This window comes from Pholis gunnellus (genome assembly GCF_910591455.1).
Source record: "Pholis gunnellus genome assembly, chromosome: 12".
NCBI lineage: Eukaryota > Metazoa > Chordata > Actinopteri > Perciformes > Pholidae > Pholis > Pholis gunnellus.
The window spans coordinates 17,927,180-18,215,537 of record NC_136539.1 but is presented as its reverse complement, the minus strand read 5'-3'; the positions used below and the strand labels follow the sequence as shown (position 1 = coordinate 18,215,537).

At 40.6% G+C, this 288,358-nt stretch overlaps 10 protein-coding genes across 13 annotated transcripts; 2 read left to right on the top strand and 8 right to left on the bottom strand.

Annotated features, from left to right (window-relative positions):
• Positions 1-69,335: 69,335 nt before the first annotated feature.
• On the bottom strand, positions 69,336-82,567 carry LOC306703562 (ras-related protein Ral-B). The gene is made up of 5 exons (XM_079169564.1): positions 82,451-82,567; positions 72,782-73,002; positions 71,979-72,187; positions 71,165-71,342; positions 69,336-71,023 (listed from the first exon to the last, which is right to left on the bottom strand). Exons 2-5 carry the CDS (start codon positions 72,893-72,895, stop codon positions 70,901-70,903), a joined length of 624 nt encoding a protein of 207 aa, XP_079025690.1. The 5' UTR covers positions 72,896-73,002; positions 82,451-82,567; the 3' UTR covers positions 69,336-70,900.
• Positions 82,568-86,294: 3,727 nt separating this feature from the next.
• On the bottom strand, positions 86,295-93,736 carry LOC306703671 (nucleolus and neural progenitor protein-like). The gene is made up of 14 exons (XM_079169715.1): positions 93,597-93,736; positions 93,281-93,517; positions 93,106-93,157; positions 92,304-92,518; positions 91,899-91,990; positions 90,581-90,666; positions 90,243-90,397; positions 89,978-90,066; positions 89,205-89,333; positions 88,998-89,075; positions 88,512-88,819; positions 88,127-88,185; positions 87,811-88,025; positions 86,295-87,571 (listed from the first exon to the last, which is right to left on the bottom strand). The coding sequence occupies exons 1-14, from the start codon at positions 93,624-93,626 to the stop codon at positions 87,250-87,252; spliced, it is 2,067 nt and encodes a 688-aa protein (XP_079025841.1). The 5' UTR covers positions 93,627-93,736; the 3' UTR covers positions 86,295-87,249.
• A 458-nt stretch (positions 93,737-94,194) lies between these two features.
• Positions 94,195-99,928, bottom strand: poglut2 (protein O-glucosyltransferase 2). Of its 3 annotated transcripts, none has more exons than XM_079169845.1 (10): positions 99,454-99,928; positions 98,246-98,451; positions 97,940-98,145; positions 97,107-97,184; positions 96,821-96,993; positions 95,867-96,104; positions 95,537-95,746; positions 95,278-95,367; positions 95,001-95,105; positions 94,195-94,308 (listed from the first exon to the last, which is right to left on the bottom strand). In XM_079169845.1, the coding sequence occupies exons 1-10, from the start codon at positions 99,654-99,656 to the stop codon at positions 94,291-94,293; spliced, it is 1,527 nt and encodes a 508-aa protein (XP_079025971.1). In that variant the 5' UTR covers positions 99,657-99,928; the 3' UTR covers positions 94,195-94,290. The 3 variants fall into 3 exon arrangements, with proteins under 3 accessions (XP_079025971.1, XP_079025972.1, XP_079025970.1); XM_079169846.1 differs by having other exon boundaries at positions 99,422-99,520; XM_079169844.1 differs by lacking the exon at positions 94,195-94,308 and having other exon boundaries at positions 94,868-95,105.
• A 3,700-nt stretch (positions 99,929-103,628) lies between these two features.
• Positions 103,629-212,596, bottom strand: stxbp5l (syntaxin binding protein 5L; the record flags this gene model as incomplete). Its single annotated transcript, XM_079169820.1, has 30 exons — positions 103,629-103,670; positions 104,115-104,335; positions 104,542-104,653; positions 105,450-105,615; positions 105,959-106,322; positions 107,775-108,014; positions 109,136-109,237; positions 115,472-115,639; positions 118,104-118,157; positions 122,179-122,283; positions 128,320-128,385; positions 129,632-129,700; positions 132,264-132,415; positions 134,725-134,850; positions 134,968-135,143; positions 135,462-135,676; positions 136,348-136,388; positions 136,847-136,914; positions 137,411-137,558; positions 138,377-138,449; positions 138,862-139,016; positions 139,507-139,582; positions 142,506-142,629; positions 144,116-144,199; positions 146,243-146,306; positions 154,089-154,223; positions 160,361-160,461; positions 167,487-167,568; positions 195,053-195,150; positions 212,429-212,596. 30 exons carry the CDS (start codon positions 212,594-212,596, stop codon positions 103,629-103,631), a joined length of 3,795 nt encoding a protein of 1,264 aa, XP_079025946.1.
• Positions 212,597-228,485: 15,889 nt separating this feature from the next.
• Positions 228,486-234,931, bottom strand: gtf2e1 (general transcription factor IIE, polypeptide 1, alpha). 2 transcript variants are annotated; one of them, XM_079170815.1, is made up of 6 exons: positions 234,775-234,931; positions 233,998-234,293; positions 233,688-233,845; positions 230,609-230,804; positions 230,066-230,301; positions 228,486-229,365 (listed from the first exon to the last, which is right to left on the bottom strand). In XM_079170815.1, exons 2-6 carry the CDS (start codon positions 234,285-234,287, stop codon positions 228,908-228,910), a joined length of 1,338 nt encoding a protein of 445 aa, XP_079026941.1. In that variant the 5' UTR covers positions 234,288-234,293; positions 234,775-234,931; the 3' UTR covers positions 228,486-228,907. The 2 variants fall into 2 exon arrangements, with proteins under 2 accessions (XP_079026941.1, XP_079026942.1); XM_079170816.1 differs by having other exon boundaries at positions 233,998-234,290.
• A 204-nt stretch (positions 234,932-235,135) lies between these two features.
• Positions 235,136-237,723, top strand: rabl3 (RAB, member of RAS oncogene family-like 3). Its single transcript, XM_079169965.1, has 8 exons — positions 235,136-235,198; positions 235,652-235,743; positions 235,945-236,074; positions 236,170-236,284; positions 236,441-236,591; positions 236,991-237,062; positions 237,452-237,490; positions 237,593-237,723. The coding sequence occupies exons 1-8, from the start codon at positions 235,153-235,155 to the stop codon at positions 237,647-237,649; spliced, it is 702 nt and encodes a 233-aa protein (XP_079026091.1). The 5' UTR covers positions 235,136-235,152; the 3' UTR covers positions 237,650-237,723.
• A 419-nt stretch (positions 237,724-238,142) lies between these two features.
• LOC306704068 (chymase-like) lies at positions 238,143-239,984 on the bottom strand (the record flags this gene model as incomplete). The annotated part of the gene is made up of 5 exons (XM_079170279.1): positions 238,143-238,310; positions 238,456-238,716; positions 239,008-239,146; positions 239,504-239,651; positions 239,876-239,984. The coding sequence occupies 5 exons, from the start codon at positions 239,982-239,984 to the stop codon at positions 238,143-238,145; spliced, it is 825 nt and encodes a 274-aa protein (XP_079026405.1).
• A 3,478-nt stretch (positions 239,985-243,462) lies between these two features.
• On the bottom strand, positions 243,463-247,484 carry LOC306704455 (UDP-glucuronosyltransferase-like). The gene is made up of 5 exons (XM_079170814.1): positions 246,544-247,484; positions 245,818-245,949; positions 245,596-245,683; positions 245,255-245,474; positions 243,463-243,984 (listed from the first exon to the last, which is right to left on the bottom strand). Exons 1-5 carry the CDS (start codon positions 247,402-247,404, stop codon positions 243,702-243,704), a joined length of 1,584 nt encoding a protein of 527 aa, XP_079026940.1. The 5' UTR covers positions 247,405-247,484; the 3' UTR covers positions 243,463-243,701.
• Positions 247,485-254,220: 6,736 nt separating this feature from the next.
• On the top strand, positions 254,221-268,429 carry nxph2a (neurexophilin 2a; the record flags this gene model as incomplete). The annotated part of the gene is made up of 2 exons (XM_079169622.1): positions 254,221-254,265; positions 267,633-268,429. The coding sequence occupies 2 exons, from the start codon at positions 254,221-254,223 to the stop codon at positions 268,377-268,379; spliced, it is 792 nt and encodes a 263-aa protein (XP_079025748.1). The 3' UTR covers positions 268,380-268,429.
• A 3,752-nt stretch (positions 268,430-272,181) lies between these two features.
• spopla (speckle type BTB/POZ protein like a) lies at positions 272,182-283,062 on the bottom strand. Its single transcript, XM_079169760.1, has 12 exons — positions 282,915-283,062; positions 281,613-281,695; positions 279,055-279,172; positions 278,468-278,589; positions 278,040-278,191; positions 277,792-277,919; positions 276,764-276,941; positions 276,201-276,256; positions 275,903-276,025; positions 274,354-274,496; positions 274,194-274,247; positions 272,182-273,688 (listed from the first exon to the last, which is right to left on the bottom strand). The coding sequence occupies exons 3-12, from the start codon at positions 279,130-279,132 to the stop codon at positions 273,544-273,546; spliced, it is 1,179 nt and encodes a 392-aa protein (XP_079025886.1). The 5' UTR covers positions 279,133-279,172; positions 281,613-281,695; positions 282,915-283,062; the 3' UTR covers positions 272,182-273,543.
• Positions 283,063-288,358: the final 5,296 nt, after the last annotated feature.

Below are 288,358 nucleotides of genomic sequence, written 5' to 3'. Positions count from 1 at the left end.
AGTAAGGAGATAAGGGCAGATTCATTCATGGGAGATACTGTATTATCAAAACAAAATGTTGACATATGTTTGATTGTTGAATTATGTTTTTAATGTAAAAATTGTTAAAACATCAATAAGGATAACGTTCTCCTGATGAGAACATTATCCTTAGCTATACTCTATTTGAAAACAGAACCATTTACACTGAATAAGAAGCGTTATCTTTCAGACTGATTATTATGTGCATGCCAGTTACTGAATTATTCATTGCCGTTTTAGTTATTCACAGTCCAGCTAGTAGGTACACATTACCTCTCATATTACATAACAAGTAATAAGTAAAAAAAAAAAGTAAAGCAAGATTTGGATATGCAGCGCAGTGTCTACAAGCAATCAGTTCAAAAATAGCCGACCTTCTTCACAGCTTAAAAGTACCCTGTGGAGTTTTAGACCTCTGGCGCTATGGAGCAGTTGCTGATGTGTTTATTTATCTCATGCAGGTAACACTATAAGCATTCTGTCAGTGGTTTCATATTGGTCCACTGGTCTACAGGTGGTGGTAACGTGCCAAAACATGCGGCAATGCACCAATTAAGGATTGAAGAAGACTGCAAGCTAGTAAACATGGATGTTAACAAATTAGGATCAAAAGACAACATGAAAAAATTTTAAATAACGAAAGAAATGCATTCACCAAATGTGTTATAGCTGAATGATACCCGTAATGTGATTTTAATGCGTAACACCTGAAAAAAATACTTTATAATATTTAAAGGATAAACAACAATGTAGAATGTAAATACAAACAATCTATACATCTTTTGAAAATGTCTTAAAAAAATACCAAATCCTTCAGGCTTCAACCCTATAGGATGACATTAACTTAACTATCTCCTATTCCTTTTCTTGTTAGTAAATGACTTAGTGACTTGTTTTTTCTTAATATCAATAATGATCAGTATCATACTTATTTTGTGTATAACTGGTCTGTTTCCAAATGAGTAAAAACCGTTATGCACTGACATTTATCAGCATGTTAGTTAGTTGGTCTCTTAACCCTAATAAGCAAGATGTTAAGTCATTCTTAATCGATTCTAATTAAGCATTACTCCTTGGACTGTTAAGTGTTACAAGTTCAATAAATGTGTTTTGAAAAAAAGTAATTATTACAGAATATGTCAAAGAGGTTAAATTAGCTGGTTGCACTGGATGACATGCAGTTATGTGCAAAACGGTGCTTACGGAATCTGTGTCTTGTCAAATAAGCTGCAATTCAAATCATAGCTTTTCCCTTCAAAGACACTAACAAAGCAACAGACAAGCTAGGAGGAACGAGAGACAAAGTAGACTCATGAAAGGGCTGTCAGATATTAAGTTGGACTTTGGGGCTGCTGATAGGTCCCAGTCTTTCATTCTACCCAAGGCAGTGCCTGAGCCAATGAGATAAAGGCCTCTGTGTTTGTGAGAGCCAATCACTAATACTCTGAAGAAGACCGAGCCAATTAATCTCTTTGGTGACATGAGCTTTGGAGGAATGCCCTGGTTAACTCCTGGTGGCATGCTGAGTCTGGATCGAAACCCTGCTGTTTTCCTTTCATCTCAGAGCAGACAAAACCATGACGTTCCCTGCAGCATAGAGAACTTTCTAGAGGTTTTGTCTCTGTTTGAAACTGTACCTGTTCTCTCAAGCGCTGAGAAGACAAGCTCTATCCTGGAATCACTTCAATAATCTTTTGAAGAATTTGCTGTCAGAATAATTTATGCAAGGGGAGTGTGCAGACACTTACAGCATCTTTCTAGCTCTTTTTTTTATTCCTCTGTAGTGACATACTAGACTAACTGGCAGACCAACGTGTCAACTCTCAAACCTCCTGTAGATCAAAGCTAAGGAGACAGTTGGGTGTTCCACATCCGCTTCCAGGTCTGACTGCCTGACAGCAACCAGGCTAGGTCATTTTTAGTAAGCCTGAGGGGCACACACATTCTTTGCATACACCACAAATTACACATACAGAATCATTGGTGATTTGGTGTTAAATGGAGTGGTTAAAATGAAAATGAATTAATCACATTGCTAATACACTACTAAGCATCATCCTCGTGCTGCCGAATAACAACACTGTTATTGCGTTGTTGTTTTTTTAAATAGTTTGATTTCATTGAAATGCAATTTATATTCCAGAATGGAGCCAATCGACTACTTGAACTTGAAACCACCCATTGAGTGCATCTCTTTCCTGGCACAGCTGTGGTTCCATCCCATAATGCAGCTGAGATTAATGCTGTGAACATACGGTAATGCACACAGTGGTATTCAAGGTGTTTTCTGTCACAATTGCAGGGAGGGAAAGGAATAATATATCATTAAGGCTTGCGGTTCGATACGAGACAACAGTGGTCTATTTGGATGAGGAGTGACTTTCACGTTGAATACTAATACATCAAACAGCCTTCTACAAATAACTCTGTTGCTGAAAGCAACCCTGCACACGCTGTTGATGTTTCTGTTGAATTTCAAATACTGCTGCTATCTATCATAACCAAGTTAAGGCTGGGTTACTTCTAAAAACACAAACTGTGCCAGAATCACAGGGGGTTTCAATTAGTATACGTACAGAAAATGATGTTACGTAATTTTAAAGTAGATAAGTAATCAGGAGTGCCCAAGAGCTTTCAATGTCATTCCTCCAGGGCGAAAGTTAAATAGGTCAAATATGAATGGGTAAATCATTTATTCATCGCTATTCATAACAAGTTAACAACTCCTATGAGGATACTTGATTATTCTGTTCAGCACACATGAACCTGGTTCACGGTTTCTGAGCAAAAAAGCAAGTCTTTTGGGACCGTCGTTCAGAATTTGGAGGACAAGGGCTCTTTAACAAGACAACAAACAATGCAAGCAAAAATACACTCAAATTGGCCGCTGGTTTCCTTCGGCAGAACCCATGTGTTCTTTGTTAATTTAAAGACTAAACAACGTTCCCAGGACCAGAGTGGTAACTAGTCTGGAGGAGTTCATAAGCAGATGAGGCAATGTTTTGACAGGACCCAAGCCCCCTGATAACCAAGCATAACAGATCTGTCTGCTCTATTTGTCCATCTTTGCCAAGTGCATAATTCTACATGTCTCATAGCCAAATGAGCATCACTTTCAGTTTGATATATGAAACAGAATGTGACAGAGGGGGTAATGGAGCAGGCGTGTTGTCTTCATGCATTCAGGCCGCATACCCGAACACTTTGACGCCACTTGCTACCCATCATCCCCTCTCCGCCTACACGCCGTCCTGGACAAGACCTGAATCAAAGAGAGGTCAGGAGGATTGAAGATAATCTTGTGCCTTATCATGTTGACTTTGATATGATGTGACACTTGTCAAGGAAGGTGTGTGTGTGGGTGTGGGTGTGCGGGGGGGTAGAAGAAAGATAGAGAAAGAGACGTAAATGGTGTTTAAACAGGAGAAGCGTGTAGCTCACTGTGGGAGTTCCATCCACAGGGGACAGATCTGCTCGTGAGCGATGCACGTAGTTGGAGAGGTGTGTGTGTGTCGGATTTGTTTCGGGGGAGGGTTGGAGGGGGCTGCATATCACATAACCATGCTTCACCACAGTAGATCCAATTTCCAAGCTTTCCCTCCTCAGAGCAGATAAGTTGCATGCTTGCTCTTCATATTCAACCAGTTTCTGTAGAACTCAGCATCCATTTAGTCGTAGCTCTTGTAAAGTTCTACATTATACTGCTGGTAGACTATTGTGTCAGCATGTATAAATATGGAAAGGGATCATGTTAATCTAAATTAACATTTGCACATTCCAAATTACTGTAGAGAGCATTATTAAAATCAACACACTGAGTTATTTATTTCTTCTAGTCATAAATGTGGTATCAAAGATGCTCATGGCAATAAAAGGAGACATTCATATTTAGTCCAGGCAACCACTGTGTGTAGAAAAGCGTGTGCATTTCCAACATGCCAGACTTCTAGTGGGGCAGCAGCAATAATAGAACAATACTCAACCACAAACCCACTTAGAGACGAACAGTATATTACAATATCTCTTCACCTCCCAGGTATTGTACATGCGATATGTTCAATAACGTTCAAGCCCCCGCTCTGTCATCTGTGCACCCAGAAGGCTAATCGTTGGGTAAACAAACAACTCCAAATTTGTTGTAATAGGAGCTCAGCTCTCTGTTGAGGTGAGATTATGAAGACAGTGAATCAATGGGCTTCAATAACAAGGCTCTGATTTAAATCCTCTGTATGGGCAGAAATCCCTGCTGTCTAAATGTGGGCAAGCCTTTTTGTTTCTTGACATTGAGTGATGCAAACGGATTAATAGCTACCCGGATGCTCTTTATGCTCACCGCCCTGTCAAGTTAAAGTATTCAAACTGCTGTGATGGAGACATGTAAGGTCAAATGCATGGAGAGGTTGAAGCCCAGACATGGAAATTGGTTGGCATGATTTCATGAAATTACCAAAATATACTGTATTTATGGCAGGTTGTCAATCCAATCAATCCTAATAATGACTTGGCCAGGTGTTGAGGTGTATCGTTCTTCAACAGTGTGAGTTGATATTCAGTTTTAAATCTCTCCCCAGATTGTATATCAGCCCAATTTAAAATGAATGTTGCAATTGCAAAGTTGGGAGAGAGAATCAAATGCTCCTGTCGTCCAACGAAAGATGGCTGCTACACTTCATTCTGCCGTTTGAATGTTTAATAAGACAACGTTAGGATGACAATGGCATTTAACAAAAAAGTGTTCAAAAGATGTTTATTGATATATACATTTAGCAACATATACACTGAAAACGAGATAAAGACAAAAAAAGCTTTACAGTTTTGACTCGAGTATTTACTTATTAAGTTATTGAATCCAACTACACTACAGTACAATAATCCACACATATAAATATACGTAATTTAAAAGTATAATATGTAGTTAGAAAATCATAGCTTACTGTATTACTGCATCCTATTACCTTTCTCTAGACAAGTGGTTCCTACCCTTTTTTCCTTGAAGCACCTACCTACCATGTATCTAAGAAATGCTGAGGCCCCCAATTGAAAAAGGATAACAATATTAAATCATAATCTCTGATTTCACTCATTTCTCTAAGGTGGCAACCAGGCCGCAACTTCTGGGTCTGAAAGGTGAAGACATTGCGGAAGTGCCTTAAAATTGCATTCTTTCAAATAGCCAGCAGGGGGTTTTGGTTGTAAAAAGAAGTCGGATTGTAAAGAGATCTATGACCCTACTTTTCACTTGATTTATTACCTCAGTAGCGTGGCTATCTTATGATTGACAGGTTGCTACCACCGCGTGACCTGGGAGTTGACTGTGTTTCCATCTTGTAACTTTAACCCTTTCACAGTGGGTTTTCAGTTCATGAAAGTGAACTGTAACATTTTGATCGCCTAAAAATACCTTATTCAGTGTTTGGTTGTACTTAGCTTCACCCTCTTGTGTCACTTCTGGATGCAAAATGCCAAAAAACCAAGATCAACTAACATGGTGACGCTAAGGCTACAAAACGGCATTCCATAAACCATTGGATGATGTCACAGTGACTGCGTATACGCTTCTTTTATACAGTCTATGACAGTAATCAAAACAACCAAGGTTTAAGTTTAAGAAATCTTTCCTCTCTCTGTCCTCTTCATGCTTCTCTAATGGCCACTGGAGCTGCTGCTGCATGGTTGGACTCTCCAGTTCCACCATCTCATCCTGTAAACTCAACTTTATCAGGCTTGTATCCTATATGGTGTAAGGGTCAAGGAGGAAAACTGTGCATCAACGTGCACTTAGCATTACTATTGTATACAGCCTCCAGCTTGTTTTGTTTATTTATTTCCTTGGTGGACTGAACGTCCTTGTCTGACACATCTTCTCTGCATGGCTCAAGCACAGGGAGGATAAAACTTTCTCCTGACAAAATATCAGGGAATTCACTCAGTAGTGTAAGTGCTTTGTGAACAGCCTGCAGTACAGCAATATCCTGCTCTTTATGGAAAATGTTGCTCCCTCTGTCATCACACAAAATGTTTGTGTTTTGCTCAACTATGCTTGGTCTAGTTAGGTCCCACCGAGCGACGCAGTTTTGTCCATTTAGAGGACAAACAATTGATTTATAATTTAACAATTTAGTATAAAATATAGCACAAAAAAACAATGGGTCAAACTCGGAGTCACCAATTCCAACTGATTAATGGTTAGGTATCTCATTTGCTAACTAATACTAGCTTCTTACATATTAACTACTAGCAAGACAGTATCCAATTGAACCTTTAGCTACACACCTAAATGTTGTACGCTTGTTGACATTTTTTGGGATTATTTTTAGAATTAAATAAATACTACATGGCTTTGTAAGTAGTTATTTAAAAATATATGATTAAACTATTAAGATAAAATATATTGGATTAGTAAGGCTATTCCTTACATTATCATGAACTGGAATGCCATCTTCTCTTTTTTTTGGTCTTAATCGTTTCCACAGCGTATAATAGCTGTTATTGCATGAGATGACATTGACATGGCCTGCCACACAACTAAAGAAAAAACGTTCATTGACTTGAAATAAAATATTCACTGCAATGACTCCAACTGCCCCACATGAACCACCGATCCGTCAGTGGCAAGTTGGTACATGTAGCATTATACATGATGTAGCAGTTTTTTTAAGAAATATGTACTGCAGATATGTGGGAAGACACTGTAGAAAACAAGTTATAATTATATATTTTTTAGTAATACACCACATTTGAACTAGCAATAGCAGCAATAAAGAAAGAACCACACCTGCACGAGGAAATGTAATAAGATACCAGGAGTAACAAATGACATTCAAGTGCCTCTGGCAGAGATATAGGGAGCTACAGCTCATGGGGATAGGTGGGTGGGCAATAATGTTGTCCCAAAGGCCCCACCGAGCCCAGCGCCCCGACTCCCCCCCAGGAGAAAAGATAGGTTCAGTACACTCACACAAACAGAATAGAGTTATTCACCCAAGAGACTCTTGAGCCGTGCAGGTGAGACCACACATGTATCACTTCAATTTATCATTCTCACAGGACACGCTTTGCAAACAAACCGTAGCTGTGCTAGATCAACTGATATGAAACATGGCCAGACGCTGGTGTCCTGGCAGCTTGCTGTCCTGTGATGGCAAGGGCACAAAACAGGGATTAAGTCATTGCAGTTTTCTGCAAGTATAAACAAATGTCATATCGTATCCTGGTCCAGTTGTCCATCCTTGTTCACAGTTGAGCGGACAACGGTCCATTTCATTCTATCGTTAAAAGCAAATGACTCGGTTAGTGACAATCGTGATTCAGCATATTCAGCCTCTCATTGTAAAATGATTAATCGTTCATTGGACAATATGTTCTCTGCTAAAGTAAAACCAGGAAAATGGGATGGGAAAATGTGATTTTCTTACAGCTCTTGTCATCAAAAAACTGTAGGAGAAATGTTTGGTCACTACACTTTCATATATATATATATATATTTATATATATATATATATTTATTGGTGGCAATCATCATCATTCAACATGGACCAATCACTGAATTGAGAAAAATCATATGGAAGAACCAAAAGCATGGATTTAGATTAAATCAGTGGACCAAGGAAAGCAAGGAAAGCAATTTAAAGGGGCCTTAAGAGTTCAGCTTGTGTTCAACAACGGGGAAAGCACAGAAAGCTATGTATTGCCATGCCAAAGCCATGGCAATAAATACTCGACTATATGTCATGAATTTGCCTTGAATTTGCTCCCATACTTTTACTGGCATAGGGCAACCTAAATGTCCCTTATCCGTATTAAAATCACACATACTGCATGCACCAAATGAAATAGAGCAAACTCACCTTGGCATCAAGCATTGTACTACCTCCCAGTGAGGGACAACATTTATTTTTCAAAATGCTGTTGTTTTGGCCTTCAGAACCTGCTGCTTTTCCAAATTTGATACTGTAGCTGTGCATAAACGAAGGTGCTGTTGTGTGCAAATGCAAACACAGCACAATTCTGCGATAAGGATGGACAGTCAGAGAAGAAGCCTATTTAATCCATGCAGGACGAATCAGGAGAGGGAGAGATATGGTGGCCTTTGAACCTGAACACCAACTTGCCTGAGGAATTGTCCCCATCAGCAAAAAAGTCAACTCCCAAAATAGGTTGTGTTCCATATGCTTCAGGTTACACCACTGTACATAATCACCACAGGGGCCTCCTGCACCTTCTGCACCAGCTATAAAATAAACACTTGTATAGATGGATGTGGTGTTATTTGACTACGGAGTTGGTATTTTACTACCTTCTGGTGCTGTTTTTAGCATAGAGTATCTATCGGGTGGTAAAAATGTATACTCCTGCTGAGCTCAAGCTGCATACAGCCGGTTGGAAGTCTTTGTATGGCTGTGCCAATGATCCTTACAAACACCGCTCAGCTGAAAAGAGTGTTTTAACCAAACAGTATATCTTACAAAATGTCCAGGTTTTCTAATATGGGGAAATGTGAAGCAGTTAAAGCAAATGGAGGGTGATCAGGGTATGTTTCATCTACCTCATACTGCACAGTGCCACAATTTCTCCTGTTTTCACTTCATTGCTCTCAACTGACAAACCCTCTGCTCTCCCAGCCTTCCAGTGTCGCGCCAATTAGAGACAGAGGAGCCTTGGAGAGTCATCCTGCTATGTGTCTCGGCTTTTCAGTCTGGATAACAGCTTGCCGGTGGTTAGGTAAGTCATATAAGGTTCAGTCTGTCAAGAGAATATGTGCACTGATGGAAAAGTAATGATCAATAATTTGTACAGTAGCATCTTTGAAGATTACAGTCAGAATAGTGTATGTGTAGCGACATGATCACAAGATAGTTCCGATGATGGGCTAGTTTTACTGTCAATCACCGATACTTAAAATGATCAACGTTAACATCACACAGACACTGGCACCAAATGTTGCTATCTGCAGCAACTTTAACTAGAAGCTGCAAGCATGTGCCATACAAGAAACTGTTGAGCTGAAGCCACTAAGACTAGAGAGCCTCATAAGAGGTTGCAATAAACTAAACTAAACTAAACCCATAGAGTCCAGTAGAATAGAGCCTGTGTGAGTTAGAATGAGGGTTAAGATATTATAATCCAGGTTTATAACCACAGCCTGTTGCTCCAACGCCGCTTGCTGATGAGGGTGTAGAACACGGGCAGCGATTATAAACTAAGTCCAGTTCAGGGCTTTGCCTGTGCTCATAGAACTAGGGTTACAATATAACTTTGGTTCACATATATTTTTTGCAATATTGCATTTATGATGTACCTATGTACTCCTGCGTTTTTGTTTTAGATGTCAGTGCTGGAAGGTCTAGTTAAGGCTACAAAGCAATTTGTAACGTGCAACTTGTTAGTCTTATCATGAAGACCAACTTGAAGTGAAAGAATTGCGTACCACCTCCACCACCTCTGTCTTGTTACAGCAGGGATGTTAAGGCTTATGAGTGTAAGAACTATTGCTTGTTAGCAAGCATTGTTTAAATACGCAACCTACCACTTTCTCCAAGAACTTAAAGTGACTTTGTGCCAAACAGCCCTTTTCTTTGAATCTGTTATATTGGAAGGAAAGGTCGTACAAATGAGGACTCCCAGAAAGTGAAGTAATAATCTTCTCCTCCACTGACATTTTTCCGCAGTTGGTAAAGACAAAACTTGCCCCACCACTTCATTACTTTTTTATGTTGTCAGACTTTTGACAAATCAGCATTGGAGCTTCCAGGCAAATTTCACCCCATATTTGCATTGAGTAAAAAAATTCTCAACCTTTGACTCCTTCCTTTTTTCACACCGTGAGTCAATCCCACACTGCCTGCTTCCTCCTAATACCTTTAGACGGGATTTATTCATGTCCCAGTGAAAATTAATATGAGCTGAAATTTCCCTTCACTGCACCTTGGCCAGCGGGTCTTCACCCATAAGAGTTGTAAAGCTTTAAAGCTGCATAGCCAAAATATCACCACATAACTAAAGGTCTCGGTCCTTTTTTTTATTAACACCTTTGAGTTCTGAGCAAGAGGTGGTTTGGATGTCTCTTTCTTCCCTGATTGTCCACTCGTTTTTAAATTACATCTCTACCTCTCCTCCCAACTCGAGCAATCAAAACAGTGACTTTCCACCATAATCATAACTCTGCTGAAGTCTTTTCCCATGATTGGTTTGTTGTGGGTCAATTTCTGCAAGGATTTTTGCAATATGGCAAGACAGATATGGAGTTTTAATGTCATCATCCATGGACAGTAATGACTTGTAGTGACTTTAATTTGCACAGCTCAACGTGATCTGAGTGTGTATTATCAGCTTTCAATCACTAGTTAGTTTTTGTCTTTGCTGGTAACCATACACACTCTAAACTGTGTACAACATCTTGTACACCCTCATTGGAAAGTTAACTTCAGGTGAACTGCGGTAACGAAACACAGAGATTATGTAACTAAGGGAATGGACAATAACAAGCTATAAAATGAGTAAGCTGCTTGACTGCACTGGTTACATATACTGTACAGCATATATTTATATATTGTTTGCATTTGGCCTTAGACCTCACGCCCACACCATGCTGACATTCTTTACAGACATAACCGCAGTGAGATCAAAATGTAAGAGTTCTGTTCTTGAAAAAGCACAGCTGACAAGGATCATTTCAGTCTCCTAATGTAGAAAATAAAATGAACAAGGTGAAGTATAATATAGTCTAAATTATAGTCTCTTTATATCCCTACAGCAATCAGTCAATAAAATTCTCGGCCAAAAAAGAATAAAATATCCAATATGTGTGGACTGTAATAAGCCTGTCTACCGTTCTGCCTGTCTGCACCCCTGTGCACTCATTGTGCATCGTCTTCTACAAGCTTGACAGCTGAGAGAATCAACAAAGGCCATGTTGGTGTTTACATTTATTACCATACGTTTATGTTCATAATGATCATTTCAGGGGAGTGGATTTGGAGGGAGGCCCATAAGAGACAGACGACGCCAGTGATGGCGACTTGGCGACTTTCTCACTAGATTTAGCGACTTTTGGAGCTAGAAGTGCTTGCTACATTCCTTGGATAATTCTAAAAATCGAGTTTACTCGTGCGGGTTTTACCAATCCAGCCTACCTCAGCTTTAACCTTAGGCGAACCTGATTGAGCAACCTTGTGTTGCTGTAGCCTCTAATTAGTTGCAGTTGCATTTTTGTGTTTTCGTTTAGAGCGGGAAGTGTGGATTTATTTTGTCTTGTACACTGCAATCGAGCCCATGACTCTTTCAATGTAGTAGTGTACCAAAAGTGTATGTACTGTATGTTTAAAACAGATCAATGTTGGCTGTTGGTGCAAGACCCATGTCAAACGAAGTTACACACTTTTCAGACTTTGTATCCCGTCCACTCCAACCTTCCCCTCGGATGCTTTGTCAAACTACAAAAATGTTGCTACATGTTGAGAACAGTTCTTCTCACAACAAGAGATAGTCGGGAAAGCAAAAACATTTTGCATTTATCAATAATGCGGTTACTTCCTTGTGGTGGCACCTTCCAGCATATTGCATTAACATTACATGTGTGTGAACACGGCTTATGAAATATCATATTTCAAGTGTTAAAATCCATTTAGTTGATGTTCAAAGTGCCTCTGTTACAACACAGCATCTTATTCTCCTCATAATATGAATTTAGCGTCCCCCTTAGTAAGCTGCAGTTAAAGGCAGCATCGTGTTAAATCAACTTGATTGGATCTTTTTGTCTTGGATGCTGGTGACGATCTGTGCCTTTTTCGAGCTTTGGTGTTGAGACAGTGGCTCTTCCAGAAGAGAAAGAAGAAGCTTTGTAGTTAAAAAGCATGCTCCGATTCCAGGCCCACTGCCTCTCCTTCGTTCCTCATGAATATAATGACTCTGCCTGTCCTTTAGTGCTCCCAAGTCATGCTCCCTTGGAATATGAGGGAGGAGAGGGCTTTTAGCTACTGATAATCAGACCAGCCTGCTCTCCTTAAAGTGCTCTTTTGGGACATTACTCATTTTTAAGCACACCCTTTATGTGGAGGTAATCTAGCAAATAATACAAATTTGAATCACCAGCACGATCGCCAACATAGGTGCATAGGTGAATAAAAGAGAGGCGTGAAAAACCACTAGGGACTTGCTGGAAGCAGTGGGAGGTGGTAACAAAGCCTAAATCATAGGAACATTTGTATGCAGAGGCAGATGCTCTGCATTTTTAATAAGGTGTTAAGGTTAAAAATTCACGACAAAACACTTAGATTTTGAATTTCACACTAGTTCTCATATGCAAAACCCAACTGCAAACTTACACTAAGGCTTATGTGTCTACCCAATATAATTCATCTGACAAAATACAATGGACGCAAATTCTGGAAAGAAACAGGAGTCATTACAGCACAAGTGCAAGCCAATGGATAAGTAGATGTGTTCATTATGGTTTGATTGTGTATTTTGTAGCGTTGAATACATGGTGTCCTTCAAAGAGTCCTTCTGGAAGAACATGAAGTCTGTGTGGGTGTGATGCTCTAAGGGCCTGTCTTTGACATCTAGCCCATGGAAACTGTACTGCTTATCCATCTGCCCAACTGCAAACCAAGGCAATTATTCAGGGGGCTTTTAAATGTGAGGTGATTAGGATTGTGCATGTCACTGAACTCAATCACTCCTAATTCTATTACTATACAATCTCTCTCCCTGTGTCTATCGCTCCTTCTCCGTCACTCTCCCTCATACTTACATGCATACACTTTGATTAGGTTCATAAACCCTGAGTAATGCCTGGGAGGACTGTGACAGAAATTGTTGTCAGGGACCATATTTGCATTCCTCTATTACCACGCAGTATGCCAAGAATCTAAGAAAGATGGTATTAAACCCCCAGGACTGTCCTCAGACGTGGGGCCAAGGTTGGGAGATAACCACAACCGACTGCTCCAAAGATGAAATGACTCCACCTGAAATCTAAGCTGAGAATTAAATTTGTCAAGGATATAAGGCCCGCTAACTTCAAAAAGAAAGATCAATTAAAGAGACACTTCAAAGCCAAAATAACTGCATGACTAAGCAAATATTATACAGTGTTTTTTAGTGACAGGTGCATGGATGTATTTCAGATCTGTGGAGGTCAAATGAAGACTGTAAGCTATGATAAATTCTGAAAGTTTTATGTCTAATGTGGTTTATTCCTTGAAATAAATGGTATAATCCGGCTGGAAATATTAATGTGTATTAACTGGCCCAATCCCGATGTTACCCCTGAACCCTAAACCCTCTGGGACTTAATTGGCGACACCTGATGGAGTGTGAAAAGATGCAGGGGCTCAAAATGGTATGAATAGCAATGGGACAACACTTTGGGGAATTTTTTTGCATACTGGAGATTTTACTTTTGTTTGCGTGCTGCATACTACATGCTACCTTTTGGCCAGATCAGCACTGCTATTATATGCGGTTTGAAATACAGCCAGTGTCTAGAAGTCTATTTTTAACAATTAATAAGGAATTATCTGTCAGCTTTTCCTGAATTAACAATAATTAGCAGTTCATTCTTTGATTTATTGCTCTCTGTTGTTACCAGATGCTGTGAACAGTATAGGGAGCTGTGAAAGACCCACAGGTGGCTGGTGAATCCCCTCCTGGATCTGCAAGTCTTTTCTTGAATAGTGAGGGGACTTTATATGTCCGTCTGGGCTTACATTATCCATGCTTTTGCTCAGCCGAAGGATTGAAGATTAAATACTGCAAGTGGCCCAAGGCTAGATGAATCGACCTCTGGGGCCAAACAAACTGTTATATTTAAGTCTAGAGGCTCAGTCAGATCAGGGGAGATTTATTCCTCTATCCTTCCATGGTTTAACTCAGGGGGCCACCTTCAAAACCAGCAATAAATCAACACTGCGCCTCATCTGGAAACCTTTGTTCCTATGGGCTCCTTCATCTAATTCTTTATCTCTTGTTTTGTATTGAGTCTTCAGGGTAGTAGGAATATCAAGAATCAGACAAATGCTACCTGAATCATTCAATTCACCTTGGTGCTGGGAGAGCAAAAAGTCACTCTCTTGAGAGATATGGCAGATGCAAAATAATGAGTCGACAAGCTGTGTCGTCTAGCTAGGGCAGAATTATAATTATTAGGATAAATCAGCTTTGCCCATCCATATGTGTAATTTAAATCACTCCTCTGGACGGTAAAGTAATTTAATGGGAAACTGTGATAATCTGTAAAAAGTCCTCCTTTTGTCTTTCTCTAACCCCAAGTAATGTGATCATGCAGTATGCCAATATTCAATTTGGCTATAGAGCCCAGCAAGGTCAGGAAACACACTGAGTTTTGGTATACACACTTTTAAATCCATTACAGTGTCATGGGAAGATTTGATCTAAATTGATAATCTGCCATGTAAACAGGACATATGTTTTTCTTTCAATTATATAATGTTATGATGTTGGATGTCCATGTTAAACATATATGTTCCAAAACTTGAGTTGAATGTATGTAAAAGTGCTTCCTGCAAGACAAAAGTCCAGGTTTCCGCCTGCTGCATTGCTGCAGCAATGGACAGTATTAGGAAAAGTATGCATTTAATAGATATTAAAGCATTTTACATTTAATATACTCGTGTCTCCATCTGAATTATGCAACATGCACATTTGTCAATGTTCAGATTTTTGAAGAAAAAGTTATTTCCTGTTTAGTTTCCCGCCAGTTTTGTTCCTCACGTGTCTTCCATTATGTCATCAGACCTCCCAGTACTTACACCCCTATAGCTGTATTTGCCAGATTGTCTCAGTTCTTTGTACAAAACAAGCTTTCCAGCATTTGTTTCTTCCTAGCGATTTACCTCGGCCTGTGTCTTGAGTTTGATTGTAGCCTGCTTCTTTTTTTTGCCTTATTCTTAGTAAGTTCTTTAGTTTTTTCTTTTACATGCCTTTTCTTGTATGCAGCATGACTAGTCCACTGATTGCCTGTTTTGTCTTTTGTGACTCAAAATTCAAAAGATTTGAATTTTCACTTTATTCTCGTGTGAATTGTCACGGAGTGTGGAGGTGGACCCAAACGCAGGCACAGACCAGGGAGTATGGGTGTAGAGGTTTATTAACCAGGAAATAAAAGTGGGGAAAAACAACCAGGGCGCAGCAGGGAAATCCAGGGAGGGCGAGGGTGGAATCCAGGCAGGAGGAGGTAGGGCAGGGCAGGCAGACTGGGGAACCAGGAGGATGGACAAAACACGTGAGTAGAATCAACGATCTGGCGACGAGTAGATGAAGAAACAGGGTAGATAAACTGTTGAGTGATGAGTTGCAGCTGGTTTGACTGGGCAGGTGAAGTGAATTGAAATCAGGAAGGTGGGAGGAGACCAGGTAGAAGCCCTGCCCATACCACACACACACACACACACACACACACACACACACACACACTCACACACACGGACAAGCAGGCCTGGCCGTGACATGAATCTTGCAATTGAGTCTTTTGTCTGATCATCACATTATGGTAGCCAACCACAATAATGTGTAAAGTCATTGCTGTAGAATTACCTTGAGGATTGTCCTCTTTTGCAAAAATGTTATGTTCATAGTTCATGAAAATGTCTTTACAGGGGCCGGCTAGATTGTGTAGAATGAGGAAAAAAAACTGGAAGGGGAGATAAACACCTTGGAAACTAATTTCACATAAATAAGTCAGGGTTTGTTGAGGGCTCAACTCAGGCTCAGACGGTATTTAACAGGGGTTTGTGGTGGGTGAGGTAACGGCTTGATAAAACCCATACCTTAATCAAGTGTTGGAAGTTTGAGGTTACCTGCTGTTAAAAAAATAACTCATAAGTCAATGAAAATCTTAATAATCTGCGTAAAATATAGCTTTTACCTCTACATTGCCATCTCAATGATAGTAATTTCTTACACAAGGTTACCAGGAAGTCAGACTTTATAGATAATAAGAAAACCGCTGGGATGAAACCCACGAGATTTAAGACGCAATGAGATGAATAAGCATATTGGTATTTTGAGATGGGGTGATATTGCTTTACACTGCTTTAGTTCAAATGCAAGGTGAGACACTGCAAGAGGAGGTGTTCCCCTTCTTCTGCAGAGTTATTTCATCATCTTGTCAGAACTAAAATACTGCACTGTCCACTGGGAGAACTGGAGGAACTCCCAGTGGCTTGGCCAGCTGATTGGCACAGATTGTCAAAGGAGAAAACAACACAGTGCAGCTACAGGTACTGAGAACTGTACGCCGTCAGCCTTTCTGCCTGCTTTTAACCTGATGGTATGATCCCTGCCTGTTGTCACATATAATTGGTCGCATGCACTTTGGGATAAAGACCAGGAGTACATGTGGCCTAGCAGTGTGGAGAAAAGACAGTGCAGGCAAAAGACAAAAGGTGCATGGTGGAGAGTAAGAGGGCATTAAAAGGAGAAATGGACTGCAAAGAAGTGCAGCTAAATGCTGCAAAATTAGAGATATGCTCATCAGCAAGGGACGTAGGTATTTGGTTATTAAAAAAAAATACTACCCAGTTGAGACTCAGAAATTAAATACAATAGTTTTATTCTTGAAGCCTTGATTATATAAGTCTTTGGTTAGTGTCAGTTCCTGGCCCAGATGTACAACCGTAACCAGCGGATGATGCGTTGGGCCCTGCTGGTGCAACGGTTTAATATCGAAATAAAGCACAAGGGGGCAGAAAATGTGGTGTCTGATGCTCTGTACCGGTTTTTTTCATGTAAATTCGAGTATGCTGCAATAATGGGGGTTGGTTGTGGCCAAACTGTGGTTCGGTCTTATGGGAGGGGGTGTTACGTGCCGTGTTGTCTCTCTGCTCTCTCTCTCTCTCTATCCAACCCCCAGTGTCCATTCAGATGCCACCCTTTTTCCCTGCCTAGCAGCTGCAGCGTGTGAGTGAACGCGGCTGGGCTCAATCGCAGATTAGTGCCACGGAGGTTAAAAGGCCGGGAGATCCACACAGACAGCCCTGTGGGCCAAGTATCAGAGTTCAAGCTGTGTGTGTGTTGCTGTGTTGATTGCCTCCATTCAAGGGTGTATGCTAGTGTTAATAGTCTGACCCACTAGTGTGTTGTTTTGAGTTCCATTATTACTGCTGTTGGTTAGTGTCGCTTTCCTTTTAAGAAAGTAGTTTTCCATTGTTGCCTTTGTGAGCATCTTTTCGTTAATACATCCTTTTGTTTATTGATCCGTTGCCCATGATTCTTTTCCCCTGGGTTATTTACTTTGTTACTCCCCTCATCACCTAGACCTTAATCGGGGAATGTAACAGAAGTGCAATGACCTAACTGATTACAATTATAAATAATAAACCAAAAACATATGTTAATGTTATTGACAGCAAACAGAACAAATATATATTTTTAAATGGTTTCTGGTCTATTGTGAATGTTTGGAGATTGGGCTGAATTGATGTTAAGAGTCTTGTTATTATTACCCATGAATATTATCCCAGTTCAGCACTGTTGCAGGTGCCAAAAACTGAGCTGAGAGTTAACCAAAACAGTAAAGTTGTGGACCGGACAGCTAAACAATGAGCTGAAATCGACTATGAAGCTCTGTAAAACAAACGGGAGCTGCAGATTCAGTTGATAATTATCTAATGGCTATAGTCACTACTAGTGACCCCTTTCACACTCTCTTCATTTTGTTATTTCATATATTGGTAGTTTAAAAATATCAATTATAGCAGCTTTAAAGATTCAGATTAAATGGCAGGCAACTTATCTATCATCTTTCCTGGAATAACAAAATAAAACTAATACATAATATATTCCTGCATAGCCACCACTTGATGTCAGAGTGAAAATTAGATTATGTTAGAATTGTTGACAGTTTGTCATTTGCTCAGTTTGTGGGACTTGGCCTGGGAACCGGATGGTCACTGTTCAAGTTGCTAGAGAGGTGCTAGTTCACCTTCGGGGCACTAAAGTGGTTCACTTGAGCCCCCCAAAAATTGCTCCAGGGGCGCCATAGTATGAATTACCCTGCGCTAAGACCCCTCTGAAAATGAATATGTGTGATGTGGCATATCTATAGGAGGGATATGCAAAGAGACATTTCAACATTTCTTGTCTGAATTTGCCCTGTTTTGATTGAAGAAAAAAGCATCTTCCGTGATGACCATAATGGTAACATCAGAGTGATGGGGGAATTATAGGTTGTCTTTGCCATCATGCTGATTCAAGGCAGCACACTTTTTTTAACAGAAAAAACTCTGTTAAAAACCTTTTTCTTACAATATGAATGTCATTCTAAGTGCAATAAAGCTGCAAGGTTCTGCAGGCTCGGGCAGTCAAAGATGACTCAAGGAACAAATCCCGAATGTAATTAGCTTTTAAGCCATCCAACATGCCCTTTTCAATGACTGCAGCCTTCGGATCCTGACAGGTGTGATTAGTAATAAATTGAACGAACTGTAGATATGCCCCCACAGTTTTCGCTAAATAGAAGCAAATTTAGCATTTGACATTACAAAAGCTTTGTTCACATGGCTTCGTCTTAAAGCTCCTTTTAGAGTAATATTGGATGGATTTGTAACATCAAAGTTCCAGTTAATTTTAAAATGCCATTACTGTACAAAAAAGCATCTTGCATTATATCTGCTGGCAGGATCTTGTGCTGCTTGTCAGTAAAACCATTACAGTGCAGTAATGTAATGACACAAACGGTGATTTGCCTCGATATGAAGTACAAATAGGTCCTGGCTCTCCTCCACAATTTCACTTCACCACAAAATGTTACCTTGAGATAAAGGCCTGAAACTATGGCATTAAAATGAGGAATCAATCAACAACTCTGACAAATAATATTGCCTCTTCTTGGCAGAAGACCCGTCGCTGCTTCGACGACCCTAAACCAAACCACAATGATCAATCATCTATATGTGCTGCTGGACAAGTCACTATAGCCAGAAGTGTCAACCTGAATTCCCAACAAAGAGCAATAAGGGAGATGCTTTGATATTTTCATTGATAATTAGATGGTTATTAAATGCATACTCTTCCATCTCCTTTAATCAGTATTAGAAAAAAGCAGCTACAACTATGAATGTCCATGACATATCAAGTGGGAAACCAACGTTCTTTTGAAACACAGTGGATCTTATCATCACCATACTTTTGGCAGGCATGTCATGTCACACACACAAATACAAAATAATAATTTTTAATTTGGCTCACAACGAATGTGTATTGATTTAGATCCAGCACACAGGGATTGGACAGATGGTCTCTTAACAGTACAAATATTAGGATTAAAATGGTCCATATGTATTCTGCCAGTACCCACCACAACACCCACATAGAAAGCATGTTTACTTTGTAACTGAACATGCTTTTGAACACAAGACAGAAACTGAAGGTTATGACATATGTAACCAAAACAACCATGAATGATCTTCAGGAGAATTTTCCATTTGTAAAATGTGACAAAGTGGCAGGAGGAAGCTTTCTCTGAATTTCTCTGACCTCAGAGGGTGGAAAATTGTCCAGCTGACACACAAGCGCTGAGGTTCCATTTCATGGTCTCATGATTACCACCAAGCTGTCTCCCATTATCATTTTCCTTTGCTCTTCCTTGTAAACTCTGTATTTCTGCTTTGCAGCTGCACACAGCTATCTGTCTCACATATTGCAGAATTACAACTCATGCAGAGGACAATTCTTTCATAAGTAGTCTCGGAAACCGGGTTTCCAAAATGCAGTGAAAATAAGGGAAAATGCAAACTGTTTATACAGATTGTTGATAAGGTACAGTTTAACTGAGAGTTGCCCACAAGAGTAAAGTGACTCAGAACTTGACCATCCCATATTTCTTGGTGTGCATAAATCAGTTTCAGCAAGTGGTTGGAGATATAATGTGGGAGTCCTGTGAGGTTATATGCAAAGTTGCCAATGCCAGCCTAATGAGTTAAAAGGGCATTTCATAGAGATGATATTCGAGGTGCACAAAAGAATATTTAAATGGGACAAAGAACTCAATAAACCATGAAAATAAAGCACGTTTATACAGTTTTGAGAGTCTTTAAAATGGGGGCAAGTCATTGACATTGTAGGCAATATAAAGCCATTTTAAAGCTTTGTGATATAGTGCATTACACAACATTGATTGGCATTGATATCTTTTGTCATATGCCTGTGATTACCAAAAAGATTGACGTGTATTTGTTGTACGGTATTGGATTAAAGAATCTCACCTGTTAATTTATAGTTAATGTAAAATGCCCATTATTTGTATAAAAGTTGTTTTACCTTCTAATATCCTATTACCTTAATTTGCTCTACAAATAAAGCAAAAAGGCCTGATCACTCTTTGAATAACAGCCACGAGAGCCACTTGCTCTTATGGTCGCATAGACTTGCATGTAGGCGAAGAAGTACACCGTAGAAGTACACAGTACAAAGATGCAAACACCCTTGTATGCTGTCATGGCCATGGTATCAAACATTGTTGTTTGAATGAGTTTCATTGGGGACACTTTTGACCTTAAGGAGCTGAGAGTGTGTGTTTTGGCTACCCAGTACATTATAGACTTATTTGAGGAACTGATGTTTAACATCCAAAATAAAAAAATACCTCACAACCTTGCCAAACTTCATGCCTTATGCCCAAACACAGACAAAATGATAAAAAATGAGAGCCAAAAATGTCCCTTGTGAGGCACAAGAGTTGATGCTGCTTATTAATAAATAGCTGCTATAGTAGTTCAAGTGGCCCTCGTGTTGCCATGTTTCTTGGTGCATGCCTTAAATGTGTTTCAGTAGGTACCAGGTACAAACTATACAAACCTCTTACAAGACTTTCATTATTCTGCTAGCAGCTATTCAATTAACATTTGTGTGCAAAAACAACATTACACCACAAATAGATTGAGAATAAGATTTGCGATGAAATTGATAGTCACTGCTGACAAACCAACCCCAAAAAGTCTCTGAGCGACTGACTTTATTGACTTTGATTATATTGTTTTTGTCTGTATTGCTTCATCTGAATAAGCTGTAGTTCAGCTCTATGACGACAATGACCTGTATTCCCACCGGCCAATTGTCAGTGTGCTGGTGCACATTTACTGACTACTTAGCATCTCCAGAGACTTTAGCTTAATGGTAAAAAAGACTCCATTCTCATGTATGTTGTTGTAGCACTGACATATTCTCACTAAATTGTTCAAGATCACAGGACTAATAGGGATCCTGTAGACCATTTACAGAATCAGCCAGAAACTCTCTCATTATTTCTTCATCTTATTGAACTCACATTCACTTTGCAGTCAAATTTGATTTGTTGCAGTAACATTGAGAATATATAGGTCTAACTATCACACGTTGAATTTAATTGTATTCAAACTAATTGTATTGTGAGGAAAGAATGAAAACCGTCATGTTCTGCAGGGAGCAATATCAATTCTACGGCCTGTCAATGTAGGTAATTGGTGATGATGAGCTACCTCCCTGTGACTTACAATACACACAGTCCTCATTTAAATGCACCTAGAGCAAAATGCAGCCAACCACATCAGTCTTCAAAATTAAGTGCTGTTTTTCTATCCCAAACGTGCACCACTACACATAATCTCCTTAAATACTGCAAGTGAAAACATTGAGAACATGGAAACAGGTTGTCTGTGTGTGTGTGTGTGTGTGTTGTCTTTTGCCGCCAGCCAAAAAGGCTACGCTTTACTCCAGAGATTCACAGGTGCTGTTTGTTTCTAAAAACACCGGACCCATTCCCTTGCCGGCCCAAGACTCCCACTTCTATACCCCAGACTCTCTAATATCCTTAGGATGGCTCGGAGCAGTTAAAGCAGTCATGTGTTACCGATCCTGGTCCGTGAACACACAACTGCTGTCGGAAAAAAGATGCACAAAAGAGATGAGTGGGAGATCAGGCTCTAACGAAACTGTGGAGATCTGGATAATTCATGTGTTATGCACCCATGATCTCCAGTAAGACACACTAATTAAAGTAAAGTCATTTGCTGCTATTTTTTTCAGTTCACCACTGAGGGCCCTAGTTTTGCGACTCAAGGCCGAAACACAAAACTCATTTAAATGTGCAGTGCAGAGTTGTTGTAGCATGGTATTTTCATACCTACATTGTTATCTATTTAAAACATCTCATAGCCTTTATTTGCCCTGTGTAAATGAAGCTTAGCGGAAGTTCATTCAGTAAGACTCTCTATTTACATTACCATTCAAGTCGTGAAGAAGGGAGGTGACTAATAAATCAGAATTACATCTCTGAGCCAATTCCAATAAAGATCTGCCCAATGAAACCAACACCCTGTGGCGTGACGTGTTTCAGTGATGCCTGGCTTCTACAGGATGTTACCACTACTACCAATTAAAGGTCTCGCATCAGCATGAGGCATATAATACACACCATGTGGTATGACTTTTCCAAAGTCCAGCTGCAGTGAAAGATGAATACAGAAAGACTTAAGGTTTTGATATGACTCAATCCCAACTGATGCAAGTCTGTGTAAGTGTATTGTTGTTCAGTGGATGTTGCAATTACAATGACAGTCAATTATTTATTTTCAAGTGTCAATTTTACTGCTCCACAGATAAAAATATATCCAGGAAGCCTTGTCATTATTACCAATGACTCATTTCAACTCAATTTCAAGTGTCTTACATATATACTGTACAGGCTGTACAGCAGATGGACACAATAACATACATATATACACTTTACCAACATAGAATGGTCAAGGACCAAATACCCTTGAAGAGTGTTTGTGACTGTGGCAGAGTGCTGATAACCATGAAGTTGAGGCCATACAGATTGTTGTGATATTGATCTGCATGCGGCATTCTCAATAGTCTTTGTGCAGCTCTAAAGGGCATTGGAGGAAAAAATATTGTGTTATTAGTTGTTGCTAATGTTGTGTTCAGTCTCTGTAGGTTGTAAGCGGAGTTTTATAAATACAATGTATTACTTATTTTATTTTATTTCATTTTGCCTCATACAAACAGGGCACAGACTTTTCATCAGCTTAGATATTTAACCTTTTAAATACAGATGCCAATCTACATTGTTTACCCTTACAACAGTAGACTTACTTTAAATTACTCGCAGAATAAACATTATGCTTTATCCCTGTTGTGCAATCTTGTTTAGACGATGTTGGATTGTCTGTCCTTTTTCCTCTTTGCAATTTCCAGACTAGTGAGTGGGATGGGTTCCAAGTAAACACCTGTGTCTGTTTTATTTTTCTGTTAGGCTGATTTCTCCTTGAACACTTAGAGAGAGAGAGAAAGAGAGGGGGGGGGGGGGGGGGGGGGGTACAACATGTGAAAATTGTCCCAAGGCTGGAATTGGACATGGGCATTGCAGTTATGTGGCATGCGGATGGAGCAACCCTTACAAAGAGAAAACTACGTGATAAAACTACAAAAGACAAATGCAACATATTCACCAACAAAAGTACACTCTGATAGAGCTTGATCTTGTTTTAAATGAGCATGCTCACGGTAGTAGTAATAAGGGAGAAGATGATCCTTGCCACTTTACGTGAAGCTATTCATGTTTTACAATGGGCTTTTTTCTCTGTTTCTATTTTATTAGAAGCCTGTTAGATAATACTGTCTATAATTTTAGGAATAGTTATGTCACATGAATTTAGGTCTCCCATTTTAGCTTGTCGCCCTCCTGCATTGCCAGAACCCGTAGAATATCCAATCCATCACTAAAAAACCGTGTAGTTGCCAGTATTCTCAGGATAATTAGATTGAGGGGCTTGTAGACATTAACGAATGAGCATGATTTATTTTAAATGGATCTGTAGTGACTTCCCCTTGGTCATTTAGCACTAATGGCGGTTTTTGAGGTAAGCCTCTTGCTGCAATACACAATGCTAGAACTTTTGTTTGTTTGAGCCTAATTAAATGTGTAAAATGTAAAGCTCCTCATATTCAGCTATGAATGCAAACAGTAAATTACTTGTATTTGATTAGCTTGGAATGCTTCCCTTTCCAATTGTCTGAAATTTGGTTTCCACCCCTTTCATCCTCTGCTTAAATGTTGGGTCAAGAACTTGTGAAGCTTATTATTTTACCTCTAGAGATAGGGCACACGCAGTGAATTTTACCTGATGGCTGCTAATGACATCAATTATTCATCCCACAAATTTGAATATGTCAGATTTCAGGAAATTAACGTGGAAGTCAAAACCAATTGAAACTAGTCCGTGTAATATTAGCATTAAAAAGTTGAGTCAAATGTGTAGTCTGACTGCCTTTCTTTGCTCGAAAATCATTTTCTAATACAAAATAATAATAATTATAAATCATATACCTTCAACTTAAAGCCATTATCACTATCATATCATATAAGCTTAAACACACTTGTTTCTTACAATAAATGTACCAATAAACAACATAGAATCTTAGTTCAATCCAATCTTAAGATTAATAGTGAGGAACGCAAAACATGGATAGAAAATAATAGCATTGAAAGAAATAATGATAATAATTCAGGAAACTGTTCCCAGGACTCTCAATCATAATAAACCAGGTTGCTGAATCCATCACCTCTCCTCTCTAACCTCTGTGCAGACCAGTGCATTAATTGATCCAATGCTTCTACGAGTGGGTGAACTCAACCAAGCTTCAGTTCAACACTCACAGATGACATTAATTGGAGTGACTTCCACCAAGAACTAATGCCTCTCTGAAGGAAACAAGTCCGAATCAACGTAGCAGCATAGATGTTCAGATAGCTGTAAACAATGCTTTTAGACTATGTCACAGATTCATCCGTTTGCCCAACGGGTAATGTTCACCCTCTCTATAGGATGGTACAGCTTTGTGTCTTGATTTGTTCCCATGAGGCACTTTTGAGCTTCAGTTGAGGAATACTCCCAAGACTGTGCATCAAACTCTGTTTCGCCAGGTAGAATACTTCCTATGTGCAGCTCCACCAATTCATCAAGAGAGAACATGACAGCTTCCTTGTACAGAGCCTTGCCTTTTGGTTTGGCTGCGTGCATTAGCCTTCTTAACCTTTCTCCTTACATTTTAAAATCATTATATCAACTCTTAGGGAAGTCAAACTGGGTTATGTGCTGCTACTGAGTGTGCTTCCTTGATTGTGGTGGGTGTTGTCAGGAAGCGGCTTCTTTAAAAGTAATGAAATCTGAATCAGCCTAAACCTGGCTGAATGTTTTCAAATGGTCTTATGTTCACCTCTGTTTGTGTTAGAGACACTTTACTGCCATTGTCACATATCGTCTGCATTATCACATGTTTAGCATAGCGGTCAGCATTCCTGAATATTGCTCTTTGGCTGACAATTAATTTGCAGTCGTCTTATTCTCCCAAGGAGAACGACAACATCAATCGCGTGAACAAGTGCCCAAAAATGACTTGTTACTGATCAAGAAACAGGAGGTCTTTTAACCACAATAAATCTCATTTGAACTCAAACCATGGTGGTTCCATAACCCTGACAAAACTATTTTTAAAGCAGGATTTTTGCCTGTCTTACCATAGTGTTCACATCATAAAACAAATACATTTTGTGATTTGTAACTTTCTATCAGGTTTTTAAGGTACTGACAAATGATGTTGTCCTGTCAACAAATACAGATTTTGTATTTTAATTTGGACGACTTCTTGTATACCTATTCTTCATTTTTGCTCTAAAGTGAAGGTAAATATGTACACTGAAAAAACATACTGTAACGTCGTCTGGCAACTACAGGAGGACTTGTGTGAATGTACCCAAAATGGCCAAGAGCTGCACATACTCTGTTGTGCCTAGTTCAGCACAACTGTGCCTGCTCCACCCTTTATTAATAGGTATTCTAACAGTTTCCTCGTTGCTGCAATATAACATATTCTCAACTGACCACAGTCTAAATGAATCTTTCCGTCTGCCCCATGAAGCATTGGCCCTCTGTGTGTCTTCACCTGACGTTGTTTATGTGTAACAATAATCTTGAAGCTCATCATTGCTCTAATTAAAACAAGCAATCTAATTAAAATTGATTTGGCTCATCTGAGATTTCAGTTTTGAGATTATTCAGCTCGCACAGCACAGCTGGAAGTCGAGCTCTGTAGGGTCTGATGAGATTTGTTTCATTTAAAAACTGTGTGTCACAATAACGTGCATCAAAGTGCTCACAGTGTCATTAACCCTGCAGGCATTAGTGTTGTGATGATGTTGCATCCTATTTTCTATGTATGAAAACACGGCACATTCTGCTGCGGTCATCCAATGAGCAAACAAACTCAAGGAACGCTGTGTTTTTCTGGACTCTGGCTTTTACACTGGCGTCAACACAACAGGGTACCTTGAAAAACGGATTGAAATTGCCAAACAACATGCGACCGAACAAAAAATGAGAATGAAGCATGTGTTTAAAATATGTTCTGAGATTGTACAGTAAGTACGCGTAGTTTGCGTATTCCCTACAGTACAGTAACTGTTGGCCGTATTTTAAAGTTGGCTGTTTCTACCACTAAAGCCTAACCTTAAAGACGTTATCTATAGACCTTTCATATGTCAGGGATGAGCACAATGTGTTCCTGATTAAAGCTTATTGCTTCGTCTGTCTGACACAACTCTCAACAAAGAGAAAAAAAAAGCTATTGATTTGGTTGGCAGGAGGTTTGAGCTCCAACTGAAATTGGGCATTAAAATGACACAGTCCATTGCTCCCACTCGCAGTATTCCTCCTCAAGTCAAAGGAGACTGTTGGACTGATGCTTACCGGCAGATACTTCACTCATTCAGTCCCCCACTGCTCCCATATCCCACACAGAAACCAGAGAAAGATCTTACATTTATTTGGGGAAATCACACCATTTAATTAAACTCTTGTTGACTTGTGGCTGTGTTGTGTTATCACTTCAATGACAATTAGGTGAAAGTTATGAAACACGAGTTATCACACACATGAAATGACAGTAAAAGATAAATAGATAGGGCAGGTTTTAATTCGTTTTGGTGAAATGAGCCTGCCTGTCTTCTGCCGTTCGCTGCATCTGTCTGTTCCCCTCTTGGCTATGACTACAGTTTAGCCATCAGTCGAACCTTCCTGAGTGAGACCGCTCATGCAAAGAGAGACACTTTTTTTTAGACATAGCTGCTTTAAGGAAAGCAAGTATTAGGCTGGAAGCTATTTTAACCTGAAAGGAGTTAGATGTCTTTTTGGGCACTAAACCCCCGCCGCCCAACCCCCCTCCCATTATTTCCTCCCAGGATGAGGTCAGCGACCTATCGATATGTTTTGTATTCATGTTATACCAGTGCTTTTGTTTATCTCACACCGCACAGAAACCTAATTTATTTTGCTTTCCTGGTGATGAATTATGTTTATAGGAATGTGTGGAGATAATCTATTATCTGGCTGTTTTCAATTCAATACAGAAAGAGAGAAAAATTGACCTCTGGTCCTTTCGGGCACAATAATAAGCATTTAGCGGCTCATAATAGAATACAAACTCACACAGGCACTCACAGACAATATACAAACAGCCCTATTTTATTTGACTATTTTTTCACAAGTGTTCTCTGAAGGTTTTAGCGAAGTTGAGCAACGAAATACAAAGTGAGCCTTTTAAAGCCATTTGCAAGGCCCTTACCTCATGGAGTTTTTCACATTTGTGGTCTGCAGCATGCTTTAGAATTGGCCTTAACAGCAGTGCTGAACCTGTCAACATGCACTCAGAAGTCTCTTTCTTGTCGAGTCTAACTCTCCCAAGATGCAAACAAAGAAAGATGTTGAGGCTGGAGCGAAAAAGAGAGAGCATGCAAATTCATTCTGCACAGTCAAATTGATGTCAAACCCCTCGACTGCCTGCCATGGAACAGATGGTATTGCAATATCAGGACAGCACTATTAACAGATCCATTCATTTTGCGCCTGTGTTGGGAGAGTAGCACATCACTGCAGACGGGTTTACTGAGCCAAAATTGTCAGATGGCCACTCCACCTTTCATGTGAAAAGGGAGTTGTTTTTTGCAGAAAAGACAGCATACACAATGATACAGTCTGTGTTCTGCCATTGCCAAGTGGCATATTGTCACTTTTTGTCTCATGTCGTCTTTTGATAATCATTGCGAGCATGATGTAGAAACCAGACGCACTATCTATTAAAATAATGTAAGAGAAGACCACATGCCCCCATCCAGGTTTTGTAAGACTCTCTTGCAGAAAGTTTGTCTCCTATGCATTCAGACACTGTCCAGACTCAAGAACCACTTTGCAGCTCCCACTTAAGGACTTGTGAATTATATCCTGTTGGAGAAGAAAGGCGAAGTTAAGCGCTGCATGAATACTTCACATCCCCATTGTCTAATTGCACTTAATTAGTGTGATTAAGAATTTAAAGGTTGCTTCTACAGTGAATCTGAAGACGAGACGGTAGCTGTCATCTGTGTTGAAAATATAACAGAAAGATTCTTTGTCATCAAAAGGCATCTATGCATTTCCATTTAAAGGTCACCCATTGGAAAATGAAGTTCGTAGGATGGCCGGTATCGAGGGTGAGAACAATCTTCAAGATGGACGTTAATTACAGTAATTCAAATTGCTCTTTTGTGCTCTTGCCCAAACATTTCTCCAAATGTAGTTAAATGTCAAACTTATATAAATCAAATGCTCACACCCTAGAGACATCTTGGACTTACTCTTCTTGTAAATAGCGACTGCCAACAAAAACTTAAGTGCTACCTCTTTTGAAGGGCATCTGCTAAGTGAGTGTTACCATATGTAGTGTGATAATTAATTTTTCTTCATGAGTTTTTGGGATGATTCTGCTTTAATTTAGAATCTAGAAAATACTGAAAAAAATGATAAGTCTCTTTTGATTGAATCAAAGAAACACAGTGAAAAGAATTTAGTTAAAAGGGAATTTATATGTTATACTACCAGGCGCTAAATGAGATGAGGATTAATATCTGTACGGTAAATAAAATTTAGGAATGCTTGCAGGGATGTACAGTCGGGTACACAAGTAACCAATGAATTTATATTTCTGTAAAGGTTTTTGTTTTATCAAAAACGGTTGAAATGGTAAACACGATTTAGTTTTTTTATTCAAGGGATCGCAGAGAATGGAATGAACATAGACAGCTATTCAGTTTGCTCGTGAATGATGATCAGAACAATTATTTGATTGACGCTTCCAGGGAAACAGAATTTTAGGGAATATATTAAGAACAGCAAAGACACCCTCGCCGCACAGTCCAGAATGATGAATACTGACTTCAAAACCTCAGGGGACGCAGGTGCTACATTTCATTTCACACAAAGACCAGTGTGAAGTTGACATAATTTCTTTTGGACAGCTTAACGCTGGCTGACTCATTTTTTTAACTTGCAATGTCACAGTCACTATCCCTTCATCTTAACTTGTTAGGTAGTTGCAAGTTTGAGGACATTTAGGATAATTATTAGAATTAAAGCTGCGAGCAGCGATGAACGGGCCCTCGCATCCTCCAGCGCGTCGGGGTGCCGGCGGTACTCCGGCCTGCGCGGCCGAGAACGTCCGCGACCGTGGAGCAACGCGTCTGCGAGTGAGACATCATTAATCCCGCGTGGATGATGCTTTGCAAATAGTCCAATGCTATGGAAAAATGACACCAAAATCAAAATGGCCGACTTCCGTTAGGGTTTAGAGTATGGTGCCAAGAGACCTATTTTTAAGTCTCCATAGGATACATGTGCCTACTAATGTAGCTCAACCGTAGCACTGGGGCTGGTCTTTTGAAATATTGTAGGGGGCGCTACAGAGGCACATAGACTGTACATCAGGCTACAAAAAACTACTTTTTAAATCTTATTTAGTTAGATAAATGATACACCTTAATTTAAACATAGAAACATCTGGCAATAGAGATGTAACCTAAGCTATGTGCCAGCCTTGGCCACTGCCCCTTTAAACCAAGCCTATAACTGATTTGGACATCCTTTTGTACAATCTTACATGGTTTTTCTTTCTGTTGCTGCTGATGTTGCTGCAACCTGAAATGTTGTGTTTCTGCAGAACTGAACTGACGAGATGGAGCAGAGTAACATGTGAGCCCCTGAATTCTTCCGTCCAGTCAATTAGCCCACCCCACACTGAATCCACTGCAGCAGAGACGTTGAGTCTCCCTCTCCATCTAACATGTTCCAGTTGCCCTAGCAACATTTTCAGTTTTGGTATGTGTATTAATGTGTATGTGTTTGCACTATTTCTGACCTAAGCAAAGCTTTTTTTCTACCGGAGCAACAGTTTCCTACTGGGTGGTAAGTAATGTGAGATCTGCTTCACAGTTGTCAAGTGCAAAATCACCATCCAGTCTATTTCTGCAGTAAAATGTGTTTTTTTCTTTATTGACTGTAAGTCCCTTATTTTACAAGCATTTATAAACAGCCCAGGCAGTTTATAAGTGTCGACAAAGAGCACGGGTAGAAGCCTCAATAACCTTCAGCTATCTCTGATAAAAGCAAATATAGGTTAATGCTCACAAATAAAAATAATGCTTTTTACTTGTTTTTCACCACACAGTAGGAGAAGTACAAGATAAGCCCATCTGCTCTCCAAGGCTGACACAGACAAAAGTAGCTGTCCATGGTGCATTTCAGCACCATAGACAGCTACTCCCATTGGACAAACAGCAGAGAAATATATAACATGTACAAACAGACACAATGCCGTCACAGAGAAGCATGCCGTTTTCACACAGGCTGATAATTGTAGGAAGGTGTTCCATAACATGTTGGTTAATGTAAGCCATACTGCTCAACACTGCATTACAATTCTCAATTTAAAAGGAGCGTACAGTGTAATTTGTGCTTAATTATTGAAGAAACAACCAATGTATCTGTCATATACCTTTATAGGCTTTACAAATAAAGTATATTTCAATGTTGTAAGAATAATAAACCACTGATTATTTGAACGATTTACAAGAAACACAAAGTTATAATAGAAATACAAATTGGCACCTTGGTGATAGAATTCTTTTCTTTTACTAACTTTAAGAAATTGTGACTTGAGTATTTTTGTTGATAGTGTAGATAGTGGACGTCTTTATGGGTTACCGTGGCTTCCCTTCTCTTAGACATAATTCTCTTAGACCTGGATGCAAGACAATTTTCTCAAACTCAACAGCAACAAATCTGAATTCTCATCATCGGCCCCAAATTACTGAACAAATCTCACCATAACTTCTCCCTCTGCATCGATGGCACCACTGTTCCTGCTTCCACACATGTCCGTAGCCTTGTTATGATTTTTGAGTCAACCCTCTCCTTCTAACACCACGTCAATCACATCACTAAAACCGCCTTCTTTCATTTTAAAAACGTCACCCGTCTCCGCCCCTTCCTCTCCTCCACAGCCGCTGAAACACTCATCCACGCCTTCATCACCGCGCGACTGGACAACTGGAACAGCATCCTTTACGACACATCCACCAAAATCATCCACAAACTACAATACATCCAGAACTCAGCTGCCCATCGGCTCTCCCACTCCCGCACCAGAGATCACATCACCCCAATCCTTCAAAACCTCCACTGGCTCCCCATACAGCAAATAATCCAGTTTAAGATTCTCCTCATCATTCTCCTTTTGGACCTCCTGCACCGACACAATCCCGACCGCAACCTCAGATCCGCGGACGCCAACCTCCTAACCCTTCCTTCTCTGTCAAAGCACCGTTGTGTAAGTAAGTAAGTAAAATTCTCTCTCTCTACTCGAGCAAGAAGTCAACTACACCAAAGACTGAGTCTTCAGGTGCACTCAACATCAAGAAAAGGTTTCAATTTGTCAAGGATTAATTAAGGTAATCAGCTATTCCAGTAACAAAGTGTGTGTTGCTAGGTTCATCGTGTGCGCACTTGGGGCTGGCTCCGAAAGAGAGTCAATCCCCCTGGAAAAGGCCCAAGTTTACAGCAGAAACAAACATGTTTCTAGACTGGTGCAAAAAAACACTTTTGGTCTCTTAAGCTAATATCCCTGTCCATGGGTCCTTGGGTCAAGAGATGGGTTCAGTGAGGCATGTGGCAAGGCAGGACTGAGTGTTTTGAAGCCAAACATATAATGAGAGGATTTTGATTCCAATCAAAAGAACCCCTCCAGTGAATTATTTAATGCACAGTCATGACCATGTTAACGCAGTCCACAGTGCCAAAAATGTGTTTCTTAACTTGTTTGGCAGGAACGTATACTCGGGGGCTTTGCAGAAACAAGTTCTGTAGTTATTCAGGAGTCCTTATTAAATGTATTATACAAATTGGCCCATGAACAAGGACATTGTACAATTTGTTTTTATTCCAACTTTGATAAAACATTGTTAACTGCGACCCGTGCATGAATCCAAAGTGAATTAAAAGCTGATTGTACTGTTAGGTTTTGTATTGCTTGACTGTAACTGGAAGTCTGCATGGTTGTTTCCGCTTGACTTCACTTTGCTGTTCGGGAAGAAAAAGCATCTCAATTGACGACGAGCTTTGTTCTAGCACTAAAGATGGGTTGACCTCATTAACCCAGTCCGTTATGAAAAGCCTTCACACCGCACACTTGCAATCGTAATGGGCGCTTCAGCACTGTTGGTAATTACTGGAAATCTGTAACGCAAGTAGGAACCTGGAAAAAATCCACAGACCACAAGTGTGAATATTGGGACAGAGCCAGACATTCCATTTAGTACCATCAATGATGTCTCTAGATGTTCTGTATCTTATTACTATCTGTCTTTTGTTTAACAGCACAGAGGACAGAGCTGAAACTGATACAGAGGTCACCTTTGATTTTTGCTGATATGGTTAGAGAGTGCCGGGACACTAATGCACTATGCCATCTATTAACTGTTTGCCATTGCCTTCAATGCATTTTTGAAGATTTCTTTGTGATGGAAACCTCCTTATCAAATATTGTAGTCTCTGAGGCTCAAAAGCACCCAATAGCATAGATGATTTTCAATGTGCTTTGGTCAAAGCCTACACCAAGGGTAATAACTTAATTTATTTGCCTGTGGTACCTGCATATTGTCCGCCATTCTATTAACCCTGCCGCATCTCCCTCTAGTGCTTAATTAACCACCACCCATCAAACGTCATCAAAATAAAGCAGTTTCCCTCTCAAATACCACCTATGATCCATTGTAGCATATCCCTTTGGTTGACTCTGGTTTAGTATTTAGTCTGAAAGGTGAGATGGAATTATTCAGCTTTTTTTTCAATGTTGATAGGGGGATGATAATACTTCCTTGCTCAAATAATCAAGGGTATCGTACTTCAGGTAAATCATGTTCTGAATACAAAATGCCATCTCCACCAGAACAATACCTCTGAGATTTCATGCAGGAAAATTTGAAATGAAAACACAGAACCACCAAATAAACTGTGTGTGATCCGGGAGTATAATTTATAACTGTTGGCAGAGTTTTGTCCTTTCCTAGAGACACTAGTGTGTGTACTACCGTGATAAATCGGACATAGCTTTCCATTTTCCTTAGATGTTTCCAGTTTACTCATTAATCTACAAGAGACTTTCACAAGATGTTAATGTGCGTCTCACCTCTAATGTAGCTCTCAGGAGAGCACTTTGCTGCACATGAAAAATAAAAATAGTTATGTTTAAGAGAATTAGTTCCTGACAAGGCACTCTCAACTCTATGCAACGTCAATAAATTCCATTAAGAAAATAACATCAACAATGAAATAATCACCTATATCTACTGTTGCTCCTCAGCTCTTTGGAGCATGTCAGCAACTTTCAGCTCATTGTTTTTGGTTTCCTTTTGCTCTCACTGGTCTCTTCAGCGTTATATCCGGCCACAGCTCGAAAATGGTACATTTGTTAGTGCCTGGTGAAATGTCTGTTTTCCAGAGAATACGCGTGGTAACAATAAGTGTAGTTTAATACTCCAGGTCCAAGAATTCTCGGGGCAGCAAACACTCCTTTGTCTGAAATACAACAGAAGAGCAACAGGTGTATCTGTTTACAGTGCAGCCAAACAAACTGACGCTGTTTTGATTTTAAAAAGTCAGTCAATAATTAGCGATCAGATTTTATGCTGCACACAGCGAGAGTAGTTTTCAAACAAGCACAGTGAAAGCGGTTGGTTACCTTGCATAAGGGATGAAGGTGTGCAGCGTGCCGCCAGCAGCACTTCATTGATCAGCTCACTGTGGCTGCTCCTTCTTGTTTTATTACTCCCTGCAATATTTCAAATTGATCTGCTGTCAAAAATGTAAAAGAAAATATCAATTTCCAGATGTATTTTTGATGAACAATTGCTGTTAGTGCATCGCTCTGTACATAGACAGGTAATTAATGAAAGTAAACACATGGGATCACTGCTGGTGAAGAAATGTGGATACAAAATATCATCAGAGACACTATGTACACCAGCAGAAGACTAGCTGGTGTACATAGTGACGCATCCAGTACCTAAACATCTAGAAATTCACGAAGAAGTTTTTCTTTTTTACCAAACTGATCCAATAGAGTTAGCATTGGCAAACACAATTTCACATTTTCTTCTGGCTGACGCAGTTCAAGTTGTGCTCATAATACAGCAAACGGTTGAAGGAACAGTAATTCACAACGGCTGCTCTGTTGTATTCAGTATGGTCTGAGATGATGGCGATGTAGGCTGCCTCTCACTATCACTTCATTTAGAAGGGAATCGAGATCAGAAGGAGGGGGTGGCTCATTCTCATCCCACCCAAGTGAGATTAAAAAATGTTGAATCTCAACTGAGCCACGTTCTCTAGGGATACATCCGAGCGGAAGAAGCTCATTCCCTAGAGTGGCTGGATGGTAACCTTGCCCTTTGAAAAGCTATCATGAGCTGTCTCTGCTCTCAATCAGTACATATCCACGCTGCTGGCTGACTCCTGCTCTCTGGATTCTCTGCCTCCGCGATGGGAGTCAGCATCAATACAGTATCCAGCATGCTTTGAGAGGATGCCCACGTTATCTGAAATCAATTGAGAATCCTTCCGAATTTAAAAATGTAAACTTTAAGGAAATTTAAATAAGTAAAAGGCCACAAAGGTTTTCATTATTTCTGCTTTGTCCTGAACACCACTATATTTGCTAATTTCCTGATAGAAAAGTTTTATATAGCTAAACAATTTTGCTAATACTGATATGTTTGCTTTGTTTGGTAAACATGTCTCTTTAAAGGGCAGCTCTGGATATTGTGGGAGTATCATATTCTAATGACATAGAAATTACTAATGGTATACATTTTTTTCAATACACATGCTCCCTTTACGTAATATCATCAGGGAATATAAAATTAATTTTTATAGTATGATAATGATACACAGCTGCATATTTGGCTCGAGCCTGAGGATGACAACGCCCTGTGTTCCCCGACTACTGGGATGGCAGCACTTAGAAATAAGATGAGCAATTACGTCTTGAAACTAACCAAAGTGAAATACTCTTCGCTGTCCCGGAAACTAAAAGAGATCTATTGTATCGTAAACCTGTGCATTTAGCTCCCGGCATAAAATCCAAAGTAACATACCTGGGAACTGTTCCAGATTTAGAGTTGAATGCACTTAAACTACGTGAAAAAAATGTAATAGTATAGTAGTAGGATGTCATGAAAAATGTCATAGCGTATGTCATAAATAATAGTATTGTAAAGAATAGCATTACAAAAAAAGATTAGAATAATGTCATAGTATTTTTGTCTGTCAAAGAATGTCAGAAAAGTTAATGTACAGCATATCATAAAAATGTAATAAAACTGTCGAAATATTTCAAAGTATAGTATGTCATACAAAAATGTAAATAAAAAGTTACAGTAAAGTTTGCAATAAAAAGTGGAGGCGGACCACGTAAGGCTGTTCCTAGGATAACTGGATCCTCAAATCTATTGACTCTGTTTATTAGCATCTGCAGCATCAGTTCAAAAGAACCGGTGAGAAAACCGTACAGCTGGAACAGTAATTCAGGGTCTTTTATTTCTGGCCTGTCTGTCAATATCCACACCTGTCACTGGGGGCTGCAACATCTGTTAAATACCATTTTCTGTTGCCTGAGTATTAACCAATTTCATTTCAATTCAGTAACTTTATTCATCCCCAGCGGGGCTATTAAAAAGCCACAGAACACATTGGCCATAGATGATCTTTCCAATTGAATAAATGTAAATCTGTTATTTTCTTTTACTGCAAAGAACCTAATGATCATATTCAATCAGCCAAAGATTAATTTTTATCTCAGATTATTTTTAAACGCAATACTTTCGTTCCCTGTATAAAGTTCAGCCTGATATAGTGACTGGTTTCCCTGAGCCGCTAGTATGATTTAGATTCTTATTTTCCATAGCTGTACTAAATAACTAAATAACTTAAATATGTATTAGGAGTAACTTTCCTTGTTAAAAAGAAATAAAACTGTATTCTGTATTCACAGCAAGAGTTCATGCAAGGTGCACTGCACAGTATGCAAAAGAATAGAGAGATAACATCCGGACTTCAAAGTCATGCATAAAGCCTAATTTAAGCAGACACTGCAAAAGATCTGTGAGCCGAGGTGTTTTACAGTTAGTATGTAGTTTGAATTAATCTACTCTGCAATAAAAAGAAGTGATATGTCATTATAATCTAGACAGAGAAATTTAGCCTCTTGTCGGAAAAGTGAAATTCAATTTTCTCAGCAAGTAAATTGTCAGTGTTGGGCTGAGGCATACAGGAGAGAATTCCAGAGTAATAGACTGAGAATATAATGGCAAAGCTGGGTGATGGACCTTGAAAGTTCCTCCTCTTATGACATTTCTGAATGAAATGAATTGACATTTACTTATGAATGCTTATATTCTTAATTAGTTTGCTGCTATGTATAGCCACGCCACATACAGATCGAGGAGTAAACAGATGTCATGCCAAGGACACTAGAGGAGAATTGTATGTGTCGCACATGTACCATTACCTGAAACGATACTCTATTTGAGCATTTGTTTTGTCATTGACTTTGAGGCATCGTGTGATAAACTAATATAAAGAGGAATGGAATAGAACCATTAGCCCATTAAAATGTAAGCAGATGTAGAATCGGGCAGATGTTGCTTGTTAGTTTCATTCAGTTTGAATGAGCCAACAAATTGTATGGCACAGCTGTGTTACTGCAAGGATTTTAATTGTTGCAGATGTTTTTGTATTTTATTGTTGTTTGTAGGTGCAGTCATGGAACATGGTAATGAAAAGTAATCGAATTGAATTATTTATCACTAACAAGGAAATACACTTTAGGAACACTTGTTCCTAGAATATCTTGATTATGAGTAAAAATAATAACTTTGTATTACATCAAGATCTTATGGAAGCCCATTCCCGCAGCAAAATAAAATAAAAAATCCACCCGAAAAAAATTAAATAAAATAAAATCCACCCAAAAAAAATTATATATATATCCACCCAGAAAAAAATTTCGTATTTGTCCCGGAAAAAAGTAAAAAAAAAAAGAAAAGATTATGTTTTTTTTGTTTGCCTGAAAAAATACGACATGCAATTCTACACGAGGTAACTATTACTGGTGACTTTTGTAAATGTTAGATGTTATATATAATTATATTAAATTATTAGTATTAATGTAGAGTTGCATGTCGTTTCCATGGAAAGACTGGCGAGGGGATGAAGGGACCTGTGAGGAGATCGTCAGTGAAGCGCATGCGCACTTCTAATCTCTTTTGCTAGCAAAAAAAGAAAACATCATAATCTTTTTTTTTTTTTTTTTTTTACTTTTTTAAGGCTACAAAAAAAAATATTTTTTTTTCTTTTTCTGCGTAGATATATATATTATTTATTTTTTGGGTGGATTTTTTATTTTCTTTTGCTGACGGGAATGGGCTTCCATAAGACATATAGAGTCAATGGACAGCAGTAAAACAAGTAAGCATTTCTACATGCAGCCCAGAACGTGATCTTTTCAAGGTACGCTAATATTTTTCAATTAATTAACCAGCAATATATCTAAGTTGGTGGTAGATCATTGCAAGAGAGACTCACCTCATATTCTGCATATAATGAAAATCATCTTGTCATAGCTTGAAGCATGAAGTCCAATTAGAAACAGACGCGGTGCACTGGAAATCATGTGTCACGCCATGCACATCAACAATGGCCAAACAGCAACATTAAGTATAAGACATGTTTGATACTGACTTCTCTTGCTGTAGATATTTTATAAAGACTTAGTAATTACCTGAAACAGCTGGGCACTGTCGTTTTTAGCTAAAGCTTTCCAAACGGGACTAAAAAGTGAATTTGCTGAGGACTATTTTCAGTAGCGTATTTATATATTTTGGTGCTCGAGTATTCACGGCAGCAGGACAGTGTGTGTGGGATAGACTCAAAATAAACTACTTTACCTATGTTCACCGCAATGAAACATACTGATAATGAAAGATAAATAACATGGAATAAGCTACACCAGGCTTTGTCTACACAGTTTGGTCTTTTGGTTGTAAAGTAAATAATTCAGCGATAATTATCTTTCAACCTCACAAATGTGCCATGTCTCCCTATTGTTACACAACTGCCACTGCATTATATCCATCATTGCAACAAATAACTACCCCTCAATCATGAGTACTATACTATTAGCACTATGTTCTGGTTGTATATTGACTCCAATCCCTCACAATTGGAAACTAGGCTAGCTCAACGCTAAGCTAAGTTCACCATAAAGCATATTTGTTATGCTTTGATGACAGAAAACTGTGAAACAAGAAGAGAGAAAAACATGTAGTAGTTGAAGGAGGGGTGCGTACACTGGTCACTATACAGCATTTGCGTAAGTAAGGTGTTATGCTGTCAAGTATTTCTCTTCAATTGCTTAACCTGTCAAACTGTCAAAGCATCAAGCACTTCATTTTCCATCGGAAAAGTCTGATCGTGATGTTTATTTCCAATACCAGCTGTTAAATATGTAATTATATCAGTGTGTGATCAATTTGTGGTATTGTAATTAGTTTTATGGAAAGCGTGACATTCACTGAGAGATTTATGAGACATAATCATTAAGTTATCTAATTTATTATTGCAAATCTTTAGATAAGCAAAAGAAAACAGACACTGATACATGCATACAAATACATAGATTTAAGTACAAGGTCACTCATATAGTTTGTTATTTGAAACTGGCGAACAGGCTGAAGATGGCTGAGAGGAACCTGCTTTTGACTGAACATTTTGCAGAAAAGCTGAAAAAATGCTGTCGCTCTTTGTTTGCTTTTCTGTATAAAGAAGAGACAACATCAACTTGATGGAATGAGTAAACACAGTGATAGAAAATTAAAGTGTCCATTTCACACAATAAACAACATGCCACAGCAGTAATGGGTGCAGGAGTTTTGTGAGTGGATTCAGTGCAGGTAATTTCTTCCTTTGTTGGTTTTATGTTTGGATACAGCAGTGCAAAGAGAATTACTTGCTCATTGTTTGTTTTTTACCCAGATAATGCCCGACTCCTTTTATCCAGGGATAAATGTTGTTTGCATACACTTTTTGAGGGAACAGTGACCAATCCTGCTAAACTGTATGCAGATATACACTGAAAATATACTGTGTTCATGTCTTCAACAAAGGTGTTTCCAAGTGCCACAATGAGGTTTTTTGTATGTGCCTTGTAATGAAGTTTTCAAAAATGTAGACGTTAAATCAGTTTATTACACCAAACCACAACCTAACCGATCTTTAAGGGGTTGGTGCTTAGAACAAAGTCCATGACCAATCCAGATTCAGAGACGGAACTTTGAAAGGGGAGCAGAGCCGAGTATGAACATTTCAAGCAACAACTGTCTTTCAAATGCTATTTTTAACTGAATAAGATCAAAGAAATTAACAACAAATTGAAGGGGCAGATGCCTGATTTTCATTATATGGAGGCTGTAGAAGTGTGTTTGAGTGGAAATGTACAGTATGTCTAAAATTTAGCAAACCGTCTTGCCACCAAATAAATTGTTCATGGAGCTCTACGGTTGTTTAATGTTTTTGAATCACATGCCTGTAAGCTATTGTTATCACTTCAGATAAAACAGATCCATAGTGGTCTCGCTCCCATGATGGATGATAATAAAACGGGAGCGCTATCACGTTGAACTAACTTGGCATTGATGACTTTAGATTTCATTTGTTCAATGCTACAGTATTACTGAGCCACAATCTTGCAAGTTGCAATATGCAACTTCATATCTACTTAAACCAGATCATCTTCTGGTTGCTCCTGTCGTTGTACATTATGATTGACAATTAACCACTCAAGCTGAAACATTTACATTTTTATATTTCTTGCAGCCTGTAAATTTAGTTGTGTAATGCAATGCTACTTTGATTACTGCTACCTATCCCACTTGCCACTCTGGGTCTAAAGGTTACATAAAATTGACATGTCGTGATACAACTACTGGCAACCAATTAGCCTTGTTTACCTATATAGCATCTATTTAGCAGGGGACGACAGTTATAAAGGTGTTTTTAGCCTGACGGCCGGATATTAGCTTCTGAACACGCTTCAATGAAACTTGATGTGTAAAATGTTCAATTCATGCATTAAAAAAAACCAATATGAATCAATTACACACTATTAAAAACAACTGTCAGAGTATCCTAAGCACTAGGTGTAGTTAACTCTCCAGCTCAGATGCCCATAGGATGTTGAGCTTTTGTTATATAACCTTTAATGCAACAGTTCTATGTCAAAAACTTAAACTTCAAACGTATGGAGCACGCAAGGCTTTGAACGGTTGTCAATAGTGTTTGGAATTGTTTTATTTGCTTATTTATAAGATAGTGTTGATAGGTATGTTGGTGGTGTTTCCATGATATTCATTCACTCTGAATATCAAATGACATCTGTCACACGACAGCCAGCTTAAATTATTTGACGACAGCGATTTAATTTACAGTTGCATATGAATTTGATTTAAATTGTGTCAGGAGTGATTTGTGCTTGCTTTTATTTTTTTTCACAGTTTCACATGTTGCTACTGTACAGTTAATGTTGTCTGCATGAGACCATGTAAGGAAAACAATCTGGACGATCAGAATATTCAAGACCAATGTTTATTGAATGCCTCATAAAAAAGCATACATTTTTCAGGCTTTTTGGACTGTATTTTTAATAAAGAATATTTTCTTTTGTTGAGGCATCGCTACGTTCCTTTGTAGCACGTATTTTTAGCCTCGTTCCATGGTCATCATCAAAAGATATGTTTCCTTGGGAGAATGAGAAGTATAAAACAGACAAAACAGTTCCATATTTTCGTGTGCTCCAACATTTTTCTAAAGTATGTAACATCTTGTAACTCTGATCTGAGCTGTAGAAACTTCTCCCTGTGAATGTGTGAATGCCACATTACCATGGCCCCAAACAGTAACATGATTATTCAAATTTGACAAAGATAGCAGGTATGAATATGGATTATTTTTCGATGCGTCTTTTAACATAAAAGTCATGAAACTGACTCTACCAGCCCAACTGCCCCTTTTCGTGAAAATAACAAAAAATAAGCAGAAAAAGGTTTTTATTTAACGAGCACACTGTAGAACAGAAACACATTTTAAACAACAAAAATGAACCATCCTCAGTTAAATAACTTTTCAAGAATATTTTACACCGCCTCAGTTGTATTTTACTGAGGAGCTTAAAGTTTTCTGTCATTAACAACACACACAATGAAGGCCCCCATCGATTCAGGAGTCCCCCGGAGATGTAATCCCTTCTTGCCCTAAGCTCTAATCAATGTGACAAGCAAACTTGCATTCGGTCCAACTGTCTGTCCAAAAGTCTGCATTTACATAACATTGTCTACATTTTCTGGTCAAAAACAGCAATACTTCTTAGAACCTTAAGTTTGTTTATCTTCCACCTATAAGACGATACAATACCAATGGAGCCCTTTAAATGACAAGCTCTGAGCAGGGGGTTAAAGAGCTGACATTTAAGCTTTCGCTAATTGAGAATTAAGTGATTGCCTACCTGTGGAAGAAATAATGTTTTTTTAGTATCAAACTGACTTGCAAAATAGTGAAGAGGGAATGAAAAGGCGACACCAGATTTAAGACCTTGGTGTAACAAACTCTAAACTAATGAAACAATACTCAATGAAAGGAGACATATTGAAGCAGTGGATTAAAATGGCCCTTTTCCAAAAAAGAGACCGCTGGACCACACCAGCAAACCACAGGAGAACAGAGCACAAGCAGACTGTACCTCAAAAGGAGAGAGAAAGCGCTTTTATTTTTTACTTCTCATGTATTGGTGAGTGGCAGCTTAGATGGCATAAACAGTCATTACGTGCGATTCCTGGTGGCCATATTATTTTCTTGATGTGGTTGGCCTTGACTTGGTTTAGCATAATTATGAACTGACTTGTAAAGAAAAAGGTGGGGCAACACTCTTTGCCACGCATATCACCAAAAGCCCTCAGCACATGCACTGATGCTGGTCTGGGATTGTAGTGTAATGTCCACTATATAATATACTACATAATGATTTTACCATGTACAGCATATTGCAAATCTATTATTCAATGTGGCACAAGAAACTGCTAATGTACAGTATGTATGTTTCAATGTATGTCAATGTATCAGCCCTCTTCAAAACATATTTCGGCATTATAAGAGTAAAGCCTCAGGAGTGTGCATGGTCTGTTACAGCTGCCAGACTCGAGTGCTGAAGGCGCAGAAAATTTCTCTGGCAAAGTTCAGTGATTGGCACTGGATGGATCAGTCCAGCCTGAGGCAGTCCAGTGTTGCTGGATATCAATCACAATTGATAAATAGTCCTCTTCACTGAACAAATGTCCCCTCTTTTACCGCTGATTTTGATGAATCAGCCATTGACATCCAATTGTTCTGGCTCGCTCTCCACTCATGAAAGTACAACTGTTAGCCATCGTTTAGAGGCAAAACAAATGTCCTCAAAAATACTGGCAAGTTTAAAATGTAATTTCCCCACTCCGTAGTCACCTAAATATAAAAAAACATCTCTGTGAACACAGATTGTCATTTCTTACACGTGTTGAACAATGGCATATTAATTTCTCCTTCTCACTGCCCTTTCTCTCTCTCTCTCTCCCCCCTCTCTCTCTCTCTCTCTCTCTCTCTCTCTCTCTATCATTAGCACACTGAGACTCTTCTTCTCTCACAGCAGAAAAGCTGTCAGGGTGAAATCTAAATAGGTAATTATCTGACTTGTGTGAAGCAGAGAGGTCCTCGTGACCAGCCTAAAATCAAGCTCACTTCTCAGCCCAGGAATATTAATTGCAGTTCCCCCTTGTGTCAGAAGCCTTAATTAAAGCCCCTTGTTTTCCCCAACAAGCCAAAATGAGGGCAGCTTTTTCCCTTCCCATATTCACCCATTGATTGTTTACTTAACAGGTTAGCATTTAAAACAGGCTTCATCTCAGGCATCTCATTTTCCTGTAAGTGTGCATATGGTGAGTGTGTGAGTGAGAGAGAGAGAGAGAGAGAGAGGTTGCCCTATACTTATCCTTGCTTCTCACTAACTGAATAACTTCTGTTTCTGGTGACTTACTGCCCCCAATAGGCCATTACAGTGTAAATTTAAATTGGACTGCCGATTGCTCGGCTCATTCTATATTTGAAGATAATGGCATTAAGCAAATGTTAATTTGGAGTTGAAATAGATTAAAACCTCAAAATAGACTATTGACTATATAGCATGTGGTTGTAAAAACATATCATGAGTCACAGACAGTACCTGAAAAGAAATCTGTATGAATACTGGTGATATAGTGGCCTTATACAATGTAAGGTGCACTCATTTACTGCTTTTCTATAATTAAAACATTGTGACTTTAATTCAGACAAATACGTCGGCATCGAGCCTTTTACATTGATATACATGAAATATTCTAGATGTGTGTCACAGTAGGAAAAGCCCAGGTGTAAATAATAAAATGAACAATGGCTGAATTCCATTTAGCTGCTTTAGACGCCGGTATTCTGCATGGCAATAAACAATAAAATAGGACAGAGACACTTTTAATGTTATCAGCGACACCTGTGCTTTTTCTACTAAAACAGGTCATAATGTCTGCTGTGGAAACCTATTGAAATGTTATAGCATTTGCTGTGTCACTCCAGGTGGCACATCAAATATTAACTTAATACAAAAAACTAATACCAATTCGAGTACCACACCCAATATGGCACATAGGAATTGCACTGAACCACAAAATAAATACAAGCTCAACAAGTTTGGTGAGAGCATGTGGCAACAGGAAATCATGTAGTGCAGCTTAATGGGATTAAAGATACAAAACCCTGACAGATTCACCATGTCAGTATGTTATGGCGCACATGGACTGCTCAAACACATGCCCCTTATTGATCACATCACAACTAATTTCTCTCACAGTTGGTGTCTGTCAGATTTGCCTGAGGTCATACCACCTCACCTCCTGTCTCAGTGTGGTCCGGAGCCTCTTGACTCTCTGGTAACAAATGATTATCCTCACGGCTGCTCTCTGCAGCCCGGCTGAAAAAGCCCACGTGGCTCTCTGCTGCTCCCATGCAGACCTGATGGAGGGGGGAGATGAATGGAGATGGATTCCCTCTGTCATTTTCCACTCAAGCATGCCAGACTCTGTTTGAAGAGATGAGCCATGTTTGAGTCCACGTCTCTAATTAGCCACATACGCCTTTGCTTTGTTCGGGAAGCTATTATACTGCCTAATAACAGCCACTACAGAGCCCTGAAAGGAAATTACTCCGACTCTAATAACACTCTGTTTAGAGATGGTTTTGTCTTGAAGTCCAAAATAAATGGGAGCACAGAACTGCATTTTGTAAGGATTTGCAAGTATGCAAATAGCATTAGAAGAAGATGCGGTATGTGTGCATAAGCTAGTGTCCCGTAGCAAAGAGAGAAATGCCAGAGAAGTGGGTCTCAGATGATTAAGAGCTGCCTCTTTCCCCAGGCGTCTTCGTCTCTAGAGACACATCATCTTCCTGATAGTTTCTAGGCTGAGCTTCGGCCCTGCGACAGATGACAAAGAGAGACGCCCAGCTACTCTTCCTTTGTCTAGTTCAGGAGGGCAGACCGGTGCATCTAGCTTTATTTATCTTACAAATGACTCTATCTCTAGGCGCTGGTGTTTGACTTCACAGCTGGATGACTGAGAGGGTGTAGAACTGATCTGATCTCCACACACTTCCTCTCTGTCTGTTGTCGTTGTTTTCCTCGCAGACACTTGAAATTCACGAAGCCTCCTCCCATTAGTTCCAATGCAGGTATTTTTCTTCACTTGCCAACTCTCGCAGAACACGCCGCTAATCACATTTGATCTGGTCTGTTTCCGTTCCTATTCTATTAAAAGACACCTCTGTGTAATCAAGAAATCTCCCCGTGTTTCTGTCTTTCAATTCTGTTTTCTTCAACAGACGAAAACATGATCCTTCTTCTCCTAATTAACCAACACAGGGGCATGTAGGGAGAGAAAATAAAATGAAGCATAGATTGTCCTCTGAGTAGAGGCAATTAGCACCTTTTCCTTGGCAGCACGCAACATCACAGGTTGCCTAAATTGTTGTGTCTCGTTGTTTCTTGCCTTCTCCTTCTTTTCCTCCTATGGAGGCTGACCTATATGGAGAAGAAATGTCAAGCGTAAGGCAGGTTGCGGATCAAAGAAACAGCAGAGCGAGGAGACAAAAGCAGACCAAAGCCTGCACTCAGATTCACTCATGCAGGGAATGGAAAGAAAAAATAAGATCCACTTTTCCCTCTCTGTGCTCCCCTGGTTCCCTTGGAGAGGTCACCTCTTGCAGTTACACGGTGAAAGTGGTCAGATGTGTGTAAGAGGACACATCTCTTTTCTGATTGTTAACTAAATCAAAGCCTAAATACAACCAGGGAGAATATTCATAGCTTTGCAGTTGTGGTTTACAAATTCCAGGATCGTATTTCCCCTCTTTTGTATGATGACTTGGTCAGAGGCCCAACTGTACAACCCCAGGCTATAGACGTAGGTGGCAAGAAGTGAGCTATGCTTTCATGCTGTTTTCTTTGTTCTTATTCTGTTAGAGGATCACATGATGACTGCAAGGAGTACCGGTCTTAAAAACGCATGAAGTAGTTACCAGCAGCGACAAACTGTGACACCTTATTAACTTTTCCGGGAATATTTTAAGACTCATTATACCCAAAACACTGTTCATTATATGCTAACTATTAGAGAGGCTTTAAAGCAGGATTTGTCTGCAATAAATCCATCCGAATACTAAAAATACTGAATACAAAAAAAAGTGAATAATGAAAAATACACAGCATAATGTGCAATCCTTCTGACAGAAAATTCCCATTATTTGCTTCAATGATTAAGAGCCAGTACATAATGCTACTCCATCTCTGAAGGTTTATGTCACAATCATCACCATCTGTGGAGGGGCCTTTGCGTTGCTTCGCTTGATGCCTACAGTAAGTAGTGCATTAGACCTACCATTAACAAAAAAAACACAAAGCTTGTGCTGTTCATTTTATGGTGTCAATCATGCAGCATAGGCAGCTTCTCAGGAGATACGCCGAGGTAACAATTTACGAAGATGGAAATGATGTGAAAAGATGTGCGAAATGAATGGCGGCCACTTAAGAATAAAAAGGCGCACTTGCGCCTAAAAATATACATGATTGCCACTAGAGATACAGTACTGCACAAGAAAATGCTTGCTATTTGTGTCATAACCTTCCCAAATCACATCTCTGGTGGTCGCAGTCTTAAGCAGCATTTAAATCTGTGCAGTATTATTTCATCATATTAAAAGTGGAATGTCTTTTTCTTTCTTTTTTCTACCAACAAGATGTGACTATGGGTTGACGGGGACTGAAGAACTGACACGGAGCCTCTGGGATATGGTGTTCTCTCTTTATAGCTTGAAGGTTTGTCTTTGATAATAGACACACAAGATGAAATTAATCCATAAGAAGTACAGGCTATTTAACACTATAATGTACACTATCCCCAAGCAGATATTGGTGGCATAATTGTTTTTGAGGAAGAAATAATTATCTATCGAATTATCTTCGACCAAAAATGCCATAAAAACACTTTACATTTAAAAAAAAGAAAAATACAATATCCTTTAACTTTCTCAAAAAGGCCATCAGTAATTACTCGCCATAACAATGACAACATTTGTACACGTTCTACTTGCCAGTGTATGCACCTAGCTAATCCAACATCAATACATCTTACCCTCAAGGTTGCTTCAGAGGCTGTAGTTTTCATTTCCTGTGGTGCTGTTGTGTTTTGTGCTTTTGGGTGTTTCAAATATTTAGTTCGCACCTCTCAATATCGATGGGGTGGACAAAAAATGGTGTTATGTTGTACCTTACATTATTGGGCTCAATTCTATTTGGCCAGAAATTTATAAAGGTTTGACTTATGTCTTCTGGGGCTTAAGTGAATAAGAGTAACATAATGTTAGACTCCAGGGATGTCAAAGTGGGTGTTATGAAGCCATAGACATCACACAAAAAATATACACACACGAAAAATATAAAAAATATATTCTTTAAAAAAATGTGTGAATTAATAAAACTCCAATATATATTTACATCTGACACAAAACCACGTGGCAGACACAATTTTGTGTTAAAACTCATGTTCCACTTGACTTTCGATCTGTCATATTTCTGAGCCATCATCTGAGCTAATGTGTGAACTTTGAAACCGCCATCAAGCAGAAACCACAAGGTCATGGCCAGTATTGACCTGCTGCTGCTGCTGCTGTATGTATTGAGCTATGTTTGTAGGGACCAACACCTCTCTAAAAGGTCATTTGTCACATTCATAAGTAACTAGTTTAGATTCCACTGGGCCCCAATGTTTCATCAGGGTCTATTGAAAAAATGACTCAAACTAACTACTTGTTGTCATGCTGGCCGCTTAAGGTCATACTGTTGTTGCTCAGTTGATGTTGGTGAGTGTAACCCCACAATTCTTTTTAAATAAAGATTTTGGATGGATTCAGGCTATAGCTGTTTCCTCCCGTTTCCAGTCTAAGCTAAGTTATCACTTCCTGGTTTCAGCTCCGTTGTTACTGCACATATATGAGAGTGGTATGAATCTATTCTTAGCTCTCAGCAAGAAAGCGCATATGTGTTTTTTTCTCAAAATGTCAAACGGTCAAACACAAAACAGCCACCTTTGAATGTAGATTTACCTGATCAGATTTTCTCCCAATCTGAAACCTCATCCGTCTTGATTCCTCCAAATAGCAGGATATTTGCAGACTTACGTCGAGTCTCTCTCTCTCTTGTTCCTTTTAACAATCATTTTCCAGGTGACAGAAGATGTTGTTGTTACCTGTAGAGAATGTCCCAACAAAGGCAGAAATATCTGAGTGTATGAAGAGGAAATTCTAGAGAAAAACATGGTTTTGATAAAATGAAAAGTTTTGAAAGAACACAAACATTAAGCTGAGCTGTAGGCACCAAAGCAAAGTACAAACCCCCATAACAACCAGAAGTATGAAGGGTGCTACAAACAAACACACATTTTTACGACAAACAAGCATGACTTGTGTTGCCCTGCAGTGGGAGCATTGAATTACCTTCCCCATTGAAGTGCACAGAAATGTACTATAGAAATGTTCTTAATAGTTCCATTACATTGGTGAGAAGGCAGATATCTCTAAGGCAGCTACCTCCAACACTTCAAAACTCACAACAAAACAATCTAGATTGATAAATAGCCGTACAGGTAAGAGGGACAATATAACTTTGTGCTTTGGGGGTGAACCTTCACTTTTAAACACTGATACAAGTCAATCTCTGAGTTAAAGCAGTAAAATCCCCATAATAACTCTGTCATGTTTGAGAACAGTGCTTTAAATTAAAGAACTTAAAAATAGTTTATAAAGATTGCATGTGGAGTTATCAAAGGTTTGAGATTGGCTCACACCATAACCAGAGAAAACACCAGTTTTGACCTATTCCATAAATGATCCAGTTTCACTTAACACTAGACAATAAGGATGGAGTCTTTTCACTAGTAGAGGGTTATCAGATGAGATCAGGCCCATTAAAATGGCTCCCAAAATACCTAAAAAAAAAGAAAGGGCATTCTATATACAGGTTTCAGTCTGCATGGTAACCCCTTGTGTTTGCTGTTTAAGTAAAAGTAAAGAAACAAACACTTTTTCAGAAACCCTGGGCAGCAGAAACTAAATGAATCAAAAGTTTGTATGAACAGACTTAGAAAATATATATATACTCTGTACTCTCATTTTAAAGAATTGTGTCTGACTGTCCCCAACAGAGGGAGCAACTTTCTCCCATCGATCTGGTCTCACTAACCAGGCGCAACTCAGTTAAGTTGATGGGTTTGGAATTCCACAATAAACTCAATACAAAACTCAAAAAAACAATGCTGAAATCAGATAACCTGTTTCACCAAATGATAGCAACCCTGTACCACTGTTAAAACATTTAGATCAGTATCAAATTGCAGTATGGGACAAATGTCTAAAAATGTTATTAATGTCTAAAAATGTTATTACTTTTGGAATCAGATATTTCAGCTTTTCGATCCTTTAAACAGTTTATCTTATCTCAGTAATGTGGATATCTGAATTCAAACTGACATACAAGTCCTTGCCACACAAGGCTTGTTCATCAACCTGCTGCTGCTGCAGTAGAAGGCAGACAGGTGTGCACTGTTTTGCTCAATCAGCCCGGCGATTATCCCTCCGTAAAGGGCCATCGGCAGCAGCAGCCCCAACAAGCGACAGGATTAGCGAGAGACGCAATTAATGCCTCAACGGGGAATCGGTCTGACACACACAGATAGGATTGTGGCTGCATCTCCACACTTACATGCATAATGCTCAAACTGTGAAGTGGGAAGCTCACCTTGAGTCACATCAGATGACTCCGCCATCAATTTATGTATTTGTGTGGGTCTCGAAGTTGGTGGGGAGCCCTAATGCTCGGTTACTGGTAATTACCTACTGCATTCACTGCTGCAAACCAATTATCACATGCAAATTAATAAAACTGTTATAGGATTATCTTTGCAAGAGTTGATAACAAAATGACAACAATTAAGCAGTACTGACACTCAGATCCTTCAATACGCATAGGAAGTGGTCTGCAGTTCAAAGCATATTTCACATTCGATATTCAATATGCAAACAACAGTAATGAAACCAATATCAGTTGAGTTTGAGAATAGGGTCATAGTGTCTCAAATCTGATTTATTTTGAGATTACCAAGCAGGTCCTTGCAGTGTCCAGGCGCACTCAGAGCAGAATTTGTAAGGTCAATTTTAATCACTATGGAGAAAAACAAGCAGTACTGGAAATAATGTGGAAAAGGTTGCAAACATTAGGGCGTGTTCAGACCAACTTTATCCCTGAAAAAATCCCTGTGAAAAGAAAAAGCAGCCTTGATTGATTTGGGTTCCAACGCAGTGGGCGTTCAGGCAAAAAGAAAAACAAGGCTCAACTTTTGCTGCAAAGCAACACAATGCCGGCTAGCAAGGCCAATCAAATACATGCAATGTTAACCATCTAATTGTCAGGACAAAGGATAAAATGACTGCCGATTCTGATTGATTCTGAAGCAACACACTCCCACCAGCACGGCCTTTGTGTGTTGGGGACGATTTTCGCTTAGTCTGCTGTAGCTAACTCAGTTAGCATGCCACTAGTATTGTACCAACCTGGTCCCCCAAAAATATGTGAAACGACTAGTTAACTATCTGTTAAAATTACTTGTCAGCTCCATAGCTGCATTCTTGTAGTGGACACACAAATTAATTGCATCCATGTGAATATGCAACGGTCAGAGCTAGTGACATAGTATAAACAGTGAAACAGTTTCTATCCCGCTCTTTGAGACCGGTGATTCGTAGGATTCATGATGTTTTTCCTGAACCAAAATAGTGGTTTTGTTGCCTAAACTTTCAATTGTTTCTGTGCTACCGCCACGTAATACGCTGTTCAGAGGCCGTGGTCATTTCACGTATTTCTGTGAGATCACTTTGGACTTGACGGGTGGAAAAGGTTTTTGTTCTTCTTCCGTCTCCCTACACATGTTGTTTGTCTTCTTTCACCATTCAGTGTTATTAGCAATGACAATCAGTACGTCTTGAATAAGAGGCAAAACTCACCCTCTCTTTTTAAATGCCTAGGACATTGATATTCCTGCCAAATTCACCAGACTTAGCCAAAGCTTTCACCAGATATATAATCCTTGAAGTTGTTTGGGAGGGGAGGACGCAGAGTGAATATTCACAGGGACTGGTGGAGCAGAGTCTGATCAATAGGTCTATCAATAATTTAAGACAAACAGACAATAACGTGAGAGTGAAATTTTGTCTTGAGGTTTAAGTATTCAGCTGACCCATATTCAAGCAACCCTAACTCACTGCATACCGCAGCACATTAGCCCAACTGTACACGAGTAAACAATCTATTATGGTCATTGTGGTCAACAAGAGCTACTTTATGGTTTGGTGAGGAGCTTCAGCGCTATGCAAATTACCAGATCATGTGAGCAGATGAGTATTCACTGCTCTGCATACACACTGGAGAGCAAAGTGAGGTTGCATTCTAGGAAAGTATTTTTGATTGCGCCATCAGCCAACCTTGTACGTCTTTTCATGTCCCCAATGCTCTCAAACGCTGCTCTGTGTGTCTCCAATTATAGCTATCTCCCTCCCTGGCTCGCTGTCTTCACACACTCGTGGCCTCGCTCTCTACACACATGTGTCCGTCCCCACTTTCTTTTGCTCCTCTGTCAACAGACGGATGCTCTTTACACTGTGAGGAGATGCCACTCACCCCCACTGTAATGACCTCCACTGAGACCGGTGAAGCTGTTTGAGAATCCCCAGTCGTTTGTTGGAGGACTTTGCTATTAAATGAAGACTCAGTGTAGTGTGCAAATCAGTCCCTTGTTATCAGTTTGCATGCCGTTGCAGAGATGCCCGCATCTAGATGAGGGGGTCGTATGCAAAGGGCTTGACACTGCTATCTTGGGTCCCAAAACCTTTTCAAAGACCCTTTCAATCACTGTTGAAGCGTATGTTTGACCCCCTTGCAGAGACTCATGCTACACTCACATCACATCCAATGAGTGCACAAGCTGTCGGTGGAGAAAAACATTTTACCACAGCCTCTTAGTGGTAATTAAACATATGATGTAGGCATTTTTGGAAGCTCTATATCTCCCACCTGGTGTCCCATATTGCAAAAGTGTGTCAACACAAGCAGTAAACACAACCATTAATCAACGCATGGCAGCTGTCCAAGGTAATGAAAATCTAAAATGATTAGTGATAATACACAACATTAATACAGTCGGCTCTATTCACCAAAATAGAATTGACAGTAAAGTCTTGCACCAAGTGAGATTTTCATGTGGAGGTTCAACATGTTAGCCCACGTTACAAAGTGGAGCTGCAAAGGAGGACAACATCCCATCTCCACTTGCAGAACTGGGAGATATGAATTGATAGATTTAAAAAAAAAATAGATTTTAATCATGTTTTATAGTATAGTATTTATCATCCTCTCTCTGGTAAACCACATTAATTGTTAAATATTATGTATCATGTGGCATTTCTGGCATCAGATGGAAAAAATAGTCTAATAATATTCGAGCTCCACTTGAATATATCTGACTTTGTGACAGTAAACAATGCAGAACGCTAAAAATCCGGTGCACACCAGCCTTGATATAGTGCAAAAATATGGAAGCAGCACCGTAACAAATCAGCAGAAGACTATCATTTTCCAACTTAATGATTATGTGACATTGGGATGAGAAATTATTAAACCTGCATTGGTGTTTTGTCCATTTGGGAAAAGTGAAAAAAAAGGCCTATTAAACATCCAGTACATGCAGCGACATTAGCATTCATTTGGAGTTGTGTGTCTGGCGAGCTGACGGACGTAAGGCGAATATTTACTCTCCCAGCTCTATTTTGGTTTTCATAAACTCCAGAGAAACATATATCTGGGTCATAAGCTGCTAAATGCTCCACTATGTTCACCAGATAGTTGCTACGGTTGTTATTTGCCACAACAGGCCAAAGCGAGAAGCCGGAATATACTGAAATGCTCCGTAAAGCGGAGGAGACCTGCTGTGTGTTTCACCTTTCACATTACTTACTTAAGTTTTCCTCATCAGAGGATGTCATGTACAACATAAGCCCTCTGAGGCCAATTTGTTATTTGTGATATTGCCAAATAAAATGTAATTGAATGTAACTTGTTATTATTGACATTACACATTATTTGATACACCGTGTATATTGAAATATGGATTAGAACGGGGCTGCATGGTGGGCAAGAGGGCAGAGGGTTCGATTCCCGGGCAGGACGGCCCTTCTGTGTGGAGTTTGTATGTTTTCCCCGTGTCAGCATCCGGCTTTCTCCCACAGTCTAAAGACAAGCAGCTTAGGTTCATTCTTTACTGTAATTTGCCCGTCGGTGTAAATGTGAGCGTGAATGGTTGTCTGTCTCTATGTGGCGTTTGCCCAATGTCAGCTGGGATCGGCCCTTCACAACCTTCAACGGGATAAGCGCTTAAAGATAATGAATGGATGGGTGGGTAGATAGATGGATTAGAACAGCTTTAATTAAAGAAGCAAAGAAAACATTTTAACTAAAGAAAAAAAGAAAGAGCATTATTCCCAGTTATACCTTTTACATTCAGTGACTGTCACTCTCCGTGTGGGGTGTGTGAAAAGCCTGTATCCAGAGTGCACTTGAAAGTTTCCTAAAGTGGGGAGGATTGGCCTTCTAATAACATCCTGTCAATAATAACTGTCAGTGGCCAGATGCTCGCAAGCAGCCTGAAAATAAAATTGGCACTTTTCAGCAGCATTCCTGCCAGGTCCAAGGACTCGCTGCCTCCTATTTAATCTGTCACACACAGCTATTATACGCAACAGTGACGATTATGAAAAAAGATCTGCATCCTTCCGAGGGACCCGGTGTACTCTGTTGTTGATTAAAAAACAAATCCCAGAAAGTCATTGGCATCCATTAGAATCATTTCTGGGCTGTCATCTGCCTGACAGGGGTAACCCTCACTCACAACTACAGATTCACTGGCATCTCTAATAGCAGAATCATCACTGTTAGGCCGCGTTATTGCTGGTATAAGAAACTACCTGGAGACGCTTTCCATTCACCCTGGTTTAAATTGGCCAGTACCCAGTAGGACAGCAGAGATGACAACTGCAAAATGACGTTTTTGTCTATCTACCTAATCCTATCCTATGATATGAAATGTGGCCGATTTCCTCCTGTGATTTAGAAAATTCTTTGAGGAGAATATACCATTAACTATTGATTATCATTACGATAACATGGCACTGATTTTGGTTTAAAATAAGCAAATGTAGTATTTCTTTTTGTTGGATTGTATCAGCTGCTTCATTCATGTTTCTCCATTAGTGGCACAGTCATCATGACCAATTACTTCCATTCATACAGGTGCACAAGGCAGCTTGTGTCAATGCTGATTCCAGAACATTGTCCTATTGTGTTAAAGGTGTATTTAATTGTTTAGTTTATGAAGATCAAATGTTCATGTCTATTTATTATGAGGGAATATGACCCTTATTGCTGCACTGATGCTTTGAGAGCTCTTTCAGCTGTGTAATTCCTGAACATAGGTGTCTCCAGATGAACTGCAAACCTGTAAATTGAATGCCAAAACAGTTTTTACTAACAAATCGTCACTCCAACTCCTCAAACACCGCTGCTGAGCTTTCAACGTGTCGAGACGACGTCTCAATATACGCCTTTTACACTTACAGTGTCCTTTTCCATATTCGACGACCTGGCAGGGAGCATGGGTAGTTTTACAAGTATGATATAGTAAATCTTGAGTAGTATAGGCATTATAACCCAATTAGTGATTTTCTGACATGTTGCAATTAACCTTTTCACTTAAGATAAAATGTTGCCATTGAGATTTTACCGTTGGGAATTTAAGAATCTCTAAATTGTTCTTTTTTGTGCATGTTTTTCTCCTTCAACAGAAGTGTTGGATTCTTAAGTATGCAGAAGGAAGAGGAACAGAGCAGCCGCTCCAGGCCTCATGAAAAGCAACATTATACTTCTCTAATTTAAACTGAACTCTCCACACAGCAAGCAAGGTTTTGGGTCCTCTCTCAGCTGGATATATGCCTCCTGCAAAAAGCTACTCTCCTGGAATACTGCAGGCTGCAACAATCAATAAAGAGCAACTTCATAAATTGGAAATATCTCCTCCATAAAAGCACTTACTCGTTACTGTTTTAAAACAGGCTGGCCATGGTAGGAATACTAGATGTAAATGCTGAATGACGCCAAATCTTATAGCTGGTAAAGGTAATGGTCTGTAATCCTCTGTAATGGTCCCAGGAGGCTAATTGAGTCACACCAATTACCTGATAAATCACACAAATACCCAACTAATGGACAGAGTGTTTGACTGGAGAGAGAGGAGATTATATGCTTTGAGCAAAGAATGGATAATGGAGAGACACGTGTAAAAACAACTATATTATACATTGTTTTGCCACAAACATCTAAATTCAAAGGGGAACCTCCTCACAGCGGTTCAAGAATGAGTGGACAATGTCTAGATTCTGAGATCCTTAAGGAACTCCTGAATCCATGCTTTTCTCACTGACATGGCTGTTGCGCAATGACCTTTGTGACGCCGAGCCGGGTCGTGGTAAATGAAATAACCGCACGTATAAGAAGGCATCTTGACCTGTAATGTCAAACATTGTGCAGCTAGATGCTCTTTAGATAAAGAACAGGCTTAACGGGGTCAAAACACAGTCATTCAAAAATCCCCTGGCAATCATGCAACTGAAATGCCAACAGTAGTTATCTAGCACAGCTTTCAGTGGCCTATACATGACCCAAGGAAAGAGAAGATTTGTAGATACTTGAGCAGGAACTCAACACAAGTGAGGGGGGAAAAGGGCACCTATAAGTCACAGTGGCAAATGTTTGAATAGTAATGCTGCTTTGAAAATGGTTGTGCGAGTTCTGCAGGAATAAATTACGAGCAAGAAGGTGAGCGAGTGAGTCGAAAATCCAGAAATTCAACACTGGGCAACCTAATTGAGTCACCGGTATTGATCAGTAACCCCATTAACCCGTTTTGCAGTTAAATTAATCTGAAATGTTGTCCTTTAATGATCATTATGGTTTTATTCAGCATGGGAGGAAGAGAATAGGTGCCACATCTATGATGTACAAGGTAAGGTTGTGCAATGCGGTGTATCCCTGGAGACAAACTCGTTTCTATCTGGCTGCTCTCTTTTTCACACTCATGTCTCCATGATATCTCCATCTCTGCTGCTATCAGTTAATGAAGCCCAGTCTGGAGGATGGAGCAGCACTAAACCAATCTGCAGGACACACATGGGGAACAGGGGGGGGGGGATTTGTGGACAGCGAGACACTCACAGGCACTTAGCTTGGGGGCATCGAGCTTTGGTTCAACATCTGCTACAATCTATCTTTTGACTCTACATACCAAATGTACAAAAACCTAAACATGATAATAGAATACATTGCCTCCAGATGTACTGTATATAAGCGTGGGCACCAAGGAGGCATGTTGCTGAAGTGTAAAAGCCATCTGTAATCGAGTTGGCAGCAAGACCTCTAAAACGAAGTTTTAAAAACGTCGAAGATAACTGGGGAGGAATATTCCCTTAAGGTGTCTGCATTGCACCAGTAAGGAAGGAGCCGAGCCTTGTGGGTGTAAGGTGCAGTCAGGTTCACTGACTTCCACACAAGCCTATCAGTCTGACTATGACTTCTCCGGAGGGAGTGGATCCCCCACACTCGGCTGTCTGCAGTGAGCTGTTTTTCTCTCAGGGGGTAATTTGTGGCACCGCATAGTGAGACATCAATTCTTTCTGACATGTTGTGCAGAAAATAGGAACATTTAAAGGCCTTTATTTGTCATCGTTTTTTCCTCAGACAAATTTATTACCATGGAGGTCGCTGGCCTTGAGACACTTTGCCTGGGTTATTGTATATCTTTTTCATGCTCATGTCAGTGGCACTCTCTGGTCGGGTCCGTACTTTGTAAATACAGTTGTATTGTTATGGAGTTGAGTGAAAGAAACCTGAAGCATTCGAACCAATTTTCTGGCTATTAAACTCGTTGACGTTCAGTTGTACTTGCACTTTTGTGATTTGGTGATAACACCGATAATTGCAGCATTTAGCTTCTCTGACAATCCTGCTAAAACACTTAGGAGTTTGAAACCAAATGGAGCAAGGCATACTGGACAAACTATTAATATGCTAAGTGGGCTGCATGACAAATATCACAGTGTGAATATCGCTGAGTGCAAATTAGCAACACTGCAGACTATATTAAACACATGATACCTAATTTATTCATGTCTTTGATTTCCCAGAATTTCAAGCTTGCAGCAGTTTCTTAACAGTTGGCAGTGAAGTTAAGAATGAATACTCAGTGCAGTAAGCCTCCATGTCAATTTGACTTGGTTCCTCAAACTTCTCGCTTGAATAAATACTCCATCTGTCTGAGCTGATCTCACCACCAACATTGCATCTAATCCTCCTCCTTAGATATCAGACGATACTCGCTGATGATTCCCCCTCCAAGTCAGATGACATTCTGGGTCTCACCGAGGGAATCAAACCTCACCAAGCCTAGAACGGCTTCCAAGGTGACATTTGCATCTGAGCCCTCTCCTCACAATGGACGTCTCTGTCCACATCAGTAATTCTGCATCGTGACCAGCAGTGGAACACAAATCCAGCCTCACATGATGCCATCCATCTTTTCCTGACATATGCGCATATGTACATACAGACACGTACACAAAGCTGTGTACATGTGCACGCACTTCTTGGTAAACATAACAGACTTAATGCTATCACACACAGTCGCATACGGATGCAGTAATACAGAGACATACGGACAGACACACACACACACACGCACACACACAACTAAACTTAGACAGACACAGAAACGTGCACACACACACTTTTCCAGCCTCTCCAATAACTAATAGAGGTAGAGGAAGCTCACAAAGGGAGTAATATAGCACTAGGGAAAATGCCAAGTGTCTTATTAGTGGTTTCGTAGAGATGGCTGGGAATCGATGAGCGACCCCACTGGTCACAACACAGCACTCCCAGAGACACACACCACGGCACTCAGTCTGCACTAGCCTATCCATCATGACACAACCAAAAAAGAAAACTCTTCCACAGCTAAAGACATTCTACCTCTTATCCCCCTTATGTTCAGTGCTTTGGGAGAGATGTGTGCTGCCAAGCAAAGGCACTAACAACATAAGGAGTCCCTTATTTTCTGCTTTGGTCCTTGGAGATGACTCCTCTATTCCACCTGCATACTGCAGACTTTCTTCATAGAAGTCCTATTTTAATTGATTCTATTTGATTCTATTTTTAAAGCTCAGCAACAACTAATGAAGGGAATCATGTTTATGTTTGAAGCTCTCTACATGTACACTTAGCTGGTATAGCAACTGTGGCAGTAATGCTAGCAGTATAAAGTAACTTTTAGTAGTACTCGTTGGTACAAAAAATAATCTTTGCTGCAGTAATAAATAGGCTATAGCTGAATAATATATATATATAGTATTGGAGAAAATAAAAATAAAATGCCAAACTTTTCCAATTGGGGGATCGCCCAAACAAACAAACAACCATTCCAATTTACTGACGTGTCCTCTCCTACAGTACTGCAGAGGTTACTTATGAAGGTTCATACAGTGGGGAAATAGTTAGCCTAACTATGTCCAAAGTAAAAAAAAATACCAATAGCATCCCTCAAGCTTACTTATCAACTCCATGTTAACATAACTTGTGTTTTAGTTTTTTTTCTTGTTTGTGTGCAGATTGTTACTTTTCACCCTGCCTCCAGTCTTTACGCTAAACTTGACAATCGCTTCTGTCTGTATTGTAGCTCTGAACATAACATACAAATAGAGTGGTATCAATCTCCTCATCGAACTCAAGACAGCAAATAAGCCCATTTCTCAAAATGGTAACATATTCATGCACACGGTCTGATCATTTTCTTAACCTCCAGTTTAAAAGTAAAAGCACTTCAAAAGCATGTCAATTAAAGCAGACATCAGAACATCAAATATGTGTTGGTGTATCTCTCGGACTTGAAATTAACTTGATTATAAAGACATTTGTGGTTAGCCACAAAGCTGCTGCAAAAAAAACTCTGACTGATTAATGAAAGACCAGAGTGGGGATGTGGCCACAAGGTAGTCAAGATGACACATTTTTCCTCTCATTCCACTGTCTTTTTTTTAATTAGGCAAGCTTTTGTGAACAAAGAGATAGGATAAACACGGTTATTCCACGTGCAAAGGGTACAGATTACGTGGCAGCGGTGTAACAGCTGGTGGCTAATGGTGTTTCTGACAAAGAGCCGCTCTGATTCTGACCATCTTCCATGCACTGCCCTCTTTTCCACGAAGACTTTGACAAGGTCTGGCCTCATCACGACTTGCTGATTTACCTTTGTCCATACCTGCACTCAACCAGAAAATGAGCTCTAAAATGCCGCAGCCGCTCGGGGGACCCATTGTTAAGTGTTATTCAGGAAAACCCAGACGCTGCAATAGGTGCCTGTCAAAAACAACCCAGCAGACACTCCACCGGCTGCTCCGAAGCCCCGCTCACCTGCTGGGACTATGGAATCTGGGAATGTGAAGTGATTTGTGATCATTTCAGGGTCTGTTTCCGTCCAGTATAAATGTGCCGTGACACTGCAAAGGTATGCACATTATATTGGTGAGCGGTAATAATAACAATATCAACAATACATTTTACGTGTTTGTCATATATCAGAAAAGGTGTTTAACGGAATAGCATAAAACATGTGATAATATACTGCATGAGGCGGTTGGAAATAACGTTAACTTGGGAACAGTAAAAAGGATTAAGTCGAGGTCAAGACGAGGAGGAAACTCATTGAGACTACCACCTACATACAGTATGTTTGTATCTTTAACACCAGTTCATTTCTATACAGCACATTTTGTGTGTGAAGTCACTTTGAGGTCACGTCTTGTCTTCAGCACTTAGCAGTTCATTAAATCAGGTACTCTAACTTACTTTACTTTGAATTTAGTTTTTCCCTTTTCTGGTACTTTATACCTCTATTCCACTACAATTCAAAGGGGAATATTGTAGTTATTACTCCACTACATTCATTTCATAGTCATAGAGTAGCTATTAGTTACTTTTAAGATTCATATTTTACGTCAGTAACCACATGATGAACTTCATTACATTGTTTAAAATAAACCTGTGTTCACCAAAATAATTGGCTTGTGACCTTATACAAGAACGTCATGTCTGGTTGAGGCTGGAACAGTTTTACCAAATCGACTTTTCTCCTCCAAACTTCTATAATTGTATATATTTTATCTTTTACCTGTTTTTGGAACAAAGAGATACAATTATTTAGAAAAGGCCCAAAAAGTAGGGAACCACTTGATACAACAATAAAATAGTTATGTTTTATGTCACTAGTTATGTAATATATTTGATAACATTCCAGTCAATGGCTTTTTTTTTGTATTGGTGCTTTTAGGAAAATGATCTGAATACTTCTTCCACCACTGGAGTCCAACAAGTCAAAAAGTTAAAACGTACCCGGTAAGTGGTAGTATTTATTTTGAGTGTGTTTTTCTTCCTCCCCCTCCGGCCACATTTCTTTCTTCATCCTGTGGGAAATAAATTGGATTGTGGTGAAGGCAACACTTGGTTAAGATCAAGGAAAAGTCATCGTTAACGGTTAATAAAAACTCAGATTCAGGTCTGTGATGGGGCGCAAACTCTGGTCCCCGGCATGACAGCCGGCCGTGCAACACGCCTTTCCACTATCTTGACCTCCACACCCTTACTTTCTGCAGTGTACACTACTTTCTGCCCTGGTACTGAACGTTGATATTGGATCTGTCCAATTCGATAAGAAAACAAAATGGTGAAAACACACACCTCTGGTGAGTGTGAAGTGTATAAATTCAGATCATGGCTATTCATTCTAAGTATTCAAATATTCTCACCATTGTGCCAGGATCTGGATCTACACTCTTGATATCTTTACCATTATTCTACCTTTAGAAATATTGCACGGCAGATATGTGGAGCTTAGCCTCAATCCCTCCTTCTGCATCCAATAACGATCCTGGTTAAGAAAACACCAGAGAAAATGATGAATAAAGAACCGCCTTTGTGCTGTGTATTTTGTCATTTCCTTTATTTTCTGTAATGAAAACATTGTGTCACTTCTCTTGCCCTGCCTTAAAGTGACAATGAGTCTGTTTCTTCACACTTTCCTTATCAGACATCCATCTGTCGCAGTTATTAGATTGTCAGACACCAACCAAAGAGCGTTTGTTTGTGATAGAATATGTGTGATTTCTAGATCCAGCTTCCCCCGACCATTTCTGTCAGCAGCAAAAAGATGTTTAGTCATTTGAAGGTTTTGAGTATTAGCCTGCATATCGAATATTTAGCCAAATACTAGAGAGGTGGCACACACACATTTAAGGTAAGGTAAGGTCATCTTTTTTTAATCCGTGTGAGACAATTTCTTGCACAGTCAGCAGTAATACAATTACCAATCAGCACTCAAATAATTCACACAAATTACCTAATGTTATTGACAGACCAATGGACTCTTAAATCTATTGCTTCTGCATCTTGGCAGATTAGTTCTGCACCCAGATGGGAGCAACCTTAACTCGCTGAACAAAAAGGTGACTAAGATCAACAAGGATTGTCTGGGCCTTCTTTGTGACCGACGTTAAAAACTTGGAAAGAGGTCATTTAGATTTGTGCCTGCAATTTGACTACAAACTCTAACGATATATGGGGCCCCTGTTGTTGTTTTTCAAATTCATCCACCACTGGACCATCGTCAATTGCTTCACTACTGAGCAGGGACACACAATATCTGAATCATCCACAAACTTAATGACATGTCTACCTTTGTAACTGTAGCCAAAGCAGTTTACAACAGAAAAGATAAATCACTTCGGACATTACAATACAGACTGGAGCAGAAGGTTGCCTATTCTTTGATCAAAGTCCTATGAGACCTGAATGGATAGTAGGCCTACTTTACCTGTGAAGGTGCAATATCTTATCTGAATAACTGTTTGATATCTTACTTATACATAGCCCATAGTTACATAATCGCCACCTAATTTTCCAGCCTCGGTGGACATGGTATGTAAATGTTATGCTTCGTTCAGTTCCCCCCTAATACCTGAGGGAGATGGCTATGTAGGTGTGCAAAAGGCCATCCAGCAGCAGAGCAATTGGGAAAACAGAAAGCCTTCTGATTAGCATGGTGATCGAATGTGCTGCTGTGAAACCAAACTTCAGCTAATCCCAGAGCGGCTGGTCGGGTCAGCACCTCCCAAACAAACACAGCGAATGGAATGAGAACACCGTCGTCCGTTCACACATTTGATGAAGCACATGAAAAATGGATGATATGAATAACCGTGTTTCCTCAAGATAATTAAATAGCTGCAAACTATATATATGAAGCCTGCAGCGTAGTGTTGTTCCTGTGAGGCACGTCAGATGAACACAGCGGACCGTTTGCAATATGTCAAAGGGCAAAATGTCAGAATTGATGAGATGCAAAGCAAACTCAAAGGACCAACAAAAACAAAATTTAAAATGCATGTATACCAAACAGCAGCGCAAACTGCTTTGAACACCTGGTGTTTAAGACGTAACAAAAACACATTTAAATAATCATAAAGCAGCTCTACTACTACCAACTTTGACTTGCACGTTTTTTTTCATATTGGCACGGGACTTTGAACAACATCTATTTTGCCACATTGCTCATATCTCATCATATCTGTCAGAGAAATGCAACATGATTACGCCCACGGCACGAGGAGGCCTGCTGTGTTGAGGTTTTTAACAACACACCCCTACAGCCACATCTGCTCCAACTGAATTCATTCTTCTTTCATGGCGCACACACACACACACACACACACACAACGTGATGCAATAATTGCCCGCAGACCTCATGCAGATAAATGTAAGCAGTACTTCTGTATCCTGCTGTTCCCCTTTATAAATAGCCTCTAATGAATCGCTATACTTTCAAACCTACCCATCTACCTTTGACATGAGTTATGCGTTATCGTTGTAAAGAGAGCTGCCACACTGCCAGGAATCATCAGTCTAATCTGATTTAGCCCTACGCGTTGCACTAAGATTGCGTGAAGTTGTTGGAGGTGTTCAAGCTGGGCCTTTTCTCCTTCTACCTCTCACTTTGTCTGTGTTTTTACGCACCGTGGAGATAATCAGGTTGACCACAGATTTCTTCCCTTGCTTAAAAAAATGTTTACACTGTTAAGACACAGTGTGCTCTTTTTATATGATTGTTTTTTTGTTCATTTTACTTTATTCAATCAAGTGTGTATGCTGATGTTTTGATTCTAAATAATAAGGTTTTGAAATCGAGCATTTGCAGCACAACATGTCTGCTCATAATCAGCAGCTCATTTGTCAACTTTTACTCCTCACTTTCTGGTATCGGAAGCAGATGTCTTCATCCAACGTTTTCAACTGACCGAAAACAAAACATAGAAAACCTAGTTATACCCAACAGGCAGAAAAGCATCGCTAAAAGTAGGAAGTGAGAATCCCGACAACAGCAAGACTTGTTCCAAATAGTTCTGACGATAATGAGACCTGGTGAGCTGAACAGACTGGCACCAGCCCTGCCAGCAGCATGATACACCATCAATTAACGAGCATCCGGAGACAAAAAGAGTAATACGTGTCTTTTTTTCATGCAGTTCAAAGTTCACGCTCTCTCTTTGTTTCCTTAAAAACACACTTATCTCTCCTGCCGATAGTGGGTCCACTCAGATCCATTTGAGTAGGTAGACCTACTGTAAGACCCCCAACAGGACCCTACCAAACCTGATTAGACTGAATATAACTTGAACCTACTAGTGAACCTGTACAGAACTCTAATCGGAAGCATTTTCTTAAGTGGGCTCATCACAAGAGGACCTTGTTTTCTGCAAAGGCAGCGTCCTCCTTGAGCATAAAATCAACATTTAAAATGAGTTGCTTCTTTTGAAAAGGCCAGGTATTTTAGAGTGAAAATTTCTTTGAAAAATAAAAAAGAAAGATCAAAATCAACAGACTGTAATGCTCCAACTGAACCAAAGCGGTTTGAGAAGCAACCGTCCTTTGACACCTTAGCATTTGATAGTGGGCAATATTACAAAATTGAGAATGAAACAATAGCTTTTTTTTTAGCCTTTACATGGCTGCATAAACTGTCAATTTCCTTCATCACACATAATGAAAAACAGCTGTTCTGGCACAACACTGAAACATCCAGTCTCACAGAATGTATTCTGGATCCACCATAATTACATGTGCGACAAGGCTCTCCTCCATCCTGTTTCCCCATTGGATAATTTGTAGACATACTGATAAGAACGATGAACAGCGTCTTGTGTAAATACTGATAAATACTGAAACACTGTCATTTTGGCAACGTCGAGATAAAAACAATTAGTTGAAAATCGTACATTTTTGCCATGAATATCGCATGGGTTGTAAATGAGAGACAAACAAGGTTCATGGCACATACAGGCTCTGATGAAGACCGTCAGCAAATGGACAGTTTCCTCCTTTCCTATCCTGCAATGTAAAGAGATATTCCTGCTTTGGCGTCCGACGCTAAAGAACGTTTTTTGAAGCTGCCATCTCATCAGCCATTCGGTAGGAATACTGTATGAGGGTTGGCTCAAAAGGCCTCCACAATCTTTTGAAGCCCTTTACTGTACGTGGCCGGGAGGACAGCTTTGTTTTGAGTGAAGACTGCCCAACCTTTTAAAATGTGCATGCTCGTTAGAGATAAAAACCTATCAGTCTGCAAGGAGAGAATCAACTGAAAGAGATGCTTTACGCAAGTATATACCTTTCTGGCTTCACCACATAATCAGAATAATTGGTAACAGAATATTAAAACAGGGTTCAATGAAACAATATGTTGTTTATTCTGCAACCTGTTTGAAGCTGCGTGGCTGCAGATGGTGAGAAAACCGAAGCTCAAGATGAAAAACACAAGCTGTAAAACTACTCATTTAAATGCAAGGGATTTGTGGTTTGTTAAAAAATAGGTAGCACTCCCACTGGTATACTGCTTTCAATGGCAAGTCGGCCTTGAAATCCTCATAGCAAATAGCAAAAATAGATTTCAAGGTATGCGGCATTCGTTTACTAAGTACATTTCAGATATTGTAAAATATTGATGTATGCAAATATACTTGGACAATATATAACTGGGAGTCCGGAAGGTTTGCATTATGTGATTCATGGTGAAAGTCAGCAGATTGTTTTTTTTTCCCGTTCATCCAAAGTGAAAATTCAACATGTAATACATCCTGTGTACATCCAGGAAATTGTTCAAAAGGAAGCCGACACACAACACAGCTTTTAGAGTAGCAAATGGAAGACTTCCTAAAAATTGCATATAGCTTTAATCACGAAGTATAAAGGAACATAAAAATAGACACATTCAGTTTGTGAGGCAGGTTTGGAGAGCTCTTTCTCAATCACCGAGCAGGTTGAGTGAGCCACAGTTTGTTTTTGTAAATCACAAGCAGCAGTAACCGTAGCACCGCTAACAATGTTGCCTTTTATTATTGTTGCCGTTATCCAAGTGAAGGTCTGCTGGAGATGGGATTTCACCTCCAACTGTAGGCGCTCATGTATGATATATTCTAATTAACAGTTTGCTCTAACATACAATTTCAAGCAAATATCAAATGAAATAGCCTGGTTCATTTTGGCATACAGTTCCACGGCTACGCTAGTCTGTCCAGCTGTCTCCTACCATTCAGTGGACTCGGTTATTTGGGACATTTCATCCACTGTATCCTAATATATCCGAACACTATTTGCATTTGAATTCATGAGTCAGTAATTGATTAAACATGACCTTTTCCTGGTGTTCATGAGGCTTGACCAGATTTGAAAAATCACTCAGCACCACTAACAGGAAGTGTCTACATTGCTTTTTACAGAATGCATTAAAGCACAACTTTTATGCTGCAAAATGTCTGTTTTCTCTTCTGTATTAATCACCTTTCAACCCCCATATATTAATTTTGTGACCCTTTAGGGGGGGGGGGGGGGGGGGGGCTGACTCCTATGTTTGGGACCACCTCTTTAAGTGTTTCACAAGCTTTTATACAGACCGGAATTACTAGCATCCATCAGGGAATATGGTCACACAATCAAGGAAAGCATGTAAAGCATAAATTCAAAAACCCAACTGTTAAAGACAATAACAAAAATCTCTGGGTTTTAATAATATCTAAAATGTCTAATTTTAACATCCATGAAGAATGAAGGCGCACAATACAGGATTGGGTGCGTTTCTTTTGCCTCTCAACGGCTCTCAACATGGTGGCTCGCAGCTAATGGATGCTCGCAGCTAACGGTGCTAACAGCGCTTAGCAGTACAAACTACGGCAAACGTGCTGACATAGCTAAAAGAGTTTTTCCTGAGGGAGAACGGAGGGTAGTACGCGCCATATGAGAGCGGTGCAGAGCGGCGGCCGTGAGCTAGCCAGTGGGGCACACTCGCATGTAACACGAACATGTACACAAAGCAGATCTATCTAATTGTTCATTAAAGAATTAACACAAGCTCAACGTGTATAAAGGGGCTTCATTTGATTATACGGAGTGGTGAGTCGACAGACTCTTCCATTAGCCTGTTAAGCACAATGGATCTTTTGTACAGCAGATCCCTACACTGGTGCTGACACACACACACACACACACAAGAAAACAAGAACATCCCCGTCTGCAGGGAGGATTTGCCGAAGGAGCACCTCACTCTTCTTAAAAGGCAAAATGGCAGGGAAAAATAAGTGATCTTTGAAATAGGCTCTTTCTTTCTTCCTCCCACTGACACCGACAGTCATTTGTGCTGCAGTGTGAAGCTGCTGATAGTTTTGCCATTACAGCCACACAGTGGAGGTAGAAGAAGTATGGGCTGTTGTTTCATGGCAGTCCAAATAGGTTTGCTTTCTCCTTCGGACAGCGATAACGGCATCAATACAGTGCTCAGTTCTACAGTGACTGACATAATGCCAACAATGGCCATGTGGTAATCTTTGACGTTTCTTTGAACCGGTGTCTCTCCGGTGAATTTTTGTTTCTCGTCACTCTCATGTCAGTTAATGATTTGCTTAACACACACGGATGTATAATAAATGTTATTTGTTTCATATAAAATATTCATAATTCTGTAGGAACTCAGTGTGTAAATATACTTCTAAACATTTGCTCGGTATCTTCAAGAGTTATTGACTGAAGTCTAGCGGTGGAAAGTAAAGTGAGAGCACTAATGACAGAGAACAGCAGACTGGCTCAACAGAATACCAAGACTGCCATCCAATGGTCAAATAGTGAACCGGTCTCCCCTCCCCATGCAGAAAACAGGATATGGCACAGTCACTAAAATAGGAGTTATTCTCTGTCCATTGCATTCATCTTATAGGTCGAGCACAATTCCACCGAGTCTGTTTCTCTTTCTGTATAATGAAGGACTGTGATGGTGCTTTATCACATGAACATCCTCATCCCCAACATTAGCTCAGATATAACGAGGGTTACTCAGAGGACGGGGGCCCTCTCTACAGAATGATGAAAGAGCAGCGAGTGCGCCGGTGACACTGCATCGGTCATTAGCTTGGGCTCACTTTGCCCTTTCATATATTTCTAAATAAGTGCCTTCCTGCGGGTTTAACGGACCACCTAATCTGCCTACTTAGAGGTGCAGGGGGAGAATGGAAATCCAGAGAGGTGAATGTCAGGCAGGTAAATGTGCTTATCAGAGCTGTGACATGTTTAGCTCCTCTGGTGGAAATGCTGCTACAGGCTTCAAAACCTGCTAGATTTCACATAAATTGGGGAGGGATTAGTTTGTTTGTATTTATTTATATATATATATATATATATATATATGAATGAGGCATGCAGTAAAAGTGGAAGCCATTAATTTTGCAGGTTTAAATCCCCACAGCAATTCTCTCAGCACTCTAAATTTAAGAATTCACCTGGTGTTTTCCTGTCTAATCAATACTTGTAAATATACCATTCTCTCCAAAAGAGCAGCGAAGTAACAGCCTTATCTGTGATGCTGTTAAGATGCACACACACACATACACACACACAGGAGCTGCTGCACGGCTAACAAATGGGCGATTGATGTGGGGACATGAGGGATATGGGAGTGTTGACACCAAAGGGGACTTAATGTTAAAAAGAAAAAAGTGCTGGAAGACATGAACTTTTTCATTCCCAGTAGATTATTCTGCCAAACACAAACAGCACAGCAAATCATCAATCCCTGAAGGAATACAAGAAGATATTTCAAAATAAAGCTCACTGTAAACTCATTTTCTGAGTAAGAAAGACACAAACAAGTCCCTATAGAAATACTACGGGATATAAAAGCACTTTTTAAAGTTTGGAAAGAAACTGTGCATCAGCATATCAGAGACATGGCACACTTTCTCATGTTTAGCTATGGAGGACATAGACTAAAAGTCAGTGGAATTTCCTTTAGCGTAAGAGAAAGAAGACACTTCCTGCCAAGAACCATATTTTCAAAGTGATATATACGGTTTGTCTTTGTCTGGTGATGTAGTCGACGCTGTTTTCAACTTGTGAAATGAGTTTGTGAGCCAGCCAGCCCCAGGTGTTCAGCACTGAGAGTCCACGACTGGTTCATCTTGAGGGTAACATTACACTCATCCCGCCATGTAAGATAAGCCTATAAGGGTATTAAAATCGGTGGTAGTAGATCACGTCAAACTCAAGAAAAACAGACCGTTGGCACTCTTTTCCAGATGGCAGAGGAACAATCAATGCAAAGTGAGTAAATGTTGTTGTTTTTTGTACCAAACTGGGGCAGAGAAAGCCCCAAAGGGAACAACAAATGACAACCATAACATTTCACTTCAGTGACTAAATGCCAAAGTAACTGTACAGTGTCCATAAGTAGTGGGAGTAGTTCCATAACCCCCACCAGCCAGCGGAGGGCAATATGCACCAGTGAGTCTACTGGGGACAATGTCATTAATCGGTCTCAAAATTCAATTAGATCAAAATCTGAGTAAATCATCTCTTGCTGTGGTTAGAATATAAAATCAAAGTTAGGATTGCTCAGTGTGACATGTGTATACATTCAAAATAATGTCCAGTACTTACAAAGAAAAGAAAAAAGCATTTATTTCATTCGGCAACACTCTCGCTGCAGAGAGATAAAAGCATACTCACAGCAGTAGGAAGTGAAAGGAAACGGGAGGGTTACAAAGAATGGTTTAGGCAGTGGTAGAAACATCTTGTTCACTGTAGCACTTGATTTAACAACAGTTAAGAAGTTGGCGCCCTCTTCAAAGCTTCACTTAGAGACACAGAAAAGTAGTAGGATCTTCTGGTGAATGCACGCACACACACACACACACACACACACACACACACACACGCACTCAGTTAATAAGCATACATACTGTACATCCACAAACATTGTTTGACGTTTTGTGATTTTGTTGGCACAAATTGTTTAAAAAGATCTCCAGCGCGACGCACGAAGTCTACTTCTTAGGTATTGGCAATGTAGTGCATGATATTAAAAAGACCACGGTATAAAAAGAAAGACATATAAGAAGAAGTTATTGATTATAATGTCATCGCGGACCAGAATCATGATGGCCTCCTGGATTGTCAACACCTGTCTCACAGTACAGACTGAAAATGTCAACAGTCGTGTGAAACAGGAAGTAATCTGCAATGTGAGGAGGGTGGGAGGAGCCAGATTCCATGATTCCATACCAACATGAAAAAACACTAGTAACCACATGACAACCTTCTTTTCACAGCCTCAGAATATCTAACAATAGTATATATATATATGTTATATGAGCTCAGAGATAAATTACCTCATCATAAATTTGTTTCACAATCACCAAAGATATCGACTTGCAGCAGTCCTCCTGAAAAACTGCAAAGCATCTTCTGGGTTGATCTGCGGTTATCATATAAGGGCTGACAACAGTGGCGTAAAATAACCCCGTTTAACAATAAGACCTCTTACTGCACCGATTCTTCTGTGGTCAGAAAAACTAAAAAACAGCGGCCTCAGAGACTCAACAATGAAAAACATTCTCTCAAGTCGTAATGATGAGAGTCTGGACAGATGAATGAATGAGGCCAACATCTTCAATAGACATTAAGTGTCATCATAAATGATTACAAAAAAGGACAGACAGCAGCATTTGAGTTCCTTGTAAAATCGATGAACAGACACTCGAGGGATCTATACGAACAGATTACAATGACGCAGGTTAAGATTTAGAGCAGGTAAAGAAATGAATTAGCACTGTTAACTTGACAAAGACTCAACAAGTCTGGTGTAAAACACACTGAACCAAAGTCAAGGGCAGTATAGTCGCTGAGTTTAACAGTGGACAATGTCTTGAGCAGCAAAAGTTAGTGTCAGTGGCAGTTTGGTCATTGGCTTACTGTGAGCCATCAAGCACTGCAGGCCGAGTCACAGTCACAACAGTGGTTATCTTCCAATGAAACAGCAACTCAGATTTCATTCATGAAAAACAAAAAAATAAAAATAGGGTTGAGATTGTTCTAAACACTAAACTAAACCCAACTATTTAAAAAAAACAAGTTTAAATTGAATTTGAATGACAAGGACGCTCTGCTTTGTTCCCCAACTTCACAGTTGTATTGTGGATTGTTAAGGTCCATGAAGAGTTCAAAGTAAACAGCATCTTTCTTTGAAGCTCTTCTTGTTCTTTTTGTTTTTTCCTTTTCCGTTTTTGTCTTTGTTTTCTGACATTTTCTTGCCTCGTACTTCACGCATCAGGTCAAAGAACACCTGAGGAGTAAAAAAAAAAAGAGAAGAATGAAATCAACTAAGCACACTTAACAGTTGCAACATGAATTGAATGAAAAAACAAAATGGATATGAAAAGACATCAATTTACAGTAATGTAGAGTGCCGTGTGTGTTGCCGCACCTTGTCGACGTTGGCCCTGGTTTTGGCTGACGTCTCGACATACTGGACGCCCCACTCCTCGGCCTTCCCTCGAGCCTCATCCACAGACACCTGCCGACGCTCCTCCAGGTCAGACTTGTTCCCGACCACGAGGAGAGGGATCTTGTCCTCTTCCGCCTTCACCCGCAGGATCTGCTCCCTGCAAGCACAGCACAGATTATCTACTGTTGGTACTTTCACCAGTTCTTCTTGTGTAAATAAATCATTGTGTTTAAATCTAATATAATCTTACAAGGGACGTTCCAAACAACTCATTTCTCTGACGCTTAAACCATTTGAAATCATTAGCATTGAAGATTAGCATTTAGCAATGAATGTGTCAAATAATAATTCCCAGACAGATATAACTTTACTTGTAGTTCAGCAACATGTTGCAGTGCTACTGACTGAGATCTGCATTTGATGTTTCAGTATGTTTTTGTTAATGCTAAGGATGAATAAAGGCTGCTATCAAAACCTTCCTGCCACAACAAATCCACACTGACACTTCTCTCACTACAAATATTATGCAAAACCATCAAAGCAAATCTGTGGTGCTTTTCTAAATGCAGAGCTCCTAAACAATCTTCTTACCTGTAATGTAGGACATGTGATTGGGATTGGGCAGCAAAATAAACTGTCCATTTCTCTTCATAAGAGCGTGACCCTACCTACTACAAGTTCTATAGTTCTAGAATTGAAGGCCGATACCGATAGCAGTCCCGAGCTCCAACAGGTGCACCATTAACATTTTTTCCGGTCCCACCCAAAGACAGACGTAGGCGGGAGACGGTACCTGAACTCCACAGTGGCAGAGAAGGACTCCTGCTCTGTGATGGAGAACACCAGCAGGAAGCCCTCCCCGCTGCGGAAATAGTTGTCCCTGATGGCAGCGTAGTCCTCCTGGCCGGCTGTGTCCAGAATGTCGATCTGGACCTCCTCCCCATCCAGAACCACCTTCTTCCTGTAGCTGTCGGCCTTGGTGGGCTCGTAGTCCTCCACAAACTGGAGATGAAAAGAGACATTTCTTTGGAGATTTTCGGAGTGTGAAACATGCTGCAACTTGTGTTTAACATGCGTAAAGCATCGGTTTAGCATGAGGAGTTGTGTGTAGGCAGCCCCGCAGGTTATAGAAGCGTATCTGAGCCGTCTAATGGACAGCAGACACATGAAAAATGCAGCTGATATGCTGCTTTGGTAGCGGAGCCGATCGGTGACCGTCTCTGCCCTGCATTGAGCGATGTTGTTACAGTAAACAACATCTCCGGTCAAGCGAGCAGTGGACTCGAGAAAAGTGTCCTTTTTACGAGAATAGCTGTTAACCTTGTAGTAGTGTAGCAGCACCTCTGTGGTGGAGGAGCCACTGTTGTTTCCTATCATCACGCTCTTACTTCCATGTCACAGACAGCAGCTTCCCTGTTTTCTCAACCATTTTGCATGCAACACTTCTTGCAATTGTTTCACATTAAAAGCTTTCGATTGGAGAACACCTGCAACTTTACAATGATTAAAAAGAGAACTGGTTAGAAGTGACCAGTGCTTACTGTTTCAACCCATGCACAGCAGTTTTAGGCTGTTTCTAGGAGTGTGTTGACTCACCTCATCATACATGAACTGCAGGGTGAGGGCCGACTTCCCCACGCCTCCACTCCCCACCATTATCACCTTGTGCAGTGCCAGAGAGCTCTGGTTTTTACTTTTACCGGTAGCCATCACTGGATTCTTCTCTGTGTATCTTTCACACACTCACACACATACGCGCGCACACACACACACACTCACGCATACACTTCCTCTGCAACCAGACACTCCGACAAAACCTGTGAATGACAGAAGTGGAAACATATCAACATCTACCGAGAATAAACGGGACAGACGACAGTTGTTAAAGAGCTTTCACTATGACAGTAACCTGCCGTGCCAAGACGCTCGGCTTAGCTCCAGCACATCTTGAATCCTAACCCCCCCCTCCACCCCTCCCCATTAAAGTGCCAAATTGCCTAATCATGAATCCTAGAACTTTACAAAGTTCGCCATCAAAAGGTCGTTTTAGCTGATCGGAAGTAATGAAGCTATCATTCTCCACCGCGAGACGGCATTTAGGAATGCATTAAAAATAGGGCATCGTGTGCTAACCTCGTTAAAAAGAAGGGAGATGTCGTTGGCCATCTATCTGCACTATAATGGCCCTGCCCTTAGAAGGTGAAAGCTCAGAGTCAATTGCTTTCACCTGACTTCCATATCTTCTATCTCTGTCAGACACAACTTCCAGCCTAGAGCTACGTTGTAAACGCCTGGCTGCCATATCTTAACCGGCACAGCCTTTGGACGGACAGGAAATGGTTATATCAAGAGAGTCACATGTGCACAGAAGACAAGTCAGAACAAGTCACCAGCCTGTCATTAGTAACCATCTATAGAGAGGTCCAGGGTTGAAGTTGTGACAAAGCAGTGATGGCGGACTAGTCAGCATTATTTCATTTTGTAGACTCACTTAGTCACTTTTAAGAAACCAACGTTTTTAAGAGACTCAAAAGCTTCAAATTCTTGAGGGGAATCTACTATTTTATTTAGCAGACCAAAACGTGAAAATCTCTTAAGCTTGTCTTAACCCCAGACCTTATTTCAGGCATGTAACCAAAAAGCCATTCAAAAAAAGAAAACATTGACTTTGATGCGAGGGAACCAGAAGTGCAAAAAATGTTAACTACTTTCCAGGTTTTAGAACTCATACAACCAACATTATTGACTACTGTTCTCCACCAACACTACAAGGGCTGTTTTGGCTCTTATTAAATCTTTAACCACAACATCACATTTCTCTACGATAGCTTCACTCCAGTTGTAGGAATTAGATCTGTAGTCTTATTGCAAAGATATTGAGAATAGTTATCGCTGTATCAGCAGACACTACCATAAATAATGATCGGATGTTGTCAAAAACATCAATACTGAGTGTCCCTAGTTTGACTGAAATAGTACACTGCAAGAAAACATTCATTTACACAGCCATTGATAGAATGTTTAATGATCATTTAATCCTTCAAAAACAGGGGCTGGCATTTTACCTTTCATGGTAATAATCAATGGTTATGCGTAAATGACAGAAAATGAGACAAAAGTGACATCGTAGGCCACTGAGACTCCCAAAATGTTTCTGGGAGATCAACCAAACAGCCAATATCGTGGGGTTTTTGTTTTATGATGCAGCAGAAGTCTAGATCAATCACTTCCTGTGAACTCGCCTACTGAACTACTTCTACTGCCTTCTGTCTGTTCAGTTAACCCTCTGCTGTCTACAATGTCATAAGCCGATAGAAACGGACCTTTCACAACATCCTTCAGCAGAGATAAATAAATGCCAAATAAATCCATTAATTTGCCAAATGCATACAGTGTGAAATGTGTCATGTGGTGGGTGAGCTAACTGGCTAGCTAGCAAGTTAACAAACGGGGAAAGTTACTTTGACAATATGGGTTGTGTGCAATCTTAGGTTAGACATGTTTTACAATGAAGAATGAATGGAGGTAGATTAAAAGGACACATACACCAAATAGTGGTGCAGTATACAAATGTTTTGGTGCAGCTAAACAATTCTCTGCATGTATGAATGCAGTGAATGGTTACAATTCAATTCAATGGTCCTAGTTGTAACCAAAAATGTACCATATAAACGCATAGATCTGCTTGTTTTGTGTGTATTCCCCCCAAACAAGTTCAATATTTTGTGGAAATCATGCAACATTCCAAAATCCCCAAGCTTAACTTCCCTTGGAGAGTTGACGTGATGTCCCAACCCTTTGCAGTTCACCCTGTTGTTATATGGGCTCCACCCTTGTCAATCCTGCTGGATAGGTCAACAGTAAGCAACCAGTAATTAAACACCCAACGCACAACCAGCTACCAACAGTCAAATACACATCTGAGCAGCTGGCGATAATGTCAACAGATGTCACATCATATAGACACAAACTAACACCAGCGCAAAGGGAACACTTTGACTTGGTAGAACACAAACTTTTTCTTTACATTCTTTTCGCCGTATAATTGCATCTCTATCTGGAAAGAAAACCCTTCCCTTCTCTGTGGATGTCACACTAATGCCAGCACAGAGCTGATTCATAGCATTATTCACAGTCTGCTCCTGCTTAACCGTAAACATCTCACTTCAGCTCCAACAGCGAGACGAGTGTGCGCTGAGAGTTAACCAGACAAGGCAGAGGAGAGGAAACGTATCTGCTGATGGCAGGGAAAAAAAAAATCTCATACCTCCGACTCTGGTGGGGATTTTTAGTGTTTTCACATTAAAAAGGTTTTTCTTGTAAATGTAGCGATGATGTCGAAACATCACGGAAGCCCATGACAGCAGCTTAAAATCCTGTAAGATTTCCATATGGTTGTTGTTTTACACAAGCATTGCAAACTCCTGGTCTAGATGAACAATTTCTATGTAAGTGTGCAACTGCGCAGATGAGCTTTCGCTGCAACATTTCTTTGTGTTGTCCAGAGGCAGAGGGGAACATGTGCTTTGCATCTAATTAACCTACACTTGTATGCCAGCTACAGTGCTGTGATGGATACTGAGGATGTGGCACCGTGGACCCACTGTCCCTGACAAAGGGGATGTCTGACCTGTGCTCTTCTTCCTGTCTTTGTTATCAGTAACCAGACCAGTGAAAGAGCTCCGAGGAAGGATATCCACACACACAATAACACACCTTCTGAAAGAACACATGCTAAAGTCAGCACTTATGCATAGGGGCCACCATGTAAATTATTCACTTGTAACCCACTTCTCCGTGCTCATGCACACACACAAATCCCAATGCTAAACAAAAAGCAATCACAGACTTAAGTGGGGGGAAAGTATATGTTTGAAGACGACCTTAGAGCAGGGGATCCACCATATTTACACCAGCTCCAGTTCACCACAAGTAGCTTGAAGCCTTACAATGGAAGGCATTGGCAAACGAATAATGAATATTTAGGCCTGACCCACATATGGAACCGGAGTCTGCTTGGTGCTGGTCCTCTTTAACGGGGTGTAGAGTTGTGGAGAAGGAGGGGTGCTGTCTAAAAGACCACTCTGGCTGCTACGCTCCTGAAATATAGATGGCACCAGTGCAGTGTGGGCTATAGGAATTCATTAGGAGTCCCTCTGGAGAATGGGCCCGTGTTCCCTTCCTGCTCAACTCATCACTTCGGCATGAATCTTCCAAAGGTTCTCCGGGACTCACACAGATACTAATAAAAGATTACAGCAAGCAGATAAAGCCAAATAACTCATGTTGATGCCACGAAGCCTTGCAAATAGAAAACCTCCAATCACCCATGCTCTTATATGCGTAGACTGACATCCAGTACAAACCAATTGTCATATTCTAAAGCAAATAACATGGTGAGTGGTATTTTAATGTATTCCCAAAGTGGAGCTCTCTTTCTTCAGGTATGATCTGTCAATGAACTCTCTGTCACATGTGCAGAAGTTAAGAGTTTCACTGGTGCAAAACACAACAAGTGATGGTCAAATTCAACATCTTGTACTGTGATAACTAGATTCCACTCTGTGCTAAGTAGAATAAGTGAAATGATGTGTGTGTGTGTAAATTCAAGACATCTGAGCCAACGTTGCAGAGGCCCTGATGACCCCCTCTCTGCATTCCTGAGGACACAGGGGTGAGGGGATTTCCTCTCCTCTCTGAGGGGGAGAAAACGGGGGCTTTACTGGCCCATTAACAACCCACCAGATTCCAAGGATTCGAGAAGGAGATGAGCTCAGCGTTTCTCTCATCATCAGCGGGTCAACTGAGTCAACCAGAACAATCTGAGGTGGCCTACGGTGGGTGCTGGTTGAATTAAAACACCGTAATGTTGCACAGATGCAATGGGAGTATCCAACAGAACGTACAGGATGTGATGTCACTTGAGGAGAGACAATTGTGGTAAAATGATTGTGACCTGCAACCATTTTCGAACAGTATTAACTTGTAGCGGACCAGTGTTGAGCCGTGATCCGTACGGATTCCAACTCGTGGTTCAGGGATCTCTAAAAGTGATATTTGTTCCCTTTTTTTCTTTTGTAAAGATCCGGATCCATGATCCGTTTCTGAAGCGTGAGTTTTATGATCCGTTGCACCACTGCTAACAGACTCCCCCGTAATAGTTCAGCTGCCAGTAATACACAACTCCCTCCTTAACGCACCAGCTGCACAACTCTTGCTGTGTCTCATCAAATGTCTACCGCTCCTCGGCTGAAAAAGGTCTTTAATTTGGGGCGCTTTGCTTCTGGACAGCTACCAACCTTAACCGGTCCTAATCACGGCTCACTGTGGAGAAAACGATAGAACCTAGATGAGTCAGAACGGTTCTTCTGTGACACACAGCAACAGGGCATTAAGATCACAGAGCAACCACTGATGCACAACTAAACAGCAAATCTCAGATATGGGTTATGCAGATGCAGCAGTTATAATGGCCACTGCCAGTGGAGATGAGGAAATGACTTGGCTCACTTAATAATCCGGTACACAGCAGCAAAGAGGGAACTCTCAGAAAGACACCTACAATGCATACTAACAAGCCTCGGCCACAGAGGAGCCTTTGATGAGAGCAGGAACTAAATCCTCTCGGTGGTAGAATACTTCCTACTTCAGCGACACTGACTGAGCTGCTTTGTCACATTCGTCTCCAGTCTGAGAAATGTCTTTTTTTTTTATTCACATGGGAATCATCATCGGGGTGTAAATGAAGTGTGGTCGTCACTTATCCCATTCAGATCTATGACTCGGGCTTAAGGAGCAAAAGCATCCGCGATGACATTGTGATGCGAAAAGCTTTCCGTGGGTCTCAACTTCAACACACAGCAGATATTACATTACATTACAGATATCCTCACTAACCTCTCCACAGCCGGCCCCCGGTGATCTTATCCAAACACTCGTGTCTTTTCCATTAAGCATTCCACTGCAATGCTCCAGGGTAGATAGAAAGAAAACGTCATAACTCCCCACTACTTATTTCCCACCTTGCCATATATTTTTTTTCATTTACCCGAAAAGAAAAACACAATAGTCTCAGTTACATATCACCTACACCATGCTAGGGACCTGCGGTGCCATCATGGTTTACCACACAGGGAGTTGTAAGCCGTGACAGCACAACATCAACATCTACCCACAACCCCCCAGTGGGCCTCTCCCCCACAGCTCAGTTGTGATCATGGTGCCTGAAACCCTTTTGCAGAGTTTAAAGAACCTTATTATAACTTGTTAATCTTCCTTGCAGTAAAGCTGGGTGATAATTCAATATGAGCATTTATTGTCTTTCTAGATCAAGATATCGTGATATAAAATTACATCATCTAAATTGGTAATAACAAGCACACGCCGGATCAAATTCCTATAAAAAAAACTAATTTTCTGCACTCAATCTCTTAAGCAAATGAGAAAATACCCAGTACTTTTTATTTGTCGAATATTTATGGAACATAAAAGTATACAAAACCATGTAGTTATTTCATTTGGACTATGTATTTATTGAAATAACAGAAATACAGCCTATATTGTTGATATGAAATGAAACATATGTCGATATGTATGCGAGTAGGCCGACGTCCTATTGGCTGCTTTGTGGGGAGAAACATCCATCCAGCCTTAAATGAATAATTCCCCTGCAAGTGGAAAAATACATAATTGTCTGACTCACATATCCTGAAAGGAGTTGGGAATTTCCAGCAAAAGCAAAACTTGTGTCAAACAGTCATAGACCAAAGAAAACAGGATTTAATGCTTGCTATTTTCGGAGTCTTCTTTTACTGAAGTAAACAAGAGGGGAAATAGTATTCTATGTGCATGTGTAGGAAAATGTGCTTTAGCATATATTTTTCAGATGACTGGGATTGTTGTTGGTACCCCCAGTTACAGTTATTGACAGCTCCCTGCACCGTGCAATGGCCACAAATTCCTCAGGCATGATTCATAGTAATAAATGACATTCACACAAAAATATATAAAACTCCCTGCTGACAGAAAGCAGACAACTGAGGGCCGCTATGCATCTACATCCCTATCTCCTGCACATAACCACTCACTTTCTAAGTCCAGTAAAAAAAAAGCCATACATCATTATTTCAACCCTTTCCCTCCACTTCCAATGCCAACACCAGTAGCAGATGGTTCTCTGAGTCCTGTGCTATGACGCACAAGAGCCCGGGTCAGTCGGGAACCTCATCAGGAAATGAAAACTTGATCAGAAAAGCAGATGGACCTCTTTGGTATGAGCCAAATAGCACAAAATGCTCATCAATTCTGACACGTTGCAGTAACAGGAAGGAACCAGAGGGATTACCATGAAGAGAAACATTCAAGTGAAAAAAGAGCCTGTGTGGAGCATCAAGAATGCCTGTGTGGAGCACACTGTCGGGATAAACATCCCGACAGTGTTGACAGGGAAAAGGGATGAACGCAGGGCCAGCTCTGCAGCATTCACCAGACCTTTCTTCACCTCTGATGTCATTCGCTTGCAATGGGTCTACAACTATGTAAAAATCTATCTTTCCCAGAATTAGAAGTTGTTGTTTGCATTATTAAGCAGCTAGAATGTTGGTCAAAGCTGATCAATGCACTGACTCTCTTTCATTAGTTTCAGTCCCTGTATTTTCTAAAACAATTAATCATGCTATGTTGGGAAAAACACTTAAAACTTGCATGATGTAGTTATAAATTATATCAGCCATCAATAGTACCAAAACAAAAACCATCCACCACTGGTGGAGCCCTACAACACTGCAAAACCAATTCCTGAATTGGGTTCCCTGGCCAAGCTCCGGTTGGGCTGTAGAATCAGCGTTGTGCTCATGGGTTGATTATAAGAGGGAGGTGACCGCATGTCATTCCAGATGAGTTAAATATTCAATATCGCATAGCCTTTTGGCACAACACTCTTCAGAGTAATGATCTGTCACTTAAGAATCAGTGATCTCACTCAAGCTGTCAGTATCCTCCGAGGCTTTTGACCGTTTCCCCCCTACGGGCTTGAGCGTTGGTTTGTATGTTTCGGAGAGCAAACTCACAGAGAGCACCGCTGTGGTCTCACACACAACATCAGCTAATGGTTGTTTGCTATGCGGGACCAGCAGGCCATGTTTAGGGCTGTGACCTTTGTGCATGTCGTGTGGTGAGGGAATCAAACAACTCTAGGGTGCAGTTGTACCACTCAGCTCTCTTTGGCTATTGAGGGTGGAGTCTGAGTTTCAATATTTACCCCGAACTCCACCACAAGACATGCTATGATTAATTCAGATTGATCTAATCAGCAGATATTCAAAGCCCCAAGAGGATCAGCGGTTTCAACATTGAATCCTATAATACAATATGAGAATAATCAAGGAGTAATCCAGACATATAAGATACCTTTACTATGAATTTTACTGGCCCTGCTGCAGCTTTACTACACATGTGATTTTCATTGACACACATTTCCAATTTAACTTTAGATACACTCTCTGATGGACAAAGAAGATTACAATTTTAATAGGTTGTTGTTTGTTATCAAGAATGTGCCTCTGAGTGTTGGAAGAACCCAGATTGTATGTATTCTCCTCTAGTCTTATTCTTTTAAACTTTATTTGGAATATTCATCACGAAGCAAGCGATTGCCTTGTGCCACATTCATCAAAGCTAATGTCTCAGAAATGTTCTGTGAAATATGTCAACGACAAACTGACTGGATAATATTGCCTAAGGGGTGTAACATATAGTCCTCTGATAAAACCAAACCAGCATTGACCGAGTGATCAATAACTCTTTCACTGCAAGTATCGAATAAATGACCGGACAAATCCGGAGTGGAGCACATCCCTCGTGCATCTGTGAACCACAAAATCACTGGATTTATCCAGCAAAGAGGATTAAGTAGGAAAGATGATCAAGTAACTGGTTAAAGATTTTTAGGTTTTAAAACTAGGCCTTAATGACCCTTGAGACACATTACTCAGGATGATGAATTGCATTTGTCACTTTCCCCTGATACCAAAACGAAGTATTATTAATGAGATGGAGCAACCGTGTATTGCTTTGTCAACACTATCCTGTCCTGAATGCCCTCGACCTGTCTGCAAACATAAAAAGGTTTGATAAGAGTTGAAAACATCCATCTGCAAAATGTAGCATCAGTAAACACAACAGTACACATGAACATCCCATTCTTGCACTAAACTAGTTTGCCTCTACCTTAAAACTGTACTAGTTTGACCGGTTTGTATTTAGCCACAAGTGACCACGTTGTTAGCAGCTTTTATTAAATGAGCAACAGATGTCCTCCTTCACTGTGTGCCAATGGGTCCACTAGAAAATAAGATTATTAACTAATTGCATTAAGCAGACTGGTCATAGAGGAAATCATATGTGACAATAACTGCATTATTATCGCATAAATACCAAGAATTAATGTGCCACACTGCATTTGCTGACAGTTGGGAATAACGTTAACTGAAGAAACCATGAGCCAGCCTTGGGTGTGTCATGTTCTCTCAGGGGGAGGTGACTTTTCAGGAAATACCGTTGGCGTAACGTTAATTATCAACGGGAATATAATTAAAACAGCTTGTCCATTTTACCTAGAGCTAATAAAGCATACTGTTAGCTTCACTAAAACCCCCCCAACAACACCAAACAGATACGTATATATATATCAAACACGTATGCTAATGTGACGCTAGCGTAGTTTACAATAGCTTTATAAGCTAACGCTAGTAACAGCAGCTGACATCAACACACAAACTCATAAACACGGACTTTGGTAATAAGACTACCGTTTTTACTACCGCAGCCCTAAATCGGGTGGAATGAATGCAAACATATGAAAACATGCATACTCTTTTCATTCATCCAGAAATAAAGAGAATTGAAGGAGTGCCAGCAAATTAAAGCAAACGTTGTCCACATCAGTAACGCTAAACAACATTGACGCTAGCTAACCTAAAGATAATTTACCAGCGATGATTAATGTTAGCATTATATTGTACCCATTAACTAAGACATGCATGACACGCAAACTACAACACTAAAGCTGACACTGAAACTTGTTAACAGTTAGTTAAAACCGATACGAATTAGGAGTTCATTTGAACGCATCATCGTTATATTAAGCGGTCACCCCACTAACGTTAGGTCCATTGCTTAAAACAGGTGTGGTACTTTGTTACTCTATAATGGCCGTGTAGAAACGTCCATGTATTCCACTCCATTAAGACATTTATGAACACTTACCAACGCAGGAGGTTTGTATTTCTGCCCTCGGTTAATGTTATCTTGATGACTGCATTAATAGAGCATGTCGGGACATTGGTTCTCCAAAAGCTAACCGCTCCTGCAACAAAAGCCCCACCTTCCGGAAGTACAAACTACAGATGACAGGATGTAACGTCATCGTCACCTCTCATCAAGTCTGTCGTTGTTGTTTGTTTAGATTTTTGCTAAAAGCAATTTATGTGTAATTGAGCTTGTTACATTTGACCCGTTCAATGCAACTAATTACTTTTTAAAAAAAGAAGAAGAAATTGTAATGTCCAGAAATCCACACACAGTGTGGCACCATATGTGTTTGTTATAGCTCTTAAATACTCTTAATTACAAATTAAATATACTCAATCATGTTGCTGACCATTTTTATATAGTTTCACATTTTTAAAATGGGTTTACCTACTGTTTCAATGCAACTTTTGAATAATGATAGCTGTTTATTGTGATGGATTACAAAGATGAGGGCTACCTTTTTTCTTTTACCATCAATTAATCAACTTATTACTTTCCTGATTGATTAACTAATCAGTCTTTTAAATTGGGAGAACTTACCCATCACGGGTTCCCAGTGCCACGGTGACATTTTCAAATGTCTTATTTTGTCCCTTCAAAACTCGAAAGATATTCATTGAATGATATAAATCTAAGAAATGTTCATATTTGAGAAGGTACATCAACAATTACTTATCAAAATTGCTGCAGATTGCAGATTTTGGTATAGAAATGAATGGAAATCAATAAATGTATAGACAAGCATGGTACAATATACAGCCACATTTTCAAAACACAGTATCACAGTTTGCAAAATGGTTAGTTGTGACGTTATGTACAAGAAATATGAAGTGGCTGAATACAAAACCAATGGTTTGACTTTTTGACAATACTATTATATCCTTATTTTTTGCAAATGGTTAGGTTATCAGTTCAGAAAACTAAGAAGCCAAAGACACTTATATGTTGTCCTATTAAAATGTAAAATGGAGCTTAGTGACGCTCTTGTAGTCTACAATGAGTAACAGTACAGCAGGCAATGCAATCTTTTTTTATTGCTATGCACTAATGGTGTCCTCTATGACCATGGAGAAGAATAAGTGAGTATAGAAAGGAAATGGAAGGATGGTTTTGGTACAACTGGGGGCGTTTTTAGTTGATTAAAAGCTCGTCACTTTGCTCTCCCGAAAGACTTTATGAGCCCAGGTTCGGAGACATTGGCCTCAAACATGAAAAAGAATAAAAACGGAGTGCACGTTTTATTTTATTTCCATCTTGATTGCAGTGGGGGAATAGAGCACACACATACAGTATGTTGCAGGTCTCAGCCCTCTAAGTATACGGCACTGATGAAGGAGCAGTTAAATGCTCTGAAGGTTTTTCTCACATATATATTCTTGGACACAGACAAAAAAAAAAAAACAGAAGCCATACTCTTGATTTAACATGTTATTACAGAACGTATGTTCTATTTCCTGCCATTGTGAATAACAAAACAATAAATGTATCATCTATACATGGAGGGACACAACCTTAGACTTCACTTCATAAGAGATTTTTGAGAATTAGTGAGATAAAAATCTATTTAAGGTTCATTACCTATTCCTAGACATAACAACAATATTGCACTGGGATTGAAAGCCCCGTTAGTAAAGGGTACACTTATTGTATGGCTGCACCATTTATATTCAGTGTACCCCTCTGGCCTTAATGAGAATTTCGAGCTTACATGTTTCCTGTACTAGTTTTCACTTTATTCATGGAGTTGGTCCAAATGTATCCTTTATCATTGATATATTGGAGACCAGGTTGAGTAATGAAAAGCACTATAGAGCTTGATGCACTAGGTCGGTCTCTGTGGAGATAATGTGATTGACTTTGTACACCTCTGAGCATAAATGTTGAGAATTCCTTAATGCCAAGCCATTCATAAGCTGAGACCTGAAACATTTGGGTGCTCTATTCCCCTTCTGCTATTATTAAGGGGAGAGGAAAATAAATCGCAGAGCAGCATAATGGAGGGTGCAGCCCTGTATATTCCTTCTCCTGTTTTAGGTCATAATATGCCCACAGGCCATGTCTGATGCTTTGCACAGAATCCCTGGAGAACCATCCATTTCAACAGAAATATGCACAATTTCAGCACTGAACCTGGCCATGTGGAACCATCTATTTACAACGATAAGCTATTAAATACCTCTTGGCTGACAGACGTAGACAGACAGTCTATGGTCTCCCTTAAGCTGTGGCAGCAGACGGTGCTGAAGACTTGCTGCCCCAGCCAGATAATGATGCAGGCTGTAGGGCGTACAGCTGAAAAAAAGACATTAACCACAGTGAAGCTATTGCTGAAATTGGTCTACCAATTCTGTAACTGGATAGTTTTTATTACCTGTACAGCTGAATATTTTTAGTGGAGATGTTCATTGTAATTACTGACAGTTACATGTCAGCATTTTACGTTTCATTACTGCCTACTGGCAACAAATTGTGGCCTCTCCCTGCGCATCCTATCAGTTCACCAGTGGCTGAGGTAAGGTCAGTAAATGTAGACACTTCTTAATCAGCTCAACAGCCTGTTAAACAAACCGAAACTCTGCAGGCATGTTGGTGACGTTATGTGCAGTCGATGAAGAATGCACCACTGACACGTCTCTTAATTGCTGTCACTGCATGTCATTGAATTTGCTTTATTTTGTATTTCTTAATTAAAAGTAACACGGTCAAAGTCAGTCTTTTTGCATTGCATGAAAAATAATATCCTCAGTATATATTTGAGTAAATCCTCCAACAAGGCACTCACCTCTGCTGCATCGTTTTTTGTAGATTAATTCATGCAGGGGTGCTTTCACTTCTACTAAGGAAAAGATTTGCAAGAAAAATTGATTATTTTCACATTTTGTTGGAGATAATAGCTGCTAAATTAAAAGTGTTCAAAAGGTTTTGCTGGCATGTATATCCTCCTTTATGCCTATACAAGTGTAAAATTCTGGATACTGATAGCATTTAGCACATTGTCACTCCTTCCAACTTTATGCAGAGAAAGAAATCATCCGACTACCTATGTGCCTGTGAATACAAAAAGCAGACAATCAAGGCCTTTCCTCCGCAGGAGATTACACAAGTCCACCTTGACTAACTGGTTTAGATGAAACCCAGAAAGCACAGGAATCAGGAATCTGCAGACTCGTATGAACAAATGAAGCTGGCGGGCTAATGTGAGACCATAACTCAACCCAGTCAGTGCTCGGTAGAGGGCGAAGAAAACTGCACCGTTGTATTTGTGCAGATGGGAAAACTGTGTCTTGTTTGGCAGAGGATGACAAGATGGTGGGCAGGAAAAAAGCACAGGCTGCAGCAAAACTAACCCTTTAGCTTCTAATTTGGTGCAGAGCCTCCACTCCTGAACAATCCCGGCCGCTGTGGACTGCCAGACACCTGCACGTTTTGGATGTGGTGGCACCTGCACAGTTCTTATACTTGACTTCAAAAGGCCTAGAGCTCGGCCACCCGGCCTACTAATACACACCACTGCCAGTGTGTTCTCCGTTCCCATCAGCACTCTGTCTCCAGCACACATTCAACTCAAAAGGAGAAGAGCGACACATCTGCTTCACAATTACCACGGATGAGGGATTGATCTCATATTCTCTGAGAACAATCAACAGCCTGGAACTAATCATTGAATGCATTCATTTATCAACTCCACCAGGTGGAGCCAGAAATACGAGTGTTTCAAAAAAAGCCTTTTTGATATGGGATCTGTAACACGTACGGCTTCTACTGCCTACAATAAGCATTTGCAGTATTGCATGGTTCATTAAACTTGTTTTATTGCATTGGGTATAAGACATGTATGTTATTATACTGCAGTGCTGTCTTCAGAGGGTGGAACAAGATGTGCACTTAACAGCTCTATACTGTTCACCGTATGCATGTCTGAAAGGGACTAAGCCTCATTTGGTGTTTAGTACCAATAAACTGTGGCTTCAGTGCTCAGGAACAACCCAAGTCCATTACATTGTATCATAAAAAAGTTCCACTGTCAACAGATACATCTATAAATGTTTAAATAACGATTCAAGTCAGACTCTGGTATTTCTAAAAACAATCTCTTTGAACCAATTCCATTTGCACTGCATGCCTCACAAATGTGGATTAGTTGTGTTGTAGTTAACAGTGTCTAGATGAGCAGCATTTTTATTGACATTGTATAAATGTGACAAGAAGAATAAAACAACTTCTTTGCACCGCGTATGCAGTGTAGAAAAAAAAAGAAGGAAAATCAACCTTCTTGCATATGGGGTTTTACAGTCGAAGGATTTCAAGCGCAACCTTTGAATATTTGTGTTCACATTTGTTGCAGCAGACACGCTTCAAAATACTTCAGTTGAAATGACTGCTATGAAGGTTTTATCTGTGACAAAAGCATTCAACTCTCTCGTCCTTCAGAGACAAAAGACATCGCCAGGAGCAGGAGATGTTTTTTGATGATTTGCCTGCTCTGAAGTTTCTCCCTTTAAAATATTTAAATACCTTATTATTCATTCCCTATTAAACCAAACAAGAGTTGAATCTACCTTTTTACATATTCTTAAAAAAAATCCACACTTCTCTTTCTGCGATAAAGTGACTGCTGCTGTTTAGCACTTCATACAATGTCCAATCATCAGTTTTCTCTACACATCAAATTCCCTCTTTCCTTTCATACTAGAGGCACGTGTCATATACTGAGCGATGTCAATCGTTTCCTTGGATGTGTCTATTCCAAAGTGTCACAAACCTACAGAGGCAAATATATCATCTATGTCATCAAGGCCGTCGCAGCTGGTGGTCTGCGATGTCGCCTCGCATGCACTCCTGTTTATTTGGTCGTCCCCTGACAGTCCAGACACCGGTGACTCAGTCCTCTTCCTTTCTCTCTTCCGCTGTTTCTTTTTCACACCAGTTCTCAGCGTTAAACACTTAAATCGACTCCTGAGGGACTGAGAGCGAGTTCTCAGGCGAGCAGAGGACCGACAGGCTCTCGGCACGGACCCCTGAGGAGATGAAGCCCAGCAGGCTTCCTGTCTGAAGGACCGCAACCTCCTCTGGACGCTGGGGATGAGGACGAATTACAGAAATAGGAGCAATCAGTATTTGCAGAACCCAATGTCACAGAATACTTGAGTATGTACGTTTCCTGAACACATAGTAGCTACCTTATAAGGTACAGCTGTACAGTCTAATGTAATCTGCCAAAAAGTCTTTATTGACAAATGATTGAATTGCATTAGATTGCACAGCCGTACCTAATAAAGTGGCCACTGACCAACATTGTGCCGCGTTGCTCTTACTTGTAACCTGCTGCCTCTAGGGATCTCATCCGTTGGCACTTTAACAGCAGGAAGGTTAAAAGACGTTTCTCCTTCTCCATCTTCTGGGATTTACACCATGTGATCATTTCCTCGAGGTGCGTCGCCATGTCTGTGAAGCTTGTAGCCTCTCTCACTCGTCTCTTGAACTTTTGTTTCTTGTCAGCCTGGTTTGTCTTCTGTGGGAAGGACTTGCCCTTAGGCAACAGAATGATGTAATCATTAGATAGGACAGTTACATATATACGATAGGCAATTACATATTCTTTAAATATATATATTCAGTTCTCTCGCATACCTCAGTAAAGTCCCTGAAAACCTTGAGAAAAGGCTTCATGTCAGTGTCAAGACCTATACCTGAAAAAACAACAACAATAATGTCAATACTGTTGTAACATTGTTCCCTCTGCATAGTAAACGAGATGATGAGAAAATGAAGCACTGGGTAAAAATACAGCTTCGCTAAAAGCATCTGGTGTAAATCACACACGGCTACATTGAGGATTATTTTGTCAACTGTCAGTAGCGATGAAAGCAAACCACCTAGACTAGAACACAGGCTGACTGATTTTTCACTCTTGTCACCCTCCTGTGAAAGACTTGTGTCCTTTGTAGCGGCGTCATCTTACTGCCCTGCATCTACTGAGTCATACAGAATACAGAACAATGAAAGAGCCCCACACCTCTTTCAATGGAAACACCCAGATCTTCTTTGACTTTCCTCTTCTCTCCCTGGCCCTTGACTTTAACAGAAGATTTCTTCCCCCTCTGCTGCTGCTGCTTCTCCTTGTGGCATGTAGCATGGTGACCATGTGCTGGCTTTTTGGTGAGTAGAAATGCATCAGAAGGACCCAGCAACTGAGCCATATCTGCTGGCAGGGAGAAGTCTTTGAGGAAGGGCATGGGCTGGGCGTTGGCCACTTCTCTGAGGAGCTCCAGGAGCTGCTGATACAGAGTGGACAGGCTGACCAGGACACCGCGAAAAATCACCCTGAGGAAGCACAAGGGAGGCGGGTTTAGGATTGAGGAAGGCAGTGGTCTCAAAACAAACATTTTAAATGCAGATGTATTTTTACTCAACATGCAAAGCTGCCTTGTGCGGTATGATTCTGCATCGTTTTGCATTTCTCAGCCTTTTCGGATGTGACCATGAGGAAGAGCGCACTCACCAGAGACGACTGAGCATGCTGGTTATCACCATATTCAAGATAACAAACTCCTCCCATTTCATCTGCTGCTTTGAGAGTCTGAAGCATAAATCTATTAAGGACAAACCCACGAGGTGGCATCAAGAAAGCAAAGAGACTCACAGAGATTTCTGTCCGAATACTCTTCATGTTTCTGAACAGTACCACCTTTTAAAAAAAAAAGGATACGTGAAAGCTCTGCTGCAGCGACTCAATGTGCAGCTCATCAGCTGGCCGGCTCCCAGCACTTTGAGACAGAGCCACTCCAGCATGGGCTGACTGGGGACGTCACACTCCCCGGCTTTGATGCTCAGTTCTCTAAACACACACACACATTTAATGAAACGAGTCACTGCTGTGATGTGTGCATTACAGAATGTTAAGCTGCAAGCTAACATGGTTTAACTGATCTGCCATAGTGGAGTAAGGAGCCACCCTATGGCTTCAGCTCAATAACCTCCTGTACTTCTTCTCAGTGCTTAAAACCTGTTAAAAGCTTTTACTATGAGATTCACTGATCGATATGCCACTAAGTCATTTTTACTCTTAATTACATAAGAGACTTTGGGAAAATAAAAAAAATAAAAGAAACGCACGTTGTTTTTTATTATCTGTTTTAAAATCTGAAATGTAAAGTTTCAATTCCTTTTAAATTATTAACTTATTTTACATGTATTTTGAACACTATTGAATTTGAGTATACCAGACAAAACCCACAGCATAGAAATGTCCTCCTGACCTGATGTGAAAGATCGGTGCTGGAGATGTTATTGGTCTGCATAGGTCGATCAAGCTCCAGTGAATTATTTATTTATAGTTCATTGCAGTTAATCCATGTGCAAGCTTACACACACATTGTGTGACAATAAACAGCAAAGAGTGTGTTTGACGCTGGCCTTTAAGTTAACAAACATCTGTCAGAAACAGCACATCATACTGAGCCAGTAAAGCTTTGTATGTACCTTTGAATTCTGTTGGGACACAACTCTGTCAGGTCCTGCAGAGCAACATCAAGCTTCATGCTCTTCAGCCTGTTTATGCATTGTTCAACCTGTGAGAGGGAAGTCACCATATGTGAAATTAAAAAGGCACATCAGTTAGTTATTTAGCTTTGCCAGGTCTACCTCATCTATGCGTACGTTTCCCCATCACCAGACCTAACATAGTTCAACAATCACATATATCACGTAGTGGCCAGATGTGGAGGATGTATCCAGAGTCCCTCACCTGCTTTAAGCCTTTGAACGTCTTGTTGCCTCTGGAGCTGTTGTTTAGGATGTACAGCAGCTCGTAGAGAACTCGTACCTCCGTTTGCAGCAACTCACTCCGAAGAAGTTTAAGCACCATCTCATTCTCCACCAGCAGGTATTTAACACTCGCATCTGCGTGACAGCAACAACACTCAAACATCACAGTGCATTCAACGATAAAGTACAACTCCTCATCACTGCTGAGGGTGGATTCACGCCCCTGACACGTGGGTTGCAAGCGGCATATATACAGAGTGTCTTTGGTCTATCATCGGCATATTACGCTAATTAGCATCCGAACAAAAAAAATCGTACCTGTAGTTGAACTGAAGTGTACACGGACACGAGAAACGGCACTGGGGAAAGCAATGTTTACCCTGTTCCACGGTTCTCCTGCCATGCTTCCCCAGAAAGAAACACACGGAAGTGAGCCAGCCAATCGTATTCGACTAAATATGAACGTCAGAGTTTGTCTTAAAGGCACAGGCAACACATTGCGGTTCATTTGCAGGTCGGACAATAGTACTAATAGTTTATGCTGTTTGAATTTCATCGATACTTAATCACCAATAAAGTTATGGGTTATTTGGGGGTTATTGATTGGAGTTGTAGTTATGTCCAGGAACTGGTGTGCATTTATTTTGGCATTGCCCAATTGTTTCCCCAATTTTCTTGTAAAACCTATGTGCTTTTATTAATGACAATATTAATGCTTTAAATGAATGCGTTGTTTGGTGTCCTAAACAACAGGACTGAGGAAAACTCTTATTTGTACGATAATTGTAATTTATTATTATGATGGCCAATTTCAGTTTCCGTTCAAGAAACCATGCTTTATCATTTTTAAGCAATATGTTCAAATAATAGATTAATTCAATTCAACACTCTTTAAAATAAAAAGCAATTCAAACCGTATACAGTTGTACTGTCTTACGTTTATTTAAATATAGAGCTTTATCTCCTCCTAGCGTTACAAACATGTATTTTTCTTCTTGTTACCTTGAGTTGAGGTTATGTACTTGTAGAATGTCTTTAGAGAGAGAAATCAAGGGGCCAACCTCTGGAAGTGGATTTTTTGGTGAACACCCTTTTATTAAAAAAAAAAAAAAAAAAAAAAAAGAACAAAAAGAAACTAATTTGAGATTAATCTTAATGCCATGATCAACCCTGGGTTCCTGGTCTCACAAACTATCTTGAGTTCTCACTGAGGTCAGTTGCCATGATAACTAAGGCACCCGTAAACTGTAAGGAAATATCTCTACATGCAATCTCTTGTACTGGAAATATGATAAATGTGTACAGTACAATCAGTGTCCCAGTCTGGTTATACAATTTAGAAATCGTAGATCGTTTGAAATTGTGCTGCAGAGTCAATGTAAAGTACCACAGTATTATTTTTGTCAGATTTTGAGAAGTTTCTGGCTGGATGACAAAACAAACTAACAGAACCATTTAGTTTTCAAGAATGTCTTACTAAAAAAAGAAAACAATTTGTCCACACTGTGTAAAAATATATATCCTTTATTTGACTATTAAAAAAGACTGTCACAAAAAAAAAAAAATCTATGTTCCCTGTTTACTCATCCAGGTGATGACTTGTAGATTCACTTCATCCAGCACAGAATCCTCCAACCTCCCCTTCACTGTCAGTCCATGGCTGCCTCCTTTCAGCCAGAAAACCTCAACTTTAGCTTTCATTTCTTTTACCGTCCCTTCAAAAAGGACCTGAGCAAGCAAAAAGCAAAATAAGAATTAAAAAATGCAAAACAATGGAATGATCAATAAATATAAATGATGTAGAAAAAAAAAGATAACTTAATGCATAAACACTTGCTGTATAAGAAATTACCTGAACCCCCCCCCCCCCCCCCCCACACACACACACACACACACACACACACACACACACACACACACACACACACACACACACACACACACACACACACACACACACACACACACACACACACACACACACACACACACACACACACACACACACACACACACACACACACACACCAACCGTCCTCACCCTGTCACACATGATGTCCTCAGTGCCTGACACACACAGCACAGGCAGGTGCTCCGGCAGGCCCCTGAGATCCTCACTCCGTTGCAGATGGGCATGCGTCTGTGCCGGAGGATGCAGGGGGAACGACAGGCAGATGACGCCCTGCACTGCATCCTGGGATTCATCGCTCAGCTGCCTGGCTAAAGCTGCAGCAGCACGACATCCCATCGACCTTCCTGTGGATTTTCGAGACAAGATTTCATACCCAGCGAGTGCTGTATTTCATATTGTATTCTCTTTTTTTTTTTTTTTTAACAATGCACAATTTTAGCAAAACCTAGAAATGTTTAAGGGCAGATTAACCAATACTGGAACTTATAATTACAAAAATAAAATGTGCATGCAGTTTTCAGAATATGAACCATTATAAGTAACTTTATTGACCCGTCTATTATTGTATTGTTCATGTACAGTGGCGGCTGTTCAATAGAGGGCGCTAGGGCACCGCTCCCACCTTGAGCTCCAAATAATAATAATACAAAATAATAATAATAAACTATACAAATGGTCAATATTTGTGTTTTTAAAATATGGAATCATCCAGTAATATGTGTAAATATAAATATATAAATATATGCTTTTCCTGCACGTTAAATCATTCTGGGATGTTTGCTGAAATTGATTGGATGTGGCAAAGCCCTACCTAGAACATTTTCCACCAGCCGCCACTGTTCATTTAACTTCCCACAGTTTAGAATTTAAACTCAACGTGTGCTTAAATACATGGGAAATTGCCACATGTAAGCCCACTAGTGTTGCTTACCTCCAACAAATACGTGCTTTATGGTAAACTTCTGTAGAGATTTCAAGAAGTCCTAGGGGGAACAACACAGGTGTGTAAAAACAGCCTACTGATTCTGAATCTGCTAAATGTTGCACAGGATTGTTGTATGGATACAATAGTGACCGCTATGTCTGGAATGAATGGAAATTCTCACCCACACAGCACGGTAAGCCTTTACTTTGTAAGCCAAGTTTAAACCTTTACATGTGAAACGGAAACAAAGGAAGCCATTTGAAGCCAAGGCATGTGCCAGAGAAACGAGGTGTTTAAAGTTCATGTCTCCACCCGCCCCATGAGTGAGAATGACGGCCGTGTGAACATCTGTTGCCGAGGCAGGGAAACACATGGCAGCATCCAGATGCTTTGTCCCAAATGGCACTTTCACTTTGTCCTGAAAGCCAGTGAGAAGTCAGTGAGCACTGTGTCCAGTCTCCCAACGAAATTCGTTGTGGCTAATGTTTGATATTTACCTCGTCAAACTCTTCCATTACCAAGGCCATTGAAAGGAGGATGAGACGGTCTTGTTGGAATGGCACATGCGCAGTGTAACTGGAGCTGCGACGTTAGAAATGAAAAAGGGACAGGTTCCACTCCGCTCTTTTAACCCTCCTCGTCCATTACAAGATTGTTCTGAGGTTTCTTCTCCGGAATCCGTAGAGTGGAACCTGACTCATTGTGACATCTACTGCTCAGGAGGAGTCATTACAGCTTTACTAAATGACATTAATGACATCAATTACTAAATACATCATTGGAGGCAGGGTTTATTTGTTCTTTTTCAAAGCCACCTCAGCATGTCAGATGTTTGACGATAATGCAGCGTACAGAGTTCACACATAATACAGAGTTAAATTAGAGATCCCAGGCTTTAATATGTGCAATGTCTCAGGATGTAAAGGCCACAACACTGTTCAACAGCACTTTAAAAGGCACATTTAGGTGTTTGCTCATGTGTGTGTGTATATATATATATATATATATATATATATATATGTTTTTGCAGTCGGTTTGTTAAAGTAAAAAAAAGACCACTTTCAACATACAAAAAATATTTATTTAAAAATGAAATGCGATAGTCATAGTCATACAATTATTTAACACTCAAACATGATTTGGCAGTATATCAGATATGAAGGACGGCTCTGTAACTGGATGACGGGTCAATCAAAGTTCATCTTTCGCCTGAAAAACAAACAAAAAGATTAAGATTGGAATCTGAGACGTGGCGTCACTAGATGAGACGATATCTGTGCCAGCATTTAAACTAGCTGGATTTATTTAGCATGTGGGAAGGAGCGGGTGCCATCAGACACTGACAAAATAGAATTTTTAAAATCCAATAAGAGGCAGCGTACTCATGCACAGTTTGGTTTGAATGGAAATGGTCACTTATGGTTTCCCTTCATCATATTTAAAAACACCCACATATCCATTGGCCACCCACACAGGTCTGTTCACTCATGTTGCCTGACTAGACCTGTTGCTGTTGTAATCCTGTGAGGTGAGGTGAACCTCAAACAAAGTGATTCCGATGCAAGAGAAACTTAGCAGTGACCCTCGCCCTCATCCTGTGGCAGGAACATGGGAACAGGTCATCACTGGGCTGCTCTACATTTTTATGTTCCACTGGCATTCATTTAGCAAGTTGCAGTGACACCTTACATACACCAGAGGGAGCCACACACACACCAGCGGAAGCCACACTTAGGAACCAAAGTTTACACCTGTGTTTATCCTGCAATGACAATAGCCTGCTGACATCAGTGAGTCTAGACTCCACTGGTGATATCCTGGTGACTCGTGTAATCCTGTGAGCTGAGGTGAACTGAAACCAAGTCCCTCTGATGCGAGATGAGCCTAACGGTGTCCCTTACCCTCGTCCTGTGGCACGAGCATGGAAACAGGTCATCACTGGGCTGCTCTACAAGCTCCATGCCGTCTCGAATCTTGGGCTCTGTGACCTGGAGTTTGGCGTATTCCTGTAAGAAGAACACTGAACTTACACATAGAGGACTATGACAGGCAGGGAAGACAATCCTGTTGTTTCAAGTGAAACCATCTCATCCAGAGGCACGTAAATAAGGGAATACAGCGCCAAAGGAACACACCTCGTCATCAGTGTGACTGACTCTGAAACTGACGAAATGTTACCTGGAAGAGTTTGTAGTAGTAACAAAAAATGCTGTTCCCCATAAGATGATTGCGAGCAAACTGCTGACCCGCCAGTGCAATTTTCTTTGCCTGAAAAACAGCAAGAATCAGAGGAACTTTATTACTTATTTTTTCTTCAAATCACCCCAACGAAGACAAAAGGAAATAAACTCTCTCTAAAGAGGCCAATACATCTCCACTGAATAGCATTCACCCCCAAATTTTAATTTGCAATGGCCATATTCACGATCGTCATCACCTCTTCATCGTGGTCACGAGCCCACTGGATCTTTTCCAGCAGGTCTCCAAGGTCCGCCCTGACTGGGATGTAGTGCTCCCACGGCCGAAGCTCGTTGTAGAAATGCTCGTAGTAGCCGGAATCCTGCTTTAGGACCAAACTGTCTCCCGCCAGGAGGTACGGCAGTCGATACGCCGCCACAGTGCCGTCAATGTTTATTTGGTACTTGTACTGGGGGCGGAAATGGGACAGAAATACAAAATAAAAAGGGACTATCTTCAAAAATCAGCTTCTTAAAAAAACAACAACAACTGCTTAGTCGTGCCAGTGGCACTGTAAATGCACTCGCACCTTGAAAAAGTCAAAGAAAGACACGTGTTTGACCAGCGGCCCGTAGAGGCTCTCATCGTGCTTGAAGAAGAAGAAGTTGGTGAAGGCGGCATCTATCATGGCGGGGTGAGCCCTGGAGAGCTTGACCAGCTCCAGGCGTTCCTGCCGACTGTCCCGGCCCCTCCAGAAGGCCGTGGCGTTCTTCCCCGGCCAGGGTGGCCCGGTGTTGGCCTGCACCGACATCATGTCCAGGCTCACTCTGTTCATCGGACGGACAGTATGTTTTCCCAGTTATTCATCTCAGCATCTGTCAAAGTTATGGACTCATATAGATAATTAAAAAAGCAGATATTAAGACAGTAAAGAGACCTCACTGTCATGCATATACAACTAACGTCATCTCCTTACTTTACCTATGTAATGGTGTCTCTTCACACTGTCAGCTTTGCCTCAGAGTCTATAAACTATTTGAACCCTGGTGCACGTACTTTGCTTTATCCTTTCTGCAGGGCAAAAACATCCTATGCATGCCTGATATGGAGAGCTGTTCTGTTTGCTCAATCTAGATGCGGAATATAAAATATTTGTGAGCAAATTGTCTTCCGCTGTCACACACACACCAATTAGCTGTCTTGCGCTGCATAGAAATGCACGAAGCAACGCTGAGGAAATAATGAGCATCCTGGCACAGGTTTATTTTGGTTCCACATTATTCAGTCTGCACTGTGATGGCGTCACGGTCTGTGTACACAAGCCTACTTCTCCCCCGCTGTCATCTGCTAAGGGAAGAAGAGCATACTGTAAATCATCTTCATGACTACTGGACGGCAATGTGTCCAAGCCCGGCTATGACTCCCGTCTCCCACTTTTCAGAGCCATCAGGAAGTGAGTAGTTTACACTCAGACGATAACATTTTCAGTGTTCCTTTAAGGGTTCCCAGGTACGGTGTTTGTGCTATGGATGCGCAGCCTTACCTCCCCATGGTCTCAAGGACTGACTCAGTCAGGTCATAGGTGGGCATGACAATATCCCTGGTGTTGTTGGAGCCACACCAGGAAAAGATGGGATGGATCCTCTCGGTGGGTTTCCTCTTCTCCAACGGCCAGTCACCCAGGTTAACAAAGAACTCGATATCAGGGAGCCGCACCTGAACGTACAACACAACGGAAACAAAAAGGGACAAATAAAACATGAAAAGATTAAAATTGTTCACACGTTTCAGTGTTCGACAGGTTCAAAGACAGTTTAGGAAGAGCTTACCTTTCTGGTGAGTGACAAGAGGATGGCATCCATAAAGATTCTGAAACCCACATGCTCTCCAAAGGTTTTAACGTAGACCTAAGAGAAGACCAAAAAAAAGCCAAATCAGCATAAAAACATCACAGGAGTTTGCAGCAATTCATCTTTATGCTTAGCTGCAAACTCCATCCGCTGATGAACACCATGGATTATGGTCAAAAGCTCTGGAAAGCCAATAATAAGTGGACCTGAATTGGGATTGTATTGTCAGACGAGTGTTTCCAGCGTCAAGAGTGAACTTTTATGCATAATAAATGTGTTATATCAGTTGAATATATATATATATATATATATATATATAAAAAAAAAAAACGGTTGCAGAAATTCCTCTCTTGTGAATTTTCATTTTATAACAACTGAAATTTGTTTGTAAGCTCAACTTCCGGATTGTAGCAACTGATAAATTACCAGAAGTTCCCAGGTAACGCTAGCACTGTGGGAACGAGGCTTTAGACGTATCACCATTACAGGAACCTGGGCTGACCTCCACATTGGAATGAAGATTGCACCCTTGAACAACTGTTAGACAGACTTACAGGTGTGTCACATAGCTGCAGGCTCTCCTGGGCCATTATCACATGGCCCTACTTACTTTCCAGCCTAAAGAAATTATACCCTTTATTACTAAACTGCCCTTTGGGTCTGATGGTGTTTGTAAGAGGAACTGGGGATTCTTTTGTAAAACGACTTGCATGTTAAAGTTACAGTTGGACTAATACATCAGTTAGCCGTTACACCGGGCTGATATTCGTTGTTTATCTTATTTTCTTCTGTGTTTCTGAAGTGTGAGGTACCCGGTTGTCTTTAACAGTGTAGTGGCAGAGGCTCTGTCTCTGTCCAAAGCGCCGTGGGATCTCCTGCGCATTAACATCTGGGTCAACACCAGAGTAGATGGCCAGGTCCCTGTCTATCTGAGGGAAGGACTGAGGACAGTGCATGTGGGCCTCCCATTCAGAACCACTGGGCTGGGGACAGTCACAGCCCTCATGGTAGACTGGGCCTGCAGAGAAAAAAAAACACAGAAGCATCATTAAGAAAAAAAAAACCCCACAGATCTCATCCGAACAAACGTGTTGTAGGAAACATGGATTGTGTTCCACCTTTGAGAACGAACGGTGACCCGGCCACATGCTTGCTCTTGAGCAGAACGTGGATGTGGAGGTCCGTGTAGGTGGCGTACATTCTGTAGCGAACCAGGAAGGAGCCATCGTGACGATCCAGGATCTGGATCCAGATTCGGGTGAACTCCTCCACTGGAGCCACGATCTTGACTTCAAAGGTCTTCTCACCGGGTGATGTTGTTAAACTGTGAGGGAGAGAAAAAAACGTGGAGAATGTAATTAAATATTACAAGTTGTGCATAAAAAAAAAAAGCAGGAAGTCAGTTGCTGCTGATATATTATAATGGCTTCTTGATATTGGCATGCTGCTATTGTCTCTCTTGTGTCCCAGCAGACAACAATAATGTAGTTTTCTGTTGTTGTAGGCAGGGATCCATCTCGACACCCAAAGCATGCGCGAAAGCCGACACCCACAGAGTAACTCCAAAATAGAGAGCATACCTTCATTGGGCCCGTGGGAGCTGTTTGATGAAAGGGGTTTGTTGGAGGTTGTCTGACTCTTTCACCCTTGGGTGCAGACTTTCATGTCTGCTCTCTCTCTCTCTCTCTCTCTCACTATTGACTAGTTTAAAAGTTCAACACGATTGAAAAGATTTACTACGTTGTCCTTTCTTTGTAGTCATGCAGTCCTCAGGTGCTGATAAATAAATAAATACAGTAACATTGTCCTGCGTCAATACAATTGGAGGGAGGTTATAATTCAAATATGAGACAATATATGTTTTTTTCTAGGAATTATAATGCAATAGTGAGGTTTTTTACATTTGACTACATTTATTTCTCTATGGAAACAATGAACATCTGGGCTTTCAAACTAAACATAATCTTACCCCATAAAGTATTTACTTATAAAAACAAAATAAACCTTATTGGGGGCTGATTATTTGCTGATTTTAGTTGTTTAACAATGAGACAACTCATACATTTTTGTCACATATTGTTGTAATCACATAATAGACACAGACCTCTTCTGGCTCCATCATAACCACGTATTTACATATATATATAAAACAAGTTACATATTATTTTCCTTGACACTACAATACATTTGCTCAGACAAAGAAGGATGCTACGTGGAGCATTTTTATAGCAGCACTGCTTGCCAATAAGTTTGTCACAGTTTGCTGAGACTGGAAAATAAAAAAAAACACGTACTGTCTGCGATTAGCAGGCCGAGCGTGACTCACTTTCTCCCCGAGCTGTCTGCCGCCTGCACGTAGAAGAATCGAGCTGGAAGTACGACGTTTGCTTCGAGTCCGGGTCCCCAAACTAAAGTTTTTGCAGCACTGGGTGTCGTTACCGAGTCTGCCCGAGCCCCCGGGAGTCCGTGTCTGAACAGACCCAGAGAGAGGAGCAGCAGCAGCAGCCACGAAAGTAGTGGAAGAGACATACCTGTCCAGAGTCCACTGTTCCTGTTAACCGTTAGCCGTTACTTTTCTCCACACAGCGGTTCACTTCCCAAACTTGCCATTGTTGTTTTTATAAAAACACCCATACATCAGGAGACTGAATATAAATCTGTGATGCTAGCTTACGTTTTAACGTTAGCTCGTTCCGTTGACAACACATCTCAGAAGTGGCATTGCTAATAGCATATATCTTGCTAACATACGCGCATTGTGTTGTGTTAATACGCTCTCTGTGATACACAGATTGCCGTTAGCTAACTATATCCCAAATCCTTGTACAGTGAAGTTAACTATCCGCTGAATGAACACGGGGCGGGACGGGCACGCGCGTTCCAGCCATTTGATTGGCCGCCACTACGCTGACTCTGGGTTTCATTGGCTGAATGAGCAGTTGACTCCTGATCTGAATCTGATTGCACGGAAACCCGGAAGTAAGCCGTGTCTACATGCTGGGCATGGGCCGGTCGTGGGTGTGATGCTCACATCTGTGATGATGCTGAGTGAAAGGGATGGAATTCTGAATGAGGCTTACTGTTTAAAGGTTTATTCAGTGGGTAATTCATTGAGACACATTATTGGAAGCATGGAATTTTAGGGAGAGATTTGCTATAAAATATTGCACCGAATGAGAACTTTCCCACTCAGTGTTCTTAATCACATATCCTATTAGCAATGTTGGACTGTACAAATACTACATTATGGGTAGAAGTCATGTTTTAAAAATGCCAAGTGAATATTATGTCATGTCAGCTAAAGCTCAATGTAGAAAAATGGCCCCTTTTACAATTATCAAATCTTATATTATATATTGTTTTATTGCTGATGCAGTATTATTAATATAGCAGAATGTACCATTGTGGTTGGTCCAGGTGGAGCTGATTTTAATTATTTTATATACTGTTTTATAATTGTATTATAGTGACAAGATATAATGATAATAACAATTTGTTAGCTTACATGATTTTCATAAAACTAGCTAGTTAAGCTAGTCCAAATCTAGCTGAGAATCACTGATGTGGAGATGCCAATATGATCCAGGAAACACCACCTTACACTTCATACAAGCAAGACAACAACAACCGATTGGGGGACACGTGAAACAGAGCTCTCAACTGTGTACATCAATCAATGTTTATTTTTGCTTTTGCATCAACATATTTTCAGTTCTTTTTTGTCAGGTAATTTCTATTACACTAGTATAATATCAATAAGAACAAAAAGTGGTAGAATCCATTTAAATAAGACAAACTTTGCTGCCATCATTGAGAAAACCAGAGAAATGCCTTTTCAGGATACTACAGCGTGAAGAACTACAGAGTTCCAGTGATTTAGACGGAGCCAGAATACCAGATACAGTACCAGCAGTAACAGGTACAACATATACAGAGAAAAGTATCCCAAGAATGTCTTTATCTTTTGTAGTTTTTTTTTTGTTTAGTTTCACCTTTCTGCCATGATTGAGCTGTACAGTTAATATAAAAACCAAAAACATACAAACCAAAAACATACTAACAAAACACCCTGTCAATAGAAGTCAGATTTTTTAAATTTTCTTTTTAGTTTTTTTTTTTTAATGTGTTTTCTCTGCCATTGAAAGAACTGCACTGAACACAAATCTCATTGACGGTACAGAGATAGTAGAGAATTTCTTCTTCTTTTTTTTTTTTCTTTACATGTTTAAGACACCTCATTGAATCAAATCATGTGTAATACTGAAATCTGTGTGGCACTGCTTTAGGATTCCAGGTGACTTGGGTTTGGTGAAAACAAATGGGTTTGGAGGCCAAGCCGAAGGAATACCTTGGCAGCCTGACAGGAAGCAGGCAGAAATGACTAGCAATGCAGATGGATTCACTTGTGTTATTTTTTTAGGTTTTGAGCGTAGGTGTCGCTGTGCATATTTTATGTGGGAGTGATGTCAACGTGATCAAGGCGCAACACCTTAATGCTTGTGTGCATAAAGGCCGGATGTGTCAGAAATGGATATCAATAATCCTGTTTGGTTTTTCAGATCGATTCAAAATACAGACAAATACACAAGTACGAAATATCCTCCTCAGTTAATGCTGTTTGCCTGTGTCATGTGGCTACCCATTGACATGTACAACACAATCACAATATGATACACAACCATGTATCATGAAACATTTGTTGTTTTTAACATACAATAGCCTTCAGTTGAGAGGCCATCACCATCAAATATAGGACTGCGACAAGCAGATAGCATAGTCATCAAGAACAATATTGAACAAAAAATAACATATTTGCCTTCAGTTGAAATTGTTGCAAATGTTTTACACATGTACATAGTTTCTTCTACTGACTCACATCTGAACATCACTGAAAAAAATACTGTTACTTCTCCTGGAACGTTTACTGATAAACGATTCACACGGGGAATAAGTCGCTGTGACTCCACTTCCTCTTCGTACGCCCGTCACAAAGACTTTGACAATCATTAAAATCGTTGTTTGTGATCATGAAAAGAGGACCGCTCAAGTTTAACCCTGAAAACGCATCAACTTCTAAAAGACTGAGGTGGAGAGAAATGGGAGGGGTGTCATTCATTTTTGATTGCTTTGGCAGAGAAAGAGTTCAGTTGCTTAACAGTTGTGGCCCTCTTTGTCTCTCGCTCTCTGTCTGACACACACACTTTATGGCTCACTAAACTCATACATCTAACAAAGGCAGCTAATGACTGAAATGGTGAACCAGCAACACCCAAACAAAAATGTAAAATAAATAAAAACACCCCCATATTTCTTTTTTTCATAAAGAAATCTGACTTATTTGACTTTTGATAAATGCCCTCTAGCCAACTCCAAGTCCTGTGTCTCATCTGTTTTGATCAAACATATGATGACTACCACATACTAGCTCTTTCTTAGTTAGTTTACAGTGAGTGGATTCACTCAGCTTGGTTTTTATGGCACGTGAATAGTATATAGGTTCATACTATAGCTATAAACACACTGTGTCTCACACCAATCTGTTCTCTGTTTTCATACAACTGTAGTTGGGAAGTGAGCTATTCCTCATCATTAAATGCTTTTGTAAGCAGCAGCAGCCGGAAAAGTGAAATTAGTGTGATTAGACTGTGCAGAGGTAAGTTTAAATACTACTGATTTGTGTTTGCACTGTGCAGCCCAGAGTAATTCGTAAGAACAACGTTTCAGCATTATTATAAGTGTGTGAAGAGAAAGCTAACTATGTGCATCTATATTGTGGCATTTCATATTTGCTGAAACTAAGAAAAAAAATTGAAATGAACCAAAAATTAAAATTTTAAAAAAGGGAAAGGAATACTAGTTTTGGCTTAATAGCGATGCAGGTATACAGTTCCCTTTTTATATATATTTTTTTGTCAATATTTCAAAAAATATAACGTTTTTCATAGTTTCTGTTGTTGGCTTACATCATTAAATAAAACTTTTTATTTGTGTATCTTCTGTTAAAGTAGCATGCTGCTTTTTAATATGGCAGTTGGATATTTTTAATAGTCATCCATTTTTGTTTCATGCATTTCTTGTTGGTTTCCTAACTTTTGAGTATCTACACAGTGAGGTCTAGAAAACCCAACCACGCTCACCGACTCTCACACACACACACACACACACACACACACACACACACACACACACACACACACACACACACACACCGACCCACACACACAAACAAACACAGACAGACTTGTTGGATATTTCCAGTTCCATCTTCAGTCCTTCTAATGCCGCCATTTGCCTTTCTGTCCTCATCCATACATGTCTAGACAAGGAACTAACACGTCCTCTTCCTTCAACAACGTGCCAGTGCCGTAGCCTGTCCAGAAGCCGTAAAGACAAAGTCACTCTTGAGTCTCTCTTTTAATTGCTCTCATTTATAGAGTGAAAGTCCCTGTTCCGGCGAAAAATCTCCCTGCAGTCCAAGGGCAGCCTCAGCCCTCTTTGCTATTAGAACTGGTACCACTTCTTGTCCTTGCACTTTAGCATCAGCTGTAAAAAGAAAAAGCCACAGACAGTCGATAATGAGGAATAACAAGTTGTCAATGCTTCCTTTTCCTTCAGAATAACACCACATTTTTTTAAAGGTTTGCATTGAAGCTGTTGTATGTAGCATTTTTAAACATTTGTATTTGCATTTAACATTCTAAATAAATTACATCGCCCTTCGCCAAATCCCGCCCCAAAACGCAGACCGACCAATCGCGGTGTAGCATCAGCCAGCTCCGACAGATGTTAGCAGCGGCTTTGTGAAGGGTCAATTGGTGCAACCACGAGGTTATCTTTTTCTGTTTCAGTTTACCATATCTTGACTTTAATTCGGTTTCACTTTCCAACGGTATTTGTAAAGAAATCTATTTACAATACTTTTTATATTGTTTTGTCATAAATTTGGTTGTGTGTAACATTTTACAAGGTTCATGGATTTTCTTTTACCTCGTGAGCGTGTTTGGAGAAGGTTTCTGCACCGGTCATCATTAGTGCAGTTCGATCCTCCAGCTCCCCAAGCCTTTGGCCTCTCTCATCCAGAGCAATGCGGGCCCGTGCCAGGTCTCCCACGACTCCGCTAGCTGCCACCTTCATGCCCTCCATCCCCGCCTGCCCAGGGATGTGCTGGGCCAGATTGCGAGAAGCCTTCCCAGCTGATGCCTCACCAACTGTCAACAACATCAGGTGAAAAAGGAATATGAAGGCAGGCACAGAAATAAAGCCCATTCTGGGTCACATGGCTATGATGGATTTTTAGCCCTTTGCTACTCAGTCCCTATTACTGTATTTACATGTGACATTTTCAGGTGGATTAGTACGCCCTAAAATAAAACCCTTCATACAGAAAAAAAGAGAGAAAAAGAGAAAAACGCACAGAGCTCCTCTCTGTCGAAGTTATGAGAATTTCCTCCAAAGAAGCCCTTTAGGAAGCCTCTGTTCTGGGCTTCCGGTGTTTCTATTGGTGTAAACAGCTCCCCCAGCATCTCCTGAAATGAAGGAAAATGGAGAAAAATAACTGCTTAACAATTCATACATTTTCAAAACAATTATTTCCGATTCTGAACCAGCGCTGTATTACTGATATTTGTTGATCATATAATGGTCATTCTTAGAAGGATGGAGTCACAATTTTTTACAATCTTCCCTTTATCACCTTTGTGACAGATTTTACAAGGTGACCATCATCTGAGCAACTGCTGTTGCTGTCCAGTAGGTGGCACTATGGCAGCATTATGTTACAAGCTCCACCGACATCATTTGTGCATGTGCACACACACACACACACACACACACCTACACACACACACCTACACACACACACACACACACACGCACACACACACACAGTGTAAAACTAGATCCACCCAGTTGAGTTCAAACCACACGAGACAGGTGTGACATTTTACTTTAATGACCTCTGTCAGTTCTGGGCTTCACCAAGGGTGGGAATAATGGCACGTGTTTATTAACTGCACCAATACTTTTCTGAACTCAGATCCCAAAATGTGAGATGATGCAAATTAAAAGTCAAGCAAATATAGAATGGTCTCACAGTAATGCGCACATCATACATGTATGCATACTTTTCATTAAGACAAAAAGCTAAATTCTGAGATGTTGCATGTCACAGAGAGAGCAGGATGAACACACATACAGATACATTTACGTATATATAATGTTAAACAGAGATATCATGTAACGCAAACACAGATATATTGTAATGTAAATATAGATATAATGTAATCTAAATTTTTAATGTGAATATAGAAGACAGATTGATACCTGCAGGTTGTCAAACATCTCCTGGCTGAAGGTAATTCTCTGGATCTCTGTCGGGGAGCTGAGATATAGTGCCTGCCCCCCGTTGGTGAAGCAAAAGGTTCTTGCGATACGCATGTCTGTCAGAGGCAGGTAATTCACATCCATCAGCGGCCTTAGACTGGGCAAACTGCGAGAAGAGAAAGAATAATAAAAGACAGAGTTAGACACCGGAACACCTGTATCGTAAGAACTAGCAAAGTCAACCACGCCACAAATCAAAGCGCAACTTTGGCAATGAAAAAGTAGAAATATCCATAACATAGGACAAAGGTAACACCAATTAACAGCAAACCAAGCAGAAAGGATTAGTTATTCTTAAATTGTGACCTCAGTTATTATATGATTCATTGTGTAGCCCTTGTCTGAGCCACAGCAGAAACAATACACCAAAATGGAGAACACAGTATATCATGGTCATTTCAGGTAAATAGGTAAGTTTCAGGTAAGTAGATGAGTACTTGAGGTACTACCTGAGTGTCATAATGTGTCCGTTAGCACAGAAGCAGGCCAGGCACACACTGTTGCACACAGATACCACGTCGGCTCGCAGTACAAAGGACGACTCGGTGATGTTGTGGACAAAGAGGCAAGACTGTGAGGGCATCAAGATGACTTTGGCCTGCCTCTCGGAGCACACCACAGCCAGATGTCCCTCTCCGTAGTTGTCCTGGGAGGACGATGGTGAAAAGTGGACCAGCTTGCGCCTCCGCGGTCGGTCAGGGTCTTCGGGGGCGTTGAGGTCCCGCCAAACCTCGTGGGGGCTCTGAATGAGCGCTCCCATGCAGTCCAAGAAGCTAAAGTGCAACACGGAGCCCTTCAGCATCAGGACCATGCCTGGGAGTGTTTGGGTTGAGTCAACAGAGGGAAGAGGAAAGGCATGAAGTCTAAAACAACAATGTTACAAGATGAGCCTAAAAAGGTGGTCTAACATAACATTCACTGCATAAGAAACAATCCACAAGAGCACTTTAAAAACACACAAGGAGAATTCAACAATACCCTTTTCTTTCTCTCCCTTATTTTTTCCTTGAAACTGAATCTGAGACTTTCCAGTAATAAACTTAAGTCTCAAGAGGACAACAACTACTTCAAAGGGCCTGGATTTATGGGTATAGTGGTGTTTTATCTGTGAATAAGGGACCATGTCCTCACACATTAAGGTTCCTGGACAGGTAATACATATTTGAAAGGCTCAGTACACATAAAGGCAGACAGACACAGTTAGCAACTATAGCTGGTGAACATAGTGAAGCATTAAGCAGCTGAAGATCCAGCTATTTCCTTCAGGAGTTGGATGAGACCTAAATCAGAAAAATAGAAGACTTCAGACTAAATATTGTCTTGTCTGTATTTGTTGGGTAGTCAGAAACATAAATGCAAATGAACTGTTTGCTAACAGACCATATCAGCTTAAAGAAATCAACAAATGGACGTTTAAGGTCCACAACATCAGACACATTGATCTGGTCCTTTTTAGACAACTTCTAGCTTTTTGTCTTTGGTTGAACCGTTTGATCAAATCCAGCCAAAAGCTGATTGAACGTTTGTTTTATGTAAAATACTTCAATGCGAGTCTCACAAATTTATTCTGGACATTTTGTGCTGAATTGATTATCATTTTGAGCTGGGCCAGCAGTTTAGAGAATCTCCATTATTATCCGAATCCCACTGTGTTCCACTGTGCAAGCTTCATGACAAATGGTTATTAAACAACGTTTAACTATTTTCATCAGGCACAGTCACACATTGAAACTCCACATTGTCTGGCTGTCATGTGGAGCATAAAACCTATCATCACAGCTTCAAACCCACAGATGAGAAGTTACATTTCAATAAATAGGCTGGACTAATACCATTGAATATGGCTTTATTGTAGTGGTGAGGGAATAGTTTGAATTTACATTATATTTAGATTTTATTTTGTAGTTTCTTTTCATCTTTTGATTCATTCTGTCTTTGTCTTGATTTTGCTGCTGACAAAAGCAGTTTTAGGTCCTCCAATGGATTAATGAATGGGATTCTGGGGTGTATGGTGGATTTTTCGATCTGATCTATTACAACCTATCTTTTTAATTTCCCCAAGTTGGGCATTATTTATATCTTGTTGTGATAATATTGTACTCACCAAAGTATTGCTGAGATGTGGGAACTAAGTAAACTAAGTAACAAGCCAAAAGTTTAGCCAGATTACAGAAAATTGTACACACATTATTGGTTAAGGTGACCAACAACCTCTGTAAGGTTCATAACACTTTTGTGACGAAACCCTGTCTCACTGGGACTTACCGCTGGGGCCGATTGTCACGGTTTCCTCCATCCTCTCCTCGTCGTCGGTGGGAATGGACATTGGAATGAGAAGGACCACCCCTAAGCTGGTGCCCACCCATAGACATGGGGTGGGCAGGGCGTCACTCTTGCGCCCGAAGGACTCTCCAAACTGCAGTGTGGTGATAGCCTCCTTGGTGTCCCGGTCGATGCTGGAAACACTGGAACTGCGTGAGCGGCTGAAGGAGTTTTCACGGCTCTCTGTAGCGGCAGCCGGTGAACACAGAAGCACAGCACAGGTGGACACGATGCAAGAGGAGGGATCGAGTGATGACAGGAGAGAGGGAGCGAGAGAGAAAACAGCAAACAGAAAGGACGAGTTGCAGGAGTTGTGGAAGGGAACAAATAAAAACATAGGAAGGAGAAAGAGAGCGATAAGGAAGACAAATATTCTAAAGGTCACATGTGTTTGTCCACAGATTTTATACAACGTGAAACACTTGAACACGGGAAAAGATGTGATACATTGAGTAGCAAAGTGATATTTTCATTATAAAGAGACAACTTGACAAACACGTTTTGTTACAACCAAACACACACACACACACACACACACACTTTTCATTGAAAATGTACAGATTATTAGGTACTGAGGAGATTCTATTCAGCGGCCTGGTAACACACTCAGATACACTACACTTCTTTTCACAGCCACACACACACATACACACCCACACACACATATACAGAGAGACAGATACACACACGCACACGCACACATTTACAGACAGACACACACTAGAATGCAAACACACACACACACACACTGGCTGTTGCACCAGATTCAAAAATTCCTTTAACTCTGTTAGAGTGCTACCCATTCGCGTCCTCCATTGTGTACTTAAAGCCTCCATCATAAAAGTATTTCTGTATTGCTGCATTTCATTCTGAATAATTCAAAGCCAGGCAATGTGCAGTACTGCATGCCCAGTCTAATGTTACACAGAGTGCAGACTTTATGTAACAACAACTACAGATGGGTGCAAAGCCCGGCGTACACATCAGGCTAAAATAAAAAACAATTTCGACAGGTGTTCAATGTGTGCAATTTTGAGGCATTATGACAACCACAATCCGTACAGGTTTGAATAGTCATCCACTATTTATGGGGGGGATAAACAGTGTAACTGTGCAAAGCATACACTATGCACTGCATTATAGATGGCATCACCCCACACGTTGGGACAAGAGCAAGCACTTCTCGGCATGTTTTAGACGAAACAGGGCCACAGGACGGACTGACATACTGACTTGACGGACGGACGGATGTGTAATAATCAGCAGGACAGCAGTTGATGGGTTTGTGGCCGAAGCCCCCTTACCTCTCTCACTCCAGCAGTAGGGGGCGGTGGTGTGGTGCTCGTCGTGGGAGTACATACTGACTCCATGTAACTGCTGAAGCATTGCCCTCCTGGATGCATAACCTACTCGTCCCCCACAACATGAACCCCATTTAACAAACCACAACCCGACATGCCCCAAAGAAACGCACACACACACACACACACACACACACACACACACACACACACACACACACACACACACACACACACACACACACACACACACACACACACCCACAAGCACAGCCGCCCAGCCAAAGACCAGACAAGACAGACAGATGAACAGCAGTACCAGGAAATGAAAGAAAGAAAAAGAGAGAAAGATCCAACTGAGTGTGGAGCGATTGCTTCAAATATATACAGAGACAGAGAAAGAGAGGACGCCTGAAAAAGAGGCCACTTGTTTATGTTTCTGGTGGCCACACAACCTTTACTCGCGTATCCATCTTCTCTTTAAACCCCTTTTCCGCACCATCTGCTCAACTTAACACTGTTGGCAAGAGTGGTTACGAAAACTCTGATACGGTATCCCAATGCAGTGATCCGGTGTGGTCAGTGAAGAGCTCCTGTGCAGCACTGTTGCACGACAACTACAATTTTTGTACTGCTTTCTTTGATACTGACGTTTGGGGTGGATCCCCAAAACTGGTGCAAGGAGTCAAATATAGGACCAATTCAACACAAAACAGAAATGAAAACTCCTGCACTGAAGGTACGACAAAGCCGTGGACGTCAAGAATGGACATTCTGGATGATGTCTTTTTCTCTCGTTTACAACAGTATCGGAGCAGTATCAATATATGTAGGTATCGTGACAACACTGCTGCACGATGCCGCTGGCAGTCACAAAGACAAAATAGCCTTTTTGCTGTGAGTCTGGGCAGCAGCAGCTCGGTTTTGCCGTGTGACGCTGGGGTGTGTTTACGCTGTGTGACAGAGCCTGTGGGGGGCTGGCTAATGAAAGTCAGGCACAGTGGTGCTCTGACAGGACACAGGGACCCCTGGGGGCCCTGACAGGGAACTAGAGGCGGTGTCAGTGAGGTGATAAGGGAAGGCAGACAATCTGAAGCGGAGAGACGGACAAAGTGCTAGATTTATACAGTGGTACATGCACATACACCCACACAGTGTGTAGAGAGACAAGGACAGACACCTGGAGATTACGCAAACCCCTTTTTTTCATTTCTATCTACTACAAATTAATGTACAAAGCTTTGCGCCAAGCTGTGCTTTAATGCCAATTGACATATATAAAGACGATGTAGTGTATCAGATACATTTCCCAGGGTTTAATTGTGAGCTTAATTGGGAATTAAGAAATCTTTGACCTCAAAATGTTACATTTTAACAATTAAGATTAGTTAGTTAATCATTGCAGAGATCCAACAGGGACATCTTTTATCACACAGCTATGAAATAGCAGGTCCACTGCTTCAGCACTTGGTTTTTATCTTGTGGTTTTATTGTTGTAGGTGTATGTGGGTGTGGAGCTTTTTCAGCATCTGGCCAGGTAGTCACTGAGACTGAGTCAACTCAGCTCTGTGCGAAGGTGCAGTAAAATATCACTGTTGCTTTTACTTTTGTGTAAAAAAAATTTGTGATTCTGTAACATGCAAGTTTAATCTAAAGGTAACACTGTAGGGAAACAATAACTCCTCTCTCTGTGCTAACAAACAAATCAACTGATTACAACACCTGCTCTCCATCCATTTTCCTATTCTTATACAACCACTACCAATTGTATGACCACATCTGCAGGCAAAGCTAAGTATCACACAATTGGGTCTTCAATATTTAATAGGTGTGCTGCCTAACCAAGATGGGAGGCATGGAAATGTTGACTGTACATTGAGTGTGACTTCCCATGCCATTTCCCTCCTCTGTCTCCTCGCCTGGCATGCAGGCCTCATTAACATTGGCCTCATCTCTCGCACCGCTCGCTGACCTTTAATTATTCCAGTGAACCTGCTGGCTCTTCACTGTGGTAACCCAGTGCAACTGATAAACAACAGTAGCAAGGGTAGGCAGCCGATAGAGAAAATGCAACGGTCTGCAGAGAAAAGCGACTGTTCACGCATAATAAACGCACATTTAAGTCGCAGGCAGAACAGGGATGTTCTCAGGTTTTTTTTTATTTTGTTTCACATGCATCCCTTATGGCATTTGATTCATGATTTAAAAAAATCATAGCATGTCATTCGACTACAGCAGACCTTCTAAAGTGATGGATTCGATGGATCCCACAAGAGAAAGGGGAGATGCAATGCAAAGATGTTGAACTATAGAAAACATCTAACCCAGATTAAAAAGCTGGAGAGTGAATTCAGAGAACAGAATGTATTCTACCGTATCAGAATGCACTGCTACAGTTTCAACAGATGTTTCTACAAACAGTCCCATAGTCCCGTGAATAGAGTTGCTCCAATACTGATACCTGTGTGGCTCCAATACAGCCTAGAATGCTGGATTGAGTATCGACGAGTACGCTCTATGCATCGATCGGATATTGCGTTATCATATCATCAGCTCATTTACGCTACACAGGAACAACAACAAGTGTCACTGTCTACCTGATCCGTACATCCTGCCAAATCTAACGGCATGATATCTTCAACATTGTTTTAAAGCCCTGCGAGTTTTACCTGGCAGGTTCAATATTCATTACACCCCACAGTATGGTAGCGTTGGAAGCGTGAGCGTGTGCTCAGAAAACTTCACAGCAATTTGCATCCTAAGTTATGTAACATCATGTGTGCCAAATTGACATTTTGGCCCTTTGAGTGGTGGCGTGTCCAGATTGGGAAAAGATTCATCCAATGACATCCAAATGAGTGATTAGACAGATTAATCAGAACTGATCAAAAATGTGAACAGCCAAAGTCGTCTTTGGAACATAGGAGGATTTTAAAGGGTTAAAAGAAAAATCATCGGCGAGCTGCATTGCATGCATTCATTCTTTACACTACCCCAAAGTGCCTGTCTAACACACTTATTTTCTGGACAGAAATGCACTTGCCACAAAAGATAAGGGACCCAGTAGTCATGTCATGTCAAATTCTGGACACTGTGATGACCGTTGTCAATTGATTTCAGCCAGAGCCACATTCTCCAAGTTATTTCAACACTACACAAGCAGGAGGACACTGTCAATCGCTAAAACACACAAAGGCAAGGTGGTTGTCCCTCAGACAGACGATTTTATGCTTCCTTAGTGTCAGACAGGAGCCGTGGGGCTCTCTCTCAGATAGAGTTTTTGAAAAAATAAAACTCTAGGTTGTCATGACCTGGTGTATCTAAGAAGCATGGCCATAATACGGCCTATGATTAGGATCACCGTCACTCAATCAGTAAGTAAGTCTGGTGGCCTATATCTCTGTCTACCTGTGTGAGAGATTCTCTCTTTTGGTTACCTTAAATATCGCTAAATCCTAATTCAAAGTATCCTGTTAAATCACTCAAAAAATCAGTTTCATATGGATGTTTTCAGAGGTTATAGATGCATTAAATCAACAGTAGACAAGAGCGACCATCGTCTGCATTGATAACGCAGCTGTAGCCCCGGCAGTGGCTTTAATAAAACATTCAGCTTATGCTAATGTGAAACGGCTTCCCTCTCAGCTCCAGGTCACTGTTGTATAATGAGGTCGATGAAGATGGCAGTGTGAATCTAATTGCAGAATTGGTGTTAAAGGGTCAACTGTGAAAACAGCACTGCACCATTCCTGTTTATTATTTGGAATAAATATGTCGCGTCAGCATGTCTATTAAAACCCTTCAAAGTCTGCACAGCAAATCTTTATATCTATATAGCACATCACAGACGTGAGGGAACGTGCGCTTACTTCCAACTGCAAAGTTTTGCAACCCTTGTGTGTTGATGTGTGTGCAGGGTGTTGACAGTAACTGTGACATTTTGGGAACTGTCGGTATTGAGTTTTCTATGGTGAGATGAGCCTGGTGTGACCTGACCTGACTTTCTGTTAGTCTGCCAGAGCCCCGACTAAATACAATGACCTGCACAGCCAGAGCTTTCCAGAAGTGTTCTCTCCTCAGAGACACACGTTTGTATGTGTATGATGCCTCAGCACTATATGCAGGCAGTGCAGTGCAGGTGGTGCACCAGGTTTCTAAGTCAGCAACATAATGTTGTGGACAGCGACGTGTCTAGACTTTGACTGAAGTACATGGACATTTTCTCTCTGTGTGACAATCTGCTGCTTTAACGTGGCAAAGTACATTTTAACCATCCGTATATATCTTTAAATTAGAGCTTTGCAGTGCTTAACAGCTTCTCTGCCTCCAGGGCCAATCATCATGTTTGACACTTCTTTATGGATTATCCATTCCCTAAACCTGCGGTCTCTTTGGGCAGTGTTATTTCAGCCATCCTCCGAAAATCACTCAGCAATATGAAAAATTGTTAAGGCTTAACTTGACATTTTCTTTTTTTTTTTTTTTTTTGCTTTGGCTGCCACTTGTTGTGTAAGGGTGGATTGGCAGAATATACCCGACAACAAGCTTAAAATATGATCCACATTTCCTTTAAGATAGTAATCAAATCTTCTAAGGATGGGCCAATACATTAAATGTTTAAAATGAGGACGATGTTGTATCAAGACCTTCAGAGTGTGTTTGGCTTAATTCAAATTAACAGGTGATACTATAGACATACATCAGCTATACAAACACTGAAACACCTGTTAGCACTGCACACACACAGAGACAGACACATATTTACACACCCACAAATGCACACATTCCCTTTCTATCACACACAAAGGCATATGTACACACACACACACACACACACACATAGACTGCTCGGTGAATCATTTTTTCGAAGGTACAGATCAATGTCAGAGTGTGAATTAACGGAGTTTAAATGAAAGAAAATAAATGTCAGATTTGTCATTGAGCATTTCAAAATGCCAGTGCAGATCATGCTTGAGCGGTTGTCTTGTACTACTTAATCGCCTCTTTTACCTGTGTGTCTACTGAAATTGGCAATTACAGTAAAACAACAACAACAAAACATGGATGTTTTGGTAATATCGATTTGAAGAAACATTTTATATACACTCGCTAACAAACACAAAAACTACATGAAGACATGCTTCCCTCGGCTCAAAGTTTGTGGATTATGAGAAAGACAGGAGGTGTGGCCACACTACATAAGCTTTGTTTCTTAATCAAAATGATAATTAAAAAAACCCAGAATCTATTCATGAGAAGGTATAAAAACATGGCTGAAGACAACTTCACTTGGTTGAGGAAGGTTCATTGAGAGATCCATTGCAAAATCATCAGTGCTGCTTTTGAAATTAAATTGGAAAAAAACAAAAAACACTGGAGAAGTAAAAAATTAATTTGGTTTAAACACGTCACATTGCACCAACCTTCAGGCTTAGGACAGTCGACTCAAGCAACAATGTTAGTTAAGGGACACAATGCAAGGGCCATTTCTTGCATTCAAGAGAAGCAGAACCTTTAGTCCAAATGTTGTAAGGTGATGCTAATGCAAGATGCAGAGTTATATGTTTAATGTAAGATAAATACAAACACACTTACAGCAGTAATAGTCATCATGTTCATCTGGTAACTAGCTGTCAATCAACACCTGCTGGCTGAACACCAGTTACCTTCATCCGCAATCGTATTTTCAAGTTCATATACAGCCAATTTGCAGTGACTACGTTTTGAAAGATATAACAAATTTGGCCATTCACTACACCCTGCACCCACTAGCCGGTCAAGCTTTCTGTTCTTGCATGGCATAGATGCAGTTTACAGTTATTAAGGTGGCCCATTGGCCAAAATTCAATGTAGACAGTCACTGGCAGATTGTATCAGCTGTCATTAGCTAGCTATCTAGCTAGCTAGTGATGCTAACATTAGTTCCTTGACTTGGTTGAAAATGCCGTCTCTGGCTAACTTTTGAATGCTCTAAACTGAATCGTTTTGAAACAGGAATCTTGTAAAAGGGATGTCACAGTAAATCTGCATTGTTTACTATTGAAACTCACAGACCTGCAGGGCTTGATTACAGTTGCTAGGGTATGACTGTGTTGTGTTTGTTGAAGGGCTTAAGCGAAACAGTCAATTATGACATGTTTATATTGAACGTATCTTCAAACCGTTCACTGTCAGTACATTTTTATGCTGCTAACTTGCATTAGCATACGCTTGTCTTGTGTTAACTATGCATCAGGACTTAATCCACTTACCCCGGGGCAGGAGGATGGCATGCACTTGTTGGGAGGGAGGGAATGTTATAGAGGCTTAGGGATGGGAGTTGGGAAGACAAGCACACACCTTCAGTGTGGGACACAGGCAAAGAGATCTCCATGCAAGCAGCGGACTGGGCCTTGCGGAAGGGCGGTCGGCCAGCGCCTCTGCGGGTAAGCCGTGGCCCCTCGGGACCCATCGGGACGCGAGGCTTGGGCTGGGAGGTGGGGCTAGTGCAATGTCCATTGACATGATCTGTAACAACGGCAAAGCATTAGCAAACAACACAAGGAGGGAAATAAAACTTTCATATTCTAATCCACTACCGCAATATCCATCTTCATGTTATTTAGAAATCTTCAAATAAGGGGGAGATAATTCTATTTATTCATAATGCAGTTTTTAAGGATATAGCTTGTGCTTTCTCACCCTATATGGATATTTAAAAAAACAACAACTTGACTTAGTACTTTTAACTCAGTCATGACGACATGACCTATGAAGATGGCTATTTTTGCAGTGTGAGAGGAGCAAGCCAATGTTGAAAATCAGATTGTCAACAAGAATTAGTGGTGGTGAGGCAGAAAGGGAAAGCGAGAGTGAGTGGCAAAAGGCTGGAGAGTGGTTTGAAGTAAGTATGAGGAGGGAGGAGAAAGAGAGGCTGGCGCAACAGAAGGAAGAGCTTAATGTAGAGGCAAATTGTGAGTGCAGTTTCATCTGTGCCAAGAAAGAGATATGAAAGTCAAAAGAAAAACAGGCTTATTTCATCTCCACTTTGTTTCTTTTTTCCTTTTTGAATTGATCTTAGTTTTCAGCAGAACATTTGTTTTTAAGACCGGAAGCTTTGTGATATTACTGGCAAAAAGCTACAAGTGAAGATCAAAAGAGCGGAAAAAGAATCTAAAAAAGTCGTTTTTAAATCTAACGCAAGCTCATTTCGGTTTGGCCACACAATTGGCTACAGATGGCGGTGACAGGAAACACTTGTTCCTTTCTGTAATTGTTGCCTTACATGGCCTCCCCTCAGCGACTGAGTTATTTGGAAGCTTCGTCCTTACTCAATATACAGTGTTTGTGTGTGTGTGGGCAAAATAATTTGTTTAGAGCCAAAACGTATTAATGAGACAAAGAAAGGCAGAATTGTGTGGATTGAGTGCACTTCTTTGTTGCCCCAAGTTTAGTCGGCAAGACAAAAATGCTGCCAACACAGCCTTAATTAGCAGCTTCATGATACCTTTGCCTGTGTACTCTCCTTCTCACTTGTCTTGAGGGTGTGATCAAACCTTTCCGCTCTTCTCGACTCATGAAGAATGAGGATAATTAGTATTGTGCTAATTAGTAAAAACACTAGACAGTGTTCTCTAGTCACCGTCCGCTCAGTATTTTGCACTGATCATATGTCTGTCATATCAAATCCAAGTCTCCTGTTCAGACAGTGGATGCACAAATGATTCAATTTCAAAGTGAAGATGAAAAACTCTGGGGTGCCACCCAGTCCACGTGCAACACTCGTCTAGTTTCACAGCAGGACGGACCGAAGCAACGTAGGGATTGAAAAGTGCAGGTTATATCGGACCAACCAATACCAAAGCCATGTGACGACACCGCTGTGTTTATGTCTAAATGTTTTGCAACTGTGTATCAAACAGAGAAGCAGCAAATCAGTCACTTGCCCCGAAATGTTCTGCAGGAAAGTGGGACATATCAGAAAGAATGGCACAGTACACACACACACACACACACACACTCGCCCAAAGCACGGATTACTGCACTTGTCCACACAACCACAAACACGTTTGCACACATATCCTCACAAACGCGCAAAAAGTTGTCATATCCCACAGCTTATCATATTGCTTTTGAAAAGGTAAAAGATTAATTATGTTTGAACCTCCCAGGAAATGTAATGAGCTTAAAATGCTCTCTTTTTAATCACACTAAATGTGTGATGAGGCAACCGAATTTAAGGTTGGATTTACATTTTTTGGAAATGTTCTCACTGTCACTAAATATAATACAGGGTTGACAAAGTAAACCTTTTTTTTTTTTCTACACCTGTCGGATAAAGAAAGGTCATTAAATGAGGCAAGTCACAGGAATAAGTAGGCAGTGGCACATTTTGTATTAAAGAAGCAGCAGTTTGGGGACAGCATGTGTGAAGCAGCAGTCAGAGAAAGGGAAACCTTGTGATTGTGATGTGTACAGTATTAGAGATGTATGGGAGGGGGGGGCAGTATCTATAATGCAGATGATCCAGTCAAAATGGAGAAAAGACAGTTTAAGAGAGAAATGACCCAATTACAATGAGAGAGGTAGCGAGTGATCCAATCACTCTAGAGCAAGGCTGTCAATGGAGGAAAGGTTGTGTAAAATCAGAAGATGGTCCAATCATGATAAAGCGATAGAAAACCTCAAATTTAAATATGGGCATGAGTTATAAATCACCTTTATAAACACTTGCAAAATGTAGAAGGAAAATATACAGAAGATTCAAATCAAATCAAAATACATTGAGGGGAAAAATGGACAAACACTTAAGTCCGACGGCCTCACGGGCCGGTTGAACAGGAGGAGAGAGTGACAAGGAAACTGAAAGAAGAACGTTTGAGTGAGAATAAAAACTACTTAAGCAACATAAAAGCCTAGAAAACATGATAAAAGCAAAAACTAAATGGCTTAAAGGAAATCAAGTGAAACTGCTGGCTTTCGCCTACCGTACCAAGATCAGTCTTAAGATCTGTTGGCAGACTTAACTTTCTGCCGGGTCCCTTTACTGAAACAAAAGAATAGGAAACAAAGCACCAGTTAATCCCTTCAAATAAAAAGATTAAAGAAATAATAAAAAGATATGGTAGGAGTAATCTAAGTTAAACAATGACAAACAAAAGTGCAAAAAAAAAAAAAAAAAGTAAAAATACTCAAACCAAACAAATGGAAATTACTCAAATGAACAAAGAACCAGAACATGCAAATTGGTGCAGTTGCACACGGCAGGCATATTTCAAAATGCATGCTCCGTTGTTGTCCCAGGCCAGTGTTCCCAGCTATCTCTGCAAGATTAATTATACCTATATTGGGCCAACTTAACAATCCAAATTGTTCACATTCTGAGCATGGTATTTTTACTACTAATAGCTATTGTCTTGTTTGGTTGCAAAAAGGCAACGAAAACTTAGTTAATTTAGTCTGGATGTCAAACTTGAGTCCCATCTAAAATCTGATGACCCTGACAAAGATCTTTAATAAAATATGTCAGTTTTGCCCATTTGTTCTGCTTCAATGTCCCTGTACAATTTGATTGTCTAAGGCCTGGGATGTCTGACATGGAAGCGCAAACAAACAGGGTGACACCACAGGGTGTCAATACAAAAATCACAGTCAGACACTGAGGGCAATAAAATAACCTTTTTTAAAATAACATTTTGCAAGCATTTTGCAGAGAACTGCAAAGGTCAAACTTGAGATGTTATGAGTCCGTTTTCCCATCAAAAAGAAGGCAATAATTAATTGTTTCTTTGTACACAACGTGGAAGACACAGGATGGTGATTACATGAAAATCTACACATTTCACGACCACGAGGAAAACAGCATGATCATGAATTTACTGTATTTATAATTCTGACCGCTGACTTTGGAAATCAAAGGGTATTCCTTTGGAAAAGATGTTGACTCAATCCTTCAGCCATATAGAGCACCATTGAATAAAATAAGTACAGCACTGGAGGAAATGGTAGACATTTTTATTTTTAATCTAAAGTAATGTAATACAGTTTATTTGCTGTAAAGGACCATGTAGGCTGCTCAGTATCAAAGGCCATTTCGAGGAACAATATATGTCCTTTATTGCAGGGGAAATAGGGGTTTATGGTGCGCTAATCTAATTTTTCAGTCAATACATTTCTGTTTACATTTTTCCTGGAACAAGTAGAGCCTTTCTGATTAGTGTCGCTAATGAGATAATAGATAAGCTCTGTGTGTGTGTGTGTGTGTGTGTGTGTGTGTGTGTGTTTGTGTTTTCACAATAAACTACAGTGACCAGATGCTGCTGCAATCATATAAAATGTGCAGTGTTGGGGATACAATGACAGAGAAAATGATCACATAATAAACCTGTTACACACAGATGTTCCTCTGTTTAATAACCCAGTGGCTGCATTAACGCTTCATAAAATGTAATTTAACCAAAATAAATGTGTGGAATTTATCTGAGGAGCCAAGGGGTTGTTTATTGTGAATATGAACAATAACCAACCAAACATTAATTACCGTTGTTTTTTTGCAGCTACGGTGCCGCTTTTTGCTACATGCTCACTGAACCCACCTGCTAATATTGAGTAATGCCACAATTGTGTGTCTAATTATGACAATCTTCATTAAGTCTATGTTTATGAATAATATTATTATGTTCTATAACTCCAAGCTGGTTCCTAGTTGTTGTTATCTTTATGTGACAACATGTGACACTTGTATGCCCGCACTTTATGTGCGACCAGCCCCATTTGTGACCTCAGCAGTCTGTTTGCTCACATAGAATTCTTTATGCAAACCTTTTCCAAAACATTAATTCAGCAGTGTGTTGCACCTTGAAAAGTGTGTTTATGATCCCTCAGTCTGAAATGATAAAATGTTTGCTCGAGGTGAAACGTTTAAATCCAATAGTTCCACAGGCCACGCTACTTTGCTCTGCTCGTCTTCTCCGCTGCACAAGCCTGAGATATATTGGATTCAAATGACGGTTTTCCCCACGGGCAACAATTGTACTATTCCTGGAAGACGCCAGATGCCAGTGATCACTTCCTTTGAAGATTAAACCCACTGTTAGATTAAGAGGTAAACAACACTGAGAATCTACATCCATGCTAGCAGCTCTGTGAGGCGATGCTTTGAGCTAAATGTCAACTTTAGCATACTAAGAAGCTCATCATGATGCCAATACTAACAATCTGCTGTTTAGCAGCTATATGGTCTGACTCAGCGGCTGTAGACTGTGAGTATAAGTCAGCCATTTGGCCGTGTATTGCATGTGGCATTCTTCTCCCCTTCAGCTATCTGTGCTACTCATTTTGCAAGGCACAGACGCTGCATCCAGTGCTTAGCGCCACCCAATATATATTACAGACTGACAATGTGGGAAACCAGACCTATCTTTTGTGCTGACACAGCACTGCAGAGATCAGGTCAGGCCATGCAGGACTAGCAGGTATAATGTTTTAGTTTAGGTTTTAGTTTAGGTTATTAGTATTAGCATTTCAAGATATTTCACGCAAAAAACAAAAAAAAGTCAGGGGATCAACCAAAGTCAGGAGCTAAATCCTCCCGGGATCATGAATGTCTGTGCAATCCATCCAATAATTATAGAAATATTTCTGTCTGGACAAAAGGTGGTTAACCCGGCGGGCCAACTGACAGACACACAGCAAGCATTGCCAGAGTTAACGTTTAGATTTTCCCCCTGAGGTGTGTAGGGAACTTCATGTGATCGAGTAATAGTAATGTACAGAATGCTGAGGTCACGAATGGGGCTAATTTTGGACTTCATCAGTCCACACCACTAATAAACGTACAAAGCAAGCGGAGGTCATATTTATCAGCACAGCAGCTGGCCTCACAGTGGGCACCATGCAGTTAGTTAGAGAGGAGACAGTGATGAATGTTAGCCGAGATGAGATGAGATGGGTTTGTTGACAAAGTCAGAAAGACACAAATGAGAGAGATTCAGAGCGTTACAGACCGGTAAAGCAGCGTTTATGCCTGTTAGTGACAAAGATGTGCGATTCCAGTGGAGGCACAATGGCTGACGTCACAGTGAATGAAACACCAGAGGCAATGACGAGTGAGGAGAAGCACCCGGCTGGAATAGAACCCCTTCCTCTTCCCAAGCCCACCTGCCTTGCAGTATTGCCGAGTGACGATCCAAGTTCAAATCCCAGATCCGGCACATAAAACAAACAACACGATGTCTACCCCCCCCCAGAAGCTGGGGCAGAGAGTGAATGCAACACCAGCAGTCGCACAAAAGGCACGAAACACATTGACCAGGCAGCGACAGTCGACTCCTAGAGACACAGTCCCTGTCAGCTTGTTTACACTGTAAGCAACTTGGTTGATGGGTCATTCTGCTGTGACCGATCATTGCGCGAGACGGTTTGAGTGCATTTGTGTAGTGAACTGGAGCTACAACATTTGGATCGTGGAAAATTTGATATGTTTCATTGTATGTTGACATATTCACAGGTAGTTTGTGATACATATTTGGATTGCCCAAGTTCATTTTCACTTTTAACCAACCAGTCGGAGTCGCCAACAAGGACAAAAGCCCTCTTCCCACCTGCGCACCCCTCTGTATTTTTTCTTTCTTTTATATACTTTCTAATGACGGATGTATCCTACTTATTTTCTTTAGACATTACGTCTTTCAAATTAAAGTTGTGTTGAAACTGGGAAGCTTTGAATGGTTGTAAACTTCTCTGCCATTTTACACCCGCTATGGAGATCCTTTCTTAATGACACACACACACAAACAAGAACGCTAAAAGAAATCTGCTTTATTCTTGACATTCACTGACTATAATACTTTATCGTAGCTCTGTAAGGTTTTAATGTGCCTCCAATAGTGTTGCTCACAGTGTGGAAAGCAGAGTTAGCATGCAAGGTGCAACATCAAACAACCCACCTGTCCAAAAAACAACCCAAACACCCTCCCTCCTCCCTTTTTGCATTATTGCCATACAATAAAAAACACAAGCAGATGTCCATGAAGAGGCTGAGATCTGTGAGACATCCCTCCTCTTACCATTGTCCAGCAAGTAAAAGACTGGACTGCAGTGGCTGGCTCTCAGACTGGCCACAGGCTCTGGCAGGATGCGTGGGTCATTGTGAAGGGAGGTTGAGTAATGAACTGGAATAGGAGATCCAACAGAACAGACACAGACTTTTCAGGGCAACAGGGGAGAGACAAACACAATGGGCGAACTGGGGAAAATAGAGACTTGCAGGAAACAGGAAGGAAAACAGTTGAGAGGTTAAGTAAAAGTAAGAAGGTTAATGACCACACTATTCCACCAGCAATATATATATATATATAACAACAAGAACAGCTTTGATAATCACAAACAACAACAGCACTACAACTACTACTATCACGAATACTACAACTACGTTAACAACACCACAGTTACAAGTATTTCAGAGAGTTTCACACCAGCTACAGGCAGTCGGTCCTCCAGCTTTATAACAGACATCACTGTGACCAGAGGTGTCTTCTGGTGCCTCAAGGCATTTCTTTTGACTTCCCAATATACACTACCTCTCCTTCTACCTTCCGACAAGCCTTTTAAACAATTTCAATGCACGTATTTTAAAACAGACAACAAATCGTTAACCCCATCATTTCACAGTCACTGTCAAATACCTGTTACTTGACAAAGACCAAGTAATCATCAGTCATGATCAAAACAGAAACTCTGAACCGAACAGCACAGCGTCGATTGTCTCTCCTTTTTCCAGTACTCATATATATATATATATATAGCTATATAGTTAAGAGAATATTATAGATCCAAGACAAAATTGACAGAAGGGTGGAAAAAGTCCCAGTTACAAATCTGTCTGCACCACGCAGAACGCCCTGGATTTATCAATACACAGCACAGTTAAGCTACTGATATTTCAGAGCCATGGTCGGGCCCATAGATTGTAACTCGCATAAACCTCAGTCTGATTAAGGATCGATGAGTCAGACTCTCTGGCTCTGCACTCTCTGCTGCTAGAGGACGGCAGCTTAATAACAAGGGGATGCATTTTGGTTCAGTTTGGTAACAAATCGCCTGCTGATTAAACTCAATACTTTACATATCAGTACATCATCAGAGGCTTTATTTTTGTATGCTTTACTTTGATAGCGAAAGTGGCTCATTCTACCTAGTGAGCCACTGGGCGCTCCTTTTAGCATACTTCTGTGCAAAACAAAATGGTTAGTTGTTACTTTTATTTTACACGACATCCAGACCTCTCTTTCCAGCCTTATTGAAAAAAACACAGTCACTGCGGTGACATAGCTTTGTGTGTCAATGCTACCCATCAAACTGGTCTGACTAAAGAAGCACATGGATTGGACTGTGGCTCTACGGATGTGGTGGTTGATTTTGAAATTTAGTATGGTTGAACATATGCTGTAGTAGAGAAAAATGTTTTTCTTGCTGGGTGATTTTTTTACAACATTACACAACCAGAAAAAGCTTCAATTGTGAATTACTTTATTCCTAGTTTTGGCAATAGTGATGACATTGTTGCGTGTTAGTGTGTAACACTTTTTTTTTTTTACATTTTTAGTTCTTGTGTTTGAAGATATATCTAAGCATAATCATTGCAAATGGAAAACAGGATGACCAAACTTGTAAGAAATGTTTTCTAGATAAAAAAATACTTTGGAATATATATATATATATATATATATATATATATATATATATATATATATATATATATATATATATATATATATTTGTATCTTGATTTATTATGGCGTAATAAGTTCCCACTGTAAAATAACGTGCATAATGAAGCTTGTGTAACTTTAACACATTAGAACACATGTTGGCTTATATTTTATCCATACAATTTTTTACTATTTTGTTTATGAGTAGCAACAAAGCATATATTTTAGTATCTATTATAAAAAGGTAGAGCAGCAGCAGGGTTTAGTTAAAAAAAACTGTTGGTAGACTTATTTCAAAATGTTATAAAGCCACCTTGAGTTGCATGGAGCTGAGCTGGTGGCACCAGTTTGACACACCGTAACGTTTTAGACATCACCTACTCCCTTCCTCCCCTGTCATGCTCACCGCTAAAAATACCCTGCCGGGTCAGGCACCGATCACCGGCGTCATGGCCTCTCAGCTTGTTAGTCCGTCTTACAACTGGGCCTGGTCAAGTAAACTTTGCTCCAGCCACACATGGCATCACGCTGCCAAAGGAAATATAACGCATAACCCCAAAACCAAAACAACACACCTCAGGACATAACAAGAAAGAAGACAATGGGAAGGATGTGGAGGGAGACAGCCTTCAGGCAGGAGAAGGGGCCCAATTACTGTGCCTAATGACAAAAGGAAGATAGGAAAGGGGTCAGGTAAAAGAGAGGGAACGATGTGTGAAGGAGAGGAGAGAGAGAGCGAGACGCCTGCAGTTGTTTACACACGAGGTGAATTAGGATGATGGCTGGCTTCCTTAATAAGCTGTCCACAATCTGTATATGGCCTTGAAAAGACACAGCACACTAGGTGTGCCAGGAACGGCCAGACAGCCCCTAATGGCCTGAGAGAGGCTGATATTCAGCAGGAGGAAACAAATCATGAACTCTTTGCCTATCAAGCTGTGCTCTGCTTGACAGGCAAAGAGTTCACGGTTCCTCATTTGTCTCCAGCCATGAATAGTTTATATGGACTCCATAACACTCTTGCATTAATAGTGAAGATTTCTTTTTTTCTGATGAAGAATTCAAGGTAGGTCGCAGACGAAGGGAGAGTAGACGGAGAAGTGTGGTGTGGCGTGTTAACCGTTGTTAACATTATCCATCTCCATTGCAGATTATTCTGAAACTGTACTCAGCCAAAGTGAACAGCTCATCTGCCTTTTTCCACCTTCTCTGGGTAAGTGCATATGATACTTGATCATACTGTGTCTGTCCCGATGCTTTTCATCCAGCGCTCCATAATTCTTCCATCTCTCTAATTAGCGAATGACAGGCCTGTAATGGGACCGAATGACCGCGACGTAGTCCACATCACAATGCCGCGAGACTCTCTGCCAAGACGGCAAAGAACATCTTGTCCTGGTTTTGTTATTCTGTTCTTACGCTCTCCTTAGGAGGCTCACAGAACAAAGCACAAACACAAAGGACAGCTTTTAAAAAGATAAGCTCAAGGGTGACACAACCAATCCTGTATCCTGGACAATACTGATAGAGCAAACCAAAATACTTTAACGACAAACATTAAACAACATAATATGTAGTGAATTAAAATTCATACTGTGTGTAAAAGATGTTCAAATATAGAGGTTTAATAAGTGTCTTTGGGGCTGTAATGAGGACTTGCAACATGGACACGTCTTTAGCATAAATATCTAGTCAATTCAAGTCCAGTTTATCTGTAACTCCAGATATCACTGCCAGTAAAAAACTGGAGGAAGGGAAAGGGTAAAATATCTCTGCTTTGTCATTCATTTAGCTATTCATTTGGCTTGGTGATGAAATATGCCTTTAAGGTTGAAATATAGCAACACTGCTCACTTGCTTATAGCTCAGTTCTCCATCACAAATCTGTTGAAGGTTTCGAAAGCCAAAAATCGCATGATCTGAAGGAGTGATTTCTGAGTCACTGAGTAGTTATTGAGTCACATTATTCAGCCTCCTGCCAACATAATGCAAATGCCTAAATATGTGCTACGCCTGCAAATGAGCGTCAATTGGAAAATGATGTCAACCAGGCTGCTGTTGACTGATTTTCTGCAACGCAACCAGGTTCTGTGTTTACATCACATCAAACAAAGGTTGGTGCAATTTATATCTAGGTCCATATACCCATATATATTCAGCTGTTTATGGGTTGTGGTAGCGGCGTGGTAGCTAGGCGTACTTCACTTACGATTCCAGCCACGTCTTTCAGGTCTTCCTGGGTCAACCCGAGGCGTTCCCAGGTCACGAGGAACATACATAATCCCTCCAGTGGGGTCTCCACCCAGTTGCACATGCCCAGAACAGCTCCACAGTGAGGGGTCCTCCCGGATCTCACACATCCCCGCCCCCTATGGCCTGTAAAGCATCATCTCCTGTGGCTCTGGGAGGATTTCCCTTGGACATTCTCTTTAAAGGATTAGACTATAAGTCAAGGACCAATGAGGCCCATGTAGGCACAGTCCGAGTGAGCTCACCACCTGTAAGGACAGGGGTAAAGCTCTGGTGCATTGCCAGGTGAGAAGTGGTAAAATAGCAGCAGTGCCGTTGATGGCCCGAAACCTGTCAAATCACCTTTTCAGAAGCATATGAAATGCCTCAGTGTTGGCACAAATCTGCATCGCTTTTATTCTCTGTACTACACATCAGATTCACATCCACATCCACTCCTCAGGATATATGTAGGAATTCATTACTGGCTAATGATGTCTTATTACACAAAGATCAGCCGTGGTCCATTCTTGTTTAAGAGAAGAACACGGTATCAGTGTATCTCTGCTTAGTTCAAAGGCATATTGTGTTGAAATCCCAAACATCCTCCACTTCCCCCTGGGGATTATATTTTCCCAGAACTTGGATTACATAATTGCAAAGAGTTTCCAAGTTTTAAATTATTCTCCCTCTGTTGGCAGGTTTCACAGATAGGAGTGCTATTTCTGGAGGTTCAAAAAGATATTGTTAAATTGTTCTTCTTTTCCTTGAAAACCATCTACAAAGCACAAACGTTGCCTTCAAGGCAAACAGTAGAAAGAGATGTCACAGAGTGTGACAGAACTATGGCTCAGGCGTGTGTTGGCGCTTGAAAGGTTCTTCTCATACATTTTGCAGGTTTTATGTAGAGAGAACGCTGCGGAAGTTGTTTTCTATAAATCAGCTAGTAGTAAATCACTTATATGTTACATATAAGAAACATCACCAATACATTTAGTTGGTTTCAATTAATGGTTTGGGAACTAAAGCCTTATAAAGCACAACGAGCCTAGAGGACACAACACGTCTGCTTGGCACAGATTTACACACCTTCTCCATTTGACTTTTAAGTTCTGAATTCGAAGTCCCTCCTAGGAAATGTTCTCATCTCTATTTCCCTCAACTATGCATTTTTGTTTCTTTATTTGCAATCACAAACACACACTTTCTTTAATCTGCATCTCCAGACACACAAACCTCAACATACTTTAAACAATCTCACAGTTTAAAACCGTATCTATTGCATCCAAACTGTGATCCTCAAACCTAAAGAAGGCACCAGAATAATGAACACAACATTAACTACAAATATTGATTTCATATATATTATATGGTTGAGAACACAATTCCCATCTAAAGAGGCATGTCTCTTTCATTATACATTCGTTAGCATTTAATGCAAGTCAAATACTGCTACACACTAACATGCCAGCAAATGCAGTGCACAGGAGGTTTTTATAATACATTATGGATGATACAAATAAATAATTTAACCAGATGTGAGAACTGTTCTGATCTGGTTGCTGCCACATGTTATAAACTGCAGGTCATCATCACGGCTGCCCGCTGTTTGCCTGCACTCTTTAGCCCTTCCTATGCTTTGCTTTCTTTATCTTTTACTCTCCATCTCTCTCTAAACATGAGCTGCAGGCTACTTTATGCTTTCCCATGTCCTTCACAACAGTGAACGATGTATTACTCAGTCCAAAAAGAAGAAGAAGAGCTGAACAAGCGAGAAAGTCAAAGAGGCGTAAAGAAAGAGGTAGAGCAAATGAAGAACGTTGTCTTTTCTCTGGCTCACCTTTGTGAAATCACTGAACAACATTGGAATAAAAGGAAAACCAACTGGAAGCTGTGACAAAATGCATCAGCTAGGCCGCAGTATACTGCAATCAAACTGTCTGACAAATGCATTACATTCTCTCACCAACAACTTTCCACTGGAGGGATTTTCAGCACACCTTGCACTTTTGCAAAACTTTGAACGTAATGCGTCCTCCACTCTACAACCACAAACACGAGTTGCCATTTAGACACAGCTGCCAGTCTCATCAGGTGAGGATGCTCTGGTGATGGGTGAGGTGTCCACAGGCTGCATACTGTAAGTATAGCTCACGTTAAAAGACTTTGGCATCCCAGCAAAGCTTCACAGTGCCATTCGCCAAACACACTTCCATACAGGGAAGGTGGACTTAGCAGTGTGTGCGTGTGTGTGTGTCAGCAGGTTACCTGAGGTGGGCGACTTGCTTCTCTCCATGTCGATGGACTGCTGGTTGTCAGAGAGTTCAGTAAGGCCTGCCGCAGCCAATGGCAGCCGAGAGGAAGAAAAAGTAGAATACAGACAATCTGTGAGATTACTCTCACCGTGTCAACTGTACGGATTCAACAGTCAGCTTGGTTGATGTCAGCCACGCAGAGCCCCAGGAAAGATTTTTAAGTGCAATTAATCAATCTTATTGGTCTATCATCTCTGATAAACTACATACTCAATTTGCAGTGTTAAATTATCATTTAATAAACTGGAGATTTACTAACATTTAACATTTGCTATTTACCTTTCCCCTGTGAATGTTTCTTAGGATTCATTGTGTTTGTCTTCCAGTAGCAGAGTGGCTGAAATCTGATGTGACCTGCACTACAATCTGTTCAATGTATAGCCAATACAAAACTTTTGAATTTCCAACCGGATTGCATTCAAACGTAAACATGAAAATAATTATCATCTACCGTGAGTAGTGCAGATCTCATGATAAAGTGGCATATACAATCAAAACACAAAACAAAACAAATACAGATTTGATCAGGATCTGATCAAATCTGATCACATGCACCAAGCACAGGCCAGAATCAGAAGTTATACGTACTTCCTTTTTAGAAACCACCACAAATGTTGACATTTCTAATTCTCGCTCCTTTTAGTCTGACTGCAAATGTAAGGGGCTTAAGCCACATTCATTAGTGCTTCATTAACAGCCTCACTGAGTCGTCACAGTTCAAAACATTTTGATTAATTCTATTATTTATCTTCAGCAAAAGTTTGCAGCAAAACTTCTGAATGCAAATTTCCTTCAATCAGTTACACTGGTTTTTACAAATAATTGAAGACACTGAAAAGGGAGTCTCATTAAACCTTTATTGTAGTGTAGAATTAAGAATTCCTTGGTCATCATCAACCAAAAGCACATATTTTAGCTTCACTAGGCCCAGTGGATAACAAGGTTTTATTCACCCCGTTATGCTTCAGTTAAAATATACATCACAAGGATCATATAAAATGTATAACTAACTGCCCTTACTTGCCAGACTCAAAGGAGTGGCTCTCTGCAAAGGACATACCATTGGACGTGACTGGAAAAGGGTAGTTCTGTTTTATATGGTAGAATATAGATACGAAACAACCTCTTTCATTCCAATCATCTCTTTGGTTTGTCCCTCTGCTTTCAGTCCACGCCATACCTTCCCAACACCCCCCCACCCCCACCACCACCACCCGCCGCACACAAACACAGAGTCCCCCAGCCTTTATGAAGGCCCGACTTACTCTGATAGGATGTACGGATCCTTTTCTTTGAATCTGAATAAAAGTTAGACAGGCCGCGCATGCAAACCTCTGTCAGGCAGGCCCACATGCCCACACCAGCAACCACAGAGTCACCGAAAGGTGGGAGGAGGAGAGGGAAGGAAGGAGTAGTGGAGAGGATGGAGGGCAGGAATAAAGAGTGAGAAGTGTAGGTAGAGATGAGAGAGGACATTCAGGTTTGGAAAGAGAAAGAGGTGTATGAGTTGGGCGGGACAGAGGAAAAAGGAGGGGAGGAAACAAGGTGAAGAGTATAAGGAAAGAATGTGACCGTAAATTAAGAAAAGAAGGATAGATGGAGTGAAGAAATGGTAGGACGGTGGGAAGGGAGGGGAGGAAAAAGGAGGGAAGTGGGAGAGAGAAGAACACACAGGCTTAGAGAGGAAAATAAAGTGAGAGCAAGCAGCATTCGAATTAGTGTCAGGGGAGGACAGACAAGATATACCCGCTACTGCTGCAAACCCCCAGCAACGCTGAAGTGATCGGTCATTTGCACAATAACTAAACTACTGAGCTAGCAGGCAACATATCATGACTTACAAAACAGCATCAAAATATATCTCTTGTATCAAATAATTGCTTTAAATTGCATTTAGCTTATATACTTTTTGTCATAGACCGTCTGTCCCAACATGGTTTCAATAATGCATCACACTACAACTGGAGAAACACACCCAAAAAAATCATTTAATGAAATGAATACACTAAATTTGATTTGACATATATATAGTATCCACATACGTGTGATGACGACAGCTAAAAATGTTGTAGGAGGGACAGAAAACGTTGTTCTAAAAAGTTGGAATAGTACAAAAAGAGAAGAGGCCAGCAGCTTAAAGATCGTTTAGCAAGTGCCATGTATTTCGCTTGGCCTTTTGGCAATATTTCTGTCTTCATTATTATATCAACTCCAGCATAGCAAGTGCTCAAGATCAAAACACCACCACCTGGGGTACAGCAAAAGGGCACAGTTGCCGTCGGTACTTTTTCCTTCCATCTCCAAATTGATTTTGAAGACCCAACACAGAGAGACTTCTACAAAGGAGGAAGTTGGGAACTGTAAGTGCTGTGGTAGTCAATAAAAGCACTTATGTATCGGCAAATGAAAAAAAATTGGTTCTAAAGCCCAAAGTCATCCCTCCACTTACACAAAACCTGAATACCTGTAAAACATTCTCAGCTAAACTTGGGGGGGATTATGTAATAAGAGAGCTCAGTACTTTAGGTTGCTAAAGGACCGTAGACATCTAAAATATTAACCACTGGAGGTGCTATGCCCTGAAATCTAGAGGTTACTGTCGTGTCAAACAAGAGAGGTGCAGCTTGTGCAGTGGTAAATACTTGCTGTGCGACGGGGCTGGATATCTTCACATTAAGTATAAATAAGAGCCTTCAGCAGATAAAAGAGAGGCAGGGGTCAGGAAGTACGACGAGACCTCTGTGGCTTTTGAATATAGATCTATGCTCAAGCAGGACTAAAAACAGAACGGACAGAGAAATCAAATGACAACATGCATAGTAATGCCAACTTGGAATGACACGCAGCCTGCCAACATGCACTTCATACCATAGTGCAGATCTGTGACAGGCAAACTGAGATGGACAGGTGATTTTTGTCTTTGTATGTTATGTGTGAGAGAAAAAGAGCAAAGAGAGAGAAGAACTAAGGTTGGACTGGTACAGGTTTTTGAACGCTAATACAGATACCGTACTCGTGTTTTGGGATTTTACTTGTTGATGGGCTATACTTTGTACAAATAGGCAATTTGACCCTTTTCATGTCAACTTTCTCCTAATAGTTACATATGTCTGGTGAGAGATGTATTTATATCAGGGTGTAAAACTAGCAATACCACACAATGCTTCACTGCAAGTAAATGTCCTGCATGTGAAATTTGAATTATAGGAAACAGTTGGTAAAAACTGTATTATCAGAAAAAAAGTATCAAAAGTTAAAGTAGCCGTGGGTCCCTGTCAAGAGTTATATTCTTACTAAAACATTATTCATTTTAAAAAAGTAAAGAAATATTTAAGTTGTATGTGTTGTCATTCAACAACACATTTTTAGAAACATCATGTATTTCAAATATAGGAATTATAATACACAATCATCCTTGCGAAAAATACCATTGATTAAGTATTATGATACTGAATAAGATTTCATCCTTGTGTGGAATCTGGTGAAAATTTCCTCAGTGTGTCGGGGAAGCCCTCAACCCTAATTAAATGATATTGATCAGGTTAAGAGCTTGAAAGAAGTGGTATTGATTAAATATACAGGAAATAGAATCAAACCACCTGCATCATTGATTTCAGCTTAAGATCGATCACATTTCCCTGATTGATCAGTCTAACCTTAGGAAGAGGAAGAAAAAGAGAGGAAGGAGAAATAGGAAGAAGGAACACCAGTAGAGATAGAGGAAGGACAGGTGAGTAGAAAATAGATGATGAATGTCACGTTATCGTGTGACTGCAACATGAGTGTTGGTTGTATTCGTGCATGTGTGTGTGGTGGGCAAGATCCAAGAGGTGTATATGTGTGTGTGTATGTGTGTGTGTGTGTGTGTGTGTGTGTGTGTGTGTTTGTGTGCGCTACCTGAGGTGGACTGTCTGTTCCTGCGGGGGGAGCGGGTAAGGCGTTGGTACGGATCGGCAGCTCCATACAGATCCAGTGTTGACATACACAACAGGATGGTTTTCTGCATGTAGTCCACCACTGCTAGGCCATTACAGTTCCCAAACGCCAAACTGGACACACACGAACACAGCAAAAGGACGCGCGTGCACATGCACAGACACACACACACACACACACACACAGACATTTGCATTTACATGGAGGAGAAAGAGTGTTATTCAGCTGAGACATTTGCACTGTTGGCAGATTTATTTCACCAGGTTATTCTCCCTGACATTAAAAGGCGCTAAATGTAGCACTATCAAACACCGTCAAATTAACTTGACATTTTAGTGTAATGACTGTCAACAAAAGCTGTCTTTATCTCTCACTGCTATTGTTGCTGTTTTTGAATAGTAATACCAGCTTTCCCATAAGCTCCATTGCCACCTGCTGCTCTAAAACAAGTGGAACTCGTTGGCAGTCATTTTTCAGTTTCTCTTTGAACAAATGATGTTCCAGTTGGTCAGGCACTGACCAGAATTAGACAATGTACACAGACAAATGCTTCAATAGGTGATTTTTCAACCCAGCGATCAGGAAAAAAATGCAAAAATAAGTGAAGCAAACACATAAATGTCACTCAAGCTTGTTGCTGCCCAGTCAATTATTGCTCTCCTGTATCCACTATGCAGATGTCTGGTTCACTTTGCATCACTGTCACATGGTCTGATGGTTTGGGGTTGTGACAGCAGCAGTGTTGTCTCTGATTTAGAGCATTTTAACCGAGTTGTTCGGAAGGGCTGTGTGTCATGTAAACAACAATGTCGATACCATAAACATGATTACACGCTTAAAAACCCATCACTCAGAACACACTAGAAAACCACTAAGTGCAAAGGCGGCAGTGGTCAAACCCCACACTTATCCAGCCTTTTAGGACAAGCGACACTTAAACACAGCTTGAGCGTCATTACACAAACAGCAAATAAAACACGGGGCTCCACGACAAGATCAAAGCTAACAAAGTAGCAATCTACCACTACTCACACTTTCATAATGTCCAAAAGGAATTCAGTCAGCCAAATGCAAACAGCGTTACTCCCCCTCACTGTTGTGTATACTTTCAATAATTTGACGTACATTTAGCCAAGAGAAGGCGAACTCCAGTGAGACGCTTTAACATTATTCATTTGATTCTTGAAACTTAAGCCGTCAGTGAGGTCTCAACTTGCACTATGCACATTTATAAACGATGCAAAATATTTTAAAGTAAACAACAGTGAAGCCATCCTTTGGCATCCACATCTGTGACATGAATGTGACCAAAGGAGACAGACATGTGCCTCTGTGGTGCCTTTAGTAATGTAAAGTAAAGACATTAATGTGGCAGCGATTTATTGCTCATCACATTCTTCTGGTGGAGCCTTCGGGTAATGTTCATGCTAAAAGGAACAGAAATCTAAAAGTCAGTGTGTGTGTGTGTGTGTGTGTGTGTGTGTGTGTGTGTAACTGTGTTTTTCAGAAGAAGTTTTGAGCGAAAAAGTAAAAAAGAATGAAACAAAAAATCAATTTCGGCAATTCTATTCAAGCTGTGAACAGCTTTACAGGAGAGAGGCAAATGATGGCCCTGCCTTGACCCAAATAGATATTCTTTGAAAGAGCTGTGATTTTATTGGTTTCCGGCAGCAGAACTTCTATTCACAACAAAACCATACAAGTTTGAAGCACTCTGGGCTCAGAAAGTCAATCAATTCCTCTTCAACACTGAAATATATTAAAAAAAAACATTTACCAAGGTCAACATCAGGCACTTTACAAAGTATTACAATGATATGCTATCTTAAAGAGAACAGATAGAAGTGACAGAAGTGGTTCAGCCCACTTGTAGCTTTGTACGGGCTCAGGGGTCCAGTATACTATCTGCATGCCGACACACACTGCATTAAGACAAGCAATTTATGCAATGCAATGCAATTTAGGTCGTAAACCCGGCTCGGTCTGTGTGAACACACCAATTTTAGTATTGTACTACTATCTTAGAGTCAGTGTGTTGTCACCTGTTACAACTCTAATAAAAGGCTGCTAGGTTAGGGCTATTGTGTAAACCAGTCATTTACAGTTAATAACAATTAAAAAAACATTCCTGGTCTCTCAGTTCTAATCTTTGTGATGTTTTTACTATCTGCTTTACGTCCAATTAAGCTGTTATGATAGCACCATTACCGTACAATTGCACTAACACAGTAATTCAAGATTTCAGAGGCTTAGTCCGTAATCATTTTGGGCAAACTTCTCCAAACGATTTTGCTTGGATTGCTGTCCTAAATGCAGATTAGCAAAGATTTGGAACCGATCAGCACCAATGATAAAAAAAAAGAAATGCCTTGCCCCATATTCCTAATCAGACAGAGAGACTGCCGTGCGTCTGGAGACTTACAGGCCATAGGCAGAGTTGATGTCCAGGCTGGTGATCTGTTGTGGAGGTTCTCCATCTACCCCCAGCAGCTGGATGACCAGCTCCGCCTGGTAGCCAGGAGGGACCCGAACCATCCGGTCCTTCACCCTGAGAAACACATGAAGAATAGTCCTCTGTAATATACATACAGCATTTAGTGGGAAAGAAAAAAAAAGACATGTTTGCTTCTATCATCAGAGTTTGTGATGTGTGAGGAGATCTTACTTGATGCAGGGGGTGCTGTCTTTGTTACCCTCAGGCGTGACACTGCCGGGGCTAGCCGGGTGTTGGTGTTGGGTTTGAGGGGATTGGGAGCCGGACTCCGAGAAGCAGGGATTGTTTTCATTCTCAGACGGAGAGATGACATCCTCCGTCTCACATTGTAGGCGCACCTCTAGTGACTGAAGATGACACAGACACAAGAAAAAAAAACTATATTTAAAATCCTGTAACAATGTTACTATTACAGTGAAATGCATCGACTGAATTGGTGTTTTGCAGATGCAGGTTCCCGACATTGTTGGAAAGGCATTAGCAGAATTTATATTAGAAGATCTCCACTAAAAAAAACAAAAACAAGGCTATAGTTTGTAACATATTTCTAAAAGACATTTAAGATTTCAGAGAAGGAGTTTGTAAGAATTACATTTGACCTTGCTTGCACTCCTCATAACGCACCAGGATGTAACTCCCTTCCCCTTGACTCTCATCTCACTCACCACTATCTGAGTGTTGGCATCATATTTGCTGAAGCGGTACAGGATGATGTGGGCCAAGATGCCAACCACACAGAAGATGCGACTCTGGGGGCACCAGCTGACCATTTGAACAGCAAAGGGGTCTTCCTCCACCAACTCGGCCGCCCTGCCCTCAGCTGGCTTTGGCTTCTCAAAGGCTTTGGAGGTCTTCAGCTTGTACAACATCTGTAGTGTGACTGGTTAGAGAAATGGTTCAGTTTAGTGAAACTATTGTAAGTGGAAAACACACTGTAAATGGCAACACACATACATTGAGAGATGTGAACAACTGGCATTGCCAGGGTTTGAAGCACCTATGCAACGAGGGAATATGTTGCCCAGTGCAACGGTATGGAATGAGTCCAGTGATTTTGGATGGCAGCGGACTTGTAAGTGGATAAGCTTTCAGACCGTGGCTACACAGGAAAAAACTAATTCACTGTTGTTTTTTTCCCTAGATATGATTTTTTAACCTCTTGTGTTTTTTGACAGGAGGACAAATACAAATATGGTTTAATGTGTCTGTATTTGTTGGTATCACAAAAGGTTAGAGCTAACCAGCATGCCATAATACAGTAGCTTTAGGCTGGTATAGATTGAACTCTGAGGGTCGGTTGTGCTGGAATAATCAGGTAACACCAAGAACTCAATGTATAGCAAGGAAGTTGAGCCTATGGCGTGTGATGCATCAGACACAATGCTTTTTGTATCCGTTCCCAAAAACAGAGAGGTAGTATATTGATCAAACCTGAAATTACTCACCATGGGATTCATGAAAAAAATATTATTCATTTGAGCAAGCTGTGTAACAAAATGTATAATTTCAGTACAGCTCAAAAAGACAGAAAAGCTTAGAGATTGGACTTACTTGCAGATGCGTCCCAAAACTTAATTGATCCGTCAGCATGTCTGAACAAAGAGAAAGAATAGTTGTTTGTCCATTGGGCAACATTGGTGTGTTTTTTGACTCCGAGAATGGATCAGAATTATAAGGAAAAATTAAATGCTTTAATGCCACAAATTCACAACTGTAATAAATGTAATAGCTATCTTCGATCTTGGGCAGTGAATGATGATTACTGATTTTAAATGTTAGACTGTGCCGGATTCCAGTGTTGCCTAGAAGCCGATAAAACCCAGTTCACATGCTTCAGAACCGATTAACATCAGGAAGGCCCCGTGCTGTGCTGAGCTGAGCTGATCCTGTCATGATGTCAGTGACACATATACTGTACTCTCCCTTTAAATTGTGATAGGTGTTACGATATCTTTCTCTCACAGCAGCTTGGGCTAATGGTCGCCATGTGTTTGGACTTATAAGGAATTTCTGTACCGACAAAATTTTGCTGTTAATATCGCTGACATACCCTGTGACGATGATCTCTGGGTAGGTGTGGGAGCCTAACGTCCACAATCCTCCGGCGACCGGCCACTCCTGGCATGGTTACAGACAGAGTGTTGATTCATTTAACAACCCTGTCACATCATCTATTGCTTTTCTCCCACTGGACCCTGTTCATAAGATTCCCTTATATTCGAAGACACAGAATAATCATGTTCGTGATTTTTGCTTCAGTGTCCGACATAACATGTTTTCATCTTCAAATACAAATCTGTTCTGATTAAAATGGCTCGTATGCTGATGATAACCCATAATTTGCATCAAGTTCATAGCAGCAATTATTTAGTCAGGCTGATTTCTTTTACATAAATTGTGTAGATTATTCACATTGCAGTAACCTTGAGAGACCAAATCAGTGACGTGCAGAGGTAAACCATTATACAAGCACTTTCTACAGTTTTACAGTATCTTTCAACATCTGTCACCATCATTGAAAAGATGGGATACATCAATTAGAATTAATTACCAAACAAGAATGAAATGAAAAAAAAGAGACGTATACAGCAAGCTCATATTTCCCCTCTCCTACCTTTTGGCTGTAGCCAGTCTTCTTGTGTTTCGCTCCTATCGAGTAGAGGATGGGGATAATGTCGGGCGGACAGTCTGCAAAATAGGCCGTGCAGGTAACTGGAGACTCATGGATGTCCATGGGGTAAGGATTCTCAAAGACAGGGAAGCTGCAAGATACGTGCATATGATATGGTATAGCATAGCTCGTGCCACTTTGTCAAAATGGGCAAAAAGGGGAAGTTGAAGTACTCGTGAAATAACAACAAGGAGATCATTGATCCGTTTTACATGTGCATTGCATCGTCTGTCCATTCAATGAAATCAGAAGAAGAGGTAAACATAGGTATAGCACCGCTATGTGCCTGCATACAAATATGGCTGAAAGATGTAAAGGTGTGCTACTGTACCAAATGCATTAATTACATAATAAATGCAAATTATTCCTTTAATCAGTAAACTTGATGAATATGAGTATGAAGGTACAAACGGTGTATCTGTGTACTGACTTATTTATGTTGACAAGTTTAAAAAAAATCATTAAGCCACCATGAGATGTTTATATCTAACAGCTTCAATTAGCCTAATTAAGGCAACCTCATTTAAATCCTCCTACTCACGCCGAAGGTCTAATTTATGTGTTTTGCTGCTATTCAGTTGTATCCCTGGCCTTAATAGTTAATCTGTCACAACTGCACCACATCAGCACCTTACACCTTCACTCTCATGTCTTCCAATAGTGATAGCAAGTTAATCTAACTGGAGTGGTAGCATTTTCCCCCCGAGAGCAATCTTTTTTCAAAGATTCTCCCTGAAGTGTAGATTGACTGTAACTGGATTTGGTTTATGGATTAAAGGTATATGCTAAGAAGTGTGTTACCCTGAAGTGATGTCAGGTGGTATCATCGAACATCAAAAGTTGTCATGTGATGATGGGACTCTCACAGTCACATGCAGCTTAGCTGTGACTAAGATGTGTAAAACATACTTGCTCTGTGTCAGATCCACCACGATTAAGTCCTTCTCCAAAAGCACCACCACTGCGTAAGGCTCCTGGACCTCTGTAAGATACAAAGCCAAACTGAAGAGGATAATGCTTGATCCATCATTACATTAGTTACAACAACACATACAAAAGAATGCGTTTTACAGTTTTGCATTGTTGAAATTGACGTAATCTTCAATGTGTGAAACATATTCAACCTGCTGCACATCAAAACTTTTGTTTGCAGTGGACAGATTCTATTTCATCTAGCAGAAGGACAGAGGAGTCTTTGAAGGCTTTGAAGCACAAGTGTTTTAATCAAAAGATTACATGAGTTTCATCATTGCATAATAAAAGATTTATTTCATCTTTCTTCGACTTTTTCGTCGCTTTGGTTTGTGTATTGATTAATTCAAAATAATTCATAAAAAAACACTTCGCCGAATGAAGAAAATATAGATTTTGTCATTGTCTGTGTATGCACTTACCGTTGTTGTATGGAGTCTCGCAGAGTGCCATGAACTCCACAATAGGATAGTCCATCTCCAGCACAGTGATGGCCTTGCCGTGCATTATGGTTAACGTAGGCCGCCGCCCTGCCTTGTCATACGAAAGACCCCCGGAGAAGATAACAAAAGGCTCGCTGTTGTGGAGGGAGAAGAGGAATACATTAACAAATCAATTCATCAAACAGCTGAACCATTTGATAGATGTACATGCATGATACAATACATGTGGTTTACAATCTATTTATAAGCCACTTACTATAAACCACTCAACAAATATGATACATGTGTGAAGAAAAGAGTGAATGCAATCAATATGTGTGTATAAATCAAATATAGTTTGTCATTTCTTGAATTTATGTCACAATGCTTTTAAACTGTATAATGTATTACAATTAAAACATGTAACTCCACTTACAACTCCCCATGAGCACATTTTAAGGGAGTACATTAATATAGTAATTTTTTGCCAACTTTTGTTGGTGGCTTTTGATTATCACCAAGTGGAGTTCTCTACATCACAGGATAAATCTCCCTGTGGTTGTATTCAAATCATCATTTTGTGTAATCGGGTACTTAATGAAATTAGGCAATCTGGATCTATATAGTTACTTAAAAAGCACACACCTGTTCCTCGAGGTCTTGTACTCCACCTTGAGTATCGGTTTACATGACTCCTTTTTCCCATCCTTCTGTATCTTTCCTTAATTATAGGAAATAGCAAAATAATGAATAACATTTCAATTTCAATACACCACATTTACTGTACACATTAGAATGTTGTTTGTTGATTTCAGCTCTGCACTCAACACAATCTCCATCATGAAACTGATGAACTTAGCATAGGCTTGAGTAGCTAACTCTGCAACTGGTTGTTAGACTTCCTCACAAAACAGGCCCCAGGGAGTCGAATTGGCAGCTACGCCCCTACGTTAGTGTTGAACACCGGAGCCCCCCAGGGCTGTGTGCTCAGCCCCCTCCTGCTCACACCGCACACCCACGACAGCTACCCCAAACACGAAGAGAGCTCTGTTGTGAAGTTTGCAGAGGACGCTATACCGCCATCGGCCGGATTCAAAACAACGGACTTTGTACAGAGAGGAAATCAACAATCTTGCAGCGTTGTGCTCAAAGATCAACTTGCTGCTCAACGTCAGTAAAATCAAGGAGCTGATTGTTGATTGCAGACGCACACCCCTGTCTACATCAGGAGCTGAGGTGGAACAAGTGAACAATTTTAAGATGATGGGAATCAGAATCACAAAAAAAAACGGATGTGTTCATCACACATCTCCATCCTGGTAAAAAAAAAAAGCTCATAAACAGATGTATTTCTTAAAGAAACTTAAGAAGGCAATATTACTGTGCACAGTTCTTTTTAACGTGTGCACAGAACAGCAGGGATATACAGCTGGTGATTAAAACTTTTCTTTTTATTAGCATACAATTGTATGTTTTGTTAATCCATTTTCCCCTTTCAGGCAATCATTTTACTGAGCATAACTTCCTCCAAAGCTGCTTTATTCAATGGACGAATGCAACACTTACAACCCTTTTCCTCCACAGGTTTAAATATAGTGTAAGTAGTAATAGTCACTCATACGTATTTTTATTAAACTGAACATAGCAGTTCTATCAAAAGAACTTTACTTTGAAAGTGAAAAAAGCTCTTTTGTTCCTACTTTACACTTCACTTTGTGATTACTGCGTACTGTGTTTCCAACGTTTCTTTTCGGGGAACGGCAGACCATTATCAGAGCACATTACAGAGAGTTATTTTTCTTTTGCTTCACAAAATGATGATTATGCCTTTGATATAAAGAGGACGTCTCTCTGCTGGAAGGCAGTGAGCCAGTGAGTTTTACCTCATGGGCATAGTGCTCTGAACAAAAGCCTTTCTAAAATAAAAATGTAGAAAACATGACAGAAATAAAATTTCTCAACTGTGAGACTTACACAACGGAATAAAAAATTGAAAACAACTATAATATAAATCATCGAGCAACTAGATGTTCTATAATATAATTAAACAAATAAAAAAGCATCTCTTTAATAAGTCTAGTGACATGCACCTGTGCAGCATCTATCATCTACATATGTACAGCTACATCGTCAACTTATCTTTTATTTCTCAACACGATGAAAAGTTATGTTTCACTAAAACTTTGGTTCTTTGATTACTGAAAAAATAACTTTAATGTAATAGTTTTGCCAAAGTCAACATATTTTCCGATTGAAGACAGCTTTGTAGACGCAGTTCTGCATATAAACATATAAAGAGTAACTATTTGAAGTTTGCAATCAAAAGCTTATATGTAATGGTATATGAGCGGCATTGCATTTCCTAAATGCACTTTATGAACGCGTGATTTCAGGTGGTTTTAAATGACGCATTGCTTATCATTATATCTGGCAGCCAAAGAGCTCTGGTCAAACAAACCAACAGCTGTATAAAGAAACGCAAAATGTTTCAGGATTTGGTGACAGAAGCAAAGTGATTGTGAACACTCAGGCATTTAAATAGGATGGCAAATCACCACAGATGTGATGGTGTGATGATTGGCTTACAGCGCCAGAATCACTCCATTTATCTTGTCTTGGAACAGAATAAGTTCATTTATATACGACTAGAACGGAAGGAGACTGAGCCATTCTCAGGAGATGACATGTTTACTTCCTTACTCCTGCTCCTTCCCTTTCCCTTCACTCGTGCCTTGTGTAATACCGAGTATCTGGCACATAAACAATCTGGTGGCATTTAACCACGTCTCCAGGCCTGTTGACCGATCGTTCATCGCCCACGTCCTTCCCTCTTGCCCTCCTGCTTTGTGATTTTGCCTGAGATCACAGCCCACAACAAGGGACTATTCATCATAGATGTGACAAGGCCAGGATGCCCTGCCAGGATGCACAAACCACTCCAGAGGATGACACATAAAGAGGACTAGTCAGAGGAAGAGCACATATAATTACATGTGGCATGGATTCAGAGTCATTCAATAAAACCAGTTTTGAAGTATTCAAACCTGACAGCCAAATAAGCAAAAGTGGCGATGACAAAAAAAAATGCACGCATCACAATGACTGTCATTTTCAGATATGCTTTGTCAGGCATTCTAAATGTGCAGACACTTGGCAACGAGCTTGGTTTGAATAATAAATAGTCGGTGGCTGGTCTACACTCACAAAAAAAACAAACGTGTGCATCTGCCACATTAGAACACAGGTGAACTATTACCTTTATGAAGTTAACTCAACCTGTCTGTTAAACACAGCACTTAAACATGAATCAACGGTGAAGCAGTTTAATGTTACAGATTACACAGCTGAAATATTCTGAACGCAATAACAGTCTAACTGCTATTTGATGTTCGATTTTGCAGAATATGTGTTTCCGATAGGTTTAGAGATCTAACGCTCACATTCATTCTCACATGAAACACAAACATTTGCAATTCTACAGCGCAGTCAATGTCTGTGTACATGTCCTGTAACTGTTTGAAACTCAACCCAGAGACAAACTGTGAAGCATTATTAGAGGTTTATGTCTGCTGTATTACAGCATAGCAAATTATTTGTTTAGTAATTAAAACAAATAAAAAACAAAGTGTGGATGTGTGTCTCACCATGAGGGAAGGTGACCTGGAATGGCCTGGTGGTGTTTCTGAGGTTCCACATCGACAGGCTGCCGTCTGAGTGACTGCACATGAACTGCTTCCCTTCATGATGCCAGCCGACTGAATGGATGGCCTGTACCATTGAGACAGAGGGAATGGATTTTAACCAATATGTCCTGCTCTATATGTCAAAAATGTTAGATTAGATTCAGATATCATATATTGATACACATATGATATCTGAAACTATTTTTTTTTACCTTGTGAGTCTTTTTTTTGTGAAATGATAGAGTAACAAAAATGTACAGTCACACTGCGTAGCTCTAAACCAACCATAACAAATACACCTTTAATTGAAAAATAAGCACAAAATCTACAAAACCATACTAATTTAAGTCTTTCCTTAATTCCCATCTAAAGATACCTTCTACGTATTAACATATCTAATATTCTTTAGGAGAGCTCCTTCAAAACATCATCCACAGCTCTTCATGTCAAAGGCACAGAGGTTATCAGTTATCTAAAAGGCCTTGAGGGCATTAACTTCTGAGGCTGCCACAGTCAATTTGCATCTGCACTCTAATGTTTCCTAAACATATTGCATTTGTGTGAATTTGATATAGTGCTTTTGAAGAAAATTAAAAAGGTGTACAACATAAAGGATGCAAAATACAAAAGCCAAATACAATACAGCTAAACCAGTTAGAGTGGTGCTACTGCAGTCCTTCTATCCTTTTATCTGCGGTGTTGTTCTGTGTGTACTCGGCTGGAGAGGTGTGAGGCAGAGATGCCATGCTTTGCTGGAGGAGATGGACATGAAACCGCATTAATGAATGTGAGCAGGCCGTGACTCTTCACAGGAGACGGCGCAGGAGATGAGAGACGGCAGCAGATGTGGAGGATAAGTGCCACAAGGGGAAAATGTCTATCGGGCAAATTGGTTTTGAGGCCACAGGGGTTAAAAAAGAATAAATAAGAGTGATGTGTATGTTTGAGAGTGATTCTGACTGTGTGTGCTCATGCAATGGATATTCTCAAATCGACCTTAGATAAAATGTCCAAAGAAATATGCTATATATATATATATATACATGGTAAATTTGACCAATTTGAGGCCATTCCATCAATATGGTTATTCGTGTAATAGCAGCCTTTTCCTTTTTAAACTGATCTATCCTTTTATTATTATTATTATCATGGAGTGTGTTCAGGATATTTGTTGCAATATTGCAGACCCCCAAGCTACAGTAGCAAAGACATACATGAAACAGCTCTTTATAAATGTCCACAGGACATTGGTGTGATAAGAGGTTTTAGAACATGTCCAATCATCTCTGCATGAACATGGCTCATTTTTGTTGTAATTTCCTATTCTCTACTCAGTACTATCAATTTTGCCATTCATATACTCTTCTTCCTGCGGCTCTAACAAGGAATCCCCACAGATATTGCTGAAATAGAACCGAATTTGTACGATTATCATGACCCAAGAAACACCAAGAGCCTCAGAAAAATGTTCCCTTCAATGTCAGAGTGACATGGATTTAGAAACAAAACTGTCCCACCCGACAGCAGTTTCGCTTTAGTTTCTCAATGCAGGACTGCGTAGTGGAGCTCACCTCATCGTAGTAGATTCTGAAGTCGGCTTTCTTGCCCCGGAGGTCCCATTGTACGATTGTCCCGCTTTCAAACCCTATAAGCAGCTGCGGAGGAGAGTGACAAGGAATGGAAAGCAAGGAAGAAGATGAAACATTATTCAAAGGCTAAAATAAGATGATGAGCACAGTCTACACCAACAGTACCAAACCTCCTTCATCCTCTTGAGTCTTTTAAGGCAACGTTTCACAGCTAGCCTGCTTGTGAGTTTTGGGGTTAGAGGGGGGAGGTATCATTTCCACCGAGTGTACTACTGAGCATGGAGACAATTTGCTTCGTCCCCTGCATGGGTCTGCTTTTTATGCGCAATTTGCAGAACATGTAGCAGGAGATGCCAGAGGAGGTACAGAGAAGACTGACAATAAAATAAATCAAGTCGTAAAACTACAAAGCATGTATCAGAGGGCTGTCATTTTGTTGATTTTAGATTTAAACACATATAGCTTTATTGCATTTAGAGTATGCAACACCTTTATAAACACACACATACATGTGTTTATCACCCACATTAGTGACAGACATATACAACACAATGTACATGAAAACAGGCATCCATGATCACACAGCTCCCACATGCACTTACAATAAAATAACCCCCCCCCCACACACACACACACACACAGGATAAGAGGGTGGAGCAAAGTCGACACAATCTGATCACAGATCAGAGTAGACGGGGAGTGATGTTGGAAGAGCACATCCTTCAAGAGAGAGTGTAGCTCTCCTGCAGCGAGGATAGACTGCGTGACATCTCATCTCATAAGATGGGAAATAGAGGGCAAGTGACGCTTGTAACTCGTTTGCAACTCTAAAACTTTACATTAGTCACACCGACAGTTCTGTTAACTCCGAGATGTACTGCAGATCTACTTTGACATGCAAAGAATACATTTTATTTAATTCTTATTCAAACGGTAAACATCTTTTTGCTGCAAAAGGTATCTGTGTGATCATGACGTGCTCTAGTGATGCACTTGCAGTAAGAAGCAAAACTGCATGAGAAACATGCACATTTTCTCACTGCACTGGCAAGAGTCATTCATGCATTGAAATCCAAACGTCTGCCGAGGAAAACGCTATTTTGCAATTTGTGGGATGGAAATATCTCCAATAAATTATCAAACTCTTATGGTAAACTAAAAAATCCCTACTTACAGATCCAGCAAACATGGAGCAACTGTTTTTATTTTGGCCATCAAATTAATTCAAAATCATTGGCTGACGTCTCTCTTATAATTTGGGGCGACTCTGCCATTCGAGGTCATTCATCAGTGTCAATTGTTTCTTTCTATTGAAATGGAAATGTTCATTCTCATTGCTTTAGTAAGAAGAACATCTGTGATGTCATCAGCATTTGATTTTTGACCTTTTTGTTCATTTTTCAAACTGTCCTTGACCGAATAAATGTGTGATGGAAATGAATGTTCTTAGCATTGATGTCTGTGTGTAGGCTATTTACTTATCACAACATGACGCAAACAGAACAAAATGCAAAGGCTTTGAGAGACATAAATACATCTGCCCCATCTCTGAACATCCTGGCCATCGAAACATAAAAGGTGAAGGTTACTACGTTTTAGGTTGGGAACATTAATTCCTCTAAGTTTTAATGCCACTTGCAGCAAATTGTCTTTTATTGCAGTGAGTGATGGCAGTGTGCGACAGCTGCTACACTCGTGTCTCGTTTTTTTATGTCTTCACACAGCTTGTCAAGTCTGGTTTCACACAGAGGCAGCGAAAAGCAACCTCCACCTACCACTGTTCCCAAAACATGTACTGCAGCAGCAGCATGACCCCTAAAAAACTCAACTCTCCTCAAAGAATATTACCTACACGGGTACTGTATAGATCATTTTTTTTCTTTCCGTTATCGAGGAAGAAAGCCGCGCTGAGAGAGTGCGAGGTGACTAATGCAGGAAAGGCAGAGGGGAGGTTGGGAGACACATTCGTGACAGAGAAAAAAAAGGCAATGATTTAACTAGAGGCAGAGACGTGGGAGAAAGGAGAGAGCCTTCAGTAGATTGTAATGGCATTGGTCTGCGAGGAGGACCGGGAGATGTTGCTGGTGTTTCTTTTATCTGCCTACTCACCTTGCCTTCATCCTTTGGGCTGTCACTCAAATGAACCACAGGTCCTGGATGAGTTTTAGTTGATCTGTGACAAGAAGGAAATATAGGTGAAAAAGACAAAAGCAGTAACGCAGTCACACAAGCCTGCAAGAAGACCCTGACGCCATTGTTCAGAGAGTACGTGGAAGTAATGAGTAGAGGGTTTTTACTCTACTGTACAGTATTCATTCAATAATATTAAACTAAAGGTCAACTAGACAGCTCATGGATTCATCATAAACCATAATCAGACTATTCTTTAATTTGATGTTCTTTGAAATATCCTTGTGGCGCATGAGGAAAGTACGCTACACGCAGAGATCATTAAGAGCTGAACAAAGAGCTCCACTCTTCTGCACTCTTGAAACCCAGTAAGAAGCCCCCGCAGTTTTATATTATGCAAAGTCAATTATAATCCTCTTGTTCAAGACCTAAACATTACCACCATGTCACAGTCACAACCTGTTCCAGCTTTTTTTCTGTGATATAATCCTGACCAAGAGGAAAATGTTGAATATGTTGCTGATTGATTGACAACTTCTGTCAATGTTTTCCCGAAAGGAAGGGGATGTCAAGGTTTAGTGATTAGATGTTCTCCAAACCAACATGTTCAGCAGTAAAATGTATTTCATTGCCACTGTCCACTGCATCTCAGAGCCACAGAAGGACCTATTGGTCACCAGAAAACTACACTGCAGTAGCTACAATCGTCATTTAATACAATCATGATATTTTAGCACAGTGGCTGAAATGTGAGCTGATCTAGGAAGCTGAAGTTGAGGTGGGACTGACACGTTCGTGGGACCTTTTAGTTAACCCAGCTGTCGGAAGGCGATAAAAACATAAAGTATTAATAAGTTATCAACAAATCATCTGCAATACACAACACCTGTCCTGAAGTTGCCACAATAGGTGAATGCCAAGAGCTAATCTTCCTACACCAGCCATGCAGAAGAAATGGTACACTAAGCTGAAATTCAATTTCTGATACGACGTTGTGTACTTTTGACCCCAGACCTTTTGCTGCACATCAACAAACCCACACGCACACATGCGGACACACTGTGCCTCGCATTGACAGTCACTTCCTTTTGAGTTTATAAGTTATTGAGGTGTGCGAGAGGAAAAGTTCACAGCAGCTACTGAATGCTGGATGGAGTGGGATGTGACTCAGAGGCGAAGGCTTGCGTCTGTGTGTGCGAGGCCATTTCTTTTGGATGAAGAAAGCTTTCACACTGTGGAGAAAAATATGTGAGCTGGCTGACTTAGTGACTCGGGATAAAGTTTGGCGTTCAGCCTACAAGGCCAGCCTTTGAAATGCTCACAAAGCCAGTGAAAATGTTATTAGAAAGAACTTAAATCAAATAAATACATTAATGAAGATGATTGCCAAAGCTGGGTACGGCAATATATTCTGAGACACTGTGTGGCTATATTGCTGAACATAACTCTTACATTTCTTAAAGATGGGGACTGGGTCTGCTGAAGAGAATAGTAATTGGCAATACACTGATTGTATTACCAATGTGAGATACTCTAATGATGTACTTGTATAAAGATGTGTATTACCCCAAAAAATCACTCATTACTGTAATGTTGCTTTCCTTAGAATACAAAACTTCAAGACAATTATTGTGGTCTGTTTTTTGAGCTTGTGATGGGGGGGTTTTATGCAATAAAAGGTATCTACGCAACAAACAAAATGAAAATGCGGTGCTGATGAACGGTATTGTTAAACTTACAAATGAGCAAATTAGCCAGTCTAACAGCTTTCATTGAAGGTACCGGTGTCCCTGTGCTTGTTAAGCAATAATGTTACCAGACGGTGCCAAAAAACACAACCTATCAAGCAATCCTGCCTGATGCTCAGAAGATCTGGACATCTTGCCAGCTCCCCTGCCTTTTGCCCAGTGCACACCGCAATAGGCTCCTGTATTGGTGAACAGGTGAACATACTCTGCATAAGTGACAACACTAGAATGAAAAAAAATCTTTTAATTACAGCTTATATGAAGCACGAAAAAAAGCAAATCAACGAATGTGCTTTGAGGACCTTGTTTTTCATTGCAGTCATCCAGAGATTGACGACCAAGGCTGTCGAGATCACAAACACAAAGACACCGGGAGCACCGGGAGCACCAGCAGGACCAGCTGGAGCCATGGCAACCCAACACCGTTAGAGAAGAGTAAATAATCAACACGACACATGAAAGGGAGGGATGCAGGGCAGGAAGTAACAAGTCAAGGACGTGACATGTTTGAAATGGTATTTGCGAGTGTATGATTAGACACTCACAAATAACCACATAACATCACATGTGCATGTCTCCTACATGTCTACAGTATATAAAACTATCACAGAGGTCAACTTAAACGTCAAATGAAATGTCTTTGTTGAGGCACACATTTTTTTCAATCCTATGTCATTTTTTTTTTTCAATAACGTTTGCATTCCATGTTTAAGTAAGATGTGTGCGGCCTTGTTACTGTAACTTGTGAAGATTTATACTGTATATTTCTGTGTGTTTTTCTTATGCACACTCTAAATGATCAAGTTTCCACAAAGAGTATTTCAGTGTTTCCGTGTTCTGTGGAGTTATCTGCAGAGATGAAAAGGTGAGCTACGATTTCTTTTTATTTCTTCTTCTTTTTTTTTTACAATAATCCAATGTATCCTTGCTTAAACTCGTATTTGGGGTTGCACCTATTTTTCAATATTGTACGGACTTGCCAATCCTTTATACACATAAACTAGCTGCCGTACGTTGTTTGAGCAAATTGTCTGGCCATGCTATCTCAGTTTACAAAGCTGGTGTGAATTAATCAAAATGATGAAAGAGTTGTTGAAGAATAGTATGTTGAGCTTTAGCTAGTTAACTGATTTATAACGTTAAGGTTTCAAACCAGTGAACTTTATCTCATGTAGAAGACTCTTCCGAAAGATTCCTCAACATCTATTCAGCCCATAGTCGACCCTCAACAAGCTCATATTTCTCCTTCGAGCATTTTCTCTAAAGCTGACCTGTTTTGCAAGAACTTCATATTATTAGTTTGTATTTTGTTTGTAATCCTTTACAACAGCCAACAATGTACAGTACCACTACGGAGCATAAGATGTGATTCTCCTCCTCCAATTTCCATCAACCCTTTTCCAGACTTATAGAATATATCATTTATTAAGGGAGAATTTCATTCCCTCCTTTGTCGGACTCGATAAATCACAACAAGGATTGGCAGCGCATCAAGACATTTCTCCTTAAAAGACAGAGACACAAAAAACGATAGAGCCTCTCAGCGCTGTCTGGTGTGTGTGTTCTATCGAGCAGCTAAAGGCAAGTAAGTGTGAAAGTGGGTAGTTTATAACATTGCTACATTGGGTGGAACAGTGGAGTCAAGCATCAGAGGGTTGACGTTATTGATATCATCTCCCTGCATCTTTGTTTTCTGGCACTCTTTCCTCTGCCTGATATGCTATGGAAACATACTAATAACAGAGAAACCACAACAACAGCAACAACAACAGAGTACTAACAAGGTTATTATCCCACCTCATGGACCTCGAATGTCCCCAGAATACACTTAGAGGCACTAGTTAACATTCTCCAAATGAAAAGGAGACAAAGAGATCCAAAAATGCCCTTAAGACCAATGACAATCCAGGTTACACTGAAGTTAAGTCTCGAATGAGTCTTATTATGCGACCGTCTTACATTTATCATGTAACAACAAGATACCTCACTGCTAAAAAGGGTTTAGAAACGCTACAAACTTTTCTTCAAGGAGCTACCTTTTTCTCCAGCCTGAGGACACGACATTGAGGCAGGTAATTGGGTTTTTTGTGACTTTGTCTCCATAATGATTTCAACACGGAGACAGTGCCCTTTGTGACTCTTAAGTCTTGCAGCAGCAGGTGGTTTTCATCTTGCCTGCCACATCGATCAGGCCCTGGGATCTAAAATGGTATAGTCTGGCAAATATGGGGTTGTTCTTCATATGGTGGTTATATTCTGCACTTGTAGTTCTTGATAAGACACCGACAAGGTGTAAAACCAGGCAGCATTAGATTTCTTTCCAAATGTATTTGGAACTTAGCGGTATATTTTAGGAGACAGGGTTACTGTTGCCATATATTTCTGCTCCCAAGTATATTTGGAGCATGTTTTTGCATTTTAAGACGTTACAAAAAGGGGGGAAAAAAAGTAGGAACCAGGCGGACGCTGAAAGCTCATTGCTTATTTTATAATCTCAATAACAGAAATAGCCAAACATGCCAATGTTGATTACAGCTGACATGATGCCAGGCGTAAACAGAATTCTGCTCATCAACAGGGATCTATGAACTGAAGCAGAGTGAGCAGCGTGCGGCCGTGTTTTCCCACTTCTCCTTGCATCTCATTTTGGAATGAATTTCCTGAAGATGAAATTGTGCATTAAATATGTTGCAAAAAAAAACCCATTTGAATTTGAATGAGAGCCCGGCCCTCCTGTTTGGGCACAGTGGCCCCAGTTGAATTGTTGCTATAACAGATTATTTCCAAGAGAGCACACTTTGGTCCTTATTAAACGAATGCATCTGTGAATAGCTGTCACACAAACGAACACTGTGAAAACACAAATACACACAAAGGTAAACACACAACGAATACTGTGTGACTCACAATCTGATGTTTGTTTACGGTGGAGAGGGTGGATGAGTTATCCCTTGCTCGCACAACGTTCCACTGCAGGAAACACAGAAAAAGTACCCCCTCATCCCTATTCATGTTTCCTCAGCCAAACTATGAAACTCCCCGGTCGCTCTGTGTTGATGAGAGAATTTTCATTCTCTTGTTCAACTTTCAATGAACCTCACTTCAGAAAGGTGCAGAGTGCTGACTGTTAGAGAATATATTACAGTGTATGCTCAAGCAGAACATAATACGGAGTGTAGAGAAACCTATTGCCTATAGTCAGCACAGCACAGCACAGCATTGTGTGCATGGCATCTTTATCTAACATGTGACTATGCTGAATCCAAAAGGTGTTTTATTTTCTATTGCCTGACATGTCTGCACATTGTATGACTATATGAACACAACCGTACAAACTGCAGTCAGTTAGTCATTGGAGGCTCTTCATCTGTCTAATCAGCAGCTAGTTGGGGTTGCCAACCGTCCCTTTATAGGCCAGATGACAGCAAAGATCCGACTTCCAAAAATGTCAGGAGCTATTCTGTAAATATTCAGATTAAATTGGATGCACTATATAAGGTCTCAAGTTCGAGAGTAGATTTCCACTCTCCCAATTGTGTTTTTTTGGGGGGGCTCCTTGGCTCCAAAATATTTATATCTACTGAATATCTACAAGTTTAAAAATGTTGTCAAATTTAAAGCGAATTCAATCATCTCAATACTGTTAAGTAAAGTAAAAAGAAAGATGACTTTATGGTAAATGGACTGCATTTTACCGTACACAGGGTCAAGGACACTTTGAGATATGGACAGGAGTAGCCGGGGATCAAACCACTGACCTTGTAATCAAAGGAAAACCCGCTCTACCTTCTGATTAGATTTATTATCTGCCTGTGAAACACTATATAACTGATTATAAATTCAAGACTAAAACAAGGAATCTCTGTCTGTCTGTGTGCTATTTGCATATCTCGAGAAGCACTCATCTGATATACTTCACACTTGTCGGGTGTGACCCCAGGGAGTGCTTTGTTGAATTTTCTGAACGCATTGTGAACGCATTGTGAACGGCCACACACACAATGCACGGGCATGCCCCCCCGACAGCGCTGTAAGCAGCTTCCAGGAGCCAAGCAGCGCTGGGCTTGCTCCGCACAGGCACCGCACCAATTAAAAAAACTCCGATATTATCGGATTTGCTTGCAGAAAGTGGTATTTGTGGAAAGGGTGGGATTCTGGTTGCACCATATGTTACACACATTTCCCAGTCAGAATTTGTATATTTAAATAGAATGGTAGAAGTTAAATATAGTGTGCTACAAAGTAAACAGGAGGTTATTCTGAACATTAGATCCGTTCATTTCCAGGAAACTAATGTGTTTGATCAACCATTGTCACTTGAATCAGGCAGATTGTATCTTAGCTACTAGATGAAGGTTTAAACAGTGTCTTCACCCATTAAAGCAGTGGCCTTTGCTGTATGATATAGTGCACCGTGGCTCTTTTCCAATTAGGTTTAATGCTACATTTCATGAATATTAAATACTGTTTTATCTTCTTCTTTTTTTCAGGTGACACACCACTGTGGGATACCATTTTACTGTTTTTTTTGCAGTAAAAGATTACCTGTTCATCAAATAATTCATTTAGTACCAACTAATACTTAAAGATAATAAAAAAAAATGTAAACCTTTGTAGATGGAAGAAATTTTACGTGATGTGCAAAATCCCATCCACCGCCTCAGCCGCCGAGACTTTAGCAATGATTGGCAGACAGACCCCCCACACGTACACATCAGTGTTATGACTTGCTCACTATAGTTTGGGCTGTCAGAAGGCAACACGATGGCTTGGTATGAGAGTGACTTGTGACTGACACTGCAGCAGGGGACTTGTCAGGGTAACACCAGAAGAACGCTGCGTAGGTGGGTGAAACCAACAGAAACAAACGGGCATACAATGCAACTCAGCACCATTTGTGTACTTTATGGCAACTTGAAGTTGTTAATCTGCAGCATATTTCAGCCACACAGTCAAAACTTGCAACAGACAAAAGTGCATGTCAACAAATGAATAAAGGCTTCTGTTGACTGGCGAATAATATCACGCCCAAACGTGAGGCGTTATATAACATCGAGAATGCTTACAGCCAACTGGGAACATTAACACAATGGAAGGAGAAAGCCTGTGGATGCATGTGATCTCTTCAGTCGTTTTATGGCGCACTGTGAAATGTATATATCTTAACAATTCATTCAGTCTTCAGTTGATTCACCATCGTATCTTTTTTGTTTTATTTTTATAGATATTATGTGAAATATCAAATACGTCTAACAGTCAGTTTGTTTAGTTAAATGTGGCTGAACAACAACGTATGAATACACACGAGGATTGGGCCCACCTTAACATCAGGAGCACAGAATCGATTCACCAACAATCCAATGATTTTGAACATAAGGCTTTTATTTCACTGTGTGTGTGTGTGTGTGTGTGTGTGGGGGGGGGGGGGGGGGGGGCATTGGAAGCGGCGCAAGCGAAGGTTTAGGCTAGTTATTTTAGCGATTATCAAAAATGCCATTCACATATTCACCCAAAGCTACAGCTATAATAATGAAAGCCATTACTGTTCACTTCACTAAATACCTACATAAGAACTGAAAATTCTGAGTTAATTGGGAAAACCTGTTGTTGAATTAAAAAATAATGCCAACAAATTAACCTTGTCTGACTCGCTAATTCATGAACCTGACCATTAACCAAAGGCGTCGGCAGAGCAGCGTCATGTGGCATTTAAACTCTCAGTTTCTGTAATGAAACATTTTTTAACTGTTGCAATTTAAGATTTGAACAATGAAATGAGTTTGACCTCGCTTTCAAAAAGATTACTCCTCTTGAGAAATCTGAAACTGCTTGTAAAACAAATTTACAAGTGATGTCACCCCTGTTGGCAGATGCTATCTTCCAATCTTATTTTAAGACTGCATACAAGACCTAGTAAAGTGCCCCTTGATATTGAACTACCAACTGACTGCCCGACCCGCTGCTATTCACACCACTGGCATCGTCGTATTGATCACATTCAAATGACATCACTGTCATCAATAGCTGATCAGCATTGTTTCTGTCAAATCCAGTATTTGGAGCATTGGACAACTCACAGTTCTATGGCCTTGTTCCACATGATGACGTATCCAGACAAAATGAAGGACTCGATGTTGACGATGTGTGTGTTTCCACGCTCGGTCCCCACATACAGCCATTTACTCTGAAAGGGAAGGTGGCAAAACGTGATCCTGGAGGACAAGAAACAAAAGGAGGAGAGAGAGACCGAGTGTTAGAATATGAACAGTCACAAAGGGGTCGATGATTCAGTTTGTTCCAAGGATTGGAAGGATCAGTGTTTCTGTGTGGCGTAATTAAACAGTGTATTTTGTACATAAGCACATTGAGCTACACTCCTTGACGTTCACCCCTGGATATTGTGCACATTCTGCTTTCATTCAAACCAGGTGCTTTCAAGCTGCCAATTATAAGGATTAGGATAGTTAGGTTCAAGCTTCAGTTATGTAAATAGTACATAATTGTGAGCAATAGTCAACTAATAACTGGCAAACACCTATTCTTATTCAAAATGAATTTATTTATTGTAAAATACAGCAAAAAAGAAAAAGCAATTATTGGGCCAAACACGAATGAATCAATTGAACAAGCACGGGCTATAAGGCAGTATAGCCAAGTTGTCGTCTACTGGCAGACTTCCTGAGCCAGTTGTTAATGGTAATAAATGCCCTTCTTCTTAGAAGTTATACCCTGACTCATTCACGGAGGTCATGGCCTGACTTCTTAAATCAAGGTGAATTTTTCACTCAGCAGAAAAGTGAAAATCTACTTTCCTCCACAATGCAGAGCCTTTACGTATAGTTATTCACTCCTACATTCGCTCTTCCTGCCCTTTATAGTGACACTGAACTACAAAATATGCATGAGAGGTTCATACGGAGAGTTTCACATGATAACAGTGCAACACGTTTCACTGGACAGCAGAGGCCTGATCAAAGAAAATGTGTACAGCGCAGCGCTTCAGGGAACAGCTACCGGAGCCCACCGCAGACAGTCTTCACATTACAATGTCCACCGGATGTGTCAGCAAAGCTTTCTTACTGCTCGCATGTCCTATCAAAGGAGTTTTACAACTCTGTATAGATATAGAAATTAAGACTTATATGAAATGAAAATATCTTCTTTGATCCACTAATATTGTCTCACTGGGTCGTTGATAAGCTATTGTATGGGGTTCTCCTTCAATAGCGTAAAATCCGTGTACGCGTTTTCTGTACAAAACTATGGTAGCCTATATAATGTCCCTCTTAGCCTACTATGCCCATACCTGAGTGATGACTAGCATGACTAAAAAACAAACTTTACCAAAACCTTTTGGGGATTTCACATTTTTCAGGTCTTTTATAAACCCTAATTGCTATAAGTGAATCAAAAGAAATAACCATGAAGGCATGTAAGGTATACATGTGGCATATAAAAAAGAACCATGAAGTGCGGCAGCTTAAACCATTATTGCTCTGACATTAGCAACCTACATCTTCATAAACCATCGAAGGAAGAGCAGCACACACAAAGTCACTCCTGTCATTGCTGATTACCTTGTAGAAGGGGAGGGGTCATTGGGCTCTAGCCCCACATCCACCCACCCAGCAAGCGGCAGGATTATTAGATAGCAGACAAATGAGATGGCAGACAATTCGATAAGGATTTTAGGGGCTCGGGGAGATGACAATATTCAAACTGGCAGAGGGGCGGGTGGGGTGCGAGTGATGAAGGATTATACAGTCCTCTTTCTTTTACAACTGCATTTACATATTCATTTGTTTGAGGTAGTGACTGACCTTTGAGGGTTAGTAGGTCTAATTCTACACAGAAAGCAACAGACGAGATCAAAACCTCTTCACAAACTTGTGTTAGGCACAGTGAAACATCTAGCTGTGCAAATGTTCCTATCACTGTGCAAAACTTTTGATAGTTATTCATCTAAATTGCCGAATTTCGAAAGCATATCTGCAGTAACCCGATGAGTCATAATGTTTTCCCTGTGAAAGAAATTGGGGCCTCTATAGAGAAGCCTCTTAGCACTGATTACCTCCGTCATGAGCTGACCGTTTATATAAAATGTCACAGGAAGGATCCAATAAAAGACATGGGTTTAAGGGAAAACTTCAATGAGAGAAAAGATGACAGAAAGAGGAAGGAGGTAGTGATAATTACAGATTCAGACGTAAATTTGGAGATAGTCGAAGGCATAGTTTTAATTCCATACAGTCAGACCAGGCCCCATCAAAGGGTCTTATAATTATCAATTAAAGAGGACAGCAGGACACGTGGGTTTGGCTGCCGGCTGACCGGCCACTGCAAGACCAGATACTCTTAAGATACTCTTAATGAAGTAAAAAGATTTAGAGATGAATTGAATTGGTGACATCATCTTGGGAACTGGCCTAGTCATTTCCTCTGCAGGAGACATGACACAATTGCTCAAGGAATTCATGTTGGATAGCTCAAACACACAGATGTTTACATTAGCTCAAATGCCTCTTTGTATTCTGCGAAAGTGTCCAATGTTTCATGTATTGTAGTGTGTGTGTGTTTTGTTTGGACTGAGATTCTTCAAATTCTTTGTGACAACAGCATGACAGTCGAGGGGGGGTGGCAGACACGAGACACTGACAGTTATCACAAAACAATTCCCTACACCATTTCCAGTGATTAAGAAGTTATTCTTGGGGAATTCTTCGAGGTGTTAGGGTGCTAATTGTCAGATATTCAGTTTTGAGAGACGGAGCGAAATGGCAACGTCGCTGCCCGGCCTCTGACGGATGACTCACGATGCCTTTTTTCTTGGAGCATGATTCACTGCTCTGCCACTGAGAGTTAGTGGTTCTGCTTCCTACCACACTGCATCACAAGACAGGGAGAATGCTACTGAAACAGGTTTTCAACACTTTTGATAAACATTATTCCTAACCTTTGCCTCCACGTGTTCGTGTGGGCATGTGCAACACACACTGAAAAGGTCCAGCGGCTAGGTTATGAATGTAAAATATAAAATCCGTGGACTATCTGAATTGGACATTTTTAAATGGACTGGCATGTGATGTTTTCACAAAGGATTAATGTATTGAGGTTATGCAGAAGCAAAAGCGATGTATAAATATGATCAGGAAAAGGCACACCACAAAAGTATTAAACAGTACCCCATACAAACTGAATACATTACTAAAATAACCACACAAAAAGTGACAGACTGTAAAGGAATAAGCTGTGTAAATAATTACATCCAGTAAAGTTCTGATTTCTGAAAACAAAATGACTAAATGTATTTTCAGACAGCGAGCTGAGACTGCTTCATCAGTAGTTTGTATTTTAAAAGGGCGGCAGCGGGGGAACTCTCTGACTACCAGTTACACCAACTAACTAACTAACTAACTAACTGACACTCAGTGTTTGCCTATGTGTGTTTCAAGCATTTTGCCCAAATGTCAGATTTAGGCTAACTGCATTGCTGTGAGTAAAACCAAAGCATTTTGACAGTATGTAACTTGTGTTACGTGGTGGAATGTGGATGAGTCAGAAATCTGTACAGTTTTATATTTGCAAGTGCCCTGGCTTACTACAGTTGCTTGCTAACACATAGCTAAGATTAGCTTGCTAACTTGTCCCATCATCGTTTTTAGCTAGCTACAGGCAATTGTTTAGCGTTTCAGCCCCTGGTTGCATATTGGGGCACTGATTGTTTTCCCCTCCTGTGGGCACGGCCTTACAGTATGACGCCTTTGGCTCTGTTTTCTATGGCTGCCATGTTTACATTGGAATCAATAGAGGCAACAGTCTCTGCCTGCCGCTTTCTGAAAGTACATTTAGGGTTTAAAACTACACGATTCCTCGGTTTAAAAGTCATTACAATTTGAACAAGGTTTGAAAAAATGTTGAAAGTTCTCAGACACTAATGACTTGAACCCTGAGAAGCAGAGAAGAAAAGTTCTCTCCCTAACAACTTGCAGACAGTACATGGATTTAAAAAAACTCCTGCAGCCCATTATCCTTTAAGGCTCTGTTGCATAATGAAAGTGGCCTTGGTCGAGTTTGTGTTCAATGTGCTTTTTTATAGCATTGATATTTTTCGTTGCGAGAGAGCTTTCTGCTCTCTTGTGATGGAAAGTTTCAGTGGAGAGAAATCATGCTCTGTGACTCAGCTGTCCTTGACTTGTAATTGCAATCAGGTTGCGTTGGCAATCACATGTACTCATCGAAAGTAACACTTGAATTAACACTGTGACCCTTGATTTTCATGAACAAGAAGAATAAAGAACACGGAATAAAATCTCAAATATATCTGATGGTGGCTCAGTGTTCTCAGTCCTCCAGCAGCAGTTTTGATTACTGCTGGTCACGGAGAGTTACCAAACGTAATTTTATTGTGTGCCTACGATGACATTGTCTTACTCTTACTTACTACACCTCATTTGCTTTTTGATTGCACATTATATATTCCATCACGTTTAGTGGGAAAGCGGTCATATTCATTAAATGTCCCTGACCATGACTCAGGAGGTACAAGGTGGAAATCAACTTTTAGTTGCCGTTTCCCTTGCCGAAAGACAAAAAGTATGAACTCATTGTATAAGTTTAACTTAAATATGAAGCATTTTAAACAAGAGGAATAGGAGAATCGTCCTTTGTTTAACATACTCACCTAATATTTATCTACTGCTAAGTTAACACTATATATTTGTGTTTTGCTTTGTGTGTAATCTTTTGTTTGCTGTTATGAAATGAGGAGTAAATAAAATATTGTATTTATGAACATAACATTTAAGCCTTGATTATTTCACGCAAACATAGCCTTGCTACAGAAATATGACACACCAACTTGCACCTAAACGTACACATTCAGCTGTTGAACTATCCGAACGCCGCCAACTGGCCTTGATATTAGAAAGAGCGTCCTCTTATGTTGACCATGTGATGGTTTATGGCAAATTCAGAGAACTAAAGCAGACACAATACAAAAGGTTTTCAATCTGTCTACACAGACTTTGCAGACGTGAACAATTGCAACCCCTGCCGTGACACAGTAGTGCTCGTTTTACCACACACCCATAGCTTGCTATTATGCCCCTGTGGACACAAATAGCGAACTCTGCTTGTGTGCTCTGTATAGGTAAACAACTGCAGTGGCCACCCCTAGTTTGAACAACCTGTTTCAGAGAATGCTCGGGGAGGACAGCAAAATGATTTACTTTGACAACTGAGTCAACTCTGTGTACCTCCAGAAGGCCCAAAGGTTTTCACAAGGAAGAAAAGAGGGAAGATGTATCCAAAAACCAAGAATCAGCATCTAGAATCCATTATTTGCCATTAAAGTTTAATGGTGGAGTTTTACTGCAGCCCCCGTTTACAGCGGGTACATAACTTTGCCGCCGTGCCTGTGCTCCTGTCTGCTTTTCCAAACTGGAGTCGTCGCCATCTACATGTATTGTAAGACTAATAAGTACCTTACACAACCCGACTTCAAAACACCCTATCACTTTAAAATATACCACCAGCTGTCTCCGTTGATGCCCGTTTCTAGCCATGTGAAAACTGCCTTATGCGTCTTGAGGATTTGGGTGGCTGGCAACATGTCAAAGGAGATGGGTTCAGCTGCTTAATAACCACTGAGAAGTCAGCTCTAACAGCCTGCGGTGGTGTTATTGAGGGTGGCACACAAGGCAGAAGGGGTCGCCAGCTGAGACAGAAGAGAAGAGCTTCAAGCCAGCAGATCCTCCTTCTCAGGTTTGTCAGACAGGGTGAAAAAGGATCAGAGGCAGAACAGAGGAGCCGGCCTTGTCCTGTCAACACGCCGCTTCACTGTCTTCCAGACTCAACTGATTAAATGCGTCTTCCTGGTGGAAAAGCTCTGACTGACGCCGATGCTGCAGCTGAGAGATGGTTCGGCAGCCGGTATATGCCGGGTGGTTTGGGATGTGGGATGAGCAGGGGCCTTTCTAGGGCTTAGAAGGCACTGCCTAGTGGTATCAGGGATTTAGGAAAAGAGCTCTAAAAGTAATACATCTGTGAAATAAGAGACAACTCTTTCAGATCTCTGATTAGAGCTGTCAAGGTGCTAAACATTACTGGATGCAGAATAAAGTATTATAGCCATTACTGTGTATTGGGCTCCTGTAGTTAGCGGGGTTTTGGGGAGCTTATCCCTCACTGCCTGTGTAAAATAGTATGTACTGACCTCAAGGCAGGCACAGCCATCTTTCACTGGAGCAAGGTGTGGAGTTTGTGTGCATGATGTGGTTGAGGGTGTACCTGTTTGTGTTCATTTGTGTGTGCGTGTATGTTTGTTTTATCAGGTGGAATTGATGCTTACCTCTCTCTATTGAATTTAAGTGAATGGAGGACAGCCGGTCGCCTCTGACGGAGATTCCACAAGTGAAGTGTGTCATCTGCACAGGCTGTGACCAGCGCACCCTAAAGACAAAGAAAAAGAGAAAGACATCAGTAACGAATCATTATGCGCACACAGAGGGACACTTTTTTTATTCGACCCAATGTCTGTAGTCCTGGTTGAATAGACTGTAAGCACAAAATTGTAGCTGTAACACACGCAAGAAGATCCAAACAATCTACTTGTGTACACAAAGGTGCATTTGGTCACAATAACATGAAGTACAGTGTCTCTCAAGTACACAGGTAAGAGCTTAAACAGCTGTCCCTTGACTTACCCAAACATTATTTCATAATTAGATGTCCCATAGATGTTTACTTTAAAGCCTAAACACCAGAGCTATGGACACAAAAATAATAAAAGTGTCTGTAATTATTACAGCTTTTTATAACTGTTAAGCCGGCCATCTTTGAAGACATTCAGATGATTTTTTAACATATCAAAAGGAAAATCTGGGTTTCGTGTTCAACATATGACATTATTTTTAGGCGTTTAAAGGAACACAAACACCCAGAACCTGTCTCTTACCGTATAAAGCATAATTTTGTGTTAAAGTTATAATATGTTACATTTGTCGGTTGGTGTCTTTTAGCGCACAGTATGGAGTCCACAGCAAGAGGAACCCAGATTCGAACCCTCTGACCAACATTTCTGTGTGGAGTTTGCATGTTCTCCACGTGTTAGCGTACGTTTTCTCCGGGTTCTCCGGCTTCCAAAGACACGCAGCTTAGGTTACTGATGACATGTCTGAGCGTGAAGGGTTGATGTCTGTGCGTCAGCCCTGGGATAATCTGGCGACCTGTCCAGGGTGTACCCTGCCTTCTCGCAAGGCGAAAAAGAGGCGAAAAAGAGAGATGGGTCCAAATCTCCCGCGACTCCGATAAGCGGTTCCAGATAATGGATGAATGGCTGTCCTGGTTCAGAGCAAAATCACACGGAATCATATAAATTTGGATGACAATTGTGAGAGGGAACATATTTTCAAATTATGTCGGCTGGTTTCCAAGTTCTGAGGATTGTAATTACAGTGAAATTCCCAGTGCGGCTTTCCTAATAGGGCATCACTGTAAAGACTGGGGCCCAGGGAGAATAAGCTTTAGATTACAAACTTAATCGTGGGATTAAGGACTGTACAGTGCAAGGGAGGATAAAAAACATTCTTCCCAGTGATTTCCATATCGGTGAACGTGTTCTCCCCACTCCCTGAATCTCTCACTCTCTATGGTAAAAATATTTGTTGAATCCTATTTCTGTTATAAGGTAAAAAAAGGTAAGAGTAAAAAGACTGGAGATACACGCTACTATATAATAAAATGAGCATTTTGTATGTGCGTGTGTGGAAGCATTTTCAGAACAGTTTTTCTCATAGAAAACACGCAGACAGTCCTATGTCAGTATACAAATAGCCATAAATGTGATTATTCTGGAGAGAAAAAATATATTTATTACATTCAGACAATAAAAAGGATTAAGTCCTGTCCAGTAAAAACGCTTGATATGTGAATAAATCCTCCTTTTACCCCCATCCAAGTTCTCAATATAGAAGAATGACCTTCATTTTTCAGTACCACCTGTGACTCTCACATCTCACTGAAATGATGCTTCTTCATTAAAGCCTGTTTGCAAAGTGAGCAATGAAACCTTGTTTATGAAACAAACATAAATAATCTTCCTAAATTAGGAAAAAACGAAGACAATTTTCCGTCTACTGTCTTCTATTTTGTTTGACTCCCCTCTCACCACTGATATAAATAGATAACGATTCTCTTTAGCCATGTCAAATACGACTGATGGGGGATGTGTTGATTACTTTTATAAAGAAAATTAGGAAATGAGACAGGCCTCGATGTTTTTTTTATTTTGTTTTTCCATTTTAGATTTTAATAAATCTCTTTTATATTTGCGCCCCGATTAGTTTAAAACAGTCTTGTCCCAAACAATCCTAAAACGGCACCCTCAGGTAATTTGAACGATTACAATTTAATCTAATTTCACAGTCGAGGGATAATTTTGAATATTATTTCCTGTCACCTGAAGGAGTGAGAGGAGGTGGAGCAGCCGCTAATGAAAATTCATACCAGACGGAGAGGTAAGAGAACGGGAGAGGTGATAGCCGGGGTCCACAACTCCATTATGGTATAATTATCTTGATGTCTCGATGGCAACACAGGCGAGACGACCGAATGCATTTACAGTACACATCGTGGGTAAAAGGGCAATCTGCAGGGCCAAGGGAAAATCGCACAACAAAAACATCTAGAAGATTACTTTAGGTGCGTTTATGTGTATATATGCTCAAAAAAACAGAGGGTTAGCACTCTAGTCAATTGATGGTTTCCTTTGTATATCTCTACAATAAATACCTTTAAAAAGATGTGTTTCATATTTCTAACAAAGAGGATGTTCATAAATTCTACACAGTGAACATTTTCGTACTATTACGATTAGTGTACTGTTGTCTATTATTAGTGTACTGCTGTATAGATTTGGTCAGTGGGAATCACTATCTATAACACTCAATAAACACTGTGTGCGTCAGATGATCTGTTATTGGTTAATCAATATTAACATCAACCAGTGTGTGGTCTGTTCCTTCCTGTAAGAGAACGCCCTGAGGTGTGGCATTAAACTTGATAATCGAAGTTCTTCTGAAGCTGAAAAAAAGGCAAATCGTAGCAGGTTTGAGTATCTGCCTGACAGCTTTCTAAACATATCACAGTGTTGTAAATCAGTACCACTTCAAAAAAACATACCTGGACATTTGTATTTCAAGTATTAAAGTTAAGACAACTACACTTTGTGCTGGTTCACCAGCTGCTCTGAGCTAATTCAGTTCTCCAATCCCAGGTCATGTCAAAGGTTAATGGGGTGTGTGTCTGACTGCCTGGATGTGTTGAAATCTGTTCCGTCTGTCCTCCGGCTATTCCTGTTGGTCCTCTAGAAGATCTTTACCACTGAACGTGAGACTTAACAACTTATAAGAATAGATCGGAAAACTGTTTTTTTTCTGAAAACAAAAGCACCAGAGGTGAGAACATTTGCACAGTCTCTGTTTCGAGAACGTTTTGAGGAGAAGGGGCTTAATTAAAAATATTCAATAACAACGTTTTCCCTGTAGCTTAAACCATTAAATCAACATACCAGTTCAGAGGAATGGTTAGTTTGTCTGTTCCTTATATACATTCCCAACTCTGCTCTCTGTTGCTGTGCACCTCATTAATGCAGCAGATGGCAACGTGCTTGGGAAATATAAGTTTTGGACCCCTTCCCAGAGATTTCTGACATTTCTGTCTTTAAGAGGCTCCAGCGTGTTCAGCTTTAAAGCTAGGAGAGAAGGTAGTGGTACCATATGAAAGACGATGGGTATACCAACCACATCATGCTAGCTAGCTACGATGGGGACTATCATCATTACACATGAATGCAATTAGGCTGATTGAAGTCATACACAATTTATGCAATTCCAAGACTGTTTAGGGACCCTAGAATGGAGCAACATTTAGAGCATTTTAGATAAGGCAAAAATAAAAGTTTTTTTGTAAGTAGAATCACTTATCTGATCATTTCTGGATATTTGTACATTTATTTTCAAGGACATATATTTAACATACATCTTTAGAGTGCTCCTGCAGACCCCTCCTTTAATCTAGCCCTCAGCATTGCACAACAATCCTACTCACCCCCCCCCCCCCCCCCTTCCCCCCCCTCCCCCCCCCCCCCCCCACACACACACACACTGCCACCCCCTCCACTATCTGACCTCATCTGACACCAACCCTCAGCAGCCCCCCCTCTAGGCTCTTTAGATGTATTATTCATCGAGCAAAATAATGAATTCAGAATAGGTAAACAAACACATTAATTAGCCTAGTCATACCCTCCGCACAGCACAGTGACAGAACAAAAAAAATCTCCTCATAAAATGGCAAGAGAGAGACACGGTATGAGATTCTGACTGAATAATAAAACGATTGACAACTGGAACTTTTGAACTGTGTGACTTCTGTGTGGCGGAGAGAATATACATATCCTCAACACATGCACGAGCTCATCATTCACAGGCACCTGCAAGAAGTGGCCTCTTTAGTGAGCTCTTACATCCGACAGGAATATGTCACTACACCTCTGCGAATGTCAAGAGGCCGGTCTGAATACGCAAGTCAACCATTAGCAAGGCTGCCGACAACCCACACACTGAATCCAAGAGAGGGCATTGACTTACAGCACTGCGTTTAGTCACTGTGGAACAATGAGAAGAGCCGCAGAAGTCACCGTGACGTCCTGTTCTTTAACATAAGAGAAAGCAGCGGGGAGTGTGGATGTAGCACACAAACACTGCAACACACAAACATGCACGCATGCACGCACACTGTATGCAGAACCCCAAGCAATTAAGTCAAAAAATAAACATGAAAGGGCATAAATAAATGCACAGACAAAACTGTGTCAGTGGCACACAAACACACGCAAAACACACGCAAAACACACTGAGGCTATCTAACACACCTGTTTTATAAACCCACCAATTAAATAAGACACACTTGACCCCAGATATTGATTCAGCACAACCCTGTCTCTTACAAAATTACGTTCCGATACATTTAAACTGCATTTTCAATTACATTACATTATATTTAGGCAACAACTTAACTTGATTAGGTTTGGTAAAAACTAAGGCTGTCCCGATTATCATTTTTTGGGCTCCAAAATTTTAAGTATTCGAAAGCTCCAGCCGGAACAGAGCGAGAGGAAAGATGACTCAACCTGGAGCCCACGAGGGGCGTCTGTGACCGGAGGAGCACTTCTCTCAGTCAGCGCGGAGTTGTGTCATTAAATTCCTCTGTCACACACTCACAGGCTTTCCCAACAAATGTTTTTTCGAACAAAATTGATTCACGATGAGTCCACGAGTGCTATTTTTAACGCCTCATGAAGACGGTGCACACAGGCCTGTCTGCACTCCTGCATCTCATTCCTCTGTGTGTGCAAAGTGAAGATGTTACCTCAAAGTCACGTCTGCAAGCCCCTCTTTTTTATTTTTAAGGATTCTATTATTCTACAATCTAATTTTGTTTATATTGTTAATGATACGAAGCACTTTCTAAAAAGGTATGGTGGGTTTTATGCATGTTTGAAAACCAAATACCAATACACAATGAACAATAGTGGCATAATAGAATATCCGGGTCCAGCCCTGGTAAAAACATCATGGTTTGGCATAAAATAGGTATATTTGTTACGTTATTTAAGTTACGGACGGACGTAAATTAAAATGAAACAATGTTGACATCGGGTTTCACATCAGACACAAACACAGTCTCCTGGGTGAAAGTCCTGTGCATGTTCGACCCAACCATCTACCTCGACTTCCTCCCGATACGGACTTGATTAGAAAGCCATTTGTGAAACGTCAAAATAAGCTGTGTAGCATGCATGCTCACAACTAAATACACTAAGATACTCAACAACATTCAGGTGCTTAAACATATACTTAGACCTATACACACGTAAGTTAATACCTGTCACGCCAGCACACGCACACCCCTATTCAGCCCCATCCACCTCCATTTACCTCGTACACATCGAGTGGGCCAATGAGTGATAGAGAAGTGGGCTGAAAGAGCCAGTGGGCTTGAAAAGAAATGGAGTGGGAAAAGAAAAAAAATCTGAGTGTCAGGAAGGGTGCGTAGATTACGACAGAATGAAGGAGAGACGAGAACAAGAAACACAAAGAGAGAGACGGCGTTGTGATCCTGCTCTTTAACTTACAACAAGGCCCTTTTTGTTACTAATACACCGACAGTATTTCGTTCCTAAACAAAATATGACAGTGAGAAAGCTGCTGTTAAAGGTCCTAAAATACTGACGCAGAGCACTGCCATGTGTCAACCCACACAGTACTGGTCTGTCAGTAGAAGAACAAGCAGTGAGGGAAAATGGTTTTAGAAGGCAGAGAGGAAAACGTCCTGAAAGTCACGATCATATGGTCATGATGCTTTAATATAAATGCCAGTATATAGCGGTTTCGCTCCGTCTGTTCTCTTTCGACAGAAATGTGTTTGAGTACGGCACTAACCTGACCCGCCAGATGGTTTGTTACACAGAACCATCTGACGGATTGTTCGTGTGATATGTGATATGTGATACCACAAAGCCAGCTGCTGTGTATGGCAACGTCAGCACTTCCGCATGGAAAATGTTTTGTTAAATAAGCAATTTAGAAAATATTTCCGTTTCTCAAACTATCAAGTTTGACACGTTGAAGGCACACCTCTCATAAACTGAAATGAAATCCATCCGAGTCAATCCATTGAATTGGAAAACAAACCCGCCTACAGTCAGAAACAATACCAACAGTGTGAAATTGAATTAATAATTTCTGCAATCACAACATGAACAAAGGCAAGACTATCTTGTTTTTACTAATCTTATTTTCTTACCAATCACTCACATTATTTGATTTACTGATGATATATGGTGTGTATCAATTTTCTGTTAAATTCCCTAATTAATTATGTTAAAATTCTATCAGAGACCAGAAACAATTGTACCAATCTCAATTCAATATCATTTGTTTTAAGTCAATGTGGCGTTATTGTCATGAAAGTAAAAAAAATTACTAAAAAATAAATCTCAATGTGCAAATCTGCAGATACTCTAAATCAGGAAACGGGCTAGCAACTAAGAGGAACGTCTCATCTGCCTTTTAAATTAATAGATGCTACATATTTCAGAAATGAGGGGGAAAAAGGTCTTTGGTGATATTTTATCATGTCACAAATCTTGTACTCCACCACTACTAAGTCAAGTAATTCAACTCCACTGTCAACCAGAAACTATAAAACAAAGACAAAACAGGAAAAAAAGTCATATTATTGCATCAACATGACTTCCAATAAGCTGGTAATATTTAAAATCCCTCAAGAAGAAGCATTCGGGTGGACAGTGAGAAGACCTTGCTGATAACACGTATAGGCTATAACAGTAACAAAAGCAGCTTTAAAACTCACGGCGCTACGAAAGCATTGTTAATGGAAGTTCGGCTTACCTCATTGATGAGGAACTGTAGATGAAGAACAGCTGCTCCGCTCTCATGCTGACAGTAGCAGTCCACCCCGGGTCGTCCCAGTCTGATGACATCACAAAGTCAAGGAAGTGTATAGAAGTGTACTTAACACAAAAAAAGTGGAAGGCAAAAACAGTACAGACTGGTATGTATGATTGTGATGATTGTGGTGTACTGTAAGTATGAAAGACAACATCCACAATACACTACTATGTGATGGATACAATAATATTACATGACCTTTGCTGACACATACCCGTCACTGCCTCTCCTTTCACATCGGGGAAGTCAAGTTCATAGCGAAACATCGGTGCAAACACTAGGTAATAAACTGGGAGCTGAGTTTATGAATAAGCCACATAATGTTAACAGCTAAACAGATCATGTGGTAACGGACCAGATAGTATTCTAATACCAGGCCTAATGTTGTTCAAATAATGAAAAAACTAGCAAAAATCATAGCTGAAAAATAAAAATAAAAGTTTTTGCTATTTGTGGTTGGTAACATTGAGCAACTGGGCTTAATAAATCTGTCCATACACAGTATAAACAATATAAATAATAATCATACTGCTCACATCAACAGTGATAGATCGGTCAATTTTGTTCTTGCACTTATTGAATTTATCCTGCAGTGTTTGTATTTTTCTTGCAGTTTTTTGTACCTCCTTGGTAAGTCATTTCCCAATTTGCAATTAACAAGGCATCCTAACATTATAGCCATGCTAAATAATACAGTATTTACTGAATGTGGCTTGGTTAGAAAAGAGGTATGGTTACCAGAGGAAGTAAAATCCCCGAGCACATCCTTCAAAGCAGGTGGAAATCAGCATGAGGAGGATGAGCCAGTTGGATCTGGTACAGGAGCAGTTACTTAATCACCATGTACAGAATTCAAAATGTTGCCAACATTGCTGGCGGTACAGCACAGAACTACATATGACCAGTTCTACAATGATTTAAATAATCCTGTTATGTCTCGCAATTAATTAGCATCGTTTTGTGTGTAAACCCAAACCCCCTTGTTTAGACATTTTAGTCTTGATGCTATGGCAGTATGACCTAAAGCAGGTAAATGGATGTCATGGTATACAATTTGCAAATGTCTTGTAAAGCCCATTACATCTTATAGAGTTAGAAAATATACACATTGTATCCTTAAAAAGACACAAAAGTATAACATGTTTTTTAATTGTTCAAGCTGTTGTACTCATATGACATGTCAATTATCTGTTGTTGAATTCAACAAACAAGGGGAAAGGCTTTTACATTCTTCTACCCATGAAACCATAATTTCAATTTCTAAGCATTTCATGTAGTAGAAGCTTTTAATGTTACGTCTTAGGATTGCGTGTGCACTGACAAAACCTAGGATGCGGTCACGTTACCCTGCCCTTGTCCCTCCAGGGATTTCTGTCCACCTCACTTGGCATCAATGGCTACCCACACCTTACAAACAGCTCAGGGCAAGGGGATTGTGTAACAGTTATGAGCCACAATCAAATATTTCTGTTCAGTTGTCTGAAACTGCAGGAACATTTTTCAGGGAGAACACAATGTGTGTCATCACTTCATCATTATTAGAAATTTGTCTGAAATTATCATAATTAGCTAATTAATTCTTGAGTTATGGTCACGCACGTGTTTTGTGAGGTCACAGTAACCTTTGCCCACCAAAAGCTATTATCAGTTCACCCTTTGAGTCCAGGTGGTCGTTATGCCTTCCAGGTATTGATGAAATATCATGTCAACGCAAACATGTACAGACAACCTGAAAACAGTCACGGTTGTCGCCGGGCAAAAAGGCAAAACAAAGACGGTGATTTGTGTCAAATCTGTACGGATCATATCGTCAGTTAAATATATGCACTAGTCATTCATTTGAAAAGCATTATTACTAAATAAGAAACACATATGAAGCTTGGGTTCCACACAAACACCACTCAATCATGTTTCACCTCTTGCAGATATGATAGAGAACTCAATCAGAAAGCCAACAGATTGATAGTATGCAGAGTGAGCACATCTCATTTCAGTTTCACAATGTACTCTGAAACCAACGAGACAGAAACATCCAGACAGTCTTGCTAGACTGACTTCTCATATCTACAGCAGCAGCAGCAGCAGCCATGCACTGTGATATGGTGAATTGTTGAACCAGGCTACAGAGCTCAGGTGCACTGGAGAGGAAAAGACTCAAGACAGCTCAGGCCCTGAGGCAAAAGTTCAATTTCAGTCTTGGTTAAAAATAATTCTTAACTTCTGTAAAATATATATTTTTATGGCTGCACTTTTGTCTCGCTGAGGACTTGTCCAATAAGCACACTAAATATAATGCATGCGACACAAATATTCAAATTGAATGCCCGGTGCCACACAGTTTGTTATTTTAGCAATTAATTTGAAAAAGGTGGCTGCCTGAGAATTCCTTATGCAATTAACAGCACAATGGCTGTGTTATTGTCAAAGCCAGCTTGATAGCCTCCTGGGTGGTTGTGTTAAATGCATTAAATACATGTGTGTGACTTCCTTATCAGACATTGCAAGCCACTAACGTTGTATTAGATATAGGGTCTTCCATGTATGCTTGAAAAAGAGATGTGTCAAGGGCTAATTTGTAAGTGTCACACTTTTAATTGCACACATTCATACTGTGATGAGACACCGTGACACCAGACACCGTGATGCAGTGTCATGGTGTAGGCTGTGTAGGCTGTAGTTACAGGATGTAGTGCGTATACCAGTATGTATTTGATTGCCACCATTATACTGTATATTTGTTATAAAGTGAGAGTGGAGCACATTTTCAGGTTATTTTGTCTGGCCTACCAACCGATATGGAAAAGAAATACCACTAAAATGCTTCACAGTGAAAGGCAGATGTGCTTTAGTGATACACAACTGTTGTTGACATTTCAGCCAACGGTGTTTCTAATAATTTTGAGCTTAATTATTAAGTTTCAACCAGACATCAAACAGGCATTTTCTGATTGATTTGTCTCTGTCTGGCTCTTTTTCTCGCTCCAATCCAAATTGACTTGAGCTACATCAGTGGGGGGAAAAATCAAACACCAAATACTCAAGCTTACTTGGAGGAGAGAGGCCTGTTGTCCTGATATGCTCACATTGAGCATCACACAAAGAAAAATCATTTTTTGACCTGTGGCTATAGACTGAGCACAAGCAACAGGCCTGTCCACTTAGGCAAGCAGTCTATATGTACAGTATTTCTCCCTTGAATACCCACAAGTCAGAAGTGGCTTACGAATGTATTACAAAGTGTCAGTTTTCACAACGTGAGTACAGGTTAGTTGCATCAGGGGCTATAGAACCTTCCAAAGCCGAGAGTCATCATCCCGACAAGTAATCAAGCTTTAAACATTGAATTTAAACAGTTACCAGCATCACAAATGTCTGGTTGTTGCATTCTTGGTTGTCAAAATCTATATACCAACTCAAGTTCTACACAATTCCAACAGGATCACGAATGTTTCAGAGCAACATGTGTTTCAGTTTAACGAGTGATGACTTTTAGCTTTAATGGCTGGCATTTGTGATCTTTTGGTGGTTGATGCCCGTGCATAGCTTGACAAGCTATTGGACTCCGCCATACTTCCGTTGCCAAACTGCGTGCGCACACTTACGAAGGTGTTAATAAATGTAGAAGGGACTATAGACTACAAGCCTATACTGGTGTAACTGTTTGCATGGACTGCAAACACTTTCACTTAAGCCATCCAAATACTTGATGATGTGATGCCAAGTGATCACAAAACATGCATTGACCACTTTATTGGCCTGTAAAGCATGTATATTAGAGCAGACTTTTGTGGCAGGAATTTGGGTTTAGCAAAAAGCGAACTACTCTGTTTAATCCAAGAATCAAGGACATTTACGTTTTTTTAAGGCCTGTTTGTTAATTTCATTAGAGCCAAAGAGTGAAGACTTAAAAGTAATTCTGTGTTTTTAACTGCAGTTTGTTCTCCGGGGTGCTTTAACATGGCGCAGCTATTCTTATGACTTGCCAATGGACGTTGATGACGTTGGTGACGTTGGTGACTTTGATGGCGTAGATGGCGTTGATGAAATCGATGGTGTCAATAACGTTGCCGAATTGCCCCAGCCCTACTGTATAGTATGCTGTATTGTCTTGCTCTGGCCTGATTCTTATTCACGTTTCCATGGAAGGAAACACACTGGTTGATTCTGGAAAGCTATATGATCAGCAGATCAGCACTGTGGCCAGAGAACCTGGGGGGGGAAACAATTAAAATGAATTCTTAGACTCTGAGTGCAGCCAATCAAGGTAAAAGCACTGATGGGTGGTTGTGCATGTTTGTGTGTGTGTGTGTGTGTTTGTCTGTGATTCAGGGGCCAACTCAAAATGGAATGGTTGGCGACAGACTCAAATCATCTCTCTGACAGTCTGGATCATTCTCTCCCTGACAGGCGAGTCTTTGTACACATCACATTTAAATTCACATCACACTCGGGACCGCATCACAACACAAAAGAAGCTGTCAAAAGCACAAAGCTGATGTGAAGGTGAAGTCGCCTACATTCATGCAGGAGACAAAAACTATATTGCTGCTAACAAGAAACAATGCAGAAATGAAAAAAAAAAAATAACTGACTTTCTGCATTGAAAATCAGTAAGTGACAGACAATGAATTTAATGTTGTGAAATTAAAATACATGTTGTTTGGCACACACAGTTGGCAGCTGATGCAGTTAAACTAAATATCTTTAAAGTAATAGAGTTGTAACATCGATAAAGCTTCTTAAGAACCAGATGTGTTTGGTATGGTGAGCTTTGTTCTTCTGCTTCACAGCTTGATTAACAGGGAAATCAGCATACATTAACATTTAACCAACAAATAGCTCTTGTTATTGGAGACAACTGGCTCAATGCTCTCATATATACTTTGCTGATCATTATGCGTGTGTGTGTGTGTTTATTTTTGACGAGCTAATCAAACGAAGATCATAGACATATTGAGGGCTGTCGTCTCTCATGGGTTCACACTTAACAACACTTAATACCTGTGAGAGTGACCAAGGACATAAGGCACACATCTGCGTTATTAAGGTGCGATAAGGTTTGTTTGCACTTGCTGTGTTGCTGCAACTGCAATTTTTAATAACTTTTTTTACCAATGAACAACCAAAGTGATTTCAAACACGAATCTAGAGTTTAACACAATAGGCTCCAATCAAGACTGTGTATTTTTCTCAGCAGGGAAGACAAACACATAAAGTAAGTGCAACACTAGAAACAATGGCAAATGATTTTGTTTGTTGGCGATGGCCACAAGCAAAGATAACAGTGGAGGAGATGGGGAGGCTAAACTGATAATTGCATCGCTGTATGGTGGACTAAAATTACCCATGCCTTAATAACTTACATTAGCATTCAAGCCGGCATGCATTCGTGAAGAAAGGCCATTGAGGGCTCTCATCTACATGATGCTTGATGAACAAACACCAAACCAAAGCATGTAGAGCTTTGCACAATCTTCTACTTAAAGTAGGTATAGATCAGGCAAGAAACATCTGACTGCATCTTACACTAAGGCTCCTCATTCATCTGAAACTATCCTTTGTTCTCTGCTTCAATACCTCAGTATTCTTGTACATCCTTTTGCTGACTCTTGAAATGTTCTTCCTCTCTATCCTCTGAAGCATTTGAACTTGTTTGACTCCAACATCACGCTGAGTTCATTTTGGTAAGCTTGTCTTTCCAGTCATGAATAACGGCTGGGTGTAAACATGTGCTTCCTTATTGCATCCGGAGGGTCTTTTTCCCAGTTGGTTTGGATTATATTTACACTCTTAACAAGCTGTGCTTGTTTTTCAATTGTGAGTCTAGCTTCAGACTAGATCCTGTGTAGTTTACTCAACAATGAGCAGTAAATTCAGATTTTGGACACTTACTAATCGTTCTTTTTTGCGTCATCACTGACAGGTGGTGTGTTGAAATGTTAACATATATCAAATGCCATGCAATGAACACTACCCAGAACTCAAACACACAATTAAAAATGACAGATAGTAAATATACACTATATAGTAAGTAGTTAGTGCTCTTGGATTTGGGAAATTTGGTGATATTACAAGTGAGCAAGCCAAGCTAAACTTGTTACCTGACATACCTTTACGTCTGGCAACAAGCTAGTTAGTCCTCATCCTAAAAACCTTTTCTCTTGTAACATCTTGCTTATGTAACCTAAGCAGCCTAACAGGGTAATGTTAGAATAAAAATACAGGGCTTATTATATTTATAATACAGAATAGCCCTGCAACACAAACAGTGCTTTATTTTCATGTATTTTACGTAGATCATCAACTGGTGAGGCTGCTGACTTTTTTGCCCGGGGCATGTATCATAAGGCTCAGTCAAGTGCTATTTAAGAGGCCTTTAAGCAGTTCTCATGCTAAAATTATTCCGCTTGACATAATCGTGGGTGATATGACAAGTGTTGCACTATATTCAGTCTCTCCCTGTCTCTTTTTCTTTCTAAATGCTTTACCTTGTTTTAGAATTAAAAAAAAGGCTAAACACCAACGAAGCAGAATATTGCATTAGATAAAAGCATGTTTGGGATTTTGGAAATGATTACATCCATCTTTTTTTGACTTTTGGACCGAGACAATGACAGAGACAGGGCGGACTGAGCGCAGCGTCGCTCGCTGTACGTGTTGTCGGAGGAGCCAGTATTTCAAATTAGCATGTTTCCTTAATGTGGGTGACATATGGTCATTTTATGATTCACTACAGTTAATATAATAAATATTTTTTCTTTAAACCAAACAAAAATGGAGAACCAGAGAACATGAACAGAGTGATTTGTACGCTATGCGATAAACAAGTCGTAACTAAAGACGGGAACACCACAAATCTCTGCTCCCATCTTAGAAATCACCGTCCAATAGAATATGCAAGTCCGTCACCAACTCCATCCGCAAAACTCACGGTGAGCTATCAACCCTCAATCGTCGAGGCTTTTTCAAATGTTACAAGATATAAACAGCAAGTAGAGACAGATGTTAAGGTTGGGAAAGTGTTGATTCAGAATTAATCTTGCAAATGTAATCAGAGGCGAGACTACCGAATACACACGATCAACAATGCTCTGTATTTGCGGCTGAACTATGTAGCTAGTCATGTGTAATCCGCAGTGTACAGTTTCCTTTCAATCCATGGCAACTGAACCCCAGACTGTGACAGACTTCTCTGCAGTCACCTGGTATTTCCATCCTGTTCTGTCACCTACACAACACTTACAGAATATATGTTGCATTTTATACACAAAGTGGATGGAGGAGGGATATTTACTGTATCCATAGCAATATGGATGATTTATTGTAAAAAATCCCACACTAAAATTAGCTACGACCATATGTTCCTACCAGATGATACTAATGTAAGTGAGGAGTGAGGGCAGGGTATATAAATAAATCTTACATCGAAACACAACTTATGGATATGTGGTGTGAATTGATGACTCGCAAAGTGTTTTCCGCCTTTAACACCTTGATGAGTGTAATAACACGCGTAGCATGTTGATGAACATTTCCCGTGTGCAGTGTTCGTGCTACAGTATGTTGTTCATCTGTTCCAAGTGTGTGCGTATCCATGCATTGTATGCGCAACATGTATTTGAGTCACAGTTTCTCTCAGACTACGGTCTAATCTCTGTATTTCTGTCTGCTTTCCAAGGTGCCTACTGTAACCACCATGTCACGGAGGCATCGGATGATTGGAGGTCTTACTTACTCATCATTCAACAAGGGCACGGCATACAATATGTCAATGCCCTGTATGTTTGATTTGGGCAGAGTTGTGGGCTGTGAGAGTCAGAATAAAAAGTCTATGAATTTGGAAATTAAAGTTGGTTAAAAGGCGGTTTAAGGTGTTTCCATCCACTTTCTCAGCCTATCAGCACTGCTCTGGTGGCCACGCGCTTGTCACTACTTAGCCCAGGTGCCCTCACTTCAGCCCAAATTTGGATTTCCTGGCTCCAATATGGAAGAAGGGAAACCCAGACTACAGAAACCCCCATTGCAAATGATTACAGATGTTGTGTTTTTCTACAAGGAGTGGTTTTATTATTCTTGGCTGGGTTGTTGTTCAAAGTGCTGACATTCAAATTGCATATTTCTAAAAGCCATGCAATTCCTCAAAAGTGAACCACAGTGATTTTCTCTTCAATTGATGCCAATGTGAGACCGTCTCAATCTAACTGACCTGCTGTCCACTCATCCTTTCTCTATTTCCACCAAATCCACACTCACAATCATTCCTTGATCCTGTATGAATCAAAATGACTCTTGTCTCGTCCATTACACTTTCCCTTTTCCTCGCCCTCTCTTTGTGTGTATGTGTGTGATGGGGGTGTATAATAACTGTTTTGTGTGCATTTAATAATGCTGGTGGAGCAGTGGGGACACAGCTGGGCATTGAAATAAGTATAATCATCTCACAGCAGAGTGGATACATAACAAGGTATGTGTATGTTTGTGTGTCTGTGTCAGTGTGCGTAATTGTGTGGCTGGCTGGCTTGGTGGCTGTTTGTGTTGGCACATACTGTTTAAAGCTCTCTACACTTGCTCTCAGATGTTTTCTTAGTGAAAATCTACGCTGGAGGAGTCTTTGTCGGGCCATGATTGTTTGTGAGAAACTGTAGCTTGTCCAAAGATAATACAAGGTGTCTAGCAGATACTAGCCACTGTCAGTCAGCTTAGGACTGAGTGTAGACTCATTGTCTCACACACTGTCTTGATGGTTAACCCCCAAAATATTTCTTTTTGACCCAAGGGAAAGAGTGTTGACTGTGGCATTGAAGCATCCTTTACTTTTATTCTGACTGCTATAGTGTCAAGTTGTGAATAATGAAGACTGCTCATATAACCCGTTTACATGTGATTTTTTGGGGGAAATAAATCGATTTGTCACACCAAAAAGCCAAGCCCTGTGAATACATCTTGTAACACACACAGATGCTTCTTCCCACTGCTGTTTTCTGATGTGATAAGAGCAGAGAGAGAAGGCATATGTCTTGCTCAAGCTCTCCTCATTTAAATATATGTGCATGTAATTGACTGTTTCACATCATTGTGATTAAAATGCTGAAGTGCATCTGCTATCTACCATTATTATTATCCATTATCTCTCCATGTCTCATCCAAAAATATTACTGAGGCACATTATTCATGTTACGATCTCTTATTTCACATGTCTGGCTAGAGTGGTTTAAATTGTTAATTCTTAAAATTATTTTTTTATGAAATATGATGTGACAAACACAATTATTACTGTAATCACATTTGATTGACATCTTCAGCAAACTATTATTGATTCTGTTTCTTCTGTCATTATTTATATCACAACATTACAAATTAAAAGTCTGGCAACGTTAGAATAAATTAGAATATAGCACGACCGGGCTTTCAAACACAACCTCTGCACCTGGAGGCAAGTTAGTGGTGCTGTGTATTCCAGTCATGTAACTGGGCATAATGTAAAAATGACATTTCTGAGCCTTTTTTTGTCAAATGCCACGCCTGCTTTATAGTCCATTTCACCCAAAACGTTTTACCTATATGAAGAAAAGCAGCAGGCATACAATCCATGGACACCATACCTAGTACTGTGTATTGTGCTGGTTCTTACAATTATGGTTGTAGATGTTCCAGTCACTTGTAAACTAAGATTGTGGCAGAGAGACTGATAGACAGGATGAGATATTAACCATTCTCATCATTAAAGGAGGAGCAGGGTTCAAGCACTCTGTACTGGCGACACCTTCACTGTCAAGTGTCCTTGAGACAAACAGAGACACCTTTTGTTGTCCAAAGCATCCATCAGATGCCAGTGGTGTGGTGTTGTATGAGCCACTGCTAAACAATGCCAAGAATGACTATTGTGTATAAGCAATTACACACACTCACACACACACACACACGCCTAGGCTGCACACAATTTCTACACTCTTGGCTGCATCTTAACAAGCAGCTCAGTGAGTAATTAACCTGCAGATAACCTGCTTTGAGGCAGTAAAATTGGTCCACCAGAAGCTGGAAACACGTCTGCCGTATAGAGACTCTTACGGGTCAAATGAAATGACTGCAAATGCACCAGAAAGAGAGAGAGAGGGAGAATCCGTCCCCAAAATAACTGTAAAAAGTGGCACTTTTTTTTAACTAAGAATTATTAAAGCTTCTATCAGGGGAATTTTAAGTAACTCCAAATGGTAGTAACAATATAAACACAGTGGCAGTGACAGGAGCTAATGCATGCTGATAAGGTTGATGCTAGAAAAAGAGAAAATTACAAATTTGTTTTGAAATATTTTGATTACATAAAGTTGTAGTTATTGCAATTCTTTGTCTGTTACATTTCGTTCTCGCTCGTTTTTTTTACGGGCTGATGGGAATTTAGGTTTGGGATTGCAGATGCTCTTCTTGGGTAGTTTCTTGAGAATTGTGATTTAATTTTTACATATAACTATCTACGTATACCTGGCAATAAAGGATTGAAATACTGAACAAATTGTCTCCTCATATTCTTATCTATTTTTATGTAATTTCCCGTAGAACGTGGCATTGTAAAAGCGATTAATACAAGGTCCTGCTGTGGCCAAGCCTGACAGGGTAAACGCACTCCCACTCTAGATTCACACTCACAATCGCACAGCTTTAAGAAGCACACACACTCAAAGATCAGACGCAGCAGCCAGCAGAAACCCAGGATCTCCAGTCGCTGTCTCTGGGTAAGGTGCAATTTGACAACAGGAGATATCGATTCAGCTGCCTGCAGGCTTTTTATAGAACCATCATTATGACCCGTAAGCCCAGCCTGCCTCTTTGCCTGCCCCACTGCCTCCCCACATTGTGAGGCGAAAGAGAAACAGCAGTAAGAGAGGGCGAAGATAATGAGGGCGATAATAAACATAGTTAAATGCGGGGGAATGGGAAGAAAGATGGAAATGGATGGAGGGGGATTGGGAAGGAGAGATAAACGGTATAGGTCATGGAAAACAAAACGGTGGAAGAAAGTTAATTAAAAATTGGAAAGGGAGATATATTGTGGAAGAGCGCAAGACGGTTGTAGAGAAAAAGGAAGCTGAAATGTGCAAATATGGACCATTATTGTCTGTCGGCACAGAAAATAAAACAGGTGAGGAAAAGAGAGAAGCAGGGATGTTGGGTGGAGCAAAAACAATAAACAACACAAAATATGCTGCTTATCACTGCTTGCATATATTTTTGGCAGAAACGTTTGTGATGTGCTGAAGTATTACAAATAGTTTAAGCAAGGTTTTAAAACTTAGCGATAGGAAACACACCCGTAATCGCTTTTCTGAAAGCAGAAAATTATTCAAAACACAGTTTAGGGGCCTCTTGCTGCTACTTACTAATTTTTTAATTAATAATATATGAATATAAACCTGTATGTACAGGAACAAAGATTAGCTGATGTGTCCATGCAGAGGTGCAAGGGGATGATACATGCGCATAATATTTCAGGAGCCACGCTGCCATGCCGCGAATTTCATATGTAGTTTGTTCATGGTGACATATATGCGTTTATTTCTTTGAATGCACATGAGCCATAACTTGTCATAGATGACAATATGTCGAAATGACAAGTCAGTCTAATTACCAGGCTGCAAGAATATGTTTCAGTGTGTGTGCGTTTCCAACAACTCTGCTCAAGGCTCAAGGCTCAGGCTTAACCCGTAAAATGTCTGTGATCCATCCACAGTGGCACATATCCTGTTTGTATCACTCAATGAGAACTCTGCAGGTGCTCAAAAAGCTGCTGACAGGGTGAGCCGTAAAAAGCTCTCGCAGAAGAACCTCTGGTGTGTGGTGTCAGAACTTTGCTCTGTCGTTGGAGCGAATGAAGTCCACTGACTGTCCTACATGCGCATGTATTGTAGAAATAATAAGTAGGCCTATATATGCAGAGGCTACACTATATGACCAATGCAAGAAGTAAGTTAAGCTGAGGCTTATGGGAATGTCATTAGTTTAGGTATTTGGTCATAAACCAAAGTATTGACTGCTGTTCATGTCGGAAGCATTAACGTCTGCACCAATAATCCATTTGGAACATGTTAAGATATTTAAATGGAGGATTGAAAACTTTGACCTGTGGTGGCGCAAGATGAATCAGGGAGGGATCAAAAAAGTAAGTCCATTCTCTGAAAACCATGAATGTCTGCGATCCAATTCTAAAATTCCCGTTTAGATGCTGATCTCCAAATTGTCCAAAGATTTGTGTCACCAAATTTTTCACACATTTCTGATTTCCTTTTCCGTGAAAATGGTCCACAAGTTTTATTGATTTTTTTTCCTAACCCACAGAGAAGAGTCGTCCTTAACAAATGGGCTTCTATGTTTCTACCCTGGAGTGAGTGACAATATGAAAATGTTGATAACCGTAATTGACTCTGCATGTGTATTCCTCCATTCCCTCTGGATGGCTTGTTCTCTCTGGGATTCAATCTTCCCTGTGATTGGTTCACTGATGAGCCAAGCCTATGTCAGCGCATATATCGATAATCACTTTAGGTGTCAAAACGCCTGTCTCGCTCCAGTGCTGAGTATCGCACACAATCTGCAGCGTCTTTGCACTTGTCAGGCCAAACAGCAGTGAGAAAAGCTGGCTGTGGAACTCACCGCAGCTCATGCTGTTAGTAATGCTTGTCGCCTGGTGGAAGAGCTCGGCCAATGACTGAGCCTGTCCAATCAGATGTTGTTTTCATCCATGCGATTTTGTTTACAAAACTGTCTTTGTTTCCCTGAACAATGCGCACACCTGTCTTGTGTCGTTTGTGTACAGTTTAGTCGTACCATGATCAATGTCCATGGGCATAAAAGCAGTCTTTATTTAGTTTCTTCTTTGCTGTCTGTCCTGTGCAGGAAATTCAGTCACTGTGTTAGGTTTAATCTATCAACCGTTGAAAGGTTTGTTGTTGTCTTGTACCTCTAGAAGGAATTATTAATAAACTTCTGAGTCACTGTCAAGTTTATTTCACATCACCTGCTCTCCTCTTTCAGCTTAGTCGCCAAACTGGTCCCTTTGTGTGGCCCAGTTTAATCACGCCAAAACATGTTGCATAGTAGACTTTTGACCGATCATTGTTATAAGGTCACACGTTATGACCAATATTGAATAGAAGAAAAAAACCTGTTCCACCTTAAAGGTCAGCACTCCTTCAGTGAGCCTGGGTCGTGGTAGTTTGGGGGTATTTTATTTGAGAGTAAAATAGACTATAAAGCAGGGTATGCTTTAGGGGGTGAATACCTTGTCCATGTTTTCATCCTACAAATTGAACCCTTTCACAGTGTGATGGCCAAAAACCAAGATGGCGACGGCCAAAATACCGAACTCGAGGCTTCAAAACGGCAGTCCACAAATCAATGGGTGACTGCATCCGCTTCTTATAGACGGCCTAAGAACCAGACTCAGGAACTTGGCTCGCGTCTTGAGGAGATGTGCCATTTATTCACCGACACATGAACTGTGCGCTCACTGCACTGCCACAGTCACGGCGATAACGTTGCTGCTAACTTCATACTCGTCACACATGCTCTCTCTTTCCACCAGACCCTTGCCCAACATAACATGGGCTTGCAATGCACTGCCAGAAACCATGCCAGGGCAGACACACAGCTGACAATATCGCAGCTAAACCAGTTGTGTCCACGACAAACACGCGCAGTGTGTCTCTCTGAAGGACACTTCGATATGCGGACTGAAGGAGCCAGGGATGAAACAGCCAACCTTATAGTTAAAGGACCACTTGCTCTACCCACAGAGGCACAGCTTAACAATGTTGTCTGCCAGTGTGATGCAAATGAATCGGCAGTAAGAGGCAATCATGTAACAGTAGGAGGGGAGCTGAGTTGTAACATACCGAGAGCCGCAATCATTGACCTGTCATCTGAGAAAATGCCCCAAAATGCCTTTCTGTTCGGCGATATTAAGTGCTCTGCGGTCCTCATCGGGTGCTTTAAGGGTCAGATTGGAAACACTGAGTGCAGGGAAATGGAGGAGTAATCACGCACATGTGAAGACAAGTGAATGATTGTGTTAGTGTATGTGTGACTGGCACATGAATAGAATACAGGACAGCTAATCATGTATCGTACAGAAAAAAAAAACGTGATTTTACTAAAAACATACAGGAGCATAAATCTCTGAAAACGTTCATGTCTTACATGTTTTTACAAACCATGCTACAATTCAAGTGTAATCTTTGCCCGGTATTTACTGTACACATTTCCAATAGTGACACATTACTTGGCTAACTCGATGGTGATTGCTCAAGGCAGTCGCCCAATACTTGCAGTCCTCCCACACACACACGACGTCAAACAACCATGTCTAACAAGGTTATAGTATGCTATCGGTAGAGTTCTTATACTGCTCTTGGAGCTACAGTCTGACGTGGATGCTGGGTGAACATGTTCTTCATCAAATGACGTCCTAAGGAGCATCATGTGACATCGACAGCCTATCAGGGATCTTCACAACCTCACAAAGCTTGATTTGGAAAGATTTTATGTTTGTGAATTTAGTTCATCTTTATACGATGGATTCAGACACACTGTGATCAGGATCCTCCAACCAGCCACCAAGACAGCACACAGTACATTCAATATAATGGATTCCGAAGGCTGAATGCACTCTGCATTAGACACATACCACCACAATCTGCAATTAAAAAACCATGAGTTATGATTTTTTATGGAAATGATACAGGGCTGTTTATGGATTTGTTTTTTAGCAGGCTACAGCGAGACAAGAGTTGATGCCCTACTTTCCACATTCTGCTCTGAACTGTCTTTTTCTCTGCTTTGCTCTCGCTCTCTATTCCCTGTCCCCCATTCTCTCTCTCTCTCTACCTCTTTCTCTGTGTCTTTTAGTAGCGGTTTTGAAATGTAAACTGTACGGTTGACGAATGGTGAGTCACAATGTGGGAAGATAAATCAGCCCAACTCTGCAACGCTGCCAAGATCTCTCTCTCTCTCCATCCTCTTTCTCTCCTCCTCTCCTTGCAGGCATCTCTGCATTCACCCTTGTGTTCACACATGTACACCTACACCAATCGCTTGCTTACACTTGGAGGCGTGCATCCTTTTCAGAGCCCACGACACCCCTTCCAACCTCTCTCTCTCTCGCTTTTTCTCTCACTCACAAGCGCACTAAACTGCACATACAATACATGTTTGGAATGTGTGCACGGCTACACAAAGACACACATATGTAACACTGATCGTGCCTGCATGTCACAGTCTCTATGAAGCTGCAGGCGGTATTGCGGAAGTGATTAGAGTGCTGCTGGATTGAGGCATGACTCATTCACCCCCAGAAAGTACGAATGTTAGGAACAAGCAGAGTCCAAATATCATATCTAAATGGAAGGAAACAGGAGGGAAGGAAGGAAGGAACATCGGAAGGAAGGAAGAAAGAAAGAAAGAAGTAGAAATGAGACAAAAACACTCAGGAAATAAAGAGAATGATCTAGAATTGGGATAGGGATGATAAATAGAAAGGAACATGAGAAGAAAGAATAAAAGGCATTTAAAAAAGAGAAAAGGTAGGGAGAGGGGGAAGACAGAATAAGAAAATAATGCATGCCACTGTCATTATGTCGTTAATTACTCATATTTAACATTCAAAAGAGAAGAATATGAGGTTAATGATGGATGACAATACTTTACATGGCAACTGTGATGAATATCAGCCAAGATGGTAATGACAGTAAAGTCCAGTGCACTAATAGCTCATTAGTGACATGTTGTTTAGACCCCATGACACCCAAAGTCAATCAAAGCTCTTAAGACGCATGTAGAAGTTTGTTTTCATTAAAAGTAAGTCCACGAAACAAAAAAAACATATTGATAAAGTCACAAAGGAAAAGAGCTAATAAGTGGCATGGATACGACCCAATCCATCACTTGTAGTGATGTAAATGTTGTGCTGACATTACCAAATTTCTCACAGTTTGATTCCCAAAACAAACATTCGAAGATAGTGAGAGGAAAGGGGCCTTACATGTGTTTGTTTCAGTCAGAATGTCTCAGACTACCTCACTAATTAACCAGTTGACACTTCACTCAGGAAACTGGAAGTTGATTGAAGATCCATTTTCTTTTTCCCCAAGTGAATCAATATTTTGCACTGCACACACGTGTATGTGTGTGCTCGTTGTGCTCGTTGTGCTATGGGAACACACAATTATCACCTCAAATCTAATCAGTCAACAACACAAGCACCCTACAGAAATTTCCATTTAGACAGAATTCAATTTGATCTAAACACAGTTCCTCTGCTCATCAACGCAGTCTGCCCACATCAACCACACCTCTCGTGCTCTCCTTTGTATCCTTCTCTTTTAGGTTTCTTTTCTACATCTCCCTCTTGTACGGCCTGACCCTGCAGGATCCTCTTATCTGTCTCTGGAAATTTGTTCCTCCCCGATCTGCCCTTTTTAATCATTCCTCCTCATCTTTCAGGAGCCAGAAGAGCAGATAAAATAGCCACCTATTGGTTTGAGCATGAGATGGAGAAGCGAGGGGAGATAGCGGCAATTGCACTGAGGTATGACCTCATAAAAGAGGGTTTAGTATAAATCTGAAAAATCCCTTTTTCAAAAGGCAGCACATGCATATTGAGGCTGTCAATCGTTCTCTATAACCCATTTTAATATTCAAATCATATTTGATTGTTTACAATTGTTTGCCTCTTACTAATATTATATACACTATACATTGTATTAGCCCCATGATGAGGAAGAGAGAGGCAAAAAAAGAAGTAATTCTCTCCAGCTGCGCTGCCTCTGACTCTAGATCACCGAGCTTGCCAAGGTGTCGTGATATCAGGTACGGTTATCAGGTATTGTTAGCTTGTTGGTCAAGTAGCTGGCAGAGCAATATGAAGTGCGATGTGTGTGTCACATGGCAAAAACTTTGTTTAATTTTTCCCAACAGAGCGTGGTCTGATATTTTCCTTTCTCCCACATCGTTCGTCTACTGATCTGGGGGAGGTGTGGGTAAAGGTCAACAGTCCGGTACAACTGTATCGTGGGTGGTATGCTGCTCCAAATCACTGCCTTTTTCAAGAGGCCCTGTGCTCAATCAGACACGGACACTTTTGGGCGATCAAATCCCGGAGAAATTGGATGAAATCCTTCGAAATGACACCCTGATGGCATAATCCGCTCGTCACATTACAAAAGCTAAAGATGCTCGAACTGCCATTTCACTGAGACTTTATCCTGCACTTCCTCCTCCAACAATGAGCCCTACACTCCTGTCCCTACTGTATCATTCCCCATCTCTATCTTCCCTGATCAGTCCTCCAATTTATAAAGGGGATTAGGAGAAAATAATATCCTTCTCTAGCACCTGCAGTCCATTTGGCCAGATCCATCAAACAAACTGCTTTGTGACAAAGAGGACACACCAGAAAAACAACAACAAAAACCCTTTTGTCTTCACAAATAGATGTGGAGACCAAACACCTGGACTGCTCAGTGGCTAAATGCTACAGGCCCCGGCAATGAGGTGAGGAATCAAATTAACGAGGGAGGCAGCTGGCATTGGTAAAGCCCTTTGGCTAGTGTCTGTTACTCTGTTTTATTGATGGACAGGATGAATTAAAGAGATATGATGCGCTACGCTGCACTGTCTCACCATGTGACACTATCATGCCGGTCACAGCTCCTTTTGTTGCTCACCAAGGACAAATATTTTGTAATATCTTCATTAAAGCATTGCCAAGCAACAGTGTTATATGTTTGGAGTGCATATCCTTGAAAAATAAACCAAAGGATCATCAGATGTTTTGGCCCATTGGTCTATATCTATTTTTTTTTTGTCTTCTTTAAGGTTACTATCATAGGGATAAAAACAATCTTTGGAAACCATGATTCACTAAAACCATTAATTTGGGGGGATATAATGTCCTCAGTGCTGTCCCCTATGGCAGATTCATAATGGTGGTTTGCATTGATCCTATCTCCTCTTTCACATCATATGTGATTTGATATGGCAATAACAACATACATTGGGATATACTGTGATGGATTAAAGTGAAAATTATCAGATGGAAATGTCTTTTCAAGCTATACTACTGAATTGAAGACCTAGAAACTTTGGGTACTTCATCACATTACTGCAAACGTCCTGCTAATCCAATATTTCCATTAGGTGTGCCTGCTCACTGATTTGCAGCAGTGCCCAGAAATTGTCTATTACAGCCAAAGATAATACAGTGACAGACACTTTTTAACAAAATCTCTGGTAGACAATATCTGTATCAATCTCTGCGTCTACGCGATGCTACATGACTCACAGGAGAGATCACTGACCCTTAATTTGTCGTAATTACCTTCAAGACTCCCATGGAAAAAGCATGTGTGTGTGTATATGCTTCTGTAGATGCTTGTTTTATCATCAGTGTGCTGCATCTCTGTATATTTGTATGTGTGTGTCACTATCACAGAAGTTGTCATCATATGCAACACAGGACACTGCCTGAAAGCATTACTGCTTTTTGACCTCCTTTGTTCCATAAGTAAAAAATTGTACTCAGTTAGAAATAGTGTATCAATTGTATAATAAATGTATTCATTTCCACTGTATGTACAGTGTGAAGGTGCAAACGTTTATATAATGATGAATAAAGACCCTGTACTTTACAATCGTGGCCCAGAGCTTGAAGTTAAGAAATGATGTTAATAGGGGAACTACTCAGACATTGCATGTGAGACTTAACACCTACTGTGAATAAGAGCCAAACTTCAGATATTGTACAGATGGAGCTGAAAGTGTAACGGACACCTGTGCTGGTGACACATAGATGATATTTAAATGTCTACGTTTGCATCACCTAAGGCGACTAGTATGACAAGCTCCTTACATTGTTTTAGAGTGCTCTAAATGGAGAGGAATTGTTCTGAAGCTATCCCTCATTACCGTTTCTATTGCTTCTTGACTTTTTTGAATTCCACTGTAATGCAACGCAGACACAGATCTAACAGTCCTATCTTCTATTGAGTTGCAATGCACACAGTTTTCCACGTGACACGACTGGGCGCTGAGATAAGAATGCTGAGCAGCTCATTGTCTCTTATCCGTCACACAGACTCCAAAAAATCCTTCCGTTGTTTTCTGTCGTTCTCTCTCCTTTAAGGTTTCTCTGCATCTGATGAATTGAGCGATGCATTACGTAATGTGTTTACACGCGGCAACACAGTGGAAGAACCATGCTCAGTGTGCATGCAAACACACACCTCCTCACCATCACGTGGAGTAAACATCAAGTCCCAACATGCAAAATCACATCATTCAAAGGGACATGTAATCTGATCTAATTAAAGACTTAAAGATTACATGTACCATTGCATTGGCAGTGCAGCTAATTGCATTCGCAGAATGTCCTGGCGGCTTGTGATTATAACGGCATACCCGTGATTCAGTCAGGCCCTGGCTTCGTTTGCATTCTTTCCACAAAACAAATAAATGTGGTCAAATGTGATAGTGTGAGAAAGAAGTGAAGGGAAATTAAACTGCAGGAAAATAAAAGCATGCTGATGAAGATGATTAGAATCCTTAGTGACTAAACACCAGCATATGAACACGGTTCACATAGAAAATGGAATATACTGTTTCATTATAACTGGGGCAGCTTAAACATTGCATTCCTGGGGGTTTACTGGGGGGGGCGGGGGGTGTGGGGGTGTAATTCGAAATGGATTGGAAGAGGTTCATCAAACAGAAACTAAACAGGGGACAGCAGAGAAATGTGATGACATTAGTTGTCGTCAAATATTGGTTCTTAAAACACGCATTGGCAAATGATTTTGTGAAAAGAAATGTTTATATTGTCACACAATTTTGCATGCAAACGTCTGCAAAACGTCAGTCTCCAACCTTGGTGTTGATTTAGACTGCGTGAGAACGTGTGAAGAATGGTTTGGGCGAGAGCACAGATGTATGTGTGTTTTTTGTTTTTTTTTTGCAACAGGCTGGTGCCCTTCGCACAAATTTAGCCAGTGGATCCGACGTGCATAATTTCAGCTTGACAATGTGCCTGACTCCAATTAGGGTTGGCAATTAGAGACTGCAGCTGGATCACAGACCTGCAGTCAATCAGCTGAAGGGGGAATTGCCTTCATACAACATGCAGTGAAAATGCCACTTCGCCAGTGCTTTGGGTTGCACATTGCGCAGCAGTTTGCACCGCGTGCTGTCACAGAAATGGAGCCATATGTCTTTGACTTTCAGCTTCTATGGTACCTTCATTCAATTCTCTGTCTCTGTCTCGCTCTGTGCTTTCTATCCACTAAAAGCACCCCCACCTGTTATGGTGGAACATATAAGGATTACATACATTCATGGACATGTGCACAGACAAAAGTATGCAGGCACACTGACTCACAGGCCTCTTTTTACATTTCTTTTCGCATTTTCCATTTCAAGTTCTTCTCAGCTGGAGAGTACAGTACGGTCGATAGGATGCTACTGAATTCAGAGGCCGAATTCTCTAGGAATCATCAGATGACTTTCAATGTTTGTTTCTTTGTTTGTGTGTGTGTGTGTGGGCACATGAGAGAGTGTGCGCAGTCTCATGAGCCAGAGGGCCGATGAGTAACACATCTCAGCAACACTGTTGCTTTACTCAGAAAGAAAATACTATTCACACAAGTCCGCTAAATGTGCTTCATGCTTCAGAAACAGAGACTGGAAGTTAGATGTTCATGGGTATATGGTTGAAATTAATTTTTGTTAATGTTTCAACTAAGAGACTTTCACAGCCACTATTTCCACAGTACAGTATCCACAGAAGCGTTCAGTGACCTTTGTGCAGTAAAGGTTAGGAATTCCTCACACATCAAATAAAGGCAAAGGTCAGTCTGCCTGCTCTAGTCGAGGAGACGCCCCTTTTCTTCGAAAACTACACTTTTTAATTTTTGGTGAAAAATAGAATATTTTCTGCTTGTTTTTATCTTGCCAGCTTTTGTATATTCATACTGTAAATGGACTTGCATTTAAATACCTTTCTTGCCTTCCGACCACTCTTTATGTTAACATTCACCCACACGTTCATGCACTGATAAGCTGCCACGCAAGGGAACACCTGCCCATCAGGGTCTAATGTAAATGCTCACTCACACACCGATGGCACTGCCTTCAGGGTCAACTTGGGGTACACTATCTCACTCATGGACACTTCGACATGCAGACCGGGGGACAGAACAGAAGAGATTTGAAGTATACTCAGTTATTACAATTTTGTATTAATTTTGCTGCTGATTTTTGAAACCACAACAAGCCTGCCTTAATATTTTGCTCTTCTATGATGCTTGTATTCATGTATGATTGTTAAGCATCAGTGCATGGTCTAAACATGACCATGATCTTTGTTGCTCTACACAGCCCATGTCATATTGTCTACATTTTGCAATGTATCATTTAGCAGAAGCTGGACTGTGAACGAATACCAGTGGCATTTCCTAGACTATTCTCAGTGCTGCTATTAATAAGCAGCTGACCTTTCATCTGTCGAATACCTCGCCATCCCTAACAGGGCGGAATAAAAAAAAAACACTAAAAAAGAGCAAAGACTGGCAATATTGGGGATAAGAATTTATGAAGAGGATGATCTATAGTGAGAGCACAGACAATTGATTTATCTTCTCGTACCCGAGTGAGCCCCATTTGGGGTTCGTTCGGTTCCGAATATCGTAGAATGGACTTTTCCATTAAAAAATATTATTAATGCTCCATACATGCTATATACCAAATTAACGAAGAAATTCTGAGCAACTTAATCATGTAAACCATTTTACACACTGCGAACACAATTATACACCATTATACTAACTAACTAAGAGGATTGTACACAATATCACGTATTTTTGACCATGAGCCTGCGTGCTTCGCACTCCGGAGAAGGCTACACACAAAGCGCTAACAACTAGCTTGGCCGACCAATGCGTCTAACTGCTAGAGAATTCGAACACGAATCCAGAGATATCTTCCTCATTTCTCTCCGTGAAACAATAAAACAATAACATTTCGTTTTTTTCAGGCGAACCTGACAATTTTCAATTTGAGCTGTGTGCCATCTTCATTTACCATTAACCAGTAGCATATACACAATATTTACCCATCTGAACAAATCTCACAAGTGTTTCTGTTATCCAAAAAAAAAAAAAGTATTCAAATAGACCTTGTAGTACCTTTACAGTCTCTTGAGTATGGGTATGCAATTTTTGAGCAGAGGCCTAAAAATAGGCCTAGGGTTCAAGAGGGAAAGAGAGCAAGAAATTCACAAATAATTGTCAGCTTGTCCAAATGTAAAATTTAACATCAAATATACCCTCAATCACTGCAATCACCATAATGAGGCTGGGCTATGGCTTTATTCTAAACTCCTTATTGTTTCTTCTATATAATCATTTTATTTTTGTAATGTGAATTCAGCATTATATGGAACGTTGATACAGTTAGTAGTGTTCTACACAGATTATCCTAATTTGCATCAGGACAAAAGGCTGCTCCTCCTCCAGCTGCTTTAATACTTCAGTGGCTAAAGATGAAAGTAATGCAATCAAGATAAATCTAACTACAGAAAGTATTTCCACACATGTACATAGAAATATTCTACTGTCCTCCCACTAAAATTGCATACAGATTGTGTAACATTTTGACAATACCCCCGAACCACAACTGTGAGCTCTTGGTAAAGCAAAAACAAATGACCATCGTGGAGAAGATCTGCCAGCCTCTGGCACTGGATGTTTCACTGTGTCACTGTGTGCCACGAGATCATATTTGGTAGTAAATATTAAGCATTGCATTACAGCACAAAACAGCAAGTGTTCCTGTTCAGAAACAAAGTCAACAATTTAGCCGACTTTTGTTAGACTGGATGGGGCAGAAAGTAAACAATGAAAAATGATTCTGTTAACTTCATCCACTCGGCTGGAAACATATAAAGGTTGGAAAGCTCAACAGCAACATCTGTTAGGAAAACAGCAGACTATCACAAGTTAACTTTAGTAACCTTAGTTAGCTAGCCAGACTGTCAGTAACTGATAAGCAATATGGCATCTGTGTTACAGCTTTTTTTAAATTATCAATTTTGCAACTCTGTCCGTGACTGCCATCAGTCTGCAGCAGGCCCCTGCCAGGCCACAGTAAAAACACATACCTTCCTTCTCTTTCTTCCTCTTTTTTTACAGCTAGAAATGAATGCAGGGTAGAGCCATTCATTCTATTAGCTTGCACCCCACAAGGGTGAAGTAAGGATAGAGTGCAGCGTGTGGTTATGAACAGCTTACTATTGCTGCTTCATCCATTTTCAGACTTACTACCAGAGCAGCACTTTTGCTTGCTCACCTTTGGCACCAGTGAAAACGGCCATTACTCTAGTTTACAAACAGAGGGCTGCAAATCCGATTAGGTGTAATTCAATCAAGACCCAGTGGAGAAGCTAGGCAGGACTTACGTCTTTTTGTGATTATGTGTGTGTTAGCTCCTATCCATGGCAACGGGTGTGCGAGCTCAGGTTTGGAAACAGAGTTTGTGCCAACAGTGGTGAAAGCATAATTATGTAAATAGAGCACGGTGGGTGCAAATACACCCAACAGTCTTGATCTGGGGAGCATCTGATTATGGCACTGGCCACTTTCTGAAGTAGCTGAGCCATTGATTACAACACTACGTTTGCAGCCTGCTAACACAGTCAGCCAGTGACACAGTGTGATAACGACGAATGCCCAATTGATAACTATCTGATGGTATTGTTTGTCGAACTGACACTGCAAATCTGTTTGTAAGACTGTGTGATTAATACTGGACTGTAACAGCAGCTGTGACCTCCTCCCATTGTCCGCTCATGTTCTATAGTTCAAATTAGGTTTACTAATTGCTTGCTGCCGGTCGTTGAACAACATGTGGCTGCTGATGAGAGAATTTGTCCTCACAAGCAAAGCGGCAGCCGCCCTCTTATAAGCAGAGGTCCGGTTTCACCGCTGGCTAACGTATCTCGATTACTCAGTACTGTCGACAGATTTATGGCAGGGGAAAAGTCTTGACAGCACCTAGAGTTGATGGCGGACGACATGCAATATCAGCTTCAGTCAAGTCTATTGATATTTTCGGTGTTGATTTCGCATCCATTGACATTACGAATCAATATCAAAGATATTTACCGCAGCAAAGTATGATGTTTCCGTATTATTTAGCCTTTGTGGCCAGTTTATCAGGTGCATGTGCACTAGCTGAAATGAATGCAGTCTAATGCAACAGCCTCAGGACCTGGTAATGTCTCTAAGAATGTGGCTATGATTCAGAGATTTGCTGTGTGAGGGACACATGGATCAATTTGAACTGTCAGGTGTTAAATAAAAAAAGCTGTTGATATCAATACGGACCCTCTATCTGTCCTTTTTGGCAATTCTATTACATGAACCCTTTGCTGAAAGTACATCCTCTTTCGCTGCACCGACTCACAAACCAACAACAATAAGAAACAAACACACGTGCACACACACACACACACACACGTATACATCTGTGTAAACTATATTGACACAGGTAGACGGGACACATGAACGCACACTCAGTAAGCAGGCAATGTTTAGGTACAGAAATAGACAAAGGAACACATTGAACACACAGACACGCACGCGTACACTTGTCGTTCTCTTTGTTTCTTCCTATTTGCTCTCAATAAACCAAATCTCGGGATATTTTGGTAATCTCGCCCCAGGCAGAGGGAGGAGTGTCCTAGGAGCCCACTGCAGAGAGCCTCATTGCCAACCCACTGCGCCAACCCTGATGACATCGTCACTATGCACCACTCACCAGAGCAGGACCAGTCCCAGGGTGACATTTTGACACAGTGCAGGCTTTAACAATAGAGTTCAAAACAAATCACTATACAACGGAATGTAACAGTGTGTGTCTTTTGTGTTTCTTGGTCGCTATGGAGGGTTTAAGTTTCACCTATTGGAGAAATCATGATTGGAAAAAAAAAAAAGTGATTTGTCATTTGGGAAATTCAAATCACACAGAATACTACGGGAGTCTACCAGACAGGGTCGTGTTGTTTGCTTTCAAATTTGGATCAGGAGATACACAATACACACCCATTTGATGAGTTTGTTTTATTTTGGTCTTTTGTTTTATTGGTGATTCCCTTGCCAGGGTGCTGTTTGTGCAGCAGGATTCAGTGTAATCAGGAAACATGTGAACATAATTGTGTGTTGTAAAAACTTGGTAAAGCTCTAAACCGAGTAAATGGTTCAATGCTATTTGGAAAACTAATGCTTATAAAGAGGCTAACTTATCTATTTCAATGAATAGCTAATATAAGATTATATTATTAAAGGCATGAGCCTTTCTTAAACTTATGATGTACCCAATGTGATCATAATGAGCTTATGCCTTGTAACTTCCTTTGAGTACTAAAGTCTTGCTTCAGACAACACTAAGCCCCGACAACTCCACATCCTCTCACCTTTGAGGCTTTGGATGAAAATGAAATTGACTGCTTAATTCTATCATGAAAGAAATTTGAACAAAGAAAGTGCACAGCAATGCATTTTCAACTACTAGCAAGTATATTTCAATACACAAGTCCATACAAGTTCATAAGTAATAAGAGAATTACAAAGAGTGCGATGGCAAATTGACAACTCCTTCATAGGTTTCTTATTTGAAATAAAAGAGCAAGAACAGTGTATTTAAAAAAAACCCTATTAAATAAGTTCAAAACATGCACATGTTGTTTAATGAGTCGGATTGTCCTCGACCCACGAGGCTCTGGGCTTTGAGCAGCAACTTGACCACTGTGCTAAAGATGCTAGCGTAGCAAAGTAGTTTCTTTGCAGCCATCCCAATACAGGAGGAACGTTCTCCAACATTATTTCATATTTATGTGAATCAGTAACGTCATTCAATATCTGATGAGTGAACTACGTCAGTATCAGAACCCAATACCAATATTAGAGCGAATTGGTCCCAACTCGTATAGCTCAGATGGGGTAGACTAGTTGTATCTAGACTAGTTGTATCTAGATCACTTCACTGGATAAATCACAGTACCTCAACTGGGACCAGTATCCAGATTATTAACAGGTTATTGCCTAAATGTTTTTTCTGACAAAGCAACCACACTTGTTGGGGAAACTAAGATATATGGATCACTCTGCTGCCTTTACTGACACACACAAACAGCATGACAAATTCATGCAATGACCACCACTGTGCAGCTACAAAGGAAGGAACGTGGAGAGGAGAAACGCATTAGAAAAGCAATCGAGGAAAAAAACAATACAAAGAGATACCATGAGAGAAGATGGCAGGTAGACATTGAAAGCCCAGGGAAGAAAAGGAACAACATTCAGACAGGCTGTGAAGGACAGAGGAAGGGTGAATTGAATAAATAAGCAGAAATAAGGGGGTTGGGTATAGGTCCTCTAGACAGAACGCGATGGAGGGCGAGGCAGAATGAGAAACAGCACAATAGAGAAATCTGTGTTTGTGAGAGCATGCAATTGAAAGAGAAAGAGAGCGAGAGAGTCAGTGACAGGCCACATGGGAGCAGATGAAGGTGTGTGCAGCATGTCAATACAAACGCTAAGTCACTCAAGGGCTTCCATCCAACTGAAATCGAAGCCTTGCTTCACAGTCAGGCATCCATTCGAGAGAGCCTCCTTTTCTCCATTTCTTTCCCTCTATTTCAAATATTCAAACAATGTCACATCTTCCTCTGTCCCTGTCTCATATTTTCTCTGTTTCTTTCAGCAGGTAAATCACTCTGTCTGTCCATCTATTACCCAAGCACGATCAGCAGTGCGGCTGCTGCAGCATCAATAATTTCTTGCTTCCCTAAAGGCATATTGGGAACCCTGGGTATTTATGAGGGTGTAATCTCCTACCTGGGTTTCACCCACACGTCCTCTCCCATCCCTGTGACCGGGTTACCCGGGGGACGGGCTGTTGGATGGACATTTCTGAGCTTGTGACATGACAGCCCGAGCAACAAGAAATGACAGGGCTGAAAGAGGGATGAGAATTAGAACGGGAAGGGGCGGAGGAAGGACGGCCGCTGCATGGAGACACACTATAGCAGTGCCACAGGTTTGTGTCGGAGTAGATACTAAAGATACTTTAGCCTCTTTCACACAGCCTGTGCCATTATTGTGCCTCGCTGTTCTGTATGAAAGGAATGGAGGCGGAATGGGTAGGTCATGGCGATTTACAAATATCAGTGTTACTTATAAGTGCATTTGTAATAAAAACATTTATTTTTACAGAAAACACTTGAAATGATGAAGGCACATGTGATTTACTGGGATAAATTCAGTTTGTTTTATATAATGTAAAATAATGAATAGTGGCAAAGGCCAAGTAATGTATTTACTATGAATATGTATTCATGTATGTTGAGTTTTCTAGTGTCTCCAGACAAGAGGAAGGGAGGAAGAGAGCTGATGAAGGTTAAAGGATACATCCGTATGCCGCCTGTTCTGGAGCCGATAGCCAGGATCTTCTGCACAGGGTCAAAGGCCAAAGCAGTGGGCTGGTAAGGAAAGCCATGACGTACAGTCTGCAAGGAAAGACACAAAACAATATTTTGATTAATGTAGAAAAGGTAATGAAATTATTGCTTTTCTGCCCCTATTACATTCCACTGTGTGGTGAATCCAGTCGAAGCTTTGTCATTTCAAAAAGATAACTGTCCATTTTCTAAAACTGTGACCTTTCGTTCTGTTGAAAGAAAACTAATTTAACTGTCATCTGAAAGAAATTACTTTTTTTGTCATTTTGTCATTTGTCTAGTTTTTGTAACTGACCACTTTGCTGGAGGGCAGGAAAAAAAAAGATTTGAAAAAATGTTTTACTTTCACATTGCATGATTGCTGTTGTGACAATTGGACACAATTGTGAACAACAAATGCATCCATACATATTGTCATAAACAAACATACCTGCTATTACCTGTATGTGCACATCCTTTTAAGACTTTTTCATACTGAACACATTAATGAGGCATCCAAATTTCAACAATCTTCTCAGGATAAACCACAGAGACTTCACACTAATTAGTAAAGAGACCACAGCTTCTGTTAATTTTGCATCTGGATTTAATTGAGAGAAAACTAGACTCAGCATATCAAGGCCTGACTAGGCAAAACGACACTGTCTCCGAAATGCATTGCATGCGCTGCGGCTGTCTGCCATTAGTCATGTTCATTTTCCCAGCAGTGCCTCAACTACAGTTATCTGCTCTGAAGTGATGTGGAGACATGGCTCACTAGCGTTGAATGAAAATGTTCCAGGAGTATCACAGTTTTACCAGCAAAAAGCAGTATGAGAAATTATTGTTTTAAGCACCGTAATAATGCTACAGATAACAATAAAACCTTATATGTATCAGATTAAAGTTTAATTGTCTTTACAGAACTGAAGACGACCCATAACAGCAACACTGACTGTCACAGCGGCCCTGCTTTGGCAATCATTAACCAGTAATACACATTTATCCTGTCTACATGTTCACCATCTTAAAATAAAGATGTTTTCAAACAATCCCACAATAATGATCCATAAGTGCCTGGAATCTCAATTCAAAGGAAGAGTCAATGACCACCTGTTGTCTGTTGACTTCATGTAATCCCCAGGATTCAACCTGAACTGAAGTCTGATCAGCCACAATTGAATACACCTGTGTAGGAGCGCAGGGCCTATCATGGGAATATTAAATCTGGCCAACATTAGTGGTAATGAAAGCCTGTGACTGCATACTGCAGTAGTTCTCAGAGAATCCCAGTAACCATCGTGAACGAATATTGGAAAAGGCAAACATTTTCATCTGGAAAATTCTTAAAAGAGATCGGTGAATAATAAATCTACCATTACGAACCCACAATGAAGTCATCAGTTGCTTGTTTCTTTCACAACACAACATCTATTGTTGCCAGACTCCCCCACCTCATCACCATCACAAACACCTTTGTTTGGCTGCCTGAATTGTTGTAACAAGGGTTTTGTGCTCTCATTAAATACTGTAGAGGGGGAATTTGGAAAGATAACATGAGAGTCTGTGCATGAATTAAATGGTTATAAAAGACAGATTGAAATCACTCGGCTGTGATCAGGCTCAATGGAGGAAAAGGAAAAACAACACAGAGAGTTGCAACCACTGCACACGTCCGTGCGCCTGTGCTATCTGTGTGCATGCTTTGTAGATATTTCCCATTCATAAGCAGTAAGCAAGAGCTTTTGTGTGTAAGTTCAGGTTATATGTTCATCATTATCATTATTTAGACATTTTGCATATTTGTGAGTGCATTAGGATGGTTCACGACATTATAAATTCACATTATAATTAGTGGGGGGGGCACAGCTGTAGCATACCAATTACTCTAAGAGTACCTAACCTTCAAACATATCAGCCACTCGGCTAATACATGCACAGCGGGGTTCCACTGCTACATATAAGCCAATGAATGCCTGGCATATAACCTTTATGGAAGAGATAAAAAAGGTGACTTTTTGATTAAGCACATAAATAACTAGAAAGTCGCGCTCCGTCGAGTGCAGATCTCCGCTGGGTGGTTCTGCTACGACCACTGCTGTAGTGTGTGATTGAATGAATACAATTAGGGCTGCAAAGACTCGTAAAACAGACTTCATTCAAACTCAAACGTAGTTATACAAGCAACGGTCTCTTAGTCGTTGTATGATCCACTTCACACAATCGTGCCAAAACACAAAGATAAAATCACCAAGCTGTCTGCCTGCTTAGCAGCATCTGAGTGTCTGCAAAGTGCAGCAGTGTGTGCACTGGTAGTTCCATGAGCTGTTAGCTGTTAGCCAAACATATAAAAGTGAGCCGCAGAGCAGAGGCTGAGAGGTAGTCAGCCGTGTGTGTACTGGTAGTTCCGTTAGCTGTTATCCAAACACGCCATCCACAACAATAAGAGTTTGCAAACTGTTTCCGCTCCCCTGTGTCTCTGGCCGTGTATATATATATATATAGCAGCTAAGGGTCGGGGGTGCACTCAGCTGTGTTATCACTTGCAGCCCCTAAAAGCTGGGCGCCGTTTAAGAGTGGTGACTGAGGAGTGAGCAGGCAGTCAATGGCAGTATGAAACAAGGTGTTTTGAGAAGTGCGAGTCGCCACAAACCACGTCGGGTCCTTGAGCACTAAGTCACGGACGCACGGACTGACACGAACCCACAAAGGTAATTATATATTTGCAATATTTCATCTTATTCCCTGTGAATTCTGTTTTGAAAGTACACAACATATCCAATTCCTCCGTTTAAGAATTGGTTCACACAACACCACCACCGCCGCCCCAACACACATCCACATAGAGTTAAACCTTTTTAGGATAGCAGGGCTTTGGGATTTAAATTGTCCTCTATGATTGAATGTATTCTTGCATGAACCAGAATGTTTGTGTGGGACTTGATGCAAGAAGTATGAAGGACACAGTTTGCAGAATGGGCAGTGACACACGCCTTCACCCTATCGTTAAGAATCACTTGCCTTTAACCTCACCCCCATTTATTGAAGAGGACAAAGAGGAAGGTCACGTGTTTAGCTGAGTTATCGGGCAATAAAGAGAGCTGCAGGTGATAATAGCAGTGATGATTTAAAAAAAATGACACTCAAAAACACTTCCCAATATTTGACTTATTAGCTTTTTATTTTGTTATCAAACAAGCCAAATGCATCAGCAAATGACTCAACAAAACGAGAAAAAAATGTGTTGCTCAGACACATACACACACAAAATCATTCATATGTAATGAATATGGACACACATACTGGAGAAACACACGCATTTAGGTCAGACACACACATTCACCCATTCATCCTGCAGGTCTTGCCACCAGTCCGCCTAACTCTGGAACACTGTTGCTGGGATACTGAAGATCCACCCCCCCACATATACATATAAGAGAGCCACGATGTGAATGAGAAACACATTTACTCTGGTGAATCTCAGAGCTGCTCATATATATTTCAAAGCCAAGGCCATAAAGCCATTCTCTCCCTCTTTCAGTGTGTATTCGTTGTATACGTAGGTGTGTGTGTGTGTGTATGTGTGTGTGTGTTCAGGTTCACACATACTTCCACCACACGCACACTCTCTCTCTCTCTCTCTCTCTCTCTCTCTCTCTAAAATAGGAGGTATCTAATAAAGACTGTTTTATTCAGTCAGCAATCTTAAAGTCAACCCATGCGATCAATATTAATGCTGTTGAAGTAGCGAAGACGTAGCCTACATTTAGAAGCAGGTCAGCCGCGCAGCAACTGTTGACCTGCAGCTGAGGACCTGCGTTATGGCTGCCAGAGGCTGCATTACATCAACTCCGCTCCCCATCCACCTCCTCCCCTTTCCTCTCTCTCTCTCTCTCTCTCTCTCTCTCTCTCTCTCTCTCTCTGTGTTGTGTTGTTCTCTCCCCTCCACACATACACAACCTTTATGCACTGCACACAAGCTTGGCGCTTAATCAGATAACCCCACACAGACATCCCCACCCACCAAAGACTAATACCACCTCACGCCACACACCATCCTCTCTCTCCACACAGTGTTCAGCTGCAGAGCTGGTCTAGACCCCTTGTTCTATAAATAGCAACCAGCAAACATCTACCACTGCCAGCAAATTGTGCATTGAGCAGCTTCATCTCCAAGCACGGATCAACACAGTGAAATATGACATTAGAATTTGATGGGATTTTAGTAATTGTCATTAACATTTTGTTATGGTATTGAGTATTAGCTCTGTACAGCGTGTGCACATTTCTATCAAAGTGTGAGTGTGTGAAGAATGTGAAAAATAATAGCTAAACTCTGAGACTAACCAATTAGTTTTTTTGAATATTCTATCTTTCCTAATGTTTCCTTATTAGCAAATACTAAGGACAACATGCAGGCCAGGCTTCGCATCTTTAGGCAGCGCTGATCATTGCTTTTGCCAATAAAAAAAAGTTTGGTTAGTGTACCATGATATTAGCTGGAACTAATTAGCAATAATTGCGAGGACCTACAGCTGACATTGCTTGGTTACAGTCTGCTTTCTGAGAGCCATGTCCGTACTTGACCAGTGCAAAAAAATGCTTGTGATTTTCTTATCCCAACACAGCATCTCTGTAGCTCTTGATTCCCTGCATTGGCCCTTCACTATAGTACACTGCAGGACCTCAGCAGATAGAGGGAGTAATGCACTGAGCAGACTCCACAACTTGACCTTGATGGTGCTTGGATACATTTATCTACACAACTACAACATCACAAGGTAAGCCTTTTGAACTCGGCAAGAATAAAAGTAAAAATGGATGAAGGGGCCACTTGTGATGTGCAGTGTGAAGCAAGAGTACTGCCAGTGGTGAATAATGCAGAGAGAGAGTAGCATGTATGTGGCAGAAAATGGAAAAGAGAGAAATGTAATGTTACTTGTAAATTATTGAAGAAGTTAGCTTATGAGGTCCCCATATTGTAGCTAGCTCTGGAAAACAATAAGCACACAGCTATACTAACCGTACTTGCCCTTAATAAAGAAAAGACACATGTCAATTACAGTGAACTAGTCAGAGGGACAACGGACATTTAATTCATGTTTTAAGTAACAGCAGGTGTGTTCAACTGCTCGAAGTATTATCATTTTATCATGTATTGCTAACGTTAAGCTAGCTGACAATGCTAACGACACACAACCATTAATGTGGGAAGTTCACATCAAACCCAAAATATTGTAAAGACTCCAAAATAAAGGAATTTTCAACGGTGTCGAAAGCTTTGTAAAAGTCTAAAAACAAGATCGATCGCTACATAATTCTGGGTAATCTGAAATGTTCCATACCATTCATAAAACCCTTTAGCATAAAATCTTTTAGCAAAGTGCAGCAAGTCATTTGTAGTCCGAAGTAAGAGATTACATAGGTTGTCAGTTAGCGAGATATAGAAGATCTTTGGTTATATATATATGTTATGAAAAATGTGTCTATGAATAGCTAACAGCTCACATGTGACCGGTAATCAAATGGGAATGTTTCAGTGTTGCCATGACAATACTGTATGTAAATCCAAAAAGGGCAAATCAACCCTTAATCGCACAGTGTAGAAAATGTCCTCTGTTGGTTGAAGCACTGTGCACTTCTGGCTATACAGCCCAGTAAGTGATGTTCGAGCAGGTGTTAAATTAGCCCACACCCACACAATGTTGTACAAGAGGGAACAGCTTTCGATAAGCAATTTTTCTGTGTTTTAATGTTATTGTTGTTTTTTTTAGGTTCACAAGTAGCCCAACAAACTTGGGAACAGCATCTCATTCAAGTTTAATTGGATAGAAGGCACAAACAGTACCTGTTTTCATGTAAATTCTATTTTCACACACAATGATTCATACAATTATTAGAGCACAGACCAAGCATCAATTTTGAGATTTAACAGAGAAAAAGATCAGTTGTGGAACATTTGTTAATGGTCAGAGTGTTGCAGGTTTACAAGGGCAAATATGAATACTGTATAATTATAATAATTACAGCAAAAATCACCAATGCTAATGCTGGGTCTTTGTTTTCATAAAATGTGTTTCAGTCAGGTCAACTTTCTTCAGTTGATGGCAACACAGCTTCAATATCACTTACATTTTAGTGGATAGAAGTCATTATTTTGTAATATGAATTGAGTCAGTTTAAACCAGTAGCTGGATAAAGTGTTTTATTGCATTAAAAATGAGACACATATGATATAATATAAATGTCAATCTTAACCACAACTGGGGACAAAGTAAAGAGCATGGAGCCAGGCTTGTGTCCTTTATTCTATGAACATAGCATGTTCAAGTTAAATGCACCTGAATAAATCACTTTGAACAAAAGCGTCAATAAATGTGTTGTAATATAATGAACTCCATATAATAATATCATACTACGATACATTTATTAAGCTGCTTTTGTGTGTGATACGTGTGTGCATACAAAGTGTGCCTCTGCATCACCCAGGTGTTATAGCATCTGTCCCCTCAGGCTAAACATCAGGATGACAGACATGGTGCAGAGAAAAGTAGAGTATTCCCGTCACATACATCTACTCCAGTTTATAGAGACGTTACAAAGCCGGAGTGCCCATCAAACAAACAAAGATATACGAGGCTTCCCCCAGCAGGCTCTGAAGGGAGATATTTTGAGGTTGCTCTAAAATTCCTTTGATCTAGTCAGGAGCAGCCCCAAAAAAAGAGGGGCAAACCAGAACGTGGGTAAGAGCGAAGACGTTTGGGGGAGGAGTGGAAGAGGAGATCAGGGGTTTCTGAATGTGCGAAACGAGTTGAAACACACTGCAGTTACACAACACAGCAGGATACTGTTCCTTTCTTATCAGATACGCTCTTGACTGTATTTTCGAACCAATTTTCTATCCTTTGTAGTTTAGATAGTCTACCTCAGGGTCGAGGGCTATTTTCTTATTTTTTTGCAAATTTACCACTGTTAATATGTACAATGTCCAAACCTGTAAGTGTAAAATAACAACAAATTGTTGTGCTTTAACAGTCTTTTGAAGATGTTTTATCATGGAACCTGCTAACTTGAAATATAGTTACTGAAATTAAGTTGAAAAAGCTGTAATACCCAATTTATATGTCAAGTTGCAGCTTTTAACCACATTTAACCACATTTCGACATTGACAGCCATTGATTTATTCATTTAATTATTCATTTATTTATCACCAAATCACCAAAACAGCTACTGGGAGATCTGTGACGTGGGCTAAATAGTAGTTTAACCTGCATATTTTTTTTATGTTTTGACTGACATATTATCACCTCATTAGGTTTATGATAGCCAACACATTAGGTCACACCTGTGAGACGAGGATGGCGTCATGTTTCTGGTGACCTGACGACTGTAGGTCCGATATTGTCTGTCCTTGTAGCTCTGTTTTGGTCTCCTCTAACCCCTGAGGGAAATATGTGGCTCTCCACTTTGCTCAAAAGCTAATCGCAAACTTTTTCCGTTTGATGCTGGGCAGGTAATGTACAGTGTCAGAGCTTTCTTGCAGAAGATTGTTGCTGGATTGAACGCTGATGAAAGCTGTGAGAGTGAAGAAACGGGGTGAGTGGAACTAAAGTGTCAGGTGATAATTACCTGTTGGTTCATTATATGAGTGGCCATAGTCATATGACATGAACATATGAATTATAGCAGTTTTAAGATATTTCTTAAAACTGTTTACTAAAATAGTTCGATGAGCACCGAGAACCAACACGGCAGAATGTGCAAATAGAGGACTTCCATTCATCACTGAGGCTGATGCAGGTCTTATAAGCACTTCCTCCGTGCGCTTGCTGAACTCACATAACAGGGTGAGAATGCAGCGTGAGAGCTCTGAGGTATGAAAACGAATGAATGAGCCTGGATAAGCATCCCTCCCTGCTGACTGTAGTGGGCATTTGTATGATAGTTGCCGACTACACAGTGTCATGCGTGTGGCCAGGGGGAGAGACACTTGTATGTATGTGTATATATATGTATGTGCAGCTTTTGTGCATTTATATTGCATTTTCTTTTTTAGAGGGATGATTAAATTACATATGAAAATAATGCACAGGTAGGTGCACCATACGGTCCTGTTTTCTCTTTTTTATCTGGCAGCATTGAACACAAACCCTTTAAGGTTCAAATGTGCTGAATGTTAAGCATGTCTCTCTTCAGATGAAAGCGTGGGTTTAACAATCAAATACACATCATTTCTATTATGCAAGTGCAAAGCACTTTTCTCTGTTTGGAGGGTGTGGAAGAGGTGATTGTTGTGAATGTACGATGGGGTTTCATTCCGTGCTTTTATGCAGACATGGGGTCAGAAACCAGCCATGTGCGGATGTACTGTGGTTTAACCTCCGAACCACAACAGCAGGCATATCAGCGAATCAAGACATGGCACAAGCATCATGCCTTTGGCTTGATAGGCTAAATAGTCGCGTGTTCCTGGCCACGGAATTGTAATGTAACATGTCACTGCCTCCTCATGATCACCATGAATAACCCACAGTCGTGTAAGGTTGATTTTCAAAACAAAAGGTTAAGAGACTAATATTAATAATATTTCCTAATATTACATTTTTGTTATTGTATGGTTTGAATAGGTGCCTGTTTTTTTTTTATATCAGTACAATTTCAAATGTTTTACATTGTAACTTTAGAGCTAATGTGGTTAGCGTGAGTGATTAGCTTGCACACTAGTAGTTTTATCAGATGGATTCTTGCCTGAGTCTCTTTCTGTTGTAAGGAATATTGTCTGCACTTTTCACCTGAATTTCAAAAACGAGAAGAACCTTGAATTCTGTAACGAGTCATGTTTCTATTAAATAATGACAACAAAAACAAAAACCTGAACTCAGGCATACACCTTTTAGATACTTCTAGAGACACATCACGGAGATGAGGTTCGTCAAGTGCTTGAGAGTAGCACTTAAGAGCAGAGGATCCACTAACCACTCAGAGAGGCGGAGGAGAAACTGTATGTTGGGTTAAAGCTTTGCATTCACTGCAGTTCCAAGTGGACTGTTTTCCATAATATACTTTTAAATCCGTAGTCTTGGTCATGCACTTAAACATTGCTCCTATTTTCTCCGACAGTAAAATGGAATAAACATGTGAAATGTTGTGCATCACTGAAATAGATGTTTCTCTGCAAGTAGCCACATGATGCAGTAACAACAGAAGATGCTGTGTTTTACTCATAAAGACCATTTGCAGAACATCTCTGTAATGTTAAGCATTTATTGCATTTTTATGATTCGTCAGTACAAAATCTATGTTGTGACCCACAGCATAGATAAAACAGTGGATTACAGATGTGTGACTTCAAAAACCTCCTTTCTCCTCAGAACGTTGATGTAGCTACTGAAACACAAGCAATGATGATATGAAAAACAAACAAATATTCCATTGAATGGGGCCTTTCGGGTGGGACCCTGATAGTTGCCTATAAGGTGGTTCTCCTTCATAACATCAATGGTTATAACTTGACTGGTAAGGATAAAACAAATTAAAAACAGGTTTTAAAGTTTTTTCTGTGAGAAATAAAATGAAATTTGACAAGAATTGTTTCTCACTAGGAGCCACATATTACACAAAAGAGGAATTACGTCAGTTATTGATTAATTGAACAAAATGAAAACAGACTTCGTGAGAGTGAAGTGATATACAATTGAGTGGAATGACGGGCTGTTTGAAAAGCTCACTCCATTATATTTGCACAGCATGAGGTGAGGCAGGCAGTCTGCTGTCACCTAGACAGAATGGACAAAGCCGTTTGAAAGCCCACACAAAATCAAGAGGCGGCTATTTATCTTTGTCAAACACAGTGTCGCATACAGAAAACGTACCATGTTTCTGTGGCATGTTTTTACAGCACCATCATAGCATACAGATTCTGTCTCAGCTTGCTGCTCTTTTGAACACTTCAATGACCATAATTTCACTTTAATAATGATTTCTTACTCATGCCACAGAGCCTGAAGTTTGTAAAATAGAAAGGTATAAAATAGTGAGTAAGGCAGATGGATTCTCAAGCACAAAAGGAGAAAAAAAGTATACTGCATACTCAACACACGCACAAATAGACACAGACGTTACTTGTTCTTGGAAACCCCTCTTCCTCTGTCTCACTTGTATACAGTTTAACATCTCTCCAGTACTATTGCTTTTTCAGCATCTTCTCCTGTCAGCCTGACACCAACTCCCCCTTAATTGATCCCACACTGTGGCTTCTGGCAGGGAGTTGACACATGGTAATGTGAGACTAGCTGGAAGTCAACCCACTGAGTCATCACACCCATGAGAGCTCGTTGGGTCGGTTCTGAGGGAGTGAGGTGATGTAATCTTTACAAGCCCTATCATACAGTCAGGAAAGAGACGAGGGGGATGGCAAACCCCTAACCTTTGGGCTTAAACCATGCATTTTACAAATAAAATGTATTCTTCAGCGAAATATTTACACTGGACCAACTGAACATTTACGCTAAAGCCATTCTGCTAATGGTTTAACATACTGCTGATGATTACAGCATTTATTCACAACCATTGTTTGATACTGAAGAGCAAATATGTGAATTATCAGCACAGTGATTAACAAGTCTCCAGGATCAATATACTGAATACAGTACTGTATATAAAGAGCGATGAGAGTGTTGGTGGAAATACCTCATCATGTAGATAGCAAATGAGTTCCTCCTACTACCAGATACATTCACCTCATCTTCAACATAGATGTCATTATAACAAGACAAACTATCTAACAAGCTAACATTGTAAAACAAATTCAAATTTTCCTCAATACAGCATGATGTTCATTTTGTAAATTATGGTCCCATTTAAATAAAATACTCAGTAAAGGAGGATAAGCTTCAGAGTGTGGCTACCTTGTGATTGACAGGTCTCTGCCATGGCGTACTCTGGTCTGTGAGTTCTCTGTGTTTTTGTTTTAGAACTTTAACCCTTTCACAGTGTGTGTTCACTTCATGGAAGTTAATTCTAACATTTTGGTTTCTTACAGATGTTTGCGAGATCATTCGATTGTACTCAGCTTCACCCTCTCGTTTCAGAAGAATCAGAGTCAGAATCAGAGTCAGAGTCAGAATCAGAGTCAGAATCAGAATCAGGATCAGAGTCAGAGTCAGAGTCAGAGTCAGAATCAGAATCAGGATCAGAATCAGGATCAGAATCAGAGTCAGAGTCAGGATCAGAGTCAGAATCAGGATCAGAGTCAGAATCAGAGTCAGAATCAGAATGGCCAAACACAAGGTACAGTTGAGGCTAATAGGCAGACATTTTACAAGTATTTGGTCACAGAATTAGGAAGGTCTGCACACATTTGGTGGCAAGCCATAAATAAATGAAGAGGTAGGCTCTTTCCCAGGATACATTTTTCTTTTTGACCTGCTGATGTAGGGGCTAACTAAAGTCAGAGGGATTCATCCTCTGGGGAATGTCTGTACCAAACTTATATGACAATCCATTTAAATGTTGTTGAGATATTTCAGTCTGGACCAAACTGGCAGACGACCAATTGTCATCACTAGATACACGCTGTAATAATTGCTCAAAATCCTTGACAAAAATAGAACTGGACAAAAGAATAGACATTAGCATACATCTTTCAGGCCATTAGTCCAAAATGTGGCACAAAGCAACTCAATTCTTCTGCAAAATGAGTTGTTCTACAATCATTCTGATTATCCAAATGGACATGTTTTTTTTTTACAATGAAATCTAATTTGAAATGTGAGTGTGTTATTGTTATTGTTATGGGTAATTTACTAAAGGAGATTATAAATGTGAACTGCTACAACAGACCTAACAGACCTACAACAGAGCCAATAGATAAATATATTTAAACACTCACAACCTAACTGAGTTCAGACATGAGATCCAACTGCAGAGACTTGAGATCCTATGGTCATGGAAATAATGATTCTTCTCTCAAAGAAGCAAAGGTGAAAGTAGTGTGATGTGATTGTTATAGCAACGCAAAACCTCTCAGGGAAGAGTTCTCTGTGGATGTTTGGGCTAACAAAGTGTTTGACATCGACACTGAAGAGCATTTTTCTCCTAAAATACTCTAACACTTGTATTTTAAAAAATGGTTTATCTATGCAGTGTACAGAGCTTTCATAGCTTCTCTACTTTTGCAAGGTTTGGAGTGGACATGTAACAATTTTACAAGTGTCTTATTACAGTGCAGTCATAGATTGCACACCTGATTGTTGAAGGATCCTGGCATCGTTTGTACTACTTCTGCATCAATATCAGTCACAAACCAAAGATGCATTTAAGTTTATGCTCTTCTGTCAGCTTAAAGGCAACATTTACAAATCATATTTTGTCACATCCGCTTCCATTCGTCTTTGACTAAGAGTATATTCAGAAATGTATCTTAAGGGGGTTAGAACCATGTTCTTCACAGCTACAACTAGCACTTAATAAATATGGAAACCAGCCCTTTTCATTGATTCAAATTCTATAGTCACTACTCCGCTTCAGAAAAAAAAAGGAAGGCTCATGCAAAATGAATGAAGTCAAATGAGGTAAAGACCTCCCAGAATGCAAATGGCACAGATGCTGGCAATGACTAGCGTCAAACATCTGGCTGTAACTGTTTTTCCAACTGTGAAGAGCTTCTGTTTTTCGATATACGGGCTGTTTTTGTAATTCAATGCAATAGTCATACTACTTTTGCGAAGCTTATATTTGAAATATTTTGTTGACACTGTGTCATAGAGGAGATTGCGTGGTGGCTCTTATATATGTTATTATTGGATTGTTTTTAGGGCACACCTTTTTTCTTTTTTGATCTTGGCCATTCAGGGGCAGCAAGAACATTGACTTCACTGTTTTAAGTTTATATGGTGAACTTATTCGCAAAACATTGCCTTAAACATCAAGCAGATACAGGGAAACACAAAGCATTCATTTGGAGTTGTGTTTATGTCCACCTGAAGAATGTAATCCAAATATTCACTATAAGTGAGCTCTGTTTTGGTCTCCACCAACTCCATCGGGGAAATTTGTGGCTTTTTAGCTGCTTCATAATGTTCAGGTAGTTGTAAATCTGTCTGACAGTCGGTGTTGAGCAGGTAGTGTACAGTGGGTCTTTAGCCTCTTTTTGCTGAAAATAAATAAATCAGTTGTGGCTTGAATACCAAAACAATGACACTCTAAAAAGAAAAGCGAAAACAAATTGCAGAATCGGTTGATACTCATCAATGTTCATCACTCACTACAAGTGACCGCTTTCACATCCAAGTTGCTGACGAAAATTATGCAAATTTTAGCAGCTTTAAGCATATCAGTATATATTTTGAAATCCTCAAACAATGGGTGAAAATCTAATGTTAGAATTTGCATTGCAAACATTCTGTACTTCTACTGTTTATTGTCTTTTTATTCATTTTTGAGGGCAGTATGATCATATGATGTCCCTAGTTTTCTCTCCTCTTGTTCTGTCATTACACATTCAGGAATACCTGAATGAAAATGACTTTGAACTATGAGGCTGAGGGAAAACAAATAAAGAACTGCGGCTCAGGGATAGGGTGGGTTGTCCACTAATGGAAGATTGGCGGATTGATTCCAGGCACTTCCAGTTCAAGTGTCCCAAGTGTCCTTGATACTGAACCCCACAATTGCTCCCGAAGACACCAGTGTGTGAATGTGCATTCATTTAGGGCCTGATTGTCAGATGGCACCTTGCATGGCAGCCTCTGCCATCAGCGTATGAATGTGTGTGTGAATGGGTGAATGTTGACATGTATTGTAGAGTGGTAGGAAGACTAGTAAGACACTGTATAGATGCAAGTCCATTCTCCATTTTCCATCAATGATTAGCATTAATTAGCCAGAAGACAGAACGGATCCATGATTCAAGCTGTTTATGCCAAATCCTGATCCTGTCATCAGCATGTGGCACCATAGATCAGGATTGTGCAATGTTTTCTCGTGGTTAGTCACTCAGTAAGACAACCCAATGTGGCATTCACTGAATTAGCCCACCCCAGTCCAAGGCTTGACTTGGTGCATACAACTTTGGTTCTGAGCCTTTAGTTGCATATTTGTGGCCTTGCTGTCAGAGTATTTTCACCTACACACCTGCTGCATACTGTAAGTTTTCTTTTTGTAAGTTCTCCGTAATCTCCAGACACCTTGTTTGAGCACATATTGTGCCCTTTTGGGTCTGCAAGTTTTATATACAGAAATTTCAGTCCCCAAAACTCAACATAGTTCAGAATCGTATGGAAACTCTGCAGTTTTGCTCAGCTATTTTTGAGTAGGGTTATTTTCCCGTTATTGGGCTCTGCTTGTTTGAGCAGCTGTACTGTAGTTTTAGCCAGAGGGAAAGTGCTGTTTGTATTCTAGTTTTTTGTTTAGATTATTCATGTTTTACTTTTTTGGGACATGAATGTTTGAAGAGTTTTTTTGTTGGAACCACTTCTGTTTTGGGGTTTGACAAGAAACAAATTGAATTCTTATTTCAAAATAACTCAACACATTGTGGCCTGTTGGAGGGAAGGAATTTGGCAAGTTGGTTTTCAATGAAACCGAACCTAAAAGGGCTGTCTTCATTCCATAAGCCTGAAAGCTGTCAGGGTATTTTGAGAAATGCAAACCAGTATATATTCTGCTTGGCCTCAACCGTCATTTATCATCCTGCCTTTCTTCTGTCCTCCTCTTCAGCTCCATTACATCATAATGCCAAATGAACACTGACATGGGGAACGCCGACTACAATAATACCCTTTCTTTGTTTTTACACACATTTCTATTAATCTACATACAGAAATAATGGGGTTGGTGAGGAAGCTATTGTTTGGTCACAAAAGTAACAGACACAGAAACAACAAACAGATCAGTTTAGTCTCTCTCCCTCTCTTTTGGGAGACCTTGTTTCAGCACCTCTGCCAATGGGTGCAACAACACTATTCACTATAAGCACATCAAAATGAGTTGTTGCATCTTCCCACACACACGCACAGTGAGGACAGGAGTCATGACTAACTTTGAGAAGTTAGCCAAGACGCCAAAGCCTCCCACACACACTGCACAAGCTCACAGATTTATACCCCTGTTAGAAGATCCAATCTAGAAATAGCCGGGGCAATACTTGGAAATGGAAGATGTAGGTTATTGTGTTCTATTTCCCTCTTCTGTGTTCATTGGGAAAAAAAGGAAAAAAATGCATTTATCTGTCATTGTTTATTGTTGACTACTGACCAGATATGGGCCTATGTGTGTTGGATATACATTAAGGAAACATGCTTATTTGCATAATCCAACACCTCTACATTTACATATATTTCCTTTAAACATGACTGGGAATGAACCGGTTTCTTATGCGTATGGTATGCACATATTTGCTTAGTGAAAGAGGGAAAAGGTCACAGGAGACACTAAATGGTTCTTAAGATCTCCGTGTGTGTGCATGTCTACATCCCCCATTCAGCTCGGCATAACATCAGAAAGCTGAAGTAGTTGATGAGAGAGACAATAAGAAGACAGATTTCTTTCCACACATCCATCAAAATACTGGCTTTCTTTAACCTTCACTTTAAGATATAGTGTTCCATCATTTTTAGCATGTTTTTAAAGCTATGCCTAAGGTGAGCAATATTGTCAAGCGCAAGGTTGTCACTGAGCTCAAGGCCCAAAACAAATATGTTTTTAGCAAAGGATAATAGATATGTGATGGACATAGCGGCCAAAATGTGACAATACAGAGGATCAATAACACGTATAACTGTTCTTCCCACCTTGGCCCCTGTCTGCACCAGGAAAAGAAATTGACAGACATACAGTAACAGGTGCAGCTACACAGCCTCTTCCATCCCTCTCCCTCTGTGCCTGTCTCTCACTCCTTTTCACACACACACACACACACACACACCCTCACACACAAATACAGATAACCTGCACCGGCTGCTCAGACTCAAATAAAAACCCTGAGAAGAAATGTCGTGGTGGTGGGCATGGTGGGCATATTTGTACACTGACGTGTTTTGGCTTTTTTCATGAGGGTCTCTGCTGACCCAGTGTCTTTAAAAACAACCATGTATTAAGCCGCTCACTGAAGGAGGAGCAGCTTCCTGCATGGGACCAGGGAATCATGCTGTTCTTTTCCAGCACTTTCTCCTCCCCGTCTGCCTGCCTGCCTGCCAAGGGTGCTCTGCAGCATCCTTTTTCATTTCAGCTTGTGAATCAACCTCCCTCCTCCTCCTCCTCCTCCTCCTCCACCACCATCTCCATAACCCCCCCCCCCCCCTCCCCTCCACTAGTGTCAGTCTGCCCAATAATAATATAGCTTCGTAAACAACCCAGTTTCTCGTGGGTTCTCAATGAATTATTCACAGTTGTACGTATCCAAAATCCACCCTGTTTCTTTAAGGCTGAGGAATAATCACTGCAGTCAGCTCTAAAATTCATCCAGAAAAAGGGCTGCAATGGGCGGCAGAGGCTGCTATAAATACCCCCCACCACCACCACCACCACCACCAACCATCCACATCCCTCCCTCATTCTTCCTCCTTCTCTGTGAAAAGCACATCAGCTAGGACATCTACTGCAGGGTCCCTCCGCTGGCTTGCTTTGCACTTTTTTTTTCTTATGCAAGGGAGGGACACCAGTTATGTCATCGCTCCTACACCATTCGTGCCTGCTTGCTGATGCAACTATTCATCGGCTGCCTTTGGTTTGTTTATATCACACGTGTGCAGGCTACTGCAGCCTAAACAGCATGCTGATGACGGGGCGCATGTACTCCAGCTAAACAGCACATGCCGGTGGGAGCTGAAGTGAACCTAAAACGGCACACACTTGTCATCTTCTGCCTGCCGTGCACACGTGTCTGCGGGGGCTAAGCCCTGACCGTTATGGGGCTACAACAAAAAGACACTAAAGCTAACAAGAACCAGCTTTTTATCTGGCTTCACTCTCTCTCTCTCGCTCTCTCTCTCTCTCTCTCTCTCTCTCTCTCTGCTGTTTTGTCTAAAATTGCCTCCATGCTCAGTAGAATTGTAAAACAGGATCTGCCTGTGGCGCTGAACTGTCAACAAAAACAGAGAACAGCAGGCCACCAAATCTGGCAGCAGATGAGCTCATTCCAGATCCAACTTTTACGGTCCCTCTCCACTTCATTAATGCCTGCGTCGGCGCCAGACATAATTTAGTTCGCAAGCATCGCATATGCGAATCAGGATTTGGGGAAGCCAGAATCCAAGGTGTTGCGTGGTGTTAGTCTAATGCCTGAGGACCTCAGTCCTTAGTCGGGGGTTGGTGGCCTAAAACAAGCAAACCCTTTTATTTACCCACCTTACACAGCTGAAAGTTTTCCGACACTAGCGTCTCCTGGACGTCGATTTCCTTGGGAGTCGGCGTCGCTGTGGGAGTCCCGGCCGCGCTGCCGCACGATGGGGATCCGATACTCCCTCCCGGAGAGGAGGTGGTCAAGCCGTCCAATACCTTCCGAAACTTCTTCATTTTCGATCGTACTTCTGTGTGTAAGGGGTGGAGAGAAAGAGGACCGCTCTGTCTTCTTTGTTTTCACCAGAGTTCACGGTCTCCTCTCTGATGCAAACTCGTTTGGCCAGCTGGAGAAAGAGAACGTCGCTCCCTGCAGCAGCAGCAGCAGCAGCAGCAGCAGCAGCACGGTAAAAGACCCACTCGGCTTCTCTCTCTCTTACGTGCAATTTAAAAAGTCATAGAGGCACCTCATCTTGTTCTTTCTGGCTGTTGCCCACAAAAAAAAATGAATTCGCCTGACCCACTCTGATCTGAGGATCACAGCCAAAGGTTGCAAATGCAGGTCGCCTATCTCATATCTGAGCATGCACCGACGGAACTGAAACTACTCAACTTCATGTTCCTAAAGTGACGTGCACTCCCGGGCACGGAGAGGAATCCCACACCTCAACATAATCAGGGTTAGCCGAGCAGCGACGTTTAGACGTATCGGACAGAAGTATGAACAGATCAAAGGAACTTCGAGCAGGTCGATCCACTCCACCTCCCCGCCCACCCCCACCTCCCCTTCCAAACAAATCACTTTTACAGCGTTGTGGTTGCCAGTAACAGGGAGAGAAGGAGGGGAAACGGACCGAAGACGCAGAGGCAATGCAGTTAAACGCAGATGGACTCCACAGTCCGGCTGAAAAACCGAGACAACTCAACCATCCGGGAGAAGAAGAGGAGACGAAAAGAAGACTGTGTGATGACGGTGTGAGCTGGAGGTTAATCTGTGGATGGATGTGAGTCGGGTTTTTCTCCCCCCCCCCTATCATCCAGCTGTGTTTCAGCGTCGCTTCTCTGCAGTCCGGAGACAGGAGACGGGAGCTGTCCGCGGTGCTGAAAAACCATGACCAGCCAGCCCCGCCTCCCACCACCCCTCTCTCTCTCTCTCTCTCTCTCTCTCTCTCTCTCTCTCTCTCTCTCTCTCTCTCTCTCTCTCTCTCTCTCTCTCTCTCTCTCTCTCTCTCCAAAGAGCTTTAAATCCAAGATACAGGAAATAACCCCTGGAAATGACACTGATGAAATAATTCACCAAAAATGAAACAAAAGATCATTCAGCATTTATCCTCCCATATACCTTTATGGAACTATATGTATCAAACAAGACACGGTTAAGAGAGGTCTGAGAGGAGATGTTGCATCCTGCTCTGAATGAGTGCAATGTTGTGGTGTTTGTTAACTGCCTCCATTTGCAGCTGTTAATTCTGTGCCAGTTTCATCGGTAGTCTCCGTCAACAGGATCTGAGTGAGATAATGTCCATGCATTGATATCAATACCAGCTTTTTCTTCACACTGAAAAAACAACAGGCTGATCCCACATCATGGTGTTTAAAACTCATCTTTACGGCATTTTCATATTCTATTTTGAATTTACAATTTTACTCCAATTGCAATGTCATATTTTCATGTTGTGCTGTATGTTAGATTTTTTTCTTTTTGTAAAAAAACCCAAACATCAATAATATAAACTGCTTGTTTTAGGTGCTACAGTGCATTGGACTTGCTTACATCCACACTAGTTAAAAGTGCACTGAGATATTTAGGTTAGTTTAGGGCTGAGGTCCCATAGGTCCCCACATATTGTATTGACCTTAACTGCTGCTACAGAAAAACTTACTTATACACTCTGACCAGATGGTGCTCAGAGAACAACCTACTGCTCAACATCAATAAAACCAGGGAGGCAAAGACACACACTGAGGTAATGAGGTGGAGCAAGTGAACAGTTTGAAGTTCCTGGGATCAGTATCACAAACACCCTGACATAAACCTCACACATCTCCATCCTGGTGAAAAAAAAGGAAACTTGAGAGGGCAAGAATCCTGTGCTTGTTAACTTTTACAAAGATGCACGGCCCAGGATAGGAGGGCTCTACAGTGGGTGATTAAAATTGCCCAGAATATTATTGGTGCCTATTTGCCGAGCATCAGTGATATTGGTGACAATAGAGGTGCCTGCAAAGGTATTAAACAGCCACAACATGTTCATTCTGCTGCCTTCTGGCAAGCGTTACAGAAGTATCGGCTGCCATACCACCAGACTTCAGGGCAGCTTCTTTCCTCAGGCTGTGAGACTCCTAAATTCATCCCCCACCCTCCATCATATAATATGCTTTTTTGTATGTTTTTAAGTAGAAAAATGGGACTACGAACAGCATTTTGTTACACAACCCTGTGTTGTACAGTGACAAACAAACACAACCTTAAACCCTAATGGACTAAAACATGGCTTTGCATTTTTAGTCCAATAACCACCACGAAAATACACTTTACATTACCACAAACCATTTTCCAAAGCCTACCGTAAGTGTTTTGATTGCTTCCCCATATTCCAGGCCGCCGTTGGTTTCTATTCATTTCTGAACATAATAGATTGCCTAGATGACTTAAAACTTAAGCTTGAGAGGTGCTCCATCACAATGAAAGTTGTTTTCACAGGCATTTCAATGCATGTTGTTGGCAGCCACGAATGGTGCAATATATGTGGAAACCTAAACAGACATGGATGTTGTGAAAGGCATAATGTGAATTTAACAATTTCTCATGTTTGATTACAACCTACTCAAGTCTCAGATATCAGAGCGTCCCGGAATCTACCAACACAAAGACGCACCATGCTGAGCCAGTGCCTGCAGGCTGCAATGCAGATGAAAAAGATATTATTTAAAAAGAAATAAGCCCACACTTGATGGCGGAGGAATGTCAGAATCTAATATATCAAAATGAAAATAATAGAAAGAATAATTATTATTATGTAAAAAAAAGAATCATAAACCATTACTACTTCATTTGAATGTTCAGGACTGGTGATATTGCATAAGCACTTATATCACCAGCCTCTGCCCTCGGGTGATACTTGACGTTACGGAGTCAGAGCACAGCACACATGGTCGGTCTGTCCCATTCTCCAGTCGGAGATAAGACGATAAAAAGACTACACTTTGTGGTTTGGGTCATTAATGCTGTCCAGAGTGCTGGCAAGGCCGCACACTCTGCAGATGTCACTAGCACTATCCAAGAATCGTGCTGACTTTGAGGTCCTTTTTGAGTGTTGAGTCTCTGCACTTCCTCCTCTTATCATTGGTTACCTTTTTATGCCTTCCAAACCCTTTAAAAAAAATAAAAGGAGATTAGAAAAAAAACCAGTAAGGCGGATATCTTAAAAATGACAATGGCAGTACCAATAACAGTACCTTTAAAGTGATACTGATACCAATAGAGTACTTCATTTGATACCCATCATGTATGTATTCAAAACTGCATTGAATGTGAAAGGAAGCAGTGTGTATGTCCCACTGGCTAATCACTGCTGCACTGCACAGCGCTGAAAATTGGCCGCGTTGTTGCGGAATAGTAGCTATGTCAGCACCGCTGCCGTTGTTAGCGTTGTTAGCTGCTAGCCGCCGGCTCATGTCTGATTTATATTCTAGTGGTTTTGCACCTATGCTTTCTGTGCGGGTTGGAGTGGGCACCTCTCACACATGCCAGGCATAGTATTGCATTGGACCACTTGTTTTCAAATTGTTAGTCAGGTGGTATTTGATTTATTTTTCATTCAATAGTTCCATATATGTTTTGCCCAACACAACCCAACATTGCTTGAAACAAATATGGAAGAGTTGGATGATTAGGAGAAGCTCCTGTGCCCAGAATTGATAAGGTTGTTGTTGACAATTAAAAGTGTTGTTAACAGTTGATTATGTTAATGCAGCGTCCCATGTGTCAAAGTCATTTTATTTTAGATCTCGGAAGAACAAGGAGTAACTGCAGGTAACGTTTGACCTGAAGTTTCAAAACGACTTGGAACTGGGTTATTTTAGTGGATACCTAGAGGTTATCAAGTACCAATACTCAGCTCTACTCAGTGCTCATATTAACAGGCTTTTGATAGCATATGAAATGCATCAATATGATCCCCTATAAGGTTTCCTTTGGAGTACCACTAGGAAACAACGGACCTGTACACGTCAAAATGGCTCTGCAAGTGCAAGGCATGGTGGTGGTGGTGGGGGGGGGGGGGATATAATCTCCTGCTCAAACAGGGCAAATTGGATTACTTTCACATTTTCAAGCACGTTGGGACTCCATAATGACTAAATCACATAATGACTAAATTATGCCACTTTCAAACCCAATTATCAAACTCTACTTATTTTCTTTTTGCTCAGCTCTAAATGGTTGTAATTTCAGTGTGATGATGCTTGGATACATTCTGGCCAGGTAAAGGCAACAATACATGTGAAATATAATTGTCCTTACAATACTGACCAATGATGACCATTTCATATATTTAGGTAATGAGCAAGGAAAAATCAATATGGCTGGGAAATGCAGACATCCAAATGTACTGTCTGCTAAGTGTGGGTAAGATATTGCATTCTGTCCGGGTACAAGGTGCAGTTTCCTCTGCAGGTCTCAAGGCAGGGCTGAAATGAAGTGTCAATAAATGAGTTCAGGCGACTACACTAACACACCAGCCCATTGGAAATGTTACTTGTCCCTCGATACACAGGGACTCAACCTCAGCGGCCTTTTACAAATGAGGTTGAGAGCTAGCCACGTAAAGCTACAGAAAGCTGTGCACAAAAGCAGTTCCATCATTTCCATAATGTTTTTTTGTTGAAGAGATACAAAGAGTTAGTGGTTGTTTGTATGCATGTGTGCGTGTGCCATGTTTGTGTACTGTTTACTACACCTCTAGCGATGTGGGATGGATAAAAATGCAGAAAGTGAGCTTGATATTGTGTTCAGCACAAACATGCACCCACAATGAGCTTTGTTTTGGATGGTACATGGTAATTAGGCTGCTAGCTAATTTATGGCAAGAGATAATATGTGGCTTTCACTGAAGAAAAAACTATGCAACAGATGTAAAACAAAAAAACAGGAACATTTAGGAAAGGAGATAATGAGTATTACTTGAGGTCGCTTTTGTGGTCTCTGTGCAATTACTTTAATTGTCATACATGTTTTTTCTCAGCTATTAAATGTCTCCCATATTGTTCCTCGTTTGCATCAAAATATGTAGCAATCAAGAACAATCTTAGGATGTTCTGAAGGCCGTTATGATAATTATAACTCACTACTGATTGAGGAAGAAGGTTAGGTTTGAACAATGGTTCCACGAGTGACCTCTGTATCATGGGAATGCAGGCCCTGTCCTCAGTCAGCTTCGTCTCAGAAATGATTTGCGGAGGCTGATTCATTTTTAAGAACAGATGTAATTGAAAGTCTGTCGAAACAATTTTAGGTCAGAAGGAATTTGTGAAAACGCACACACACACACACACACACACCAAGGCCAAGTACAGTTGATGACTATTGATTAAGGCCAAAGTCTTATGTGATCGTAAATGACAAATAGTCAGGACTGCCCAGACCCCTTTGGGGCCATGACCCACTAAGGTAAACTCAGAGAGCTAGTGCCTATAAAGAGTGTATAAAGTCAAACACGTTGCACTACATGTGAGGCAATCACATGTTCTGTCAAAAGCTGCACTTGAACACACCATAAACACTACATCTGACAGGCTGTGTGAGAGGAATAACTACTCAGAATGTTGTAATCAAAAAAAAAAAGAAAAAAAAAGATCATGTATGAGAGAAAGCGATGAGGAGATGGCTTCCCGGAGGCTGAAAAAAGGACCGTGAACCACATAAAAAGGCCATTAACGAACGTGTGGAGGCCACTCGTCTTTTTTATTGGACGGCAATGCCGATCCATATTCATGATCCATAAACATTATGATTTTGGTGATCCCCTGACTTTTCCTCTTGCGCCTGAATGAAATGTTTCGACCACTATTGGTTGGATTGTAAGACATTCTAACTCCCTCAAGATGGATGGTAACAATGTTGATCAATACGGAGTTTAGAGCATATTTATTGCCTCCGCATGGCTCTCATTGCTAGCAGCACGAGTAATCAACTATTTACAACAATTTGAATCATCCTGCTGGCTATCCCAGTCTTCTTCAAGAGACAGGCCCCTGTTGTCCTGTTGTATTTAAAAACATAACGTAAACAACACCAACAAATATAAAACCTTTAACAGCATCATAGAACATGAACAACTTAGATGTAGCTGGTGTTGAGTGTTAAGAGAAATGCCAATCATTTTGGGAGTGATAGCAAGTTCCCGTCCTGTGTTTTGAATTTTTGATGGTGGGCAGGGCTGACCTTTGGTTTGCATTTGGATCACACTTTGAGGCTTTAAATTATTGATATCTTAACCTGAATGCAGCATTTTAATGTTATCTAGGTGGCGTTCCAAAATCAAACTGCTGTAGATAGCCTACTATAGACATTTATCATATTTATAAGACAATATGTTTTGCATGGAAACTCTTCAACTACATTTGGTTGGAACTATAGGCATCAGCTAAATCTATTAAAGAAGTGCAGTATTTCTCTCTGAAATGCACTGGAGTGGAAGAAGTATATGACAGAAATCATCACAACAATACTTCAAAATTGTATTTCTGAGTCAGACATACATGGCAGCTCAGATACTGAATATTTCATGATCTGTGTACATTTGCTCTAGATGAAGGGAAGATAATAAGTACACTTACCCTTTAACAGGACAGTGGATTGCAGCCAGGACATTGAGGTCATGTCCTCTATAATTGTTCTGGGAATTTGGGGTTCAAGGAACATGCAGAGATCGCACTTCACAGTTCAAATAAACCAATTATTGGTATTGTATAATAATTGGTATTATATAGATGGATTCTATTATTTCCTGACTGAACATATTCACTGTGCATTTTATATATTTTAGATTAACAAAAACATTTCAGGATTTAGAATTTTACCAGCAGAATTATTATAAGTATTCAGGCGTCCATGTGCATTTCAACATCTCACTGAGTAAATGAAATCTGAAAAATCCAAGTAATTAAAACATTCAAAGATCTGGCATCTGGTCAGAATTTTACATGGATGCGTGATGTGCTAAGGGTACTTGGACTCACGATCTCACTATTTCTAAAACACTAATTCTAAAAGAAAATATAAACTACTGTAAACAAGGTTTGTGGCACTGGTGGTTTCCCAATTTAAATGCAATACAATAAAAAAAGGAAATAGAAAAGGAAAAGAAAGATAGTAAGAGAAGGTTTCTAAGAATTCTCACATAACTAAAGAGACATCTAACAAAAATACAAGTTGAGAACGAAAGGAGAGGCTCGACAAGTTGTTTTGAATCATTTCATGTCATGTTGTTGCATACAACATCCCATGATAAGCGTGCAAGATGAAATGAATAAATCATCTCAATTTTCATTTACTTATACTCATTTTAGAAATTTAAATTCATTGATTGGAGAAGTGGGAGTTGCTGTTGATTTCAGTGCACTGACTCTACAAGTCTGCAGAGGCCATTAGATGTGGACGTTATGCTTAGGAAATCAATAACATCAAGCTTGTTATTTACATGTACTGTGTACCTTGTAAATTAAATATTAAGTGTTTTAATATAAAATAGAAATATATTGACCAGTTGGATATAAGCACATAAAACCACAAACTCAGTCAGACACATTCCAGCTGTAACTTTTATAATTACTTCGACGTACCCGACAGACGACCCTCCATGTCGTCGTCCCCGACTGAGCTGATTAACAGAGACTCAGACCACCCGCCAGTCTGTTAAGTCACTGTGGCCCAATTAATACCTGTGGGGTGATTTGATAAAAGTGCAGGAGCAGAGTTTAGAAGCAAATGAAGCCAGAAAAAGTTATTTTCTAATCAATTTCCAATTAAGAATTCATTGCTGTCTGTGGGACCACTGGTAATTGAGTCAAGTGGAGGAAGTGAGGGCCAGAGAGGCGGGGCTATTCCTTCAGGGACCGTTCAGTTCCATATAAATGAGCTGGTAAATGAACGCCTGATTTTCAGGATTCATTATTGACCAAAAGGCGAATACGATTAATGACCACTTTCATTTTTTATTTAAGATTCGTGATTACTTTCTCATTTCAAAGCTGCTAAAACTGTGTTTGATATTTCTCTTAAGAGAGGTTGCAGAGTGCAGATGTTTCTTATAGCACGCCAGGGCAGAGCAGTTCCTCACCACCCTGAAGCAAACACAAACCTTTTAGTGGGAGAGATAGTGAGAGTCACTGTGTGCCTGGGACCAGATGGCATTTCCTCGTGATATATATATACACTGAAACGAGTGTCAATACTTGTAAAAGAAAGACACTTTCTCACTTCCCTCATCTCTGTGCCGACTTCAGGATGTTTGCTGAAATATACAGCAAACAAACTGCTTGTGTGATGTACAGTATATTATTGAGAATATTCAATTATTATATATTTAATAACCAAATAATGTGTTGGTAAAGAAAAATGCTTGAAACACAATCACAGATGCAATGTGTGATGTCCTGGTGTTGTGTTTCAGTTTACTGGTATTGATCCATTCATTCTTTACTGAATGGATCAATACAGCACACGTACAGCATGTTTCCAAAGACAACAAACCACCATCACAGCTACCAAAGCCACAGAGTCTTAGAAAACAAACCTGTATATTTCATTACTTTGTGGCAATGATCACCAGTTTTACATAAATCAGAAATTAGTAAGGGAAAGTACCTGCATCTTTTTGACGAATAAAAGTCGACATGTTTGTCTTGGTAAAGATCTCATCTTCTGTTGCTGCCAACTGCCCTGTGATGGCTTATCTTGTGTCTGAGTGCAGCCAATCACACACCGTAGGGGGTCTTATTGACATAGTTATGTTTATGTTGTTGAAAGGACTACACATTTAAAATAGACTGCAGGTTTTCAAAGCCCCCTGATTACTGTAATTCCCAAGCGGCGGCATTTAGATCCAATTCAAATCAATGAAATCTTTGTCCGTTGTCTGACACCGAACATAAAGCTATGTCAAGGAAAATGTCTGTAGCCTGTTGTGTTGGCGATGGCAGGAACAAAATGTATGGGTTTCTCTGTGCTGAATTACTTGACTGTGATTGTTAAAGTGATACATTAAAATGTATTAAAATAGTTTTTTCTTTAAAAAGTTGTATTTTCCGTGAAGCATGGTGCGACTTCTTCATTTTCATGTGAATGGTTTGTTTTGTTTATGGATACACAGTACTATAATGGTTTTAAATGTTATTTTGGTAAATGATATAATTTGGTTATTTGGTTATATGCAGGGATGTTGTAATGAATCCTTGATGTACTTAGGATTCTGCTAATTGCCTTTTCTTTACCTCTTACTATGAACATATTTATAAAACATTGTTAAAAATGATAGTAAAGGAAAATGTCATCCCCCTCATACTCTAAGCACACATAACATTTTGGCATTAGGCACCAAAAGCCAGACAGCATGACAGCAAAAGAGGGACAAGATCAATCGATCCGTCCCTCTTTGGCTCCTTCTTTGTCTGAAGAAACATCCCAACTGTGTTCATCTAATCCTGTGGGGTTGCACTGTCTGCCGAAAATGATGTGAAAATGTTTATCATTTATTTTTGTGGTGACACAAAAATTTTTTATGACAGAGGACATTGTAGACTAGCACCAACAATGGAATCCACCCAAAATGTATCAGACATTTGTCATGGTCTTGTTTGTTTTTTTGTATGTTTCCTGTTTTATTTTAAAGTTTACTCCTCATGTGTCATGTTTAGTTACCTCCTTGCTTTGTGTGTTGTTGATTGCTTGTCCCGCCCTGATTAGTTTCACCTGTCTCTCATCAGCCTTGCAGTCACTAGTCTTCCTGATCACCTGTTCCCACTTCCCCATTAGCCAGTCCCTTTTGGCACCGCCTCAGCTGCTTTGTCGTTTGTCAATTTGTCTTTCATCTTTCGTTGCTGACTGCCATTTTTTATTGTTAAAGGATATTTTCTTTGCAACTGCCTGCTTGATCTGTGTTTGGATCCTTCCTCTGCTCCCTCCATCTGCACCTGCAATAAGAGTGGATCTATAAATTCGATCAAATCTTCCATGAGTCTTCTTCCCTTACATCTGCCTGATAAGAATAGTCATCCTTAGCTTTTCTTTATTTAGTTTTAAAACACAAGAAGCCTGGTTGTTGAAGGATACCTATACAGTTTGTCTGGTGTTACATATATATGTGCAGCTTCATCTTCCCACTTGTATTGCATCCAATATGGCATATCGTGGATTACACCAGCCAGCTGTGTCCTTGATCCAGTGACACCATCACAGCATTCCTTGTCACCCCTCAAACATACCTTATAAATCAGATAACGGATCATAAATCTAAAGTTGTGACACAGTCATCCTCTCCCAGACCTCCGCCGCGGACCACAACCTCCATCCTTGTGCCTCCTCCTCCTGTAAGCTCTCCCCGGCCGAATGCAGCTACGACATCGTGAACTGCAGTCTGTTGGCGGTCAAGATATAGCGAGGAGTGGCGGCATTGGTTGGAGGGGGCAGAGCAGCCGAAAACCTGGAGTACATCAGTCTAGCCAAGAGACTGAACTCCAGACAGCAGCAGGTGGGCTCTGTTTTTTAACCGCTTCAATTTCTCTTATGACCCTTTGTTCTTCCTCTGTGGAACTTTATAAATGTCATTCCAACATGCCTACAATGAAGAAGTTCAAATAAGATATGATAAGATAGTATACTCTTAAAGTACAAAGCTTTGATTCAGATAAAAGCAGACATTTATTGGAGATTAAGATAACATGTTTTACTTACTGAGAGCAAAAACAATCTCTTAATATTATTCATATCATGATTCATCCATTGGCTGAGCACATATGAATGACTTGATGTTTTGACTTGATGGGTGAATCACTGTGCCATTAAGTCAAGTAAAGACAGTATTACATTTCTTTTTTCTTTTTTCCGTGAACACACTTTAGAGATGAATGAGTCACACACTAATAAATACTTTCTCTCCTGAGGGGCCTGGACGTTTCATTTTGCCAGGAGACAGAGACAAGGCTTTTGTTTGGTGGCATAGAAACAAGTCCCTCTGTTGGGCAGCAGTTGGCATATTGAGGAGGCGACGTCAGCGACGCAGACTCGTGGGACCTTTCCCGTAGGGCCTGGAGGTGGGTGGAAGAGGAGGAGGTGTGAAGCCCAGACAATGGAAAAGAAACAAGTAAATTAAATCACAGAGACACTTATTCACAGTAAAATACATATTAAAGCTCCTTTTTTCTTTTGCATTTCATGTCCAAAGACAAACGAGCAGGATAAAATGAATAATAAACTGTTGTGGTAGCGCCGAGCTGAAATTCACTCAGAAGATATAGTCACTTGGCGTTAAAGCACAGGAACAGTGACGCGTCGTGACGAACGAAAGCACGTGGAGGAATAGAAATGCAGCAGTTTCATCACTGCTCACTACATGTACGCACTGTTAGTTCTGTGCAGCTTTCTCTGTCGAATATTTGAATGTGTCTGAGTGGGTTTTGAGCGTTTTATGTCTTCTGTGTTGCTTTACAATGTACTGTTGTAACAATAAAAACATAGAATCTGTATCCTATTACTAAAATATGCTCACCCCTCATTTTCTCTACAAACGGAGACTAAATAAAATGTATCCATACATCCATTCTGACACTGTAAAAGAGAAATTCCTCAAACACTGAGCTGTGCTAGGTACAATGCTGCTTTAATGTACATAAGAAACGTGATGAATGTTAACATCAAGTCCAGGTAAGGAGGCCTGTACTGTTTGTCAGACCGAAATAGACACACCTCCTCAGATGCATTACTGTCCGTGGCTTGTGAGGATGAGTGCGGGGACTCTCATGAATAAATAAAGTGAATAATGGTTGTTCTTTTCAAAATGGATGTGAAATGCTTTGCACAAAAGGTTAACAGCTTCTAAATAAGGACGGATGTTTGTCATGGTTGCTGTGATAGGTGCTCAACGTGCATCTTCAGCAGCAGAACCACCTCTAAAGTCCAGCCTTGCATGCACACAACAATATGCTGCCTGTTTGTAATGCTATAGTTGTTTTTCTTATTCTTGCAAATATTTCTTCTCTTTCTTCTTTGGTAAGATATAAAAACAGAAATGATGAACTGGCTAACACTTTAAGAGCATGCAATAAGTGCCACAATAGTGTCCACCTTTCGGTTCCCCCTCAGGTGTTGGCTCTATCAGGACTGTTGCCGTTGTTTGTATTGTTTTTTTTACCTGGCAGTTATGGAGCTTCACCACGATGGTGTAAAGTGTGCAGCGCCACCTCAGTTCAAGGAGTAGTAGACTTTGTAATAGTTTAGTTGTTCAGCCATGTTGAATTGTGTCAGCTGCAGTGCTTTCCAGCTGTAACTAGTGCCGTAATTGTTCTAATAAAGTGGTATGTAGAATTCAATAGTGTTAAGGAGAAATTTGAGCTTGAGTGTGAAAACCTCTTTAATCTGAAAATGTCTTCACCTGTACGTCCCAAACGCCCATAAAGATAAATGGATAGATTATGAGATCTCAGATTTCAAAGAAAACGATGAAAGAGAATTGGAGGCTGGACGACAGACCGGCAAACAGGGTCGATCATTGAGTCGTTAATCTTCGGGCTTTATTGGATGAAGAGCGACAGAGACACCTCTGAGCAATCGATCCTTATGTAATCGTCTCGGGCAAACCTCGTGAAGCATCAGTCATACAACTGCCTTTTTGAGAGTCTCCGCCCACACACACACACACACACAAAACTGTTATACACCACACCCTTCCAAATGTCCTGTCCCAGTGAAATTCCGCTCGCTCCCTCGACGTCAACCGTAACTCCGCCTCTGTTCAATTATTCTCTTTCTTTCGCAGACAAAATGAGCTCACATGCATTTATGAATATTTGTGTCCCGATCAGTAGACATTAATGCAGAGAGGAAAAACACAACAATAAAGGCGTCCAGAGGAGAGAGCTGACATTGAACTTCGGTTTAAATTCATTAACGCACATGAACCTATTAGCACCTCTCACTAACGCCATATCAGATCCTCAAGGTCCCGTGAATTTATACAGCTTTTAGATTCCCGACTGAGTTCTGTTCGCCCTCCTAACCCAGCCTATCTCCCCACACTCAGGCTTGCCTTGGCAGATCAATAGCACAGCATGAGGTTAGGTTTTAATTGAGCTGTCTGGAAGGGTGGGATATGTTTTAATGAGGCCAGGTCCTGTTTTCATCCTGACCTTTGAGGCTCTGCCCTACAGGTGTCCATCCTCTAACTTAAAAGGAATATATGGACTTGTAGGGCGCCAGAGGTGTAAGGCCTCACCAAGCTTCTCTGCAGAGCGTGACATTTTCACCATCGATTATTTATTTTTTTCCTCGCTAATACAGGATTTGGTGTACCTATCATCACCAGTGCTACCCTCCAGCATGATGAACAGGATGTTCTGTGGTCACATATAAATGATATATAATATAATGGTATCTGAACTACATTATCAACACCATGCACTACTCACCAGTGCCAACTTATCTGCTATTTTTCAGGCAATTATCTCGTAGCTTGGTCTCCTTGAAGCTGCTTTGAATTCATCTTTGGCCTTTGGAGTAGTTACCTACTTGCACTGCAGACATGGAGAAACATTAGCATTCATTTGCAATCATCAGGCCACCTGACAAATGCAATATCCACTGGTTTGTTACTCTAACCATCTTCTGAGATAAATGTTTGCATATTAAGCTAATGGACTATGTTCACCAATTACCACCCACTTCATAACTTTGCCTATCTGCCTTTGGAAATGGGCAGGTAGCATACGCACTCATCAGAGCATTTTTGCTAGAAAGGGTTGCCTACAGAGGGTTGGTGTGAGAGCATACGGTACATTTAAAACCAAAACAACAGCTAAAAGAGGCCAAAACCTCAGTGGAGCCATCAGGTGTTCATTCTCAATGATTTTGGATTTTTAGAAACACCTGTCATGCCCCAGCTAGATTGTAAATGACTATGACTAAGGTGTGATATACCATATGATTTCATCTTTCACAGCCCAGCACTGGTGCAGACTTGACGTGATAATGGATAACACTTCAGACATGTTACAGTTCCTATGACTGAAGTCTGGAAGTCCGCACGTCTGGAGGGCTGATATTCAGGCTCAGGAAAAGCCATTTTATGGACACTTCATGAGCTTTCTTCTGGTGCAACCACCAAAAGTTGAACTTTACACACGTAATACTGTGTTTCTACTGAGCAGATGTTTATTAACATTGCTGTCATCATACATGCTCTTGAGGAAATAAACCCTTTTAGTGTTTATGGACTTACCTTTTTTAAAGTCATGTATTGTTCATTGAATCGCACTGCAATTCATATGCAAATCCAGCCTACATTATGCGAGTATAAAGGGTGTAAATGGTATATTATATAAATATACATATATTTTTTTTTATCTGGTAAATATTGCTCAAAAAGAAGAGAGGGGTAATGTCGCTTCAGCAGGCCCCATGACATCACAGGTGTAACATTTAACATTGTATTTGAAAAGGCCGGTTTTCTGTAAATGCCAGGTTCACGTCTGTATTCAGACTCTAGATTTGAGGGGAAATTGCCCCCCCACCATTATGAGAAGGTGACCCAGTGCCGTAGGTTACTGAGGTTACATCAAAGCAGTCATTATTTGGAAAACCACATAACAAAATAGCCTAAATCCAGCTGGAGAACATCTAGAAGGAAACTGGGAGTGTGTTTGCCCCGTAGGGACCGCTTCAGTGAATAACTGTCATCCGGATGTGACCAGACAAGACAGGAATGGTCTCACTGGGAGGATACCACAACGGAGTGGAATGGCATGAATTGCATGTTATTTTCCCCCAGAGCCTGTTAATCTTGTCCTGGATTTTTTTTCCTTCAATTTCTCCTGAAATCAAAGCTTTCACATAAGAACGTCTATCATCTTGATTATGCCATCGACCTCTATAATAGCTGCACCATCCTAGATTACAGAATAACACACCGACGAGTCTGACTGGATTTGGATACGCATTAGATGCAATGGGTAGCATTTGTGTCATTTGTTGCGTATCAGCAATTCACAATATCTTTATTATTCTTTTTACTATAAGACGTGTTATCGGGTTGAACAGCTCATTTTCTGAGTGGCAAATATTTGTCAGTAATATTCCTGCACATTGTATTTTATGATAAGTGAACCATTACTTTCCCTAACTACTGATAAGAAAGGCATTGTAACACACAAATAGTGAAAAGATGAATTAGTTGACTGCAATGAGAGCGTCACATTAGTTTAACTATGCGTCTAACGTGTGCGTCAGAGGGAGAAATCTATCATGAGGCTAATATAATTAAGAATAAAATGATGCACTCCCCTCGTGTCATCATGGTTTACACCTCATATCTTTTGCTGCTTTGATGGTTTGATATGAATGCTCATTTAACATGGTAGAAACTCTGCCTTCATAGCAAACGGCTGATAACAGATCAGATCTAACATCGGTCCACGTTGTAGCATGACGTCATATCCAGACACATGATGGTGAGCAACATTGAGGCCCTCCTGTAAACAGCTTTGGGGTATAATTGAGTGTTAGTATAATTCCGAACACTAACTAGAGTCTGTCTTGTTCACTATGTGAGAAGACAGATGTCACAGTGCCCCCTTACTTTTACATTCTGAACTGCTTGCGTCTATGCATATTGCTGTACTGCAGTATCTTTATTGTTACACATTGTTCAGAGTAACAAATGTTTTACTGTAAACCGCTACAGTTCATCCGTATCCTCTCGTTTCTCTTGCAGTATTTAAATCCGGTCTGAAAAACAGAAAATACTAAACCCAACACCTTCTCTATACCCGTGAAAGCAGCTTCAACCCTTCAGTGTTATACTGCTTACAGACAGCTGAATTAATTACATTTGACGCATATCTGGCCAGTCAGACGCATGAGAGAAGCATGACTGGACAACACGTTTAAAACATAACTGGAGTAGACAGCCTGTTAGTCCGTTTTATTTTCATTTCAGAATAACAAAAAAACAAAAAATTGGCACAAACTGCTAGCCAGCTCCCTTCTGGGCTGATGACTGAGAATAAAAAAATACTGGAGGACAGAATACTAAAGGCGTGATCACCTGGACAACACAGTCAGAGCATGTCATTGGTTCTTATAACGCAAGAGCGTAAAGCCGACTGTAAATACTTCTTGAGCGGCATCTTCTTTTTTTCTTGAGAAGTTGTGTCCACAAACTCTCAGACGTCATCGCTGACAGTGTGAGACAGCAGAAGTCAACTTTGGGGAACTCATCAAACTGTTGATAATGAGTGTGTAAATGTACGCGTGTGTGTATATATGCGAGTGTGTGTTCAGAAGTACATGTCCTGGAAGAGGTTTTGTCCCATTTCAATGTAGGCCTCCTTCTCCTGCGCAGACATTTGCTCCACTAGCTCCGGCCTCTGGCTGACCTCTCGGTAGGAGAACTGCCTGCCTCCGACCATCACCATCGGCTCATCCCCCACCTCCTCAAACTCGTCGTCGTCCTCTTCCTCCTCCTGCGCGACCCGATGCTGAGCAGCTGCGGCGGCGGGGGGAACTGAGGGAGACTCGTCCTCCGATTCGCTGGTGTCGCTCTCCGAGTCGCTGGCGTTGGCTTTGGATTTGGATTTGGAGGCGAGCCCCTTGGTAGCAGCGCTTGCTCCACCTGTTGCTGCCGCACCTCTCTTCTCATGGATGAGCAGGGCGCGCATCACTTCCTCATTTTCGTCTGCCTGACCTATTCCGTGACCTGCTGCTCCGTCCTGGGCTACGGGTGCAACGTCTCCACCTGGGAAAACAAACAATTGCTCATTCAAATTAGAAATATATTCACTTCTGAAATCACTCTCTCCTGTTAATTATTCTGGAACTTTTAGAACATTGCGAAACATTGCTACGTATTTCTAAATTGTGCCTAGAACCGGACAACAAGACACGGTTGGCCCGCCTAGGCTCCAGCCTCATCAAGCATTCCTTATTGCAGCTTTAGCATACTTTACCACGTCATCTCCGGATGTCATGTCTGTTTCCAACAAGATCATTAGAGACAGATCCAGAGACCACACAGGATATTCAGAAGGCATAATTCTTGCAATTTCCACAGAATAGATTTTATTAATGAGAAATTCTTGCTCAGCCATGCACTAATCAGGCCTCTGATTATCTCAATTAAGCAAATACGGTTCAATGGGAGTCTGGCCAGGCCTGATTGCTGCATGCCCTTGGGTGGAGAAACAATGTCAGAATAAGCTAGCACGGTGAAGGGCCTCTCTGACTGAGGGAGATAACCTGGGTTGACCTGTAGTAGATCCGGTTTGACTGCAAACAGAACAGGGATTGGAACTTAAGGTCACAGAAGAGCAGTGAAAGGTGTGGGTCTTGATTGGGCTCATCTACAAGCAAAACCTTCTGCCATCAGAATAGTGTGAAATCTACATATTGACTGGTTAGTGCTTAGATGGGGGTTTCCGTAAGAACCTCTCACTTACTGTTCTTGATGATGTCGGGCTCGCTGTAAGCACCCTGCACGGTGCTCTGGGTCAACCAGACGGGCCTCTCCTTCGGTGCCTTGCCTTCATTGGCCTTCTTCAGCTGGTCTTCCTGCTCCTCCATGCTGATAACCACATTCTGGGTGTACATGTCAGCGTAAGACGAGCCTTTGTTCGACCAGGCTTCGCGGTGTGGGCCCAAGTGCAATCCGGCTGCTGCAGCAGCACGTTCGCGGCTAGAGGAAAGATTCAGTAAACATCCTTTAAACTGACAAACTATCACGTTTAAGCATGAAACATGAAACATTGAGTGTGCCTATATGTGTTGTCAAGCTAAATATGTCACATTCCTGTGTAATAGAATTGAATTCCCTCGTTGCACAAACAGTTATTAAGTTAAACCAATATTAGTGGGGCCATTAATGCAGTTGACAGAGGAGAACATCCCATTTGTTGTCAGTGAAAATGCTGACTCGTGCGGACTGGCTGACTGAGGGGAATGAGTATTTAGTAAGCAGAGTGTGAGGTTTGTCAGACGCTGACCTCTGTTTGAGGGCAGGGATCTCAGCAGGCTCCGGCTCCAGCAGATCCTGAGACAAGTTAACATCTTCGGTCTCGCGCAGCAGCGCGTAGATGGGTTCGATCTGCTCATTGAAGCGGGCCACCATCGTCCTGCCGTCAGAACAGACAGACGCGTCCTCCTCTACCTCCGTCTGGCAGAAGGTGCAGCGAAATGTACCTATGGGTGAACAACAGGGGGGGGGGGGGGGGGGGGGGTGTTCTGGTTACTTACCTGACCAAAGCACACACTGTGTTACCCACAACCTTGGGACGTGCCTGTAGGGCATTCATTTCAGCCGAAAGCCGCAGGCTGTAAACCAACTTTAGCGTGCTGCGGTTAGAATGTGCTGCGGTTTCTGTCGGTAAAAACACACCTGCATGACTCTAGATACAGATAAAAGGATAATCATGAGCACTTCCTCGCTGAGTGGTTGCCCTTTACTCTTTAGATGTACTGTATATGTCTGTTATTGAGGTTAAAGGTGTGCAACAATACACCGCTACTCTATTTGTTGTGATTTGAGGGTTTTATGCGGGCTGCTACACGTCCACTATTATGATTGACGAAGCAATCCTGCGATACCTCACTTCCACTTTCCATTCAGCTAATAGGTGTACTTCTACCCAAAACAACAACGCCTTGCTGTTAATGATGTTAATGTTTCTCTTTGGGACCTCCTTCCTACCAGTAAGAGAAGGGCATGTTCGGCCATCTGTTTCTCTGGCTGATTTCAGTTTCAATAAATGGGAAATGTTCCAGCGTTACACGCACACACACACACACACACACCCAGTGTCTGACTTGTGTTTGTGTGTATGAGAGAGAAACAAGTGTGTGCATGGGATGAAAGAGAGTGAGCGAGAGAGAGGTCAGCGCACATGTGCTGCATGTGGAAAAAGAAAGTAGGATTTTAAAAAACAACTATTTTTCAGCCAAAACGTTGAGAGTAAACAAACAAACACGTATGTTCTAAAGAGAGAGGAGTGTACATTCGCATTACAGAAGTGTGAAAAGTCAGAGTGGAAGGGTTTCCGGCTCTCCTTTGTGGGTCACAATGATGAGCTGGCAGACTAGTAATGTCACTTCCCATCCCTGTGAGGTAAAACGGAGTGTTGCTTGCCCTGAAGAAGCCACCGGTCTATCAGACTACCACTGTGTGAGCTCCAGGAAACCTTTCTGTCAGCCTCCGTCAGGGTGCAGGGTTACTGCCTCCGCAGCCAGATTTGATACCAGTTGAGATATGTTGAAACAAGAGACAAGTGCAAAGGAATTTGGCAAGACGCCGGGAAGATGCTGACGGCTCCAAAACAGTAGCACGAAGCTGGGAATGTGAAGCTATCAAATGTATCATCCAGTGTGGTGTTATTGGGCAATTTACGAGCAGCTGTCTTACTTAAAACCAGCTCAAATGATATTACGTTTTTTCTTACTGATAAGGTGTTTTCTGTAGTACACAAATGTTTTGCCCGATGACAAAAGATGAATTTAACACCCTTGGAAAATCTTGCCTTTGTTGACCTCCAGTGGTTTAACTCTTCACCTCGCTGCAGTTAAGAACAGCTGGACTGCAGGACTCGGTGACACGACATGAGACTTTCCACCAGAAGGGGCTGCAAAACCCTTCTCTCCAGCCTGGTGCCATGTTTTCAACACTCACGTAGCACACACGCTCTTTGTTTCCTAGCGACAGTGTTGGTTGGCTGGTAGTCAACATTTGGATTGGCAGACAATGAAAGCACGAGGCCTCAAGAATGAACGCTGTTTATGAATGAACACAGCTTGAGAGAATGGAGCATACACGACCTTCATCACAGGCACAATATTCTTCTGTAGCATTATCATTTCATTTAAATGCACATTGTCATGTATCCTTTAACACCCCCCATACCAGGACATGCTGGGTAGACAACTTGCAGAAAATGAAATGCAATGAAACTCCAGTCTTAGTTTTGTCAATCGACTTATGAATTCAGAAGCATGTGTGAGTCTACGTCTGCTGTTAATGGATATTTAGCATCGTCTCCCCTTTGCATTCTGCATGTCCACACCCACACTCTGACTTGCAGGTTGCTTCTCTTACTCACTCGTCAAACACAGCATAATGGACGGCTCCTGGTGATAAGTGAGTGATGTGATGTCCACTTAGAAGCACGGCTCTGGACCGCTGAGAATCAGAGTACGATTGTGCTTCAGGCCTTTTTGCTGTGATAGGAAGTCATTTCAAATACGCTTAAAAGATTATCTAGAAAACATTTAAATGTAACCAAAACTCATCTAATCAAAAGGTTTGCCAGGTATTCAATTCCTCAGTTTAATTTGGGGTAAATAGCCAAACTAGCAAATATATGGACTAGATTACTTATCACTTACTGATCAGGTGACATAGCAACACTGAATCTCATGTTCTTCTTTATTATAATACTCTCTTTTATTTTTGCTGGAAGCAAGAAGCCACAACCTGCAATGGGCTTCATCCGCAGGAGCACAGAAGGCTTTAGATGCTCATTCTCCTCTCCTGTCACAAACCTCGTCTTGTGCAAGTGATGTCGGTGTCGACGGGTCTTTGAGAGCACATCTCAGTGTTCTTTTAATCATCTACGATTGATTTTTCTTTCGAAGCACATACAACTGCACAGTGGTAGTGTGGTCACGAGAGAGCAGTAAATGTCTTCTACAGAGACGGCTTCATTGTCAGGCAGCACTGAAAATGAACGGCCTTGGTCATAAAAAACAACAACAACGAACAGCCTGATGGATCAGCGTGTTTCAACCTCTTTTGAGCCTCGGTACAATTTTTTGCCACAAAATGACACATTGTAGCATAATACAGCATACATGCTGACAATTTAATGACAAGTCCCTCAATGTGTTGATGAACACGAAGCTCTTCCTCAACAGCTCTCAGTCGCTCTCTGTTTTTAGTTTTTTATAGTCTGCATTTTTCCCCATTATTGCTCTACCTACTGCCACCCACTGGCATTGAGGAGTATTGGATTACTTAGCTCTGGTGTGCACTGGTGTGGTTGAAAAATCACTGTGTTGGATAATTCGATTGTTTACCTGTCATTGGGTCAAACAGCTGATTGGCCTCCAGATCCGTGAAGGTGGAGAAGCAGCAGGGGCACCGGAAGGAGGCTCGGTTGGTGGAGTCTCGCTCATCAGTCTCGATGCGCCGTCGCATATGATCCAATTTATACTTCACCACGTTGACCAAGACCCTAAAAAAAAAAGAAAGCAGGTCAATAAAGCCTTATAGTATTTAAGATGTTGCCATGGGCTGATAAAAGAAAAGCACACAGCATACATACGTAACTCTCCCCAGCCGTCAAAAGACGATGTCTACTTTATATAATACAAAGATAATAACCACCTGTAGTTGATGAAGTAGTAGTTGTGTCGTGTCGTCTTGCCATCGGGGGCCGTTTCCACTCTCATGCGACACTTCACAAACTTGTCTGCCTTCAGGGTGTTGAGTACTGATCGCAGTTGTTTACGATCAAACTTGAGCAGCTCCAGCATGTCCTCCTCTCGTACACACGGGTTGCGAATGAGCACATCCAGGGCCAAGGCGTGTTCCACTCCATAGAAACCCCGTACGACCTGCTTGGCTAGCCGCTTCAGTGCTGCAGGAACCTCTGTCAGTACCTCTGGTTCTATCATCTTCTGCTGTGGAGAGAGAGAGAGAGACGAGAAACATTAAGAAGGAAATCAGAAAGTGGAAGAATTGAGTCTAGATTTTCAGGTAGCATACCTTAACCACTCAACGCTTGGGGGGAATATTAGGTTAAATTTGGACGGAAATGAAAGATCGAACTACATGGATACTATTTGAAGAGATTGAGGGATCATATTTTGCGAATAATGTTCTTTCTCTCGCCTGTTAAGTTGCCTACTGCTGTTGGATAGTGGCATCGTAACTTATCTAACCGTTAGACAACTCAAACAACTCATATATCACAATGACTAATGCAGCAAGGTAGCAACGACCATAACTACCAGTACAGATATTATATTTAGCCAGTAACGTTAACGTTTAAGCCGCTTTACTTGGACGCACTTTACGCTATCTTTTCATTTAGCGGACTAGCTCGCAGATGATGCCGTATGCTAACTTTAGCTAAACTTAACGTTGCAGCCGATAACTTACTCTTTAGTGGTATGTTCTACCAATACGACAAAGCCACCGCTTCCTTAGGTCATCGCCGACTTTGTCTCTAACAAACACAGCTTAAGCTCACTTGAAACATGTGTACTTCTGAATATTTAAACTGCTTCAGGTTAGCTAGCATGCTTCATGATTTACTTGAGAAGTCCAACCCGGAAATAATACCAAAACCACAACAAAGGCGTACCAGTTGCACTCAATAGCCAATAGGAGCAAAGGATTGTTGATCGAGATACATTTTGACGAATGGCTTTGCTTCTTCCTTATTTTCTTGGGAACCAATCAGATTAGAGAAATAATATCTGTGGGCGGAGTTTCCACTATTATCTTCCGGGACGCCGCTGTCACAAGAAAACAAGAATGGCTTCTCTTGACAGGGTAAAAGTACTAGTTTTAGGAGATTCCGGTAAGTTTCATACCGTTCAGACTCTAACGTGAACTTGAATGCATATTTGTAAATATATATACGTTTGTTCTGGGTAAATATCAACCCGGGTTACAACCCTTGTAATCTTTAAAAGTATGTACTCCGTAAACCTGCATACGCAGCTTCATCGTCGAGTCTACGCTGTTGAATTAGGAGTAAAGGTGGACCTGCAAATGCCGAATTGTGACATCCAACAGCTCGTTAAAGACATTTACTCACCGTGCTTTGATAGAAACTGAGGATATGTTACACTGACCTGTTTTTACAATGGAGGCGTGTGTCATATACAAGCAAACCACGTCTTTATTGTCTTGCAATCAGCAGTAGTAACTATTACATCAAGACTGAAAGCCAAATAATATGATTTACAGGGGGAAAAAACGTCATTGCATGAGTTTATACTGATCCATTCACCCACATTATCTGTTGCAGGGGTGGGCAAGTCCTCCTTGGTCCATCTGCTGTGCCAGAATCAGGTGTTAGGAAATCCATCGTGGACTGTTGGTTGCTCTGTGGACGTTCGGGTAAGCAGGTTGATCACCTAATTTACAAAGGTTGATGGAGATAAGGTCTACAATGATGCTGCGGGTCTTTTTAATAACTTGGCCTCAGATACACTGTATTCACCTCATACAACAACCTTTTTAAATAACAATGTGTAAATGCTGAAATGTTGGAATCATACATGGTCCAAGAAATGATTTTAAATAACTATTCAACTCCAGGTCCAAGACTATAAGGAGGGAACCCCGGAAGAGAAAACCTACTACATTGAACTCTGGGATGTCGGAGGATCTCTTGGCAGTGCCAGCAGTATCAAAAGCACCAGAGCTGTCTTTTACAATTCAGTTAATGGTAAAGACGATTTTATATGATTATTTAAGGAAATCTGGAATCGTTAAGGTTGCTGATATTTAGTTCTGTCATATTCTTCTCTTTTCTTTTCCCAGGAATTATGTTGGTACACGATTTAACAAACAAGAAATCGTCTCAGAATCTCTACCGCTGGTCACTAGAAGCTTTAAACAAGGATTCTTCTCCAACAGGAGTTATCGTCTCAAATGGGTGAGTAGACGTGTCATGGTATTGTTTGTTGTCATGGGGCGTAACATATATATATATATATATACACACATACACACACACTGACACAGTTGTTAAAGGTATTACATTGTGAGTTGAAATGTTGGATCCTGACGTCACGTTGTTTGCTCCCTGCAGTGACTACGACAGAGAGCAGTTTGCTGAGAACTCGGTGCCTTTGTTGCTGATCGGCACCAAGTTTGACCAGATCGCAGAGAACAAACGCAATGAGGTTCTCACACGGACGGCCTTCCTGTCGGAAGACTTTAATGCAGAGGAGATCAATCTCGTAGGTCATCTTTTTAAGTCCTACAGGCTCTGATCTTTAAGCCCGTTGTAAATGTAATCTGTAACATTACTGGCTTCATCTATGTGTTAAAATATCATTCAAACATTGGTCTCTGTTGCAGAAATGTTCCACAAAAACATTGCTAGACTATAACAAGACTATTATAAATAAAGTCTGCTTCTCGTTCTCACCACAGTGGCAGCACTGCTGGATAATAGAGCTGAGTAGGACATTATTCACTCATTCAATCTTTATCAGGATTGTTTATTTTTTTTGTTAATGTAAAGAAAAACATACGGCATCAGAGCAATTTGAAAGAAGCTACAATCACAAACACAGAGAAAGAAAAGACTCCATATCTCTCAGGTTTGTGGCTGAGGTGCTGTTTTGTTTTCCCAGGACTGCACCAACCCGAGATACCTCGCTGCAGGCACGTCCAATGCAGTGAAGCTTAGCAGGTTCTTTGACAAGGTGAGGGACCCACAGTTCTGGGTATAAATGTGTATATGTATTCAATTCCTTTTTGTTGGGAAATTGAATTTCAACATGAATATTACAACATTTCAAACAACTTTGACTTTGTCAAGTAGGCAAAGTTACTTTCTTTTACATTAAAGCGTATTATTTCTTTAATATATTAACATACTTAAACAGTAATCCCAATTGTGTGGCATCATGTATGATGTAAAGACACTTGATAGACAGCAGTAAGAAAATTATGTAATTTCCTTTATTCTTGTGTTGTACCCAGTGGGTAACTTCTAACATTAGTCTTTTTAGTGCAAAGTTGCTTGTTTCAATGTACATATGTGAGTTTTGTATTTAAAAAGTCTCTCAATCTCAACATATCTCCTGAACAGGTAATAGAGAAGAGATATTTCACAAGAGACCCGACTCAGGTGAGTTTTACATTTCCAGTCTTTAATTCTGTGTCGGTGATAGGAATTCAGTTTGTGACTGTTCCTTTGTAAAACCGCACATCTCTTTCACTTTCTCTGCAGATGGCGGGTTTCACCGACAGAAAACGGTTCAACTTCAAAAGTTTGCACTATGACTGACAACAGCTGTGGTCTGTGGTGTGGTTTGGCTGCAATGCCTCTGGGCTTTAACACCACAAGTAAACCATCACACTGATGCACTTCCACCCCACGCTAATCTCACCTTTCTCAAATGTTGTGATGTTTGTTAATGAATTATAATAATTTGATTAGATGAAATATTATGAATAACTAATAGAATGATGAAGATACCTATGTACATAGTTGGCAAAAGGGAGTTAAGCACAAAAATGAAGAAACAAGCTTGATAGTAAGATGATTTATTTTAAAAGGTAATAGGCACATGCTATATATGAACAGTGAACATTTGTATTAAATCATTTAATTCCATGTTTTTTGTTTGTACTGTCAATTGTATTTTTATTTTCACATTCAAAACATTTGCTTCATGAATTCTTTTTCAAAACCAAGACGATTAATTCACTAAATGTTTGCCATGTTGTTCAATAAGCAAGTGAGGAAAGGACAATATTCTTGGCCTCAGAATCGTGGCTCATGCAACATTCCCCAATCCCTGCATCACTTTCTTAATCCACGGGAGAAAGAAATTGACTTTGGTGAAGACATGGGGATATTTGGGATTACTGCAATCATCTTTCAGGGTAAAAGCCGTTATACCCTGAGCCTTACTGTTGCAGATAAGTGGTCCCCCGGAATCCCCCTAAGAAAAAGACAACAGAGTTGATTAAATATAATGCAAAAAAAGATGGCACTTACAAAAATAAAACAGTTTTCTCCATGTTTTCAGCATTATTGATGTATATAATGGTTGGTTACTTATTTGCCTATTGTTATTGTTAGATTACCTGGCAAATCCCTCCCAACTTTTTGTCCACTTTGGTGCAAACCATGTGCTCAGAATTGAAGTATTGTATCCATATATGCTTGCACTCATTGTTGAATTGTATTCTCTCCGTGGTCTCCTTCAGCACATTTGAGGACGGCTTGTTGGCACCGGTTGTGCCCCAGCCGGCCACGGTGCAGTTGATGTTGGCTGGGATTTTCCCATCTTTCTTAGGTAGTCCGATGGCCTTCACATACTTCGTCAGTTTGGCTTTGTTTTTTAGCTGTGGAAGAGAGAAGTGTATTTCATGAAGCAGTTTAACCATCTGTCAGACGTTGTGATGTGTGTTTATGTCCTCTTGAAGCAAGATTGAGTTGTTGTTTTTTTGGATGTTGAGCAGTTCCCCACCCACATCCTTCAGTGCAAATGTGTGAAACCCCCATGTGCAGCATAAACGCCGTACAAGACGTGGCAAACTGAGATGATGACATCAACTACAGCGCACAAAATACTTTATAGAGACTTTCTTTTACACACAAGTTTTGATATCATCTTTTACACAGTTTTAGTTTACCTTAAGCAACATGATATCATAATCGAATTCTCCAGTGAATTTCGGGTGTTTATGGTACTCGGCCACTTCGATCCGTTGCTGGCTTTCCTCTTTCTTGCTTATGTCATGTGCTCCAAGTACCACCGTCATTTGCCGAGGTCTGACAAACAAGCGCACAATTAATGTCAAAATATTTAGTTATACTTAACAATGATACTTTGAAAACATTTATGATAAAGTACAATGTCTTAGAAATACAAATGACTACAATATGTAAAAAGTGTCCCCTGACAGAAAATGTCATGTCTTTTTCTCAACCCCGGGCTACGACAAACATGTATGTAACATATCACTCGTACAACATTTTTCAAATAAAAACCATTAAAAGTAATAACCAACACATCTTTGTAAATGACAAGTATGCAGCGATGGGAATAAAACACTTTAAATGCTAATAATTAGTACCCATGAACTTGTTAATTGATTGATTGTGACATTTTTTTCATACGAAACTCACTGTTTGCAGTGTGCTGCCGTTAAAACAAAGTCCTCCCGAATGAGCATTCCGCCACATGAATGTTGGCCCTCAAACTGGAGTGATGCCATGTAGGGCCTGGAATGAGGCTTTGTGACCTTCCCACCCACTATGCCACTCTCAGAGGCCCCTTACATGGAGGGAGAAGGTAAATTAATACACAGATTACAAAACACACACAAACAAATCACTGTTTTTTTATTATTACATAAAGAAAGAAGCTAAATTAAAGACTTTATTCTGACTTTCCAACCATTAAAAAGGCTTCTTAAAGATCATCTATGATCCCTAAAAACGTCTGTTATTATCTAGTCATGTCTCCACCGGCAATAAAGAAATGTAGTCTCATCTTACCAGTGAGGGAGAGCAGCCGCAAGAAAATGATAACGCAGTAAGTGTGGATCATGGTCGTTGTGCAGAAGTAGAAGATGAACAGTGTGGCTGGAAGTGCTCCCCTTGCCATCATTTGTAGTCAACGTTCTACCTCCCACTACGGAAACGTTGTGGGCAGGTGTCAGTGTTGCACAGAAGAAATGAGATCACACCTTTTTTCTTTTGACTGCAGCACGAGGCCATTTAATAAAATGAGATAAAACTGCCAACATGTCATTTTAGTTGGCGCTCATACATTGTTGTTAATTCATCAACAATTTAAATGTGAAGCGCTTTTCTGAATTCAACTCTGTATGTGTCCTTGTGCCTCGACAAAAGAATAATGAATAACAAAAAAAAAAAGACATCTATAGAAAGTTTTAATAAACTAAGTTATGACCAGGAGGTCCTGTCTGCTGGTACATTCTATATTTCCTGCCCCAAAAAGCAGAAAGGTCCATATTTACTGTGGGCTATCACAAATGTACTCCATTGACTGCTTCATATTTTATCACAGTTCACATTTCCTCCAAAGGAAGAGAGTTAAGGTAAATGCTAAATAGCCGAGTGGAAACTGTGTCTAAGGCTACAGTGAACCACAACGTGCACAACGGTAGTCACACCTCACGCACTGAACTTCACACACACACATAATGCTCGCTTATGTATTTTCTCATAAGCTCTTAATTTCAATGGTGTTTTAAAAACAGACATGCATGTAAGAATTTTACTGTAAAGCTCACTGATTTTAAATTCCATGTTAAGAGAGGCTATAAACAATAATAATAATAATGTTTTGGAGCACTTTACTGATCCTGATAAGCCAAGCACTTCTCTGCTGGAGCTGTTTTTGCAAGACTACATTGTCCTCAGATACTTTGTGGATTTCTGAACCTGCATGTGATATCTGGGGGTAGATTAAAAGTCCATTTAAGCAGCTAAAGTCCTCAATTTCTTGTTGTTTTTACTGCAGAAAATACCAGAGAATGTTGTGGTATACTTGGTCATACCCTTGGTCTGGGGATATTGATAAATGCTGTCCGATTAACCCTTCACACATGCCTTTTTGATAAGTTATCGTGACGTGAGTATTATTAAACACATGAAACCAAAATGTTGGTTGGTATGACGTATTGTCTACTGACCACTAGATGGCGCTGTATGCATTTTGTCTGTAGAAAATACACATGAGAGAAAACTAGAGGCCCAGTGCTCATATAGCACACGTACCTTTCTTCTGGCACTGTAACATGTTATTGTTTATGAGGAACGGCATTCCCACCCTATCCCAACCATCACAACTCCCCGTAGTCTGTGTAAAGCGATACTATCTACCAGGTACGATGGCAGGTCAGCGAATACACTTTTATTGAAGAATTAATTGATTTTTTGCCATTGTTATTGCTTATCGCTAAGTCTTATGGTGAACAACTTTTGTTTACCAGCATCTCAACTGACTTTTAAAAAGAAATGTTTTAATTATAGTCAGCAGCATGTAGAAAACATTCTAGGTCGTTCAAAGTTTCCATTGGTGCTGCTTCATTGTCTTTTCAGGAACAGTAATGTAATGCGAATATTTCTGTTTGCACTCTCAGGGTGGTTTGTTTCACCCTCACCCTTACATGCAGTCAAGCAGAGCAATACACAATACCTTAAAGATGGAGGTGACATCAACAATACATGTGGCACGGCACAGCGGCATGACACAGATTGCAGCTGAGGACATTGTGCCCCAGCCCTACAATGAAGAGATTAGCAACTATTTCTGCATTGTGTACTTTCTTTGAAGTTATACTGGAACAGATGGTTGTCTAGATGGCAATCCTCACCTTTTTGTTTACCCCACAGAAGTGCATAAAAGGTACTCTCGCATGTCGTTTTAAATAGATGGAGCTGAAACAGGCTTTGATGTTTCCAGTATTAATGTGATGTCAGACCAGCAATTGAACCATGGAGGACATCAGGTAGTCGTTCTTCATTTCAACAGCTACAAACTCAGCTTTTTATGTCAAGTAAATAACACTTAATATGTCAGTATTGTTAATTTTATAGAGGCCAGAGGATTATCCTGCACAAATATTTTCATTTATTCATGTATTTTATTTTATGTAGAGTAGTTAAAAGTGCAAACAGTAAATAAACTTGTAGGATTTTACATGGGATTGCTTGTCATGACAACAAAGCCAGCAATAAAGTCAGAAATCAAGGAAAATCAACTCTTTCCACAGTCAGACTCATCACAAGTCGCAACACTATAGCCTGAAACATTCACCCAAATAGTTTAAGAAGCCTTTATTTAAATATATAAATTGATAATATAATGAATAATTAGATACAGATAATTTTTCCAAAAATAATAAAGACTAACATAAGATGTTAAAATTGAAAGTGGCAACAGTGAAGTGTCCGGTATGTACTGTGTACCTGTACTGTGTCACAAGTAGAAGTCACAGATTTTATTGTATTTTCCAGCAAAAGGGAATTCACCTAAAATGACACCCTCAAGCCACATTTCACAATTTATGTATGGTATCTTTATCTTACATATTTTGCTCCAATAGAGCCATGAATATCAAAGCTGACTTCACTTTTCAGACTTTAAACAGTTTTGTTTCATGATGTGTGTTGACAATCTCCGGTAAACACTTAAGCATCTCTGAATGCACTCTGAAAGTAGGTTTAATGGGGAGATTCTTCTTGTTTCGGACAACAAACACCACTCAGTCCAATGGAGAGCAGGTAAATGAAATAAAACCCGACCAGTTAGAATAAAAGATGACACATCATTTCTCTCTGGCTCACCGACTGCAGATTCTGCTCACTTTGAAAGTGTCTTTTTGCTTCTCTAGGCAGAAGCTACAATACATCCACACCTGCGTCAAAAAGGTGGAGTAAGTGTGGAGATAAGACATTTATAAACATTCATGTTAATGAAATAAAAAAATGTTTTACGGTAAGATAATTGGCTTTTAGAGCTTTGGTTGACAGCAAACTGAAAGCAGCCTGAAGGTCTCATATGTAACTGACTAAAAGGTCACAAATGTGTCTCTTAAATAACAGTCAGCCATCTGTTTAAGTGCCCTCAGGTGCATTCTTAAAAGCTATACAGCTCAGACCTTTACAGTGATTGTGTTCCTCATTAGGTATTGCATTTCTCCAGGGGTTAATCCACCCAAGATGTTGATATGAAGAATCTGTCAACTGTTCGGTTAATTAAACAAGTGGACAAAGCAAATTTAAATAGAGGAGCTCATGCAATTTCCTGTGAATGATGCAGTTGGGGCCAGTTAGCACAGACAAAATATTACACTAATAGTACACTTGGCCAGCTAGTGTAGTTTTAACAATGCTCTTTGTGTGAATAATTGTCTGCGTGTTGTTAGCTTGCTAGCAGGCTAATTCAGCAAATCAATGCACGAATTAAGCTATTAGCTGCTGTTGTTAGCGATATGTCAGTAAATGATTCCACCCACTCAATAACCAAAGTTAACTCCTGCAGCCTGTAAAACCATTTCCCCCACAATCACAGTGCTGGACTGTCCAACTGGTGGAGAAACTTCAAAGTCAAGTGGTTTAAGTCAACTTTATTCATATTGCCCAAAATCACAACAGTCTAAAATGTATTTGTTTCCAAAATAGATTCTTTTTGTAGCCTGTTATAAAAAATTATTACAGATAAAATCATCAAAACAATTACACCGCCCACACACACACACACACTCACAAGCAAATACACACAACCTGCATCATGTTTTTTCAACCTCCACTTTTAACTTCATTACAGAACTTACAGAACAAATGAATGTTACTACTCTCGCTTTCTTTTTGGCGTCCCCTTTCTGAAACACATGCGGGTGCAGCGCAAGCAGCATTTGACTGTCACCCACAGAACAGTGACGAGAATGATGAAAAACAAGCCGAAGACATCCAGGCTGTGGTACTGAATCCAATTTAAGTCATGTGCAGCTATCCTTAAATGTGCAGCTCCTTTGTGACTAATGACGAACTCGGTCCAGAAGACAGCCAGGTCCAGAGGCTCAACAGGACGGTCCAAGTGTATGTGAGACAGCGTCACTATCTTCTCTTTGTAACTGGGGAAAAGTAATATTTTGAGTTAATGGGATGATCTCCAGTTCTGTTCATCAAAAGGTCTACCGTACATCCTCACAGACTATAGTACAACTATTTCCTAAAACACTACTGAAACTTAAAATAAGATGCAAAACATGTACGTCAGTCTAAAGATAGAATACACTGCAAATAAGCAAGAGAGCTTACCTTCTAACAACAACAGAAGAAGCACATTGGTAACCCTTTTAACGACTAGAAGCATTATGGAGCAACGTTTTTCTATAGGTGGGCTCCCATTTTGATTATCTTGTGCATGCGCACAAAGACACTGCATGCCACACATGCCTGCAGGTCACATGGTGCACATGTGTTGTCTTTGTTTTGTTTGTAGCATGAGTGTGGATGTACAAGCATGGTTTCATGCAAGGCATCAACAAACATAGAAAGCAAACATGGGTGTAAAAATTGAACTTCTTAATAACATTTTTGGAAAATAGGCATTGCAAATGTGTCATGAGGAAGGAGCACATTTGTTAAATCTACAGAGTACAGACAATGCGTTCTACACACATACATTTTGTTTTTTTCATTAACAAGAAAACTTCACAGGTACCTTTTTAAGAGTGCATATCAAACGGAGGAGTGAGGGAGAAGCACTCCCTGTACATGCCTACACAGTCCAGATAAGAAGTCTAAGGCCAAATATGTGATAACACCTGTGTGGGTGGACCATGGGTGTGCAGGGACTTGACAGACAAATTATGAAAATAAAACATATTCTTTTACATACTACAGTGTAAAGTATATATTGTCAAATTTGTCTATTTGTCAAAATTTCATCTTGAGTACATTTTTTTTCTGTGGCGTTTTAGACCTCTAGTGGCCGTATGGAGTTGTTGTTTCTGTGAGCAGGTCCCTGTTTTCTTTATCTGGTGCACACAGAGAAGGACACACATGCACATGTGATGTGATACAAAGTCCTGCCAATGGTTTTACACTTTACACTGTAATGTGGGTGGTGTTACTGCACCAAGCTACGCAGAAATGCGCTAGCAACGTCAAAGAAGAAGAAAAGTTAACGCTAGCAGACATTGATGGAAAACAATGCTGCATTTAAAATACTTTTGGCTTTTATGAGGAAGGAAATGCACGTGACACATTTCTTAGAGCTCACGGATGCACACGTGTTTTGTTGAGTTACACCGAATGCTTTTTCTTTCATAGTGAGTTTCATGATTTACATATACAAACGAGTGACTATTGCCTTTAATTGACGTGCACTTGTCTTACCTTTTGTCATTGATGATTTTATTAAGTGCAGCCAATAGGGTTTCAGTGGTCATATCAAAAATTGTGAGTTTCTCTGCAACACCTCGGGACACCATGTGATGTACGTTGTCCCCCTGGTCCCCAAACAGTGGAAACATCAACATGGGTACAGCATGGCAGATACTCTCATAGATACCATGGGTACCTCCATGAGTGATGAAGGCTTTAGCTTTGGGATGGGCTGAGGAGCACAGAAACAATTTTAGGTAATGCAGGCAATGTATATAACATACATTGATTAGTTTACATACAAGATGGCACGTTTTAATACATAACACTGTCTGTGTTAAAACTAAACACACCTAGGAGATCCTTCTGAGGTAGCCACTTCATAAGTCTCACGTTCTTGGGTACGTCTACTGATAAGACTCCAGTGTGTCTCCAGACAACCTGAAACAGAGATAATACATGTTTTGATGGTGCCAACCACTGCAGCACTTTTTTATTTTTTTTATTCATAGACTAATGCAGGTTATTGGATTGAATCTCAGTAAAGTGATTTAATCTGTAATGGTTATTGTTACCCTTTGAGGAATTTGCCGAAAGGCATCAATGAACTGTTTAGCCTTCTGCTCGGGCATTTCGGACAGCATAGAGCCCAGGGTAAAGACGATAAAGCCGTCGTCTCCTGAGCCATTCACAAACTCCTCCAAGTCCTGCGGGGGGGGGGGGGTTGCAAAAGACACGACAAATATTTGTTTAAACATGTTAAGTAAGATCTAGTGACCAAAAGCTGCTGTGATGCATTACTTTAAAGTATATTGAAAGGAATTAACTCATTCAACATTGTATGCAGCACCAATTCAATAATATTAGAAGCATAATCTTTGGTTGTGCTTATTGCAGCCGACCCTTTGTTTTTGCTCGAGTATTTGATTCCTGTTAACATAACAGGGCCCCTCACTTGTTTTCTCAGCTAGCCATAATCTATAAATCAGCTTTCCCTTGGTCACATTCCACACACTGAATCTTCCATAAGTGCAGACAAACCTGTTCTTTCACAATGTAGTGAGCTAATTGTTGTTCAGTTATGATAAACAGCCCAAAAAATATTTACTATATTTTCAGCACCTGGTAGTACGAACTTATGTTTCTTTCTTTCTGGTTTTCACTGTCATTTTCATTACATCAACGTCAAAGGTTTTTGCTTTTGCCTGAGTCAACAAAGAGCACGTATACAATTTGCCTTAAAGTGAATCCAGATGTGACGCATGCTTGTTTACGCTAGCATACATTCTTTGAGTACTCACCGCTGGCAGAGGAGCTTTCTGTTCACAATTGATCCCTCCAATTAAAACCATGTTTGGCAAGAGAGGTTTGGGCCATTCAATAGCAAAGTCATATCTGAGAAGCCAGATCGCGCCATTCCTAATAATGTCCTTGTAGGTCATGTTGTCTCCTATGTACCTGCTGACCAAATCGTCAAAGTCGTAATACATTATTTTGCACACGTAGGACTCAAGAATGGACATCATCACGTTTGTGACTCTCTGTGGGAAGGTCATGACGTCTGTATTACCAGAGAAGTGCACAGGAATGTAGGAACGAGGAGTGGGGCACATGTTAGCCTTTGAATCCAGATCACATGGAAGTCCACGCAGGAAATAAACCACTGGAATGGAAAAGATGTGAGCCAGGATGGAGCCGCAGGGAAGGAAGGGGTCTGTAAGCACAAGATCGAAGCCCCCTCCCTTCAGTTGACTCATTAGAGGCTGGTTGTTCAGTAAACTCTCGCAGCCTTTCATCTGCATCGATGTAAAGTTAGTCAAACGCTGTATGTTGACAAACAAATCTGTGATGGCTGGTTGCTCGAGGAAAACTCCATCCTTCAGCTCGTTGAATGATGCAGCCAGTTGAGCGTTGGTGTAGGGCACTTGGTAGATCTCAGTCTTGTAGCTCTCTGAGCCCTGGATCAACAGGCTGGTTTCAGGCACCAGCACAACAGCCTCATGGCCCCTTTGGCTAAGCTCCTTCACCAGTATCTTCATGCTAAGCCAGTGACTCCCATCCACAGGCATAACCAGCACCTTCCCCCCTTGAACGGGACCCAGACTGAGGCAGCACAGCCAGGCCACCAGCCCCAGTGCAGGAAACCACTCCCCGCTGCTCATTGCCTCCTTTCTGTTGTGCAAGCTTGCTCGTTGTAGGAGCTAGTGGCAGCTGTTGTTAAGAGATATAGCTTTATGTCTGTGTGTGTCTGTGTGTGTGTCTGTGTGTGTGTGTTCAACAGGATGTTGCGTTTGCAGGAAGTGATATTCCCAGTGGAATTTGCCTGATCAGAGTTTGACTCCGGATAATCATTCTCTTGTTGGACGTTGCTTATTTTCTTTTCACTTCCCGTTCTTCCTGTCATGTCTTTGTGTGTTCATTTACTTTCAACATACAGTGCAACTTTTAACTTTTATATTGTAAGTTGTGATTCAGTTTTGTTGTAGTCTAAGCATTCTAGAAACAATTTATCCAAAAATTGAAATATGTTAACAGAAATAAATTGAGCGTCTTTTGGGATATCAGTAGTCAAATTGATTACCTTCATTCTATTTACCTTAACTGCAATTTCTCTTTTTATTCTTATTTAATTTCACCAGCAGTGGACTTTAACGTTCATTAAGACTTGCAAGTCATGGTGGCTGTGCAAATCTGCAGGCCGTACTGCCTGTTGATAGGTGCAAAGTCCTCTGTTTACTTTGGCTGCTCCTTCTCCTTTTTCACCCACTCCCGTCACACGCACATGTATATCTTCAACCACAGTTAAAAGACAGATGGCGTGCGAAGCCAGTCGTAATAGGAAACCAACACCCTCCTCTTTGGAGGGGGGGGGGGTGATGACATATAAACTACAATGTAATTCTTGGGTGAAAACTAGTTCTTATCTTCGTTGTTTTGACACGCATACTTAACAATGTAGCTTTTTGAAAACGCTCTCCAGGATGGTTAAATCTGGAAAAGCTAGTCTAACACTACATGGACGGTGGCAGTAGAGAAATAGACAGAGTAGCCAGCCTGTGTCCGTCCTGCTTCTTCCAACAGAAGTAGGGTATACGAAATGTAACCTTATTGTTTAGCTGTTAAGATTTAACTTGTTTGGTGTAGATTTAATTGAAAGTTTGAGTTTGAGACAGTCGAACAGTGTCTAAAAGTCCTCCCCAACAAACCTTTTTAAAGACAGAATCTGGGGGTTGTGTCCAACAATTTCCGTGACTCTCCGAAACCAACAATCCAACAAACAAGTCAAGCAGCGTCTTTGAATGCAGAAGTACAAAATAGGCAAGGTGGTAACTTCTCTCCTAAGCTTTAAGCTTAAGCTAAAGTGAAACATGAACATTTTAGAGGCTAATAAAAAATAAGCATTTTTATAATTACTACATAAGTCTACGACTATTTCACCCGCCTTCAAGTCTGGCTGTTCAGAAAAAGTATATCACTACAACACTTTTGCCTGATGTGGTTGGACAGTACAAACTAGTAGAAACTATAGTTCGTTCAAAAGGGTTCCAGAGGCTCGTAAAACTTGCATGAACTTGCACGCTCATTAATCACAAGCCTCAACCTCGCTGCTGTTGGACCCGGTGCTCAGTTTTTTTATTAAAAAACAAGACCACAACGGAGATGGACGTTCTGAATGCAGGAAAAATTAAGCTCTTCCATAATCAAAATTGTGTGAAGTGAATGAGTCTGTGGTAGCTGTAGTTTCACACTAAACATGCACAATACTTAACCTTTATTCTCTTCCGTCTCTCAGGTACTGGTACCTCTTTTCTTCTATACAGACATGGAATCTGTGACATTTCGGTTTTTCATCTCTGGTTTAATTAAAGATCAACATGAGAGCTGATAGCAGACTGGCCTTGATTATATTCAGAACCTGTAAATTCCCTGCAGCTGGCTCCATATTCATACCATGAGAAACATGAATGGATGTTTACAATTTTGGTTGAGTGACTGTGGGTCTGATGATTATTAGGTGCAATTATAAGTTGCAAATCATCACATACTGATGCTCCCAGCCTGTCACCTACTGACTTTGACCCCTTGGTGTAACTTTTCACTGGGACGGTCACTGTAAACATGTGGTTAACGTTGTCAATTTCAAGAAAAACACTTGCTTAGGTTTAACTAATTAGTAAGGTTTAGAAACAAAAATCATGGTTGGGCTTAAAATAAGTACGTTAACTAAGTAAAATACATGAACAACATAACATACGTACGGAAAACACGTCCCAAACATCACTAACATAGCTTCGAAAATAACTCGACAACACACTGAGACGTCACCACTGGTGTCAAACTTTGGTCACCTGGTTGAAAGTCGGCACGCCATTGTAATCACTTGGGAGCCCGGTGCACGTGTCTTGCATACACGCATACCCACCAGTAATATGCTGGTTTTACAAGTGGAATGTATGCCTCATTTTTGCCTGGGATGCAAAACTTTCATCAGATACAGTTAGAGCAATATTTTTTGGTATCAAAATTATTGAAGAATCCTGTAATTTCTGAACATGTCTGCCAAGGAAAAGTGCATTGAGGATCCATTTCTCACTCGGCAGCATTATCGTCTCCGTGCCTTTCGGCCAGACAAGCAGCTTGACAGCAGAGAAATCTAATATTTTTTATTTTAGCTCCATCACTTTCTATTCACCTCGTGCTTGTGGAGAGTATTTTCACAAATGGCACATTTGGCCAATATAGCTAGACTCCAGTTTTTTGTGTGTGCCCCCCCCCCCCACACCCCCCAGGAGTAACAGTTCTGACATGAAAAAGGGCTGCATTTGGGTTGATATGTAGTTTGCTATACAACATGAAAGATTCTAGTGTCATGTTACAATGCTGACCACCACAGACAGGAACTTTATAACACATGTTGTAATACAGCAAAATGCAATTTGACCTCATCATTTTCACTAACTGTACAGATTGAGCCATTCTGCACTTTGTTCTGCTGACACTGCAGCTGATGTGCCGCAGGGAAGTGTTATTAATGCTCTGGTACTGTGTGTGGGGTAAGTTTGCTAGTTTTGGAGAAAGGCTTTTTATATTGTATGTCCAGGTTCATTTCCATTGTCATGTTGCATTGGTGTCACGGCGGGGGATGCCACCATTGGGCATTAAAGCCTATGACTTACATGTACTGAAATTGATAGCGTATAGCTCAACAGCAGAGGCTAAAGTCCTCTTATCACTGGTAGTATAGATATATCAGATTGGTCAGCCTGATTTAATCAGAAGGCCTTTGTCCTGCTGTCCTTGTGTTGAAATGTGCTGTGTGTTACTTTGAACTGAGGAATATTTTAAAAGATGCACTATTTCAACCTTTCATGTCATCGCTATATGACAGTTCTCATGTAATTAACATTTTCAGCTTCAAACAACTTATTATCATGTATAGCTCAGACAGGATGTCTTAAAGTGGATCAAAGCTTCATACAAATTAAATTCTAACATGCTCATAAAACCTAAGAATCCAGTTATAAAATATGCAAGTATGAGAACATGCTGACAACCTGATTTAATGTGTCACTTTGGAAAATAAAAAGACGTTATTTATCAGTTAGCAGCCAAGCTGTTGCCTGTCAATTATATCCGGCAGCACAACTAAATAAAAAACATCAATACAAACTGCTTTTAGGGATTTTGTCTTTTTTATTTGCACAATTTGTATGGGTTGCGTTCATATGTTGAGCATTTTATGTATTTTCATTTACAGTACCATTTTAATTAATATGTTCAAACAACAGAAACATCTGACTTCTAAAGTGCTTTGAAGACATACAAAAAGAAAAAAAAAGAGCCTTTCATGACAAACTCTTGTGCTGATTTAGTTTTGAAGCTACTGCAAACTATTAAGTGATTGTACTATTCAACCACATGGTGGTGCCTGTTGTGGAATATTTCTATGTAGATGCGGGATAAGAGTTGGTTAAATAAACAGAGTCTGATGAATGCTCAAAGTAGTAAGAGTCAATTTATTGCTTGCAAGCAGGAGAGCGGACACACAGACACATATCTCAGTGAACTGTGCAGACCACTTTCAAAAAAGTACAAGGCACATCATATTTTATGCATACAAGAAGTCACGCCTTTAGTTACCTCATAGGAAAGGGAGTATAGGTTTTTGGACACGGGTTTATTTGTTTCTGCTCATTATCTGGAGTCTTACAGGTGCGTTCAACTGGGAGTCAGTTTCATACAGAGGTCAAAAACAATGTTTCCTTTCATCTGCTTCTCGTGTGTGCATATGAACGACCTTGGAAGACAGGACATTGGTTTCATGAACTGATTAAATACCTCTGTAGGACTGCAGTGTTCTTTTCTGTATCTCTGTACTTTCCCATCAGTAGAACAACATCTTTCAAAACATCCCAATATACTAGAATAGATTTTACCATTACATGCCAAAGCCATCAAAGTGCCTCTAACTGGATGTTTTCTGTTGGTTCAGTCCTACAAAACTCTGACACATGTGTGTAAAGGTTTCCTGTAGACAACCAAACTTCAACTTTCAACTTTACCTATAGTCCCCAGAGGACAATTGGTTTCAAGCATGTTCAGTCACTGCATCATATCAATCTTTACTGCGGTGTGATCCAGTTCACGAAAATTAATGGGAGTCTGGTATCAGTGGTCAAAATTCAGGACAGTTGGGATTAGTCCATTATCTCATTTATGAGACTGTTTGCACCTAACTCACCAAGTGATTTCCAAATATCATATTCATGCCAACGGAGTAGATTGTAGTAGTGATTGCAGTTTGCATACGGCGTGGTCTTTACTTTCTAGAAGAAAACAAACAGACAAGCACGACTGTGTACACAGCAAGCAGTGTGCTCTCTCTCTCTTTCTTTCTCCTCCTACTTTTACTCAAACAAGTCAGATTAGATGTGGTCAAGGCTCTAATGAGATTTAGTTGAGACTACAGTTTGGAACAGAAGGGCTTAGATCAGCACAAGAGTCATTCTACTAAAATGATCTGCTTCGGTTGGCCTGCATGTAATTGTACCTTCAATAAATGACAAATTAAAGTACGTGTGAGTGGATCATTTGAAAATACATAGAACAAAGTATCCAGGCTTTAACATGACAAAATGCATGTGTTTGTCTCATTACAAAGAATATTTCATCTCAAACTCCTTTATTGCAAACATACCCCTTCTCTACATGGTCAAAAAAAACAATACTCTGTATGTATCGTGTATGAGGACAACTTTATTTGGTACCGGAACCTGCAATTCAAACTAAAGATTTTAAATGTGTTGGTGATGTTTTAATTGTACCCTACAACCTTTCCCACAGAAAGGGTGGCACTGCAATAAATCAAAACTCTATTGTGGGGATCAGAAAAAAACAAAAAAAACAGTCAGGACCTTTACACTGAACTGATACTGCCCCAGTGCTGCAATCAGCAACATTCTAATCTTCTTGTGTTTTATTGTCTCACCTTTAGATTTGGCCTATATTGACTCATTGCTTCTAACACACATCTACAACCCCTGGAGTTTTTTGCCACACAGCCATTAAAGCTTACATGTTGAGGAAGGTTACGATGATTAGTCTTGCAAACGCTCAGAGCAGAATATATAAATCTGATCATTTAAACTGCAGAATGTAACCTGAAGGTTTAATGAACTGATTTACCATTTTATCTGCACACTGCAAACTGCTGCTGCAAAGTCGTATTTGTAAAAGGAGGTGTTTGCCTGAAACCACGTGGTGGTGCCAAAGTGACATGGATCCCTAAATTCCAGGCTTGTCCACAGTAGAAAAATGGTATTGCCTTTGTACCGCCATCAGCATAACGTTTGACCTTTTGCTGTCTGCACTGTGTGATCAAGAATGCTGCATCAGCCAGTTCTCAAGTGAATTAAGATCACTCACCATTATGTTTTTTCCCCTTGCATCATTCAAACAGCCCTGTCGATATGAGTGTGTTTGCAAGTTGGAAATTCTTGTTGTGTACTAAAACTAATAATAAACGAAAAAAAAAAGTTTTGTATGGATTCTGAAGACAGTCAAGAACATCTCCAGACGTACAACGCAGCCATGGCTACGTTCTGTACTCTAATGTGACTGTCCACTCATCACCAAAACACGTGAAAAACTACCAGTGAAGCGAGATTACGCCAAAGCGTTTAAAGGGTTAAACACGTGAACGTGTCGCTCAACAAAACCTGATAACAATGGCATCAAGCCTCTTACTTGTCTCCTGGACGGAGAGAGTGAGACTACTAAAGGTAGATCTTTGGTCTGACTCTCTGCACGGATGCGCGCCGACCTTGGAGTCTCCAGACGCGGAGTGGAGGATTTTGCGCACTGAATTCAAGTAGAGCTGAAGAGATCGCACAGCGAGCGGACTGCTGTCGACTTGCTGCAGTCCCGTCACTCGGATCCGGGTTCACTTTGCTACTTGAATGCGCACGTCGTCATTTCATAAATACCGTTGGTCGGGGAGTAGGGGGAATATAGTGTTCAGATTATTTCGGGTTGGCTTGATGCAATTTAGAGCAGTGTTGTTTCAGCTGAGCCAATGAACGTAGCCGTTCCACCTTGTTTGTAGAGAACTACAAGTGTCCCAGCTGCTCAGGGAGAATTCACTCAACATCCTGAAGAGGAGACGTTTGTGAGGATTTTAGGACTCTTTCCAGAGAGTGGATTGAACAAGGGTGATTTCAACTAAGTGAGGTATTACATAAAAACGGTAAGGAAAAGTTGACATCTTCTTCTGAATATACGATTCTAATGGACACTCTTTTAAGTCCTCCCACATTTAACAAAGGGGCTTGAAGTGATTTCACATCGTAAATGTTTCCACTCTTTTCTCGCAGGTGATCACAGCAATGCTTCAACAGCATGTGCGTCTGTCCCTCTCCAAATCTTCCAGAGAGGATTTAAGCGCTGCTCATTTTGAATAAGTCGAGAAGTCATCGAAGATGAGAGCTCTGCCAACATTCCTGTTTATTTTCCTCCTGCACCAGGTGAGCTGTGAGATGATTGAATATGTAGAAATATATCTGTGACCACGAAGGTTTTTAAAAGAAACTTAGAGACAGTAAGTGGCTTTAATGTGCTATCTGTTTTTTTTATTATTATGTTATTACAGTATTATTATTGTAGGCCACCTACAAGACATTTATTGGTTTCACTCAAAGTTATATATTCATATCATATATTGTTTATATTTATGTATTTTGTTGATTTGTCAGTTATTGTAGATCTGCATCATGTAGCTCAAGCAATGTAAGATTTATCTATCACCACATAATGCCAATGGCAGTTCCATAAATTCCTGACATCAGATTTTATTTGACAGTCATCGGCAGTAGTAAATGTGTTGGTCGACATGAACACATGAAGTCTTACAGGGGATAAACTTGGTTTGTGTTATTTGGCCAAATTTAATAAAATATAAAAATATCCTATTTTAATGATTCTATTTAAAAAAAACATGTATTAAGTTCAAGGATATCTCGTCACCTTTACAAATATGGTGATATATAATTTCTGCAGCATATACTAAAAACATATTTCAGAAACATAGCTAGTCAAGGTGATTGGATTCAATTTTGCACACTTATCAATAGCCATAATGTATATTACAAAATGCAATTAATTTCCATAACAGCGTCTGAATTAACTTATTGTTCATATATGTATTTGTGAATTTTATAAGGAACACTTAGATCTAGAATTTTTTTGTGCATGTCTATTTGTACAACAATACCATTTACATTACATTCTGAGTTAATGTGAGCATACTGCTCATTATATTATAATGACCAATTCTGCAGTATTAGATTATGTGCAGTATTAATTGAGGGGTGGAGTTCATGTAGTTAAAAAAAAACATTCACTGAATATTAAGTAACATTTATTGATGTGCCTGTTTGCAGAGTTTATATATATATATATATATTTTTTTTTAGTTTTTATATATTATAGTATGGCCTTGGTGTCCTGTCTCTGTCACTTATGGCTTGACAAAATAACAAAAAAACTAATGCCTATTCATTTATTCAGCTACATCACATGGATAGTTGTGGTTAGCAATCATTTTCATTTGTTTTGCTTGCAGACTTGAACAAGGTTTGACCTCTGTGCTGAACCCTCGACACCCGTGAGGTGTCTTTGCCGTATTATACAAATGTTAAGAAAAAAGACAACTGAGAACAGTAGGTGTAAATTGCACATCCCACAGGTTTTAAAAGCCTGCACTGTTCCTCTTTTATGACTTAAACAATGTGATGAAATCACAAGACCTTGTGAATACATGTGAAATGAATAGTATTTACCAGAGATTGGAATCTTTATGTAGCCTAAGTCTCTTATTATTGCAGGAATAAGCTCTCCAAAGGAAGATCAAAAGCTTTAGGGAAATATAAAGGTCTTTTCCCTCTCTTTTTTTTCAACGGCTGCTGATGGCGGTTGAATAAAGTGTGGGTTTTATCGTGGTCATCCTTGCTTTACGGACTCTTGCCGTGATCAGACCTGGACAGAAAATGCCATGTGATTGAACAGGTTCTTCACATCTGTGCTATATCCTCAAAGAAGGCTCCTTTACAGATAGCCTTGAACTGTGCAAGATGCAGCTGCAAAGTGCTGTCTGCTCTGGCTGCTGTTGTAATCAGCCTTGTGCCTATTGGGAGCTCTGCCTCCAGAGAGAGAGACTGGCCGCATCTCTGGAGAGGCTCTCTTCATATGCCTCAGTGGCTTCCCTCCCAGCAGACCCACCACTGTCTGACAGGGGACATACTGGCCCTATCAATATTCCCCGAACCTTCCAATGGATAGAACATGTTGAAATACCAGGCTGACGCTCACTAAAGGCATACAAAACGCACCAAACTTCTTGAGCTGCAAACAACTTTTTTTACTTAGTATGTCTGCTTTGTAGGATAGTTTACTCTGAGGACTGTAAGGACCAACCCATGGCACCACAGGATGCATCTCAAACAATTGAGCCACCAGGGCACCCTGTTATACCGAGAGATACATTTTCACTGTTTTAAGTAGAGGTTCAGTGTCTGAAGCAGCCTTTAGTCTCACATACTTGTGGCCGCATCATCCAAAACAAGAAACCGACACACAAACATTCTTCTTTCTTTTTCGTTTGCATCTCTCGTGCACACTCGTACATGAAGACACCCAGAACATGAATCAAACGGTGAAAATGTAACCCCGGCTCTAGCATCTGTGCCGTACCCTAGGGACAAATAAGAGGGTCAAAGCCATCCCGGGAGAATCCATTCTTCCCCGTGACATCTGGTGCAGTTATCCTGTGTGCAATGACAGCAGAACAATGTAGATGGAGATAAAAACATACTTGAGAGCCCTGCTCCCTGCCATCTCCCTCTGTCCTGCCCTACAGATTGCATGCAGGGAAAGTGGGGTTTTCAACGCTGCTCAGGATTAAGTGTGAGAAGACGTTGACAAAGTCTATTATGCCTTTATATTTTATTGCCGGGGTGAGAGCTCTTTGGTAATGTTATGTCACGACAAAGCATCTACGGGGCCCGTGCCAAGAGGATCAGCGGTGGTGTTAAACGTATATATCTACCTCCTCTGTTCCCGTAAACGGCGCCCTGGGTCGGACTGAGCAGGGCTGGAGCATAGCATGGTGATAGAAGAGTGTGACGCATTAAAGAGACAAAGCTTAGCTGGTTACTCGTAAGCTGAACATGTCTTGTCCTCTGGATCCGCTGGATCCGCCACATGCTTGGAGTTCATCCCTGCAACTTTGATGTGCACTGATTTAAGGGATTACAAGTCATTTCCCACAGGATTTAGCATTAATTTCAACAGTTACTTATTCATTTATTAATCTCTTGGTTATTTATCTGTTCATGTATCCATGAAAGTGTAAAATCATTAGAACAAGAAAGTCAGAATGTGAAGTCGATTTGGGTCAGTTTTAGCCGCTAATATTGTTGTAAAAATCTGCGAGAGGACTTTTATCCCGCTTGTGTTTTTTCTCTGCAGTGCTGGAGCGAAACAGTGAGGCTCTATTCAAAGTCAGAAGGGGCTCTGGCAAGGACAACAGTTTTATCCCCGTCTTTATAACAAAACACAAATTCTACATAAATTCCCCCTCTAAGGGCTCTTTAACCCTTTTCCCCTTCCTCGTGCTCAATTAGGTTTGGTTTTATTATTTATTTATTGTATATTTAAAGGCAACTAACACTGGGAAGAGTAATAAAATGTACAGTGGGGGGATTAGGAGCAGCTCTTTAATCTCACGCTTCTGATAATACTGCATGGGCTGATTGATTAGTTTTTCAGGAAGCTTATGTCAGAAAAACCTAATCCGTCTTTGGATTGTGCCAGCCTTGTAAGGTTTTCCGTGCTGCCACTTTATCATGGCGGCGAATTACAGAGCTGCTGGGCTGTGATAAGGTCCTCGTCTCTTTTACAGACCCCGCCGCCCAACCCCCTGCACCCCCCCCACCCCCACCCTTCCCTCTGGACAATAAAAAAAATTGTGTTTATATTCTTCACATCCCTGCTCTGCCTGGTCCTCACATCAACCTCTCCCAGGATTTGCCTTGTAAGAAAGTGAGGGGAAAAAAAGAGTGGAACTTAAGTCTTCAAAAAACCCAACCAGAAAAAATTGGGTGGGAAGGGAGAAAAATATGAGAGAAAATGGCAGGCAGGCCAGTCGAAATTTCTGTGGAAGTGATTAAACATGGATTGACAGAGTGAAAGGACCTTGTATACATGTGGTGCCTTCCAGGAACCGCTTTAGGCCTTACATGGTGCTGATGTGTATCTGTGCTCATATTGGGGTCACAATCTTCCTCGCCAGAAGGCTTGACTAGATAATCCCTCTTAAACAATATTGTCTGTGGCATTTGCAGTCCTCAGCCTGTATGTTGTCTCAGACCTCTGAAGGAAAGGTTGCCATTGCTGCGCGTTAAATCCCTCAAATGTATCTTGCAGGCACTACAGGTTGTATTGACTGTGTTGAGCCTTGCAACCTATTCCTTTTCCAATCATCAATCATAATTGTGTGTGCACTGGCAAAAAAATCTATGATAAAGGTCCTGAAATGGAAAGAAAGAAGTTCCAAATGATTGATAGGTGTGAAGCAATTGCCCTTTGCATTGACAATAACCATAATCTGACTCTTGGATGGACCATTAAAGACTTAACTCAAACAATTATGAGCAGCTTGATTACTCGCCCCTCAGATTTTCTTATGATGTGAACGGTTTGGATGAAGTGAAGTTCTGAGCAGCTCTCTTAAGTCGCACCCACTGTGTCGGCCGTGCAGGAAACATTATGTTTAATATGGTTTTTGAGTTTTCCGGTCTTGGTCCAGCTATGAATTTTTATGGGCGATGTGCAGCCCGAGGCGGTGTTAGATCTGGAGGCTCCGCTACCTTATAGCGTTGTCATTACCACTCTGCAGGGTCGGAAACATCCAGCGCTCTCTGAAGCACAACCTCGCTGTTTAGCAGCTCTTTTACGGTCTGCATCACTTTCCACTGCTGTGCTGCAACAAGACAAAAGGTGGAGATCGGTTCTGATACAGCAGGTGTTTTGTCTGACTCGTGTGTGGATGATGGAATATCTGAGGAATCGGGATGTCACTTTTTATTTTAACATATCCAATATTGCAGGAGTTGTGTTGTTGCTTTACAGCCGTGAGTTCTGCATTCATGTTTGAAATACCAGACTCAGGATCAGCTGCGTCATCACATCAAACCACGACTCTATAGGCACAGAAGCAAAGTTCCTGCCACTTCCCGAACACTTTGACATGTAAAGTTCTTAATTACCACCTTGTTTGGTACGTTGGAGAAGGCAATCATACTGCATGTCAGAGCTCGGGGAAATGATTGACCTATTTAATTAAAACTGTGTTGCTTTCCTATAAAAGGCAAGGTGTGACAGCTTTAGAATAAGTACAATAAATCTCCTTTTTGATTATTCTCACTTTTACATTTCCTCCTCTGCCTCCAGGCTTTGAGGCCTTTCTTTTCAGCTTGTCATTTCCAGCCCTAACAAAGCACTGTCAGCTCCCCTCTGTCTTTGTATATTTCTTGTGAAGTACCTGTCTTCAGAGCTACTCTGAGAGAAAGGAAGTAACGTCTTCCCCACTCTTGTTTCTTCTTCAAAGGGAGCCGTTTCTGTGAAATCAGCCGAGGCGCAATCTGCTTTGAGAACAGAAACATTTGCTCTGTCAAATTGAGTGGACGTACGTTTGAGCCAATCAAGCGAAAACATTTCTGAATAAAACATTTGTATCATTTGCAGCATGGATTTGAAGAGAAGGAACATTGAAGTTGTCACATGCATACAAAAAAGCTCAGTGAGAGAAACATTTAGATTACTGTCCTCCCGAGATGAAAGTGAAAAGACTAAAACTGGAACGCTGAAGTGTTCATGTCGGAGTAGTGCTCCATGCCTCCTCAAGTATTAGCTGAGTTTTACAAGCACGCTAGCATTGTTGTACAAAGTAGAAGGTGTTAAAAATTGGTCAAGAGCATGATAATTACACTGAGTCCAACGTACTTTGTGGTATTATCCTCCTGAATCCCTGCTATCAGATACACGGAGGTGGGCTGCAGGTGTCAGGAGCCAGAACAGCAGTTGGCACTTTGACCATGGAAGGGGATTATGAAACTGATGATGCGTTGAAAGGTAACACTTGCCCAAAAGTGAAGTGTTCAGGGCTTTGCTGCTGTCACATGTGGCAGGTGCAAAGATAACACAAGTATCCAGATTACCTGAAGGCTCTCGTCCCAGAGCCCCTCCTCGCCCCCCCCCCCCCCCCCCCCCCACACACACACACACACACACACACACACTTAGTGGGATCTTTGCTAACGCTTTCTGAACACCTGTCATCATCGCTGCATTTAAATTTACCACACCAAGCCATTCTCACTGACATTCACTCGCTAAAAATCTAATAACGATGATCTTCTGCAGCTTATTAAAAAAATTATTATTGTAAATTGCGACCAGAAATGCATTTAGCTTTTTATTGACTTCAATTAAAGGAAAGCATTGGATACACAGTAAATATTCACAAAATGAAAAAAATCGATTACATCCTAGATTTTTGGAAATATTAAGAATTCCTGTGTAAGTCCTGTGTCCCGCCCATCCTGTGTGGACTATCTTGCTCTTCAGACTACGTTAGTTGCTCTGATGCACTAAGAATGACACAAGTGGGTTTGCATTGGAGTTAGTTGAAAGCCCGGTGCATCGGTATCAGGCGCCGGGGGAGGAGGGGCCCTGACCAACCGTCTTCATTTGACGAGTTGGGAGTGAGAGCGTGCTGTGCTGGCTGTGTCTCAAAAATAAGAGTTTCAGTTTCAGTTAACAGTTTTAGCTTCCCATAGGCTTAATACTGTGTTAGAGACCCTTTCAATCCTGATACGCATACAATGGAGAAAACACTATAAGCATAGGAATGGTCAAATGTAGAACTTAATGTATAAGATTCACAGTTTAGCAAAGCTATCGACAGCCTCAATACAGAAACTCTGGGATTGGTATCAGCCTACAAAAATAATTTTACATGAACAAAAGAAAAAAAGGCTGCAACTTTTTATTTTGAACACAAATATGACAAAACGTTACACAGAGGATGTCCTGGCTTCCTTGCAAAATAGCATTTGTGATTTCTGTTGCAAATAGTTTTAGCCGAAAGAGTAGTTGCTATGTTGCACACATAAAAGGACAGACCGCTAAGTTGATATAATACTTTGAGCTCCCTCGGTATGAAAGCCATAACTGGAGATGCTGACACTCCCAACATATGACAGCGAGGTCGGAGCTAAATGTGGTATAATTTCCTGCAATTTGTGCGCATTTATTAGCACACTGAAACACATTTCTACAAGTCTGTCTTGGCAGCTCCCACACTGCAGGAGAGGTAATTGTGTCTGATTTGTGAAGTTTAGTGTGGTGCTTCCTGTAGCAAAATGCGCTCTGATGACACCAAATGATTCGCTAGGAGGACTCGTGTTAACACTACAACAAATCGAAGTCGGTCAGTGTCCAAAGAAGATGAGGCGAGGTATGCTTTCAGTCAGTGTCAGCTGCTGGAAGGAGAGGATTGTGAGCCTGAGCACTATAAACATGACTAATAACTCACAACGTAGGATTTATGATAGCCACAGGAGGGTTATGTTACGTGCTGTAATTTATGCTAATCATAGGATGTGAGCAGCTCCGAGTGACATGAGCAGTCAGATAATATGTTGCCACAACAGGCTCCAAAACATAGTTAATTTGAGTTTAATATATGAGGTACACAGGCATTATAACTTTATGAGCTCCATGTGTTGATCTTTATTTGTGTCAGAATAAAAAAGGACTTGTATGGACAGTGAATCTCCATTAACAACTTTGCTCTTGCCATTAGATCATTTTGGTGACAGTGTTCATTACACATTTAATGTGAAACCACGGTTGCACAATTATTCAGTGTGTGGTTACAGATCAAAGTTTGATCATTTCACACACTCTGATAATGGACTCCTCCTCACCTCTCTACCTGAGCGTCTCGATCGCGCTTGCACATTCGTGACATATTAGTTTTACAACAATGAGATGCTCGCTCTTCAGGCTTTTCTGTCAACAGTAAGAGATGGAATTGATGTACTATGGAGATACAGCAATTACGATACTGCTGTTATTACAGTAATGAAAACATCAGCATCACTTTCCTTTGGGCTTGCCGTTCCCTCTCCTCTCACCATCAATACTTGTACAAAATATTAGGTGTTGACAGGATGAGTTTTAAGGCCTTTGAAGGTCCATTACCTTTGCATTGACACATAAATATATAGTATAATGTATTCTACCTAAAAATGGAATGAAAAAAGAAATACATCTCACCCTTATTAGGCTCCAAATGTAATACATACATTAGATACTGGTTGCTCTTAATATTCACCAGAAATTATCCGATGAATTCAGCCACAGATTCAATATTGGATCCATAACATCTTAAGCAGGAGTGTTAAGATATTAAGGCTGTGGTCTGTCTCATTCTTACAAAGGTCAGGTGGTAATGGCCTAAAGGATTATACTGGAAGGGAGTAGATATGCTACATGCACACACACACACACACACACACACACACACACACACTAACCGTAGCCTGCTGTGATTGGTAAGGTGCCCCCGGTGTGGATTTGCTGTTGCGATCCACCACAGTGCAGAAGCACCTGTCATGTGTTTCCCTGGACGGCCTCTGATTAAAAGTGATGGCTCTGGAGCGTGAGGCTGTTCCAGCGATCAGAGCACCAATCTATTCTTCAGCAGCGTGTAGACTTTGGGCTCTGGACTGCCTAAGCGCCTCCAGGGCCTTCTCTCCTGGAACCAGCTTTGGGTGTGAATCATTACAAATGATATGCCCTGCAACGTCAGTAGGAAGATGGCCGGGGAAGGACGTGGGGCAGGGGATTGCAGGTTGAGAATGGTTTTAATGTGAGTGGTGCCGCTTGTCATGTTGGATCCTAGAAAGCAAGAGGCTGCAGTCAATCCGGGGTCTTGCAGCAGTAGCGGCGGGGCAGCTCTAGTATGGCAGGTGTTGTGTTGGCTGCAACACTGCTGGGAAAGTATTACAGAAGGCACTGGTGAAGCCGGTGTAATTTCCGTGGGATGTCCAGATTTTTACTACGTAGAAGCGGATCGAGTTAATGAAGCTGCAGACACAGAAAATTAGCAAAGAAATGAATTGCACCACCAAAGTGAGGTCAATTTGCACGGTTAAATCCATGAAGAACAGTGGAGTGAATCATTGGAACAGCTCTGCTTGCACTGATGAGCAGGTTAATTGCCCATTTTGTTTATTGTGGGGAAGATGCCTGAAACCAATTTCCCCCAGACGCATATCCCAACCTTATGAGCTGGAAAAAGATCAACTATGGGAAAGATTATTTTAGCTGACTGATACAAGGAACTTGGTAATGAGGATGACGCAGAGGCTCTCATCAAGAAAGCAGATCCCAGATCCCGAACGGGGGCCACATTGTCGAGTATGCCAGGTATAGAGAGATACCATCGTCGGCATCAAAACAACGCTGCAGCCTTGCCCGCGGCCCCAGAACCCTTCACAGCCGAGCACAATGTCGCCGGCTGCTTACTGCAAATGCATTTTAATGGCATCTCTTCAGATGATCCAGGAGCCAGATGTCACTGGCTTCTTAATAACTTACCAGAGGCGAGTTCTGGTCACTGTGGCAATTACCTTTATGTCAGGCCTCTAAAAGATATGTCTACCCACGGGACAAGCAGGCAGCCAGCACCATAATGCTCATTACAGATGAACGTCGAGGCTGATTCATCTTGACTCAATGTGTAGCCCGCTGCTGCCCAGACCACTGTCAGTTTATAAGATCCACTAATATACCTCCGGATAGTATTGATTGACACAACATTGAGTGAAATATACAGTACATGTGGCTTAACAACGGAGCCTTTACAAATGATCATTGAACGATACAAGAGACATTTGTGCACAAAAAATAGCAATAAAAACATGAAGAATTTGTAGAAGACAATCTAATTTTATAGGAGAATCAGAGCCTATAGCACCCAACTACAAGTTATTATCAGACATAAATGCTGATACCAATAAATCTGTGATGATTTGACACTGACAGATACTATCAGCCCCGCTATCATATATATCAGTATATTTGGCCTGATCTAATATTGACAACACCAACACAGGACCAGGCCATATTTTATGTTTTGGGTTAGGTGGGTCAGCCTGCCTTAAACGTCTGCCAAAAAATAACTCAGACAGCTTAAACGTTGAGCATTTTGTGTCCAAGATCTCCTGGTTTGCTCATTAGTCCAAAAACATTCACTTCCTTTAACTGAAGGTGTAAAATTCATAAATTGGCCGAGAAAAAATCTGTGCTCCTGAGATTAGTGTGTAAATTACATCACAACACTCTACCTGTCAGTGGTGATGCAAAAATGATGATGAAGAAATAAATAACATCAAGCCATTAGCACCTTCAGAATATAGAACATAAAAACTTGTGTCAGCCATATCTATTTATATATACCTATAGCCATAACTATTTTTGGTTATAAAAGGTGGATATCTACTAAAATTACTGACATCATTTATAAGTCACCCACCTTTATGTTTACTGCTGTGTCCCTACTCTTTTATAAGCCACATATACCTTTGACTGCTGTGGTATATAGATGTAATATCTCTGGTTGGGGGTGTAAAGTTCGTGCACCTCTCTGGGTTTTTGCTCAGAACGCACAGGAAAAGGAAGAAGCTAAACCACACAGACACTTTTTTCGAGTGCTGTCGAAATGAGGTCTGGTGTTTTCAGCTCCATAAGTCTGCAGTTATTATCATAATAATGTCTTGTTTCAAGTCGCCCCGAAACGCCTCTAGCACAGCAGCACCGATTAAGAAATCTTAATTAAGCTTTTGTAGATTCTCCTTCATCAGACCTTGCCTCTTTTTTTTCCCACAGCGTCTTGGTCTACAAAAACTCTAAAATCCTTTAGTCTGTTTTTAAGAGACTCCACTTCTGCGTAAATGAACGAGGTGTGCTAGTGTGTGTGTGTGTGTGTGTGTGTGTGTGTGCGTGTGTGCAGGGAGAAAGAAACCAAAGCCTATGTGTCAGTGCAAGCTTTTAAGTTCCCAGTGCTTCATCTCTCTCGGGGCATATAAGTATTAGATATCCCTCTGCTGATCCCCTTGTTGTCACAGCAATTTCCCCAGTTGCTCATCATGCTTAAACTCCTCTCTCATTTCCATTATAATCATCCTATACAAAGCTCACCTGAGATTTACACTGAAAGACAAAATTTGGTTTCACCTCTTAAGCTGCACAGCATGACACCCAATACGTAATGGATATAACAGCTCGGGTTGGTGGGGAGACGAGCGTTACATCCTCCTTGTTCACAGCAGTGAAGAAATGTTCCTGTTGGGAGCCCGCAGTCCCACAGATTTTATGTCTGCTATTGTGATGCCGTAAGAGTCAAATCAAATCAAGAGCTGAGCTCACATGAGGTATTACTAAGTGGCAGTATCAGTGAGGGAATATAGCCACTGGAATTGGTTGATTAAATGACTGTGGAGGTGATGAGCTACACTGAGGGACATTCTTACAGTGTTGCCTCATTCATCCATGTTTACGGGGAGCAAGTGTCTTAATTAAGCATTGTGAGGGCTGATAGATGGGTCAGGCTCACTCTCCGTGGGAGATACATTGATTTCACATTACATATCCAGATGGTCGAGCCATTACGCCCTGATTGCTAGTACATTAAGGTGTTACTCCGGTCTGGGACATAAGCAGCCCAGGAAAGAAAAGCTCTAATTATAAGGTCCACAGTTGCACAACATTAGATGCATGTAGCCCTTTTACATGTCGAACAGAAAGCTTTATAGGAATATGAGTGTGACAAAAACAAATTGTAGCAGACAGACCTAGTTTGTCAGCATTGTACACATGTGCCTCAGTTAGGCTTAAAGCTAAATTATAATTAGTCTGGAAGTAGTGTGCAGCAGCACAGTGAGAATTCAAACAGCCGCTGCTCAGTGCTTTCAACATCTGCTTCTCTCAGTGATCCCTACAACGGGGCCTGGGGAAAGCCGGCACTACTAATTACTAATAAAACTAGCTAAGCTTATTGCCGTGAATTATTTAAGCTTTATCTGAAGTGGACCAGGAACTGCTCCTGAAGCTAAAAGGCTTTTGGGCACAAGGAGGGATCACAGTTCACTGCTGCATCTGGATTAGCACTCGACACGTACTTTACCATCGCCTGTGTTTATGTTGGGAACCATTACAAGCTAAAGTTCATATGCATGGGGCATCTAAGAATAGCACCGCCGATGTGAAACCCGCTCACAGTCCAGGGGATTTGTATTGTCATGTAATCCGACAAGTCGTCCTAAAATATTAGAAGCTTTATGTAAATATGAGCCAAGCGGAGGTTTATCGCTTCATCCAAAATGATTCCCTTAAACTGGTGTGCACTTCTTTGATTTGATGAGATTTTTGGTGCTACTAGTGTGGATTCTAAATTCATGCATTACAGTTACTATTAATGCCATTTGAGTGTGCTTAACTGCTGGAACTGCAATAGTTTTGGGTTATACTTGAGAAACAATGTTTAATTAACACCTCTCTGTCTAAATTCAGACTCATTTGACCAATCTCACCCCCCTTTGTCTTTCATCCTGGTTGTTGTGAAAGAATGACCTGCCAGCATCTTCGGCCACCACACACACACACACACACAGACACACAAAAGCATCCGTAACATTGTATAAACAAGGGATTGTCTACTTACATCTAAGACAACAGGCCTTTTGGTTTGATAAGTGTTGGAGCTGGTCCACTAGCTTAAAAAGAAAATTGTTGAAGTTGTGTATTTGATTAATGTCAGATGTTACAAAACTGACAAGTGAGGCTCATTGTGTATAATCTGTTGTTTAAACGTTGTTTAATGTGCCGTACATTGTGAAGAGCTCAAGCTTCAAATTTACCCCGTAGACATGATTATCATTCTTGATCATCTATCTCTCTGCAAGACAGTAAATAAGCCTATTTCCCAAAATGTCAAACAATTCTTTTAACTTAAACTTTGAAAGATAACACGACATTTTCTTTCCTTTGTAAAGATTGCGTTGTTTATAATATTCTGAATACGTATTAGTAGAAAAAAATAAATAATTGTATTTGTGTTGGAAGCAGTTATAAACACTGGTAATATCTATGAATTCTGTCATTACTGAGTTAAGTGAGTAGTCACATTTAATGCCATTTGTCCCTGCATCTAGTGTCTGGTAGACAGGAGCCTAAAGGATTGACACTGCACATGTAACCACGTTTGACAATGAGTGAAATACAACAGTGAAATTATGCTTTTTTTGCTTTAGTTTATGGTACGGCAATATATAATATTGTGCCAAGAAATGTTATTTTCTTTTCAACAAAAAGCCATTTTTTCAAGCAGTGAGCACTTCCCCTGTCTTATTGAAGTGCATGCATCTGTTTGAAGCTGTTAAGCTTTAGTTTACCAAACAAAATGTTTCCCAAGGGTACCGTCGCTGTAGTTCAGCACTTCCTAAAGTAAATCTTAACACGTGTGACAAACGGGTGGCTCCATGCTCATTGTGGGATTTTTTTTGTGGCTTTCCCTTTTTTAGTGCTGCAGTGCTGTTTTCTTTATCCTTAGTGCTGAGCTGCTGCTGTTTCATTTTTACAGCTCAATCAACACAGATAAGTTGTCAATCAGTGTTGGGCATCAGCATTGCAAAATGATTTTTCAAAAAGGTATTATGTCACTTAATGTTGTTTTTCTGTCTACCTTTGCTGTGCTTTTCTGAAGGTCACATGCAGGAAAGAGCACGGAGGAGCCACAGAGCTCATCGAGTGGGGCGACAGTGATAACGAACAGAAGATTTCTCCCGAGGGGGCCAGTCCACGGATCCTCAACCCCCTGCGTTTATTTGCCAGGGGGTCCCCCGGGTTCAAGAGCAACATGAGGGAAATTACATATTTACAGAACATGGAGGACTTTTGGGACTGGTTATCTAACCAGACAGATGCTCAGGGTGCACAGGCCAGAACTAAACGCAGGCCCATCGTCAAGACTGGCAAGTTCAAAAAGATGTTCGGCTGGGGGGACTTCCACTCCAACATCAAGACCGTTAAACTCAACCTGCTGATCACGGGGAAGATCGTGGACCACGGGAACGGCACTTTTAGCGTTTACTTCCGCCACAACTCCACGGGCCTGGGGAACGTGTCGGTCAGCCTGGTGCCGCCCTCCAAGGTGGTGGAGTTTGAGATCGCCCAGCAGTCCACGCTGGAGACCAAAGACACCAAATCGTTCAACTGTCGCATTGAGTACGAGAAGACGGACCGCAACAAGAAGACTGCCCTGTGCAGCTTTGACCCGTCCAAGGTGTGCTATCAGGAGCAGACGCAGAGCCATGTGTCCTGGCTGTGCTCGAAACCCTTCAAAGTCATATGCATCTATATAGCCTTTTACAGTGTAGACTATAAACTGGTGCAGAAGGTATGCCCTGACTACAACTATCATAGTGACACACCCTACTCCTCCACAGGATGATCTAGCTTTTAGAATGCGTCTACCTACTGTCTAATCTTCAAATAATGTAAATGTCGACCTCTAAGCTCCTTGTCCCGCAATACCTAAGTACCTGAGACACGTTGCAGGAAGTGCTATTTATAATGGGACACACTCTGGAGGGATTTGATGCATTGTTAAATAAATAAAAAAAGCAAAATGTATATATAGTACACTTGAGATAGTTAGGTGTCCAGGGACTTGGTTTTAGGGGTTGACTTGGGATTCAGAGCTAGCTGCCAACCCTGTGTGACTCCTCCCTATCACAGCGGCACATGTTCTCCGTAAACCACTGGTATAATTAGCATGTTGTCCAGATGTTTTGTTCAAGGCTAGACCATAGGCAAGGAGCCTCCCAGTTGGGAGTGCAGAGCTGGCTTCTGTGCCAGTGCTACACTGATGCCAACACTGTCAAACAATTTCCTCACCTCATTTAAACAGTTATGGGATGAAATATGACAAAACTTTAAATCATGTTAATAATTACAATACAGACATTTTAATTGTTATTCAATAGAAAACTGAATTAGATATTTCACATTTGAAACATTGCTACATTTTGACTGATTAGTCAGAAAATTCCATTCATTACCTTTAAAGTAGAACTAAAATAATCCATTTGTACCCGTTAACAGAACACAGACAGGACAGTGTCTATTGTTTCAGGTTAGCTTGATCAATGGGTATTTCCTCAAGTAGCTCTGAATAATTAATATGGATTTAAAACCTATATTTCAACTCTTTATCTTTATAGGGACTGGAATAGTGAATTGATTGATTATGTGCCCAATACCCATGACAAAATGAATTGATCCAACACATCTAATCTCACAAGCAAGCAGAGGGCATAATCGTAAATCATTACGTATATACTGTAGGTATCCACCCATGTATAACCTGGCTGCTGCCTTGTGTACTTCTTAAAATGTGTTGGTTTTCTGCTGCAATCATCACAAGGCATGTGGATGCTAAACTAGTCTGAAATCCAACATCTGTGTTTGCAGGATGCACTTTGAGGCATCAGCCTGCCGAGTGGGTCCCGCAGTGGATTAATGTGTCAGGAGAGGAGGGGGGGGGGGGGGGGGGAGGGGGGGGGGAGCGATAATTGCAGGACAGGTGGATTTAGTGAGTCTGGCAGACAATTATCAGCACTTTGTCATGGTCCTGCCACCAGCCCTGACATTACCTGTCTTTAATAGGCTTTAATTAGCCTGGGAAATTTCATTTACCCAAGACCAAGAGTGGAGAAACCAAAAGCGAAAAAAAAAAAAAAAAAGGTGAAAATACAAAAATCCGTCTGGAGTTTTAATGAGAAGCGGGAGCTACATTTGAAAATGTCATACATTTCCCAATTGCACAGCAGGCTTAAATTGACTGACTTTTGTGTAAAAGTGGGGAGCATCCAGTCTTGTAAATGGTGAAATGTGCTTTGACTTCAACCATCAACACGTGAAATTTCATAAACTGTGTTGATTGAGTATATCCAGGGTTCTTAGAGTAGGGCATGTGCCACTGACTAATCACATGGCAATTATTTCTGTCCATGTTACTTTATTTGCTGTATCTCATGTCTTTCCCCGTCGGCTGTAAATGATCCTGTCACGTTCTACACGAGGAGAGGTGTATGAGAAGGACATTACTGAATCAGAGTTGATCTATGTTGATGTTTTAGTTCTACTCCTTCGTGCAAATGCTGTGTATTAATGTGTAACTCTAAAACTAAACGTGTTTACTTATGGCTTCAGAGTAAACAATGTCAATTTATTCAAATTTTTCCAGAGAAATATATCAATAAGTATACTGTTCCTTACTTTTGGTGTTTGTTAAGCAATTCCATGTAGATATATGTCATATTTATTGCTTGTAGTTATAGATTGCTTTGATTTCCATTTTTGTAATCCTTGCAGATTGTGCCTATTTTGATTTCCTGCTTGCTGAATCTTGTTTCAAACGGTTTCCCCTGTAAAATAGAAGAAAAACAAAAAAGAGCATAGTGTAAGTACAAATGTTGATTTGGGAATATTTGATTTCATAGGGGGGGTTCATTTTGTTAAAATGAAATTGTAAAGATCAATTTAGGTTTCTATGGCATTAAACCTTATTTGAACTTGGCTCACAGCATGTTGTCGCACTGAGTCAGCTCCAGTCTGTCGGCGCTCACAGTTGTCTCGTTTCATTCCTACAAGGACTTCTCAACGGGATAAACACACCATTTTAAGAGGTACATTTCCGTGTAGCTTTTTAATGGGCAATAAATCTGTGTCCACAGGCGTGGATGATACCAGAGGTACACTTCAGGGAGCACATCCATTTTGCTGTGGCCATCAGTGACAGGGGTCTTTTCATCGCTTCCATTACTCTTATCTGATCAGGGTGAAAGGCACCCACTCCTTAGGCATCAAGTCACACCGGGTTTTCCTGCTGCACACATCCTGATCCTTGGAAAACTCAGGAATGTTCATGTATATTTCATGAGTTTCAGTGGTGATATTATCACACAAACCAAATAAATTACTTTACATGTTTTAGCTGCCCATGTCCACACTTCACACCAATAATTAAAAAAAATTATGTATATTCTCATACAATTTACTAAGAGGAAAATATCCATTGAATAAGTCCATTGTAAGTCTCAGTACTGTTCAAACCAACAATACTTTGTCAAGTCACATATATACGTTAGTGCAGCAGGGTTACAATGTACTTCATCAGCGGTACATGTAAGGTTTCCTGCGTCTCTGGACTGACGGTCATCAGACAAAATGTATTGGAACTGCTGATTTCCTGGAACACAGAAACAAGACATGTTGCATTTGAAGATGTTAATGAACTATTTCTGCTAAACCTCACAGTCCACAAACGCTTTCTCCAGCTACAGGTCACATGACTCTTTGCTGGGTTCGACAAAATATATTCTGAGAAACAAAGGAAATGTCTTACTTAGGATGAGTTTGGGTAAAGCGCATTAGTTTGAAGTATCACAAAATACCTCCTGGGATGCATTGAGATTAATAGTTTCTTTTGTGTTAATCCGTCGCTTATTTATGGTGGCAATGGTTGTGTCCACTATATCAGACCTGTCTGCTGCAGATTCACATTATTTGGACTCACATGACACATAGAAATTGACCACTTTTATCAAGCCCATATTCATATTAATCCGTCTGAAGCCTGGCCCAGTTCTATTGTCCACTGCCTGTTTAACAATCTCATTTCCTACGATGCAAACGACAGAACAAATTTTCAATTGTGCCGATGCCACTGCGGGCAGCGTTTTCTTTCAAGTGTAACAGCTAGAGGAGGAAAGCGAAAGAGGAAGATAAAAGGTTGGAGAGGCGTCCTAAAGCATCGATGGTATCAGGTCTCCTCCTAGGATCTGTGCTGAGAGGGGCGGACGAGGATCAGCAAGCTGCTGATGAAGAAGTCTCTGTTCCAGCAGGAAAGAGCAGCCTCGCGTTCACGTTAATTAGAGCTTGTGCCGAGCATTCACACATAAAACAAGAGGGGAAAAAAAACGTAAAAGGTTCTACATTAAACGTGTTACTATGCTCCGGTTGAAGAACATTTTCTTTTGATTATCACGGTGCCGTTTTCTAATCTCATCATTAAAAGAAAACCAGTGGAAACAGAAAAAAAAAAAGTAATCACCTCAGCCTGACACTCATCCATAAACATGACCATTAAAAGGAAACCGTATAGATTATAATCACCCTTCCTTCGACTGACATCTCTTGTCACATTGATTTAAACAACAAAAGAACCTGGGCTTCTTCAGACTGCTGGAAAATGGTTTAATGGGTTAATGCAGGCATTCTTGCAGACCACAACTTCGTCTTTTCTGCTTCCAAACAAAAGAAGTTTCAACATCTCAACATGACTCTGAATGATGAGCAATATCATGTAAAAACGATGCTACTCTTTTAATTTACAAAATCCTCTGAAGTGTCGGTCACACCACACTACATACGAGACGGACTGAATAAACATGACAACCCCCCCCCATTCAAACACAGAATAACATTGCCAGTAGAAGTGATGCTCAGCATCCTACAAATGTCCGAGCATGTTAGAGGATTCTTTTTGCACATACTCAATTAATTTCATCCTGCACAAATATGTCAGATAATTGCAGAAAATAAAACTGTTAAAAACAAAATTGGTACTTGGACACTTTTTGTTGACAATAACATGACCATGCATTAGTCTCTCCACTTTTAGTTACCACAATATATTGAGAATATATAATATTTGCAAGTTGGCAATACTAAAGACAGAAATTCTCAAAATTTAATCTAGAACAGTTCACAGACATATGATCTGGAATATGTCATTCAAATGGGAGACTGAGTAAATACTTCCAATGTTTAAATGTAGCAGGGCCAAAGTAGAGACACTTTTCCGTCTTACGTGAATTAGAAGGACTGACGCTGGGTCTTCATAATGGCAGATTACAAATTTTCCCCCACAAATATGCAATAGAACAGACTTTCTTGTACACTGGTCTTCTGAAGATGGTTCAACTGTCATTTACATAGAAATGGTGCCATCAATATGGGGCATACACATATTTTAAAAAGTGTAAAGAACTGACCTTGCACTGAAAGTGTTCATGCTTTTTAATGTCTAGTCACAAAACGGGCTAAACATTACAAATATATAATATTTCCCATTTAGTTAAACCTTTGTTACGTTCCTATAGAACTCCATATCAAAATGACTATTCATGGGAACTAGTGCAACCTGGAGGTGGCCTGGTCTTTGTGACAAGGCAGGCACAGAGTAAAATAGACAAAGTACTCTGGAGCAGCTCCAGAGCAATGGCAGATATATTAAGGCCATTTTTAAAATTACAGGAAAAAAGAAAAACAGTAGCAGACAGCTTGACTTGCTACCCGGGCTGAAACGGAATTCAGTTGGGGCAGCAAAGCAAGCAAGCGACACCAATTTTACCAATTTTTTTTCTCCCCCAATCCATTGATGTCCGCGTGCCAGCCTCCCCCAAAAATCCCTGGCCAGAAAGCTCCACTCTTCCTTATTCAAGTGTGTTCAGTTTTGGTGGAAATAAAAGAGTGGTATCCTCACTAGTCCGTCCTTTGTAAACCCACGCTTCACACCTCCAGTAAAGTCCTGGGGCACAGTCAGGCAGTCAGGACTGTTTTAGACGCTTCCTGGGAAGACCAAAGGGTGGGCACTGTGCTGACGCCAGGGCACGAAAGGCCTCGGCTACCAAGTGAGGATGGGATTGGATCATTGACTTCCAGCCTGCAGTCTCCATTATGTCTGTAGCATGACTGTAAGCACAGGCGAAATGAAGTTAACACTAAGACATGAAAATGTGCACATTAAAAATCAATAAACATAAATGAGATGGTAATGACGAAGCAAATAAGGGGCACTTGATTTGTGAGTTGCACCGTAAACTTGAAAAAAAGAAAAAAGGGCCATTAGTGCTTTCACACTGCAGAATTAGAACATCTTCACATGTTGAAGACAAGTTCAACATTTCAAGGTGTCTTATGACAACACACTATATCATCTGGACGAAAAAATAAAATCCCATCACGACCACCTCCCTTCTTTTGTTTTTTTAAATTCTGCAAATATTCCATTTCCAGGGTTTATCCAGGTATGAGTCTATTAATAACTCGGATACAAAGATATGGAGCTTCAAACTGAAGAAGCAAATAGCACTCCGTCTGCCTGGGCTAAAACAATGAATTCTAATGCATCTGGTTTGGGGGAAGAGATAAGAGGGTGTTATTAATCTTGTGTCACATATATCAGCTAATTACATACTTGCTATTCCAGTTCTTTCCATCTTTACAGCCCAGCTGTCTCAGGACACTGCACCTATGGCAAGGAGATAAAAAGGTAAGCATTCAGGGCGGGTAAACAGAAATGGCAGCAGGAATTTATCACTCGAGGTTTGTTTTTGTTTTTTTCATGCGATACTTGCCTGTTGATAAAATCTATGGCTTGTGCTTTGAGCTGCTCGGCGCTGTGCAAGTCTGCTAGGATGAGGGTGTCGGCCACATTCTCCACGGAAAGGCTGTTGCACAAGGCCTCTTCACACATGACCTTTAAACGCTCCAGAGCGTACTGGGATGATGGGGGGGGGGGGGGGGGGGGGGGACGGACACACACAAAGAGCTGTGGTTACGGCCTGGATGCAAAGTGGATCCCCACGGTCTGAGGTTTTGTCTCAACTCTTCTGAATACACATTAAAGCTCCAGCTGCGATCGGTTCAACTCTCAAGTCCATTTACAACTCTACTAGGGAAAAAAAAAAAAAAGTCCAACCAGCAGGTTCCTTTAATTTGTACTGCGATCTTAAAAGACAGGAACAACCCTATTTCACCACACGGTCTATGTCATGCATCAGTGAAGCAATGGTTGGGATGATTTTGGAGGGGGAAGTAAGGTTGTTGCTCAATATTCAGTAAACACCAATCCATCAAATTTAAGTTGAGTGCTGTATTCATAATACAGATAATTTGCCCTAAAACAGGGGAACTCATCTGTGAACCGATGAAGGAAAATGATCGCGTCTAGAAAGGATTTGGGAGATCGTAGGGTGCTTCATAGTACAGTCCCAAGAAGTATTGCTTTGCATATATATATATATAAAGCTGCACTTATTAGAAATGCAAAATGTGTACATCAACTGGCAACATGGGCGACAATCCAAACGGAGACTGAACAGCGAATCAGGTTTGCCTCTTGGAGATCATGTGTTGTTGTTGTTGTTGTACTGTGCCATCTAATGTTGTAATACTCTAAATACTGCACACAGTGAAGAGTTTTTTCTAGTCATGAAGTATGATTCCATACTGCCAAGAACGTCTTCCTATTTCAGGAACACGTTTGTTACCAATGACCATTATTGATGCGCGCCTGCATCGAATAGAAACCACGTCACTTAATACGCCCTCAATCATTTCTGTTAACTTGAATCAGCACTTACTCGACAGTCTCCCCAGATGTTGAATTACAAGCTCCACAAACATACAGAGGTGTGTGTTGAAGAGCGACCGGGCCGTATTGGATTCTACATTTCTCACACCCTGTACAAGAGCGGGTGAGGATGAGGACTGAAGCGGACTATGTTTTTTTTTATAGGTTATCAATAATGAAATTATGTCGGATAAGATGCAGCCTAACAGCGGTGTAATTACACAACAGACCACATTACCCCTTTTAGCCTCATTGACTGACACACAATGCTGGCCTCTCAGCTGGAGGCTCCAAAACACACCATTGGAGGAACACTGGTACACGACCATGTCCCAGTGATGTGTTGACTGGAGCTCAGCTCAACACAGGATTTATCCGGTAACAATATTTGCATTTACCTGGCAGACCGCAGCAACGCGTACAGTTGAAAAGAAAAATGATTGGCCAAACAAAGCAAAAAAATAAAAAGGAAGCTTTTCCTCTGCCATCAAAACGAAGTGGAAGGCAGATGTTTGTACAAATATTAGCAGAAGTTTTCAATTACTACTTACTTTATCTGCAGCTGCCAGCAAATTGTCTGCCATCTTCTCCAGGTTCGGGGCTTTTCCCGTATAAATGAAGCCCATCATTTCCTTAAAGACATCTGGGTCTACGTCACTGATGTCAACACGGTTCTGCAAGAGAAGACAAAGAGGTTTTTCTGTGCGACTCATTTCAACTCGGCTACTAGCAAATATACCAGAAAAGAAGCAACAATTCCGGTACATGTAGGAGGTGCAGCGTTGTGTCGCGGTAGAAAGCCGTAACATGACGCATAACAAACAAGCAGTTGTAACTAGTTGCTCTTACCTTTTTACTCTCCTCCATTTCATGTTCAAACATAGCATTAAAGACTGGTGACCTCGCTGTCAAAAGAAATAAACAGAACACAATCAAAGAAATATATCGAGCAGTCGACATCTCATTAAGCACGTTAGCACGCCAAATCAACATTGTGTGACAAATAGCAGCTTTGAGAATGGAGAGCTAGATATATATTTAATGGATTAAGCACAAAACATCAGTATTGAACTATGACAGGTCTTAGAAGCTAAATCCACACAGCTCCACGTTGTCAGCGTTTCTCCACCATGTCTAATGGAGAGAAGCTGGAGAGGAGAGCCAGCGTCTCAATCTCCTGGATTCTACAGTATATCTGGGTCAATCAGGGCCAAGCAGAGGTAGTGGGGATTAGAGCCCACTGCAGAACTGGGCCGCTACAAATCAAGTTGGAATACAGGCCCACAGTAGCCCTTTAAGGTACTTCCATTAAGAAAGGGGCATGGGCACGTCTTGCTGGGGCCATTTTAAAAAAGGCTTCTCTCCTGGTTTGCTACTTGCTAAAGTGTTTTGGTAGCTGGGGACGGTCTTACCTGCAAGGATGGATTTGTGGGCTTTGAACTCCTGCCCTCCCACGTAGAGACTGCAGTCTGTGAAGCGTGAACACTCCCACAGGTTCCCCAGGTCATCAGACAGCTGACACTCTGGCACCTTCAGCATGTTCATGTTGGACTGGCCCGAAATGTTAACCGAGTCCTGGACAACGCTTACCTGTACATGAGAAACATCAGTGAGAGGACGGTCTCGACAAAGCTAAACATCCGGACGAAACCGGCGGGGAATGTGTTTTTACTGCACCGGGAGAACCGCCTAATTCGTTTTTTAATTTGCTCCTTTTCAAGCACATTTTCAAGATGGAGGAACCTACAATGGGAGGGACTCTGAACACTTGAAAACCAAAATTAATTAACTTTGCTGAATCACCTAATTGCTGAGGAAAGGCATTTTGTCTTTAATTTGGAAGCAATTTGTTTATCAAAGTGGCAATTTCCCTGAAATTGTTGAATCTCTGCAAGTGCTGTCTGGCACGCTGCCTGGTCCTGGCAGTATTTGGCCAAATGCATTTACATCAAAAATCCATTGACACTTAATTTCACTTGTCCATTGAAAGAACATTTCAGGAGACATTTATTCTTCTTGACAAACTGAATTCAATTATTTTGAAAAACAAGCAAGGTGGAGGAGGCATTTCACTTCCTCAGAGCTTAATGTCATTTGAAGCAAATGCCAACGGTATGTTTGTAGTTAAATGGCACGACGGCTTACTCTCAGGGGTGAACTGATCACAACAAGAATTAAGAGACTCCGGCCTTGCTTCAAATAAGGTTACACTCGGGGTATGATATTTCAATCCAACAGTGATTTTTTGACGCTTTCATCGGAAAATCAATGCAAGGATTCAGTCATTTGTTTGCCACATCAAACACGACAGAACCTCAGCAACAGTGTGCAAGTGTGATATATATCATTTTGCTATGTTGGTCAATTTACAGCATACATGAAGAGAAAGACGGCCCCCTTCATTAAATGAAGAATAAAAAGAAAGCAAAAGTAGAATTACCTCACAGAACAGGGTGAGCTTGTCATCTGGTAAGAGTCCATTGGCTTCATCAAGGAGGAAATCTCTCCTTATGAATTTTTTGAAGCCCCAGTCTTTGCCTTGGACAAATCTATATGCTCTTTGGCTTTCTGTGACGAGAAAAATAATAATAATGCAGAGTTGATTATGCCAAAAAAAGGTTAGGGATGAAAGGAATACTAAATGTTCAGCACAACGGATGTGGTGAGGTTCTGATTGGCTGTACTCACCCATCGCTTTTGTCTCTTCTCTTTTAGCGTTCAACAAAGAAAACTTGAACTTTGCTCTGACTTCACTTTTTGGACAACTAACAAGAAGTAAATACAATGACAGATAATCTTTGCTTTCATCATCAAGCCCCTTTGGATTGACTCGCAGACACCTGGCAAGAAGAAGAAAAAGAGAACACCGCACATCAGCAAACATTACAAACTAGAACGAAGACAGTCTTTACGGCTTTTATCACTTTTGTGAGAAGACAAGACGCTGACGAGCCTTCAGGGGTGAGTCTCGCTTGCTGTGAGAGACTGTAATTATCGCTTATGTGCAAAAGTCCCCAAAGTAAAGTAAAACATGCAGACTTTTCAATAACAAGGACATGACACTGGAAGAGATTGAAATGGGACAGATAGATTAATGGAAGCATGAGTGTACTCACCATTTCATCTTGTCATTAGGGCCAGAGGAGAAGGTGGAGCTCTTCAGCACCTCCCCCATTTCTTCTCTGCAAAAACTAAAGTTGTTTATGGTCCACATGTACGAAAACTTCACCACTTTGACCTTGGAAGAAAAGAAATATGCAGAAATGTCAACCTTTTGAAATCCAGTAAAAATAAAAAATAGATGAATAAATGACTTCTTTTTTTTTTAGATTACAGTAATTTGAATTAAATAGATAGAGCACAAGACATTTTGACATGTCTCAGTAGCATCTACACACATGTAAATAATCAAATTAATGAAGGCAGAATTCCATTTGGCTGCTTTTGTTTTAGGGTGCTAGTATTGTTCATGCTGGAACTGAGCCAGTGTTACATTTATTATTAACACCTGTGCCTTGGCAGGTCAAATTGCCTGCTGCAACAAATGCCTATTAGCAAAAAGAGGTGAAAATTAGAAGCTGGGAATAAAAGATCAGTAGCGTGATATGATTTGAAACTGTTGAATAAGCCATGTAAAACAGGATCAACTCCATCACCTCTGTGTGTGTAGCACATGATTGGATGAGTGTAGTTGTGCACATACCTGTGTGTAACACCAGCTCTCTGCCACAGGTCCACTTGACATCTCCCCAGGAGGAGGAGGGGTGGGAACCCGTGACATCACTGGCTTCGGAGTACCACTCACTTTCGTCCTTTAAGCACTAATCATTCAAGGAAACGAAAAGGTTACATTCATTCTGCATAAACTAGCAGAATAAATTACACATAGGGAATACATCCACAGTTTATCAGAATAAGCCTCACTGAAGAACCTACTGAAAAATAATCCTTCAGATGATTTGAATCTGCTAATTATTACCAAATGTGAAGAAAAAATATAGTCTGTATTCTCACTGTATCCTGAAATCTTGTACTTCGATAGAGAGCAACATTTGGAAACATGTTTAACTCTGGGATAAGAGGAAACAATGCAAATCCCTTCTACTGCAGGCTTTAGTATGTGCCACGTTTAGTATTGCAAATGTGTCCATGCTGCATAGGAAATGATATGCTCTGTGATTATGTACAGTGCTTACTTATATGTTGAATGGACAAACAAAGGCAGCTTCTGTCACTTCACAGTCCTCGACTATGTGGCCATATACATGCCCAACATCCTCACGTCTGAAGCAAAGCTACTCTCAACCAACTAACCAACCAAAGGACAGTGATGACATTTGCATACAAGGGTGCGTTTTGGCAGTCAGGGTTGTCGAAAAGACAACAACAAGAAACTAAGTCAACTTTCATGTCCTTGAGAACAAAAAGATGTGCGTTGAAAAGGACAGGTCTGTCTTAAAGTAATAGTCAGGTGCCCATGAAAACATTGAAAGAGTTCTTTACTTGGGCTCATAGCTAACGATGCTAACAGTGCAAACTACGACGATAGTGCCGACAGAGCCAACTGGGTTTACCTGAGGGGGAACCTCGGGGTGGGCGCTACGCTTCCACCAAAGTTATCAGCTGTAACCAGCGTATGAGCGCAGTAGTGCGGTACAGCGGCGGCGGTGAGCTAACTAGTGGGGTACGCTCACACGCACAAACATGCACTAAAAGCTCGCTTGGCTGGCCCGGCTATGTCAACAAAGCAAAAGGGAAGCTCGGATAACAACACACGCAGAGGGAGAGCGACTTCATTCTCTTCAGGTAGACATTACTCCAAAATATCTTTACATAACAAATCGCTGTTTGCTGCAATATTAATGCTAAGAATGTCAAAACACAGCTCCTTTAACAATGACACCCGAGGATACATTAAGTTACATCATTTTGCAAAGATTTTCTACTGATTGATTTAGATAATGAGCAGAGGAAGAAGGACACACATGGATTGCCATCTTGACAGTTTAGCTGGAAACATACTGTAGGAAAAACAACTTCTCATGTCACAACGTTAACATGTTGAGGTAAATTACTAGACAGTGATGCTCAGCAACCTCTGCATAGGCCGAGTAGTCAGTTACAGGCTAGGCTACAGCTAATAAGCCTGTGTGTATTCAAGAAAATTAAACATGTTGATTTAGTCATAACAGCCATTTTTCATGTGCAAACGTGCCAATTTCATTTAACTTAAGCAGCCCAACTCTTAATCCAGCAGCATGCCAAAGTAAACACAAAATCGGCTACGTTCAGACACGTGTGCTATAATAGAAGAATCGCATTTGCAAGTATTTCATGTTCCCTCATCCCTTGACACTAAGGGGACACATCCCCCTTTGTGAGGACATTTCATTTCACCTTTCTCACAAAGAGAAGTTCATATCAAGGCCTGTAAACCCTCTGATCGAGCCATCGCAGAGTATTTCAATGGATCCTTAAAAAAAGGTATAAACTTGGTCGGGAATTATTTTTGGCAAACTGGCTAACGAGGATAGAGCCGCAAACCTACAAATGTCAGACGATTGTATCTGCACTTCTGATTTATACTTTACACAGAGTTTTAAAGGACTGTACAAAGACAAATGACTTGCATGATGCAAGAATCACAAAAAACAGTGTCTCTATGGCGAGAGGATGTGAAGGCAGGGAAGTGATGAAACTACTGCTCTCTTCCCCAGAGTTCACTCTCTGTCTGGGCGAGTGTCCCACCGTGTGATTTACAATAGACACTGCAGAATCCCTGGTTCTCAGAGCAACACTCAACTTGCATGTAATTACCGTTTGTTTTAGTGTGTGTGTGTGTGTGTGTGTGTGTGTGTGTGTGTGTGTGTGTGTGTGTGTGTGTGTGTGTGTGTGTGTGTGTGTGTGTACTTACTTGGTCACTTTACAGCTTTTTTTCCCCTTTGTTTACGTAAAACATAACTTTCCCTCCTCTTTGTATTAAGTTAAGATTCTGTTAGAGGCTATAACTATTTCAATTGTTAGATAATGTGCAATTATAAAACATGTAAGCAGGGACTACAACATGAAGTATCGTTGTTGGAATGAATGAACAGACCTAAAGCTAGTGAGTACAGCAAGTATACAGATATTTGCTTGCAATGACAAGATTAACAACTTCTTTTGCAGCACACTGCAGCAACCGATCCACTTTTAGCTATAATCCTAACTGTGACAACTAAATCATGCAGCCTCAGCAAGGAAATGAAAGCTCCTAATCACCTCTTGAATGGTTGAAATGTACAGAGATGCAGTCGTTCTAAGTTATCACAGGATCCTTCATGGCCCCATCTTCATGTTCCACTCTAGGAAGACAAATAAACAAACATATATTAGACAGAGAACATGTACTTGCTCAACCTTTCTAAAAGCAAGTTATCCACTAAGAATACTGAAGCATCTGGCAATAAAGCAGACCTGTCATATCTATCTAGGGACATTAACTATCCAACTGACAATAAAGTGATATTCCTATAAAATTGCAGCTTTCAAAATAGTCAATGCAACGTTGTTTTAAAAATGAAGGCAACAGTTAACGTTTAGATAGTTGATTGATAACAGACATTGGTAGTGTAAGCTTTAGGGATGCTAGATGTTATGTGTTATGCTACATTGTATGCTCTAGGAAATGACTGTCGGCCTGTCTGTTAAATTAGCCAACTCAAGAATCACCTGCAACTTTGTTTGGCTAACAGATTAGCTGGAGTCGTGCAGCCTCGCCTTAAACACAACAGATATGATGCTATCCGAAGAAGCATCTCGCTAGGTCGCATCAACTTAGTTGAAAGTTATACGATCATACATTTACTTAACGTCACAGCTTACTTTAGCCTGTAAGCTATTTGAGATGCGCGCGGAGGTGCCTACAAACCATCGATATATCAGTAGAAAGCAACAGCTCAATGTTAGCGACACATCGGCTACATTGTCAACACTCATTTCCAAAACAATCATTATTATCGCTTAACGATATCACTTCACTCGTCCTTTGCAACGTTAGCTAGTTTAGCTAACGGTACCCAAGAATAGTAGCGTTGATTTGAAAAGGAAAACAATTACATTCTGCGAATCTGTCAGTTCTATGAGCAATACGTATTTGGCTAACCAAAGCTAACATGAATGTCCCCACTAGCTAGATTAATGTTAACTTCACTTTAGCCTTAACGTTGTACCGCAAATGCAGCTAGCACCGATCAGCTATCTTAGCACAAACCATGTTACCATTAAATCTGTCCACATATTACCAGGCTGACTTACGTTACTCATTGTTGCAACACAAACTAGCTGAGGACACCTTAAGTTAAATTGGTAATGTGCTGTTTACACCCCGCATCACCCGGTGTAAAACAAAGGGCCTTCACTGGCTCCTGTGACAGGATGCTAACTAACCAAGCTAACTCAAACCCTCACGTTTTGGTACAATCTGCTGGTGGGAAAACAACAGCGGCTAACTAGCAGCTAGCCAAAGCTAATCTCTGCACTGACTGCTCACAAAAAGTTTAAAAAGACATAGTGGCGGCGTACCTTTCAATTTCATACTTCCATATATATCGAATAACGCATATAGCTTTGTGTCACAGTCGCTCCTTTCACCCTCCGTTACTTTAAACTCTTTTTCACTCAGTCTCTTCACAAGGTTTCTTTGTCTAATTTATATCTGTGCTAGCTTACATCTGTCTAGCTGCCTGGTAGCTTAACAGGCTAGAAAATATATTTATTGCGCATGCGCGGAATTTGGATAACATCCTGCTTCATCTGAAGTTATCATGGATGCCTGATCCAGACAATAAAATTAACAATAATAATAATAATAGGAAATCAATGGAGTACATTCATTCAAAAATGGTATTGTATATATATATATATATATATATATATACTGTGTATATATATTTATATATATATATAATATGTATATATATGTAAATAAATGATAAGATTGAGATGTAAAAAATGTTAGTATTTTAGTTTTGAGCTTCAAAATGAGAACGTTTTGGTTGAGATAGACATGGTTTGAGTCTGAATGAATTTAGTCATTCACATGTCACATGGGGGTCCTCACATGGGAAGAAATGGAAAAAAACGTGTTTGTGTGTGCCTATTACATGTCTATAATAGCCCATCTTCATAGGCTACAGACACAGATGAAAGATGAATATAGAAAGCAGACTTGTTATAACGTAGCTCTTACGATAGATGAAACCCCAAACTGCAGCTCATACTCAGCCTTCCTTCACACAGTTTCTCCTGCTGCTGATGTTTCTCGTCTAGCAAACACAAAGCAGCTTGGGGTAAGCCCCTCTCTGAAACAATAGTCTATAATGGCTCCCTGTAGGCCTGTGATAACTAATTTTCTTTCAGATGGATGGACGCTGTTCTGCAGAATGAGCGATAAATGGGTCCTCTCCACCAATTATGGTACAAGTACAATACAGTCTGTGAATGTGTGCGTTGTTTTGCGACGACAAACACCAAAACACCTATGTAAGTCAGTTTGGGTTTGGTCAAATATTTTGGAAAACACAGAAGCAAAATGTCACATTTCGATACTGAATCCCACATCAAATGTCTTTGATATCATAGTGATGACACTCTGATCCAGCTTGAAGGGATGGATGATAAGATCACAGTTGAAGATATACAGGTAAGCTTATCAGGAATATAAATCTGTTTAATTTAAGGGCAGGGAAACAGGCTGTGCTGAAATGTGTCTACAGACAACATCACCCAACAATTCAAAAATGGGAAAACTCCGGAATAATCATTTAATTGCGTTTATCTCCAATTCTATAGAAAGCGTTAGCATCGCGCACAGCATGAGCACCTTAATACGCAGCTTTTTTGTTTTCGTTTCATATCAGTTTGATTGCCACAATTGTATTCTTGTTGCGTGTTTGCCTCCAGAATGAATCGCACCGAATGCCTGTTTTGTGTCTTTGTCCTGTTTGATATGTCCATCAAGCATAGCCCTCAGCATGAATATATACTTAAATAAACAATGACAACATTCTCCTTCCTCCAACACACAATAGTGTCCTAATTAGGAGGCCCTCAAAATACTACTGATATCATTTCTGACAAGAATTCAATATATTCAGTGATGAAGACTGATACAGACAGAACTCATGAGCAGGAAGAAAAAGGCTGCAGTGACAAGACGAGCCCCGGTGACCTTATCAGAACAGATGTTGAGAGAAAAATTGAGTCTGACGTTAGTCACACCCTTTTTTTTCCAGTGTCTTGGAAATAAAGTCATAAAACTGAACAAAGGAGACGTTACAAAAGCCCCAAATATTCCAATTTCATCTAATTTGATTAAATCTAAGCAATAAGATATATGGTAATACCCAAACGTTGAGTAGATGGAAAGGCAAAAATAGCTTTTAGTTGATCATAGGTCTTGAAGAAAGTTCACTATTCACTAGAGTTTCCAATGAAAATCCCATACAAATGACATCTTTTGTTTTAAAGCAGTGAATGAGGATTTTGTGATGAAGCGTTGACAGTTTTTGTTGTATATTGTTACTTGCCTTGTCTACATCAACATCCAAACCAAGACTGCTTCCACCCACCTCTAAAGAGATACCTGTCTGTAAATGAATCTATTTAACATCTTACGCAGAACACAACTCGAATGATCTGATATATTTCCCACTGTCAGTAGAGAAATGCATCCCTCTGTGATTGATCGACAGGTGACTTTTGAGATAAGAATGAATCGTATTATTGTGTATGTTTCATCTGTGGAAATAAGAAGAGAAAAAAAATACACCATCAAACAACAGAATAAGCCCTGCATTACAGAATGCACTGCAAGTCAAGTTGACGTGTAGTGGATTCTTCATTTGAATATGGCCCTGAAACATGATTAATCTAATCCCAACTACATGAGATGCCAATAGTTCTGTAGGCTGTCATTAACATTGTCTACTGTCTCACCTTGAATCCCCTTGCCAAACTAATCACACTGGTGTGCGGAGAATGTACGAGATATTTCATGAAAAATATGCAAAGTGGAAATCAGAGAGAATCTTTTTTTTTTTCATCTCTGTGACATCCAGTGTGTCCTTTACCACATTTCAGTGTGCATCAGAACTTTGTGTTGACACAATCTGAAATGTATGTGACATATTCATCTTTATCATTCGGTTTCATAAAGAGCTAGACGTTGCTGAAAAGGTTTAGCGTGGCAATTTGGGAGATGCCAGTTCTGTCATGGTTGTAGCTCTTTAGTGCTAAACACTCATATCCGTGGTGTTCATGCACTGTGAGTGTTTGTCTGTTCTGCTGTGCTGTTTATCGCTGTTCATTCTAACTATAATCAGTTTTCCTTCTACGTATATTGCTTGTGTTACAGCGAGAAAAACATTTGGCAAACAGCACGTTGCCTCAGGGAAGCCCAGTCTTTACTATCATCTTCATGAAATTGGGGTCTTTTCGATGCACAACAAAGTACAGCAGCCGTGGCAGTTGAAGTCAAGCAGCACTTCTATGTCTTGCAGTACTGTCAATTTCACACTTGGGCTGCCAGTCAAGAGGAGAAGTGCTCATAATCCATAGAGATATTTCTGAATAACTTCACACATAATGAGCTTGATCCAGTGTAATACACACACACACACACACACACACACCAATCATACATACAGCTCTTTTAATGATAGTAACAATGTCACACTGATACAATAGTTAGATATCAACCTTTATGAAGTACGTTGATAATCCAGCCCTTAGGACACAAAATGTTACGTTTCTAAATAAACGCAAAAGTCTGACAGGAGGTCACTTCTATTCAGTAAATATAAGAAATGAATTAATTCTTGTTTTATGTCATCGACAAAGATCTGTGTTTTATTCAGATCATTGACAAACTGAAACCCACAACACCACTCTCACTGCCCATATTTGAAAGGTGCAGCTCCATTGAGCCTGGGCACTGGACCGGGACTCCTAAAATGTAATCACTGAAAAAGCTCCAAAACTCTTTTTTTCCTCTTACGACGAAAAGAGATTTTGCCTCATTCGGGGAGTTGTTTAGATTCTGCTAGCTGAGCTGTTCAGCGGACTGTAATACAGGTAGTATGATTTCCTACGCTGCTATATATTATACTTGGTTAAATAAAACAAGTGAAAGGTCTATCTCTTCTGTAAAATGGATTTATGATATGACTGTCTGTCTGCGTGCCCAATTAACAGCAACTATTCTACACCTGTTTAAAAATAAAAAACTTACAAGGTTTGTGACAAATATCTCCAGGGTTATAACACCAGAGTTTAACACCAGAGTTGGCAGGAAATAAACTGCGAGGGGTGTGCAGGAGGAGTAATGAGATACAATTACTTTTTTTCTTTTTACGTTTTCGTGCATTCCATGTTTTCCTTCCCAACAATCTTTGAGTCTTTTCAAGATTTTGTCAGGGCTGATTATGTAGCGTGAAGCTGATGCTTAGTTTATGTAGCGTGAAGCTGATGCTTTGTTGCCAAGATATCCATTATCACTTGTTGCTATTCTTCATAGGTCATTTACCACTTAGCAGTGAGAGAATTTGCACACGGCTCCACGTTATTAATAGTAGTGCTTTGTGTGGAAATGAGACACTAATTTAACCAAAAAGTGCCATTTTTATTCTGCTGTGATTATCAAATGAAGTATGACATTCTTGAAAAAAATTATTATAGTTATTAGTTTTGAGATGAACACATTTCAACCACATTTAGCATATTTCACTTGATTAAAGAGAACAAATAGAACGGGATAAATTGTCCATGATTCTTTGTGCATTCGACAAGTTGATCTTGTATTGAACCAGCTTGTTTGTGTGTCAGTGTAGCTCCAGCAGCAGAATACAATTACATCTGGTGAGTGGTGATTGAATTAGTGTAAATGAACAGCTCTGTTTCACACTTTAACTCCAAAACACCGAAAAGCAGTTTGACCATTGAATTTGCGCTACTTTTCCAGTGAAATTAGTTTTTCTCATAAAAGATAATTACATTGAATATATATGGTAAATGTTAATAAGAGTAGAGATGTAAATATAAATATATGTTAAAGTTTGAAATCAAAATGTTCTAAACTCAATTAAGACTGTACATCCTAAAAATATACTTAATACAATCTAATGAAAAAAAGCTAAATCTATGTGGATTGAAAATGTTAAATTACATGTACGAAGTAATAAAGTAAGGAGAAGCTTGGATAACAACAAACACAGAGGGAGAGCAACTTCATCCTTCGTTCAAGAAGACATTTTTCCACTATATCTTTATGTAGAAATGGGTTGTTTGCTGCTATATTAAAGCTTTGAATATTGAATTTAGCAGCTTTCACATACAAATGTACAGTAAGCAACAATTATACTTATTTTAACCCAAAGCATGATCCTTTCCTAAACCTAACCAAGTTGTTTTGTTTCAATTCACAACATTAACTACATGTTTTTGCTCGTATCCTGCTGCTTCAAGTACTGACTTGAAGAGCTATCCATTGTGTATGTGCATATTAAATATGTTAGATGTAACAATTAGATTTAGCATTACATGATATTAAAATTGATTATTTTTTGGAAGTAAAGCTAGATATGAAAAGCATCACACAGTTGATGTCAAATCATTTGAAAAAGTGGCTTTGACTGCTTTTTTAAATATTTGCATCCACAGTAACCGGGGCAAAATGAGGATGTTACAACTGAGCGTGCACCGCTATACAGTCAGCGTCTCATATTCGTAAACAACGATGCCGTCTGTCATGTCTGAAGTGAGGATGATTGGGTGCGTGAGTTGAGGGAGGAATAAAACATCATGACTCGATGACGAGGCGTCTCATTCCTCAAGAAGGGAGCTGATGATAACCTGTCGTTCTTCTGGTCTGCTACACTTGCACACTAACTGGCTGCTGGGACCGGCTTCTTCCTGACAAGCTCCTGTCTTCTCTGCCCTTTCATCTACCCGCTCCACAAAAGAGAGTT

Bases quoted from the DNA above. Each gene is read 5' to 3' on its own strand.
- LOC306703562 (XM_079169564.1), bottom strand. From the start codon at position 72,895: ATGGCTACCGGTAAAAGTAAAAACCAGAGCTCTCTGGCACTGCACAAG. The intron at 72,188-72,781 runs GTGAGTCAACAC...TTTCATCTCCAG, and splicing joins TGCAGTTCATGTATGATGAG to TTTGTGGAGGACTACGAGCC. The intron at 71,343-71,978 runs GTACCGTCTCCC...CTGTGCTTGCAG, and splicing joins TCTGCCACTGTGGAGTTCAG to GGAGCAGATCCTGCGGGTGA.
- LOC306703671 (XM_079169715.1), bottom strand. From the start codon at position 93,626: ATGGCCTTGGTAATGGAAGAGTTTGACGAG. The intron at 89,334-89,977 runs GTACATACAAAG...GTGTGTGTTTAG, and splicing joins TGTCCCAACAGAATTCAAAG to AGAACTGAGCATCAAAGCCG. The intron at 88,820-88,997 runs GTGAGTGCGCTC...GTGCTTCCTCAG, and splicing joins AGCATGCTCAGTCGTCTCTG to GGTGATTTTTCGCGGTGTCC.
- poglut2 (XM_079169844.1), bottom strand. From the start codon at position 99,656: ATGTCTCTTCCACTACTTTCGTGGCTGCTGCTGCTGCTCCTCTCTCTG. The intron at 98,146-98,245 runs GTGGAACACAAT...TTTTCTCTGCAG, and splicing joins GTCACCGTTCGTTCTCAAAG to GCCCAGTCTACCATGAGGGC. The intron at 95,368-95,536 runs GTGATGACGATC...GCTGTTTTTCAG, and splicing joins CTCGTGACCACGATGAAGAG to GCAAAGAAAATTGCACTGGC.
- gtf2e1 (XM_079170815.1), bottom strand. From the start codon at position 234,287: ATGATAGAACCAGAGGTACTGACAGAGGTTCCTGCAGCACTGAAGCGG. The intron at 233,846-233,997 runs GTGGTTATTATC...TTTTTTTTTTAG, and splicing joins TACTACTTCATCAACTACAG to GGTCTTGGTCAACGTGGTGA. The intron at 230,302-230,608 runs GTCAGCGTCTGA...TCTTTCCTCTAG, and splicing joins ATCCCTGCCCTCAAACAGAG to CCGCGAACGTGCTGCTGCAG.
- rabl3 (XM_079169965.1), top strand. From the start codon at position 235,153: ATGGCTTCTCTTGACAGGGTAAAAGTACTAGTTTTAGGAGATTCCG. The intron at 236,075-236,169 runs GTAAAGACGATT...TTCTTTTCCCAG, and splicing joins CTTTTACAATTCAGTTAATG to GAATTATGTTGGTACACGAT. The intron at 237,063-237,451 runs GTGAGGGACCCA...TCTCCTGAACAG, and splicing joins TTAGCAGGTTCTTTGACAAG to GTAATAGAGAAGAGATATTT.
- LOC306704455 (XM_079170814.1), bottom strand. From the start codon at position 247,404: ATGAGCAGCGGGGAGTGGTTTCCTGCACTGGGGCTGGTGGCCTGGCTG. The intron at 245,950-246,543 runs GTGAGTACTCAA...CCCCCCCCGCAG, and splicing joins AGAAAGCTCCTCTGCCAGCG to GACTTGGAGGAGTTTGTGAA. The intron at 245,475-245,595 runs GTGTGTTTAGTT...TGTGCTCCTCAG, and splicing joins ACCTCAGAAGGATCTCCTAG to CCCATCCCAAAGCTAAAGCC.
- spopla (XM_079169760.1), bottom strand. From the start codon at position 279,132: ATGTCACGGGTTCCCACCCCTCCTCCTCCTGGGGAGATGTCAAGTGGA. The intron at 276,026-276,200 runs GTAAGAGCAACT...CTTCTCTTGCAG, and splicing joins AAATGGAGGAGAGTAAAAAG to AACCGTGTTGACATCAGTGA. The intron at 274,497-275,902 runs GTAAGTAGTAAT...CCATCATCCCAG, and splicing joins TGCTGGCAGCTGCAGATAAA to TACGCTCTGGAGCGTTTAAA.